Source organism: Aphelocoma coerulescens, chromosome 3 (assembly GCF_041296385.1).
Source record: "Aphelocoma coerulescens isolate FSJ_1873_10779 chromosome 3, UR_Acoe_1.0, whole genome shotgun sequence".
In the NCBI taxonomy this organism is placed as follows: domain Eukaryota; kingdom Metazoa; phylum Chordata; class Aves; order Passeriformes; family Corvidae; genus Aphelocoma; species Aphelocoma coerulescens.
In genome coordinates, this window is record NC_091016.1 from 86,290,194 (window position 1) to 86,578,551 (window position 288,358).

At 37.3% G+C, this 288,358-nt stretch overlaps 1 protein-coding gene and 1 long non-coding RNA gene across 8 annotated transcripts; both read left to right on the plus strand.

The window, feature by feature from the left end:
* Positions 1 to 77,282: 77,282 nt before the first annotated feature.
* EPHA7 (EPH receptor A7) lies at positions 77,283 to 239,888 on the plus strand. 7 transcript variants are annotated; one of them, XM_069011128.1, is made up of 17 exons: positions 77,283 to 77,589; positions 81,603 to 81,667; positions 85,963 to 86,632; positions 131,713 to 131,868; positions 132,740 to 133,075; positions 196,510 to 196,634; positions 200,179 to 200,347; positions 207,892 to 208,000; positions 208,695 to 208,750; positions 212,587 to 212,712; positions 216,855 to 217,040; positions 217,600 to 217,661; positions 218,661 to 218,870; positions 219,941 to 220,090; positions 224,542 to 224,735; positions 225,849 to 226,004; positions 239,451 to 239,888. In XM_069011128.1, the coding sequence occupies exons 1-17, from the start codon at positions 77,493 to 77,495 to the stop codon at positions 239,644 to 239,646; spliced, it is 3,063 nt and encodes a 1,020-aa protein (XP_068867229.1). In that variant the 5' UTR covers positions 77,283 to 77,492; the 3' UTR covers positions 239,647 to 239,888. The 7 variants fall into 7 exon arrangements, with proteins under 7 accessions (XP_068867229.1, XP_068867230.1, XP_068867231.1 ...); XM_069011129.1 differs by having other exon boundaries at positions 212,599 to 212,712; XM_069011130.1 differs by lacking the exon at positions 239,451 to 239,888 and adding an exon at positions 227,180 to 231,389.
* Positions 169,754 to 174,618, plus strand: LOC138108452 (uncharacterized). The gene is made up of 3 exons (XR_011149968.1): positions 169,754 to 169,928; positions 171,917 to 171,996; positions 173,538 to 174,618. It is a non-coding gene; the product is annotated as an uncharacterized lncRNA (long non-coding RNA).
* Positions 239,889 to 288,358: the final 48,470 nt, after the last annotated feature.

Here is a 288,358-nt window from a genome sequence, read left to right on the forward strand (position 1 = left end):
AGAGGGTGAGAAGCAAAAAAAAAAAAGAAAGAGAACAGACTCACACTTTATCTCCTTTCTCAATAGAAATCGGCAAGGTCCTCTGAGGAGAGAAAAATAGGGGCAGAGGGAGGTTGTGACGAATGAGTTGAAGAAAATAGAAGCTGTGATTTTAGATATGGAAATCAATTAATTTGGAGAACCTGATTTATTTTAGAAAGAAAATGTTAGTACTGACTGAAGAATGTAACAAATGTGTAAGGAAGCAAGCCTCCACCAAGAATTTCCTCCAGGAGTTTTCATTCCATCAGTGGAAAAACTGGATTCTAATGGTTTTGCTGGGTGAATAGTTCCATAAGGCATTTGGGCAGGACGATGGGCCATCCAAAATTTTTAGTCCATCTGGCTGCATTCTCTTCACAAATGAATATGCCAAAGACATTTAATGGTCTGTGACTATAAAAATGATGGTTGTATGGTTCTGGGTTTTGTTAATTTATTTGTTGGATTTTTTTTTTTTTTAATCTTTGGTTATCTTAGAAGTCAGCTGGTCCTTTTTTAGGCAGAATTTTCTCTATTTGTCAGGTTTTAGAAAGCGTTTTTTTTCTTCTAACTTTACACTCTAGAACCTCCCTGAGTTGAGCACAGGCATCTTCTCCAGGGGGGAACCTCCTCCCTCCTTGCTGGATCCAGTTTCACCTGATTCAGAGTGTAGTAACCAGGCTGTCAGTGTTTAAACCTAGATATCAACTGCTTAGTTGCAGTTCACTCACTTGACCCCCACCCTCCCCTCCCTGTTGGGGTGGGGAAGAGGATCAGAAGCACAAAACTGAGAAAACCCATGGATTAAGACAATTTAACAGGTAAAGTGAAAGCTGCATGGGCAAGCAAAGCAGAACAAGGAATTCATTCACCACTTCCCATGGGTGAATGGGAAGGCAGGTGTTCAGCTATTCCTGGGAAAACAGAGCTCCATCATGTCTAATGGTCACTTGGGAAGATAAACACTACACTATCACTCTTAGTGTCCCCCTACTTCCTTGTTCTTCCCCCATCCCTATTTGCTGAGCGTGATGTCATATGGTATGGAATATCTTTTTGGCCAGTTCAGGTCAGCTGTCTTGGCCATGCTCACTCCCAGCTTCTTGTGCACCTTTTTGTTGGCAGAGCATGGGAAACTGAAAAGTCCTTGACTTAGGGTAAGTACTATTGAGCAACAACAAAAACATCAATGTGTTATCAACATTATTCTCAAACTAAATGCCAAAACAGAGCACTGAAGCAGCTACTCGGAAAAGAATTAACTGTCTCAGGCAAATCCAGCACACAGGGTAGGGAAAACAGCAGACCTTTTTGCATAGTCACAAGCTTTTAATAAAACTCAATATGCTACAGAGATTTTGTGAGCAAAAAAATCAGACAGTTATGCCATGTATTACATTGAAGAAGGGGAAAGAAAGGCAAAGACTTGGTACAGATGGAAGTGACACATGGAACAACTTTGCTGAGACGAGAGCCTGGGAGGAGAAGAATTCATCAAGCCCCACAACAAACAAGAAGACATCACTCATCATCTGAAGGTGACTAAAGAGTCCAGCTACAGAGCACTGCAACAGTTCCTGGCAGTGAAGCCAGATGATGGCCGTACAAGAGGGTATCAGCAACATAAAAATAACTTTTGTCCCAAAGCTGATATCCTTTTTTGAATATGAAGTGAGAAACTTAACTTGCAAGCAGTGTAGGTATCAGAGGAGATATCGCATCATCAGGTATCATAAACAAGAAATCTGAATTGTTATTATTAACTGGAGTGAAGGGAACAGTATCAGGAATTACTTGTGAAGGAGGCAAAGTGAGACAGTTTCATGTTGTCCACTGTAAACATGAGCAATAAAAAACCAAACAGATGTGAAGGAGAAGACAGTAAACAAAGTGAGAGGGTAGAGGGGATGAAAAGAGTTTGGGGTCTCCCAGAACACATATAAGGGCTGCCAAGCAGAGACTGCTAAGCTGTTCACACATCACCTCTAAGGGTGGTAGTGGCAGGAGAAATAACAAGGCCACAAACTGTAGGTAGGGATCTTCCCATTACAGAGGAGGAAGACTTCTCCAGAAAGGTTGTTCATCACTGTCACATTACCCAGCAAGGCAAAAGGGGGAACCTTCTGTCCTTGGATTTTTGTAGGAATTAACCAAAACAAACCACATATATAAAAAATAACCAAAACACATCACCCAGTGGTGGTATAGGCCCACCTAAAGTAGAAATTCGGGGCTTGGCAACCTCCAGATACCCCTTCCAGTCAAGACTTCTACGAAACAATATTTCCTTAAATGGAAGAAATTAAGTCCCCTCTACTTTATTCTGTTGAGATGGATGGCAGATGTATCCTCAGGACTCTGTGAGAGCTAGCTGTAGAAAATGATTTGTGACAATGGCTGCACTCTCTCTTATAATTGTACCAGAAATGACAAAAGAAGGTGAAAAGAGGTGTAAAATGTGTCATACGGCTATGTAAGGGATAGAGGTAGTGGAATGTGAGGAAAGCGTGGGATGCATGGAGAGTTGTGATAGATGTCCCTGGGTATGGTTGCAGAAGGGAGGGAACTATCCAATCAATTTTATTTCTTAGTGCTTTAGTTCTTAAACCTGGCCATTATTGCTGCTTTCTTTCCAAAATGAGGTACAGAGTCTATCTCTTTCCTTTATTTTTGTGCTGCTCAAACTACATGGGGAATTTGATTTCTATTTCCTCACTGGAACTTCTTGGCATAAACAATAACCATAATTGTCATTTAGCATAATGATTACAACCAGTAATTTCTAAATAATTAATAAAACTTTGTTTCTTAGTTTTTAATATTAAAGACAAGTACATAATGTTCCTTTTTCTCCAAGGAAGAAACTCCTTGATGGGTAAATAGACAACAATATGAGATTTCGTTCAATTTCCTCACTGAGGATGGAAGGATGAGAAGAGGAAACCATACTGAGCATATAACTACTGCACAGTGAAAAACAATATACTTATTCTTACAAAGGTAGCATTTTTAGGGGACTAGTTTTTCACCACATTCTTGGTATAAGGCAGTACAAATAAAATGAAGTTCTTATCACTACTGATTTGGGGAAAAGACACAGAATCAACTGATGTATGGACAAACAACTCAAAGGTGAGACAGATTGCTGTGCTGGTTCAGACAAATTTGGAGGAAAATATCCTCTGATAGAAGGCAGGTTACAACCATCCCTCCCCCGACATGTTCGGGAAAAAAAATTTCCTTGGAGGAAAGTGAAGGAAACAAAACTATTTATTTAACAAACACACAGGAAAAGAATAATAGTGCTAAATAATAAAACCTCTCACTGTGGAGAGAAACCTGGGAAGATTTCAGAGTCCTTCTGTAGGTGTGGTCTCTCTCCTCCTCCTCAGAGCTGGGTCGGTGTGGGCCCACCTCCGGGCCTTTGGTGGAAAATTCTCCCGGTGTGTTCTTATGTTGTTGAAATAGTCCAGAAGAGAAGAAGGGAAAAGCTGAAGTCCCAGGAAAACAAAGTTCAACCCTCCATATCCCTCTGAAGAAAAAGGAGCCGAAAGCTGGCTGAAAAGCAAGAAGGGTGCTTCCTCCGCTGTTCTCGCTGCCACCGCAGAACACAGAGGAGTGTGTGTCTGTGTCCTTGAACAACTGCTTTGAAAAGTTCACTCGTGTTTTTTTCTCTCCCCCCTCTCAGGCTCAGTTTAAAGGCACAGAAAGGCACAGAAATAATTTCTGAGCATAGAGCATCAATAGGGGATACACATCGTAAGGTCACCCCAAAACAACTGCTGTGTTGTTTATGGTTTCCGTTTCTCTGGAAGCAGAATGCACTACTGCACAGGAGTCAGATTCTAAGTTTCTATTTTGCACCTGTCCCACCACATGCTGATTCTGCAAAACCTCACTCACAAATGTTTGTTCTGATTTTATAGGCAGCTTTTTAAGATCAGTGGAGCTGTTTGAGTTACAATAATTTGTATTAATATGTGTTTGCAAGATCAATTTCAAATCACAAGGGGCAGCCTCCCAAAACAGCCTCCACCTTCTCTGCAAAATAAAAAAAGATTCAGGTTAGATTTAGATGTTAGAACCAATAGGACTATATCTACACTAGCAAACTAAACAGAGCCTAGGGCTTTCTTTGACACTGAAGCCAACTGGCACATCCTACTATTAAGTTGCCATCAAAAACAAGCTAACAACATTCAAACTGCCTGTTGGGAATGATTCCCACTCTGTGCTAATTTCCAATGCATGCCTGAGAATTATTTTCAAGCACACTAGTTAGAACAGAGTGATATTGTGCCAGAGACTGTAGTATCATTTTAAGAATATGAATGACCATTTTTTCAGTGTCTGTGCCTGTGTTCTGACATGTATCTACCAGCGTAAATAAAAGGCTCACAGGCATTTAATAACTGGGCAAAAGTGGATTTAAGTTATCTATCTTCAATCTTGTCTGACAAATGTTCTCCTGTTCCCTCCATCCCCTTCTTCCCAAACATCCCTGTAACTGTTAGCATCTAAAGTTGCCATATGTTCATGTTTGACATTTAAGTTGTTAAATCTCTGGAATTCTACACTGTATGCATATAAAATACAGTCCATCTCTCCTGCCTCCATCCACTGGAAACCAGAAACTAGGGATTTCTTTATGAAAGCCATCTTCATGGATATTAGCAAGACAGAGGTTTCTAAAAATCTACATTTTTCTAATAGATCACTAAAGGATGTAGTTGTGTTACAAATCTTTTATCTTTAAGGGTTTGGGAAATGAACTGGATTCAGTTCTTACTTCAGATGGAGGGAGTTCAAATCTACTGCATCCACCTCCCAGAAGCTTTTCCCTGAGATGCAATATTCTGGAAGAGAAAGACACTTTCTACGTTTCCCATTGAACTTGTGCTACTTTGCAGCAAGAAATGCAAGGCTTAATAGACTGGAGTCATGCCACGAGAGAAAACCCACAGGTTAATTAGGACTGGAAGTGCCAAGATCTCTCTCTGATCCAGATACTGTTTAGGTGGTGTATCTGATGTAAAATGCATTTCATTGCAGGGCTCAGATACTCTGAATTTTGTTAAGAGGGAATGGATGAGAAGCCCATTTTAAAATAAGCATCACTGCAGTTACATTCTGAGAGAAACCAGAAGTGCTGGCTTGATCAGCTCTGTTCTGATCATCCCTCTATACAGAATAAGAATTTCACGAGTGTGGCAAAGGCCAGTCTTATTTTCTTTTTCTCTTGGGAGAGCTGTGAAAAGACAGCCGAAGCAAAAGTTGCTAGACAATGCTAATTTAAAAAATCCTGCATCAGTCAATCAGGCTTTGTTTCATTGGTTGATGGCATTTTGTTGGGGGCTCTTATTACTTCTAAAAGAAAAAAAGAGGGAGTGAATTTAGAGGAAGTATGTAACGGGGTAAGAAGCCTAACAAGGCCAGGAACAGTCTTTAGCACTGATGTTAGCTGACATGAAATGCCCTATGTCCATACTGTTAAATTTTCCTGTCTTCTAGAATACTGCAGCTGCTTCCAAACTCCCTAGTAGGAGCAGCTGGTGGGCTGTCCTAACTCCTGTACTGTGCCCAAAGACTGCCTGGAAGAGTGACACATGACATGGGCCAAAGGGTTGCTGGGGACAATTCTGGTTACCCACCTCTGTAAGTGATCAAAATTGAGTGGCAGAGACGGCTTCCTGGCACAAAGTAGTAAATGGCTGTTCCATTAACAAGTATGCAGACACAGCTATTGATTCAAATGGTCCTTTCTTCCCTTTTCCTAGGGAAATCTGAGCCAACACTGTTGAGAATTGACCCTGGCCCTTCAATGGGTTTCAAATGAGTGGAAATCCAATCCCACAGGCAAATGAATCGAACTCACTTAGAGACTCCTACAAAGTTGCAAAGGTCTCCCCATGAGTTCTTCCTCATCCAGGAATAGCAGACATCATTTCCAGTTATTCAGAGGGCATTGTGAGACATTATTTCTTAAATTCTGTGTGAGGAAAATCTTGTTGCCTTGCCTGACTAGTCATTCAGTTTATGAAGTCCTGATTGATGAAACTGGGAATCCTGGAACCTTTGATGCATAAGATATTCAGCCTATTGAGCCTGTTATGCCGTATCCAGAGAATCAGAGGAAAGCAGTCCCAAAAAGCCCCTGGCAGCCATTCTATGAGTTGAATAGGGGATTTTTCTAAACATTCAGTGCCATTGAAATCTCTGTGTCTGATACCATATCTTATCACTCCAGCCCCCCCAAGAGCCATCAAAATTTTACTTGTGTCTTTCCCCAATTTCTATTTCTTTCTATGCAATTTCTACACCTTTCTTTTTCCTAGAGAACTGTTAGTAAGACATACTTTTCAGAACACAGCCAGGAGACAATCTGTGTCCATCACAGTTGTATGTATGGCTGTCCCTTTACTGCATCTCCGGTGATCCTGTTTCCTTCGGCCTGTGCATGTTCTGCTCCTGTTCATTGCAGCACTCATTCTGTGGACAGCTTGTCTATGAGACTTCTGTAGAAAAGGAGATGTAATCTTACCATCTGAGACACCCCTGCCTAGAACAGCATTTTCTTCTTTACCCAGGCCTCCAAATAAGTTAAATAAACCTTTCCCAGAACTGCACCCTTATGAGTATTCCATCTGAATACCCAAGGGGATATGACAGCCAAAATTCCTTATACATGCACACAGAGGTCTAAATCAATGTCGTTTTAGCTAAACCAAAAAATAATACCTAGGTAAAATACTAATTTACACATATTTTTTTCACCAAGTCTTTCCTTAAATTCTAGGCTGCTTTGTTTTGTGTAGAGAGTCAGGTAGTCATAATTTATTATTTCCGTTTTTAGATATGTTGACTCCTCTTCAAAAACATGTCATGGACACTGATATACAGCTTTACAGGACAAATATGTTTTATTTGGCTTGTCTCATAGTCAAGTCAGACCACTCTTCTGAAAGCACAGTATGGTCCTATCACCTTCATTTCTGTCAAACAGCTTGCCATTATTTCACTTTGCTACATTCTTCTATGCCCATCTTACCCCAAGAAAATTTCTTTTCTGCCAACAAATTTTTACAAAATGGTCATTTTTCCTAGTGCAAATATTGCTCACACAGTTGGATGATGGCTACTATTAACCCCTCCTTTATCATCCTTCATCTGTGATGCAGGTGTCACAGTACTGACAGTTGCAGCAGCTTCAATATGCACTGATATTTTGTGATGTGAGTACTCCCCAAAAAACTTAGGAACGTCATGTACATTCACCAAACTGGCAAATACAGATGCCACTCATTTCAATTCCTTTCTCATGCTAGAAAATATTTCTTCATTTAGACAAATACCTTTCATCAGGACCATAAAACATGAATGAGGGTCCCCTCAATAAAAAGACCCACAGGAATTGCCTTTGTGGGTAACTCTTTCTTGTGTTTCTGTTCTAAAGACTGCTTTTTTGTTTTTATAGATTAAAACTCACTGTTGATAATGAAATAGAAAATTAAGCGGAAAACAAGTGGCTTTTTCATGGTCTCAGGTTTTCAAAGAGCACCTGAAATTTTGTAACAAGTCAGTCTTGTGTGATAATTTCAATATGGTCACTTTTCTCTGGTAGTTACACTAGTCTGGTGGCATTCTAGCAACAAGCCACAAAAGTGCCCCAATATCCTCTGTGCTATTTCCCAGAAATTCTTAAAGGGAAGGCAGAAATTCTTAAAGGGAAGGATGATGGGAATTGATCAAATCACATAAGGCAAACCATTAACTGAAAAAAGTGAGCTACATACAACTGAGTGTATGCTTCCTTATTAATACATTAAGGAGCACAGAAGAAAGCAAACTGTGAATATTGAGCCCTAATCCTAGTGCTGCAGGTACATTCACATGGTGTTACAAAGTCTGAAAAACTGCTGGATAATGACAATCCCAAATTTTCTTTACCTTTTTTGTCAGGTTTTCACACTGAACTGCCCAGAATGAATAGGGTTTCCTGAGTACCAAAGTAATTGGGTATCAAATGAACAGCCTTAATTGTTGCTAATAACTGAAAGGATGGCTTTTGGCCCTCCCAGCAATTTGTAATGAAGGAAAAAGAAACCTAAAACTCAGAATAACTTTTCAGCAATTTCTCAGTCAGACAGAATGGTTAAGAATGTATATCAGTCCCTTCCTCCATTATTCATTAATGCCTATTTAGTGCTCAGCATTTCTACACAAGCATTTTCCTTCGCCCTCACTGCCGATCAAAATTTGGAAGGTTTCAGAGGAAAGAGCCTTTAGGAAAAAGACTACAAAGGAAAGCTTAGCAAGGTCTCCCAATAGGAAATTACCTTTCATGCGTGTGTGACTGTGTTTAGGTGTGAATGAGAGAAAGAAGCTAAGAGGGGCTAGTGGTGGTCAATAAGAGGAACTTATGGTTGATGAGCAGATAGCAGAGCAAGAGGATGTGTAGTAATTGGCATCCAACAACCTAGAGGAAAAAGAGGCTCTTTGTCAGTAGTAGGTCTGACACTTGACTTGGCGTATGGCTAAACACAGTGCGATGACCACAGAACTGGGTGCAGTCAGCACTTAATACCCTGCAGCTGTGGAAACAGTAAATTGATACACTTGGCCCTTGTGGGGTTGAGTAAGATTGTTGTAACTGTTGTACTTCCAGTGGAGCTCAGCAATAACAAAGCAAGGGCCTCTCCTCTCCTCTCCTCTCCTCTCCTCTCCTCTCCTCTCCTCTCCTCTCCTCTCCTCTCCTCTCCTCTCCTCTCCTCTCCTCTCCTCTCCTCTCCTCTCCTCTCCTCTCCTCTCCTCTCCTCTCCTCTCCTCTCCTCTCCTCTCCTCTCCTCTCCTCTCCTCTCCTCTCCTCTCCTCTCCTCTCCTCTCCTCTCCTCTCCTCTCCTCTCCTCTCCTCTCCTCTCCTCTCCTCTCCTCTCCTCTCCTCTCCTCTCCTCTCCTCTCCTCTCCTCTCCTCTCCTCTCCTCTCCTCTCCTCTCCTCTCCTCTCCTCTCCTCTCCTCTCCTCTCCTCTCCTCTCCTCTCCTCTCCTCTCCTCTCCTCTCCTCTCCCCTCCCCTCCCCTCCCCTCCCCTCCCCTCCCCTCCCCTCCCCTCCCCTCCCCTCCCCTCCCCTCCCCTCCCCTCCCCTCCCCTCCCCTCCCCTCCCCTCCCCTCCCCTCCCCTCCCCTCCCCTCCCCTCCCCTCCCCTCCCCTCCCCATTTATCATCCTCACAGTAACTTTTTTGGGAGTGCAATTGCACACTTACCAGTCATGCTACATACACTGGCCTTTGAAAAATTAGGAAGTATGAATCAAAGAAATAGTAAATACAACTCCATGCATGCCTGCGTGTTTGTTAACATATAAAGTGTCTGATCAGTCTGAATTTTCTAGTGGGAGAAATAGTAGGAGTGGAAATGTAAGAAAATCGCTGTATCTTGTTCAGCTATTACATAACATGTTTTTATGATATCATTTGAGTTAGTTTCAGATTTTTTGAAAGTTTCATTTTCATAAAATCAGCCTTTAGTTGCAATGTAGGTCTTTTTTACATCAGGTAAGCTTAACATTTTATTTCTCAATAAAAAGATCAAAAATTTTCTGCTCCAGAAATAATGAAATGTATGTTGTCTAAATGTTTCTAAACCCCTGAAAATTAAGTCCTTCTCTAAAGTCTTTTTAACTATTTAAACAAATATAAAAAAAAAAACCAACCTAGAATTAGGGAAAGTAAATTATGTCCAACCAATTTTCAGGGCTGTTTTCCATATTGCTTTATAAGTTCAACTTACTATTGTCCTGTAATAAATCAGTTATTTTTCAACAGTGCAAAGAAAGTGTAAAGTGGCTGTAAAAGGCTGACATTTTCAGTAAATGTAAAGTGGCTGTAAAAAGCTGACATTTTCATGCCTTTTATGTTCACTTTCTACTGTCTTCAAGTAAGTCTAAGACCCTTGGTGTTCCACCTTTATCCGACTTTTTGCTTTCTGTTATTTATTAGCCAGTTTTTTGCCTTTTAACCTAAACTGTCCATCCAGAAAACATAATTTCCATTTCAAAGGCTTTATGAACAGTTTTCAGGCAGCAGAAATATTATTCAATTCAAGGCAATTGATGCAAGATTTTGAGATGTAGGATATGTTGGAAGGGAAAATTATGTCATACTCTGAGAAATTTCTGTTACTTTTATTTCAACCTATGTTCTGTAAAACAAGTTGTCCAAAAAGTTTTGGGTGAGGGTTTACCTGAATTATCCTGAGTAGACTTGATACAAAGGACTAGAGCAGTACTGGGAGCTGTTCATTAACAAACTTGTAATAATGTGTAGCTCTGCAGGTTTTCAGCAGATTTTTCTAAGATTTTTTTTTATAGATTCCTTGGCTAAACACTCATGGTACAGGATACTATACTTTCCAGGATATTAAGGTGATTTTTAGGCAGCTATTTCAGATTAATTATAGGGAGTAGGATTTCATATGCAGACATTCATTGCTTGCCTGTTGGTCATCATCAAAAACCTTAAACCACCCAGGCCTCCCTTTTTGCACTGTTTCATTGAGTCCCTGTGTATTAGCAAGAGGGATCAGTCCTTTTCCTGGGACAAAACTGGCAGCATGCTCACAATTTTGGATGCATGCTCAGCCTTCGAGAAAAGGCTATTTCTTAACACAGGTCAAAGATTATAATTCCTAGTAGTATAGGTGGGAATAGTTGACTATGCTTAAAATCTTGTTTGCCTCTGGTGATGTCATATGACCAATCAGGCAACAAAACCCAACACAGGATTATTCCCAGATTTCTGATCTCACACGGGCTGATAGAGTACAACAGTCCTACAGTTTAAGTTTCTTATGTACTAAACAGGGTCTTTTCACTACAAACTGTGAATGTTTGACAGGACAGAGTATGGGCAAAGCCAGAAAGGGGCACAAAGTTCTCAATTCTTATTAAGTTTCCAGAAATATATATTCTGGGAAAAGGTGTATTTCATACATGTTTCTGAGACACCTAATTTAACTTCACCACTGTGCAAAAAATAAAGCGGACAAAAAGCAATTTGAAAACCAAATAACTTTTCAAGCCTAAAGAAGGAGAGAGACAGTGTGTATGAGCCTGCACATTGCGCCTGTGTGAGATGTACTTAAAATATCAGCTTTTTGATTTTGGAAAATGAGTTTGGAAGGATGCTTGATTACTGATTTTTGGTATGATTTTAAGATCAATGAAAGTATATTTGTCACATGCTTCGGATGAATGTATCACAGAATAATTTTGCAGTCTTTGACATAACAGGCAATCAAATTTATATTCTAAGCCTGATAAACACTTCTGCCCTCCTTCTTCCAAACACCGCCCTTTCTTTTCAACTTTATTTTCAATTTAGCAACTTGAAATAGTTTGTGGAATGCATCAGTGACTGGAAAATATAGTGTCATTAAAAGTTGATGTTTATATTTTTGACCATTTTCATAGATGATTTTCCAAATTAATCAATTTAAAAGTCCTAAAAAACCAGGCAGATTTTATTCACATTGACAATAAATGTGCTATTTTGCGATAATATAAATTGCAAAATTAGGGAAAGAACACACAGTCGTGTGTAAGCTAAATTTAGGTGCTTAAATCAGTGTGATCCTTTTTTCCACTTTGAATCTGTATTTCCCTGAACTTCCTCAAAAAAGTAAAATGCTTAACTTGGATTTTGAAAATTACCACACATTTAAAAAGGGACACAACTCCGTCAAAAATTATCCCTTTAATAGGGGGTGATTGAGAAAATTCTTGTCTTGTTACATGGTTTTAAGTGTAGGCATTATTAGTGAGTGAAACCCTGGGGTATACTACATAGAATATGAAGAACTCTGAAATTGTGGTATGTGTCTGAGCCATGCTTCTTAGGCTAATCTTTGGATTACTCATTCAATTCCTGAACTATTCCCAGAATATTTATTTTCCTAAAAGCTGGAGAGTACCTGTTTAGATGCTTTATGAAATTACAGTAAGAGGCATATGCCATGGGTTAGCAAGCATAGCCCTGGAAGTGAGTCTTTTACAAAGAGGTGCTTATAGCTTCCTCTATGACCTGGCAGAACCTATCAGCTGGCTAGTTTGAATATTGACAATTTTTTAAGCCACTTAGAATTTTGACTGCGTCTGTGGTCCACATTTAAGAATGGACAAACCCCGGGAAGTTCTCTCTCTTGCTTCCGGATGGGGGACAGGTAACTGGGCTGGGCCGAAACCTTCTTGGGCCAGGCCCGGGCTGGGCCACAGCCATCCTGGAGCCAATGGGCCCTGTTCCACCCATGGCTCCCCCACAGCCCTGCTATGTGCAGACAGCGTGGCCGTCCCCCTTCCAGTGCGGCCAAAGATTCAGCTGAGGCTGCTCCACTGTCTGGCAAAGATCATGTGACCAACAGCGATAAGAAAAATTCCAGCTGCAAGGCCCGGGTGAGATTAACCCTTTTAGTGCTGTAAGTGCTGCAGACATTAAGTGAAAAAAGAAGATCTGAAATCCTGAGGAAGGAGAAAGAGGAGATGCTTAGAAGCTGAAATTCTGTTGTAAAGCTATGGTGATGGACTATGATATATCAGAGTACCTTTAATTTCATGAAAGCATGAGGGGTGGAGCGTTCAAACTGCACTTGTGAGCAAAAGTGTCTGTGCTGAAATAAGCAAATGCTGAAGCAGCTGTAATTTGATGAGAAGTTTGAACAGGGGGAGATGGAAGCAATGAGGGTTCTTGCTCCAATCAGAAGGAGAAGACCTCTGTTCCTAGAGATACTCCCAGAGATAGTCCTAGAGATGAAGATGATGAGGACTCTTGTCTCCCAGGAATAGGGGAGGGCCTCTATTCTTAGAAATGAAGTGCTCCCAGAGATAGGTGAAGAGAACCTTTGTTTTTGAACAGCTCAACCTTAAAATGGTACCCCAGTAGCTGAAGATTGGACCCTCGAAAGCAGTTGTGAGAAAAGCTGCAAGTCGGGGGAAGGGACTCTCACATGTGAGCAGAGAACCAACCCGGGCGGCTGTCTCATTGTGATACTGAAACCATGAGAGAATTTCTTGTGGAGATGTCTCCATAGCATGAATAAGAGAGACTCCTCTCCCTAAGTGAACTGAACAAGGTTATTATGGAAGTGGTAAACTGATTGAACATCTCAAAGGTTGTCTTTTTACAGTGGGAGAAGGGGGAAAGGTGGGGGGAGGAGAAGTGTTCTGAAGGTGTGGTAAGATTTTATATTTTTTTTCCTTCTTTTAGGTCTGTTAATAAACTTCTTTATATTCTTTCAAGTTTTGTGCCTGCTTTGCTTTCTCCTAATTCTTATCTCACAGAAGGTAAATAGTAATGAGTATTTTGGACTAAACCACTACACTAAATTTGTGTTTCCACCTGGTTTTTGAACTGAACCCGCTACAGCATGGAAAGTAAGCAGGTTTTAACATTGTCTATGTTGCACTCAGTGAAAAAACTATCCGGGAAAGTCACAGCTTCAGCATTCTCTGATGTCTTTGAATGGATCTCTTACTGAAAGCCAAACTCATTTCACTTGGAGCAAGTAGATAATATGAATGGCCTCTTAATATGCAGGTGAATATAAAATGTGCAACTTGTGAACCCCAAGGGACAGTGAATATATCTAAGCAGTCCATGAAAAAATAACTAAGAAAAAAAGTTTACTTCCCAGAGGCTTAAGTTCATTATGCAAAAGGATGAAAAATCTGGAAGCTGAAGCAGAAAGTTAAGGATATGTTTTATATCATAGCAGCAAATAAACTACAGATGTACTTATACATTGGATGTGGAAAGGAAAATGTGTTCTAAAGTCAATTCAAACCAACAGAAAAAAATAGCACCAACTTTGTTGGCCTTTATGTTGGATACATAATGCATGGGAACAATGAGGATAGAAAGAGATCTAAAACCAAAACCATTTCATGTTTCCCTTTGACAAGAATTATCTTTTCCAGACTTGTAAGTGTACCCTATCTAGTTTATAAAGGAGTTTTTTGGTCCCTCAAGCCATTATCTCTTTATTAATTTCTACTTTACATAGTTATAATTTTCTAATTTTTCGTAGTATATCCCAAAATTATCTGATGTGATTTGAAGTAATATCTTGGAAAGTGACACTCTTTTACTTATTGCCAATTTTCAATACCTATAAAAATGGAATTGAAAGAATTGTAAATTAAACCATTGTACATAGTGGAAATCATATCAGTGCCTGAGTTTGTAAGTGAATACTTTCTGGCTATTGCAGTCCATCTCAAGTTTAAAAGACTGAAAACTTTGAAACAGGTCACAGTGTGTATGATACTATAGCCTTCTTCTAAATATTCTCTATCAATTACTTTTATATATATATATATATTTTTTTTTTTTTTTTTTTTTTAATTTACTTGGGGTGAAAAAAAGAGCTGAAGCCTATCTGGTCAACCCTGGTAAATGCTCAACTATATTTGATAACTGAAATACTACCTATTAAACTGTTATGAACTAGTGGCCGGGACAGATGAAACTTAAGATAAATGTCTGGACTTTACGTTTTCTAAGGCTCTCTAGGATATAACTTTCAAAATTCCTTTAACTGAGGTAGTAAATATTTAAATCACCAAAACTGAGAGGGACACATCCAGAACATAGTGTGTCATTGTCATGGCTTCAGAGGAAGGTAGTTCTGCAGGTACCCATTGCCAACTTTTCAAGCTCTCCAAGGAAGTTAGAGGATGTGTGCAAAATATCTAAGAACAGAGTTCTGTACATCTGAGTTGTCTTGTTATTCTGAAGGCTACTGGACAATCTGTGCCCTGAGGCAAATATGTAGAAATTCAAAATGTTTTGGTCTTGGCACAAGTGATTTGCTATTTGTTTTCTTGATTCCTGTATTCTTAATCAGCACTCTGCCCTCAGAAACCTGTTACTGGATTTCACCAAGGGCTTAATTATAAGTGTAACTTTTCTCTCTTCAGACTCTTTTCTTTCAGATTTAGCACACTTCTGCACATAAAAACACGTAAATACACCTGCAGGTGTATTATTAGTTTGTTCCTAATAACTGTGTATTTATACCGGCCTCACAAGAAACCCAAATTAATAAAATGCCCTAGCTGATACCTCAACTTCTAGTCCTTATTCATTATTTAAGCTATCAGTAAATGAAAAGGAGTGTATTTTTTCCTTGCCTGGTATGAATGGAAAGCAGCCAGTTTGTTTATTTTCAGGTACTCACACTGAAAGCTATTCAAATGTAAGAAATTACAGTTTTATATCTAATTTAAATAAACATGTGGCTACCTTTAAAGGTATTTTTTTTCAAGAAAATTTAATATTTTATTTATTTGCCATTGTTTTACATTTAAAGAAAAATAATAATTATTATAAATAGAGCTTGGTGACAGAAAACATTTAAAGCATTTACCCATGTTCTGATCGGATCAAATTCTGTTGTCACCCTGACCAAAACTCTCAAATCTATTTGTAAGAAAGCAACTATTTAAATATTTCATTGCAAATTGACTTTACTGTAATTATGCCTGCTGAAGCTCCCCCTTCTGGAGTCAAGTGTCCATGCGGGAATTTCAGCTTAAATCAAAAAACACTCAGAGCACAGCCTGAGAGCATGACCCAGGTTGACCTTACAGGCTTAAAAGCAGCAGGTGAGAAGAATGGCCATTTGTTTTTAATCATCTTAATTTAAAAGTCAGTTTCCCTGGTTCTGTTACATGACTGGTTTACAAGTTTTACATGCTTATTGGCTTTGGCAGTATCAAAATATGATTATTTGTAGCAGGAGGTATAAATTCAGGGCTATATACTGTCTGCAGTGCAGGGGCCACAACACCCACTGACGTCAGTAGAGCACTGGCATAGTGATCCCAGACAGACTTTTATTTAATTGTCCAAATGTTTTCTTGTCACATTTGTTACTCTCTGGAAAAAAAAAAAAAATTGAACCTCCTCTTCCCACTGTTGTTTTAAATCTTTGCTTCTTTTTTTTCCCTAATCTTTTTTATAATTCCCTTTGCTCTTTTTCACACTTTGAATCCTTAGTTTCCAAGCGAAAGAGGTTTAAATCCCATTTTTGGCCCTCATTCCATGAACAGTGTCTAAATAGTAAATGCCAACAGCAACATGCCATCACTGAGCTTCAAAGCTGATATTCCAATCAGCTAAATAGAAACAGGGAAGTTCACTTCTCATTAATTGCTTCAGGATGCATGAATAGTCAGGCAAATATTTCTGCATCCACCACTATTTAAAAATGCCACTCTAACTACATTAACTTGTTTTCTAGTCTGTGAAGACACACCTTTTCAAGATCTTTCATCTTTTCCTAAACTGAAAGATGACGAATTAAGTATTTTCAGCCTTGCCACTTACAATTCCCTGTTGTTCCATGACTTTGGGTGATTCCTGCCACTGGCCCACACATATCCTAGCAATGGTCAACATACAACTCTCAATGGGCTGAGGTACTTAATGAGAAAAGGTCAACAATGAGCTGGCAGTTGGGACAGTTAATATGAGTAGCTGGGAGAAAGGATCATATCCTAGGATCCAAAAAAAGAGAGATTAGAGGCTGCTGAGAAAAGTGAGATATCTGCACATGTGTGAGAGACCACTGGACCAGGGCACTAGAAGAAATTGAAAAACTGCCAGGAGCTCCTTCATAACAAGAGAGAAGCAGTAGACATGTTGATTTTATGCTCTCCATGTTACATTTTCATTAGCAAAATAGAGGTACATGCACTGCATGGAATTAAATTAAAATTTGCACCAAAATTTCCAGGTTATCCTAGAAGATCATCTATAAATTCACTTTGAAATGGAAAAATATATTGAGTGAGGCTGTGCAGGTTTTGTCCTCAGTCTAATGCCTATCAACGATTTCCTTAATATTTGATCATGTTTTCAGGTGACATTAAAATGATAGTGCTTTGGAGGGAAAGATTAGAATTCAAAATGTTCATGACAAGAAGAGGAAAAAATAAGGAGCAATTAAGGAGGAACTGTATGAACATATGAACAGGTGCAAAAGACAGCAAATAAGGAATTGGTAATCAGCTGTGCAAATAAAGAATAAAACAAAATTGTTAGTAACAGAACAGTTAATAATAGCAATAGAATAGTTCATAGAAAAAAATTGAAGGCTACAGGGGATCCTAACCTGAACATGTGCCAAAAGTATTAGTCTGTGGCAAAAAATGCAGACATCATTTGAGAATGTGACAAGCAAGTTAAAAGTACAAAACAGTCCTGTTTGGAGTCGGCAAGGTTCCAGATTGAATACTGAGCAGAGTATTGGTCATTTAGGTCAAGCAAAATATTAGACAGAGGAGACAAACAAAAACAATCACAAATCTAAAAATCAGGACTACTTTGAAAGGAAATATTGAATGACCTGGCTTATCTTCAGCCAAGAGGAAGGCTTATGAAGTGAATGGAGAAGGGAGGGAGAAGCATATGTGTATATTTATATACACTTATATTTATTTATATATGAGAATACTTGTGTAGATATGTGCAGATACAGGACACGGCAAAGAGAAGAGAAAAATCCATCTTCTGCCTTAACAGCCAAAAGGACCAAAAGTCATGCAGCAGGAAAAAAATCAACTAATAAGTAAAGTAAAAAAATTCTCATGCTGTTAATAACAAAATAGACTGTCTGGTGGCATTATTAAGTCTCCATTACTGGCCTTTAAAAAAAAAAAGTAGGGCAAATATATGCCAGATTGACATAGGCTTAATCATTTAAGTCTTGGGGAGGAAATTAAATAGAGTTTCTTAAGGCTCCCACTTCTATTGAGCATAGAAACCTCCTTACAACTGGAGTTAGATGTACCCTCTATTTTTCTATTGCTACCAGATGTGTGGCTGTTCCTATGCAATTTTTTTTCTGTAGCAATATTAATCAGTTATTAGGATTAAATTTTCATTTCAGGGATGAAAAATGAATGGCTTGCTGTTTTCTGAAAATTAACAAAACAAACCCAACAAAATCCATATTGTCCTGTACATCTTTCCATTAAAAAAAAATTATTTGGAATAGAAAAATTAATAAGTTCACAACTAAAAGAACTTATATGTAAAAAAATAGAATTAGGTTTATCAAATCTAAACTTAAGTTTTGAGCCCTAAAATATGCCTCAATACAAACTATAATGTGAAGCAAGTTAACAAATTCTTAATAGCCTGTGTGCACTACAAAAGAGGGAGTGAGAACAAGGTGCAAGGATATATATTTCTACAAGTGCAATTATATAGGTTTAAAGCTTGGATACTCCAAGCTGGAAAGTTGTAGAATTCTTCAATGCTTCAGCAGTCGATAAAATCAGGAATTTTTTTCTTTTTTCCTCAAAACCTGAATTGCTTCACCTTTTGCTCCATCCCCAACATATTTTTTCTCCTTTCTGCTTCTTACTTTTAGCTGTAAATTTAACGTTTCTGAGACTCTAGTTCTCAAACTCAGTTGACATTTCAATTGATATTATGATTGTCAATTGACAGACTTTCCAGTAAAAAGTTGCTGGAAAGAGACACAAAGATATGCACAATGGAGCATGTTCCTTAAGTGTCCTTCCATTGCAAAGGCCAGCTAAAACCATACCTTGTCTCTCAAGATTTCAATTGAAGAAATTTTTATGTTCTACCTATATTATTCTTGTGACATAAAACAGTTAATAGCATGAAATTCAGACAGTCACAAAATTAGAATGCAATTACTTACATTTATTTAAAGGATGAGTATAGAATACATCAGCTTTTGTATCTATCAAGGTTAATGAACCTCTTCAGTAAAGGATATTTGTACATACCACACTGTTTTTCATGCAATTCTTTGCGCTGATTAAGAAGATATTGTTCTTCCCTCTGTAGTCTGGTGTCTCAGTCATCCAATGAGGCTTAGCACAGGTTTGGATTTTTTTCATGGATGGATTAATGTGAATTAGTAGAGATCAGGCATTTTCTTTTGTATGTCTTCTCCAGAAGAGAGCAAAGGGAAGGCTGTTGGGTGCGTACATGTAACTTTTGTTTCTGTAATTAGGGAACTTCTACATCACCTAAATGCTACATCTGTGACTTTTGAATTCCCAGTGGCTGTGTAGATCTTAAGCAGATGATCTCACTCCAGAAGCAAAGCATTTTGCTATTTATTTGGGAGAAAGGTTCTTCTCCCAAATACCACCAGCAGATGAAGCTGTAAAATTTACAACATGTAAATTACAGTGGAAACGTTGTCACTATTATGAAATGTTTTTGTTTAGTCATGAAAATGCTGACAACAAAAACTTCAAAAATACAAAAGTGAATAATGGAAACCAGAAGCTGATCTCCTGCTTTCACTGCTGTTTATCAAATATTCCTCCTTCCCATTTCAAACCAAAAGCCAGAGCTGTCATCTCTCACCTATTAAAATCAGTAAAATAACATTGGAGAGGAGGCAATTTTAAACGACATTTTGAAATACAATGTGAAATCAAGTAGCGCAGAAAAATTTTCCTTTGATGGTATAAAGCAAAAAGTTTCCTAATTTCATAAGTCATGTTAAAATGAATCCACCTCCTACCTTTTTTTTCTGTGATTGTAATCAGGAGATCTTGATATGCCAGTATTACTTACCAGCCTTAGGGAACCAAAAGGAAAGTTAAACAAGTGAATTGCTCCGTGCAAAGTCACCTAAGAGGCCAAACTAAAACATCAAAGTTAGAAATTTAGTTGCAAATATGTTAGTTAATAAAATATCCAAGGTCTATTTCCGGTCTCTAAGTAGAAATGCCATGGAACAGAGCACATCCCCACAGCTAAACTGTCTTATCAGCCAGTCTTTATGACCTGTTTGGAAAGATCCATGGACCATGCTATTTCCTGGACAGTGCTCAAGCATTACCAGTGTTTGTTGGTGTGTAGCAGAAAGGGATCCAAGGAGCATGGCATGTTTTTAAGCAGAACTGATGTTCACAGGATAGCACTGAAGTGCTTGGGTCTGTTAATTTATTGACACAGTCATAGCCCTTGCATCCTGTAGCAAAGCATTAGACATTAGGTTAGCTTACCTCAAAAGTAAACCTATGAAGTAATATAAATACCTAGGTCATACATCAGAGTTCTAGTCTGTAAATAGAATTTACAGTTATAGAAGTATTACCTGAATTTAGGTATTTCTCCAGCTTGAGAAAGTTTCTCTGAACCTTTTATGTTGGACATAATGAAATAGATGGAAATCTTCCTACTGGAAGTTTTTCAGTGGATGTTTCTTAGGTGATATACTCATCCTATTTCCACAAATCAAAAGGAGTAGCAATGGTGGGGGGGTTGTTTGGTTTTTTCTTGGTAGAGGAATGTTTTTTAATTACTTCTGATAAAAGAAACTGACAAATAAAAACACAAGTGCAGCTTTATGCAAGCTTTTTCTTGAATATGTGGGAAATCTGGTTCACAATGATTACTATCAAGTTTGATTCTTATCTCAGTGTTAGTTCAATTGTAGAAATTGTGAAAAAAAATCCCCAAAATCAGATTGTGAAGCACTTGTTTTAGCATTTTTTGAGACAAATTAATTCTTTGAGCAAGTTTCTCAGGAAGGAGAATGTGCCGCTTACTGAGCAGAGGGACTGTTCATCCTCACATTGCCCACTGCTATTTTCACTAGGGCAAACTTAATGTAGTGTTTGTTTGGAGACCAATACCCCTGTGATGATGGTTACAGAAGCAGCGACCTTTGAACTTGAGGTTGGTTGATGAGCCTGAAAAAACAGCTTGATCTCTTCCACAGCATTTGTCTCATTAATCTTTTCTTCTGTCTTGGCATGTCCTTTTCATGTGTGTATTGTTGAGTTTGTATTTTTCTCTTTGACTAATTTTATACAGGGTGGCTGGCAAGTGAAACAAGACAGGGACCACACAAAACATCACGGGTTGGAGCAACAGCAACCTTGTGTTTGGCTACAGCATTGAGTGGAATTTACTTTTTTATCAATCACAGCTTTCAGTACACTGGTCCACTAAATAAAAACTTTCTAAGACATTATTGAATTTGGTTCAACAGAAGCAAAATCTGAAGAATAACATTGAAAACAGAACCACCACGGAAAATTATAATTTTGCAGGAACCAGTAAGAGAGTTCTGCATGGGAGATGATAGCCAAAACAAGAATTTTTGGACTGGGGGAACATAAAACAAAATATCAGACTTAGAAATATTTACACAAAATGCATGTTGGTACCAAATTTGCTAGTAAATATACAACAGTAGAGCTATTCTGGGAAGCACTCCCAGCCAACACACACTAGAACTTTGCTTCACTTCATAGTCACTTTGGCTATTTTACTTATCTTATGAATGTATGAACTGAACAGTTTTGTGAAGTGTGCAATTTTTTCCCACATATTTTAATTGTGATAGTTCAGCTGGCAAAACTTAAAAGCATAGATCATGGTTAAGAGAGAGACAGGAGACCTGCTGTTGTAGGTACCAGCTGCAGACTGATAGTGTTGACGTCCATAAGAACAGGAAACTGCTAAAGCAGAGGAACATAGATCTAGAAATTAAATCCATATGATCAAATCCATGTAATCTTGAACAGGCAATGAGACAGAAGAAGCCAAAAACATGAACTGCAAATCTTTGGGATAAAAATGCAAAGTCTTTACCCATTATCATTACTTGAGATCATCCTGCCCCCCAGCCTCAAAAAACAAAAAAAACCACCTGGCAATGTGTAGGATGTTTGGAGAATGTAATGCATAATGAGGAAAGTAGTCCACAGAAAAAAATAATAAAGAAATGCTTATAGACATTCAGCCAAAAGACAAATGGGTTAAAAATATGGAAAGGACATCCAGTGTGAGGAAAGACTGAGCAAGAATGTTGAAAACCAGCAGGGAGGACAAGGAGAAAGAAGGAGTATGAGTTGCAAGATGCTATTAAAGGCATTTCAGACAGCAGCATCAGTGCATGAAAATGACAGGAACTGGTTTGGAAGTAGTCCAGATCAATTTGGCAAAAGAATTTTAAGACAACAGCTATAATCAGAATGTCAAGTGAGCTTAGATCCAAAAGGCAGGGCATTCCTAGGGTGCCCTAAAAGGGGAAAGCTCAGGGGAAAACTATTGGAACGTTAAAGGCCAAGAAACAGAAAGAAGGTCTAAATGAGCAGGATGTGCTGTAAGCCTGAACTCTGCAAGGACCGAACCGAAGAGGTCACAGGAAAAATTAAATATACCTTTCTTACTTAGTGTAAGCACAGAAGACTATGAACTGACTTACATGAATAATTGCTCTGTAATGTGAAAGATTCATGAAGTTAAAAAGTCCTTTTTTAGCATACTGGAAGAAAAGAGGTTCTGGCATTAGAAAGCAGTATGAGGGGTACTAAGCTGTTTCCAGGACAGAGGCTGAAGTAGCTGTTGTATGACTGTAAGCTGACCTCCTCTGAGACAGGACTAGTTTAAAACACCCAATGGTTTCTTATTAACATACGTATGTTCTTTTCTGTGCATCTAGGTAAGCCTATTCTTTTTCTATTTGAATATCATCACTATTTCTAGACAAAATATGCTAATTCTATTAGTAAAAATACCATACTGTCTTTAAGGGAGGAGAACCACTTTCACTGTGATTTGCCTACTTTTATTTGAATTTCTCTATTTCAATAACTTTAATGAAATTAGTCAAAATCTCTTTCTGCTGCATTGCTTGGAGGGAAATGTAGGAACAGAGAAGGAAGCAGTGAGGCCCTGAGAACAGCAGGAATAGGAACAGAGCTTACATAGCAGGTTACAAGGCCCCAGGAGTGTCTCCTCATGAATGCAGCTTGGCTGGTACTAAGCAGGTTGAGAGGCTGTCAGCTTGAAGAAGGAGCGAGCCTAGGGACAGTCACTTAAGTTAAATGCCGGAGAAGCCATTAGCACCAAAGCTCTTGAGTTTCTCCTGCCCCGAGTAAAGGAAGGATGGGAACTAATCCTTTCACAGATATCCTACAATCAGGACTTGATTTCCCATAGATCTTTTACATTTAGCAGGCACTGCTCCCTCAGCTTATCAAGAAATATCCTCTCCCTCCTTATTTCCCCTACTCACTTGCATTCTTCTCTTTACCTTCACCCCAGCACAAAATGTCTCTTTTGGAGCCATTTAAGATCACACTGCCTGAGATTTAGAGGAAAAAAAAAAATATTTTTTGCAATAAACTGTATTTCCCACCCCCAACACCCAAAATGAAAATACAAGTGCTACGTTGTGTTCCACAAATATCTTTATAAATGTCATTAAAAGAGGATTTGAAGGGAGAGGGAATTAACAAATATCTGGCTGAGAAAATTTTTCTGAAACACATTTTCTGATCAGTTAGCCAGTACAAAAAGATAAAGCTATTCATCTGCATGCACATTACAGAAAAAAACATAGAACCCTTTTACCGTACTACACAGTGTTATGGGTCAGCTTCCAACTTCAAATACACACCTCCACATTTCTTGAAAATTTCCAATGCAACCACAAAGCCATATGTTTAGAGATTCACAGAAATACTCAGCTGGAACTACAATATGATCCTTAATGCCTCAAGTACATCAAACAGATTCTGTTCATTGTGGCTAAATGCCATCTGAAAATAATTCTGTACTGAGGTAAGGTTGTATGAGGATTTCCATATCTTGGCATATGATGAATCTCACAATGGGGGTGTGCTTACAGCATACGTTTACCCTGTGCCCCTGTCTTCTGATTACAAAATAATGAGTTTTCACAAGCAATTCTCTGATGAAGTGAGAGTGAAAGCTCAGTGATCATTCATGTGAGTAATGGCTCACTTGCATGAGGGTAAGGTTTACAAATTGGCTTCTCTTCTCTCCGTTAATTTCTGATCTGTTAGCAAGAGTTATACATGCAAAGTATCACCAGTTTAAAATACCTTTATTGTCATCCTAAATACATTTGCAATAGTATAATTTCCTTCAACAAATAGTTTGAAGGTTACATTGCAATCTAGGTACGTGCAAAATCTCATATTAGCAGAAAATAAATAGGTATCAGTAATTGCTAAGATGGTCAAATGAAAAGGGTATATAACTCAGAAAGCTGTTTGAAGTAATGTCCAGTAATCAGTGTTCTGGGAAAGAGCATGAGAATTAGGCAGGCTGAGAGTGGCCATTTCCTGATATAGCATTTTAGATTCTACCTAGACATAATTATAGTTTATTTTGTTTGTTCAATTACAAAACCAGAAGTCCTAATTAAAAACAATAAGAGGGAAATATTTTCCTTTTTAGGGTTAGGTTTTGTTTTGTTTGATTTTTTTTTTTTGTAGAGCATGTTTTCAGAATATAGAATTAACTAATTATAAAAGTTTTACATTTGCTCTCTCCCAATGAAGGTGGAAATTTTCATCTTTTGAAATTCTGTTTCATTTTCAAATCATTCTGACACAAACAGACATATTGACAATGAAATGGAAGAGTGTTATTCACTGTGCTCTGCTTACTGTCATTCAACTGGGAAAATGTATGCAACCCAGCTAAGTTCTCCAACTTAGAGAAAAATCTCAAATTGGGCTGAAACAGGGAAAGAGGCAGAGGTAATATTTCTAATGTAAATATAAAATCTTACCAGGCAGATGAAAACATGAGAAAATTGTTAATTTTAATTTTGTTTCTGATAGTTTAAGTACTTTAACTACCACAGTAAATTTGTTAGTGAAAAAAGTGCATATATACATATATCTTAAATATTCTAATTCTCTTTCCAGCATATTATACAGAAGATGCCAATCACTCTCATAAAAACAAAAGCTTTTCCAAAGGGCATGGTCTTCTCAAATGTGCTCTAATAGCACATCTTCACCACTCCTTTTAGTCTCTGGTACCAGTGAGGCATAGGTAATAATAAGTACACATTTAAAAGAATGGAACATCCACCACGTTCAGAAAAACAAATTTTGGAAATTTCAGATCACATGGGGAGGCACCATGAGTTTAGAGAGATAATCGAATGTTTAGGAAAGGATACCGTCTCCCAGGAAAGAAGATGATCTCCAGTGTCCTCCAAATGTCCCTTACTGCCTCAACCATTCTGTGTTTCTGAGGAAGGGACTGTGGGCAACAATTACAGACTTTGGGATTTTTTAGAAATTTAAGTTGTTTTCACTGTGTCAAATGACTCATAGAGTCAAATTTTGTTGCAGATATCTGGCTACACATCCTTTGCTTTCCTAGCTTGGGGAACTTTTTCCTGTTCTGCCACATTTGAGTATGCTGTGATGTTACAAAAGGAGAACTAGACTTAACAACTAATACAGAAGATCTAAAGAGGAATGTGAAAGCACCAGGGTCTTTAGATAATGACAAAGTTTTGTGGTTTAGCACCAGCCAGCAGCTACATTCCATGCAACTACTCACTCACACTTCTCCCTTTCTACACATTCTGGGGAGGAGAACCAGAAAAAAAGTAAAACTTGTGGGTTTAGATAACAACAGTTGAAATATTGAAAAAAAGTGAAATATAAACCACTAATTGTAACATCATGATGATGACGATGATGATGATGATGATGATGATGATGATGATGTACTAACCCAAGTCAGAAAAATTATGATGACATAATTGTTCAGCACCCACTGACAAATGCCCAGCCCTTCCCTGACCAGCAGTTTGTCCCTCCCAGCCTACTCTACCCAGTTTATACACTGGGCATGACATTCTATAGTGTGGAATATCCCTTTGGCCAGCTCAGGTCAGCTCTCCTGGCCATGCTCCCTCACAGCTTCTTCCCCCACTGGCAGAGCACAAGACACTGGAAAGTCCTTGATTTAGAGTAAGCACTACTTAGCATCAACTAAAATATCAGAGTATTATGAACCTTATTCAGCTTTAAAAATCCAAACATGGCACTGCATCAGCTAGTAGGAAGAAAAACAACTCTATCTCAGCCAAAACCTGGACAGGGTGCTTTAAGAGAACTCCAGCACTCAAGTGTCAAATCAGAAGACATGCTGGATCAGAAGGAAGATCATACAGTTCATCAAGAGAAAATGCCCTCTCTACTACTCTTCTGCTGGATTTAATCTTCTATATTCCCACATAGTGTATTGCAAGGTACACTGATGCTACCAAGTAAAAAGCAAAACTCATTGGATAAATGTTGCTGTAAGACAACCACGATGCTCAGAAGCAGTTCTTATATGTGACAAGTGCTCTCAGCAGTCTTATGCAGATTTCATAATTTTTAGATATCAGGGAAGACATTTTCAAGTTTAAATGTAAAGCTATATTAATATTTTTAGCATCTCCTAGCAGATCTTTACTCAATTATAGTTCATCTTTTAGTGAAGGCACTATATTTTTACTTAATTATTTCAGGTTCTGGCAGACTTACAAGCAGAGTATACTTGTTCCAAGAAAACTGTATCAGCTCTTTCAGCAGTCAATATTTCAGATGGTTCAGGTTTCACACAATTTTTCATCAACAGTTAATTATCAAGATACAGTAAAGGACAATAAACATTACTTAAATTTAATGATCTTTCAGCCTAGAAAGATCATCTAAACAAAACATAATTCTGATTTCATGTAAGGTAGGCTTCATCTCTGTATCCCATTATATTTGTGAGTGAGGAATGAATGACCAGAATATATGTATTTTGAATAAAATTCTAACTTGCTAGAAGCAAAAAGTGATGATATTCACACTGTCATTAATGCAGAAATAACATTCACAATGAATATTGATAACATATTTTGTTTAAGCATATTTAAATACTAAGTACAGAGAATTACTTTTTATGTTACTTCAGACTGACATTTTAGAAGTGGATACAAAATTACTAATTAAATAACAGGATATCTTTGGAAAGAGAAATATAATTTGTAAAATAAGGGCATAAGCATATAAATAGGAAGGTATGGAGAAATCCCAGCTAATTTAAAGAAGCAGTTCCAGTTACATAATGAAGACTACAGAGCTGAGATAAATCTGCCTTAAAACAAGAAACTTTGCTTCATTTCTGTGCCAGGGAATTCAGTTCTGAGGCAAGGTAATCTCTTTACAGAATAGTCCTTCATTTGCACATTGTTGCCCTAAGGCTTTATCTCCAATCTTCTGTCTTGAGATTCCCTATTTTGGGTTACTTCGCTGGTGTATACCTACCCTCAGTCACAACTTACAGAAATAAAGATATGAGAAATATTACTTAAAGAAGAGACTAAATAGTGACTGATAGAATGCAAGATTGGATGCCAACAAGCTGTAAACTCAATTACTCCACAGACCTGACACTACGGAATCTTAGAAGGCCAGTAATTCTCATTTCCCATTTTACACGGAGCTAATGCCTCAGATAATTCCATGAAAAATAACTGGAGAGTGTGGTAGTGACTGTCAGATATTTGATTCCTCACTTTTTTACACTGAACTTTTGTTAAATGCTACAGTTCCAATTATTCCAAGGGTTTAAAGCAAAGGAAAGAAAACTCACCAAGCTCTTCCCTCTTTTTCCTTTTGAAGTACCATATATTTTCTTTTTTTTTTTTTTTTTTGCAGTGTACCAAGTAGGCAGCAAACTAAGTCCAAGGCTTATGCTGCTGTACACACAGCTGAAAGCCATTTTTGGATTGTGAGATGGAGTGACAAAGGCCTGTTAAATACTTACGGTTTTTATCATACCACACTCATTACCTCACAACATGACAGTTGGCTGTAGAAATGGACATTGTAGGTGCTGCCACGACAAAAGCCACACTGGTTTCAGTACACTAGCTCTCTATGAGAAGGACACTATTTTTCAATGACGGTGAATGATGTGCAAATATATAAAATTATAAAGTAAGTTTAACCAAATACAGTACTTGACAATTAACATTTTGTTTATCATCAAGTTCCCAGTTTTCTTTGAATTCTCAAGCAAATAGGTTACCCATTACCTAAGTGAAATGATTCAGCTGAATCCCTAGTAATTCCCCAGTTTCTATATCTGGCTTACTAGTGTGGACACCTGGAAGTTAATTCTCTCACCTCAGCCAAACTCAGTGACTTTTTCCTATATTGCTTGGCTTATTTGCAGACCAGGCCCTGAAGTGGTTGTGATTTCAAACATCCTTCTAATATATTTCTTTTCTGGGGGGAAGGGACAGTTGGGTTTATTTGTTGTTATCATTGTTGGTCGGTTGGTTTGGGTGTGGTTTTGGATTATTTAATTTTTTTTCCTTCCCATCTCACAATTTCTCTTACTGAATTTGGGAAGTTACATTGACTCTGTCCTCTTTCAATTGTTTTTTTTCCACTATTACCTGCTGATGTTCTGTAGAAAGCATTATATCCCAGTGCATCACACCACTGAAATTCATGAGTTGAGTCAGCTCATGAAATAGTATGCATCAGGAGCATTTTACAAACTCATATCTTGTTTGACAGATATCTCATTCACAGATCTTGGCAGAATGTTTATGCACTTCAAGCCAGATGTAGGCATCATTTTTTCCAGCCATGTGGTCCACTGTGATATGAATCCTACAGTGTCTGTTCCCTTCTCAACATCTCTTGCTTCTTGTAAAGCCTAGGAATTACATTAACAGTAGCATGACCAAAAGCCCTCAGTGTTGGTAATTTTCAAAAAATCACTGTTCAGAGAACAGTCTCCATCTTCCAGCACACCAGACCATCTCACCCTGCTGTTCTTTAGACTTGTCAGCATTATCTGCCCACCTCCCCAACAGCTCTCTACTCTCACCACAGCTAATTGGCTGTCTTGTGCTTAGCCCCAACCTAGAGCAGGATGAATGCACACGTAGGTGTGAAAACTGGTGACTTTTACCTGTGAGGATGATCCATCCAGGAGCTAGTTTTGGATCCCAGACCTCCTGGTTTTATACTACAACCAGAAGACTAATCTGCCAATTTTCACCTTCACAGAAAGTGTTTATGCATTTCATAGTTGTCTATGTGACAGATGCTGTGATTTCCCTGACTCCATCTGTTTCTGCTGCTGAGTTAGACGCCCACTAGTGATAAGAGGTGTCAGCTTTCTCATCAGAGAAGTTGTCTTTACCGTAGTAGTATGCAGAAGTCAAATGGGATGAAATCATCTGAAAACTTTATTACTCTGATGTACAGAGCAATTGTTCCAGACATGTAACCACCTTTCCTGAAGGCAAACTTCAAAATTCATTCCTTCCTGCAGATCAGGCAAGTGGGTAGTTATGCATTTTTTCTCCACTAGCCTTACTGTAGGAACTGGAGCTGCATGTAATGTCATGTCAAGGTAATTGAGTTATTCATTGCAGATCAGATTATCTGATGAATTTCACCATTTTTTGCAAAATAAATTATTCAAGGATGCATTAGATGAACAGATCTAATTTCAGGTACAAATGTTCTATAAATTTTATTCTTTTCCCCTTTTTGAGAAGCTCACAGTCTAATAACTCCGTACTTGAAAGGTAAATCTATGACTCACATCTTAAACATCACGACTAAAAGTACATGGCTATACACCCAAGTGAGGCAAAGGACTCCTGTAAAAAAAGCAGTACATTAAACACTTAAAACTGTCTAAATCTTTGGAAAGCTTAAGAATTCTGCAGGCCTTCTGTATGCAAGACAGTGTATTATTTCATAAATCATTAGCATTCACATGGGATTAGATCCAGCAAAGCTCTGAGGCACCAAATCCTGCCTAATTGCCCCCTCTTCATCAGATGAAAAAAAAATTAGTTCAAATAGGCAAGGTGTTACAACTAGTTGTGACAGAAAACATCATTTAGCCTAATAATTGTAAAAAAAAAAAAAAACCTGAAATGAATGGAAATTTTTCTGAAGGAGGTAGAAGTATGAGGCAAAGATAACGAGCGTGGAAATGATTTGCATTCTGAATTAACAGCCCATGTTAAGAGTATGCTTGCAGTTCGTTCAAGGAGGTTTAATCAGAAAAGTAAACTGTAAGCAACCTAACAAGGAATTTATTACCAAGTTTCCTCTAAGAATCAAATCCCTCTGTTTACTAAACAGGTTTTTAAAAAGAAAAAGAGGGTAATCCACTTTTCAATGAACAGAGGGATATCTGAAGTGTCGTATCTTGAAGAACAATTAATAAAAGATGTGTAAAAAGGACCTCTGAATTTTTTCAATTGCAAGGAAGATAATTCAGTCATGTGGTCTTGACCTAAAGTTGAAGTTACATTAATTTATCACTTAGCTTGGGAACATCTTACAAATTCAGATATTTAATACTTCTGTTTCAGTTTGATTCAAACCAGATATTCTTTGGCAGTAAAAATGAATATTGAATGAAAATGGTTTTTTATTCTACTGGTCCCATAAAACTGCATCATAAACTTTTCAGCATTTAAAAGAATTAAGATAATCAATATATTCTAAAATTTATAAAATGTAAAGGCAATTCACTCATTAAAAACGAGTTCAATATTTATTAGATTTTTAATCAAAGTATAGTACATATGAAGTTTTACACTAAAGAATGAGAATGATAACAGGAATTAGAATTTGTGTACATGCTCACCTTACTTCAGTCTAAAAAGCAGCTCTTCTTAATGGACTCTTTGGTTGAACATTGTTTAAGAAGAGAAAAATATAAACTTTATTATCAAGGAGTAAATGCACATTTCAAGAGTCTTTATTTGACAATAAGAGATTATTTCTTCATGTAAAAAATATTATTATTCTTTCAATTTGAGGTATTATAAAGTTTTCATACACACAAATAAAAGTAATAATAAAGTATAAATTTGGTAAATAGTGAAAGTTTATTGGGTTCTCAATGATTTTAAATGGAAAGATGGGACTAAAATATCACAAAATAATTTTAATTTTACTGTGTGGAATAGTATTTCTGATAGATATTTATTATAAAGTCATAGATTTCGGTCCTTGGTTGCTTACCTTCAATGTCCCAGAAGCTAGAGACACTGCATTTCCTTCAAAAATATTATAATTTATGGAGAAAAATATAGACTTAAACATCAAGTGAAAGGACATAAAGCATCTAGGGGAAGGTCAAAGTGCACAAACTGAAATACAGGAAATGCCACTTAAAAAAACCAAAAAAAACAACTCAAAACTCTTTTATTCTGAAGGTGATCAAACATGAGAACAAGATGCCCAGAGATGAGGTTTTGGACTTCCCAGCCTTGTGGATACATAAGCTAGATTCCTCTTTCTACTCAAATCAAAATTCTTCATCTTTCAATCCCTGTGGATACAGACAACAGGAGATTTCCCTAGACAATTTTATTGCCTATTTGTCTGTTGCAAGATTTATGATCCTCCCTGTATCATGTCCTTTCTAAGCTTCTGATAATTCTCACATTTCTCTGGATCATGCCTAATTAAGACCATTTGGGACATGGAAAGGATTATTTTCTTTTATGTATGTGAGTTACTTATTTCTGTATCACAGAAAAATACTGGGGTTTACAAATATGTGACACTGTTGACTGATGATCAGTTAAAGAACTGAATTATCTCCCAGAGTGTATTCTCCAGAACTATCTGGACAATCCTTCCACATGTTGCAGGTGCAGATTATTCTTACTAAATGTAGTACCTTGTTCTCTTTCTTAATATGCTTTTCCTGTTTTTCAAACATTTATGAAGCTTGGTCATTTTGAATTATATCACTGCCCTCCAAAGTACTTGTATCTTTTTCAGCTTGTTATCATTAAACAGACGTACTCCCAATTATTGTTAAAAAATAAGTATTATCAGACACAGAACAGATTTCTACCCAACCAATTTTCTTGAATTCTTTGATAGAGAATTGAACAAAACTATACTTTTCTAGTACTCTGTCCACCCACTTTAAATAGTTTTATCTATACCATATTTAAGCTATTTTGATTATGATGTCACCCAAAACTGTTTTAGAAACCTTAAAAAAACAAGAAAAACTACATATTTCACTTTTCTCTCTTCCCCAAGGAATAGTTGAATAGTGATTCAACATAGTTGTTCTTAACAAATCTGTGTTGGCTGTTACTTACTGCCTTATTATCCTCTAAATGCTTACAAATAGAAGTTTTGATTTTTATTCCAAAGCCTGAAATTCAGTATATACATTTCACCTTGCCACCTGAGAGTAGTCACTACATCTTTTTTCAGTTTTCTGATTTTTCAGTTGTCCTTCCTTTACTGAAAATAACTATTAACTAGTCTGAAATTATTTCAGCTAATTCCCTAATGGCAAAGTCAATTCAGTCTCTAGTTTATCTCAGAAGATTTTAAAGATTTAAAATTTTTCCTATTATAAATTGAATTTAGCCCTTATATGATTGGTGCCAATTGTTAGTCATATACAACAGTTAAACTGACAGTAAAAAGTACAAATAACAATGACATTTCTGGTATTCTCAGGGTTTTTTTCTTACTAGCTTTCCAACCTGATGGTTAATTGATCAATTCCTCTTATGCTAATGTAGTGATTCAAAGCATTTTTATCTTCCTTTAGATTTTTGTTAAACTGTAACTTGCAATTTCCAAGTGAATTTCCATTTTTCATTTAAACTTTTTCTCCTCCTAGATAAGATCTTCAGATTCTACAGTTCTGTGATGCTCCATTAAAATCACTGTAAAGATGCAGATTTAGACCATAGAATCATATTCTCTCATCTAACATTAGCTATTGAGAAATTCAGGCTACTCTAAGATATTTTCATATGTTATTCCTACAATAAATGATAAGAAGTAGGTTGAGATGAGGAGGCAATCTTATGACACATCCTGTCCTAAATTTGGTCTCTGAGATATGGAGGATAAATTGTCTTTTGGAAATGCTCATCACTGTTGCTAGTCACAAACTGTGCTCATCACACCCACAACATTGTTCTGAACTTCAGCAAATGTGATGGATACAGATCCACTATTTTATTTTTGTGCTGGCTATGTAACTCTCCTGGAGTTATCCTATACTGCCTTAGAAATATTAGTTAAGTTAAGTCATAATAACTCGGTGAAAGAAGGAAGTGAAGACTGAAGAACCCATCTGTTCTCTGTCATAAAACAATACTGCTCAGCAGTTTAAGACAAGAAATACTTTTCACCTAACTAAATTTGTAAACAAAATACAGAATTAGTAGAAATGGTCAGAAAATAACCAGAAATAAAATGAGAAAGGCCTGGAAAAAAACCCCGTACTTTTGATTTAAACCTGAACTACTTTGTTCTAAAGAATGCAATCTGTGATTTCTAACACAAAACTACTTCTGGGATTTTGTTTTCCTGTTGCTTCTTCAGTTAGGCAGTTCTAGCATTGTACAAGCACTTGGTATGATTTTTTAAAAACATTTTTGCTGTAATGTCTGAATTTTCTTAGTTATTCTCCCCATTTCACTAATAAGTAGTTAGAAATTAGCTTCTTTGGTGAACCTGTTTTCTCGGTACATATAAGCTATACCACCAGTATAAATATTTGTCATGCTGGAATAATCTTTAGAGAACCTTCCTTCTTCAGATATTGTTTCCCTTTTAAGAAAAAAACAAAAATCAAAACAACAACAGCAACAAAAACCAGAAAAACAAACCAAACCAAACAAATGAAAAAAACCACACCTGGAAAGCAAAATACTATTTGTCTGATCCCACCATTTCATAATGCTCACTAGTGAAGAAACACGACACAAAATTCCCTAAACAGGTAAATTAAAATATGTTTCAGAGTACAAAACCAATGGTATTTAAGTGTAGGACAATGCACTTGCAGCTGAATGTTATGATCAAACTTCTGATATGAAGACCTAACTGTTGTGGTCACAGTTGTCTTAGAATCTAAGTTAATGTGTTATTAAAATATGCTACTTTTGTCTGTTTCAGATCAAAGCAGCTGAAATTTGTATTGTCTTCAGGAAGATGGTGTGATTAATAATAAGAAAATGATCTTCATATAATCTTTACTTCACCCTCAGTTAGGAGAAAGAGATAGAATTATTTGTATTGACAGCCTGGGGCACAGTTTAGTGGGGTGGTTGTCTTACATGGTATAAAAAATAGCCCCAGTACTTCAATTATCTGTACAAGGTGATCTACTGGAGGTTCCTCTGGCTCCCCCCAGCCCTCACCCATATGCACGGTTTTGTGAAGACACCAGCCAGAAGCAGAGGCATCGATCCCATGGTCGCCAGCACTTACTGTTTGCATTCACTTGTGTATCAGGACAAATCACTGGTGAGTATCCTGAGCTTCTGCATTTAAGTGCACTACAGCTCATGAGTCACAACTGTCCATCTTCATATCTGTAAAATGAGATTGCAAATTTCTGATATGCTCTACAAGGCTTAAGTGGCATTTGTAAAGTGCTTTGAGATACTGTGATTTATAGAAAGATTCATATGCATGACCTATGTGTTATTATATCAGTAAATTTTCTTTTATTTATGTATGGGAATATTTTCTTACAGTTCTGGCACAAAATAAATAGAAAGCCACAAATAAAATAGAATAACCTTTTAAAAATATAAATTATAGTGGGTGTTCAGAACATCAAATGATTGCAGAATTTAGGCTCTTCAGCTTGAAGCTGATAAATATATGTACAGATTTTTAGAAGGAGGCTTCATATTTCAGAAAGAAATGCTTAGATCTCAAACCCAAACAAATGGAAAACATAGTTAACTGATCTGCATGATGTAATGGTGGATCTGGAATGGTGTGTGTCTGTCCACCCACTGTTGTACAGGCACTCAAGATACTAGTCATGAAACTATTTTTACCATCATGAGCTTGGTCTTGTAACCACCCACATTTGTCTTTTTGGTTCTCATCTGTCAACGATGTAATTCACACCCTCACTTACAGCCCTGACCTGAAGCCAAGAATAATATGAAACTAACAATATTTTTTAAAGTTTCATTACTTCTCCTAAAGATTTATTTGCCTCTCTGTTTTTTTGAGAATATTTAAATGAACTTATTCCTACAACAGCGTTCTTAAAAAAACCCCAAGATTTCTGAGGAAAAAAGTAATTATGTTTAAAATATTCCTTAGGAAGTAAACAGAGTTTGAGCTGCAGACTAAAAGAACAGAGACAATTTTAATTCCTGCTTACAGCATGGCTTCTACTTTGCACTGATTCTGCATGGGAGCCCTTCAAGAATGAAAGTAGCTGCTTCACCCTAAAGAGTGTCCATCTAATTCTCGGTACATCGTAACCATCAGGATACTTTGTTCACTTGTCCATATTCATTTGCTTTCCAACTAATCCATTTTCCAAGTCTCTAGAGAGCCTTCCATATTCTGGATGTTCAGACGTCCTTTTCATAGCTGTTCATCTATCTTTCAAGTGGATAGGATCCATCAGCTCAGGGATAAGAAATTTTGTTAACATTTACACTAAGGGATCATTAATTAGGACAGAGTTTTCTTGGAAAGAAGGCTATTTGACAACTTCTCTCTGATTATGCTCTTGAATTTTATTCTAGTCTCTCTGTCCTCAACATTGATATTCCCAGATTATGATATCATAAAGAACAATTGAGATTATGCAAACTCGCCTTAAGATAGGCATCCTCTATGAATTAGTTTTAGAACTAGGACAGCAGGTAGTAACTGTAGTCTAAAAAGTGCTAGTAGTCAGCAAGGCTAAATCAGGCTGTTTAAAGATGATTTTTAGACCATATATAGTATTTGCAGAAATATAAATCTATAGATAGTAACATACTGCAAAATACAAGAAACCTGTTATTTGCCTATAAAAGCTCAGTGGCTTCTGAATCACAGATAAAAACAAAAAAAAGACCTTGCCTTGAAAATTCAGTCATGCAGCATCTACTAGAAAATTGAGAAGTTAGTGCACCAGTCAGTTACTCCATTGATTTATTATTCTGCCACTGTCATTGTTAAGAACTTTGACTGCTTTCTAGTATAAGTGCACACAGTTTTAACTTCCAACCATCAGTTAAAAGCCCTAGTAATTCATAATTATGTTAAATGTAGCAATCAGCTATGAGCAAGTCCTTATATCTCAAAGGAGTTAATTCAGGTGTCCCAATCGAATATCTGCCATCTTCATTTCTGCTGAGTACCTGGGTAGTTTGTGTAGAACTCTAATACTTATTAATTTTTCTTACTATAAAGCATTTTCAAAAATCACAGATTCTTTTCAGCTTCCATGAAGATACAGAATTGTGACTGCTACAGACTCCTTAAGACAAATATCTTATGGAAGAAGTTGCCTCTTGGATTAATAGTGTGCACTGTGGGTTCACAGCCCTCAGAGTATGTTGAAGGCTCCATTGCTCAGTTAAATATGTGAATAGGAAGCATTGTACATCTTTGGACTCCTATGCAAGGTGTGTGAGTTCTGTGGCGAATCCAAGACATGATCACTTTCCACATTGTGCAAGATGTCCTCTTGCCACCCTTAGCTTGGGGTTGAGTGACATTTATGAGGAACAACTCTTAACTATATGACCTGGGGAGGAAACAGCTCAGTTGCCATCCTGCAACTGTCAGGCACGTCATAGCTTTAAGAGCAGACAGCAATGTGTCAGGGAATTAATGCATTTCTGATAGTACCTGTGCAGCCATTGAGGAGCTACATTTACTAATAGCAGCACAAGCACTTTGTCAATCACTGCACACAGACTCATCCACAAATCTTGATGGTTCCATGTCAAGAACGCTCCTTCAGGAAGGACATGTAAAGATTTGCTGTCACCACAAAAACACTTTTGCATGAATTACAAGCTGTATGCTTACTAACCAGTCATTCACTGTTGTCAGGTGATTTGAGAAGTCTGTCCTTTAAGTCTGACATATGAAATATGGATACAGAAGGGAATAGCCCTAGAGAGAGTGTACAAAGAACAGGAATCACATGCAGTGGGAATCCTCTGAATGTGGGCTTGTGGTGCTGGAGTCATGCATGAATATGTTAAAGATAACATAGTGCAGATGAAACATCATCTGCTGGGTTCAGCGCCTCAGTAGTCTGATATTTGGGGCATTTAAAAGTAAGAAGCAAGTTCAATATCTCATTGGAAAAATGAACATTTCCACCTTTTACAGTCACATGACAGTCCACCTCACTGCAAAATGACAGGAGACTGAAATGATATGTCACATTTTACTTTTTCAGAAGTTATACCTCACTTAGCACATAATCTCATTAATGTCTAAAAACAGAGCAAGCAAGTTGCTGGTAAAACCTCATAAAAATATGTCCAAATAATATTTTAAATAGCCTAAGTAGTCTGTAAGAGAATTCCCTAATAATATACAATTATCCACACATATATAGTTACTTATTTTGATTTCCTCCAAGCCTATTTATTACCTCTCAGATTTCAAATGCCTCACAGCTTCCCATGAAACCTTACAGTCTCTCTACAGCACATTGTAGCATGAATGTATTTGGCCCTTTTTTCTTATTCATTCTGCAGCTTCTAGGCTGCTGCTACTGAGATTTCAGCTGGAAAATGCTCTTCCTTCACAGTTGCCTCCATGAGGGATTCAGCCTAAGATTTAGCTCACTGAACTCTGACTAAGGTAACTTCTGCTCTAACTTAATCAATACGGATCTTTCTGAAGTCCTTGGGTCATGTAATCATTCTAATTAAGATATTAAGTCTGTTTGAACCACCTACTGGCAATGCCTATGTCTCTCTACTGAGACAAGAGAGGCACTGGGTGAGGAGGTGAAGGCTAAATGCATATTAGTATAAAAAAAAGACATGGTCTGTTTTGTGGCCTGAACCAAATCAGCAGGACACAGTTTTAAGTCCTCCATTCAATTACATACAACCTCTTGTCCGCCAAATCTGGGGAGCTGCACCTGAACTTCTATTAGAATGATACCTGTGTTAGGCTGTCCCCCAGCAGGGCATGGATATTTTCTGGGAGCTGGACACATGAGCCTGAGATTAGCTGGTTGGAACATGGTGCTAATAACACCAAGGGTGTGGGTTTAGTCCCTGTATGGGCTGTTCATTTAAGAACTGGGCTTGATGATCCTTGTGGGTTCCTTCCAACTCAAACTATTCTGTGACCCTGTGAGTGTATGCTGGTGGTAAGGCCCACCTCCTGTCTTCTGTGGGTTCCCATATAGGTGGTTAAGTACACATTTCTAACTTCTGTACAGTCAAAAATAAATCAAATTAATATACATTCTAGTCTTGAATGTATTCTGTATTAAAAGACCAAATTGTGATAAAAGAAACTTTTTTTTTGGTGTGTGAAAAAAGGAATTCTTGAAACCTCACTAACCAATTCACCCACTATGCTAAAGACACCACTTACAGAACATTTATCCAAAAGCTACATATCTGAGTACTGTCTATACCAGAAGAGCCTCTGCTACTGTAATTGTGCCAGTTACCAAGTCTGGCACTGTAATCATGCCAGATACAAAGATTGTCACTGGTACCACAGTAACTTTTTAACATAGAACTAGTTGTACTGACAGGCAAGCACTAAAAATAAATTTCTATATCCTGGACAAAATTAAGAGAGTTCCTCTTATAGATGATTAAACAGAATTAGACTGTTTGAAGATGAATAGGAATTCTTTTTTCAAAAATAAAAATAAATTCTAAGATAGATTTGCCTGTGAAGGACAATTGACATACACCAGAGTATATTTATAGTCCATAATAAAATAAATGTTTTTATTATATGATTGTAATTTTTCTCCTACATGCCTCCTGTTTCAATATTTTTTCATTTCCTCTTAACATGGCTATAGATCCCTTTTCTGAATAACTATTATGAAAATTATATTGTCTGATTAACAGCTGTTAATAACAGCTTCCCAATAACCTAAGAGCTCATTCTGTAATCACAGAAATAGTCTTGCTGAGTGCAATGGGGCTATTTGCATGAATAAAGAATTGCAGCCTCAGTCCCTAAATTTGTATTTATAGTATCTTTAAGTATAATAAAGTTAAATTACAAATGAATCTCTGATTAAGTGTCCTTTCAAGTGCTATAAAATCTTACATTGAGCCAGAGCTCCCTACTGTTACTGTGATAAATAAGTGTTCAGAAAGATAACACTGGAGGGTTTAGTAGGACGCAGACCATGGGATCATCTTTATCTGAGTTTTTGACAGAAAACAGCTTTCCAGGTTTACATATAGTATGAAAAGATATCCAGAAGCACCAAGCCTCACTCTAGTTCCTTTCCAGACATTGCAAGTACAGCTTTGGAAATGACGTCTGGAAAGATTTGCGATCAGTTCTCCTCTGGCGATAAATAGGGGACACCTGGCCAAGCTACAAGTCCTTCAGAAACAACTCTTGTCAGAACACCTTAGTTATAAATGGTTACAAAGAAATCTCGTGAGAAAAGAAAACTCCAAGGAGATTTGGACACTTGTGAAAACATCCCAACAGAAAAATAAGGTAGGTAGTGAGGGCTATGATTCTCTGCTGGAAGGACTGCTGTCAGTAGCCAACTTTGTTAAAGTGCAGGTACTCTTTAGTTGTCTCTTTCTCGCCTATCAACTTTATCCCTTCAAATATCTCTTTATTTCCTGCTCTGGAAAGAGTTATCCATACATCCCATGTCTGAGACTTTGCATGTGTATTTCTTTCATCGCACTCCAAAAAGATCTTTCTTTTCCCTCTCACCGAGTAGAAGTACAGCGAGATGGTTTTGCCAGATATACCCCCAATTACCACTCAGCTTTTTGCCGTGGCCCCCAGATGAAACAGACTTTGGGGAGGAAGCATGCTTCAAGACAAGAAAGAATGATGTGTATTTCGTTCTTCTCACCCCCTGCCTTCTCCTGCTGGCTGAATATCTGCCCCACATGCCCTGGACAGTTCCCAGCTGAGAAAACACTGGTCAGTGAAGTCCTGCTTTTTTTTTTTTTTCCCCTCTGTGTGTGCGTGTGTGTGTTTTTAACCCAAATCTGTAGCATTCCAATTTTTACAGCCTTAAACTGTGGATCTGATTGGATGTTGTGTTCATGATCTATCATGTTTTATGTGTAGGAGTCAAGTATAGATCAAGCTAGAATCTTCTTCCCCTTCTGTTTGGAATCATACAGCTTTAAGAGTGTAATACTAGCCTGAAATCTATAACTGAGATTTCTTTAGCACCTCCTCCTCCCCCTGCCACCATCTCTGAGGGCTCAGCCTTAGCTGACAGCTTGTCCATCTTGGAGCCAGATGTCATTGGCTCTGTCAAACATAAGGAAAGCTTCTGTCAGCTTCTCACAGAAGCCACGCCGGTAGACCCCCACTACCAAAACCTTGCCACACAAACCACTAATGCTGCTAGAAATATATATATAAACATCTTATCTCAGAAAGAATCGTGTAAATGAATGTTCATTGCTTGCTAAAGAAGTCCCACTGCCCCAGAAATTACCTCTGTGATAGCAGAGCCCTGAGATGTGCAGGGGCTAGTCCCCAAGGTTAGCAGGACTTAGCACTTTGTAACTTTTTAACTGGAAAAGTTAAGCAGGGAAGATTTTAAAAAGACTTTTTTGTGATTAAGTGGTTTGCACTTCCAAAATTCAAGCGAGGTAAAAGCTAGAATGAAAGCTGCTCAACATTTCACCTTAAATTTTGCCTTGACTCTTACCTCACTCCATCTTGGCATTGACATATGAGCACAAGGAGATCGAACTTGTTTGGCTGAAGCAGCTATTTCCTGCTATTATTCACCTTGCTTCTTGCTGATGTGGCCGTTTGCAGCTGGGAAGGCTGGACCAACATGAAGGCTATTTCTTGAACAGCTTACCACTGGCATAGTAAGGCAAAAGGCCAGCTCTAAAATGATGCCATTCAGGAGCTGCCTCACATAGAGCCAGCTGTCCTATCCATGGGGAATGCACCCACAAGAAAAAGGATAAGGCACAGGGCACTAAGACAGCGCAGTAACCTCAATTAATCATCCTGTGAGTCAGTATCCTTGGTCACCCTGAATATTCTTTGGACCTTTTGCTCTTATTACTTCATTTACCCACTAAGCCATTTTCTATGTCCTGCTCTGAAACCCCTTGCACATGCAATTTCTCTGGTGTTTCCACTTCCAGGCTTAGCAGAGACCACAAGATTTACTCTTTTTTAGCACCCCAAGCTAGACAGCAACTTGGCCGTAGAAATGAACATTCAATGTTTTATTCATCATTAAACACAGACATCTTTTAAACTGTTCACAGTGCATTTTTATTAAACAAAAGGCATATTATTGGCTTAGAGCCATTTCACATAAATAATTCTTGGTCAAGATCTAATAATGTAAAACATCCTGAAAAACATTAAAATAATCATATAACAAGATTTGTATGTCACATCACATAAAACTGAGAAATTTAAGGTTGATTAGTTGGAAATTATTGAACTGTATGAACTGAATGTTGCTGAAATCTACAAAAATATAACAAGAATATATAAGCAGAAGTTCTGATATCTATTCCAGATGTATCATTTTAGTCTGCTTTCTTGCTGCAGCAAGGCTTATGCTACTATGCTGTCTGTCTTACAAATAACTTCTGAGGTCCCTCACCAATTTCAACCAATTTAATAAAGAATTTAACTTTTCAAAGTTCATATGATAATTTGAATCTGGATACAGAAAAGACCTCAGAATTATTGTCTCCCCCGAGGAAAAGCAAATACAACTTATCTTTTTGCCTCCTTTGAGTGGAATCAAACATCTGGTCATTCAGCAATTGTATATTGGCAAGAAATCATCACAAACAAAACATCAAACCACCTAAAGCAAGTATCAAAAAAATTCTGAATTATGTTGAGGAGGGGGGAAATACTGTCTGTGGCAAGAAGAAAGGATAAAATTTGTGGAACAAAATTCAAATGAAATAAGGCTATGCTGCTTCCATGATTTGTTGAATATCCTTTTCCTTCAAAACTCTTTTTCTTTTTGTTAAATCCCATCTTCCTCTTTCATCTCTCCCTTTCTTTGTTTTTCTTTTTTTTTGTGAGGAGGAGTTTGTGTTTAAAAGCTACTAAAGAACAACCATCAAATGAGATGTTATGGAAAGTTCTTAAGACATTAAATTGCACAATATTAGAGATGCAAACAAGACTGAGGTTCAGGATGACATTCATGGAGATACTGAAACATGATTTTAACATGTTTGATTTTGTCATAGTTTGTTTGATGAAAACATCAGGTTGACCAAGTTAAAATATGGAATGTCATGAAAATTAAGAAGGAACCAACTTTTTCAGTATTTTGGGGATAAACACTGAAGGTATTCCAGGTTTGGATACTTCCATGAATCACTAACATCACTCTCTGCCTCTTCAGTTGAAGAGATATGTAATTGCTTTCTAGATATAACAAAAAATATTGGTTATTTACTATGTTTTTTTATTCTTCTAACAGTAGCTGATCACCTCCAGTCCTAGTAAAAGACCTCAACAGAAAAGGAAACAAAATGGGCTGAAAAGCAGGGAGTCGTTGGCCACTGAATGACCCGATTTTCCTCAAGGAATAAGTTCCAAGGTAAAACTAATGCTGAAAGCTGTGCTGGAGAACAGTTCCAAGTAGGTACTACATGTATCTGCACATAGACAGAGAATTTAAGACAAATTTAAGAGGTATAATTAACAGCACAATGGGATACGAATTTAAAATGGATCAGTGTGCCACACAAAAATTCAGTGTAGACCTTTAAACTGTACCTATCATATTAAATTCAGTCATGTCTGGAAATGTTTCCAGATGCTGGAATGCAACTGTCTATGTGAATAAACACTTAAACATTCCTTGGCACTAACCTGGCTCCTGCCAACAAGCACGGTCCAGACCATGCCTGGGAATAGAGCTTGTACAGAATAGACCCTTCCCGATAAACATCTCACATGCTATACCCTGACATGAAGCTAGGAGAGTTTGCTACCAGAGATGTGAGCAGCATCATGCCAGTTGGCATCAGCACCCAGAAGTATTCTCATGCACATATAGTCCACTATTACAGACACAGCATTAGTGAGAACTTTGAATAATGTGTGTAGTAGCTACACCATCTTGAACAATAGTCCCTGGCAGGGAAATCATTGTGTACCTCCATAATAGGAATTAACAAAGGGCAAATATTATTTCCATGCTTGATTCTTGCTCTGTGACTCTTCTCTGTATAGAGGTCCTAAATAGTGATATCACTGTACACAGTTTAAAGCATACATTGCCATGTAATTTCTTGTATTTCAAAAGAAAACTGGTAATCACTGACTTCTATAGTAGGCTTTCAATGAAAACTGAATTTTTCATTTAAATGAATGTTTACTGGTTGCTAGTGAGAAGAACATTAAAAAATAAGGCTCATCCAGTAAATTAGTCAGGATGAATTATTCTTCTACTCTAATATTAATGACTCAACATCAGCTTGGCAGAATATACTAAGTTGGGTCTCTCAGGGATCCATTCTGGCTTCAACATCATTCAATATTTTCATTAATGACTTGGAGACTAAAGTTGGGAATATGTTAATTGCATTTGTAGATGAATACAGGGCTGAAAGTGATCAAAATATTGTGGTGGTAAAAGACAGATGTAAATAGCTGAGCCTGTGTCTACCTCATCAGTAAACAGTATTGCAGAACTCTGATAACCATGACCAGAGATTATGGATATGTTTGTCCTGCCAATAATAAAAAATAACTGCAACAGTGATAAATAGGATATAATTCCTGAAAAGGAATACAGAATCCAATGAGATTGGATAAACTGTTCCTGATAAGAAGAAACAACCAAATGCATACATATAAAATATGAGAATCAGTAACTTTGCAGTTAGAGAAAAAGATCTAGGTACTTTAGGAGATGATGAATTAAATGAGTCAACAACATGACATATTTCAAATACCATAAATGCTATCTGGGTCGCATTATTAGGAGTGTCATGTTAAACAAGCTAGGCAATTATGCTGCACTGCTTAGCAGTACATCAGTGCACTTTAGAGTACTATTTTCAGTTCCAGTTACTCCTCAAAAAATGGAGAAAAAAAGGAGAATAATTGAAGCACTTTTCCTAAGCAACAATTTAATCAAATTTGCAAGAAATTCTCAAGTGGATGAGTTTTAAAAACAGTAAAATATGCAGATTTAATAAATGTTAAATAAATTGATTCTGTAAATACTATGTGACTCAACTATCTTTGCATATTAACCAGAAATAAACATAATGTTATAGGATTAAATTTAAAGATTAAAATAGAAATCTGATCACAGATATTTTGTAAAGCTTTGACTTCAAGTTGGCAATGAAAATAACTGCCAGTTGAATGAAGGAAACACCAATCAGTGTAACAAAATAGGCACATTATGTTGGGTTAATGGGAAGATTATTCCTTTGCTACATAGTTGGGGAAACCTGGGACTATAAGCCAGATATCTGCCTTTTGTGAAGAAGCCACAGCTGTTCCTGGCAGAAAGGCTAGAAACAGAACTAACCATGAATCTCACTGCTACTGGAAGTGTCCCTGGAGGAAGTGCATTAACTGGTATAGTGTAAGTGCTTTCTAGCCACAATGTTTGGAGAAAGGCTTTACATCACCAGGATAAAAGATGTAACAGAGGCAGAGCAATCCAGAACATTGCAAATAAATAAATTAAAAAAAAAAAAAAAAAAGTTTCCAGATATTTAACCCACAGTATTGAAGCAAATTGGTGCTTCATGCAGGATCAGTAGAAAGGGTAGATGATAAATAGGGATAAGAAGCAGTTTGAGAGAGGTGCCTGAGAACACCAAGTCCTATGAGAAGTCCTGCATAGGTGATTTTTGGGAATGGGGGCTATGGAGAAGGGAAAAGACAATGTAGCAAAGTGGGAGTACAAACAATCTCTAGTATCAGAAAAAAGATTTTTCCATAAAGAAGTTGAGTGCAATGTTGTCATCTGACAAAAATACTTTGAGTAAGGATGTGGGGAAGGATTCAGATAGTGTGCCTGTGTCTTATCTTTCTACAGGACTATGTGGCTCATTGCAAATACACATCTCTTTATCTCACTATACAGAACAAGGAGATCCAGAACAAATGGTCATGTGGTCTATTGCAATGCAAAATAATTGATGTAAGCTCACCCCTTTTATCTTGCATCCAGTTTGAACACTGTTCCACTAAAACTGAAATTTATCTCATATTTTTTTAGCTGTCTACCAATTTATTATCTATTATTAATCAATTGTTATTGATTAATCTATTATTAATCAATCTCTCTCTAGTCAGCAGAGGAAAAAGTAGTCTCAGAGTCCCTTCCCTTTCTCATTCTCTTTTTTTCCTTTCTCTTTTCCTCCTTCCTTTACTGCTTTTCTCTGTTATGTTATGTTTTGTTTTGTTTTTCTTTTTCTTTTTTCCTTTCTACCTTTCTTTCTTATTTGAGATAATTTTCTGCAGACTTTGTGCACTGATCTGGCTCTAGAAGAATCTGATGAATGCCATAGCTGGGTGCAGTTGCTGAGTGAGAAGTGAAAAGAAATGGATATGTATCTGTCAGTAGTGTGGAGCTGCCAAGGGTTCACTGATAGCTACCCAACAGGAACTAATGACACCACTAAGCAAAAGCTACTAATCCTTAGCGAATACTTCCCAAAAACATGACATACTCCACTATACCCTCTCCTCTTTAACCAGAAAAGTCCATTCACTTTTTTTCTAATAGCTTCATTACATTTTCTCAGTGGCTTTGGGGTTCTTTCATTTCTGTCCTGTCCAAGCAGCACTCTCCCTAGACTGGAAACTTCTTAACAGAAACAATTCACCAGGTGGCACATGGGAAAATCTTGCATGCATAATTATGTGTTTTAATTAGTACTAAAGGGAATTACATGTATAAATACCACATACTTTTGGAACTCTGTTTCAGGAAAGGCAGGAAGGTTACTGAACTTCTATTAAAACAAATGAACTATTTCAAGAACAAAAGGAAGAGATGTTTTCCTTTAATGTTAACAAATTTTACCTCTTGGTTATAGTCCCTAATCCAATGTACTAATGGAATGATTCCACGAGGAGGAAAGGGATTCAGTTTCTTTCAAGACAGGTTTTATTTTTGCATTTCTTAGCAAATAATGAATGATTTCTTTAGATCCATTTTAAAAGTCATGGAAAATCTCGATTTACTAGGTGAATAAACATATACATGAAAAATCCCTGTAGTCCATTAGAATTTTTATGACTCCTGTTTATTGCAATCAGAAACAATCTATAGCTTATAGTACTTAAAGGCCATGATATGGAATAAGGATACAAAAGCAAGGTGACAGAAATATTAGCATATTCTGAATACAATGGCAGTCTTCTGTACCACAGACTAACAGAAAGGATTAATTAGTTCTACCATACTATTTGAAATCTTGTTTGCCTCATGTAGAAAAGCAAAATAATAACAGAAAGAAAAATATAATTGTAAGCAACATAAGAGATGAATTATAAGGAGCAGTTTAGCTCTTCAGTGATATGTGATCATTTAGTTGGAGGGAAATGTTGAAATTCCCAAAGGAAAAAGAATTCTTATACTTTTTATGGTTGCTTTTTTAAAGTTAGAAATTGAATATTAATCAGAAACATAAATATGTTTAATAACTGGGAGGTTCAGATGTTTAACAGAACTTTCATGAGCAATCTGAATAGAGGAAAATACTTTATGAGATTAAGGAATAAAATTTACAAATCTCCTCTTAGAGATTTATGAAAGAAAAAAAGTCCTTTCATGACTGATTATACCTTGAGATTGCTTAATGAGCAGCAACTGAAAGCAATTGATTTTACAAACTATCCTTTGTTTTTTATTTTACGTATGCCATAATCGACAAAAGGAAATGCTTGGATATATCACAAAATGATCCGATTTATCAAGCTGTAGATGCTTTGTTAACCTTAGTCATAGTACATACATACACAAATATTTGCAAGATCAACACTCAGTTAAGTATTCAAAATGACAAGAACTGAAGCCATATGATTTTCAAACACTAATTACTTTTCTATTTACAACTGTGGAATCCACAAGCAATGTTTTCGCAATTAATGTGGATAGCTCATTTCACTGGAAAAAAATTATTTGAAATTACTTTTTCTTGTTAAAAGAAACGTGAAGGAATTCAGCCCTGGAATTTCACTGAATTTAATAGCTAAGTGACATGCATAAATCACAGCTGTCATTTTACAGATGAAAGGATTTGACAGCATGTGAATTGCAACTATAAATCTTCTATATGTGAATAGGATAGTAGACAGTCTCAGGTTCAGTTTTCTAAGTCATGATTTGTTGACAGTAATGGTCCTGATAATTAGAAGCAAGTTTTTGTAATATTTAAGGAGTAAACTTCAAGGGTCACTGATTTTAAATCAAACCTTGGAGTAATTTGAGTTACCTTGTGTTCAGGAATCAGAAGGCTGTCACCTCATAAATCCCCTTGTATTCTTAACTGGTATTGACAGGGCTCTGTTGCAGCATTATATGACTTCTGATTTATTTTGTATGGGAAATGAAGCACTTGCTGTGGAAGGGTTGCAATACTGGAAATTCTCAGAGGGTGGCTTTATTGTATTAATAGAGCAGTACAAATAAATTTTAAATAATTTATTGTTCCGTACCCTGAAAACAGTGAGCCTGAAAGGGTACTAAATGTTTCTTTATACCAAAAGCTGAAGAAACCTTATTTTTGTGACTACAATCTGACTGCTAGACTTGGCATTATGAAAACTACCCACCCTCATATCAGATCAGCACCTAGCTGGGCAATAAGAATTTTTTCCTTCAATATTCCATATATATGAACTGCTTCCTCCTATATGATATTCTTCCAGACACCTAAGTTAATCACCCTAGCATGAGGGAAAGCCATTTCCAGAATTAAATAAATCACTATTTGAAGGTGCCTCTCTAGGCTGGCTCTAAAGGCAACTTGGACTTATTGCATAAAAGGGTGAGAACTTCTAGCAAAAATAAGAACTGCCAGGCTTAGACCAAAGTTTTGTCTAACTGATGTTATTGTTCCCCACAGCACATGTCAATAGGATCTGTAGGTTCTGTGGATTAACTCTGTTCTCTACTGCCATCAAAAAACGGGAATCTTGCTGAATCCTTCACTACAGGTATGTAGGTGGTAGAGATCTCTTTGGTGTATGGAAGAGGGGTGTCAGCAAGGCTGGAGACCAAGTGGACTCCTGGCAGTGGGTATGTGTGGGCCCCTATTGCCTGATGTCTGACTCATAACTGCCCTGTGAAAGCAACTCCTCACACACATATAATTCTTTTACTCTGTTTCCTCGCATTTGCACTCCATCTAGACACTAATTGATAGGTTCTATAATTATCAAGTTGGTAAAATATGACTGTGGAGCAGCATGCTCCACATTTCACTGTGAATTAATGGAAAATTGTCCACACATGGGTATGTTCATGGACATGGAGCAGTTCTTAGTGTCCCCATGACTCCTGCAGCAAGAGGCACACCGTGGTGAAAGTGTATATTGTGAATAGCACCTGCAGTTGCTCTTTTGCCTCCTCAAGAACCCCTTTCTGATGTTACTTTTTTCTCCATTTCCTTTTCTTTATATCTGCGAGGCTTGAGAACCTGCCATGCCCTAGCATCTCATTACCTTCTTGTTGGCCCTGGTCATTCCTGGCACCAGGAATAGGAAGCTGCATGGGGACAAGGGACAGACACTATAACTGTTGCCTCATCCTGTCACATTTCCATACATCACAGCAGCAGGCAGTGCCCACCTGTTCTTGGATGATACTTTCAAGGAATAATGAGTGCTTTTGGGGCACTCTGCTTGGTGTCTCCTGCTGTTTCCCTGCTCTTATGTTTGTGACCTTTAAATTGTTACCCTCCTCCCTTTTCTGCTTATTATTTCTCCCACAATCCTTCTGCTTGCTCCAGAGTGGGTTTCTCTCCCTATTTGTCTTCCCCAGCTCAGGTTTCAGAGAAAGACATTTTAGCCAGGCATGAATCTGTCCATAAGAAAAAGAACCAAGAGAAGCACCAGCAGCTAATTTATGTTAAGGGAAGAATACAGTAATAGGATACATGTAATCTTTCTTCTGGTGCTCTTATTTTCCTCTTTTCTCCATTAGCTTACTCTTCTACCTGCTTCCTGGATTCAAGATGTCATTAAAGTTAGAGATTTTCAGATTTAACCTCTATCCTAACAGGATTAAAATTGCCAGTTGCCCTCTTCTTCATTTTGACCATCCTTATACTTCTACCTTATAGTTCTACAACTGTATATATCAAAAAGTAATGGTTTGTAACAATGTTTTGTGTGAAAAACCATCAGTCTTCCTTTTCTTTGCTTTATACTTGCTAATTGATAATTTCATTGGGTTGCCCCTAACTGGTGCATGGTGAGACTTGGTGAATAGCAGTTCTCAGTTTGCTTTTGCTATACAGTATCTGATTTTATAGGCCTCATTTACATAATTTTCTTTATATGACATCCTCAGATCCCATTATTAGTCTTCCAAATGAGGACTTCAAAAATATTTAGATTATTGCATGTGGCACTGATAGCTCAAATGGAACCTTTTTTCCCCCAAATGAGATAATGCTAAAAATGAATGTGGTATTCATTTTGGAGTCTCATTATTAATTTTTTCAATACCTGATATTTCCTGTTTATTTTCTTCCTATCTCTGAATAATTACCCCCTTCTTATTCTAGGATTTTCTTGAATCATCTTAATCACTGTTAACTCCTTGATTAATGTGAAGAGAGATGACCTTTGCATATAATCACTGCCCTATTGGTAGTGGTAGGCTATCTCTCCTATGCAATTATGATAAAATTATAAACAAAATAATTCTGTGTCACCATTATACAGTTATTTGTCTTTCAATGCATTAGAAAAAACATTTTTACCTTCTTGTTGCTATTTTTTATTCTTTAGTTCACTTCTGTGTACTTTTTTTTAAAATATTATTTGTCCCTATCTACTTACAGTGATATTTTGCTACATTTGTTCACAATGAGTACTTGAGTAAAATGTTACTTCTTAATCCTACTGATTTACCTCATTGGAGCACACACATGAGCATTCAAATGATGTCATTTGGTCCCTATATTGTAAGTTCTTGGACTCAAACAAACCTTGTTTGAGTCTTGTTTTATTTTTGTTAAGTATTATATCAGTTTTCAGAACTGCAAGAAATAACAAACTGTATAATTTTTTAAATTTCCAACATAATATAAATAGAAGAAAAGACCAATAGTATCATTATTCCTTATCTTGATGGTTTAAAGAAAACAGCCTAAACCAAAACCATTATTTCTTTCTCTCACAAGCGTAAAATTCATGAAGCAGTATTCTGCATCTCCTGAAAGAGTTTAGGAATGGTTGCTTTACTCTGGGGTATTGCAACTTCATACCACTTTCTTCCTCTGAGCTGTGCCTAAGTGGAATAATTGAACCCATAATTTGCAGTTACACTAGCGGGAATACAATTATAAAGAGTCTCACTCCTAAAACACGTCTTTTTTTCATTTGATTTAGGCACTTAGAAGTCTAATTCCTATTGACTTTCAAATGTGATTTAGCCTCTTGTGCCAGATTTGTAAAGGTATTTAGGTTCCTAATTCCTGTAATCAATGGAAGATAGTAGCCTTTAAAAATCTGGCCCTGAGGTGCATAATTTCTATTGACTTTCCTAAGTGTCTAAGCCACTTTCAAACTTCTGAGTCACGCAGGTGTTTTTGAAAAGTCACTAAATAGTGTCTACCAGAAAACCCTCTCCAGTCACTGGGTGAGTAATAGCTGCAGTTACAGTGTGAATACTCTCAGCCTTTTATGGAGGGAGCTGACACTGCCTGCAGTTGGAGAGATGGCACAGAAATAAGCGATTCATTGATTGGATGTAATTACTACATAAGGCACGACTCCCAGTCTTACCTTGCTCACATACCATGATCACTATTGTTACTATTGCAGCTAATGGCATTCCTCTAAAGCAGCAACTTTTACCCTTTTCTATACAGGCAACAGAAGTAGACTTTAAAGGCATCAGTCATATTTTCCTCTGATAAAATTTAGCTCTTTATTCAGCAGTTTATTCTATGCAAAACATTAGTTATTAGTCTCTCTAAATGCTCAATTAAAACATAGTCTTTCTGGATGGAGATACAGACCAAAATAAAGAATATAAAAATTTATTTGATAATTAAATTTATTCCATATTGCACTCAGTGAAAGTACAACACATGAACTTTATGTGTGTATCTTTTAAGAATGGTGTGACCAGAACACCTTTTTTCCACAAACTGTGGACCATATGCTAGTTTTAGATCATGTACTTCCACTGATGCCAAATGGATTTTCTGATTCACATCTGAAGATGTCTGTGGCTTTCTATATGCAAATAAGGATAGACACTGTCCATTTTTTAATATAAATTATGCCCAGATTAAGTCGATATGCTTTGAAGCCGTATGTGTGTTTAGGCATTGATGCACTGGTGCATCCTCCATAGCAACATGTTGGTGAGTGTCTATATACAGAGATGGTGTGGATGGAAGCTTAGGCACTAAGGCTTAATAGGCTTAAACTGATTATGTGTTAAACATTTTATAATAAATGTTGCCCTGAACACCAAAAAAGAATTTGTTTCAGACACATCTTTCTCTTTCCTCAAATGAATAAACCCAACCAAACAAACAAAATCCCATGCACACATGCACGAGAAAACAGCTGTGATTTTTATAATGAAATTTTGCAGGCAATTAGCCTGGAATGTAGAATAATCAGTTTAAGTAATTTAAATTGGGCAATATGTTGTGGTTTTAAAGCAACTACTGCGCACTCTCAGTAGTTGCTTGCCATTGGGATATTTGTTCTTCATTGAGTGCTGTGGGTTCATAATATGCAATCTGTACTATTATTATAACAGTGTTTCCATGTTTAAAGGAGTCATTACCTTAATGCTGCAAAGTAACAAAAGTAGTGATGGTGCTTTACATATATAAAACATAAAGGTATTGAAAAAGTGTTCAGTGAGCTTTCTTTGTAACTGCAGTAGGAGCTGCAGGTCCCCTGTAGCTATTTTAAATTATTGTGCATACACATTCATACTACACGTTATAATGACCCTTGGGAAGAACAGGAAAAATATAACTTCATGTTATAGAAAATATAGACATTGAATACTGGAAACCCAGTACATTGTAAGAGACCTATGTACTTTTTTTTTCTAACTTCCATAATAAAAAAGACAAAAAATAAAGAATCACCCTAAAATCACATTGACAGGTATGTTACATTTTCAGCACAAGACAGAGAATACAGAATACACAATTTATTTTATTTGGCTGCTTTCTTAGTTAACAATTCTGGTTGTACTATGGCTGCCATATGTCCAGGTTTTTCCTGACATGTCCTCTTTTTTCCTCCCGGAAATGGTGTCCAGGTGGAATTTGAGTATTTTGGAGATTTTTGTTGGTTTTTTTTTTGTTTTTTTTTTGTTTTTTTTTTTTGAGGATTCCAGATGCCTGGCAGCTCAGTTGGAGGAGTAGTAGAGACATATAGGCTACATATGGGCAGGTCAATCCATCTGATTTTATGTGCACATGCAGACCATCTGTACGGCTCAGGTGCAGCAAGCCCAGTATTTTGTGGATGTATTTCTCTTGGGAAATCCTGCAGGAAAAGAAGGCAAACCTACAAATTACTCAGACTGAAAGCATACCTCCATTTTTACTAAGTTAGAGAACTTAGATTGAAGGACTCAGTCCCAAGCAATGCTCTGGACTATTGCCATACTATGGAACTCTTCACCAAATGAAGTTGCAATTGTCATCTCCTGCTCTGTTGTCTCTGCAGTCCTGTTGAGCTGCTTACAAAAAGATGTAGAGAGTACAGCAGGGCCAAAAAAGCTGACCTTTGTAAAGGAATGGATGGCCTTTTAAAGCCATCACATCGTGAGGACACAGATCAGATAACACCATATATCAGACACAGCTGAGAGCATACCTTTAACTGGTAATTCAGTGTTTGGCTGCTTCATGGTATTACAGCAAAGACTGATTACAATATATTACTATCCAAGACTGTGTCAGTACTCAGTTACCACAGTGTGAAAAAATTCTTTACAAAATATATCATCTTCTGCCACAAAGAAATCCAAGTCAGATGATATATATTTTTAGGAATCTATTCATCAGTGACATCCTGCCCCAAATCTAGGCAACTTTAACATTTCTAACTGTAGCAGGTTAACACCAGTTAAATGCAACTTTTTAAACTCAGTGATTTTAGAATTCATGGGGTCTTCAGCTCCAAAATTAGTAACAGATGGTGAGGCAGGATTCATTCCCAGTCCTGAGGAGCACTTTGCTATACTCTCTTTGCTCCAAAAGCGATTGAGAATGCAGCCCAGAAATATAGGTGTGCAGATTGCTTCTCATGGGGAATGCCTGATTTGTAAAGAATCCCTCGAACCATTGCTGTGCCTGACTGTTTTCTAGTATGTAAATCTAAACTCAGTGATGGTTGAAAATTAAAGAGATAATTTCAAGAAATGTTATATACTCTAATATTTCTGACTACTTCTGTGTCACTACCACACATTCTTAGTGCCATCATAGCAGTCTGAGAAATGTTTAAGCCCTTTGCTAAAAATAGATCTTTTTCTTATGAGTTACCTTGTTATGTGTTATATATAACGAGTGGAAGTAAAACCTAGTTTGTTTGGCTTTTTAACTTTCGTAGAATTTCTCAAAAATAATTCATGGCACCATACAAAAAAATTGTTACAATTCAATAGACCATTTTAAGGCAATCTGTATTTGAAGAAAATATATACATAATTTTGAACTAGTACCCATACAAAGTATCATCTGATAAAAAACATGCTTTCCTACCCTACCCTTCATTCCACTATCCTTTCTCAGAACAAGCCCCTTTATTCTTTCCCCATTTGAATCTTAGGTACCCTCTAATCCCATAAACCTACTGTTCATTTTTATTCCTTCCTGTTATCTACAAGCTCTCAATGCCATGCTGTTTTCCTCCCAATGACACAAACATTAACCTTGCCACTAGAAAAAAAAAACAAACAAAAACCTCACTTTCATCTACTTTAGAGTTAATTGATCATTGTTTATAAAATCTTCCTTATTTTTTTTGTCTAACCTGAACTGTTTTCCAACATATCTTCTTATGTACAATGAAACTATTCTTACTAAAGTTTCTAATTACTCTTTTTTGCCAGATACTATTTCATCTTAATCTATCAGCTGTATTTGATATTACTGACCTCTCCTTAACTCTTGTCTCAGTTAGTTGCTGTGATACTTTCTTGGATCATCTCTTGCTCCTAACATCTGACCTTTCAGTGCATGCATCAAAGGAGAAACCTCAGTGTGGTGGAACTGCAAACTGTGTTCTAGATGACTGTCTTCTTTTTCCTTCTCTACAGGTAATTTTATCTTCAGATGCAAACTGTTTTTATTCTTCCTCTGCTGTGACAAATCACACTTCTACTTTGGCTAAACCTGTTTTCTCCTGTACAAATCAAAATACTGTTTCATCTCTCATACATTCCTGAAGATATCTAGTTGTCAGCTCAGATTCCATATGGCTAAAATAGAATCTTGTTCTTTCTCTTAAAGACTTCCTCCATTTTTTCCCTTCTGCTAAAAAAAAAAAGCAAGCAAAGACCTATCTGTCACTCAGATCTATCACCTAGCCATCACAGAAATCAGTATGAACAATTAAACAGTAATTTAGACTTGCTTAATGGTTAATGAAGATTAATAGGTAGTTTTAGGCCTATTTAGACTTTTCCCTAGATCTTTATTTCCAGAATGTGTCTAAATATTTTGAAATATCTCTTGGTTGAAGCCTTTTCTATCTTTTCTATCTATTTCAGATGGTTCCTGTCATTGGTCATTTTAGTTAGCATAGCATCCTTCTCACAGGACCTAAGACAGTTAATCGTTCTCTTTCAATACATTCAAAATGGTTCTGTAAAGATCTTTTTTATAGTTTGGCACTTTGACCAATTCAATCCATTCCTCTCAGTCTTTCTCCTGAATTTTTTTTTCCCTCTTTCTTGCACTGTACGCTGACTCCTGCTTTCACATTCAAGGAAGAGCCCTTTATGGCTTATCTTAGCCATTTTCATTCTGTAAATGCAGTTTTTTAATTCTTATGTCAGGTCCTCATGTTCTTTTTCTCTTTATCTCTTTTTTTAACTTGCATTTGGAAAGGTATCCTTGTAAACATCTGCAATCCTAACTCACTGTCTTCCTTTCAACCTCTCCTTTTCCCTGATGCCTTCAAAATACTTCCCACTTGTCTGGCTGCTAGTGCTGAGCCAACTGTGTGCAAGGCTGACCAATGTGCCTTATTGTTTCCTTATTTTCCTATTGTAAAAATCTGAGCTTAAACATTTTCCCTAATGCTAAATTCAGTTGTCCAAAGTAGTCAAAAATTCATAAAACAATACATGCACTGTTTGAGGAAAGTGGTATGAAAATGGGAAAAATATAACTTATTTACATGACAAGGAATCTTAAAAAAGCTCAGCACCTATGTGAAGATTAGGTTAGACTGAAAAAAAACAATGAACCAAAATGAATATTACAGAAAAGAAACTAAATTTTGAATGAAATAGTCTGGGATATTATATTCCACCTGTAACCTTACTTCTCAAAACTTTAAAAGAAAATCTTTTCTCTCAAATGGCCTACCTAGTGAGTCCAAGGAAAAAGAAAAAAACCAAGGTGTTATAACTGTTTCTGTTATTGTTATCATCACTGTCATCAAAACACTTCCATTAAGCACTCATGATCAGCAGGATGAACCCACAAAGAACACCTGATCAGTAGACCATGGAGTTACAAACACAGAAAAAAAGATCTTTATCCTCTTTCATGCCTTCAGCATATTTCTGTGTTGTCCTCAGATTCTTGTTGCTGTCCCTCCTTTTCTTGCTCTCTACCTTTCTGTTTTTCAATCCTGAGAGCAATCAGAACAGCAGCAAAAGCAGAACAGCCCAGAAGTTTCAGCCTAGCCTCAGCAAGGAGATGGAGAGAAGGGAGATGGACCTGGCCAGATCAGTCACACAACATCCCAGATTCTCTAGTGAGAGCACAGAACAGAAACTGTGGTATTAGAAATGACTGGTTCTCCTGAAAACCTCTAGAAGATCTATTTCACCCAGCTTTTACCCTCCCATTTCTATTTTCACTTGAGTACTTTTAAAACAGGAAAATAGGACTTAGCATACTGATCATCTCAAAATTCACCAGCAGAGGTAGTGCTGTGTTTTGCACCATGAGGAAATGAGGCTACAGCAAACTTGATGAGGAGATTCACCTCAGAGAGCAATTGGTGACCTGCAAGCCAAGTCGTGCAGGGTGCATCATGTCCACCCAGCTCAAAACTAGCTTCCTCTAGAGTGGACTGGTCTTTTTTACAGAATATAGCACTTAGCCTGAATTTCCTATAAGTCCTATTTTATATACCTGGGAACTAAACAGTAAAAAAAGCCATTATAGTCTTTATTTTTGTGTGGTGTTGGGTTACTTTTCATTATTTAAACATTTCAGTTTTGTTTTGGGTTATTTTCTGTCTTAGAGAGCCAGAAGATAAAATGTAAAGGCCTTGTTGAGCTGGTGATTTTTAAAATGTTAATCAAGACTGTGTTAGGCCTTTCCTAAACATGATCTTCTTACTAGTGATTTGATTCTGCTAACATTCTGATTTTCTGAGCCTATCCATTCCTTTAAAGTTATATCAGTGGCTATTATTTGCTATTCCTTGGTTCTAGTCTATAGACTACAGGTCTCTGCAGCACAGATTTTCACTTATGATCATAATTGCCTTACCATGGAGGTCCTGCACCACAGTACTAATGGTTCTAGCAAATAACAGTTCATGTTAGTATCTGGTCCTGTTTATTCTGCTGGCAGTGGGAACAAGTTTCAATTACAATCAGAGCCTGTGTGTTTTGTTCTTCACAAACAGCCTCAAACCTCACCAGAGAGAGTCAATGCCTTCTTCCCTGATGGAAAGGTCCCTCCATCTCTACCCAGCAGGCAAAGACATATATACAAAGCCAAGGCTACAAAGGAACGAGCTGAAGTAACTCTCTTGAGCTAAGAAGCCCCAGGTTAAGGAACAGGTGTTTCCAAAAATTAGGAATCTGGGAATGGTGGAAGAGGTGAACTCATTTCCATGAAGAGAGCTTGCCCCAGGCAGTTCTGTAACTGACTGTAGAAGGCTTTCTCAGGGACTAGCCATCTGTCTAAGGCTGACCTATACACTGAATAAGCCAGTCTGCCACAGAGTCATTTCTGTAGCTGTTGAGGGCTTGTTTGTAAAACCCCAAATATTTGCTGCATCTGACTGATCTGACTTCTTTTCTATAGGAGAAATTTTAGTTTACAGATCACTTTGCGGCCTAATAGTAGAAAAGACCATCATTATTTTATGTTACTTTATGTTAAAGATAGATACATCTATTAAGCATCTCTTGAACACATTATTATCTTGCTGTGTTTATTATATAACCTTATTTTATAGCATTGGGGATAATGATAACTTGTAAAAGTAATTCAATGAAAGTAAAATCAAATTTCAGAGACAAATTAACACTTAGTTTGTTCTAGAAGAACAAATATTTCAGGCAGGGTATTTGGTACTCTTTTCCTCTTAACATCTTCATTCTCCTAGAAGAATGTAAGTTCTTCATTTAGAGCTGTGTTTTTCTATGGCTTTTTTTTTTTAAATTATTGCCAATTGTATAACTAAATAACTATTCAATATGTCACAGAGTAAAAATGAAAGTACGTCTAGGATTTGCTAGAAGAGCAGATGCCCTGTCAGGAATTCGTATCACCCAACCTTGGCCTACTTTCATAAAGACACAAAGTTTTAGGTTATAATCCTAATTCCCTTTACCATGAGCAGAAAAAGATTCAGAGCTCAAACTAATCCTTAGATAGGTCTTAAGACTGTTTTGCTGACCTGACATTAACTACAGAAGGATTCTAGAGGATAGTTTAAACAAAATTACTATAGTTGACTGGTATAAATCTAAGACACCTAAAACTGCCTCTCAAAGTTTTGGTTGTGCCTTGATGATAATCTCAGTACTACACAAACAACTGAAAAGTTGTCATGTGGGAGACTGGAGAAAGACCAATCAACTGCCAATATTCACAAATTTGTGTTTCTGCTTCATTTCAAAAAGAAAATAAGTCAAAACCTTGGTCTCCATGGTCCCAGAGAAGGCTTCAAAAGTCGGGTTACCGGAAGCAAGTACCACCACTTCTACTATAAGGGGACTTTCCTGATTTTCTCAATGATGCTCACATCAAAAAAAAAGATTGTGTCAGGGATGCTGAACTAGAATATTACAGTCATTTTTACTTTTCTAAAATTTTTTTCTTCACCAAAAAATATTTATTAAACTTAATCCAAGATCAAATATTTTCCAGTTCCCTAAGGCTCTACATTTTGTTAGAAAAATTGATCCACTAAAATACTTTCACCCAGATCTGAAAATAAGTGTGCCAAATACAGGCAGGACCAAAGGAAAAGAGGAACTAAAATGAGGAAAGAGGACCAAAAGTATGTTCTGTCTCAAAGCCCTTGCACTGTCCTACTGAAAATATGGAGATACTATCTAAGATTGTATCCTCTTCCTCTACCTTTAGCAAATTTTTTTTCCCCTTAGTCTGATGCAAATGGGTAGAATTTTGGTAGTTTGTATTTTTTCTTACCTTTTGAACAAAAGGAGCTTTAAAACCGTTTGATTCCCTTCTCTCCTGTCCATGAAAGAGCTTGAATTACTCTATATGACTTCTTCTGAGGGCAGCCCTGATGAGAAGGACTTGGGGGTGCTGGTGGATGAGAGGCTGGACATGACCCAGCAGTGGGCACTCACAGCCCAGAAAGCCACTTGTGCCCTGGGCTGCATCCAAAGCAGCGTGGACAGCAGGGTAAGGGAGGGGATTCTGCCCTCTGCTCTGCTCTTGTGAGCCTCCACCTGGAACACTGCATCCAGCTCTGGGGTCCACAACGTAAGAAAACACGGACCTGCTGGAGTGAGTCCGGAGGAAGGCCACAAAGATGATCAGAGGGCTGAAGCACCTCTTTCTCCTATGAAGACCAACAGAAAGAGCTGGTTTGGGGTTATTTAGCATGGAGAAAAGACTCCAGAGAGACGTCATAGCAGCCTTCCAGTAAGTAAAGGGGACCTAGAAGCAAGCTAGAGAGGGACTTTTTAAATAAGGGCTTGTAGTTATGAGACAAGGAGGGAATGGCTTTAAACTGAAAAAGAGTAGATTTAGATTAGATATTCAGAAGAAATTCTTTATCATGAGGTGGTGAGACACTGGAACAGGTTGCCCAGGGAAGCCATGGATGCCCCATCATTGGAAGTGTTCCAGACCAGGTTAGATGTGGCTTTGAGCAAAATGGTCCAATGGAAGGTTCCCCTGTCCTTGGAAAGAGGGTTGTAACTAGATGATGTTTAAGGCCCCTTCCACCCCAAACCATGATTGAGTGATTCCCTGAGCTAAAGAATTACTGGTAGCATATCTGATGGATACCCCAAAATGCTGAACAGGATAGGAGATGTAATCTGAACACAAATCAGTTTAAACATCCTCAGGAGAAGCAGACCATGCTTTGAGCCCTGCTGAGAGACTATCAGCTCAGCAATCCCAAATCTGAAATAGCTTCTAAACTGCAGGCCCTCATCCTAATATTTTCCTGCTCTTACCATAATCCATCACAGCTAATTATATTAACTTTCTCCATTTCATGCCATATGCTTCATTATCTCTGCAAGAGAAGTCAAGATTTCCAAAGGACAGTCTCTTATTTAAATTTGAATATATTCTATTATTTTAAAATTTATTTTATCATTGTATCCTACTTATGCCTCTAATGATGTAGTCACATTACCATCATCAGATAACAAGAAATTTGGCTTTTTCTTTGTCTTCCTTTTGTAAAACTCATTTAAACAATCCCTTTCATAGCTGAGAAGCCTTCCCAATGACATAGTTGAAGTTAAAACTAGTTGAAAGGGAGTTAGAGCTTTTGTCGGGATCTGGCTGGAAATCACTGCTTCATGGAAGGCAAAAGTGCTCCTATGTTTTCCACAAACACTTTACAAGGCAAGGAACTTTAAAGAGGAATGACAGCAAAAACTATTGGAAGATTAATGAGGATCCCTGCAGCCTGGTCTTTTATGGATCACCAGCTTTTCTTTCATCAGCTATATTTACTCAGCAAGTAAATCTACTGCTAAAAAATATGAAAAGCTCTTCCACAAGCCTGTTTAAAGGTAAGAGACCCTAAACAAAAGAGTTAACAGCATTCTAACAACAAAGAAAGCCTTGAGGGCGAGGAGGAAGAAAAAACCCTTAGGAAAACCTTCATCTTGCCTGTCAATTAGTCATTTTGCTATTCACTGCATTGCACCTCCTGAACTATCTTCTCTCACAAATGGAAAGAATGCAACACGGAGTGGTTAATCATATTACTGCATTGATCTTTTATTAAGCAATATGCTGAACCTCTTGGATTGTTATTAAAACTAAAATGTGTTTATGGCATATAGCATGTATATCTAGCCTTCTGGATCAAAGTATCTCCTGGCACTGTCATGTACTACGGAGGCAAGTTGAGCTCAGAAACTTCACATTCATCAGGAGAAACAAAATTTTGTATATTATACATTTTTAATGACTTGTCTAGTCCTGATGTTAACTTGCAATAAATTACATTTGTAACTTATTACAGCAAATGCAATTTGTAAGCATACTAAGTAGTCCATGGAAATAGCATTCTATTGACAGAATTTTTGCGTTTTTGCTATGTTCTTGATGGCATGGTGGTGATTCACACTCCATTAAAAATGATCATCTAAAACAGGCCACTCCTATTTCAGGCCACAAGCTTTTTCCTGTGCTCTGCTATCTGTAGTGAGGTTCTTCCACATGAGAAAAGCTCTGTAGTCACTGAGGATCAAGTTCAGCAGGTGAACTAAGCTGCGACCAAATGTTCACAGAAAACTCTCTGTTACATTTTCATTAAGAAACTAAGCAGAATTAGGGCATGACTCTAAATAGGACCTGTGACCATCTATAGTCTATCCTACCCAAACTTGTAATTGCAAGCAGAGGCTCAGAGATGGAACTGCCTGGAGTGGCCAGCACTAGCTCAGGTGGGAGACAAGGCAGCAGGATTGGTTGCAGGAGCAGTACCTTTTTTAGGAGGGAGGAGATGCAAACAGGAGTAAAGAACAATCTATGGCCTCTTTCATTTATGTGTGTGGATATACTTTTGCTTGTTTTCTGTCAATCTAAAAGCTACATTTATATTTTGTGATGTTGTCTCACTTTTAAAATCACCTTTATAGCTATTTAGCCATATATTTTGCAGTATCTTCCTCATCATAATGCTCAATATATAATTACAGTTGGTTAGGGGGATTTTTTTGAAACAAACCTTCTTTATTAAAATTAATGAATAAGCAGATAAACAGTTTCTACCTAATGTATTTCTCTGAAAAAAAAATCCAATTTAGTTTTTCTCATTTCTCTTTGAAATAAAATAAAATTCCACCATCACCAAAAACCTTCAAACAGAAAAATATTTTAATTTTTCTTTTGAGCTTTCCTGCAGGAAAACAAAATGCAGAATTTTCAGCACAATCTACAGCTTCATTTTTATGCACAACTACCAGTCAGGTGCCTTAGGACACAGAAAATGCTGCAGACTACAAGGTTCCCTACAAATATAGCACCATAAGATGCAAAAAGCCATGTTTGTGCTTAGGTCCCATAATCTAGAGGATAGGCTATAATTTTAGTAGAAATAAACAGACAGTGTGAGACAACTAAACTGGCAGAATTGATACCATAACATTTACAGTTACATCACTTGGCTGGTGAAACTCACCTAAAAGCTGTGGCGATTTAAACATGCTTGTTCAAAATGTGCAACAGAAGGCCCAACTGGAGAATCTTCTGTATTTTCCTTAAAAGCACATCAGAGCTTCTCTCTTCACTAAACTGCCTTCAGCCTGCATGGTACAGCGCTGTATCCAGAGAAGGCACAAGCGTGCATATGGGAGAAGAGCGGCAAGGCACGCAGCGTCTGCTGCTTGTGCATCAAAATCAGCTGACATCACGCATTCTCGTAAGTTGATATCATGCTTCCGATCATCCCAAGGTATCCTATGGGGCTGTTTCCATTCCAGTTCTGCCCCTAACTTCAGTTGTATTCATAGAAAGACATCCCTTAGCATGCGTACATGGACGCTTTCAGTTTTAGGCAGTGAGCCTGAGAAGTAATACAGGTAAAGATTCAAGCAAACACGACTCAGCAGCTACTCATACAAGCAGGCTGAGGACAACACAGTTAGATGTGGTTGTCTGCTCAGACTCCAGGGTTTTGTAATTTTCTTCTGTATGTCTGTAAGAAAGAATGAATTTCTCCATGAATATTTTGATTGTGCTTATGTTTCTGACCCCAAGGTCTTGCTATTGCATACACCAAGCACTGGGCCAGCCCTGAGCACTCACATGTTACCACTATGTAATATACACCTTCAGTCAAGCTAGGCTAATCAAAAAAGAATAATTCAAATGCAGCATATCCAAATAAACTCTGCAGTGAAAGAGTGAGTTAAAGGACCTTTTTGATAATGTTTGCATGTGAGTCACTAAGCGAATGCAATGCTTAGAATGAACATTGCTCAGTAACTCCTCTTCATTTTTGTTGATTAAGCTATTGGTTGACAATAGTCCACAAACATTTAGATATGTTTTGAGTAATGAATCACTGACTGCTTTTGTTAAAGTTTGGATGGATCAATAATTTTTAGGCCAAAAGTGTTATGCGTGATCCTCATCCATGTTATGAAGTTATTTCTATTGTCAGAAAGTGGCCGGTTTTTTAAGTCCTACAATATAGATTCTAGTCCATGACAGACACAGATATAATGGAATAAAGGGAAATAATCCTCTTCTTAGAAATACTTATATGTGTTAAAAGATATGTAACTTTTTTAAACAGTAATTATCTGCAAAAATAACCTTTAAATTTTTCACATATCACATCTTTCAGTCTCAAAAATTATCAGCAATCACAAGTTAGAATACACTTACTATGAATATCTATAAAAATTTACTGTTTGGCCACATTATTTCTGGTTATACCACCCCAAAATGCAGAAGAGACCCTCTGCATATTGCTGACAGGCCTGTATTCCCATTTTAACCTTTACAGATGTTCAGTAAGTTTTATTTTTTAATAAAATACCACTGGTTAAATACCTGGAATAGAGAATATTTTTAAAGAAAATTCCATTAAATACTTATTTAAATGTCTGTTCACTCGACACACTTCCCTTTATTACCACTTGCTTTGGTTTCACCCCTTTTCAGATTTGTTTTTATATTCTTAGAAGATGACATCATATTTTAGAAAGTTTCTGCTGTCCTCAGCATGGCCAACGTTGTATAAAGACAAACAGCAAATGGGTAAGAAGTGACACAACATAATTATTCTCCACCTGAAGTATTAAGTAACTTATTCTTGAATAAAATAGAAAGGTTATTTCTCCACAATACCTTAAGCATCAACTGTCTAAATTAATCAAGCTATCAGCCTAGATTTTAACTATCATAAATGCTGTTTTCTAAATAAAGTAAAACATGACATCATGCCTTTTGTTCTTCATAAATTCTGTCTTCTAAACACAACAGGTTTGTCATTTTCAGCACAATAACCATGTCATCAATAATCTTGCCAATGTATATTGAATACCTTCCTTCCGTGAACTTTGTTTTCTTGTTCCTTTTCTTTTTTTTTTTTTTTTTTTAATCTACTTATTCAAATCTAGTTTCTTGTTAATTCCACTTGAGTTTTGGCTCTAGGGTACTGTCTCTCCTCACCAGCCAAGTCTTCCATCCAAGACAAAGCGAGGGATGTGGTTAATGGAGACACTTGCTGTCTGGTTGTACAGAGATCACACATGCCAGCCTCTTGTTCAGTCCCTGCAAGGTTCACTTGTGGTAATTGGTAGGTTCATTTGCAGGTTGATTTGCCATGTAGCAGGCTGTGGTCTGCAGCATGCGCCTATTCCAAGGCTACTGTTAGGAAACAAACACAACTTCTCATCAATAGTGGATAAAAGAGTATCTTATTTTTTCTCTTAACAAAAGATCACATCCAGGACAGCCAGCCAAACACCATATCTCTTCAGGAACACAGCCTATGCCTCCTTATAAACCAGGAATTTTTTAGATATATGATGTGGAGGTATCAGCGTACATCTATGCACTCGTGGGTGTATAGATTCAAGGCTACCCGCTCTAGAGGTAACATGATCTTTGTCAGATTGAAGGTCTGGCCCTCTCAAGCTGGATTCCCCCATTTCGAACTGGCAAACTTCACCTTGATTACATATTTCAGTTCTGTCCAAATCAACCTCTAGGTGTCTTGTCAGTTTGAATAACCTCAAAATCTCTATCTGCAAAGAACAGTGTGCAATGTCTCCAAACATCAACTATTTGTGCTGTTAGAGCAGAACGTGGCCAGATCAGATAGTACAAATGATGCCTTAGGTTTTAACTTTTATATTTTTCAAATCCTGTACTGCCTAATGTGCAACTCTGAAGTTTCTTGTGGTCTGTTAGCTGCTGTTCTCTCATGCTGGTTGGACATAACAAGCCTCTCTAGGTTTCCACCTCAAGGACACCAGGCGCCAAAATTTGTAAACTAAAAACCTCTAAAGAGGGGGAAAACTGGGGGTAATTACATCATGAACTGAGGTTATAATTGGAGAATTAACCCTGATATGCAAATGAACAAAACATATGAAAGTGTGAAGAACCTGTGACCCAGGGTTCATCTTGGGTGTAGCCTTCTGACTGCCCAGGGTGTACCTATGAAGGCCCTTCAAATAAATACCTCCTTTTATTCTCTTATTCTTGTCTAATCTCTGTTTTTAGGTGGCCAACTCAAGGCATCAGTTTCCTAAATGATTCCTGGGCATGGGCAGATGAAATTCCCATGGGGAGCCTGCAAGTGGCTACCTGATTTGGTAATTCAGACAGCTGTGGATTGGGATACAGAAACTCCCCTACCAGGCCATCAGTGTGAGACAATGTGCACAGATGTGGCTTACCAAGACTTGGCCAAAGCAGGTACAAAACCACTGCCAGATGCCATAAGATGGGATCTCCTTATCATCGTCTCTGTATCATACAATCATACAAGGGTTTGGGTTGAAAGAGACTTTTACAACTCACCTAGTCCAGCCCCTTGCTACAAGCAGAAACATCTCGAACTAGACCAGGTTGCTCAGAGCCTTATCCAACATGGACTTGAATGTTTCTAGGAATAAGGCACCTACCACCTTTCTGGACACATGTATGTGGGTAGTCCTGTCTCCCAAGTACAGAACAGTACCAAAGAACGACTGCATCACCTCTAACATCCTTGAGTACAGAGAATGTACTTATATACCTCAAAGCATGGTTCTGGTCCTCTTCAAAATGCCCTTAAGGAATTCTCCCCATCTCTCTCAGAGGGTTCAAAAGCCTGGCAGGACATCTACCTTCCTGAGCCATAAAACTGAAGAACTACAGCACCACTGATGTTTACACTGGTTGGGCTTTCTAGCAATACTTATTTTTGCACCCTATAGAATCAGTTCTGCAGAAATAGTAGGCTCTGTTTCAAAGTCCTATGAGATCCCAGTGGCCGAACATGTTCTGGGCTAGCACAAATTTGGATGAGGTGGAAAACCTTGATTAGTGAGCACCTTTGGAGGAGGTCTCAAATCCTTGACTAGTAATGAAACTGAAAGACATAACCTAAAAGGTTTAGGAGACTGAGTAAAGAATTTCAGCAGTTCTATTAAAGTCCTGTTGCAAGCTGAACTCACACTAAAATGGGTCATCCTTTCAGGGGCAGAAAGGAAAAAAAAGGCAAGTTAGATCTCTTATGCTATAGGATCATAGTTCTCCTGATCTATTAAATGGTGTCCTTTTTGAAAATTATACAAACAAACAAGTCATCAACAGAACTTCTCATTTCTGTTTCTTTTGAAGCTGACCAACTGAAAAAGGTAAACCAGATTTTCTTAAAGTTTTGTGAGGAAAGTATAATCCTATAATGAACAGTGTGAACAGCAAATTTCATCCCAGAGTTAATTTCTATAGCCCATTTATAAATCTTTGTAATACAGGTTTGTAATGGAAATACTGACAGACCCTTAACAATAGTGCTGCTATAATGAGATTTGTCATTTATGATTAATTGAGGATGGTCTTAAAACATCTTTTCTAAAAGCATCTTCTTTCCATCGGATTTATTCCCCATAAAGCTATATCATAAAAATCAGTTCCCCAATTTTGTCAAGTGCCAGAGACATTCTGCTTATTTACCCTTAATGATAATCCAAGCTTCTGACAAGTAATAATTTCATCTGTGTCACTTCAATCAAACTGATTTTTACTGAAAACCTACAAAAGCAAGGTCTAAGAATCTGCAGTGTTTTTAATAATGTATTTCTAATTGCTATATTGTTTTAAAATCTGTGAAATACAAATGGGTTTGAAACAAATGTATGCCTAATTATATGATTAAATTAAGAATGCAAAAAAAAATATGGTTAGCTGAAGACTATTTAAAAAAATGTTTCATTCTAAATGTTTCACTTAGTGCATTAATACTACTTTGTGAATGCAGTTCGTTTACTCTCGTGTAATTGAATTTGCTTGTTAATCTGTTTCCAAAAGGTGTTCAAAAATACAGCTGTGCAAGCAAATGGAATTTTACAAAAATGAATATTTATGAAGATCCAGATTTCCTTATTCCCAAAGGAATGTTCAAATTTTACTCTAAATCTTTAAAAAGATTTTTTATCTTGCTTCTTGAGTATATTAGTGATGTGGGCTGCTTATTAATCAATGTTTAACAATGTAATTACAGCTGGTTTTAGTCTTACCAGATAACACAGATTAATAAATGACCTGCAACTAGTGAAGTGTGTAGAAAGGGTAATGAATTCCTTCCATCAGCACATTAATTTATTAGTAATAAACAAAGAGTATGATGAATTAGAAGAATTTGTAGAGTTTCTGAATATTGCACCAAAATTTCCAGATGAAAGCATTTAATCATGCAGTTTTCATTCATTTATTTCCTTTGTAGCAATTCTGTGAGCTATACTATGCTGGGACTTTCTTTTCTGAGCTGTGTTAAGCAGTCCATTGAAAGTCAGGTTCCAGAGATTTATACCAGTTCACATTGATTCAGCTCAAACTGCTGCACACCAATTTTACCTGTTACTGAAGTTAGCTCCACTTTGATGTGAACAAACTAAATTCTTTCCATATAGCAAAACAAAACGTAGCTGAGCAAAGCTGTCTCCTCACTGGTCACAACTATGTGGAATTCCTGTGGACAACAACATGCAGTTGCAGGTAAAAAGAAGCAGTTAGAGAAGTAGCCTGATTAATGTGACCTAACTGTCAGTGAAGTGGGGTTATCACACATATCTGCATGGTAGAGAGATGTAACAGCAAAAAAACATAAGCAAATGTAGCTTTAAAATAATATTGTTATTTTAGCCTCCTTATGAACTCTTCCGCCTTTTCATCATTTGGATACAGACAGACACCTTCCGAAATCAAAGCTACACTTTTCTAAGAATTGGGTAATTCCCTATGAACAGCAAAACTGAAGGTGAGAAAAAAAGTTAAGGCACACATAATACAGCATACCCGATGGCATCATCAGTAATTGCACCAAACAGCAACAAAACTGTTGAGTGACCATGACAGTACCCACGGTGATAATCCAATACACCCCTCTGCACAGCACAGCAGCCTCCCCTTCTTGTGTCTTTACTCCTACTACTCTGCTTCCCTGAGCTGCCCCTCTCCTCAGTTTGGCAGGGAGGAGGAGGAGGCAAGCTGTACACTTATCTTCCCTCACTCCTCTCGTTCCTCCAGCACAGTCTTGAAACAGAGCCAAGACAGTGAGCGAGCAGAGTCACGTAGATCTGCCGTCCCCTCAGGTAAGAGAGGGTGCTTCCCGAGGACAGGCAGTACTACAGCTCAGCAAGGATGTGCAGAAGAAGGCAGTTCAAACATCTCCTATCTCACTGGAGATTACTGCAAGTCAAACTTCCTCTGGAACAACTCCCAGACTCCTAGAAAAATCAGGTGGAAAGCTAATGGGAGAAGAGGTGGAGAGAGAGCTCTCCATTCTCACAGAAGAATGTAGAATTTTTGTTTCTTTCAAAATCTAATATTATCCAGATACTTAATACCACAGATTTTAATTTTTTTTAATATCCAGATAAACAGCTTTTGAAAGCTTTAAATGCTGTAACTCATCACAAGTTAGATGTCTTAGAAATCTTAGCAGGTGCATAAAAACACTGACTCCAGGGGCTCACATCAGGTAAGGCTCAGGCTCACAGCACTTGGTAATTGGAAGCATGTGTGGAAGACTGTCAGGACCTACTGTGCTTTGACCAACATCCAGCCCTATTACCTACGTGCATCTAAACACTGCACTGACTTCTGAGAGAATTGTATAGGTGGAAGAATTGCAACAGTGACTCTCAAAGTGACACAGTGACAGAAGCATATCCAGGGGGAACCTGAGGGCACATCTAAAGGGAATTCACAAGCAGAAATCAGTGGGAATGTACAAGCTACGCCTAAAAATATGCATAGATTTCAGTAGGTTAGAATAGGCTGTAATGAATTATGTAACTGTCATGAATTCTTGCCAAAAAGCCCCAACTAGCATAATGTTGTTGCAATTATGTCAATTCACAGGAGATAAGAGACTGGCCCTCTGTAAACAGTGTTTCGTGCATGAAGCTGTATTATCTCTACGTTCCATTTATCTAAGACTACTGAATTTATGAGGAAATTATGTATGTAGACACATACATATGCATATTTGACAAATAAATGTACTGAAAAGTCTCAGTATGAACAGATACGGTACAGTACTTGTTTTGAAAGAAAAGTATCTTAAATAATCTCCTAGTGAATCCAAATTCAGATGAAGCTCTTGCCAGCTGCCAGCAGTTACTAACAGGTACAGTAGAGGCAGTGCAGACTTAAAGCTATGTTCTGATTTCAGCAGGAAGGAATGTGACAAACTAGCGTATTTTGCTGAGCCTGATTAAGCACCTAAAATCTAGCTTAATTATGCTACAGCTGGTTATATGCAAGGCACATTTTATGGCAGGACAAAGAGGCTGGAATAGCAGTAAAGCCTCCCTGTTTTTCTCTGAGGGAAGAAAGCTTTTGCATAGGCATGCCACAAGAAAACCTTCAGAGCACTCACTTGCAAATCATAGTGAGGGGCAAAGCTAAGGCCAGGCTGGGGGAAGGAAGAGTAGGTTGGGACAGGGCTCCTGATAGCAAAGGCTGAAACTGGTCCTGCAGTGCACCAGGCAGCTTTAGCAGTATGCTGTAATTTTACAGGACCCCAGAGCATTTTGGAATAAGATGAGGACATTTTCAGCTTACCAAATGAGAAGGACACAAAGGTGACTTAATGATCTCTCAGCCTGCCATGTCCTTGGGCTGTAAGAGGCACACAATGACAAATTTTTGGGTGGTTTTGTTTTGGTATTTTTGTTTGTTTGTTTGTTTGTTTGTTTGTTGTGTAGCAACATGCATTGACAAGCCTATGACCATTTGGGGGAAAAACAAACTCCCACTACCCATATGGGATGATTAGGAAGATGTATGTTAACAATGAAGAAGGAAAAAGAAGTGTAGATCTTTTCTCCTGGAATTCAGGAGGTATGTTTTCTTCTAAAATATCCTTGGCAGATGCCCTGGGTCTGGCAGATTACCTTTTCTTTTTTCCTTTTTATCTTAATACTGGAAGTTCACTTAGGTAAGTTGATTACTTACTGTGGGGCTTACTACAGTAATACAGCAGTTATAGAAATTTTTCTGGGAGTGTACAAATGAAATAAGTGAAAGAAATTCAAAATCATATTACCTCACAGACAGCATAAATCTGAATTCATTGGTTTTAAGGTTCAATCTGCCAGATATATTAATTCATTTCCTTTCCTTTAACATTATTTGAATATTTGGTTATATTTGGAAATGGGATAAAGAATAAAATTAAAAATGGAAGGAGAATAGAACAAGTTAATTCATGTATCACAATAGAAGGTGTTGTTAATTCATGTATCACAGATGACTTTAATGTTTTAGATTTTGGATTTTTACTATTAGAAGGGAAAAAATAAAGTTTCAAATAAATTGATACAAGATAGTCTTTTGAGTCTACCCAAAGAAGACTGTTAAGACCAAAATAATTACAGAGTGCAAGGTAGACACCTGTATAAAATTACAGCCTGGGTATGAGATTAGAAATTAGGTATTAGAAAATAAATGGTTATTTTAATCATAAACACAAGGGAAATAGAGGATGCTCCAAGATATATACTATGAGTGGCAAATATATTTGTTACCTATCAGATAAGTTGTAGATAACAGTGTGGCAAAAGATTATTCAGGGTAGCCAGAATTAAAAAAGGTTATGCATTGGATTAGAAACCATAACTCTAAGTAACTGAGCAACACAATGACAGATGAATTACTGTAGACAGCTGCCATGTTATTCATGAGAAAGAAGGAGAAAAGAAAAAGAAAAAAAAAAAACAACTATTCAATCACATTGATGGGCTCTAAATTCATTGCAAGCACTTAAGAAAAAGACCTAGACATCACTAGCAACACTACAGCTCAGTGACAACTGCTTATTGTGCCATCATTAGGGAAAAAAAAGAAAAGAAGGCAAAACAAACAAAACAACCCCTAACAGAAAAAACCCCAAACTGAAACCACCCCACAAAACAACCAAAACCTACAACATAAAAAAAATTGATGTATAAGGAACCACACCCCACTGCACCATTTAACTCTTTTTATCACTACAGTTCAAATCACCTTCTCAAGAAAAACGTGCAAAAGGACAAATAAAGGATTTCTTGAAATTAAGTGCTTTTCACCTGAAAGAGCATGAAAGATACTTAGTGTTTAGTTAAGAGTGTCACTCTCATTCAGCTGGAGTATCACCTAGCTCTCACCTAGATCAATGGAACCACTTACATGAGGAAAACATTATCTGAGCTGAGACCTTAGACAGGAAACAACTAAGAAATTGCTTGGCAAATGCATTATATAATTATAATTAAAAAAAAAAAAAACAAAACCCTATTGAATAGTGAGTGGGATGAAATTATCCATTTTGTGGTGCACATTTTCATGGGGATAGACATAGCTAATCTGGTTGCATGAAGGACAGAAGGGGACTAGAGGCAATGTTGCAATACTGTGATTTATACTTCTGTCTGTATTTACTGATCCAGGCAGGGGTTAGCTTGCCCTTTAGGGTCTACTACAGCAAAGCCTATTTTCTTCATTATAAAGCCATGTGGCTTAATTTTATAGAGGATTTGCATCATCCCTGCATTTGTATCAGAAAATTACTACTCTAGACAAACCAGAATTGACTGTATAAAGACAGTTTGTTAGGTACTTCTATTAACTTTGTCACACTATGGTAAATACTAAAGAAATCACATCCTGAAACTACAGTTGGCAAATTCAAGCCAAAGGAAATGCATTCTGAATAAAGCATTACTTACACATGAAACACACTATCACATGCACTTTCATATTTAAAGGAGGTAAAATATGCAAGGTCTTGTGATTTAGTGTATCTGGCAAGCATCAAGTATCTGAGAACAAAACAAGCTTCCACAAATTAGTACGTGCATTACTTGTCAGAAATCTAGTTTACTTGAAGTGGATAATGAGAGATCAGTTTTGGGGAGAGGTAAAGCCACAGACCAGGACCGAAGTGGCAGTATATCTGCACAGAAGCTTGACACAGTATGAGAATACATGAAAGACGGCAAAGAGGGAAATCTGCAGAGGGTTGTACTCCTGAGAGATGCAATCCTTAAGTTATTCTACTTCAAGGAACACCTTCTCACATACACTTTGGCAGCTTTCCTGTCAGTAGTGATGCTCCACATCACTACACTTCCTGGATCTAGAGGTGAAAGCACTGGAACTCCTGCCATTGCAATCTGTAGTTTCTCTTTCAGAACTAAATAAGGGTTATTGCATCTGTTCTTTTATCCTTTCCCCTCCTACCTCCTAACACAGAAGGGAGATTGAAAGAAAAGATGCTTTCATGCTCTTTCACAGAAGGAAATTGAGAGATTGAGACTGACTCTAAGAGAAAGTAATATATGGAAACAGGAAATCTACTGGGTCTGATTTTTCACCTCAGCTGGGCTGAAAGGAGAATCTAGCACTGTCACAGATGGAAGTGATCGGATGTCACTTGTACTGAATAAGAACAGGAAGATACTAACCTCACTGGAGCATATTGCTAGAGTTTATCTGTTACTTACAACTAATTAACTAAAATACAATTTAGCTGCCCTTATGGTCAGGCTCTTCTGTGCACAATTTTTAGTATGACAAACATCATAGGAAAATTGAAGCTTTAAATCTCACAAAGAATTGAACTCAACAAAGAACTTATATGTGTGGATATTTCTTGTTGCACCCAGACACAAAGACACTCCTTTAATTCCTAGGTGAGAATGGCAAATTATCTCCTTTCAGAATATCTCCAGATGCTATCACAGGATGATGGCACTGGCTTGTCCTGCTCAAGCTTCCCAGAGGAAGGTCCACAGCACAATGTGATATACTAACAGTCTCTGAAGAATGATCAACAAAGAGACATATGTTCTCCAAAGGCTCTTGTTCCTCAAAAAAGCAGTTTCCAAATTCAGGTTTATCAGGGGAAGAAGTCTCACAGGACCCAAATGCAGCATATTTTTGGACCCTGTACACCTCTGCTGTTGTTCCTTGGGAAAGGCAAAGGCATTTTATGTTCACCGTATGTTTAATGCGAATTTGATTTGTACTGTTTTATAGAATGTATTTCATTTCCATTAAATGACAAGATGACACACCATCATACCTCTATTTCTGGACAGTGTTTCTGAAAGTGTATTGAAAATTCATAGATTTGGAAAACATGATCTATGTATCTATTTAGCACAGTACAACTTTAAATCTCTCAAGAGAAAATTTGACAGTGAATTTTTATTACTGTTCTGATATAAGTAAAGACTTTAAAGTGTGAAGCTTTATGGAACTATTTTTGATTTGTGTTAACTAAAATAGTTTTAAAAAACCCAAAACCAAACCAGCATTTTAACTAGAAAAAAAACTTTTTATATGAGCATGCTTTTCAAACAATACAGTCTTGATTCTCTACAATTTCTATATGAACCAATAATATGTATTTAATACATTTCCTTCTTTACTGGAATAGAGCTACTCTGACTTATAAATGCACCAGAACATCTGAAATAGTGTATGGAAAATTCTTCCCTGGTCCAGATTTGGAATGCAAGTGCCATTACATCTGTAAAACTAAATGCAAAGTCTGATATAATGATTTATTATACATATACTACTTATAAGTCAAATGTCACAAAGCCACTGAATTTTATATTAAAAAGGATACAAAAACTGAAAAAAATGCAAAGAAATGTGTACTACACATTTCATAGAAAATCTTGTGCACAGATAAAGAACTGCTTAGGGATTGCTTAGAATAAGATCAAAAATTCAGAGCTTAAAAGATCTTCTTCTATTACTTAAACCTAATTTCTTCTTTGCTACTGTAAAACAGAGTTCAAGGGGGTTTTTGTCAAAACCAGTTTAAGGATCATTCTTCTGTGGACAGAACCAAGATTCAATATCATTTACTGAAACTGTGTCTGAGGCTAACCTTCAATACCTTTTTGAAACTATTGAAATTTCACTTCAACCCTGCACAGAGTAGGAAAGAAAGAATGGGTGAATCCTGCAAAAAGGAAATTTGTGAAAACCGAACTTTGTAACAACTTTCAAATTACACTCATTTCTTTATGTATGCTTGTCTACCCCTAGAATTCATCCTATATTTCTTGTACCACAATTTCATATCGAGTTGTGGGGAAGATAGTCAATTTTAAGGAGGAAGAAATTATTTAAATATTTCTCCAAAGTCCGCTTAGAGCTTTGCAGTTGAGTATTGAGAAGCTCAGCTAATTTGAAGTTAGTACCAGCATAGGGAAGCTTGGTAATGTCAAGAAAATCATTCTAACTACAAGTAAAAATAATAGACAGAATCTGGCCTACAGTCTTGGAGTTAGGATAAAAGGACAAAACAGAATAAAACAATAGAGAGACAATCTTGGATTACATTGTTCTTTTCCCATTAACCATTTCCTTTAATGGTGCCTGAATAGTAACACATTGAATTGAATGAAATTCCCAGATTCTTTTTTTTTTTTTTACCTTTTTTTCTCCTCTTCTCTCAGAGGTTTTCCTCTGAAAGGAAAATCCAAATCTGAGGATTGTAGTCCATTTAGCTTGAATATTTTTGTTCAGTTGTATTATATCACTTTTCTGTTTTCCTTTGCAGAAGGTCTAACACAGCTGGGTGAGATGCAATACAGGATGTGCATCCTATAGAATACAATGAAGTATTAGAAAACACTACAAATAAACAGAGGAAAACAAAAAAGATTTCAAATTCTTCATCAGTTTCACAAAGGTTTAATGTGTGAGAAGCACAAAAAACCACCCCCAACACTAACAGACACTCTAAATGTATATGGAACATTTTGGTGTAACAGTGAATACATTCACGACTGTTTTAACAAAGCAGTCCATATAATATGTCATCTTTAGCTTAATTTACAGTTATCAGGAAGACAGGGCATTTAAAATTAGTTGATCAGGAAGAAGAATATACATTTTTCTTTAATCTCTTATTTAATTTTTTTATCCACTCACTCATGTACACACATATCCTTTGTGTGGTTAATGTATTTTCATAACTTTGAGAATCCTTGCATATGTACAGATCCAATACATATATCATACACACACAATATTAGATTATATAAAACAGTACAGTATAACCTGTATAAATGCAGGTGACAATAAAAATAACTGTCTGGCCTAATCCTGTATGAAGGACAGGAATACATCTCATTACTATTTAAGCCTTTCTCCTGTAAATTTGTCCATTTAGCAAGTTTCTAAATTTTTATAAACATGGTCATTCAAAGCCTCAATGCATTTTTTAGTTGACTCTGTAAGTTAAAAATTGTCTTTTTGGCTTAGTAATGTAGTAAAATGCTAGCACTTCATGCTAGGAAATTGACGAGGACTAACTAGGTTGAAGACTTCCTACATCTTCTTTAATCACTGTTACAATATATGCAACATGAAAACTAATTTCACCCATGAAAATTTGCCAAGAAGTCACAAAATCCCTGCATGTATTTAAAATAGCCTTTCTAAAAGAAGATAAGCCTACTCACTGTTCTGTATAGCTCCCCTTTCTGAGTACACATGCATGAGGATGGGAATGACAGACGACAGAGGATGAGAAGAAAATCAAGAGTCTGTACTATGCCTACACTTATGGTATCCAAAGTATCAACAGAGCATTCTGAATGAAACACAAAAACTGTCATATTCTAAGCCATATTAATTATTCAGCAAGTGAAAGAAATACAGCGTATTTTGGAGCCTCACTCTACACCCCTCTTGGAAGTAACAAGGAGCCCACAGGGAAAGTGCTCAAAGCCCGGAGTATGGTGGCTGTTTATCCATCAATGCTGAGCATTGTATTATTGTTATTACTACCAGCAATAATTCTAATTTTGCCTTATCTACCTAAAGGTTCCATAAACAAACCTCTCATAATTTAAATTCCCATTTATGGCATAACATTTTCTATATCAGGATCTGCATCTGCGCAAGGCTTGTTTCAGATTCTCGCATAATCTTGCCACCGAATTGCAATTACACCCCCCTGTCTTCGTTGCCTTCGCTTGCTTCCGAGACGATAGTCACCTATTCTGTTTACATCGCAGTATCTATCCTCCGAAAGGACACGACGATGCACTTTTAGCGGAGCAGTACAAAACCCGGTCCGTGCCGCTCGGCATCAGCCCCGGGAAGGTTGCGCGGGACAGAGCTGGAAGCAGGGGTGGATCAGGGGGTGCGCAGGGGGCGCGGAGCGGGGCCCGCAGCCGGGGCCGTCGCCTCTCGCCGCGGGGGCTGCGCGGCCCCGGTGCCGGCGCGGCCCGGGAGAGGAGCTCTCCCACCGCGCCCCGCGCACCACGCTCCGCTCCGCGGCCTCACCGGGGAGCCGTAAGTTTTTGTGTCCATCCCGCAGTTGTTTCACCCGTTGAAGGAGCGAGGGGTGTGTTTGGAGAAAGGAAAGCGGAGGGGTGGGGGCATGATGGATCCCCGGGAAAAGCTCTCCCGGTCCGCAGGGTGAGCGCTGACAAGAAAGATTAGGCAAGTTCCTCTCTCCCTCGGGTTTCACTTTTTTTTTTTTTCCCCCCCCTCCCCCTCCTATTTAAATTGTCTCATTGTTAGAGGATTACACGCGCTTCAGGTTACACCCGGAGAGGGCAGGGGGGAAGCAGCCGCTCCTTCCCCATCCCAAGTAATATCTATATCGCCATAAACCTGTTCTTCCTATTTGGGGCAACCCGGAGACGCGGGGCGGAAAACACGAACGCAACAGAGGGAAGGGATCCCAAGTGATGTCAGCCCCAAGGAACTTGATTTTTGTGGCAGGGCTGCCTCGGGGCACCATCCCACAGCTTCTGCCGAAGTTTTTCTTTCGGTGGCAGTAACCCAGGTGCGCGCTCAGCCCGGCCACGGGCGGGCACCGCGCCGGGGCAGCGCCGGGACCCGCCGACGTCGGCTCGGCTTTGGGCTCTGGCCGGACCCTGACCGGGACCCCTCTCTCACGCTACCCCGGCGGCTGCGACCCGGGAAGAGCACACGTAACCCTGGGGAACGGACGGACGGACGTCCACTTGCTGGCAGGACGATCCGGGCGGCCGCCTCCAGGCGCGCGGGACAGCGCCGGGAGCGGCCCGGGCTCGGCTCCCCGCTCGCGGCTCGGCCCCTCCGTCCCGGCGCGGCGCCCCGCGCGCAGCCCGCGGCTCCCCGGCACTGGCGGACACCCGACACTGCCGCGCGCTCATTGGCCAGCGCCGCCGGCCCCGCCCCCCTTGCCGCGGCGACTCAGGGGGCAGCTCGGCCCGCCGGCCGCCGGCCGCCGCTGCTGATTGGTCGGCGCTGGCTGTCGGTCACGTTGAGGGACGGGCCGCCCCGCCGCTGCGGCCCCGCCCCCCCGCCCTCATTGATATTATCGGCGCGCGGCGCGGGCGGCCGGGCTGCAGTCGGGGCTGGCGGGCGGCCGGCCCGGTGCGGGAGCCGGGCAGCGGCGCGGAGGCGGCGGAGAAGGAGGCGAAAGAAAAAGGCAGCCTGGAGGGAGGGAGCGCCGACCCACAGACTAGCACAGCAAATTCTCCACCGTCCTCTAGCACCCACCAAGCGGCGGCAGTGGCAGTGTCTAGAAATAGAGAGCTAGAAATATAAAATCACCCCGCTCCTGCACCATGGCTTTCCAAAGTAGGCTCCCTTCTTGGATTATTTTGTGCTCCGTCTGGCTGTTCCGCTTTGCACACACGGGGGAGGCACAGGCTGCAAAAGAAGGTAAGGCGATGCAGAAAACAAAAGTTTGGGCTTATTTATTGCTTTTGCCCACGAAGTCTATGTGGTTGCTTAGCAGGGGACCTTCCTGCCCGTGCCAGCTGCTTCTCAGCCCCCCTCTCAGGAAAAAAAAAAAAAAAAAAAAAAAAAGACTTTTTAGTTGAGGTGGGAGGGAGGAAAAAACACGGCATTCACTGGGGGTTGTGCGTGTGTATGTGTGAGGGACCGGGACAACTGCCTTTGCTCCCAGGAATGAGGTTTGCGAGGCATTTGCACGTGATGAGTCGGAATGGGGCTGGGAGAGCCCCCGGCCCGGGGATCCGTGCAGGGGTGCGTCGCTCTCCCGTGCCAGCCCTGATCCTCCCTAGGAGGTGCAGGGAGGGCGGGTTACCTCGCTGCTCCCTTGGGCAGGGGCTGACTTTTAGGGCTCGGGACGTTTGGTGGGAGGCAAGGCACGGCGCGGCGCTGGCTCCCCGCCGCTCCCCACCGGGGGCCTGCAGCGCTCCGGCCCAGCGGGGCCGGGCACAGACCGCGGGAAGGAGCATCGGGGTACAGTTTTACACGTCCCGGCCATGTCCGCTGGACATGTATTTAGAGGGGACATATGGCCTGGCGTCGTGTGCCTGCAACGTGTGCTCTCCCCCGGCATCGCTGGAGAGAGGTTTAGGGATGGGTGTTTTACACCATCTGCGTATCACAACGGGGCTTCCCGGTTCCCATCAGTCCAACACTGGTATCTGTGTAAGGCGAACCCCGCACATTTGTTTCCGCCGCTCACGGAGACAAACCAGGCAGTTTTGTATCAGAGACTGATGGAGGTGTTTAAAATCAATTCACAAAGCCCATCTGGGAATCTCTTTTTTCACGCTGAGAAAATCTGAAATGATTTAAAGGAGCGCCCTGCTCGCGCTTGACAGCCGAAGGCGAAGGTCCGTCTCCATCTTCGCGGGGGGGGCGGAGGGGGGACGACACACACGACATGACAGGCAAGGGGGAGTCAGGGCATTTTCGGTACCTCTGCATATGTATATGTTTGGGGTTCCCCCCCGCCCCCCCCCCCCCCCCCCGCCTCAGCTGGATGCGTCAGTATTTTTTATCAAACCCCTGGCATGCAATAAAATATCATTTGGAGCTTAAAGAGATACCTCAATTAAAATGTCCTCTGCCATTAAAAGACGAAGTCGATGGCGAGGTTAGAGAGGGAAAGAGGAGGGAGCCTTTCCGTAGCAGCATTTCGAAAGTTTATTTGGAGGGGCTGTAAAGCAGACACCCTCACACGGGGAGCACTAGCGCGTAGCCGTGGGGTGCGGAGCGGGGAAGAGCCGGGCAGACGGACGGGGAGGGTGCGGACTGCCTGCCCCGCTCTGCCCTACGGATTGCTCCGTGATCGGGTCTATGCCGGTGCTTTCCAGCAGTAGCCTGTCCCGGTTTTTTCTGTATTATACGTGTGTGGGTGGTTATATATATGCATCTATACCTAGGAGTGTTCATGTATAATATCTGTATATTCGGGGAAAATCACCCAGCCAAAGGAGGGTCAGGAGGGGGCGAGCGGCAGACAGGGATTGATACCGGCTACCTGCTGCAAGCGCAGAAAACTCCGCGGAACAAAGAGAGAGTTAAAAAGAAAAAAAAAAAAAAAAAAAAAGGAAGTAACTTTGCAGGTTCACCGCGGGCCCCGCCGAAGGGCCGGTGGCGGCATCAGCCCCGCTTGGTTTCCTACCCCTCCCCGCTAGGTACGGAAGGCGGATGGGAGGTGTAAGAGGCTGAAAAGTTTTCCGAGTTTCCCTTCTGTAGCTCAGTAGAAACCGCGGTGAGATGCTGGAGAGGAACGGGGCAGGGTCCGCCTGTCTCTCTAAGCGAGGGAGTGACCGCGTTACCTGCGGAGCCCTCTGCCAGCGGCCGGGACCCTCGTGGCAAGCGCAGACACGGGGAGAGGGCTGTCCCTTCGCTCCGTGGCTGCGAGAGCTCGGGGCTCCGTTCTGGGGTCGCTGCCCCGGGCGCTTCCTCCCAAAACCGCGGCTGTCGGGGGTGTGGCGGGGGCAGCCAAGCCCCGCTCTTCGGCAGCCAAGCCCCGCTCTTCGGCAGTGCAAGCCCCGCTCTTCGGCAGCCTGCGCGCAGCTCCGCGCAGCGCCCGGAGCGCGACTGCGGCTCCCCGCGGAGGCGAGAGGCCGCTGCTCCCCGCCTGCGCGGAGCCCCGCGGAGCCCATTCTCCGCGGCCGCGCCCCCGCGTTTCTCCCGCCGCCTCTCTGCCTCCTTTCGCTTTCCGCCGCGCCGCGGAGCAGCTCCCCCGCGGAGGGACCGCGCTGGGGTCCCAGTGCTCTCCGAGTGCAGGAGGCTGCGGATCCCCCGCGGCTACCGGCGGAGTGCGCGGGGCGCGGCGCTGTTCCGCCGCATCTCTTCCCCGCGTTGCTGAACGAGCCGTGACGGCCACGGGGCTCCCCGGGCTGGGAGCAGGGCAGCAGCCGCTGGCTTGGAGAGCTCTTCCCCGGTAACTTTGGATGCCAGAAGGAACGCCAGGATTTCTTTGCCAGGGGTGTTTGCAGAGCAGGGGTTTGTGTGTTGGGGTTTTTTTTTTGTTGTTGTTTCTTTGTGGGTTTTCTTTTTGTTTGTTTTGTTTGCTTGTTGTCTTTTCTTTCTCTGATGTGCTCACCCGTTGCTACGTGATGGAGAATTACTGCCAAATAAAAAGTATAATGAATTGCAGCCATAGTGTGTTGTGCTGGTGCTGAAATGGTTAAATTTTTGGTGGTACCTTTTTTTCATACCATTATAAGTGTTCTTTTTTAACAAGCCACATACACCACCTGCTTTTCTAAAGAAAGTGTTACAAAGTAAAGCCCCTTGAATCCAACCTTAATGACATAAGCAGGTAATCTTTCTAGAGGGAGACTATCAAACTTCCTTAATGAGTAGTTCCACTTCATTACTGAAATACAGGCCTGGAAGCTACCGTTTTGTGTTCAGCTAACATTCCATGTATTACTGTATTAAATAACTTTTTTAGGCATCTTATCTTTTTAGTAATTCACTGAAATTTTGTGTTAAATTCTGCTTGGAGAAAGAACCAAAGCCAGAATTAAAATTGTTTCGATAGACCTGACAAAAGTTGCTTCAAGTTACACCCTTAAGTCAAACATCTAAATATCTTAGTGCATAAATGCTATGTGTAAAGCTATAAATAGCTTTATAGCTAAAGATATACGGAATAGGTTAAAATTAGGAATTCTGCTAAAGAGTTGGTTTATTAGGCTGTGATTAACCACTTTTGGAGGTAGGGTTACATTTAGCTGAAAATAATTGTGGTGCTGCTAGAACTGATAGATTTCTGTATATAAATGTCACCATGACATGAAGATTTTAGGAAGCTATTACCATAAAGTGAATTAGTCTGATTTTGTGTATGCGAGGTGTGAGGTAATTGCAGAGTGGTTTTTTTTTTCTGTATTCGTGGTTGTCATTTATTTGCAGAATTATTGCATTATCACCAAAGGGAAGTATTTTTCACTTTGACACCCAAAAAAGACCATTGCTTTTTCAGTGCGACTCTCGGCAAGGTATAGACCAGTCCCGTCTAAATCGGTTTGGAAATGTGTTGAAATGTTTGTGTGTCTGTGTGCTTTAAGCTGATTGTAATAACCAGCATATGGAAAATGTCCTTATGAAAAAGGAGAGGGAGGGAGCATGCATCTTAATGACTGATTAGTAGCACTTCAGAGCACTAAAAAATCCCTCACTTTTTTTTAAGCAATGAAATTATAAAGATTTATGTATATTTGCTTGTATGTGAATGGTACATAATTTAATTGTCTATTTACAAATAAATGCCTAGTTGTGATTGCAGATAATTTTTTTGATAATATGAAGAAATATTAATCTGTACAAAAATTATATTCATTCCATCACTTTTTAAAATTCTTAATTTGTTCCTTAGTTTTATATTGCCCCCCTTGTTATAATTTAACAAGCTGTGGAATTTCATTTCTTTCTTCTTCTTTTTTTTTTTTTTTTTTTAGTAATATTGCTGGACTCTAAAGCACAACAGACAGAGTTGGAATGGATTTCCTCTCCTCCCAATGGGGTAAGTACTACAGGCAAAACTTAAGTTCCTAAGGATGAGTAGTTATTTTACTGAAGCAGTTGAAAGACCTGCTTTAAACTAGCTCCCCCTCATATTTCTCTCAGTAATCATACCAAGTGTTTATGGCTTCTTCATTCTTAGAATTAAACCTCAGGTTACAGTGTACAAATGTACAAGCTAATTAAAAGCAAGTGGCTCTTTGGAAACTTTTGGTACCTTTATGTTTTGTAGTGTATTTCTTTGTGCTGTACAAAGGATTACACTGTATATTTGTAACACAGTATTTTAAATCACTTCTTTTTTCTTCCTTTAGAAACAACAGATCTGCTTCTGTGTGGAAACTTTCTAAAAATATGTTTTTAATTTTCTATAGAATGGGTGATCATAAATATGTTTACGATGTTTTCTTTGTAATTGAATAGCACAGATTGAAGTGCTCTAAAATAAAAACATTTATATTGCAGATGTGTTTGAAATGACATTCCAAACTTGAAACATCCCTAAGTCTCGAGGACCTCAGTATCTGGAACTAGGCACGAATTATGTGGTTAAGGCCACCTCCAGCTTGCATACAAATGAATCTCATGGCACTCTACAAAATGTACCATTGTAAAATACATCATTATAAAAAATGAGATGTTTAGAAACATCAGTGTTAGTGTCTTATTTATTGTATCTGTAAAGTTGATAAGTGCTGCTTTCAGTCTGAATTAAAAGTGTTGAAAAACCTCTTCTTCCTCAAGCCTTGAGGAAGAACATTTTCAGAAAGATATAATGGATATACTGTCTTACCTTAACTCAGTCCTACATGAAGTCAGTCTGACAAATAATAAATTATAGGGGACAGTTCTTGCTCATGGAGACAGTCTTGCTGAATCTTTTGTGACGCCTTGCACGAACAAGAACTTGGGGGATCAGTCCCTTAATCTTCAGTGCATTAAGAAATCTGGAGCCAGAAGAGCGTGAAGTGTGAGTAGGGATATAAAAGTGTAACAAATCCTTTAAATAAGAAGAATGAAAATGTGAAAGTGTCTTTCTTTAAAAGCAAGGTTGTAGTATCAATGCAAGCATAAACTGGAAACTAATCTGAGGACTTCAGAGAGAATGTAATGCAGGCTCAATGTGTATGATGGCTAATAACCTCAGCATTAGCATTTTGCGCTGATTGAAGCCTTTACCAGAGGTGTTTGAAAGATTAGCTTGGTGGCACTTATATTGAGCTAACCTGTAGATAATGAAAGACATGTCAACACATGTTACACATGTCAGTGTACTGAAAGATGAAAGTAGAGTCAAATTCAACGAACAGTAAAAGGCAAGTTCAGGGGTAGAAGCTGATTTCAATCAGGAAAAGTGAATCAAAACTAATGGCTAGATATGTATGTGTGAATATGTTCAGAAAAAGTTGCCTGTAAATTAACATAAAAGTACCATTTTAATAATGTAATTTTGAAAATAAATGTTTTTCTAGTTTTAATTACTGAATTATTTACTATGCAACAAAGTCTTCGTGGGAATAGACAGAAAATATTGAGGGAAACTAATGCATCATCACAGCACAGAATATATCAGTCAGACACTCGTTAAATGCCTCATTCAACTGCAAATGCTACATTTAACACTGTTAAGATAACTAAGAAGTTAAAATACCATAAATTGAAACCAATAGAAGAGGGCATATTCAAATAGAATTGCATATATATCGGCATATTTTGCAGTAGGACAAAGAAAAGTGGAGTTTTCTTTCTGTGAAATTGGTCACTCTAAGAAGACTTCAGTGAATGGTGACCTCAGCTGCCATAGGTGAAAACATCTTGAAGTACTGATATTTTTTTTCCCTTTCAGAGTGTTCTGATTACATAATTGCATCATGAATCATATTTCCTTATTTTTTTGGCTTTGGGATAATATGAAAAAATAGTTCCAGTGCTTAATGCTAGGGATCACAAAAAGTAGTGCTTCTTGTGTGAATTTAATTTTTTTGTATTATTTTCCTTGACTGTAACATAAGAATGTCTTTGATGCTAGCTAGTCTCATGTAGTGGGATTTTGACTCTGAGAAAACTCATTTGTATTGTATCATGAAGTCTAGGTTGATTTTGTAAAATTTATTTTGTGTGTTGCTTTATTTTTTTGTTTGTTGTTTTTTTTGGGGGGGGGAGGGTGATTTTTTTTGGTGGAGCAGTCCACATCAAAACTCAAGGAGACTGATTCTGTTGTGTGGTGCATGAGAGTTACTTCCATGTCAAAGATACAGTGCATTGTCTTACTGAATATCTTATTGCAGAATCTGGCTTGGTGTCTTAAGGGAAGAATGCTTACACAAAATAAAAAAATAAAACAAAAAAAACCCCCAACCATCTCAAAGACATGCAAAGACTGCAAAGGACATAGCACTTCCTGATATGAAATGGAGAAGATGAAAATCACCACAATTTTAGGTTTTGTGCCTTTTTTGTCATCTTGATGGGATTTTTTTTTTTAATGGGGAGATTTTTTTTTTATTATTGTGGTATAGCCAAACCCCTCTCGGTCCAGGGCCCCTTTTTTTCTTTTTTTTTCTTTTTCTTGTTTGTTCTAGCTCTTATAGAGGTGAACAAAAATGACTCATTCAGCTCTAATAAATCTGTTATGAAGATAGACTTTTTTTTGTTCAGAGGTTAATACAGTTCTATATGCAATCACTTCAGTTAACTCCATGAGCATTTAATAATCTATTTCAATCACTTTATACCATGTGCATGTATAATGCCATATATGTATCTCATCTATATTAACTGTAGGTCCTTGAAATGTGCTTTGATATTTACAACTTCTGTGCATTTCAGCATCTGCAGCTGTGCTATATTTTGTGGCGATAACTTCCAGCACCAATTCAGCCACATTTGTTTTTTCCTGAAACAGACAACAACATTAAAATGGTCTCATTTGCTGTCAAATAGGCTTACAGTGTAATGTACACTGTGTGGCTCCTGATCTGGGAAACTACTGCCTTCCATGTTTGGTTGCTGGTGTGAGGAATGTTGGTGGGTGCTCAATCCTGCAGAGGTGCTGACTATAAGAGTCCCACGTAGCATTTAAGCATGTGCTTACCATTAAGCTCATAAGTACAGTCACTGATCTTAAGCATGAGCTTAAGTGCATTATTGACACAGGGCCAGAGGGCTAAGTGCCATCCAGGGAAGTCATGGTTGCCTGTATCCTGGGATGACAATAGCTCGGACCCCTCCTCAAATTTATTACAGCTGCAGTTTCTTCAGGCACTGAAATACTACAAGAAATGTGAAAAAAGGTGAGAGACAAGGATTGCTTTGGTTACACCTGGGCAGATCTGCCTGGTTGATTCCAGTGGAAAGTTTGCCATTGCTGGAGATGCAAATTCCCACGCTACCAAAGGCTGTTAAAGACTGGGATTGTTAAAGGCTTACCAGCTCATTACACAGTTGGTAACCTAAAGAGGGAACATCCACAAAACTCAGGCTTTGAACCAGTGAACTTTCAGTCATATGGGTTGTTTTTAATTCTGCGTGTAGTCTCATGGTTCATTTGAGCTCCCAGCTAAATGAAGTTTGCCCCTTCTAACATGGGTGCAGCCATTGGATAAAAGGTGAGGTGAGGAGGAGCTGCCGCTTACCTTTCAGTTTGTAGATAAAACAGAAGGTGGACTGAACAAAATGGAGACAACCAAAATGTTTTCTTGCTTTCAGATTTTTAATTCTGTCCATTTTCTCTTGCTCTCTCTTTATGCCACTTTGATCACATAGAGGTGGGAATCATCTGACTCATGAGTTCCAGGACCTTGATTCCATGCTTTCTGTACAACTGCAAATTTCATCAGAAGTTTTACATGCACAAGTTTTATGTACTCTAATGCTAAGCAATTTCAGTTTCTAAGACTTCACTGATGTTAGGTTTCTTTGGAAGAGAAACTGCCTCCCTCCTTTTGGTCTTTGCTTACTCAAAACCATTGTGAACTTAAAGAAATGTGTGTGAGCTTAGGGTGAAATCAGAACCTGGTATGCTAAGCAGCCTTTTCTGAAGCTGCCCCTTTGCAAATGTGCCCATGATATGACCATGATTTTTGAAGTTGTATGTGGGAAAGACATGAAGGGAGAGAGAGCCTACTCCTGCATTAATATATATTTTCTTCATTTAGGTGCTTAAAAGTATTTTTAACAATAACTTACTGTTAAAAAGAAGGGAGACATGAGTTGTGTGAAGCTTTTTAAAATGCACAGTAGTTACATCTGGTGACATACTTCTTGTTTATTACTAACTGTTTGTTATTATTTTAGTGGGAAGAAATTAGTGGACTGGATGAAAACTACACTCCTATACGAACATACCAGGTATGCCAGGTGATGGAATCAAACCAAAACAACTGGCTTCGGACTAACTGGATTGCAAAAAGCAATGCACAAAGGATTTTTGTAGAACTGAAATTCACTCTGAGGGATTGTAACAGTCTTCCTGGAGTTCTGGGGACTTGTAAAGAAACTTTTAACTTGTATTATTATGAAACAGACTACGACACTGGCAGGAATATCCGAGAAAACCAATATGTAAAAATAGACACTATTGCAGCAGATGAAAGTTTTACCCAGGGTGATCTTGGGGAGAGAAAAATGAAACTTAACACAGAGGTGAGAGAAATTGGACCTTTGTCCAAAAAAGGATTCTATCTTGCATTTCAGGACGTAGGGGCCTGCATTGCTTTGGTCTCTGTCAAAGTCTACTACAAGAAGTGCTGGTCCATCATTGAGAACTTAGCTATTTTTCCTGACACAGTGACTGGCTCAGAGTTTTCCTCTTTAGTTGAAGTGCGAGGAACTTGTGTCAGCAGTGCGGAGGAGGAGGCGGAGAACTCGCCGAAGATGCACTGTAGTGCGGAGGGAGAATGGTTAGTGCCTATTGGAAAATGTATCTGCAAAGCAGGATACCAGCAGAAAGGAGACACGTGTGAACGTAAGTAAACACACAACTTGCTGTAAATTACAGGTCATGTTCTACCAGATTTTCTTTTTTTTTTTTTTTTTTTTATTTGCCTTTTTTTTTTTCAAGAGAAATGCATCATCAGTCTGCTTTTAAAGTTTTCAGATCCTCAATCTATAAAGTTTACACTGGTTAATCTAAATCCATTCTGTCTGATTATGAAAATCAGTGGTTGCATAATGCACTTTTAAATTTAAAGAAAAAAAGTTGAAGTTGTGAGAAGTAAAAAGATAGGTTCAGGACTAACATTATGAACTGGTTAAGGTGTTGTTTCTTGTACCTCTTGGTAAGGCTGAGTAAGTCCTACCTATCACAGAATATTGTATCAATAATGACAGGTATGCTTAGGTGAACAGTTTGTTCTTCCACATGATCTCTGACAGAATTATAAGAAAATTAAAATGGATGTAGTAAACAGAATGGGGTGTGGTTAGTAATGAGAAAAATACACACAAAATCAAAACCAATCCAGAGACTTGTGTCAAGTGTGTGAAAATTCTAACACAAGATAGGTATTTCAAACAGAATATCTGATTTTAAGAATAAAGTGTGGTTTCCTTCTATAATTTTTTTGCACAAAACTAACTAAACTTTTGGCTTGCAGTGGGGTCATTGTGATTGTTTTAAAATACTGGCAGATCAGAGACTATTGAGTTGTACTTCCTGATTCAGACTAATTCAGTTAACCATGTTCTTAGAATTATACTTACCCTTAGCATTGCTGTCACTGGGGCTACAGGCATAAGACATTTCTGCTTAGCATGAGAAAGAATATTTTATTGTCTTTGCTTCCAGTAAAAATAAGAGAACCTGTAGTTTGTTTTAAAACAGCTATTTTCATGCACATTTAATACAAGGTCTATTATTTTTATCACAAGATAACAAAAGGAGTTATCTATCACCATATGTTTATTGCAAGATAGGCAGACATTTGTTGGTGAGAAATATTGTAAGTGAAAAACAGGAAAAAAATACCCTACAAATCTATGAAGAGGAGAAACATGCAATCTCAAAAACAAAGCTGGCAGCACTCACTGAGTCTGAGGTGCCTGTGTGAGTACTTCAAAATCTGTAGAGGATTAGGGACACCCTAAAACAAAGTAAATTAGTCTCTTTATTAATTGCTTGTCCTCATGAAAAAAAATAGTTCTGCTTTTGATGAGTTTTTACGAGGAAATTCAGTAGAAGAAATGAGTGGAGTTGATCTGAGGCCTTTGCAGCTCCACACAAATCTTTCATTGTGTTTGTTGGGAAGGGATGAAGTCTTATACACTGCAGAGGGTGATCTCATTAGGAGTGATTGTAATGTGAAAAACTGCCCCGACAAAACCGTTCAGTAGATTGTATTAGAGGTCTGTTAAAAATATTAAGTGCTGCATCCCACAGAAGTCTGTGTTGAGGTTTTAGAATTTTTTTTTCTGAGTGACTGATTTTTTTTCCTTTTTTAAGTTAACTTGCTCTTGATTACAGACCTAGTTATCATTGATGTAATTAATATTCTAATTTTATTTGACTTTCAATAAAGGAGAGAAAATATCCAAAAAAATCCCCAGTGTATGTTAGGAAGGGGGTGGGGGACATGAGCTGAGTGAGCATGGCGGGGATGGATAGAAAAGAAAGTGATGTTTGGTAACTGGAATTCAAGTAACCTGTTTATTAAACAGGCTTCTTAATTTCTAACCACGCTGATGTTGACAAAAGAATTAAATGATAACTTGTACTTGAGCCTGGTGGCGTGCTCATTTGCAAGAACACTTCCCATTTCTGGCTTGCTTCCAAAGCAATCGCTAGGAGAACACGCTACTCTGGAAGCAGTCCAGAGGATCATTTATGGTATTTTTCCTCTTTTCTTTCAGTGATCCTGTTAAGAGTTTCAAAACAAACTCTGGCCCCATATTGAGGCAAGCTAATGTGTTTGAGAGGGAAAAGGTGGTAGGCAGGCACTCGTCGAGTGCGTGCTGAGTTGGCAGCTCCGAGTCAGAATGATCTGGGTGACTGTGGCACATGCTTGTAATTGCTGTCTGTGTGTCCTGTCTGGGCTCGAGGATGTTATTAAGTATGATCAATTATGTAGTGACCGATAATAAGCTGGCACACTGGTACTGCGTCTGTTTTTTGTGACAGATATTGAGAGAAACTTATCTGAACATTGACACTAATGCAACTGGCTATCTGTTACTGTCAAGCTGTGTAACAGATCAAGCAGAAGCAAGTTGGTGTGTGCTTCTTAACCCAGAGCTTTTATAGCCTTGTCTGAGGGCTCACTTCTGCAGATACTTTGTACCTGGCATGCTGCGTGACTTCTTTGGGACGACTCAGGGCAGAAAGCATTGTGCTCTGTCAGGATGGGCAGAAGTCTGTGATTCTTCTCTCGCACTTGCTAAAGCTCTGCTGAATTAACTTAACACAATAGCATGGTCTTTTAAAGATACAGAATAATACCTTATCTAGCTGTGTTGTAGCAAAGGTAGGAGTAGATGGCCACATTGTAGTTCCAAATAGCTCTTCAGCCTGTAAGTCAGCAGGGATTTTCATTTGTGTTAGGCTAGCTTGATTGGCTGTCTGTGATTGAATAATGTGTTCCTTTTGCATACAGCTCCTCTCCTGTTTGTGAAATTTACTGAGTTCAGATACTAAAACAATTGAATTTTGATTTATACACAAGTCTGTACTGGAGATGTTTATTTTTTTTTTTTTTTTTTTTAATGAATGTAAGTAACTTGTAGTGCTGGGAAAGATAAGGAAGAAAACAGTCGTGAGTGGTGAAACACATAACCTGGAAAATGAGGTCCCATGTGTTCCCTCTTCATTGCTTGATCTTTCAAACTGAGTTAATCTTCTTTTTTTTCCGTTTTGGATGTACACTGATTACTTCTCACTATACGAGTACCAAAGAATCCTTGTGACCTCTGTGGTCTAACATGTACATAAGAGAGCCAAATTTTAGAGAGTTCACAAATGCAATTTAAAGCAAGATCTTAAAAGCTGTGTGAAACAAACATGAGAAAACTAGGTGAGCCTCTGAACTTTCAGTTGCAGATTGTTTTGCTTATGTACAAGGAGACTATTTCTTCAATGTTGATCTTAGGTCTGCTGGTGTGTAGCCCTAGGTTTAGGTGTGGAAGTCCTATATTTTAAATGATTATCTTGAAGGGAACCTAGCAGCGGTACCAGAAAGGTACTTAGACATATTCAGTTCTTTTAACACCATGTATTGCATCTGTTCTGGAAAAAAAACCAGCAGCCAATGGTCTGAAAAAACTACATCCAACCAGCCAAAAAAAAAGCCAGCCACAAAAAGCCCATGGACTTCTCAGCAAATGTAGTGGACTCCCAATAGGTCTAACTTTGACTTTTTCTCACAGTGGAGTTCAGTTGATATGTTATGCATGTAAAGGAGTACAGTGCAATCAGTGATTGATATTTGAAGGTGAAAATAATTCTATGAGAGCTTTTAGTATAATGTATTTTCCATCTGTTTCATGTTAGTTGGGGGTGGAGAGGGAGAGAATTAAATTTATTCAATCAGAGCAGTAGAATGATATTTCAGAAGGTAGGAATCTTCTCTTAATATTACTGAACTGAGAAATTACATAGATGACTGGGCACCAAGTCCAAAAATTCAAATTCCTAGGGAAAGCCAAATGGGCGCATTTTACTGTTAAATGTATTATAATGCTGTATGCATTAACAGTTGTTTTATTGGCCTCGAAATGCGGAGGGGATTATAGCTATTTGCACATTTTGTCTTGGTGAGGTAAAAAGGGAGCTACAGGCTTTTCTTTCCAGACTTTGTCAAGTGCTATACACTGTGCCAAAGAGCAAGCTGCATCTGTTCCTTCTCTTTTTTTTTTTTTTTTTTTCTTCTTGGGACAAACTTTTTATGTCTTCACTTTGTAAGATATTACTTGATAACAGATCCAGAAACTGAATTTGCCTTATGTGCAGCATATTTGTGGTAAAGTAAGTGTGGTTGTCGATTTTTTGTTTGTTTGCTTGTTTGTTTTCTTTCTTGTGTGTTTTGTTTTTTTAATGTTACTCCATTTAGGAGCTGATGTGCCATGAATTTATTGGTAGAGGTCAATGAATTAAGACTGGAATGTGAATAAGTTGTCACTAAAACAAATATTACCATGCTTCTAAAAAGTTCAAGTTGCACATATTGTGAATTGAGTGTAGAGTTCAGCTCAGGGAGCTTGTCACAGAAGCTGTGGGTGACCTGCAACTTGAGTAACCTATGCTGACATTCCTGCATTATTAACTTGAAAATTTTTTGCTTTGTGGAGATGGGGAAAATTTCAAGTTTCAATGGCATTTATATCATCAAGACTCTGAATGTTTCGTTTTTTGAAGAAGAGTTACCTTTCTTCCATTTGCCTCCAAAATTACTCTAGGGAAGAGAATGTAATTAGTTTCAGCTAATTGAACCTGAGCAGAGAATGAGGGTATCTCTGTGTCACTGAGTCTTGTCATTTTCTCAGAAGCCGGTAGAAGTTCAACAGCAGAGCATCTATTTCCTTCCCTTTTTATTCCCTAACATATTAAATAACTTTTCTGTTCCTTTTTAAATAAAGGTCAGTGGGATCTGATATCAGACACCACATGCAGCTGAATATAAACTATTTGATTAAAAAGTAGCATTAAAAGGTAGGTATCTTTGCCAAGGATCCTAGCAGCATTCTGGAAAATAAAAAAAAAACCTTTAAGGTGAAAGTAAGACCTTCTAGCTAGATGGTCAAGAAGTACTGAAGGTATTTCTACCGTGAAATGCAGAGCTTTGATTTCTGCTTCAAGCCCCCTTTGGAATTTGTAGAAAGGTGAATGTTTTGGCCATTATTCACCTTGTGGTCTTCTGACTTTTCCCTCTTGTTAGAGAAGTGTGGTAGAAAGATATATTTTCTTGCTATATCTTTCTTTCAGACCAGTCTAGTGTTCATAGAGAGGATGATTTTCACAAATTTATTAGTCTCTCTAAGTAGTTTGGATTTCTTTGACCTATTTTGTTCATGTTCTTTGGCTTTTTGGATGTGAAAGCGCAGAGAATAGAAAGGGAAAGGAGCTGCATTAAACATGACCTCTTTGAAAAGTTGTTTCCAAATGAAGCAACATAAAATGGCTAGTGTTCTCAGTGGTCAGGATTTTCCTGGAAAAAATGGTGCCTTCATGCTTCATAAAACCTGTTTCAGGTCTCTTCTGCATTGTGTTTTGGCCCTAAGATACAATTGATTTTTGGTAGTGTTGCTTTGCCAGAAGTATCTGAATTAGTTTGCTAAGTACGATTATAGGCTGTCATAGTTTTGGTGATACAGCATCCTCTCCCAAATGTGAAATGAAGATATAAGAGAAGTAGGGTGATGAGAAGTTGAACTGATAAGTAATGAAGGCAGTCAAAACCATCTAGTTTTCATTGATAATGCTATCAGAGTGATCTCTAAGATGAATTAATTGTAGAGTTAAACTGACAGATTGAGTTTTCAATAAACTAGTTGTTTTGCTCCAGAAGGGCTGAAAGAGGTAAAATAGCATGCACAAATGGGCTATCAGGAGCCCAGATCCTAGAAGTGGAGTTGTTGGATAATGTGGTTGAATGTCGAGCTCTTTCCCTTTCCAGCCTTTCTTCTCCACTGCCCTCTGGCCTGTCCCTCTTCCCAGCTTCTGCTGTCTCCAGGAATTAATTTTAGTTTTGCATTTTGCTTGAGGTTTGGTGAATACCAATTTCTTAAACTAAATTTGCTGCATGGTTGTTGTTTGGGTTTTTTTGGTCAGATCCACTGCTGTGCACAGATTTTGAAATGAAAACAAATGAAAACAAAGGCAGCAATGAAATCTAAGAGAATTTTAGTAATATCTCCTTCAGTTACAGGGGAAGCACTAAAACTGTCTGTTTTACGGGTCTGGGATGCCTCTACTGAATTCGCTATGGTTGCTCAACAGCTGGGCCATTAACTCCTTAGCCATAAAGTCGATCTGCTGTTTGTTCTAAATGAAGCTTTAGTTGGTATTTAGAATGGAATCTCATCTTGTCAAGTCTGTTGCCCAAAACCATACGTTTTGCTTCTGAAACAAAACTTTCCTGCCCAGAAATCTTTTGTGAAGGGTGCAATAGGCATCTTATGGCTTTGCGATTGTTTTCTAAGTTTGCTGTGTTTCTAAGTATAAAAAAGTTTTCCTACATGAAAAAGAAGCTGCTTGCTTGGAAATTCTGAGAGGTTTTTTTGGTTTGTTTGTTTTGGTGTGGGTTTTTTGTTTTTGTCCAGGGTTTCTGTTAACCTCTCAGAATTATGCCACTAAAAATAAATTTAATTATTGTTTCATTTCTGAGTACAAATGGGAGAAGTGACATATAATCCTCCTGAGGAGGATCATAAGTGTACATGCCTTCCATTAAATATGGCTGTTAGCTTTTTAAGAAAAAGCAAAACGAAACCCATCCAGAAAACAAAGTTTCAGGAATTGGAAAAAAAGAGAGTTAGTAGGTTACAGAGAAACTGTAACTGTAACTGATCATTTAGTGGAAGACCCAATCATAGAAAAGAGAAGAACATGTTAAAGTACCTAATCTACTTTATGTATCTGTAAAATATCTATTATTTCTATAGTGAAATGCTGTTGAAAGTTGTTCAAGAAATCTGCAGTTCAAAGTATATATTATTCTCTGAAAATAAGGACCCTTAAGTAAAGGACTGAATTTGAGGTTTTTATTTAAGAAGTGAGACAACCATATGGAGAGAGCTATGTCTGGTACTGAAGCTGAAAAAAAAAAATGGAAATTATGTGGGCAAAATGTTTGGTTAACTAGATTAGCTTTTGAATTTTGATGCATCCCAAACTTCCTCTGTTATTGTGAAAATATTGGCTCCCCAACAACAGTTCCTATATACTAAGCAGTATTAAATCCTTAAGAATATCTCTCTGTTTTCACTTGGGAAACTGTGGAGATAGTTTTAGTGTAGGTTTTCAGTTAATATCCTGCTTATTATTACTTGAACTATAGAGTAAAAATTAATTCTTGCTTCTTGATTTCTTAGCATTAAATGCTGGAATGCTGGCTTGCCTTATACTGTGCAGGCTCTGTCTGCAATGCTAATTTAGTTCTTAAAAACAATAGCCATACACAATTTATTGTGGATTAACACTTTTTAGATTAAAAAGAAATAAAACACGTTGAAACTAATACCTGCAAAGTCAAAATGGATCTTTTGAAGGGTTATAAGAAGTTATATGTATATCTTAATTGTGTTGTTTTTTGCCTTAGAGATACTATAAATATTACTTTTATAAAAATTTTAGGCTGGAAGCAAATTGAGAGTAAAACAGTTTGTAGGAGTTTCCTTCAAAGAATTAGAAAACTGTATTCAGGGAGCTTATTAAAAGCCAAACAAGAAAAATATGTATATGATTTCTGCTTTAATCCTTCACAGAGTGTTGTGGTGTCAAAGAGAACCAAAAAAAAAGGGCAGGTTCACTATTTAAGTCATCATTACCTGTCTTTAATTTCATAAAAAGAAACCTCTCTTTAGCAGAATGGTGTGTCTAATTTCTTCTATAACATTGCATTATTATGAAAACAGCAGCAATAGCATAAGACATTTTTAGGAATGCATTTCTCCTTAATTAGATAAGCTTTTATCCCTGTGCACTTCCTAATCTTTGTGCTGCTGCTGTCTGTTACAGGGAGTTCTCTTGTCCCTAATATTAATAAAAAATATATGTTATATGTGAAAGTGAATAGTATCCAGCTAATAGTTCATGGCAGAAACTGTGGTAATCTCATGTTTCATTTCTTGCTCTCAGACGTATCAGCAATGTGTGCCTGGTGGCTTTAGAGAAAGTTTTTTTGTATATTTTTCCATTAATAACTGTTTCTGACTTCATAGAGTCTCCCTAATAAACACAACACACCAACAAAAAGGAGAGTGTCTGTTCAGTGTTTAACACTTTTTTCCTTCTATTTTTCTTCATTAAGAAGAGATTTTCCATTAGGAAAAAATATCTCTTTGAAGGTATATGCTCTTTGGAAAATTTTGCTTAATATCAAGCTAATTTATAATTCTAAGTCAGAGTAGCAAAGGCAACCAAGTATAAAACTTGTGTGCAATAAGAATTGGGCTCAAATATTGTATTTCTTGAGTTCAAATTCTGTCAGTACATGTACCTGTACAGCTTTATTTAGCTGGGTGGCCCCGCTGCTTATCTTAAGGAGGATAAAGTTGCTCACATCTATAACAAACATCAGTGTTTTTTACCCAGGGTAATTTGATACTTTAACCTATTAATTTTTATGATTTGGAATAGTTACATGTGTCTCTTGGCAAGACGTGGCTCTCCTGCAATAATAGTATCAAGCATTTTTCCAATAAAAGACTAATTAACTCTAATTGTTAGTATCATCTGATACCAGTACATACCTCAAATGTGTGTGATTGATGGGAAAAAAAAGGAAGTACATGATTGAGAAACATAATTACCGTTAATATTTTGCATTGCATTCATTATACATAAATGCAAAAGTTATTTCTTGGTGTAACTGAGGCTTTTGAGAGGCTGGAGTAAGTCTACAGCAGGCTGGCTGCTGATTGTTTTGTTTTTGGGTTTTTTCTTTTTTTTTTTTTTTTTTTAACAAAAAAAAATTCTGATACTATGTATTACCATAAATAGACATGCTGAGAAAGTGTAAAAATTGGATTTCTACTTTTCACTAAACAATTTATAAGTATTTTAAGGAAACAATGCCTAATGCAGGAAACTATCTGTAGAACTGCAGGCTGAGGCACCATCCCCAGAACTTAATAGCAAGAATCCCATTAACTTAATGAGAGTAACATCATGTGATGATGTTTTCCTACTGAGGAAAGTGCTAAAGTTTTAGGTAAGTGTAAGCATATACATAAACTTGAAAATTTTATGTTGATGAAACATATTTAAATGCATGCTTTATTAGAATTTTCAGAATTGTAATATTGTGCTGCTATGAATGTATGCAGAGAAGTGAATATAAACGGGACCCTAAAATTCCACTGATCCACTGGTGACATGTATAATCTTGAGCATGATTAGTGGCTATAACTTCTTATTATTCTTTCCCTGCATGTAGTGAATGTGATATATCGTGCAGTGTAGATGACTGGTATTCATTTTACAGTGGATGGAGCACAGTGAATTAAACTGGGGCCGGGGGGGTGGCCCTTGAAAGTGGTTTTTGGAGGTCTTCTGGCAGGTGACTAATATGGTGCCCTTATGTAGCCATATGCATGTGACCTGCTGTACATTCCCTTCATCTTATTGGATGTGTTCTCATAATGTGACTAAACTGCAAGCATCCCCTGACAGTTGATAGAGCTAATTTTTCCTCAAATGACCATGTATATGCTTTATTTCCAGTCTTATAATAGAGTGTAAATGTGCATATTTTCCCTATAGAAGCCTAAACCCATGTGTAGGAGAGGGCAGGATGTCCTTCATCCACTTGTGATGGACCATCAAAACAAAACTCAGGAGTTGTATGGAGCTTGTATTAATGACCTGATCCACTTGACCTGAAAAGTTAGAATGGCATGTGGCTTCCAGCCCTCCAAATCCCTCAGTTTGTGAGCTAGTGTTCATTTGTGAGTAGTAAGCACACAGTAGTAATTTTTAACTTCCTGGGTGTGCCATCTTTTTTTTTTTTTTTTTGGCACTGAACTATTTTATGGGTAGATTTTGAGAAGAAACGATACATTTAATGAAAGTGTGTGTGGTGCCTATTTGTATCAATCATTTTGTGTCCACAGAGGGATATAATTGGTGTTGAGAAATTCATTAAATCTCTAATTTAAAATATTGGAACCCTTCCTTAGCTACCCTGAAAATTCTTAAAGAATATTGGCAACTGAGACTTTATAAGTAAGTTTTTTTTATTCCTAAAAGTTGGACAGTTTTTGTGCTGAACAGCTCGGCTCTGTTAATGCTGGAACAAATTGCATATTCAAAAATTTTTCTGTGGAACATGGTCTGAGTGGGCAACATGTGGCTGTGATCACTGGCCATATTTACATGATCTCACTCAACTCATGTTTTCCAGGCTTAGGTCAATTATTTTTCTTGCTGAGGAGAATTTGAACCTTGGATCTCTTGCTTCAAATAGGGCATGTCTATTAACCAACACGCAGTCACTGTTAGAAGGTTTTATTAGCTACTGCTGAAACTTGTTCTTCCCATGGTGTAGCAGTTATAACCATTCATATGGAGCGATGGATTCCAGTCCCTTAGGTTTAGAGCCTTCTTTTTTATATAAATATATATGTTTATATGAATGTATATAATATATAAAACACACAGATGTGCATATAAAATATGAACCATTTAATCTTGACTATTTGAGTTCTAGTGTTTCTAAGTGTTGACATAATTTTGTTTTGATAATCATTTGCATTGTGTATATATGTATGTATGGATTAGGTGAATGGTAGAACTGGAGAAAATGTTCTACTGATTTTTTATTTGCGTATAAGAGTGATATGTTTGCATGTCAAAGCAAATGGAGACGTATTGATCTTTTCCCTTGTTTCTGTTAGAATGTATAGTTTTGTTTGAAGTCTTAAAACATCAAGTAAGAGAATGTTAACTAGAAAGAAAAAGATTGCATGGAACAGATAATATTTGGTATTTTGTTTTTAATTACTACATAGAAATAGTTTTGGGATGTGACTTTCAAAGAGAGGGTATTCTTACTTGATTTTATTGTCTTGGATCAGGCCCATGATACAGCCTCTTAGCTGAAATCAAGCATTGAATCTTGGATATTTGATTTCTTATGTTTCAAAGTGTCAACACTTTTTTTTCTGATTGATTTATTTGCACAGTAAATGAATTAAATAACTGTTAATTTTATTTTTTTGTTCAATTTATTGAAAAGGTTTGTTCCATACCAGTAGGTCTTCAGGAAAAAACCCATTCATTATATTATTTACTGAGTATATTATAATTGTGACATTGTTCTGTGCTGATTGTGCAAGGACATATTTGTCTGTTATACAGACAAATGGACAGCTTTCAAAGTGTGGTCAGGTTTATTGGCACTAACTAGAAAAAAAGAGTAGTGATAAAGTCCTTCCAAATGATAACTAAAGGAAATGGACATTGTTTTAACTGTTAGCAAATCCCAAGGCTCCACATTGTCACCTAATTATCTCACCTATGGACATCTCAGCCGGATTTCATCTGCAGTCTGATGCTGGGAAGTGTGAAAGTATCATGTGCTTAAAATCATAAACAGGGTTGAAAATCATGTCCCCCTGTACAGATGGAATAGGATTTTCAATCTGTGATCTCTGACTTTCTTCTCCTTACTTAACACTTATAATTAGTTGCATATCACTTAATTTCCCGATTAAAAGGCACATTTTTTTTTTTTCTTATGATATGTATGCTTGTCTGTCTGCTTTTGTTTGTCAGTTAAAATAAGTCTCTACTTGGCCTATTATTGAAAAAGTCTTGTCAGTGGAATTGCTAGTGAATAATGCTGGTAAACAAGGGAGAGAAATAACATCTTTTTAAAACAGTTTTTCTTTTCCCTGGGCAAACGTGACATAGGAGGAGACAATGACATACCTACTTTTGATCTTTTATCTTAAAGATTTTCTGTCATATTTAGAGCTGCAGTCATTGCATTGTGTATTATTGTTGTAAAAAATCATGTATCCAAGAAGATAAGATTCAAAATTCCATGACAAGTAGAGATGAATGGTTTTAGAAAATAAAGCACAGGTGCACAAATGATGTGCAATATCTAAGTAAGGGATTTTATTTCCTTAATATAAGGACTAAATGAAAATGCAATGCCTGTTGTCACAAAACAAGCCCCACTTTTATAATTCCACCATTTAAAGACATTTTGTATGTTTATGCAGTGACAAGGGTATTCATTATTAATTAACATTCAGGAGATAACTGACTGTCAGTTGCCATTCAGAGTGGAGCTTGGAAGAATGTTGACACTGATTGATGGACATGTTCTGGGACTATGCACAAACAACCTGCTCAGGTCATCTGAATACACAGAAACATTACAGATCAGCTCTACATACACAAAAAGCTTGGGCTGTCCTTCTTTCCGAAGGGAGGATGTCCTTCCATGTACCCTAGACTCACTTGATTTGTAGGGTAAACCTTCACTTTTCTGCACTGTGGTTACCAGTTAAGAAAAGTTCAGTTTAGTGTAGTAAATATGGGTAACATGTCACTGTTCTGTTTCTAGCTGTTTGTGATTGAGGTGCTTAAGCATTCATCTTGAAGCAATATTTTTAGGTTGCTTTCTGAAGTGCTATATGTACTTACCTAATGGATATATACTAACACAATTTTTTCTTTAGGCAGAAGAAAATCCCCAACTCCTAATTTATATTACTTTGAAATGCAGAGATGGAAGAGGCTTTTCAATCATGAAATCTCTATGGTCTCTTTGAAGTGAGTTTTAAATATCTGCAGTGATACCAGTTGTCTCCATCTCCTGGAATCAGTAGTGTATTTAGATTCAGTGGAATGAAGACATCCTCGTGGCACCCTCACACCTCCTTTCAAAGGAGGATATAAGCAAGCTCTTAGTGTGTCACATACCAATTCCACTTGCCCTAGGCAGAGTAGCCTGTGTGCTGTGGGGAGAGTGTCTGAAATCCTCCTGCTTCTTGTGGTGGGCACCTGCTCGTACAACAGGGGTAGTACTTAGCTAAAGAAATTGGATTTGTCTTGTCTTCTTTAAAATCCCCATAACTTTCAGCTTTGGGACACACTGTAGTTCCACCCACTCCAGATGGAAGTAGCGTGCTGTTGGGAATCCCTTGCCAATCTCTGTCCCTGGTAACAGGTTCTGAAGCATATTGGTGAAATCTGTTGAGAGCTGTTATAATTTCATACTTGTGTGCCAGTTTTCTCTTTCCGTATTTCTTCCAAGTACCTGTGACTGGGGTTCCTTAATGCTTCTTTGGGTCTGGCAGAGTATTCCAATGAGGCAGAGCTCCCTGCTTTTACCCAGTGGAAAAGGGCACCACAAACGTTTCTGTTGCAAAACTGCTTATTTTCCCTTGGGTAAAATCTTGCTTGCTTTATTCATAAAAAAAAAAAAAAAATAATGAGTCCCTTGGGACTGCTTGTGAAAGTAAGAAAAACAGGAATTGGCCCCATGTCATAACCATCTGTTATTAACACAAAGAGCAAGGGCCCAGTCTTGCAGTCCTTGCTAAAAGCAGTTTGTTTAATAGGAATTACTACAAATATGAAAAATGTGTGTTTTACTCATTACTGTGACAATATTCCTTTCCAGTAGTGAAAAAAAAAAGTCATCATGAATCTTGGTGTACAATCACACAATTGCATTATTTTATATTGCAGTAGGCTGTATGCAATAAACATCTCATTCCAAGAAATATATGTGTTGCAGTATTTTCAAAAATCACTTCAGCTACTTTCACACATATTTTTTCTTAGTACATCTTTTTATTTTATGGCTGAATTATGACTGGGTTTTCTTTTCTACTGTTTTTATGACTGAGGTAAACCTTTTTTTTTTTTTTTAATAGCAGCTAGTTTGAAAATAGTGCCATTTTTTCCCTCTCCTCCGGCAGAAAATGTTTGACTTTTTCCTTGATGACTCCCCTGCCCCAGAAACACACACTCTCCAATCCCCTCCCTCAATTATAACTACAAGCATTACTGGAGAAATTAAATAATTTGATCCATCTTGCCATGCCATGTCATGGCAGAGGTAGTTTTGGTTGCTGTTACTTCTGTTCATTATAGGATGAACTGCTAGGCTGGATTGCATTTTTTTCCCCCCAACTTTGTGACCTCCCCTGTATTTTGTATTTCTACCTTCATATTTGAGAGAATTATTCCATATTATTTAATACAAACCCCATATCTCTGTAAAGGACCAGCTTGATGTCTTCCTGCCCATTTGCTTTTCCATCAGTTCGTAGCTAGTTCTGAGAGTTCTGCCAGTCCCTGCAAGATAACTTGAGCCATGGGTGTTAATAGGAGCGTTTAATCCATGCTCCTTCGCTTCTGGCTATAAATCTGTTAGGCAGAACAAGGGTTGCTATAATCCTGTTGATTGCACCTCAGTGGCAGGCCAGTCTCCTGGCAGGCTGTAGTGCCTTTAAGGGTGGCTTTGAACAATCGGTCTGGCAAGGAGCACATGCAGCGCGGCCCAGAATCTGGGAAAATATATAAATTATGATAGGAGGCTGCATGTTTCCATGGTGCATGCAGAAAGACAGGAATTGCTATATTGGATCAAACAGGTGGGTTGTCAAATCCATTACTCTTTTGCCAGCAAATGTCCAGTAGCAGATGTTTGGGAAAAAAAAATATAAAGGAACATCAGTTTTGCTTTTCTTCAACCTGAAAGCGTTCTTTACAGCTCTGTTATGTCTCCTTTATATCCTTTCTCCAGTTGTTTTGTCATTCAAATGTTAGAATGATTGTTTTCATTTCATGTAATAGATATGTTCCAATCCATATATACTCCTAGTGTATTTTTGTGTTTTTTCTTAAGTTTGTGGCCTCAGATTTAAATAGACTGGAAATTCTACAGATATTTGCATTATTAGCTATTCAAACCTTAAATTTATACTTTGAACTTGACTGAAAAGCCCCTTGAGAATCTGATGTTGAAGCATACGCAGTAACAACAGTAAATTGATTTCTGTGCATTTGGAGATGTAGATTTTAAATAGTTTGATTGGGAAAACTAAATTAATAATTTGTAAACTATATGTAGGACAAATGCAGTTGAATTTTATTACAGGAACATTACAGAAACTTCTTTATTTATAGACACATTGAGCCATTGAAGGGTTAATCCCCACCCCCCCAGGCAAGCAGGGTATCACTTTCCTTAAAATGCCATTGGGAAACCGAGATAAATGGTGAAGCATTTTCTGTGTTGACATGATGTTCGCCTGTCCGATTGCATCCTTCCCAACAGACAGCAGAGAAGCAATTACAAAAAAAGACATCTGTGCCAAGGTTTGGCTAGCCAGGGAGGGCAAGCTCTTGTGTTTAAGAGGTAGAGAATCCAATCGATGAAAATGTCTGGGCCTGTTAGCACCAATAAAGCTGAAGGCCACTGGGAAGCTCAGAGAGGGTCTTTTGTTGTGGAGATAGAAAAGAGGCCAAAGCTGTGACACTTGGGGAGGAATAGGGTCAGCCAGTACGATCATCCATCTTCCTCAATGGCAGCTTTCTGTCAGTTTTTAACCCTGCTCAGCAGAGGATCTAAACCTCTATTGTTGGCACCAGCCAATTCTCAGCCAAGTGTAAATGAAGTTAATATTCACTGACCTTATGCATAGCCAATGAAGGCCCTTGATGTCATCCTGGAAATAATGTTATCTGACACTTCAAAAAGCAGATGTTGGCAGGTTGTTTGTGGTTTTTTGCTGAGCCAGTACGCAAAGACGCATTGTTTAGGCACCTCACATTTAAACTGATTTCCATAATAACCACAAATAGGCCTTTTTGACCTTAAATTGACATAGTTATGGTTTTAGTTTGCATATCCTTATATGCTGCTCACAAAGCCCGGCTAACCTGCACTGAATGATCAGGGAGAAGTAGCTTGGTTCACTTAGATAAGAAATATATGGGTCAGAGAGCAAAATTTATTTATGCTGATAAAACAGTAATTAAAATAGTTTAAATAGTTCAAAGCAGACATTTTTAGAGCAAAATGAAGAATAGCATTTTATTTTGAAACATACCTCCATGAAAGGAAATATATAACAGAAGTAAAAAAAGATACTGCTTGCAGAGGTACAGAAAGCTTTTATTTTGAAAGGCCTATTGCAAGCCACCGTTAATGTCTTCCTTTGTCTCCAGTAATATTTTCTCATGGTGAAACATGATTATTCTAATGTTTTAATTACAGAAGGTTAAGTAATTCTTATAGGTTCCACTTTGCCAGAAATTTGTCTAAGACAGCAGCGTACTGGTGATACCTGCATATTTGTACAGTGCATTTCATCCAGACAGATGCCCAAACCTTCTGCAGACACAGAAAGAGAACACATCCACACTCTTCTTGTGTAAAAGCCAGTGCCAAACATATATTGTAACTCTAGGGTGAAACACTCTTTAAAGCACAGTGCTATTTCTCAGCAGCCTGTGGTTCTGGTTTGAGGAAAGTTATAAACATGTACCACACATGGGACGTGAAAAGTATTTGATTTGGTTTATTTTCCTTCTAAATTAGCTATAATTCTGGCTCACGTGTGTGTTTACCTTATGAGATATGAGCATAACAACATACAGTAATTAAGTGCAGATGCAGGATGTGTAGCCATTATTAATAAAACATTTCAGCTATATCAACCAATGAACTTCTCACAACCATGTTTTTCCCTTCTGTGTACAAAATGCAGCAGCAGTTAACAGAAATCTAGAAAATTCTCTATTATGCCATGGTATTGTTGTTAAAAATATATTTAAATAATGATTGTAGTATAGTCAGCACCTTTCAGGCTCTGATGCATTCCTGTCCTTTTTAAAAAGAACTTAAAATAGCATGACTTTTTTTCTATTTTTTTTTCCTTTGGTCAAAGAATGAGTTAATAGTTGAACTGAGAAGGCTTGATAATCACAGTTGCTTGGGAGGCAATTATCTGACAGGCTGGCAAAGATGAGAAATACCAGAACAGATCTGCATCTAATTGAAATCACTCAAATCTGATCTTAAGATAAACAGTCCTAGTATTTTTGGAAACCCTGTTATTAATTGTGTTCTTCCCATCAGCTATGTTTGTTTGTACCTGTTAGAGAAGTGAACATGTTTCCTGTAGTAACAGATTTCCTTAGAAATTCATCAGCTAGAGATTTCTTGCTGTGTCTTTGCTCGATATTAACTCACATCAGATGGGTTTTAACAAAAAAAAAAAAAAAAAAAAGAGAGAGAAATAAATTCAGCAGGTTTCTGGATGAAATTTTAAGAAATGGTGATTGATTTTGTGTGAAGTACAGCATTGTATTTCATTAGCTTCTGGTTATTTGTGTGCTGTCTGTGACATATGATGGCTCAGTCATATAGCTCAGATGATTAAAAGGCTAATTTTAGTTTTGAACTGATTTTAATGGGGTATCCGATAGGACTAATTTGTCCAGATAGATTAACTCAGATCCCTCCCTCCCTGCCTGCCCCAGTCCTATATTCAGTTTATTCTACAATCATTCTGAAAATACCTGAAGTTAGATGAAAATTTCTGAAATCCAGAATTACAGCCAGCTACTGAACAGTGTGGAAAGTGCAATGAGCCAGAGAGCACTGAAAGCAATGAGGCACCTTAGTGGGCCTTTAACAAGCCCTAAGTCTGCTAAGCAAGCAAATTAATTTGTTTAAGACTTTACAAAGACCCATTTCTTCTGTAAGTTATATTGAGTAATAACCAGATTGAGTCACATTTTCATTTTACTACTCTGCTGTAAATCGGTTCATTTCTGGCTCAGTTTTGTTAGTCTGTCCCTTTGTCAGGCTTTATCCTATGAAAAGTGTAGAATGCCAAAATAAACATCAAACTGACCCAATTCTGCCCTCTCCTCCAGCAGAAATGGATACTGAACTACAGAAGTTTATTTCCTATTTCTGGAAGGAGACTGTGAAAGAGAAATTTGCTTTTGTGAATTAACCCATGGGCAGATTGATTCATTTCATCCTGTTGGTATTGAATATTGTTCTTATTTTAGTTGAAAGTTTGCAAAATGCTAGCTTTCCATGGGCAGGCCGCTGAGGAAGTGATCCAAAAATAATATAAATTGAAAGTCTTTGGTTTAATGTACTTTTCTGTTTGTGTGTTTTTTTTTTTTTTTTTTTTCTTTCTTTAAACAAAACAGAACAAAGCAAGAGATGTTTTGGACTAAATGTCAGCAGAAGATTCCTTAGGGGATAGGGACACAGCTAGCTGTAAGGTGCAGGGGCGTGGGAGGTGGTTGGGGTCTCTCCTGCTGATGGAAGGCACTACCAGCAGTGGGTTTGCTGGTGACATTGGGGCTGTGTCTGGTGGTTCTGATGGAGGAGATCTGTCAGGGACTGGGAATCTGATGTTCATGCTTTTAACTAGTTTGTTTTTGCTCCAATCTCATCTGTAAGAGATGAGGTCTTCAACAGCAGATTTTTTTGATTGGTTCTTGTTGTTTAGGATAATATATAATTTTCACCTCTGGACTCTGGGCCTCTGCAGAAACAGTCTGTATGGATCTGAGTTCATTTGTATTGTGTTGTTAGCATGGCTGTGATTTTCTTTGACAGTTACATCAACTGGGAAGAGAAGAATGGAATTAGATATGAAAAATTGCTTTGTTCTCCAGAGTTTCTAGAAAACGGCTTTGAAGCTGTAGTGTGAAATCTCTAGCGCGTCTGCAGATGATTTGTACTAATAAAAAATAGCCAGCAAAACTCTGTTGGAGAAAATAATATTGGAAGAAAAAAGCACAGAAAAATCAATTGTATGAGGAGATAGAATATTTAGTACTGACTCATCTTCCCTAATCAGTAGAAAAATGGATTATATGACTAATAAAGAATCACCTCAAAGAGAACAGTTAAACCATGTACCATTTTGTTGAACAGATCTAAAATACTGTAAATGATCTACCAATAATGAAATACATGATTTTGCAACAAACAAAATTTGCCATATGGGGGGAAAAAAATCAAATGTACTGGTTTTTTTTTTTTGCATATTAACAAGGATAGCCTTTGCATTTTCTATTTTATTTTTCTTTTTATTGAGTCAGAAATATAATTTACTTCACCCACACAAAGCACTGAATGGTGTAAAGCACCTGCTGTCAGATTGAAGGGAATCTATCACTGGGGAGAGGGAAGGAGAGGGTAAGTCAGTTATAAGGAACTGCGGACAGGTGAGGAGATGCAATCTAAAGATAAGATTTTGGGCAGGGGCTGAGCTTGAGGAGGATGGTGGTGTTTGTCAGCTTCTACCCTATACTTCAGTGTGCCAGGCAGTGGATGTGCCAAGAGGAGGATGAACACAAATGGAAAGCAGCAGTTCTCATCACTGTGGCAGGCATTCCATCTGATGGCTCGCATACCACCAGCAAGTGGTATCTGAATGCTGTGCAAATAACCAGCGCTTCGGCCAGCGTGGGGTGGGCCTGGGAGCTGCTGTTGCTGGTGACACAGCATCACACAGCCACCCTTGGTCTGCCCCACGAGTTCTTTACTTAGGGCTCTGCCTTTGTTTCATAAAGTCAATAATTCAAATGTACAAGAATAAAGGTGAGGCCTGACCTTGCCCCTTTGAAATGACTGGGAGATTGTCTTTACCTTTCATAAGCACTAAGGTCTATTTGCTGCCTCTGTTTTGTTTGGTTTGGTTTTTGTTTTTTTCTTTTTTTATAACAGTTTTCAAAGTGCCTTTTACGCACACAGAAAAGATCCCTGTTTTAATAAATGAAATATCAGTGGTAAATATTGTGGAAATACCTTTCATAAGCAATACAAAAAGAAGGGCTCATTTGTAAGCACAGCCCTCTCCTTACTTAGTGAAGGAGAATAAGGTACATTCTTCCTCTTTGCTGCTGCTTCTCTTTCTCCTCAAATGGCAGAGGGTGTGACAAAAGTTAGATTTTTGTACTACCCATGGAAAAGACCACATTGTGTTTTATCCACATGGCACGAGAGGCAGGAACAATATCACTTAAAAAAAAAAAAGATGCAATTTGAATTTATGGTCTCAGCCTAAGGTGATTGGGCTCTCTGCTTCTCATTAAGCAAGTTGGAATATCTCTTTTCTTTCTGCACCATCCTCAAGTGCCTGCAAAATTGGAAATTAAAGATGAGTTGAGTAAAAGAAGAATGGTTCTGAAGCTGAGAATTTACTGTTTATTTTCTTTTCTTTTAACTTCTTTAGCTTTCGACAGACACACATAGCTCATGTAGATGAAATTAATTGGGTCTCCACAATATCAGGAATGTCTGAAATCATCATTATTCTTTAATCTCTCTGTATGCATCTGTTCAGTCTCTGAATGTAGTTGGGTCATCTCTTCAAAATATTTTCTACAACTGGAAGGATGAGAAGCTATTTTTTCCTTAAGCTAGAGTTTAGATGGTCATTCAGAAACAACAACAACAAAACCATGTGATTCTTGGAACTGGAATATAAAATAGATTACCAATTGTTTTAAAATTATGGATTTAAAAAAAAAGTAAGAAAATAGCAACTTCATATGCTCAAGCATACTTAGATTTTGAAGCCCATGTTAAAACCCTCATTTAAAATAACTGCAAAGTTATTTTTTCATATTTGGTCAGTTTGGGATTCTTTTTCTGTGTCTTTTTTTTTGTTTGTTTGTTTTGGTTTGGTTTTGTTTTGTTTTGTTTTGTTTTTTGTTTTGTTTTTTTTTTTTTTAATATTCTTTTATTTATGATGAACCAATGTCTCTTGAAGGACTAAACCAAAGATCTTAATTCATGTCTTACACTAGTGACAGGACTTCTTAGGAAGTGACAGCCTAGTCATAATTTAGGCAGCTTTTACCTGTATAAAATCATCATGGAAAAAGTGTCTCCACGTGTGGGAGTATTTATTTGTTGCATAGGTGTAAAGGAGGACATAATTTAACATGTGGAAACACTGTTACCAGTATGAAAGATCCAAAGTGAAAACTGAGTGTGTGTTGCTGGTGAATAGAAAAGCCATCCTTTTTCTTGCAAACTAAGCATATTTCCTGCAGAATTCACCAAGCAGACCATAAGCATGAATGGTTGTCTCTGTCTCCCGCATGACTGTAGAGGCCCTTTTGGAGAGAAATCTCTGCTACAGCCTGCATGTGTAAAATACTCTACAGCCAGACTGCAGAGGACTTTGAGCACATGAGATCTGGCCCTTTCACAGCCTCTCTCATGCAGCACATCAGGGAGCACAGGACTTACATTCCAATGTCTGTGTAATTAGAGTCTCCCTATGGGTAAAATTTAGGTTAAGAGTGAGGAAATATCCTTCTACACTGAGCAGCAGAAGGTTTCTGGTCAGGGCACACCTGTTCTTCCATGCTGAAGAGTGCTGGATAAAACAGGAATTCTTGGTGCAGAACAAGCATGTCAAGGGGAATCCAGGTTTTAAATCGGTTTAAGCTAAACAAGAACAAGTCTTATTCTGTTTGCATGGTTATAATCAGGAGCAACTGGCTGTGAAGACTGCAGTGATCCTCAGCTTGCAAATCAGATGTGTAGCTATGAGTTCCAGTGTCTAGTTTCTTTATCACTTGCTGCTAAATGGGGATAAACTACTGGATATGCAATACCAGTCTGATTATTTCAGAACTGTGTTCCTCTGCATTTTCCACTTTGCATGTAATTTTTTACTTCCACTGAAGTAGGGCACAGTTCTCTCAGTATACACCCCTAGAAGTTTACAGCCTTGCTGCTGCCCATTTATGTTATGACAGCTACATTCCTGGAATGATCAACTCCTGATCTGCTGAATTAACCAAAACACCCCATCATTCACTGAGTTTCTTTGCACCACTGAGAGGGTAACTCTTAATCCTGTGCTAAAAATAAAGTGCAGGAATTTGGTAAAGTTATGCTGAACAATAAAATAAGTCTGAATTTGCCTCATTGTGTGAAGTGCGTCTTGCCAGCTTTTGTAGTGTTGTCGCGAGCTTTATGGCTATTTGCTGCTGTACAGTTTCAGCTCCTGTAGAAATATATTTCAGGTTTTCTTCTTGAGTTATTTAAGGGTAAGCTGTCAAGCACTTCTGAGGTTTGACAAATGCTGTGTAGTTAAAGATACCAAAAGTCAATAGTAAGTGATAAGGGGTAATCAAAAAAGAAAAGTGGAAACACTCATATTTTAAAGAGGTGACCCTCCTCTAGTTAACCCTTATGTATGCACATCATTCATTAGCCAGAGCATTTAAAGTTTTTTGTTAAGATGTGTTTTCCCGATATGGGCTATTTAGGGCTGCATGAGAGTCCAAAATAATCTGCTTCAGAGGAAGAAAGTAATGCCTTCTAGGCAGTATTATTTTAGGACTAAGAGAATGCCTTTCTATTTTTGTCACAAAGCTATCACCTCAGGTGCACCTGAGGCCTGAAGGGGATCATCTCAAAGGAGCTAAAAATGGTTGTTCTTTTATTAATAAAACACAGCGTATTATGTTTGTGCTTGTCTTTACTGCTTTCACAGAGGCATCTCATTTAAAGTCATTCAGAAATCATTGATACGTTTCTTCTCACCACAGTGCACTAATAACATTCAGCAGCATTAGTATCTGGCTACTGTGCATTTGCAAAAAGTTGCAGTGCTAGGTCAGCACACATGCTACTTTCCTATGATAAATGAGAAATATTAATGTATTAGGCCAGAAACAGATTAGAAATATTTCTAGTGTCAGCTTTCTGTCTTACATTTCACTTTTTTTTCATGTTGCTACAGTTCTGAGGTAGGTCCTAATTAGCACATCATATGGATAATTTTACATTATTATTTTCAATTTGAAACAATGCTTAAACATAGTTTGACAAACTTACAAAATGATGTAGTAAAATATAACCATCTAATATGATCAGAAGTCTCATACTCTTCCTTGCTGCCTCAGTAAGCACAAAGAATTAATAGATTCTCACAGTACACTACTAGAAATTCAGAACAAAACAAAATTATATGTAAGTCATGGAAAAGCAAAGTAATTTTCTGCCTATTTGTAGAATGATCTCTTTTAATTTGGCCACTGGTACAACTAATAAGTTCCTAAAAATCATAAGCTTTGTGTGAAAAATATCACTTTCTACAAAATATTCCAATTTATGCATGTTTTTCTGCCACCACGGCTTATTTGCATGAGGTAGGTTCATCCATGTGTCCATGAAAATAAATGGCAAACCTGCTGAATTTACTTATCAAGCATTGCATAAAAAGTGGATGCCATTTTCTGTTCAGCTATTTCCACTGGGTTTTCATTGGTGGAAGTTAAAAGGTGTAATTTTGGCCTTGGTGATGTGAATGATGTGTATCTTAGTTTAATTGGAGCAGGAGTCGACCCAAAGTATTCTGCTTATTATCTTATATTCATTTTCATGACAGCTAATTGTGATGTCACAAAGCAGAGACATCATGGGTGAAACAGACATCTAGAGGAGGTACATTTCTAAGCCTCATAGACAGTGATTTATTTTAAATGACTTGTGGTAAGAGAAAATAAATGGTGGAAACTCAGTGATGTTTAAAGATATTTCACATCTTGCTGTTAGGAAGAGTTGATATTTTTCTTATGTAGCGGTGAAAATGAAAAGGAAGGTTAAAAACTTCTTTCTGATTTTTAGCATAGTTGTAATGACTGTCTACATGCACCAGTTCCTATACTAAATTTTGATCTGAACAATGTACAGGACACTGGCCGATACAGGATCAAGGTTTCTCTTTCTATTTTGATTCCAAAAGTGTTGTCCACTGTCACAGGAGAAGTGAACTTCATCAGACGTGACTTGACTTTACATCTGCACAGGAGGTTCTCCCTTGTAAAAGAGTAGAGTTGTGAATGAAAGCTTTGTCTTCAGCTTCCTTGTTATCCTGCAGTACAGTTGAGCATGTTAGCTCAGCTGGAACAATGGGCTGATTTTCTAAAGATGGAAAAAAAAAAAAAAATTCAGCCCTTTCCTCATTTTAGGTATCCAATTCTGTACTTTCTTAGAAATGCACTACCTGCTTTGGTTTTAGCAACTCTGATTTGAGTCTGTCACCTTCCCTGGCTAAATATAAAAAAAATGATACGCTCCTCGAAGGAGAATATTCAAGAAATGCAGTCCCAGTGAGAGTGCTGTTTTGTAGCAGCAGGGATTCTTTTTTCCTGTCATTTTCTTAATTCGGTCTCTGTTTCAAATCTTTATCAGCACCTGTCCTTTTAAGGAAACAGATTAAAATGTCTGAGGGTAAACAGAGGCTTGATTTGGTGTGAACATACAGCTTCTGTGCTTTTATAATACATACAGTTATGAACAGGGATACCACATGCTTTAATGTCCTTACTGACTCTTAAATGCTTTGCTTCCTTGTCTTTGTGCATGCTGATTTTAGTTCTATTTCCACGACATTAGGCATGAATTAGTTGTATATTTTAATTTTTTTTTTTTTTTTTTTTTAGAATAAGGAGCATGTTGTATGAAATCATGCAGTCAGGGCTGGAGAGGGGTTATCCATTACAAAACTGTGGAGATACAGAAGAAAATACTAAAGATACTTGGGTTAATAAAATGATAACAATATTCTGAAATATTACAGAATATATTGCAGTAGCTAAAATGTATTGATGACTGTCTGACTGGGTTAGAGATAAAAGCAGTAGACATGCATTTGCTCTGCTTGCTCTCATTTAATTTCATCATAGTGAGTCACATAAGCATCAAGATTTATATGTGTCTGATAAGTAGTCAGGATTGAGAGTGCTAATGATGGTTGTAATGCTTTCTAGAATTCTATTTCTTCTGACTTTGGTTGACATTGTGACTCTAAATACTGCAGACACTGTAAATTAGTAAGTGGAAGACAGAGGGGGGGACAATCGTCCTCAGAATTCACGCTATATTCATCAATATTTAGTCATCCATAGGTTGATTTTTTAAATTCGGCCATTCCCCCCATGTCTGGACAGCAGAATGCATGGTGCTTCTCAGGGAATATTTATCAGATTGGAGTGTGCATATATTGGAAGAAATTCAGGGAAAATAAGTCATAAAACATGCTGAGGGTTTTCGTTTTGGTTTTATTTTTTATTTTGCAAGGAACTTTTTTATCCTTCAATTCATAGAAAATGTTTTCCATCAGTGATCAGTGCAGAAGGGAGAGACTTGGCTGAGTCTTAGTGATTCACATGGGACAGCTGTCTCTAGCACAATCTGTTTCTGCTGATGGCCCTAGCACTGACACGACAGATGCTTGGAAAGCTGCTTGTCCCTACTGCCGCTGCTGTTGACACCATTGCAAATTCTTAAAGGAAAGTTGTGATGAGTCTTACTCTAGTTGAAAAGGAAGACCCACAGTTAAAAACAAGGTAGTCTTTTACAGCCTGATCCTGTGGGATCTCCCTTGCTATCAAGTGTTTTTGGATGGTCTTAACTGTAGGTATTGTGGGTTGAAGGTCTTCACCTCTTTAAATGACTGTGGTGTTAATAGGAGAATTTGGAATATTGTGAAGTGTTTGCACATCTCTTACTGTCTTCATTTATGTGACTTAGGTGTTTGCTGCCGTTGTAGCAGTGGTCCTTAGAGGAACTACTTTTCCAGGACATGAACAAAGACAGGGGTGACAGTATTGCAGCTAGAAAAAACATGGGAAAAGATAGCTATGGGCAATTTCCACAGCTCTTAATAAGTAGCAAGACCAAGTATAGCAGAGAAAATCAATAAAAGCCCCTTGTTTACCTTCTTACCTCCACATCCTTTTCTGAAACCCACAAGAAAAAAGATGCAGGAATAAAGCATTTATCTTCAGTGTGCCTGTCTGTTAGGTACATCCTATGGCTGACAGCAAGGCTCTTTTCCACTTATCATTTCATGCTTGTTTTGGTGGAGAAGAGAGTCAGTTATTCTATTTAATTCTATCAACTGTTAGAAAGTGTTCTCTATTCTAGTGATATTTTCCTTTGAGCAGTTTAAATTCTTCTGAAATTGCACAAATTTTACTGAAGGCTGTTGTTGCTGTTTAGTGTATTAATGCCTACATGCTTCAGCCAGACTCAAGAAGAGGAATCAGTTGATTCTAGGGTGCTTCTTTTCACGTACTTCATGGGAATATATCCCACCTTTGCTCCTATTTTTCATTATTTAACCAGAGAAGATAGAGAAGAGAAATTGAGTTGGGTCTGGTAACAAAGTTGTTAAGTGCCAGTGTGGGGAATGGATCCCAAATGCAAATTTTGACTTAGGACTCTTGTTACTGAGCATCCTTCTACATAATTTTCTCCTATGAAGAAGACTGCTTAGCCTGATAAACTGGACAAAATACCTATTGCAGTTAAAAGAGAAGTAGGATGAAATCTCAAAATGAAATAAAATCAAGTGTGGGTTTGTTCCACTTCTGCTTTATAATTCAGCTTAAGACAGAATAGAGGCCATAAACCCTAAATTTTCAGGCTGTACTGTACCTCATAATGACTAGTGGAATTTGAAACAGAGTAGGTAACCACCTTTCTGCAGCTCTTCATATGAAATCTAGTTTGATGGCTATTACCACAAAGAGAAGGGTGCAAAAATATACATTAGGCTTATAGGTATTTGAATAAAGTAATTTTGAAGAAAAAACAGTGTTTTGTGTTTTGCTCTATTACAACCAACTGGAAAAATGTATGAAAAAGAATGACTAAACTTCTCTTTTTAAACACTTTTCATGATGTGACATAGGGGCATTGTGCATATATTATTGTTGGCTTGGTCATTTCAGAGCGAGGACTTATGAAGACAGACCCAGTGAAAAAGTATGTTATGTTCCCTAATGGGGGAATAGGAATTTAAAATTGACAGACAGGTTTGAGGTACTCAGTGTCAGGAATTCAAGCTGAAGAAGACAAGGCAATAAGATGTCAGTCTGCCTGGAAGAATAGTATGCATGTTCTCTGATATAAAAATGAGAAGCTAGAAGAGCTAAAATGAGTTACCATGATGATGAGTTACTGTGCTCATCTTCTTCTAGGCAATGTATCTGTTGCCCAGAGAAGCTGTGGATTCCCCATCTCTGGAAGTGTTCAAGACCAAGCTGGATGGGGCCCTGCACAACCTGGTATAGTGGAAGGTGTCCCTGCCCATGGTGGATTGTGCAGGGGGAGAATGGGAGTTTGGAACGAGATGATCTTTATGTTCCTTTTCAACCCAAACCATTCTATGATTCTGTGATTCTTTCAAGAAACAGGTATTTCAAAGGAATATTTGCCCAAGTTCATTGAAATGTAAAATAGTTTTATTTAAAGAAATGGAGAATAAAGAAAATGACTGCAGCTTTAATCTGCTTTTGATGCAAAAAGAAAATTAAGGAGATAATGCAGATGTATGGATTGCCAAATGTTATGTTATTCTTTTATACAGAAAAATTGGCTTTTCCTACTCCAGTGACATGTTTAAGCAAGGCTACAGCCTTAATAAAGTAAACCTAAGCCCTACACAATTAAGGTAACTCTACAGAAAATTAGAAACTAAAAGCAGCAGAAGTTTGCATCGCCTGTGTGACCTTCATGAGAACAGCAGTGCAATCAATCTTCTAAGTTTAACAGAACTGGTATAAAATTTGAGCAGGAGACATAAATTTTGCTGCATATGCAAAGAGCTGCATGTAAATGGGCTATATACCTGTCGAATCTTTAGCTGAACAATATAGACTGAGATAATACCACAAGTCAATCCCTTCCTCAAGTTCTGTGTTATTGGATTTGATTTACTAGTAAAACCACATAAACCCTATCTAATCATCTTGCATTCTGGGTTTGTCTGAGGTTTTGCTTTGTTCCCTGTTCTCTTCTGATTTTCTCATCTGAAAGAGCTGCTTTATTTTTTGTTATTGGTGGAAACTACTCATCTACCTGTATGATTTGGCATTTGTTATCTTCATTTTTAAGATCATGACATTTTTTTGGATATTTTTTGGGCTGTGTTGATTTGGGTTTTTTTAAGTAGGTCAGTGCACACAGACTTTTATTTCTACATAAAATCTTAAGTCTGCCAACCTGTTACAAATACTGCAAAGAAGAAAGGAGTATTTTTTTTTCTATATGCCTTTGGATGTAAATAAAAGTGCTGTGTGCTTATGCAGTGTCAGGAATAATTTATATTAAGTTTTAGGAGACGTATTATACAATCAATTAGACTATGGGCCTTTGCTGCCAAAGGATGTTGTAGAAACATAATCATGGAAAAGGTCAAGTATCTGTATTTCTAGATTGTGCAGCAGAAACCCTTAGTTCTGCCGACCAGTTACGGCTGGTGGAAAATTTTATAGCAGCTTCACTGCAAATACAAAGCAGATGCTGTAAGTGAATTCAGTTAAAAAAAAAAAAAAAAGAAAGAAAAGAAAGCAATCAGTACAGCAACCCTAGCAATACCTATTTTCACATTAAATTCCATTTCTTTTTCACAAGCTCCCATTATCAGACTTTGATGAAGCAGGTTTTTTTGACTGCTAATCCACAATACATGCTATGTTCAGGACTGAAGGAGGATGAGTGAAAATCCAGCTCAAAATATGGGCTGTTGGAAATCTCTGGTACTACTGGAAAAACGTAAATGCAGAGCACAGATTGGAGGATATATTGGCTTAAGTCCGTCTAAAGGTTCTTGTCGGGAACATTACTGGTTGAAAACTGGTATGCCTGCAGTGCTGATGTACATTTAGGCTCATTGTTGCAAATATTTCCAGTAAAGTCACTCTTACATCAAATGTGTTTGCACACATCGTCAAAATCCCTCACTGCATTTGAGGCAGATTCCAGTGAGTTTTACATTTCTTTTACATCTTAGAACTCCTTATTCTGAATGACATTTTGTTTTCACAAAGTTCCCAGTAGTTGTCACATGTATTAAAAGCTGCAATGTAAATGGAGATTAAAATTTCAACCACTTGTGGGCCTTATAGGACACAGAAACCAAAAGGGCACAGAGATGCACAAAGGTGCTTTATTAATTCAACATGAGAATTAGTGGCTGGGCAAAGCGGTTGGCACACTTTGTAGTGCAGGAAGTAGCGTGTTTATCAGGGATTCCCAGATTCCTCAGAAAAGTCCATAATTAATGATTGTTGTAGATATAGTGACAAAAAGCCTAATAAATGGCTTTAGCATCTGCTATTTCAGTGATGTCGTATGTTAGTTTGTTCCAAAGAAAGAAGAAAGATGAGACATGGAAAGAAAAATAAAGGTTTTTTTTATATCTCTTCATAACAAATGTGTACTTGATAAAGTCTTCAACAGTGCAACTTTCTGCAGTCACTAACAGAGTATGTTTACTTGTTCTTTGGTTCACCCAAACTATTTGTTACTCATACCATTCATCTTTGGCTGCATGATAGGCCAGTAGAGAGGATTGTTTCACTGAAATATGAATGATCCTGAAGCATGCACATGTGGGCACACATGCCCACAAATTAAGATTCTTCAAATGTCTGTCCTATCTGTACTGCTGCTGTAATGCAGGAAATTGCCAGCTAGCGTTTGCATTCATATCAAATTAATTTTTATCACCATCCACATAAATGTCATAATAGCCTTATACAGTCATAAACAACTTGACTGCACCAGTATTTTATTTTGAATTTAGAGAACTAGTTACTAGTACACCAGTTCTTTACTCAAAAGCTCAAATATGCCAGCCTCAGCTTGATATCTCATTCCCTGTAGGCATACATTACTCATTTCGATTCAGTCACCAAGATTTTTTGTGACAAGCCATAAAAAGCTCTACAACGCTATGTGTATGGATCTAGTTGGATACAGCTATTATTAAAGATTTTTGGACAATCCACTATTCTAATTTCTCATCACTATCCAGCCTCGTAGGAGGCTAGATGAACTTCGTGCATATGAAAACAGGAGATATTTTGTGAGGTTATGCATCTGGGTGCCATTTGAGGATTACTGGTAATTCTTATGACTGGATACTTTATGTTGGCATGCCGGGACAAGTAAGTGAGAGAAGGATTTATTTGAAGCTGTCACCTGGAGAACTGTTCCACTGACTGTTTGCAAGAGGCTTGGGTTGGGTTTGTAAACATCGTTTGTCTGGTCTTGTTTGGGGTGGTGTATAGTGTGCAGTAGGTAGGTTGACAGATGTGATACAGGAGTCACAGAAGACCCATATTCTTTTGGACTATAGCTGAGGACCTGGCAGGATGGCCTTTGGCAGCTGGGGACCGAGTCCTGGGTTTCCATAGACTATAGTGAGAACTGAGCTACTCATTACACATGTAAGCACTAACTGAAATTTAGGTGATGTAAAATCTTGGGAGACATCACATCCTGCATGTTTAATCTGTGGCCTGTTGTAAGCTGGGCAGTGGAGATCAAGGGAATAATTTGGACTACTTCTCTAAATATATTCATGCTCTGTGTCACATTACTGCAGTTTCTGTTGATGTTTCCCTCCCAACCGCCCTTTTTTTCCTGCAGAAGACCTCCAGGCAGACTCAGGATGCCCAGGTCCCAGTCCGACTTTGTATTTAAATCCAGTGTCAGAGTTGGCCAACCCTTTTCCTTTGTGTCCTTTCCTGTCACTGTCTCAGAGGAGACCCATTTAAGATCAGTGGGTCTGCGGGACTGGTGTGCTTGCTGATGATAAGGAGGTGGGTTGTGTAATGGAAATGTGTCTGGCTGAGTGATTAGAAAAAGTTGGGAAGGGGAGGAACTGAGCACCCTGCATGAGGACTGCATTCCTGTTTTGTTTTCCATTGCTAAGCCCTATTCCTTGGCTCCTAGTGGACCTCTACAGCCACTCTACTCTCTGAATTTGTTTCATCTTTGGGTTTTTTTTATAAAATTAACTTCAATTGAAGTTTACTTATATCTTTTATCATTCAGAAAAAAAGTCCTACCTTATTATTTAATGCAGAAAATTGCAAGAATGGGGAAGATGGAGATCCATGCTAGGGAGCCAGTATGCTTAAGGGTAGTGTAGCAGAACTGAAGATGGAAATGCATTAGAGGCTAGGGAGATACCAGGGAATGCGTTTCATCGGTGATGGTATCTGCTGTCCTCTGGGCAATTGCCTTGACTTTCTCACCTTCGTGGGATATGTTTTATTTCTTACTTGGCAGTCAACAGCAGTCCATCCTTTTGAGAATGAATTAATGATTTTTGAATAGAGCTGCTTAATTAAAAACCTTAAATTCCACCTTAAGTGGAAAACTGAGTTTTGCTATGGGCTGCGACGGCACTTCCCTAACACGGTCAGTTTCTTCTGGGAGCTGCAAATGTGTTAGGTGAGGACAAACTGGGCCTCCTTGCCTGTTATTGAACTTCTTAAAATTTGCTTTTTCTCCCACCTCACTTACATAAATCAGCTTTTGTTTTCTTTCTTTCTCTGCTTTTTTTTTGTTTGTGACTATAACAACTTTCTTCCTTCGTTGTTTTTCTTTCAGTATCTCGCTCTTCTTTCAAAGAATTTTGCGGGTTCTCGAGCACTGAGGAACCAACATCTATAAATTTATCTTTCTAACAAACTACACAGAAATGTTTGAAGAATTACTTGCACAAAAAATCATTTGAGATACAAATTGTTCACGATTAGGATGCTGAGTCACTTCTACATCTGTTAGATATTTTACATAGTGATTTTTCAATCAAAGCCAACAATTAAAGCTTCTCTAAATAAAGAATTCATGTTTTCCCCTCGTGATAGTGTCACTAGCAAGGAGCATAGGGCAATAGGAATGAACTGTAGAGCAAAACAGTTTGTCCTGAGGACTTGATGTTCACACTAAATTAATTTCAGAAGGGTGTTATTTGTGGTAGGTCTAGTCTGATCCAATTGCAGTTGGAACACATAAGTTTCACTCTTGGAGCACATCTTCTGGTTATTTTCCTCTGAAAACAAACCTGTTCACTTGCTCTGAGATTATGTGATGGGAACCAAAACAGAGTAAGCATGGATGACTGGGAAATCCCTTCGAAAGTACACTCTGCATCCAAACAAAAATGTGAATATGGATGCCTTAGAAACCCAAGACACAAATAAAAAATTATAATAACAAAACCCCAAAAATAGAAATTCTAAGTTTCCAAACCCTTAAAAATGTTATAAAAGTTTTGGAATATTGGTATCCTTGAAAATATACCTGACAGCTGAGCAGATGCAGTGGAGATTGTTCCTGTGTCTATACTGCAGTCTTTGCTATGAAATACCAGTGGTCTCAGTGGGCCTTTGATCTTCGTTTTTTGCCTTGTCTTTATTGCATGATTCAGGTCATCCATTGTCCAAGACACCTATTACTTCAGTGGGTTTGGTTCAAGCCCTCGGGGCTGTAATTACTCAGCTGACTAATGCAAGTAAATTTTTGGAAATTTGCAGTGAACTATGATTGCACATAGTTCCAGAGAACCTGGGCATTGTATGTGCACAGAGCTGTTTTCTTAGGGGTTTTAAAGGATTAAATGTAATAATAGTGTACCCTGAAACAGAAAGTGTGATAATCTTAGTTAGCTTGATTACATGGCAGGAGCAGGTTGGAAGTGCACAGCATTTTCAGTGGAAGAATCTTTTGTGTGGTTAGATGAATATCCTCTTGTCTTCTTAAAGAAAAATAAAGTTCATGTTTTGAGATTACATCGTGCTGGTTCCATAAAGGTTCCTTGGCTATCTAGCTCCTTTGTTTTGCAGTGGTGTTTAATCACTTGCAGTATCATACACTCTTCAGCCATGCACATTATCCCTTAATTATATACGACTAAGCCCCTCTTGACTATAAGACATGTTGTTTGTTCAAATGCACTTACAAATCCATTTTCTTATCAGTTCTTTGCTGAACATTTACACAACGGGGTACTGTTTAAATATGAAAATAAACCTTTTATAAAAAAATTGTTTGACCCACCCACCTGGCCTCCATCTGTGATTGTTCTGTCTCTGCAATCTGTTGTCTGCTTTTCCTCAGCGTGTTCTTTATCTTTCTGGATGGCTGCTATCTTTGAGTGACTTTATTGCCCCTCCCTATTTTCTCTGTGCTTAGCAGAAAGTGACATTTTCAAATCATAAGGATCAGCCAGGCAGATTTGATACGCTCTCTGCTATAAGACACACTTCTGTTTGGAGTATGCAATTAGTAAAGACAACTTCATTTCACAGTATCACAACTCATGCTGTACTATTTGGAATTAAAGCATTGTGTGAATCTAAGGAGTTTTATCATAAAAACTGGTAGAGATAAATCTGTCAGAATTAGCAGTGTTTTTTCTTGCCACATGCTTACTGAAACCCAGAAGTTTCTTCATGTTTTGTTCCAGTTCAGTTTCATGTCAGTGAATTACTGTAGTAATGCTTTTCCTTTTTTTTTTTTTTCATTAAAGGGGAGTTGTGTGTTTGTAATCTCTTAACAAACTGACACTTTAATCTTTAGATAAAGAGGTTAAATCCATTTTTTTGAAGGGTTATAGTTAAATTCTTACAAAGACAGTTAAATTTCCAGTCTATGCACTGATAAAATTTTTACTGTCTTCTGTGAACCTGGAAGGGAATACTTTCTTAAAGAAATTAGAGTGTATTTTTTGTTTCCTTTCTGGCAGCATTTCTGTTTCTTCCCATTCCAAGCCAAATGTAACTGTGGAGAACAGTTGCTTTTATGCATTAAAATTCCTTCAAAAGCACCACAATGGATTCAAAGGCATGAGCATAATTTTTCTGAGTAAGTAGGACAATCAGCATTAAATGTAGAAATATCGGAGACCAGGATATGCAAGTAAAGTTATTTTTAGATTCTATAGCACTGTTGTGCAGAAATGGAGTAATTTCTCTCTTGTGGGTTCTTAGAAGCTGGTCTTTTGTTTGGATGGATTTGCCTGCTGTATAATGATGGCCTTGAGGAATGTGTTACAGAAACCTGTGAAAAATTTCTTCTGGATTGAGGCCTGGAATGGTAATAGTAGGTCATTGTCCAAAGGAAACAAAAGTGTGTTATTAAGTTATTTTAATTTCATTTCAATTGGAAAGCTTATAGAGATGCCTGCTTCTATTCTATTTCACAAGAAAGCCCTCCAGATTTATTTCTTGCCAGCCAATTATTAAGCACCATTACAGTTAAATTAAATTAAACATCCACAACAAGTTGATTGTCTCAAAGCTTCAGGAAGAAAATGAACAGATCCATTTGTACCACTTGCTTTACAGAGACTTTATCCTTGAACCACGAGATCTGAGAGAGATCTGAGACTCCCCAAAAAGAGCTTCATTATTTCACAGGGCCCAAAATGATTTCATTAAAGGATTTCAGATTATCTGGGGCTTTCATAGGAAACTCTTCCATTATATTTATATCTGGAGAGTTGTAGGATAGGATTTTTGGGGTTTTAGGAGGGAATCATCTGTGTGAAGAGGGAGACTGGCATAAAAATAGACAGAATGATTAAGCTTAGTGCTGTTCTCTCCACAGAAGTACAAGAAGCTACTCAGGTTATATTTTTACTAACTTTACATTTTATTAGTGCATTGATTACACAGTGTTACTGAAAGGAGTGTTCCTACTCCTTTTCCACTTTCCACTCCATTTTGCAGCCCTCTGGCCCCTGTGTTAGTGTCTTCACAGACATTTAATGGCTGTAGAGTAAACTGGATTGAGGAACCAATAAAACAGCACAAAATTTAGTTTTACAGTAGTATGTCACAAGGTTTTGTACATAAGTTTGTAGTGACATATGAATTGTCTTGCCCATATAATAAATTTTTGTTTTGCAGAAGTAGATTGCTGTTGGGGAACTCCTTTGTCAGCATAGGTGTGTCTATATTGTATTTTGGACATCAGCATTGAGCATTTGAGCAAAACCAACTGACTGAGTGTCCAGGCTTTTAGAGGCAAGTGTTAGGTGGACTTCATGGTATCCTGGGAGGGAAAACTTGGCCTGGTATCCTCCAGCTGGCTTGAGCCAACACACTCCCACCCATACTTGTCCGTGGGGGTCAGGCAGGCAGGTCAATGTATGGCTTCTCCTGGAAAGTTGCAGAGGGGCATATCCAGTAGGCAGCCTGAGAAATACCTAGCTGCAGGCATCTGCTGTTCCTGGGGCAGCTTAAGCCATCTGTCCCCTGCAGCCACCGGACTTGTCCATTGAGGAACAAATCTGAAGGATGAGAGGCAAGTTGGAAACCTTGATACTGCACACTTAGATCTCCTTGAGTGGTAGATATAGATGACATATTTCAATGATAGAGCAAAACTTACCCCTATTTCTGTTATTCTTCAGATGGTAATTTAGAAGCAACTCTGTCAGAAAAGCTGTCATCATGTCTTCCCTTCACCATTTCGTGTTTCTTCTCCTGGAAGTGCTGCTCCCAGGAAGGAAGAGTAGGGGTAGCCAGGGAGTGAGAGGGTTGTTCATATATTTGTAAACTGTTTTAGTAAGGTTTGGTGAAAAAACACAGTGACTCTCTGATTAGAAGGCTCTGACAGCTGTATTGGCAAGACTATGGATGTTCATTTGGCAAGGGAAATGAGAGCCTTTGGGGGGCTTACTAGGCATTAGAGATGCTCATGTCAGGGGACATGTTCACTGCTCTGTATAAAAGGTTGTCATATCGTAGTTGTGTTGGAGTGGTGCTGTGTAATAAGGTTGCTATTTAGAGTGTGACCGTCTCTGTTTGATTTGAGGTAATGAGGCTAAAAGATTCTAAAATAATGGAGTTTCTTAAAAAAATCAATAAGAGTAAAAAAAACCAGTCCTACCTAGTACTCAGTACTTTTGGAATCCACTGTACATTTCTACCTTTAATATTACAGAATCATATAATCATTTAGGATGGAAAAGACCCTTGAGATCATCAACCCTAACCGGTACCCCCACACAGCCAAATATACCACTTAACCATGTCCCTAAGTGCCACATCTACACGTATTTAAATACCTCCAGGGACGATGACTCAACCACTTGCCCGGCAGCCTATTCCAAAGCTTGACAACCCTTTCAGTGAAGAATTTTTTTCGTATTAAACCTCTGCTGACACACCTTGAGGCCATTTCCTCTTGTCCTGTTGACTGTTATTTAGGAGAAGAGGCCAAATCCCACCTCCTTGCATCCTCCTTTTAGGCATCTGTAGAGAGTGATAAAGTCTCCCCTGAACTTCTGTTCTCTGGGTTAAACAACCGTGGTTCCCTCAGCTGCTTCTTTTAAGACTTGTGCTCCAGACCCTTTCAACAGCTCTGTTGCTTTTCTCTGGACCTGCTTCAGTACCTCAATGTTCTTCTTGTAGTGAGGGACCCAGAATTGAACACAGTACTAGAGGTTAAAGATTTTTTTGTTAAATCCAAAGGCCTTTGCTGCACTGGAAATTCAGGTAAGAAGACCCAGAAGACCATAGAAATCTTGTTTGTATTAAATTCAAAGATGTGGTTTCAAATTATTTAGAAATTATTTTCCAAACGATTTGTCAATGATCAGATTTAACTGTATTTTTAGTTAGAAAACAAGCAAACCCAAAATATGTGCCACTTCCCTTCCCAAATTACATTATTTTCATTACTGTTTTGATGTTTTTCATTCTCTTTTCAAAACAACAGGAAACCTTACCTAAGGCACACTGGCAATACCAAAGCCCAAGTGTGCATTAGACACCTCGAAATGTTCATTTGTGTATGGCCAGACAAGGCATGGCTGTACAGAACCTGTGTGAAATCAGAAGAGTTTAGTCACAGCATTGTCGCTGTCAAAAGTCCCTGATGAACTCAGTGAGCTGTTTATTATTTAAGTAACAACACTGTGTAAGCTTCATTGTTTGAGCTATGCCCCTAGAATGGGGAAGCAAAAAAGTTAAAGAAAAATCTCATGAAAACCATCTATTGTATTAATTTCATCACCATTGAGTTGGGTTTTTTTTGTTGTGTTTTGTTTGTTTGTTTGTTTGTTTGTTTTTTAATTTTCTTACAGCTGTTAGAGTTGGATTTTATATGGGTAAAAAGTAAAAAAAACAAAACAAAAACTCAGCAAAAAGATCATTACAGAAATATGACAAATTTAGCATGCATTTTTCATATATCTGTATAGAAAAAAAACACCACTTACATCCAAGTTTGCACAGCCAATTCCTTTTTGTTGCAGCAGTTGTCTGTTGTCTGCTGATGTATCCAGGGATGTGTTACTCCACTCAGTTAGATAATCATACAAATTTCCTATTAGACTATCATAGCTTTCAAAGCATAACTTGGTTTTTAGTTTTAGATTTGCTGAATTCTTAGTCACTGTATTTTTAACAGATTTTTTAGTAAAAATTTAAAAATGCTTGTAACTGAATATAACCAATTTAATAAAAGGGAAAGGAACAATAACCAAAACCTAAAGATGCAGAAGCTATGAGCAAATCAAGTGCATTTCTTCATTAATTTTCTGAGTGGTTGAGAACCTTTCAAGGAAGAAAGATAAAATTTTTATTGCTGACAATACTTCAGGCATGGATTCATTTTTTTGGTGATGAATCTATACCACGTCCCTCAAAGTGTGGAGTTGCTCCCAACCTGGCTAATGAGTTGAGCTGTCACTCAACTCTGAGCAGAAGCTACTCAAGCACCTTGAAAACCTAATCTTGAGGGAAGGGCATGGTTGAACAAAAGGGGAAAAATAGGAAAAGAATGAACAGGAAAGCCAGAATATCTCTTCTTTAGTTTTTCTAACTTACCTTTCAGTTTTGAACTCTGTAACAGAGTAACAGAGTTGCATATGTCTGCATTTTTAGTGTCTTTGTATCTCTCACATGCTAATTTCCCCCAATTTTTCATGGTGGCTTTATATTTGTGATTTCCAAGAAAGTTAATGAGAGGCACATCCCTTATCCTTGTAAACTGAAAATTTAGAGAAACATTATGTCATAGCCTCAATGCACAACTTTTAACTCACCCAGTTAATTAATTCTCCTCAGAATATGCTACCGTGTCTTTAATTGCCATTTAGATGTAGTCTTTTATGTACCGATTCGGAATGATTAGATTCAAAGTAATTTTGCTGTTACGGTATAGTGACATTGGGTATTCTTTGATTTGTAGGATATGTTCTTCAATCTGATTACTTTGTCCTTGTCTATAAATTAGCCAGGAAAACAGCAGAGTACTACTTTGTGCCTATGTTTCTTGCAGCTAGATAAGTTAAAAAGACACATATGGTGACATGCTCACTTTTGGGGCTTTGTTTTGTTTGGTTTTGGAGTTTTTTTGAGCAGATTTGCAGAGAGGTGAAGCTTTCACTTCATTCAGTGGAAAAATCAGAACAAGTTACTATTACCTAGAAAGCATTCTCATTCTGGATCTCTGTTTGTGTGACCAGCAGTAGGTGAACATCTCTCAAAAGACATTATCAGGATTTTGGAAAACAAGGGCATAGTAGGCTTGGGAAATGAATATGAGGTCTGAGAGATTCCTGACAGGCAACAACAAACATTCAGTGAACAATGGTATGCAGCCATGGGACAACCCTGTTTAGATATGTCATTCACGCTATAGCTTAGGCACCATTAAGAGTTCTGAGTTTATTCTGACTAAAACATACAACATAATTCCTTGGTTGAAACATGAATAATCTTTAGATGCTATTGCAGTTTAAAAATCAAGCTAAAATAAACTTCTTTTTCAGTTAGACATTTAGCGTTGCATAGTAGTTAGACAAAATACTACAGTCTAAGCTCCTTATAAAACAATATATATTAGGTGCCAGAGAAGGCATAACAGATGCCATCTCTCACTATAAAAGTAATTTACAGTTTCAAACATAGCTGTGACTGGAACATACACAAATTATTGGAAAAGAGGATCAGAGGTTATAAAGTCTCTTTTTGTTACTAGATTTCTTATGTCTAATATTTCACATTGAAATCTGCAGTTGGGAATTGTTTTATAATGGTCTGCTTTCAGTTTACCTAAACTTTTCAGAGACTTCAGCTAAAAAGTGTCTGTGGCTGATGTTGTGATCTACCTGCCAAGTATCTCATAAGAGAACAATGCCCCACAAATGATTTTCAAATTTTTTTTTTTGACACTGTGAAAGGTTAAACCTTTTGTATTTCTAATGTCTCCCATGCCAAATTTTCATGTGTTTGTAGCAGGTTAATACAGAAGGGGGTTGACAAATCTTGCTATAATCACTACCCCATGTTGCTTTTATTCTCCTTGTCTGCTGCTCATTTTGGTTGTGAAAAACCCTAATATATCAGTGACAGGAGGTCTGGATTTGTGGCTGACTGTTATAATTACTCCCACTGAGGCACTGTCAATAGGATTAAAATAAAGATTCTAGACCCGTCCATTGTAGATGAGGTCAGCAACACTAGCAGTGGGAGTACTGTTTCTGCAAGCTGTGCTCTTAGTCCTGAGTTATGGAACCATAGACATTAATATGAGGCAAATATTTGAAAGCTCCAGTGGAGAAAGACCAGCTCTTTTTTTTTCTGCATTAGCTAAAATATCCATCTGTAATAAATAATCTAACAGAATCCATCTATGTCCTGGCCATACATATATGTATGTTAATTTTTTCAAATGTATCAGAGCTCCAGAGATTTTCAATTACAGAACAATCCATTTTGCATTTTATAATTACTAAAGTCTTTGCAGCTGCATAACTTCATCCAGGAAACATCTGCACACACTCTTTGTGTATACATCATTTCTGTGAAAAGAGGGTTAGCTGAATTCTCTTTTATTTTCTCAGGCTTGGAGAAGGTAGAAAGGTAGGGAGTTGATTAAGATAATGGAAAACAAATCACAAGAATGGAGAGTTATGCCCACACAGATATAAAACAAATTCTAGTCACTGCTCATAGGAAAAAATACAATGTATAGAATCACTCATAATATAGTCAACTTATTCAAGTGAAGAGAGAAAGGAACCCAGGGGAAGACCTGAGCCCTCCCAAGATGGGCAGTCAATTTGCCACGGTTCTCAGTGGGACCAGCCTGGTACCCCAAGTTCATAGGTAATACTGATGTTGTTGAAACTCTGTGATTACTCCTTTGTCATCCTTTGACACTGACTTTGGAAAAGTATTGTTTTTTAAACATTAGTTTCATCTTAGTGTGCATAAAACTGTCACACCACTAAGGCTTACTAGTGATGGCAAACTCAGGGAATGGCGAGCAAACCAGAGTAAACAGACAAGGTCTCTTGCTCTTCTAGCACAGTATGTCATATTTATTTTCATCCTCTTATACCAGTCTACTTTTTATAATGGGATCAAACAGTAATTAGTGCATTCACCTCTTTAATTACTTTCATTTAAACTCAAAAGTTATTATCAAAAGCCATGTTCAATCAAGTGTCTAACACACTGAAACAATTCTGTGGCCTTTACGTCTTAAGCTGATATGCCACCTGGAAGCCTTGCACTTCAATAAATGGAATTTTTTCTTTTTTAATTGTTTATTGTAGTAGCAAATCATTTTCTTGATTAATGTGTCAGTGCCCTCTAACTGTTTATTCTTTCTCCTTTGCTTATATAAACATCAATTGTTACATATGTCACTCGTAGCCCTCACCATATTTCCATCATTGCTCCCAATTTAAGTTCCCTAGCTATCCTAGACACAAAATGAATCTCATGGTGTTTATAGTGAAAAGGCTACATAAAAATGCATAGTACTTAACACATCCTTTTTTTTTCTTTTTCCTGTCCCACAAGTGCAACCCTAGACTGCTGTTTGCTGCTGTCTACATCTGCCTTCATTCGCTTCTGCAGAGGTCCTTGGATTTTTTTTTTTTATTAATATGAAAAGGGGAGTATACATTATTTTATCTCTACCAGGCCACTAAAGCATGTGATGAGCTCACAGCAGAGAAGCTGCTCTTTTTCTCCATTAGGTGCAGTCAGCAGCTTATGCCACAGATGTGGCATCATAGTTCTTGTTAGTGTGTGTTAATTCCTCAGTATTTACTTTTGGCTTTGCAAAATTCCATTATTTACAGTATTTGTGTAGCCCCTTAAGGGATAACAAACATACTGGCTAAAAGTGTTTGCGAATGCACCGACTGCAGTGGCATTTGCTAAACACGTTTCCAAGTGGGCACCGCTCACTGATGCTGCAGCCGTGCCCAGCCTTGTGCCAGCCCTACTGTCACGATACATCCCTGTTATGGCTGAGTGCTACTGGATGGACCAGAAGAAGGCAACTTAGTCCAAGCCAAGAAAGACTGCTGGTTTTTCATTGTATACAGCCAGAATAGTGTACTTCTTTATCTAGGACTTGCTCAGTCTCAAACCCCAAGTCCAGGAAAGCTCTCTCATCCGAGAGATTTTGTCCACATTGTCTTTGTATTTCACACTGGAACTCTGCCACCTTCCCAACATGAAAAGTCTCTGTTTCATGGAGGAGGTGAGAAGATTTGCTCTGAGGAGCAGCCATGGCTATTGCAGACAAGTAAACAAGTCCAAGGTGCTGGTCAGCCCTGGGAAGGTCACTGATGGACAGTCCCTAGTGGTTTTGAGGCTAAGTGAAGAATTGTGCCTTGGCTGAAGCAAGACTTTCTTCTGTACTTATTGTTGATTTTGCAGTATATGGGGAAAGAATTAAAACCTAATTGTGTTGTTTTAAGCTGGTTGAGGTCAGACAGGTAGGTGCTCTTCTGTGTCTTTGTGCTGTCAGTAACATGTTAGACTTTGGAGCAGCTCTTTGAACAAAATGGGAGCTTCATCTGGGAAGAGCTGTTCTATTAAATTAGCAGCCGTAAATGACACAACACAGTAAATGGAAGGGAATTGTATTCTGTGCTGGCTTTCTTGCCTTTCTCCCCACCCCTGTGCTGCCTTTTCAAGTACCCCAGAAGCCCTTCAGTTGCAAAACCAGTGCTGGATCTTAGCTTGCTTGAGGAACATCAAGTGAGTTCACATTTTACTCAGATCAACAATAATGAGGATTAGAGCTACAACATCAGAGTGCCATCTCACCAGTTATATGCCCCTGCATATCTTCTGTCATTGCTTGAGTTCTGTGCCCTGACTTACAAAATAGGCTCCCTTTATAGGGAAGTTCTGCTGCTGAGTGCTCTCTGTACTAATAAAATGGGTGTGATCAAACGTCATTTGAGTTGCCTGAAGCTTTGCCATGAGATACTTTTGTGAAAGAGTAGCTGTCTTTATCGCCTTTAGATTTGTATGTACAGAGCTCTGAGTGTTGTTTGGCTAATATGTTTGTTTTAGGTGTTTTACAATTAGCATTTTTTAAATGTCCCTTATGGAGGTAGTAGCAGTGGGGATTTTATACCGCCTGTCCCTGTAATCTTAAAAATATTACATGAAGAACTAAACTGAATCAAAATATGTAGAATTAAAATAGTGTAGAACAAAACAATCTAAGTTGCTCATAAAATAAAAATATCCACCAAAGCAATTTGGCAAAGCAGGACAAAAGGGAGGGGAAAAAAGATTCAAACCAGTATTTTTGAATGATTCTTTCCCATCTGTTATCTGTATAGCTGACTGGCAAGTTCTCACACCTTCATAACTGGTCTGTGCAACAACATCTTGGTAGAGTTTTCAGTTGTAATTTTCTTTGCAAGGACAATGGTATATGTTAAAAACAGATAAGAACCCATAGGTCCCCAATTTTTAAGCAATGGAAGTACTCCACTGTTAGCCTGAAAAACACAATTTAATTTTATGAAGAAAGATGGGAAAATAATTTAGTTGTATTTTTCCAATGAGTACTTTTAATTACAGTGTACAGCCCTGCATACCCTCCTTTCTAAAGAATTACAAAGTTTTTAAAAATCTTTTTAAAAGTGCTATTTTCATACTGTTAAAAATTTCGATGCTGGAATATTATGCCCCTTATATCTCTGGGATTTATTATAATTTAAAGGGATGGTTATTAAATGTCATCACAAGCCTCTCAGTGGACAAAAAGCTAATGGAATGGTAGCATGATATGAATGCCTGAACCTGCTGCCTGTGTTACGCTGTGCGGGAGAATAATTGGCTTTCAGTCATGTAAACTAGTCACAGACACTCAGATCCTTTGAACTCTAATAAGAAATGCACACTTACTTTAAATAGTGAGTGACTAAGCATATAAATGTCTTGATCAAGTCATCAGGAAAAAAAAAAAAAAAAACAAAAAGGAGTTTTTTGTTTACATTTTGTTATTTCTGTCCGAAATCTTTATTTTACTCTCTGCATCTTTGCCTTGTAATGTTCCCTGCTGAGAAGGACAGACTGGAAACACAGTAGGGATCTTTGCCTTTTAAGTTGCTCTTTGCTTTGCAGAGGACTACATGTTGGAAGTTCCGGTGTATTTGTCCAGTGTTTTGTTTGGTATGAAAGGAACATGACTATTTAAGAAAGGTGGGAAACTAATATTTGGTAATTTTAGCTACATTTCTATTGCAAGTACTAAAAAAAGCAGCCTGAAGTTTAAATGTACATTTTTAGGTACATGTATAAAAATCAGTTCAGCTTTTGTGTTCTTTGGTCAGCAAATTCTGAAACAACCTTGGATGAAGGTATAAAAGCATAATTCTGAGTTGAATTTGCCACAGCTATGAATTCACAGGTCATGTTTATCTAAAGTGCTTCTCCAAAATTCTTTTTGTTGTTTTTTCTAAGTAGCATATATAACAGCTACTGTGGCAGAATCAAGCTATAGAACGTTTTACAAGCAGGACTAGATTTTCTTCTAATGCTAACTTGTGCCCCTTTGTCAAAATCAAAGGCTACAATTTTTGCATGCTAATTGGCTCTGCCAGATAATTTATCTTCAATCCACTGGGGTTTTTTCAGCACAAAAACCTCTAAATATTATGGCAATTTAAGCATATTTTTCTTAAAAAACTTAGTATATTGATAGAATGATAGCCCAAATTTCCTACTGGTGTGATCCACTGTTGATTTACATAATTCATCAACTTTAATCTACTGTTATCTTAAGTATTGCTGCCTTTTATTTTTTTCTCTGTTGTGTAAAATTAATCAGACTAACAGACTCATGTTGCTTTAGCGACACTATGGGTGCAGTCCAAAGGCTGTTAAAGTCAAAGGTACTCCTCATTGACTCAGTGAGCTTTGGATAAAGCTCATTGTTTTCATGCTCTTTCCATCACTGCAGTACCAGACAACTGAAATAACTGTTCCAAATATCAGTGTCTTTTGATACTTTGCATTTCTGTTCTGAGAAAATATCCAAGCAAATAAGAATATAACCAAAGTAAATTCTCTCCCTCTGAATTCAGAATGACTATTTAACTAGCTTTAATATTTTGATACCCAGTACAAAGTTTCACCCACTGTCCCTTTCCTTTGCACACAGGTGGTGGCTTAAGAAGGTTAGACTGTCTGATAGGGTTGGGAAAAAAAAAAAAAAAAAGAATAAAATAGTCTGGTTGAAAATGCCTCTGCTTTATTAGAAAGTTCTGGAGAACTTTTGTGTTTTGTTTTGCATGTTGACAGTGTTTGTAAGTTTGCCCATAACCTCAGTGCTGAAATGGAGACTTAGTGTGTCTTCAGTTTTAGTGTTGTCTGATCCCAATTTCCCTCTTCCCCATTCCCTACAGTTCTCATAGTTTATACATTCTTAAGCTGGCTATCTAGGTTGCAGTGCTCTGCTTGTAAGTCTAATAGTAGGTGTGTTTTATGTGTGTTTCTGCCTTGGGAACTGTGGCAGTAGCTGCAAGAAGCATTTCTAAACGTCAGTGTTGGAACACAACAATTTTTAATTTCATGGGTTCACAGTGGACAAACCAAAGTACGAAATGACCTTATGCACATATTTTTCTTGAAAGTGTAAGTAAGTTAATTTCAACCTACTTGTCTCTTTCTGTGAAACTGGACAAACCAATTGAGCAGTCTATGCTGTCTGCTCTCCTCCTCTTTCTTCACGTTCCTACCAGAGTCATCTTTTTAACAAGCATTCACGCCTCATTCTTTCCTCAGGATCAGGGTTTGCTGGTGAGTTACAGCTTCTTTGGGTTTCTGAGATCAGGGAAGAATAAATTTTGCTCCAAAACAACTAGTTCAGATACCATAAACACTTCAGTGGCCTTAGAGCAGATCTCAGGAGTGTTTTCCTTTTGTTTAGGCCTATTGCAGGCATCCAGACATTTCACACCATTATTGTACTCTTCTTTGGTGAAAAACAGATGCTTCTTGTATTTATGTGGCCCTCTGTTTTAAAATAATGTACTACCAGCTGTTGAGGTACATATAGCATATACTTGAAGGCATAAAAATGCCATAAAATCATTAACAGCATCATCTGAAGAAAAAGAAATTGTGAGCATATCTTGCTTGAGCTAACATAACAGAATGGGCAGTTTAGATGTTTACAGGAATGTGTACCTCATGTGACTGAAAAAAAAAAAAAATCAGGATCGAAGTCCATGCAAATCTAAACCTTAAATTGTTTTGTTCTGCCTTAGCTTGTGGCCGTGGGTTCTACAAATCCTCCTCACAAGATCTGCAGTGCTCCCGCTGCCCTAGTCACAGCTTCTCTGACAAGGAAGGATCTTCCAGATGCGACTGTGAAGATAGCTATTATAGAGCACCTTCTGATCCACCATATGTCGCATGCACAAGTGAGTGAGTCATGAATTTAATAGCAAAGGACGTTGCTTAACCAACCAGGTGCAGCCACTTGCAGCGAGTAGTTTTGTCTGGCTTTTCCTGTGTTTGAAAAGTACATTTGCAATGGTAAAAGAAATTGAAAGGCAGAGGGAAAAAGGGTTGACAGTGAATATGGAATAGGCATAAATATAATTTTCATGTTCGCTTGATACAGCATTGGAAAACACTGTGTGTTGCATAAGTGCATAACTCACTGCAAGAGATAGAATACAGGCCTGGTTTTCTCTAAATTGTTGTAGACAATGTGCATTATGTGATATAATACCAAAATTGGTAATGTGAAAAATGAAAAGTAACCTCTGTGGGTCTGCAGTTGGATTGAACTGTAACTGGATCTGACTTAACCTTCTAACTGCAAATAGATTGGCCTAGACAGATTGTTGGTTCAAACAGTGGAAGTCTCCTAAATCCAAAACATCACTAAATATTTCTGTAAATCATATCAGAGCTGATAACAAAAGACTAGGTGCAGCTTGTGCAGTATGTTTAGAAGAGATGAACAAATCCCATATTTGGAAAACCTATAAAAAAGAACCTTTAAGGTATATTAACCATTCCTTTTAATTGCACTGAAGAAAAACAGCTAAAATCCGTTGCAGTAAGTATACAGACAATTGTTACTCTGATGTCTTAATGGAAAATAAATAAAGCTCTTACCAAATGAGTTCAAGAAAGCTTTTATGCAGCCTGTACTAAAAATAATGAAATGTTTATATGAAGAAAAAGGCTTCAACAGTTTTCTATCTCAGTAATTAAAATGCTACCTGTGTGTCCCACTGTGGTTTTGTGTAATTACCCTGGACTTCTTTGTGTGTTATGTAGGACCTCCATCTGCACCACAGAACCTAATTTTCAATATCAACCAGACTACTGTGAGTTTGGAGTGGAGTCCCCCTGCAGACAACGGGGGAAGAAGTGATGTGACCTACCGCATTTTGTGCAAGAGGTGCAGCTGGGAGCAGGGCGAGTGTGTTCCCTGTGGGAGTAACATTGGATATATGCCCCAGCAAACTGGATTAGTAGATAACTATGTCACTGTCATGGACCTGCTAGCTCATGCTAACTACACGTTTGAAGTTGAAGCTGTGAATGGGGTTTCTGACTTGAGTCGTTCCCAGAGGCTTTTTGCAGCTGTCAGTATTACCACTGGCCAAGCAGGTAAGTTTTCATCACTTATGAATCTCAACACTGTGAGACTGAGAGAAATTTGGAACATGCAAACTATAGATGCAGTAAATCAGGAGCATGTTCAATGTGTTCTGGCTCATTAATCTTTTCACCTTGCCAGCTATTTAATTTGAGTTTATGCTATTTCAGGATAACCTGGCCTGTTTCTTGGCCTCAGGATTGCTTTCAGGAAACATTCACAAAAGACTTAAAGAAGACATACAGCTTTGTTATTATATAGAATTTCTTAACTCTGGAACTTTTTTGTTGTTGTTGTTCTTACTTCATTATAGGTAATTCCCAAGTATTTGAAGATAAAAAAATAGATGTGACAGTTCTATGCAGACTTCCTTTTTGAATTTTTTAAACGTGCATGGGAGTCCTAGGTCATTGGAAGATGACTTGGATTTCGGATGGTGTTTTCAGTGTTAATGTTTTCCCTCAGGACAATATTTCTGATTTATCTTATATTTCCAGATATTTGATTATGAGATGCAATGAGAATGTGATGATTATTCTTTGTTTCTTCTATTTATCATAATCTGACAGGTGAAATGTCAGGGGAAATAAAATCAAGCTAGCATATCACCCCAGGGAAAAAAAGGGCTTTAGTTGTCTGCAGCTGAATGAAAAAAAAAAAAAAGAGAATTCTCAGATTTAGGTTTCTGAAATGGCGAGTTGTTTGTGGATAAAATTACAGGGCAATAACATGCTGTGGTCTTAAAGAGAGGATAGTAAAGCTAACCTTTTGTAATTTGAACAAAAGATCCTAAACTGAATATTATATGCAAGATCTGGCTTTCGAAGAAATGCTGTAAAAGAGAATATAAAGTGAATAACTGAGACAATGCTTCCTGTAAGGACAGCTGACTAATATTTTAAAGGATACTTCATACTTATATCTTGTAAGAAATTTCAGTGACTGTGATCATGCTATTTTTTTTTTTGTTTGGTGCAGTAGAAATGATCCCCTAAAGTAATGTTTTGAACTAAGAACAAACTCACCAAACAGGGTAAACGAACAAACAGGAAAAACTGTAGTTATGTTTTACTTTAAAGATAGTCATCTCAAAAAAGAAATAAGGGACAAGAAATTTAGTTTAAAAACCTTCCTTCCCTCCCCCCAAATTTCGGACAGTTTATATGGTTGTTAAAGTTAGGCTGGAGTATTTATGGGATATTTAATCTCCCTATATTGCTTTCATGGATTCCAAATGCACATTTCATATTATTTTGGAACCATCTCTGTGGCTGAAAGGATTGGTCTCTGTGTTCGTTCAGTTCTTGAAGTTTATGATGAGATTTTCAGCACAGAAAACTTACCCTGAAACTATTTTTGCACCACAGATGATATTATTTTGGCACCTTGATTTTTCATCTTCAGAATAATTCTCTATAATTCTTCAAACATGCACAGGTGGACAGTGTTCTGCTCTCTGTAGATGACTGTACAGAGCTATCACATGAAGAAGAGGATTTGGGCTTTTTTTTATTCAGCTGAATCAAACTGGCTTTACTTTATGTGCTTTGATGGTTCAGTGGCACACAGGGTAAAGGAAGAAACAGTGCAATTTAGTGGCTAGTATCACATCTCAGGAAGATGAAAAAGCCTTAATCAGAAGTTTGCTGTGTTTTCCCCAAGATAACTCATTATAGTTCATTATCTTGTATTGTCATAGTCATAGATTTACAGGGGTTTTATTAGGCCAGAAGATATAATATGGGTATCCCGTGCTATCCTAGAAGTAACACAAGCTATGTGATTTTATGAAATGATCCTCACATCTAGCCCAGAGATTTTAGTGAAACTATAGCATGCATGTATATAATAGAGACAACATCTAGACTTTACGAAAAATTTAAAGCAATAAAAAAAATCTTCAATCTCCTAGACAAGCTTTGTAAGACCATGCATCAGGAAGCAGGAGATCTGACTGTTTTTTCCCTACTCTCCAGTTTACTGTGGGATTATGCGCAGGCCACCATTTCCCAGGATTTGACTCTGTCTAGAGAAAAGGTACAACTGAAGCTTTGCCTGTTTAGTACTTTGGAATATAAAGATTTAAAGGCTTCCAATTTGGCATCTAAAAGGAATAGACATAGGGGACAGATTTTGGGAAAAAAAATGGCTTTAAGCTCTTTTTGTTGCAGTTTTCCCTGTAAAATGAAGGTAACCTTCACTTTACCTTACCAAGCTCTTCAAGATTGTCTGATTAGAAGCACCACATAAATGCAGCTTCTTTTTTTTTTTTCACTGAATTACAAAATTTGTGTTAAAGAAAATACAGACGTTCAGAATAAATGCATTTAGCAAAAGGAAAGACCTCTTTTACATTATTTTTGCAACAGCATGTTTTGGATCCTAATACTGATTTCTGTGGTTTCTCAAGGAGGAAAATATTTTAGGTGGAACAGATTGATGACTATAATTGAGCAGAAAGAGACTGGTTGCTCAAAGGAGGCTGTTATGCTTCTGTGCTTCTCTTTTATTTTACCATGGAGAGAAAGAAAATGTTGGATTTATTTATGGCCAAGTAAACTAGGATTCATGCAGGTCTCATTTGTTCCTGTGTGACTGTTCTATACTTCTGGCAAAACTGACTTTTTCTATGCCCATATTGCCTTTTATGTGTGTAAATGTGTCTAACTAAACCTTCTTCACATGTTATTATGCTAGCACAATAGGTGGCTATATATAATTACTGGGTTCACCAGTTGCACAGAGGATTGCAATGAGATTTTCCCTTTTTAGTTTTGGTTTAATTGAATTGCTCCTTTGTGGCTATAGTCACAAAATTCAAATCATTGTGTAATGATAACAGGAAATTATTGATAAAAGAATGGGGTTATAGAATATATTCAGTGTTTCTTCACCCACATGTAACAAGCTTCTGATGAGACAAAGAAAGCATGCCACATAAAAGAACCAGGTGGTGGATAAAAACCTATTTATATTTGTGGAAATAACACAATAAAATGACTGCAAGTGGGTAGGTATCCTTTCAAATCACTTATATATATACACATATGACACATTGCTTTTCATTCCTTGTTTTAAAAAGGCTTTGTGACTAGGCTATCAGTTGTCATATGACACATTTTTTTGCTTCAGCCAAGAACCACGAGGCTTTTGGTTTTGCTTTGTTTTCTTTCTTTGATCAAGATTAAGTGCACTAAGTCCCCCCGGAGTAAACCATCTTGTTTAATATCTTGCCTATCCAGCATCATATAAAGAATACAGGATGTCATCCCAGTACTGCAAGGTGATCTATGAAAACCCCTGCATCCTTGTAGAGTTCAGATTTAAATGTGAATAAGCTCTAGTTATGATAAACGAATGTACTAAAGAGCTGCACCTGGCCAACAGCTGACAAGTACTACCTTTGCAAGCTTATTGAATGGGTTTTTACCAAAGATAAAATTGACCACTTCCCTAATAAGATATTCACCTTTCGGTTGTACTGGTACTTCCTCTTGATCCATCAAATTCCTTCCCAAATTTTACATTTTTTTCATACAACACCCAGAAGGTGAATGGAACTTGAGTAGGTTTGACTACAGATGAATATTTATTGTATTTTGGCATTCATGCATTTTCATTTTACAAAATATGCTTCAATAACAATTTTATATTTTTTCTGTTGACATTTTTGCAAATATAGTGTGTTTTTAAAACTATCTTTCTGCATCCTTTCCTCTGGAATTTATCTGAATGAAAAATGGACTCATCTCTGGTAAACGGTGATAATACACCCAACCTACCCTGACCTTGATAAAGCTTAGGATATTTTGAATGAATACTGACATTTTATCAGGGTTTGAGCAAATTTAAGTGTGTATCCTGAGCCAGTTTAAATTGTCTTTATAGTCATTGAAAAGACAAAACCAAATCCAAGGAGACACTCATCATGCTCTATTACCGTAACCAACTAACATAAACAGAAGTTAAAATGTAATGCCAATAACTGTCCCTGTACTCTTTGCTCTTGTGCAGGGAGCACTTGCTAATGCTTGCTGCTTCTTCACAGCAAGAGAAAGGTGCCCCACAGCCCTCTTAGGTCATGCTGTGCCTTCAGATGCACTTAATGCTGACAACTTCAAGTGGTTAAAAAACCCGATTCAGTTCCATAATCAAGGCTTACCCTTGAAAAACATTCTTTTTTAGTAACAATTTCCTTTGTATATGTTGATTTGCTGCTATTCCGTTTTTACATCTTAGAGTTCAATTTTAAGACCTTTTGCTACAAAAAAAACAGATCCCAAATTTCACAGTTAAGAAAACAAAGCTGAATTTTTCAAATTGGCATTATCCCAGCAACTTGAACTGAAAAAAACATTGCATGCTATATAATCATGACTATTAGCAGCAGCACCGTTGATTTACATGACAAGAAGAAATGGCTGAATGCATAAATGCAAATCTGTGGGGTGAGTTCTGCCTTTCTTAGGTAATTCTGAAGTCTTTATAAATGAGGGAGACACTTTGCATTCTCTCACGTTACATTCTCCTTTCATTCTTGCTGCTTATAATTTTTCTTTTCTTTGTTTCTTTATGCTTTTTCCCCATCTCTCAATTATCCCTACTCATTTTTTGAAGTCTCTTCTTTCAGAGTCTCTGCACTATTGACCATCTATTTGTTTCCTGTTCCCTGTCAGTCTCATTTAAGCCTGACTTTTCTTCAGCAATGAACTGTCCCCCAGCAGAGGCAGCAATCAAGAAGATTGATGCCTGCGGCTTTCCCAGTCACTATGACCTCAGTGTTCTAGTCCTACTCTCACTTCCCTCCTTTCCCCAGGCCATTTTGATTTCTTCCCATACTGCCACCAAGTTGTTTTAATCTACCTTCATCTACATCTTCCATCTAATGTTCACTTCTGGTGATACATGACAGCTTATTACAAACAGCTTCAGTGTTCAACTCCACATTTCTTCAGTGTTTTCCGATTTCAGTGTAGCCAGAGATTTCCTTGGCTATTTCCTGCTAATGACTTTACTTTTCGAGCTATGCTTCATCTTCTAACATCCAACTGTAGATCAGTTTTCACACATTGATATGGCTACATCATCTATATATATTTTTTTTTTAAGAAATGCTTCATGTAAAAAGAATTCAGATTATAAAAGTAATGTTTTCTTTTTACCAAATGTGTTCCACCTGTTGAGCTGGGGAAATTATTTTATAAAAGGTCACTTTTCAAAACTATTATTCAATAAATGCTTTAATTAAACTGAGGTTTACTCACATATGTGTGATGATGACTGCATTTTGGGTTACCTTTTTGCTTAGTTTATTTAATGGAAGCTATATGGATGTCTGTGCTTAATCTCAATAATATTTAAGATATATTTTAATGTTTTAAAAATTCTTCCTAGACCAGTAAGTAGGTAGACAGCATAGCTATGTAAGTATTCTGCACTCCATGGTCATCAACTAAAAAGGGAAAAATAAGTGTAGAAATAGTTGCATATGATATTTATTATTCTTCTACTTTTTTAGATGTCTTTCCAGTACCTTAAAAGAATGGACTGGGTTATTTCTGTGGGGCTAAGACTGCCTATTGATCTGCAATCACATTACCTTGAACTAATATCACAGATTTTTTTACAGGAGGTGATAACTGAGTTTATGCTTGAATTAAACTGATGGATAAAAACTTGATAAGAATTCCAGTCTCTGTATAGCAAATACCATCAGATCAAGGAAAGCAGCTTGTTCATTCACTGATTGTATCAGGTCATATTTAATATGGTGACATCCACAAGGTTATAGAGATACTACAGAATTGCAAGGTTGGGGCTTTATTATTAGATTATTAAATGTTAGATTTTCCTTCAAGATTTTCACAAAGAAGGAAACGTCTGTATAGGATATAATATGGTATGGCACATATATTTGAGAGTTTTGATGACATTTTATATACATATACAGAACATGTATATTTGAAAAAAGTTTGGAATGACAAGCGGTATGTTTTATAAGAAAATGTACCACAGAATAGCTAGTTGATATTAATTAATTTTTTTCCTACTATTTAGTTCTCGTATGTTCCAATATTTTTCACTGAAAGATAAGAGAGATAAAAAGCAAGCAGATGCAAACTGTGTTGCTTAGGGTCTGATCCTGCACCGCTGAAGTCAATGGAAGCTTTGTCATTGACTTCAATAGGAGCAGGATTTGAACCTTATGCTCTATCAGAACACCCAGGATCAAAAGCAATGGGCGCTCTGTCATCCTGAAAGGAAATTTTAACTTCATATCACATTTTGAGTCTGACTATGTCAGGTTTTTGCACATCAGTTTGTGACTGAATGTAATTTGAATTTTTTGTAAAGTATACTAAAAATATGTTGGAGTTTTTTTCTCAAATGGATATCAGAACTCTTGCCTTTCCAGCTCTGTCATAAAATCTTTTTTGAAAGAGATGTAATAATTTTTGCTAAGAAACTCATTTTTTTCTAGTTAAGACTATGTGAATTTTACAATAATTAGAAGTGAAGGTAATGGGAAGCCACACCCTAGTGTCACTACACAAAGGTAAAGTAAAGCTTCAGCTTCACAGAACCAGAGCTCCAAATTAGAAATGGTCTGATTAGGCTATGTATATTAAATGTTTGGTGGCAACCTGCTTGGAGAAGCATGACAGCTGCAGGGCTATTGACTTTCCTGTGCACTGAGCTATTGAAAAAGCAGGTTATGTCACCATGGTCTAATGTACACTACTCAAGAATAATTTCACCAGCTGCACAATAAAAAACTATGTACTTGAGGAAGAAAATGAGCAACATAAAGTACAATTTAGCCATGGAAAGGAGGTTACTTTACTAATGTCACACAAAGGATTAGGAGCCCCTTTTTCTTTTAAAAACATGGACCAGCTATATCCTCAATATTTGTGAGTTAAACCAATTGTGTTCATAAACACAGTGACGAAAATTAATCCTGAAAGCAAGTATATGTGTTAATATCACACTGTCTGTGACCAATCTCAGAAAGGTCTGTAAAATTAAAGAGCTCCCCTTATGACACCTGCTGCATGAATTTTTAGACCTTCATAAATATGCCTGGCTTCTTCTTTCACTTCATCCATAATTAGATTTCTTTTCTCATGGCCACAAGTTCTTTTACACAGAGTAGAAACTCTTTGCACTTTGTTATACTCTTTGGGAACTTTAATACGTAGTTCTGTGGTGACCCAGCCAATGTCAAAGACTTTCAAGATAGCTTCACTACAAAGACAAGAAATGACTTGATATATTTATACTTGATGATTCACATTCTAGAGCAGCTGATTAACTTATGTGCAAAGAAAATACAATTCCACAGACCTTTGATTTTCACAGCAGAACTACATCTCCAGGTCTTCCTTTTACTGCTTCATGTGAACTGTAGTATGGTAACTGGATGCAGGATATAAATAAGCACTGGATATCATCAGTAGGAACTCTGAACTCAGTGTCGTTTGTTTGTTTCAGACCTTTTGAAGAATTCAAGTGCCACTGTCATTAGAACAAACAAAACCTTTTAAGTGCTCAGATGCTTTTTCAATGAGAGATGAACATCACTGTTGAAAGGCACTACTGCCAAATGTGAAATCCTAATTAAGGTTGAATGTAGTGAATTAAAAAATTCTTAGACTGCAGCATCTCTATTTAGTGAAGAATTTGATGACAGCATGGCATTGAGCCAAGCTACTGTAATGACTCCTGTGGAAATCTTTAGAAGAGAGAAGGTAGCTTGTGGAGGGAGAGCTAAAGAAGTTTCTTCATTAAGCTTAAATGATGCCATGTAGAATTGTCCAGCAATTTAAGACAGCATATTTCCAGTTTGCTTTTTTATATATATTCTCTTTAGAAATAGAATCAGAGATTGTGCTGCTTCTCTTTTGGAGCACATAATATTTTATTAAGTTACTTACTTTGTATTTGTTGCGTGTGCCAATAAGCCTCCTTCTTTAGAAGGAAAAAGAGAGATTTGGCTAAACAGGCCCTCAGTGGAAAAATACAAGTCTTCTTCTTCTGGCTTATGGCCTTCTGGCAGTTTACAGAGTATTAATGGCCCAAGAATAAATGGTTCACCTCTGGCAGGAAAGGGTGAAGATAGACAAATTCTGTGAAGATCTTTCTGATGCTATGGGTATGCATTCTGATGATGGCATAACAAGAAAAGGAGACATCTTCCCTAATATAGCATTGCTGACTTACCCACTGTGACAACCCATGGGTGTCAGCAGATTTTTCAGGTGCAGGAATAGTCTCAGTAATTAATAGTCTGGACAATTTTTGCCAACTTTGACACGTCACTGCCATATATAGTTTCTTCTGCTTTGTATGTGATAGAACCAGCCCTGACTCCGTAGGGCATATTCATAATGGAACAGTTTTATCTACTACTCTTTATGTGTTATTTTGTACAGTTAAGCATTTCTGTAGTCTTTCCCTGTAACAGTCAAAATATCTAATTGGTTCTATTTCTAGAGGAAAATCTCAGGGCAATTTACTGAGGAAGCAATGGTTGAAGGCTGGAAATTGACAACGATAAAAGTGTTATCCCAAGTTCAATAGTTAATGTTAAGATAGGAGATGCTGATTATCTTTTTCTTTGCTTCGTTAGTGATGAATGGAAGCAAATTTGTTGCAGACAGCAATCTGGTGGAATGATGCAGAGCTATCTATGAAAACATCTGTACTAATCCACCAATGCAGTAAATTATAGCTACAAGCAAACGACATTGATCCAAGAGGATCATTAACAGCTTTAACCAACTGATCCAAGTAATAGGGTAAATGAGAGAACATTATCAAGATCTGATTTTTACAGCTGTCAACTACAATTGCTAAAACCTGGTTACCACTTTCTCTCAACTTCAACCATTTTATGACTTAAATTTAGTGTATTCTATTGTGGTCAGCCAACAAGGATCAATTAAGTGGTAAAATACGCAGGAAAAAATTGCCCAGCGATCATGCACTCCATTTACCAGGAGGTCAGTCACAAAGGGAGAGATAATTGCTGCAAGCCAGCAAAATTAATCGGGGATGAGCCAGAAAGGATGATGTATGTTCTGTGACAAAGTACGTGACAGAGATGTACGTATAAACCTGTAGCTACTTGCCTTGTTGAGGACACAAGGACGAGAGAAGGAGACATGTGAAAAACAATTAGCATGGCTTCAGAGTGAGCAATTCTTAATTATCCATAACATGTCGACATCAGATAATTAGTGTCCCAATTTTTAACAATATTTGGTCATTAACTACAGTAGAATAAGAAAGATCAAGAACAGAGCCATTTGTCTGAGCTAAGTGTTACATAATGGTGTCTACATGTGAACATTATACAACTAAATCATGCTCATGGTAATGACACAGAAATCTTCTTACTGTGGGACCAATATAAATGTCCTAAATTTGAGCTTATAACAAGCTGCTTTTTGTGTTTCCATAAGGTAGTTTGTTTATATTGGCAGCCTACAAAATGAATCAGACTTTAGAGATAGCTGTAGTTTCAAACTCCCTGACTTGCTGCTCTTGATTTGTACATTTAAATTTTCACAGCAAGTGTTGTAAGTCGTATGACTCAGGCCATTTTAATATTAATGGTAATTAAGAAAAGGTCATTTCTAGCTCAGTTTTCTAAACATCCAAGACTCTGTGAGCATGCTAAATGCATGTCTCTGGAAAATTTTCCTTCAGCTCCTTTATCCTCTGTCAATGGTTTTTGACCATTTTAAACTATGTTTGACAGAGAGGTAGAAATATTAAGATCTTACCTGAAGTCAACAAAGATCTCATTCTTTACTAAACGAGCTAAATCATGTGCCAGACACAAAAGAACCCACATGTTCAGAAACACTGAAAATCTTAAGAAAAAATATTCACAGAACTGCTTGAATTTTTCCAATGTTAATGCAAGAAATCTTAGAAGTGCAAAGTGGGATGTTTCGTATCTTCCATCTTGTTTCTGCTATATAAGAAAAGGAGGGGGAGAGACACATGCACACACGTGTACATTCACACACAGAGGTACATGTAGCTCAATCTCCTTTTAATCACTCTTTCTTCTACCCCGTTAGTATATTTTTCTGAATTTTTCAGACAGATCTCACTTCCTCTGAAGTAAGTTTAAGATTAGGGAGGAGGTCCTGTCACTGTGATTCTTAGCTTTGTTTTGTATGACTCCTCCTAAACTCTTAGCTGTGTTTCAATAGCTTGTACAAAATTATCAATTGAATCTGGTGTTATCTCTCACATGTATGCATTTGCAGCAGCAGACCCTTCAGTTTCTGTATCTACCATCTCATATCTGCAGATGGATCTATTTGCCATCTCTCCTTTTGACCTTTTCTGTCTGTCACCTAAGCATTTCTTCTTTTTTTGAGAATCTCATTTCCTAATGCATCATGAAGAGCTCATATTTTTTCATAGCACCCAAGCTCCTATCAGGCAGTAGTGGCTGAGTCAGCAGACCAGATTCAGAGCTAGTAAACCCTGATGCTTATGTGGAGAAATGCCATTTATTTCGCTAAAGAGTCTATTTAAGTTCATACAGCCTCTAATCATGGCTGTGAAATGAGGAATTGGATGCTAATATTTCAAAGCCAATACTGTAATGATGTGTCTCTCTGGACCTCCTGTGGAATTATTCCAAATATTCCCTTGTGTAGCTGAGATCAAAATTTCACCCTTAGTTCTAATTTTTTGTATTGCAGCTTAACTGATAATGAGGAGGGAAAAGTGTCATTGCACTTTATATTGTCTAGAGTTAATCACATGAAATATTTTAGGGCTAAACGTTATGCTCTTTGATGTTGGCATTACACATTAGCATTTAAATCTTTGGTGGATATTTACACTGCTGTAGTCAGTGGAGATTGATAGGTTTCTTTAGGGAGTGATTTGGAACAGGAGCCAAGTTTAGGAATTGTGCATTGACTCGTCCTTAATTACAGAGGAAGCGTTAGATTACCTTCCCTATTTAGCCACCTAAATTAACTGCCAAAAGTTGATGACTTGAATACCCTCTTCCTTCCACCCCCCACATACGCGAGTGTTAATTTCTGCCACAATGTTAGCATTAAATATTTACAGGATTTTATTTATTTTCAAGAAAATACTAAGCAAGCAAGGAAATTTGAAAATAGTTTATTGTCTGTGGAATTTTAAAACTCTAAAAAGTAATTTGCTTCTCTTATTAATAATTCGTGTTCTTAAGAGTCTTTGAAGCTGTTTACCAAGGACTGAATTAACCAAGGTGCTTAGTGAGGATATTCATATACAGGTGTGTCCTAAAAATTGGGATATTTCACTTGATTGCGGTTTATAGCATTAACGTTAAAAATGTTTTAAAGTATAAAACACTTATTCTGTGTGCTTTTTTTTAATTGTAATGCTAATTAAGAGTTGCCATTAGGAGGGCAGCAGGTGCCTTATTTTGCCTACGATAATGCCGTGATGGCCACTTATCAGTGTTACACCCTTCTGTGTAAAAAACGAATTTGATCAGCCAGGTAGTGGCACAGAACAATTACAGTCAGATAATCTTCAATGAGCAATAAGCAGAGAAAGTGAACTCCTTCACCAAACTCTTGGGGGCTGTTTCTCAGTGTTTTCCCTAGCAAGTACCCCAGGCTCTCAGAATATTGTCACATTCACAATGCTTTGGAGGGTAAATTCTGTACACCAAAGAGATTACCTTTCATACCTATACGGATATGTCGGTGGTGATCTCTCAGGCAGATATGTCCTATTCCATTTAGCAATCTATTGATCTAAATCAATAGCTCAAACTCCACTGGGATACCAGCAGACAGGAAGTGGGACTCTTAAAGAAACTAAGAGGTTCCCTGTTTGCCAATGTCATGCCTGCTTGAAAAGGGATCAGGGTTCATCCTCTGTTCCTGGCATGTCAAGGCTCATGCTTACAAAATTAACTTCTTTATCTCTCAAAACAGTGTTCCCATGTTGTGATTCCCAGAATTATGCCCAGCTAGCTAAGCATGCTAACAAACTAACAGTATGGACAAGCATGTGTTCATACTCCATTCTCAACTTTAGCACCATTTACTTTACTAGATTAAGTTTACCAAGTCTCCTGAGGTATATTTATAGATCAGGAGGTCTATAAAATTTGACTTCTTGCAAAATATTGTAATGAGCTAATCTCAAAGTGATAAACCTATTCATAAAATCAGCACAGCTCCTTTTCTGGAGGAAATACCACAGCTGCCAGCTGCAGTGAACTTAGTAAACTGGTACCATGTCTCTATTTGGTCACATGGTCGTATAAATTTCTGTGAATGTAGAACACTCCTGGGAACAGTCATACCTTGTGTCATAAATACTATGTTGAAAAAGAGTTATGCTTTCCATTGGACCCACAGAAAAGACTTCATTTTGTAGTTCCTATTTTTTAAGTTTGAGTTAACGTTTCAATACTCACGTAAATTTTCCTTTCCTCTATTTATTGTGAAGCCTAGGAAAGGTAAAAATATTCAGAGGATGCATAAAATAGTTTTGAAGATATTGATAAAGCACACAGAACTGTTGCTTCAAAATGTGGGAAGACCTCAAGTATATTTTTGATAGAAGGAATTAAGTAAAGAATTTTTAAAATTACTCTCTTGCCTCCTTTTGCTCTGATTCAAAGTCAGTGGTAAGTTTCTCTTTAACTCTCATAGGTACCTAAGCCATTTAAAATGAATAAGGACAAAAAGGGTGGCACAAAATTGATTTCCATTGAACTACCTCTGAACTGTCAGTACCTAGAGAGCTAGCACACATTAAAAAAAAACAAACATAAAGAGAAGGTTGTAATTATTGAAATTTTTCATACAGTGGTCCTTTTTCATACATTTTATTAATCAGATGTTACATCTAATGTAAGATTGTTTTGAAATTTTCTGTAAAAATCTGGGATCTGGGAAATGCTTACCCATGTAAATGCTCCATTTTCTTCAAGTAGGGAATAAATGCTTAGGAATTTGCATAAGCTAGCTGTAAAAAATTGCTTGATCCAGTGGTTTTGGGGTTTTTTTTCTGCGTTCAGAAATGCATGTAGTGTAATGTCTTGAACTTAATCGGTGTATCTCAGGGGGAGCTTTGGTGTAAAAGGAGTGGATTTTGACCCATGTAGCTGTAGAAAGTAAAAGTCAGTGATCTCCATTAGACTGTATATCCCGCTGGGTAGTATCAGTTGCCCTTTTGTTATTGTAAGCTCTTTCTCTTACTTTTACCATTTAAATAAATATATTGAAGCCAAAGAGTTAATGACAAATTCAGGAAATCTTGACTTAACGGTGATGAAGTGAGATGCGTTCTGTGCCATTCAATGTACACAATTTATAGCCCCGTTTGATTACCGCGGCATGTCCTCCGCCTGTAAGGATTGCACCCGGGGGACCAGTCAACTTATTAATTCATCACTTGCTGCCTTTCACGGTGCGATAGTCCTTTGTGGCGTACAAGCAGAGAGATCCTGGAATCTGAAGGCTGCTGGCCGACTGGTTCCACTCTAGCTGCCCCTTTGTGTGCAGGCACAATGCTGGCAACTTTTGCCCGGGCTCCTCTTTCTCGGAGGCCGCGTTACCCTCCTTTTGTCTTATGACAGGAGCAAGCAGCCATGGTTACAGGGACTTCCAGGGAGGAACGGCCTTCCACAAGTTAACCTGTAGCTTTTTTAAGTGCCTTTTGATTTATCTGTCACCTGATCCATCAGCAATGAATAATTTTCATGGAAGGTGCACTTTAATTACCTTCCCATTTGACTAGCATTATCATGCCCTATCTAGGTAATTAATCTCACAAAGTATCCAATTTCAGTCTTTATTGCTGGCAGGCAGGCCTTCTGAATTATATGTGCTTGAATGGGCATTGGGTCTGTTGTTAAACCAAATAGGCCATGAAACAAATTTTGGGTCCTTTCTTTTTTCTGTCTTTTTTTTTTCCCCTTAGCTTAATGGGTTCATACAGATGTTGTGGTCTAGTTGCTTTTGTTGACATAGTTGAGATTTGCATAATGTAAAGCAGGAAAGGGCAATGGTAGAAAATGGTGGCTGATAAAAAAATAAATAAAAGCACAGATCATAAAAGTCAATCAGTCTCTGAAGAAATAGTTACAAGGTTGTGAAACTAGGTACCAAAAATAATCATTTTTTTGCTCTTGAATAATGTATAACTCTCACAGTATGAGCTGTGCATGCCAGAGTTACTTTGTAAAGCTGGTGTATTCACAGGATGAATTAGAAGTCTCCCTCCCAAAATCAGATTAGGGATTTCAATTTGTGTTCAGATTTGTGCATTGCTCTGTGGGTAAAAGATAGACCTTTAAAAAATGTACTGTTGAAACAGAAGATTAAATAGCATGGCAATAAATTTGTAGGTGAGGTTATTCTTTTTCCTTATGCCCGTCTCATTATGAAATGGTGAAGAGCTAATGTGTTTGGAAAACAGAAAAAAAAATTGCCTTGGTGATTAAAAATAAATAATTGCATGGTGCAAATCTTTCATTTGGTTGCCTACAGCTTAGACACACTGAGTATTTTGGAAATTCCTTTCTAATTTTTCTGAGTGTTTTTTTCCTTCTGTTTCCTCTCAGTTTCTTTCCCATTCCCTAAAAAAAAAGATTTTTTTTTCAAAGGTTTTGACAGGAAAAAACTTCAGATACAGCTGAGAATTCCTTGAGAATTTTCACAAGTCCATTTCCTGGAAATAAATATACTGACTTTATCACTGGAGCTGATAAAGTAGTGTGTTAGTTAAGTTTCATGTTTTAAGTACAGGACAGAATTGTTGGATTAGAAAAAAAAAAGTAAAGGAATTAATAAAATATGAGGATTTGTGAAGGAATTTATGAAATCTTAAAATCATAAGATTTTTCTTTGTTGTTCTAATTTTTAAGTTAGACAAAGCAAGCTGTATGATGCTTATAACTAAAAGCCCTTGAAAGAAGCAGACAGTTTTGCAAAGGCCCACTTGAACTTGTAACAGCTTTTTTCTTTACAGAATTTCTTAAATATCATAATTTTATTATGTGACAAAAGATTATTTTCTTATTTAATGGAGGTACATTTTTTTTTTTAAATCAAAAGTTCTCCATACACAAGAAAATGTTGTATAATTGTGGTTTATGCTTAGAATTATTTTAAGGGAAAAAAATCTGAAAATAATAAAGTGGATATAAAGTGGAGACAACTGTGTTTAACCATGTAACTCTCACTACTATCACTTTGAACTTCAGAAAATTGGAACAATAAACAGCATGGAGATTGATACTGGAATGCAGAATCTTTCACCTCTAGGTCACCAATTCAAATTCAGTAAACCAGTGACCAAAAATTGTTACCATATGAAAGTTGTTTGTGAACTGTGTGGAATTTAAATTATGATCTCAGTTCATTTTCTTCTTCATAAACTTCATCATAAGCAAGGCTTTTGGCAGTCACTCAAAAGAGACGGTAAGATTAAAGGAGCGTGACCCAATAAACTTTTCACTCCTGGTCATGATCCCTTCAGGTGAGCATAGTGGCCGGAGAGTTTTAGGTTGCTGATGTGAATTGTACTTATTCTTTGGATAAAGACAAAACTTTAGTTAGTTTTTTTTCTTTAAATAGCATATTTTAATTAATTTGTGTCTTCGGAGGCAGATACTGACCCAGTGTTTTAGACTGCCAGTCTCATGGGTGCTCCTGTAGCTTGAATTACATTCAAACCGAAACCATTCGTTGAATATAAAGAGCAAACAATGATTGCCTTTTCTTTTTAAGCAGCTTTACCAAATGATAAACAGAGCTCTTCAGTGTGCCAGGAAAGAACATATTTTGGTAGTTACCAAATGGCTTCTGCCATATATTCATGCATATATTGCGAGTATAGTAGCTCTTTTCAGTCACAGGAATATAAAAAGCCTTGCAAAAACCTTTAAAAGGACTTGAATAAAGTGTGGTCATTTGCAGAGCATGAAGGATCTTTTCCAGCTGCCAAGCTGCTGAGCTGTAGCTTTGCGGCTGACTTCCAAGAGATATGTAATATTTGGTCTGAAAGTATATGTGTTCCCAAGTTTCACAGCTGGTGTTGAGACAAAATACAGGGCGCTCAATTAAGCTCTCTCAAAGTATGTTGCTTTAACAGCTTTCTTCAGAATGGTGATAGAGCAAAAACCATGCAAAAATAGCCATTTTGAAAGGTCATTTAAGGTACTGTACAACAGCTCTTGTCTGTTAAGAAGAGAATGGTCTACTGGTTCAGGCACTGGACTGCGGCTCTTGAGATCCATGATAAATTACATAGTCATTCCCATAGGCATCTTGTGTTACTTTGGATAAATGACTTAATCTCTCCATGACACTGTTCTTCACAAGAAGAATAAGGATAATAGAACTTCTTTGCATCAAAGAAGCATTGTGAGGAAAAATCCATTAATGACTGTGAGGCGTTCAGATACTGTTTTGCTAGTGGTTTAATAAATACAAAGATAGGTTAGAGTTACCTATCTTCCATGATTTGGTTTTTGGGGGTTTTATCCTTTTCTTGTTAAAATGTAAAATAGAATTAAGCCCTTGTTTTCGTGTTAATCTTGAAGTATTGGTGTTCTTTGTTCAATAATGGCCAAATTCTCTTTGGCTGGAATACTTCTAAGCCTCCCTGAACGTACTTTTTCACCCTCTATATCCTTCAACATTTTAAAGATTTTAAACAGAACTAGTCCAGTGTATCACCAGCTTTTTGAGAAAGCTTACGTCTCCTGCATCTCTGCTGGATGCACTGGGTAGCTGCCAATGTTGCATATGAAAGAAACAAATCTCACCAGGAATCTTGAAGCTTTCAGACAGTGAGCAGGTAGCACAGTAAACCCTTAAGGATATTTTAATAATACATTTTTTTATTAAAAAAAATTCCTGAGATTGTGACCTTTCTGATATAGTTAGTTCTTTCTGGAACTTTGCTTTTAATCACTAAAAATTGTGACTTTTCTTGGCAACCTGACCCTTGTGAATCTTTCTGCAGTGTTCTAGGTAAGTCTTCCATGGAATAAAAGCAGATCTTTAATACAGCAGTTTTTAAACTGTAACACTGCTGCATTCCTTCATTCCCTAATTGCACCTGGGAAGATCTGGACCTTGTTGCAGTTAAAAAGCTGTTCACCCAGTACTCTGAAATAACAAGATTGGTCACATTAAACTGCATTTTCATGGCTCATGTTTTTTCTCACCCCACTACTCCAAATGAGTGGAATAATTTTATGGAGACAGCACCATTGCTCTTGTATCTTTCATGTGGAAAGATCTTAGGTTTGTTTTATATTGGAACTGTTACAAAGCTTAGGTGTCACCTTTCTGCCACATTTCAACATCATTAAAGCTCAAGAGGTTGTTCAGACATATGGGCATAAGGTTTTTTTAGTGTCTGTTCCAATGGCTGCAGGGCAGGCAATTTTAAACCTGATTGTCTCCAAGATTACACAAAAGTGGGTGTAAAGAACAGCAGAGGATACTAATCTTTGGGGATCAATTTTGTTATTTTTGCTTTTATTTGAAATACAGTTGAAGTTATGTATGGTCAGCAAATGCAAAGCACTAATATTAGGAGGTAATCACAGGGTAAATTTTAGATACAAACACAGAGGACAATTTCCCACATCTCCAGCTGATGGTGAGCAAAGGCAGAACCATCAAGCCTTGGCCTCCTGGTTCCTCCTTCAACACCTTCTCAAAGCCATCATTCTTCCTCATATATTTGCAGTGTGAAGCTGTTTTGCCTTCTTGCTCCACATTGCATTTTGTTGACTCAGCCATAAGGGGAAACTCAAATGCTCAGCTTAAGCTTTGGGACTTCTACCTTTTTGGATCCTGTGATGAAAGAACTCCTGTCCAGCGGTACATTCCCCTCTTCTGGCCATGCACAACAATTTTGCTTTTCTTAATGATCAACTAAATTATACGATTCTCACTAGGGGAAACAGGGATCTTCTGAAAGCTGTTGCTTTATTAATCTTGATTTTGAAAACTTTGGGTAAAAGACTGAAGGGAAGGTAAAATGCATATTGCTGAAGGAAAAAATCAACTTATAACCCTTTTCTAAAACATTCTCTACATTCTTGTTGAGGTACTGTTTTGCATTTTAACAATGGGCTAATAACATTTATGGTATAGCTGGGTTTGTAGTGGTACAACCCCAAACATATATTAAGGATAGATAAAGTTCTTTAATGCCTTGTCTACATTTCAGGGTATTGTAGACAACTTAGCACTGTCCTGTCACCATGGGAATAAGGAGTCCTTGTACATTGTTGTAACCTGAAGTTTCACGTGTTTTTCTAGTTCTCTTTTCTTTCCCTTCCTTCTTATGTCAGTGACAGCATTATTTTGTGAAATAACAGTGCATCACCAGTGTTTCTGGAATTTTACAATTACTAAAGTCATGAATATCACTCAGAAGATGAAACATCACAGTCCACTTGCAGGGTGAATTCCAAAGGTTTTCAGAATTACTGTTATAATAATTGTAAATGAGAGTTTTAGCTGACATCTCTATCAATTAATATGGTTCATGTTCTTGTAAAAAAAATAGTATTTATATTAAATAAAGAGTTATCCTCATGGATTTTGAAGCACAGAGAGTAGAACTTAGCAGTCCACTAAATACCACATTTTCTGAAATTTTCACTACACTAGTGAGAAAAGTCATTATTCTTTAAAAAGAAGACAGGAATTGTGGCCTCTTTATCTTTTTCTGTGCAGCACAAAAATGTATTCAGTTTAATGGAATGCCATAATGCACTCCTAAACTGTCAGATTTCTAAATATGAGCCATACATCATGACAGTGCAGAACAATGTATTTTGTACCAAAGCAGTTCTATTAGAGAAGGTGAAAATATGTTAATCCTACCTTGATCATCAGGGACCCATATGAATTTGCATTATTCTGTTAACCTTGAAATGAGTAGGTGATATAATTTTAATTTTTTTTAAGAAAAAACTGTTCAACTACAAACAATATTTTTCTTTGACAATATTATTAATGACTCCATAGACATCAGTAATTATTATTTGCACATATGCGAAATACTAAAAATCTCAGAGAAGCTTGTGTTACACATTATTATTTCTTTTTTTGCCCAAGGGAGTTCTCTAAGGATTTTCTTTTTTTTTTTGCTTGTAACTTGCATCCATTTTGAGTTAGAATATTAATTTTTTATTGTGTTCTATAGCTCTCAGTTTCTGTTGCCTACAGATTGCACTAAAATGCAGGCCAGTGTTGGAAAATCTGGCAACAGATCTGTTACACAGATTTATAGATTATTGCACTGAATTGTCTCAAGTGTAATTTCATACTAGGAACAGCTGAAAATGCAGTTCTAAAATACATTTTAACCTTTCAGGAAATTAACCTTTTAGGCAATCAACACTAATTTTATTATTAAATTCATTTTGGGGGAGGGATATGAAAGGAAGAAAAATAGTAGTAATGTAAGATGATTACAAGTGTTACAGATGGTAAAATGATTAATTTTTTTGTTGTATTTTATAAATTAAAATACAGCCAGTCAGATCTAATACTGTAAAACAGAGGAGTAGTTAGATTTTGGTAACTAGTTATGTATTAAAAGAAATCCATTCACATATCCTCATCACATGAGACATCTTGGGGAATTTGATTTGGGGTTTTTTTCTTTGTTTTTGTCATGAACATACATATAACAGAAAAACTGAAGATATATGTGGCTGTGGTACAGATTTAATATAGTGTAATATCTGCAGAGATTAACTGTGATGAAAAATGAAACAGATGAAGCTTAGACTCCTGTAAGAGTTGAAAGCAAATTCTTCACTTTTGTGACATTAGGTGCTGTATTGTTGTTATTGCTTTCTTGTCTTCAACTGATCTTAAAAAAAAACCAAAACAGTTTCAAAGCAGAAGCGTGGTAATGGCTGTATGATTAATGACAATGAACTGCAGATCAGTTTTTAAAAATAGTCATGAAGCCACCTATACATTAGATTTAGTTAAAAAAAATTAGATTTTGTTTCTTTTTAACAAGTGTGAAGTAATTTATATTTTAGAGTTTGACAAATTTATTTTCTTCTGAAAAGTCCAAGACTGACCACTTGTAAAACATAACTTATCTTCAGTTTGAGTTCAACATGGACTTCATCAGAGCTGACCCTTTTTTTATTTCATCTGCACTGTGGTCATCTCTGTGAGCATGGAGAAACAGGGAGTTTAACACTACATTAAGGAATGATAATTAGCTCAGTTTCACAGATGAAAAAGAAACAAAGTGCTTGAAGGAGCCTGTGTGCTGAATGCTGGGTCCTGCATTAGTATTCATGACTCCAATGGGAAGGAGGCAAGAGAACAGTTTCCTCTTACTCTCAGGTCTGGTTCCAAAGATCTCATGTAAAGGAAATGATGGAGTAGTGTGGTTTTGAGCACAGAGGAGAGCCAGAATATTTTATCAGTAGCCCCTTATTAGGAGAGATCAAGAAGAGTATGAAATTTAGCCCTCTGCTTCTAGAAAGTCAGGTGACTCAGAAGAAGGTTTCAGGAGAAACATGCCAGAAGAAAAGCTGTTGGACCTGCTTAGCTGAAAACATAGCTCCTTTCGTCTGCCTTTAATTTGGCTCTGGAGTGTATGTGGGTTTGAGAGCCAGAAAACCTGTCCTGAGGTGAGTGTGCCACTGTTCATGATTTTTTTTGAGAAAAGAACAGGCTAAGCCTTGTGTTAAAATAGGGTGCTGTGACTCAGAAATGCTGTTCCAGCACTACACCATAACCTGTGAAATGGGAGAATCAAGTCCCTTCTTTAACAGTTGCTTTTATTGTGCTTCTACCATGTCTTTAGGAATGTCCTTATTTTTAGTCCACAGAGCCATGTTTATGTGCAGTGCCAAATTTTCTTCTTCTCCCTTTCCCTTTATTTCACATGATATTCAACAGGAATCACAGAGAGGGAGTCCTTACTGCCTCAGATATCACTAGTATTCAGAAATATACTGGGATTGAATGTTGGGAAAAAATCAGGAATGAAATGCCAACTTAATGGAATGACTAGTATAGATGTGAAAACAAATGATTGACTTTGTAACATGAGATATTTATGCTGGAAATCTTAACTTTGGCCATCAGACCAGTGAGATTCTGAAACAGCCTTTTGATGGAAGTAGTGGGAGACATAATCTGATTTTAAGATGGGGTGTGGACATTCTTTTGGAAGGAATGACATCATATGGTTGCTTGAGATGGCAGGTGATTGGATACAGTGATCCCAAAGTACCCTTCCACTCCTACTTTCTTAATTAGGAAAATATATTTTGTTATGTTCTCTGGTTTCTCAGAAACATTTCACCTGTAATTTGATGGTGGTATTTTTTTATTGCTTAAGAGAGGTTGGACATAGAAAAGAAAAATTTTTGTTTAGATTACACAAGTGTGGTAATTGATATGTGAACTGGAGATGATGAAATAGCTGTTTGTAGGGTGGAGAAACAAGGAGGACACTGTTCACATTGAAATGGCTGGAAGGGATGTATAAACAATTATGGCACTTTGTAGATCTGTTTTAATATTGATGTCAAGACTGATAAAGCATAAAGTGTTGTTTCATTGGATAGTGTAAATTTAGAAGGCGAGCAAAGACTTGTCCCCATTTTGTTTACTTTTAAATGAATGTTGCATTTGTTAACATTTTATAATCTGTAAGATCTGCATCATTGGTGCTAAAAATAGGTCTGACTGTATTCTGACTTCACCATTTTTTCATCGAAACACTTCTTTACACTTTGTGGAAGGACAAACCATGTTGTAGTCAGTATAAGGAGTACCTGGATATACTGCTTTACATTGGTACTACAGTTAAATGAGTTCAAACTGGATATATTTTTTTTTTTTTTTGATAGTATGCCATCAGTGGTTCAAACCCAGAAGGCAAATTTATGATCCTTAGTAGTAACTGGTCTTAAAATGCATTTTAAACAAGTTTGGCCTTTGTGTTGCACAAAAACTAGATCCTAAAAGATTTTTCTGCTACAGATAATGATAGCGTAGTCTTATGTAGTGTCTAAGTTAACTCTTTGGAAGATTGTGTTTATCCTGGCTTTGTTAATGTTAAAACTTCTGTTCTCATATCCTGTGCTGCTATGACTCAGCACCTTCCTGGAGGTGAAACAAGAAGATGCCAGTCATAATCAAGGTGTGAAAATGAAGTTTGGAATCATATTATAAGGAGCTGCTTTGCTATGGGTCATTAACTTGCTCCATGGCATGAAACCCCTGCAGGAGGGTCTCTAAGATTACAGATTATGACATAATTCCCTGATTATGTAGAAATATGATCCAGGTTTTGAAATGTGGTTTCTCTGGATGCTTCAGGTGCCGAATGACCACTGATTAATGCCCACAGTCTGATTTTCAGCAGTGATTATTGTGAGGAGGTGTTTCTTTCAAAGGGTCAGGAAAGGAGTTGTGGTGATAGGACATAAGTTCATGTTGCACCAAGTGTCTCAGGGATGCAACAAAGCAGACACTTACCAGACTTCTTGTCAAAATTATTTTACTGTATAACTGAAGTGCCGCTGGACTTGTAGGCAATTCACATCTCTGAAAATCATGATGTGAGTTACAAAAACCAAGTAATTGAAAATTACAGGCTACTTCAAGAGATTTGGGCACTGGCATTAATTGGTTATATACATTCTTTTTTATTATTATTATATATCGTTACTTGAAGCTTAGATAGAAAGGAAAATGGATTTCTTCATTGCTGATCATAGTTAATTTATCAAAAAAGTAGAGCTCTGAAAGGAATTGCTTTTTAAAACATTGTGGGTTTTCAATCCATTTTTCTTCCTTTAACAAATTGATCTGTCATTTTTGAAAGATCATCAAAATCCCACAAAGACGTAGTAGTTTTTGCACAGCTTTGAACATAATGAAATTGATTCTGTTATATATGTGAGTGTGTACATTCATATGGGGTTTAATAACCTTCCTTCATTTATGTACCACTCTTGTTTAAATATAAAGTAACAACCTAGAAATTTTCCAGTATACATTCTCCAGTGTTTATTTTGCTAGGTTTTGTTACTTTGTTAGTTGGTTGGCAATGTTAAATTACACAAGTATTTGACTCATGGTCACTGTAGCTATGCTTCTTTAAACTGTTTCTTTTCACCTATCATACTGAGTTACAATAGGGAGTACTATTACTTGAAATGGATACCTGCAGTGTGAATCCAAATATTGAAAGAAGTGCTAAGAATGATTCAGAAGATAGTTCTTTCTCACTGTATTTTGCCGAACCCATAGTCCTTATGGGAAGAAAGAATTTTGCAACTGGATTTCTTGCTTTTCAAATGAACTAAAACCCCTGAAGTCCTGTCAGCTGTAGACTTGACACAATTTTCAAGAGGAGAGGCGTTTACCTCAGTCCTAAGCAAATTCCAGTTTGAATAATTATGTCTCACATCCATGTCACTCCCCCTGTAGCTTCAGTTGGATTAGCTATTCATTTCCTGTTCCAAATCTTTGTGTAGCATTTCCATGTACTCTGTAATGGTTTCCACATTCCACCCTAGAGCAAACTGTAATCGTCTTTCTTTGTCTGTCCCCACATACAGACACAGAATAATTTTGAAACTCTTTGCAGGCTCATAGAGAAGCTAGCCAAAGGCCAACTGCATTAACTAAATTAAGATAAAATTCTAGATCCAGCACAATCTGAATTTAAAGCAGGACTTGAAATGGTTGTAGTGGCATGTGTAATCTGCTTCTGTCAGTGGAGACAGTACAGACATCTATTCTCATCACTTTAGACATATCTGAATCATTTAACACAGTTGATCATGAGACAGTCCTTTCTTGCTTGAGAAAGGTAGCAGGATCCAAAGTAATACACTAAAATGGTTGGCATTACTCCCAGCTGAACACATCCAACCAGCAGTCAGGGCAGACCGCCTTTCTGTTCTTCATTCCGGTGTCTTTCAAGAATCAATTTTATTGCTAACTCTTTTTGGCATCTATGTTCAGCTACTGTGTGAACAGGTCAGATGGTATGCTTGAGAAATATGCAGATCACGTACATTTCCTTTTGTCCTTTGAGGTCTGTAACCATTCCAGTTTCACTGTAATGGCAACTGATTGCATAAACCAGCACAGAAATAAAGAATAGTTGTCTGAAACTGAACCTAAATAAGGCAGACAGAAGAAAGTGACAAGTCAGTGAGATTCCAGGCCCAGTGTAGGAGCTTCTGGTGAAAGTTATATATTGTTTTTTCATCAATGCTTTCCATAATTTAGGAGTACTTGTGTATTCTGCATGGACACAAAAGTTGCTAAGTAGTGGCATCTGGTAATAAAACTCCGTCTTCCCTCTTTGGGTAAGAGAGTTTACCTCATCCTGCTGGATGCTGCACTGTCTGCAGTTATTCTTGTGTTTCTTCTTCTCCTTTGGATGATAGGAGCACAGTATACCTGAGCATAAAGCTCTTACTGGCTAGGGAAAATTATCTAGTACAAAAGATTGCAGCAGCTCAGACCACCAGGAACACATGGGACTGCCTTACACTGGCTTTTCAGAGAATTAGGCTTAACTGTGCTCTCCACTCTTATCTTCAAGACTCTCTGGCCTGGGCCCAGATATCTAAAAGGCTATCTCAAGTCTCAGTGCTTGATAGTTTCACTGCTGGAAGTTCTTCAGTGGATTTCTTCACAGAAAATATAAGGCTTATCTATAGGAGAGAGCATACAGCAGTACAGTTTGCATCAAAGTCTCTGAGTTAATTCCCAAGGAATCTGATGACTGTCGAAATATTGCTTTCTTTCTCTGTGTGATGCAAATTTCTTGGACTTTCTTCTGTCTTGATAGTTGCACAGAAACAGCCATAAGCAGAACAGAAAGGCACTTTGAAGCTGAGGTGTCCAGTTAATCATTCCTCTCCTCCTTGAGGAAGGATGAGGAATGTATATTATATTTATATGCTTCCATGTTTGTAAATATCCCTGGCTTTATAAACTAGTAGAGCTCAAAGAACTCCAGTGAATACAGGCCAAATTATAAAAAATTACTGTATAGATGGGAAAGCATTATTACAAGAACTTGCTCTATCATAAGCTTTATTTCTAAAGAAGCTGCTTGATTAGTTTTTGTTCTAAGTCACATAGATAATAGTGCAATATCTACAACAAAGTTAAATACTAAAATATTGAAATAAATTTTATGGGTTTTTTTCTTAATATTATTCCTTTCTGTTCGCCAATAGGCAGAGATGCTGGCTACTAAACGATAGGAAACTCAATTTATTTGTGTACAATTCTGGATATTGATCTTGGATTTAAAATTCTTCTTTTTTTTTGTTTTGTTTTGTGTCGCAAAAACATGTTACTTCATTATTCTTTGACTGATGCTAGTAGGACTTCTTTTGGAGAAATTGAAACTACAGAAGGTAGTAAAGTGGTTTATGTATATGTGCCTCTGCCTGTAACTTCATAATACTTGGTTTATTTCTGGCACTCATGTCTCTCACAATTAGTTTTATTACTGAGATTTTTTGTAATGTTTCTTGAATCAAAAATGTGAAAGGAAAGAAAGATAGTTATTTTTCACAGTTTAATTGTTAGATACAGCAGCAGTAAGTACTAGATTGTCATGTGTAATCTCTAGTAAGAACTGTTAGGTGATTAATTTAGTTGATAGATACATTTTCCACTGACACGTTTGTATTCCTGAAGATAGACAAGTCATTGCTAAATGAAACAAAAAAACAAAAATGTACAAACCTACATTCTTGTGCAGAATATGGATACTTTTCTCATGACTGGTTTAATTTGTGCTTTTTAATTTCACTAGTTGAATAAACTTTCTGGCTTTCCTACGTACTAGTCTTTGGTAGTAAGAATCAACTCAGACCAAAATCATGAGAAAGGTGTATCAAAAAAGCTCAGAAGTCTCTAATGTGGTGTCTAAGCTGTTAATTGCTTGCCACATTTACTTAAAGCACATTCCTGGGTGACATTTTTTTTAACTAGTAGAAATTATTAGATGTAGCAGGACTTTTTTTTTTGTTTGTTTGTTTCTGTAAGGAATATATGTAACAGAGAAGAAGGTGTAATATAAAAAATAGAACTTAACTTTCTAGAACAGAATTGTATTCAGTTGTCAAAGAGTACTTTGCAACTAAATGGGCCTGATGTCTCTTTAGTATAAAAATTTTTGCATTGCTTCATTCACTTCAGTAAAATTACTCTTGGGCTTTCAACGGAAATTAAGAGAAACATCATACCTTTTCATACTTCTTGAGTTTCCAGTGGGATTTCTTTGAATTTGAAACCACAGTATGTTAGTTGATTATTTTGCCGTTTTCTGACTACTTATGTTACTATGACTGTTTAAAAGCCGTAACTGAGGGGGGGAGTTGTTCTGGTTTGCCTTTAAGATGACACTGTACAAACTAGCTGATGGACTAGCTGGTCTTTCTAGTTAAATAGACTTGTATCCATTATTTTCAAACTGTTCCTGAAGGTGTAAGGTTACCTCAGGACTCTGGCCTGTGCAGCTGAGGAGTCTCAGAAGGAGCAGCGTACAGGCCCTAGCAGGCATAGCAGGAAACACATACTTGAGCTTCTTGTGGCTAGGGTTATTCTTCTCCAGCTCAACCATTGTGCTGTCCATGTTTCACAAGAGCCACTCAGGCTTTTATGGTGACAGAAATGGACTTCCCCATGCCTTCTGTTGGGTTTCCAGTGGAGGAGTGGAAAGTGATAAGCACTGGTTTAATGCAATTCAAACCTTCTTCCTATTTCAGACTTGGTGCATTATATTGCTTATTGCATTAGCACAGTGGCAGGTGCTGTTCCTGGTGCCTTCTCATTACCACATGAACTTTCTAACATGATTTTGACAGTTCAAGTAAGAGCCACGTTCACAGTGTTTCTTTGCTGTTTCTTGAGGACTTTCATTTCTTTTCTAAAGAAGATCTGACTGTTCGAATGCAAGAAGAATTTAACAGATACAGAGCCTGATCTCTGCCTGATACAAAGGGATATACACAGCTGTGACTTGAGAGCGTGCTGTACAGGTAGAAGTCAGTGCAGACTGCTAGCACATCCAGGATTCTCATAGGATGTTGTCTGCACTGATCCTACAGGTATTCCTCCTCACAGAAAAAAGGGACATCTTTTGTTTTCATGAAAGGCTCTGTGAAACCTTAGCTATCATCCCAATGTACTGAAGTGACAATTTCCACTCTGGATTTGCAAAGCTGTGCTTTGGGAGTAGGCTGACAAAGACACCAGTCTTGTCTTCCTCCAGGCTGGGGCACAGGGACCAGGAGCTATTTATAGCTGCTGCTGCACATTGGTCAGGTCACGCAGTCACTGAGGCATTTGCAAGGGCTCTCCAAAAGGCAATGTGAAGGTTTATCGGCCCTGAATTTACATTTTATTTACCTGTGCTTTTTGCACCAAATTCATTCCTTTGGATTTTGTGGGTTTGAGGCAGACTATAAATAGCTGGTTGTTTTTCTTCTAATTATGTTCATCGGAGGAAATAGAAAAGTGAAGGGCCACCTGGAATTAAGATTTTAATATTTCAGTTGTTACAAACCAACTCCAAAAACAATATTTCTTTTCCCCGGCAGATTTGGTGTGAAAATGTTTAGTTGAGCAGATGGAGCCACAGCTGGTAGTGTACATGTTTATCGGGATAGTTGGCATTTAGCTGCATCCAAAACTGATGTCAGGCTTGAAGATGCTAAAAAGCAGGAATGACTGGAAGTGGAGAGGGTGCTTCATCAGATCATCCAGCAGCAAATTTCTTTATTACTTTGGCCTTGTAAGAATAATTTTAATCCAGCAGGAAGTTAAAGGTTTAAAAATAAATCTAAAAAAAATATGTCAAAACAGGTAAACATTTGCTATTATTATGCTTTAATAAATAGCCTCAGGAGTGCAGAACATAACCCAGAACTTATTGATGTTTAAGGCTTAGTTAGCAAATAACACGCATCTGCTGATGTTTAATTACCATGTATGCTTTGCTGGCAGATTTCTGAATCTGTATAGTTCATGTTTACCAATGTAGTCTCTTGTTTCACACATGAGAACATTGAGAGAAGAGAGGGCATATGAATGATAGTGAGGAACCAAGATGGAACAGATATGTGTAGACAGTAAAGATTTTACAGTTGTGTCTAATGCACACAATGAGATTTGATGTCCCGTTGTGCCAGGCACTGTGCAAACAGTAGGGGAGAGTCCCAGTTCCAGGGAGTCTTAAAGGAAGAAGGTGGATTCAGAGACCAAAATCTTCATGTCAAACAAGCATTTCAGAATAAATCTCCTTAGAACAAGCTTAATATGAACGAGAGACAGAAGTATACTCTTCCTGTGGTCCTGGCCATGCAGCAGTCTTACGACAGTGTGGGATATTATCCTCTTTAGGTTAATAATATGGCATAGATTTATACCAGGATTAATTTGACTTCAATTTTATTTCTAGAATAAAATTTTTTAAAGCATAAAATTTCATAATTTTTTTTTCTTCACCATATTATTACTTTTCCCAGTACAATTGTTCTCCCTGTGCAAGTTGTTCACAAATGTTGTAGATGAATCTTGGACTGTGGAGAAAAGTGGAACATGTTTCTTTCTTTTCCATAATACACAGCATTTGATAACACTGGCATGGCAGAGATCTGTTCCAGTGGCATTCCCATACAAATGGGGTAACATACAGAGAAGTGAGATTTATTCATGCACATTACTATCCTGTAGGCAGCAAAGAATTTTTGCCTCGTTTTTGGCATGTTATATTCTGAAGCAGACTCCTTTGCTTGTTGTCATTGCACAGGTAGCAGAGAAAAGTATCTCTCCCGGCATGTAAAATGGCTGCATTATAAATGACAGTCTAAGGGGAGCCAAACTGCTTTGCTAGATGACCAGTGATACCTGTCACCTCTTTGCCGGTGGGTTGTGAATGTACAGTGTACTGAAATGTAATGGTGCCTTCAATAACAAAATAACAGCATGTGGCATTGTGCAAACTCTGAGCAATTCCACTTACCTTAGGGCATCCTTGGAGTTTGCTATAATACAGAAAGACCCCCCCTCAGCTGTCATCTCCTGGGGACCATTCCAATTTCCATCATAATCCAGCCTGGGAAACATGAAAAAGTGCCAGAAAGGCGTCCTAATCCTGCATTTCACTGAGCTAGGCTTCCTGAAAATATAAGCTTGTACAGAATTCAAGTGCCATGTTTCTTCCTTGTAGGAGAGTTGCATAAGAAAATTATTATGTAGCAGCATTTAAAGATGTTTCAATCATAGACTGTACCTGTAAATAAAAATTACTCAAACATTCAAATTGTTGATGTCCCTTTTTAAAGCAGGGCCATGTCCATTTTTTAAAGCACATATGTGTTTATGCACTCCAATGCACTCCCCGACAGCGGGGCAATGGCATAATTATGCAAACTTAATGATGGTGAAACAACAGCATGAGAGATAAAGAGCCGTGATGTTGTATAAGGGAGTGGGTTTGTCATACACATATTTACCTCATGCTAATTCCACAGAACAGAAAATACAGTTTCTGTAATAGGTGTGAGGGACATGTGGAACCCCTTACAAATAGGATTATCTCCTAACCGTGTCCAGATTCTTTTGGAGACCTATGAGGCAGTAAGTTTATTCACCTTTTAGTTTTTTAATGGTGTCTCAGGGCTTTACTAATTGTGTTGGACCATACTGCCTTCAGAGCATTAAGTTTTATTACCACTAGTATAGAAGTTTTGGTCAAAAAAATATTTTTATGCTGATATTAATACAATTTAGTATGTTATAGATAAACCTGATAACCTGAAAGGATAGTCCACATTTTTTTCTTTTTATTATTCTTCAATTAGAGCTCTGTGTTAATTTTTCAAGAACATGTAGCCATTTTATCACTTAATTATGAAAATTATATTCCATGACATCTAATTATAATGAAAATTTAGGGGATATATTCTTACTTTGTGTAATGAACCTTCATGAAAATGCTTTGTACAATGGCTGCACTCCTTTTAAAAACCCTAATATAACTGTTCTTCCTGAGGATATAGCAAAGAAATATAAAGCTCATCTTTTGGAACTCCTTTTTCAGTGGAGAAATTGATAACATATGTACATTTTCTCTAAAATTAATATATAGTTTTGCTAAAAGTTCACTATATTAAAACTACATTTGATCTTAAATTCTAGTGAAAGCCAGCATTTAATAAACAAATAGTTTTTCAGGGCAGGTGTGAAAAGAAGAGCATTAGGTCTGACTTCAGCTGCATTTCTTTATTTTCATGGCATACATAAAACTAAAATTTAGCAGGTGGACTTTGCACTAAATCCAGGTACAGTTTTCACCAACAACTGGTGGAGAATATTAAAGTATAAGCAGATAAGAAAATATATATATGTGGCTTCACACCATACCTTTCTTCATGCAAGTTTTTCTGTAAAGTATAAGGATTTAGGCTTTTCAGAAAGGTATTGAAATCAGAAGTGTATTCCAAAATAGTTGATAACAAAGACAATAGGAATTATCTAAATTAGGAAAATGGTCGTATTTAAGCTGTGTTCTATAAAGAGGCAGAAATATTGGAAGATGGTTCAGCTGCTATAAACAGAGAAAGAATAAAAGTTCTTGCATAATCTGTTTGTTACAATTAGGAGCTGAAAATAAGGATTTAATATAGAAACCCATAAAGAAATTAGTATGGATATGTTCTGAGCAAGAAAATAAAGGATTCTGTTGGAAGGGGTGTTGTAGCCCTAGCGAAGACACCAATTTATTTTAGTTTTCCAAACATATACTGATACATTAGACTTACCATTGGTAAGGGGACATTAGTGATACAATGGGCTATACCTGGAAGAAAACAATGGAAGTCAGTGGATAAAGTCAACCAGTTTGCTACATAAGAGTCTTAATGTACATCTTAATGTTGCAACTGAAACAGAAATTGCGTATTTTTCTCCTGTTGCTTGACCCATGAGATGTGATTGTCTCCTTATTGTTTGCTTTCTTCAAGGCAGTGAGAGTTTGAATGTACTTCTTTTGAAAGCAGGAGATAGAGTGCTGATGTAGAGTTGCTGTGTGCTGCTGCTTCCTTCACATTTTGACTCACTGTGTCAAGGCTGAAGGCTGTCTGTTTCCTTGTGTTTCAGGAAGCCAAATGCATGGATAGTTTTAGTAAATTTGATCTTTCATATCACCACTTTCTGTATTGGAGGGGTTTTTTCATTCCTCATCATCCTCTCTGTTTGCCAAATCAAACCAACTTGTTTATCTTGTTCTCTATATTTTGAAGAAGAAATAGCCATCAATAACATACAAATGAAAAGTCTTTGCTGTCTTTATTTTTCCTGTATGTGTCAGCACACTCAGTTGTAAAGTATAACTATTTACGTGAAGTAAAAGCTTAATAGTTTGAGTAAGTTGGGACAAAATTGAAGAAAGCTTCATCTTCACCCTGTTTAGCATAATTTGCTTTGTTTTGATAACCAAAGCTTTTTTTATAATAGTAAACAACCTTTTCACAATCTACCAGTCATGGCTTAATGGATTTATTCATTTACAGATTCTAGAACCAGCTGCTCCTGCGTGCTGCTGCTGCAATTAGAAAATCAGTCTGTTAAGATATAATGAACTTAATAAATCTCATGCTTTCAAATTTACGTTTTTATTCTCTACTAGTCATAGTAGAACCTATAGCTAACACATTTTTTCCAAAAGCATAGCAATAATAATAATAATAATAATAATAATAATACTTATCATAAGAAAGATGCCTTGCATGACGAAGCAAGTATTTTTCATGGTTGTCATCTTTGGGAGAAGAAAAATTGCTGGTGGGTATAGAGAGGCAAGGATAATCTCACTGCCTCACACACTTGCTAAATACAAACAGTAGTAATGGTCTTACCTTTCAGAAATGTTCTTACCAGATACACGCAGCAGGGTCAGTCAATGACCTTTTTGTTAAATGCAGTAATTAAATTATGTTTTCACAGAGATATGCCTTGTATGGTTCATGTCCTAAGTATAGGAGAATCCCTAGGAAAATGTGATGTATTGATTATTTTCTAATCTTCATATCCATCACAAATAAGGGTAAGAATTATTATCCAATGTTGCACAAGAAATTTCTGATGGAGAGATATCAAGTGTTGCTGAAGATATGACAGGAAATCATTGACAGAGTGTAGTAAAGAATCCAAACATCTCAACTCCAAGTTTTGTTCCTTAATCATTTAATCAGACTGATTACTTGATGTGAGCTTTGTGGGTAATTTATAATGGAATTATTTTTTCTTACAGAATGGTCTGGTTAAGCTACACACGTAGACTGCATTCATGTAAAGTGTTAGAAATTGAAAACAATCTGGTTGCTATATGGTTCATATTTTGGATAGACACCTGGAAATACCATACATTATCTTTCAGCGAAATTCCTTCCATCTCTATTCCTATTTTCCCTTCTAATTTTTTCCCTCTTTTTACTGGCTGTTTTACATAATCTGTTTTATCTTTCAAATAGTGCATCAAGAGTCACATGGCAGCCAAGACCAGGTCAGAACCAGAGGGAAAAAATTACATGCAAAGCCAAAGCAGTATTATCTCCTCTATCACTACATTGATGTTGGCAGATGTTAGTTCTTTTCATAGGGCAGATTCTCCAAGGGGAACTCTTAGAGCTTGAACAGACTTCAGGAGCAGCCTGGCCACTTCTGCTCTGCAGCTGGCAGGCTGTGCAGAAAAAGGGAATCATAATTTGCCTGGATATATTCCACCTCTCTGCACCGCTTGAAAAGCCTGTGCTGCAATAATCCAAGGCAATAAGAAGACAAAAGGAGTGAGGCCTAATTCACTTCTTTGGGATGTGTTACTGTAAACTTGTTTTCAGCAGAACTGTGGTTATCAGTGTGTTGTCCAGAAAGCAACCTTATAAGAACACTTCTCTCTGGGCTTTATCACACCACAGGGGTTTATGTCCTGTAAGGGAGAGAGAGATCGGATTTTGCAATATACTGCTTCCTTCACTTCCTTCCCCTCCTATTGTCACTTCTACCTCCTACCCCTTCACCACAGCACTTTTGGCATCAGGCTTCCTAGGCAACAGTTCTCTCCCACTCAAATTTCTCTCCTACCTGAAAAATTGTTTAGTGACTCCTCCCAAACACTTTAGTGGAGTCAGATGATGCATTTTGCCTCCCCTAAGTGAGAAGAAATTAAAGTACCTAGCTTTTTTAGCAAGAGAAAGGCAGATAGGAAATGCTCCTTAAGTTAAAAATGCATGCATCTCATTCTAGAACAATCTTTCAGCCAAAAAAGTAGCAACCCCACAGTGTTTTTAATCTTCATATCCTGACCATATAATGTTGTCTGCAATGTAGTTAACAAAGAATTAAATTTTGTGACACAGATATCTCTTTCCAGTCTTACAAGTGTGATGATTTGTCAGGGTTTATATACTGATTCCAAGAAATTTCAGAAATTAAACAATGTATTACCAAATAGAGGAAAGTACCTAGAAAGTGTGGCAGCCAAGCAGACATATCTCCAGATTATTTTAGCCTGTTCCATTAGAGATGGGGGACTTCCCAAATCAGAATATGTAAATCAAGCTGTCACTCAGTGGAAGTGGCATTTCTTAAAATGTTTATCCATTGTGTTCAGAAATGTCAATATTCCCTGGATTCTAGAGGACTAAAACCAAACAAACTAAAAAAGAAAAGTAAAATTAATCTACTTTAAATCAGATTTTCAACATTTCAAAGGAAATAGTTTATGATTAAGAACTAAGCAAAGATTGATAATCATGTTATTTGTCAGGCTATGTGAACTTGATAGTAAGGAAGGCAAATTCATGCCTTCTGTCAAAAAGAATATTCACTCCATAGAAACTATATGGTTGCAAAAGAAGGTTCTGAAGCTTCTTTTTGAACACTGATCTAAAAGATGGTTTCTTGAGAAATAAAAGAGAGGGTGGAGAAACTCAAAGTCCCCACGTGTTAGAGTCTTGTAGCAGCAGCAATCAGGAGACAATGCCATTTTGGTTGTTTTGAAGCAGTACCTGGTTCAACATCTTTTGAGAAGGCATCAAAGAATCATTTAGGTTGTAAAAGACTTCCAAGTTCAACAAGTCCAGCCTTTTTGACTGATGCCCACCTTGTCAGCCAAACCGTAGCACTAACTGACATGTCCAGTTGTTTCTTGAACGCCTCCAAGGGTGGTTACTCTACCACCTCCCTGGGCAGCCCATTACAATGCTGAACAACCTTTTCCATGAAGAAATTCTTCCTGATGTCCAGCTTGAACCTCCCTTGGCACATCTTGGGGCTGTGTCCTCTCATCCTGTCACTAGCTCTTCCTGAGCCTCCTTTCCTCGAGGCTAAATGACCCCCAGCTCCCTCAGCCATTCCTCACACAACTTACTCTCTAGGCCCTTCAACTGGCTTCGTTGTCCTTTGTTGCCCTGTGTCTCAAGGGTCACTTTCACGTAGATTTAAGCTCTGGATAACATCATCAGTTTACATTTGGTATGACACAATAGAAAGTACAAGTTTAAAGAATACCTCTGTGAAAGAATTCTATTTCATCTAATCCCAGACTAAAATAAACTCAATACATCTGTGTTCTTAAAAGGAGGAGCTTAAATGTTCCTTGGTTTTGTGGTTTTATTTTCCCTCTTCCTGGAATCAGGGTAGTATATTTAATAGTATTTTTTTTTGTGCTTTCTAATATTTTTTTCATTTAAATTCTATTTAATCCACAGATACTTTTTATTGGCCATCCCAGCATAATAACTTCATTCCAAATAACATCCTGAGAATATTATGCTCAAATATCAGAGTGTTGCAGTCATAGTAACCACGTAGTTTTTCTGATACAGAATCACAGAATCACCAGGTTGGAAGAGACCTCCAAGATCACAGAGTCCAACCCATGCCCTAACACCACCTCAACTAAACCATGGCACTGAGTGCCACATCCAATCTTTTTTTAAACACATCCAGGGACTCCACCACCTCCCCAGGCAGACGATTCCAGTACTTTATCACTCTTTCAGTAAAAAACTTTTTCCTAATATCCAACCTAAATTTCCCTTGGCACAGCTTAGGACTGCATCCTTTTGTTCTGTCAGTTGTTGCCTGGAAAAAGAGACCAACTCCCACCTGACTACAACCACCTTTCAGGTAGTTCAGATATGCAACCATCCATCCTTCTTATACAAATACAGCAATTTAAGAGATGGACCAGCATGATTGTCTCTTAAAATGTTTGCAGCTTTTTTAACTAAAAGTGTAGAAATTATTAACAGTTTAGGCTTTGGTATAGTGTCTGAGCCTGCATAATGAGAAAGGAGGCTGAGTGTACAAAAGCTTGGTGGAGGAGGACAAGGAACATGCAGTTTCAGCTGCAAGTGAGTTGTACATTTCATGGAATGCCACAAGGAGCTGGCATATGAGTGTAATTTTCCCTATTCAGTAATACGAAGTTTTTAAATGTGTCTGTCTCTCTTCTTTGTCCCATTTACACTTCTTCTAATGCAGAATTTTTGTCTAGGATGGTGCAGCTATGACCAATCTCTGTTTCCTGAAACTAAAGAGGGAATGATAGTCAAGAGAAGTTTAGCAAATTTTTATTTCATTCTTCATAATATTCTGGGGACATTGAGGAGGAGGGATGAAGAACAGTTAATTAGAAGTGAGTAACCAAATATGTGTAAGTGTTTAGCTAGTTCATCTTATGACTCATATCTTCTGTGTGCAAACAACTGAAGACTCATCTTGTGAGAGACGACCTGGTATTTTAATAGTTGAGCTTTTTCCTTTGAAAAGCACAGAAGAAAGGGTTTTAACAATTGAATTCCTTCTTGAGTATCTTTTATTCCCCTCAAGAAAAAGGATGAGAGAATTTAAAGATTGGTGTGAATCTTAGATGAATGCAGTCCAGCCGTTCTCAGGGGTGGTAGCCCTGTTATCTCCAGACAGGGTCTTCTTATATGCCACATATAATGAATTAATGAAATGATAGCCTGCTGCTTCAGGAATGTTCCCATGTCTGTACTTACTCCCTTCTGAGTCTGAATGTCTGTTACAACTTTTGGTCAGGTTATTCAGAATAAAAACCTGTAAGATGATGATTGCAGAAGGGCAATTTCACATTATAAAAATTGGTAGTTTTGACTTAATAAAACCAGCTGGATACAATATTTTAAGTGTTGAATTAATCTTGAAATACTACTGACGGTAACAATCATGGGGACCTTGTTAGGATTTCAGGACTTTGTTGCATATCTCGTTGGGGACTTCATGTCATGCTACTGGAATCTATGACTGCATCACAGCAGAGAGGTCAGCCCCTGCAGGTTTGATTAGAGCTTAAAAAAAAGCTAAAACCCTCAAACATATCAGCCATAGTGTTCCAAAATGTGGAATATGTAAAATTTTCTTAAGAAAATACGTTCTTTAGTGTTTAATCTTTGTATACTTTCAAGCTTAGTCAACAAGAAGGGAGATTTAATCCATTAAATAGTGGCTAACTAGCTGTAAATGATGTCCAGGTGTTAGAAAAACTAATTACTTGTTGGTAGAATTGCCTTGTTAAGGTTTAGGGCTTGATGTGTTCAATGATCTCAGACCTAGGGGGAGGTTAAAAAAAGCTTGGGAAGAAGGATGCCCACTGATAGTGGGTACAAAGAATGCAGAATTTACACGCCATAAGGATGTTTGGCAGAACTCCCAAGATAAGGAAGAAACTAACAAGGCCAACTCAGCAACTGTGCTGGAATCAGCTCTGGCTGGGTAAAAGGTAATTCTGGCAGGGGGAGATTGTGACCACTGACTCATGGACCACTGGCCCAAAAAAAAAAACCCACTGACTGAAAAAGAGAGAAAGACTGAGCATGTGGACAAATTAGCATGAGAAACAAGAAAATCATTAACCAGTAGAAGATAGAATACTAATTAGTAAGAAAACGATGTAACTTGTAGCCAGTGAACACTAATTCCTTTGTTTGCTGAAGTATATAAGTAGTGAGAAGCTTTGATAGTGGGTGTGCTTGATTTGTGGAATACCACCGAGCAGCCAGGCTTGCACAACTCTGAAATAAATAGTCAATGTCTCTATTGAGTGTGTAATTTTTGGCTTGTTGCACGCTGGGTAATGAATCCGATTTTTGTGGACAACAATATCCTCTGTCATGATAAGTGTCATGAGAACTTAGACAACACATTCCACATTTTCTTAAAGTATTATGCTTGATGCAGCTTCACATCAAAAAAATCTGTATAGTAAAGGAAAAGGAGATAAAGAAGAGCATTTGAACACACATTTCTGGAATGTGTACCTGGGAATCCCAAAAGTGTGCTTAAGTTACAACACTAACCCATAAGATTTTAATGGTGGGGTTCTGTTCTTATAACTAGTATTTTGTTGGTGAGCATTTGTGTATCTTTATGTAGCCCTTTGTGGCTATTACAACAGAAGCTTTCTTAGTGTAAATTCAACTGAATGGAATACAAACAGGTTTGATTTAAATTCAAACAACTCTTTATAAGCCTCATTGATAAAGCACTAGTTTTAGGTTGGTTTTTTTTTCTGATGGTGGTGATTTTGTATCTTTAAATATATTGAGACACCATGAGAACATGTAGAGATTAAGTTTTCCAGATAATTTAAAAGCCAACTGAAAAACAAGGATGGTCCACTAACTTGATATGCATAATTTGAAGCATCTTGGACCTCAGACAGATAATGGGATCTGAAATGGATTAATGTTTCTTATCTGTGAGTCCTTGATAATATGTAGGATTCTTGTAAAATTGACTGTCTTTGTCTACAGAGTAGATCTTGCCAAAAGAAGAGTAGTATGCTCAGGTTAGAAGCATAGTAGTCTCTCATTTCTTAGGTGGGATTTATAAATGTGAAACTATTTAATGAAATATTTAATGAAAAGTTAATAACCATGTTTGTAGAATTTCTGCTTCGGCCTAATCCTTTCTTCCTAAGAATTTGTATGTAAATATACAAAGGCTCATGCCTTGAAGACTTCACTCCTTTTCTGTCCAAAGCCAGAGGTTTGAAAGGGAGAGCTAAGGAAGAACAAACCATAAGAAAATTCACCTTGAAATTAATGTGCAACAGGTGTATTCATTTCTAGATGGATTCCCTCCATACTGTTCCCTCTGCAGCATGTATGAGATTGATGAGACATGAAGCAAGCTGCTTCAGAAGAAGTGGACTCTGAAAGGAAGAATGCAGCAGAATCTAGAAATGCTTGGCAGAGATCTTTCCACCAAGTGCCCTGGCATCCATGTGTAAATCCAAACTCAGATTAGCATTTCCCTGAGCAAAGTTTGCTTAATATTTATTACACATAGTTACACAGAGTTTTTAATCCTTTGCCTGCACTGTTTCAAATATAAAGGGCAAATATATCTGCTTTGTGTCCTTCTTGAATATAGTTTAGAGTATGGAAATGTAGTAGATTAGATTTAAAGCAGGCAGTTGGCTATAGATGGGTTATTTAATTTGGACTTGATCCCACAAAACAACCATTTTTAACAAAATAAGTAACTAAAAGTCAGAATATTCTTAAATATCATTGACTTTACTTGACTGAAATTTTAAGCACAGGCTTTCATAATTTACAGAGATGAACCTATTTACTAGTAAATTAAAAATGCTTACCACTCCTACTGATTTCTTGCATCAGAATAAACAATGTCAGAATCTGAAAATGAAAATACTTGTTTAGAATGGCATAACTTCTAAATATATTATTTATTTTCTATCAGTGCTATCTTTCAGGAAGAAAATGACAAGGAAAAAAATCAAAAGCAGAAAACCCTTTCTGTGGCATTGTGACTCATTTCAGGTAAATGATTGATTCAGGGTAGCTCAGAATCGAATCTAGTATGACCCAGTTGTATCGGGGTGAATTTGGCTTTAAAGTATTGCCCATTCCTGGAAGCATGAGTAAAAAAGCATTGATTCAACAAAAAATCTCTCTGATAATTTGTTTTAGAATCAGCCTTTCAGCAAAGTAACAGGGCTTATGTAGAAAAAGAGTGGTTTGGAGTTTATTTATTTATTTGTTTGGGGTTTTTTCCCCACACTAATCTGCAAGAGACGGTGAGTGTAAATCATCTTTCTCTTTCAGAGTATTCAGACTCAATTCATTTGTTGAAATGAAGCAGCTAAAGCTGCTTTTTGGAGCAGCCCATACTTTAACATATTGAAAACTTTCAGAAATTAAAGATTTTTAAAATGTAATCTCTTCCAGGAGGCAGCAAGGGAAAGCATCTTGCCAGAAGTTCATCTTATTAAAAAATGACTGAATGATTTATAAAGTAGCATTCAGACTGATTTAATTGTTGAGGCTGGAGCAAATCACATCCTGAATTTATTGCAGATTGGGCTATGTTAATCTGCAGGCCAGGATTTCATAGCTACAAGTTTGTTGATTCCACCTCTCTCTTCTTTTCATCTTTCTTTCACATCTTCCATTGCCCTTTTTCTCTTTTTTCTCTTCCTCTTTCTCCCATATGTGTTTTTATTTTTTTTTCCTCTTCAGCTTCAAGACAGATTAATTCTGATTTAGTTTGCAGGGGTAATGGAAGTCACATTTTTCTTTCTAAAGCTTCCTGCTAATGAAGGGCAGTGCTTGGATAGGTCTGTCTTTGGGTTTATTCAAAGCTCTCACACTTGCCAGACCAGATTGTATGTGAGTTCAGTTCAGTGAGCTATTGAGGAGTAGGTTCTGGTTTCTAGGAGTAATAAAGGTTTGATGTGGGTAGATCCTGAGATGGAGCTTTGAGTTATCATATGGCACATCACTCGTTAGTGATTAAGCCTCAAAGGCTTCAAAACAGTGACCATTTCATGGAAGATAAAGAATATATTGTATGCTTGCATCCCTTCAACTTTCTTTGTGCTTCAGTCCTGTTTTTTGTCTCTTTTAAAAAACTATCTTTAGAAAAGTTCTCTCACACTTTGTCTATTTATGCTGTCTGAAATGAGATCCTACTTCTCTCCCCAAATCCTCTTCAATTTTCATAAGGAAATATGCTGAAATGTAAGAGCTGCAAACAGGTTTTCAACATTTTCATATGAATACAAAGAAGTTTTATCCTCTTAAAAAAAAAAAAAAATTATCCTTCCCATCTGTCAAAGTGCATAAACCTGCTTTCCAGAAAGCATATCCCTGATGGTAGACACCAGAAAACTAGTAAGAAAATAAGTGTATCTCTTAATAGCAGTAATTTTATAGTGTTTGGTAGAGCTGACTAGCATGACATTTCATTTGCACTTACAATCCAGACGTGCCTAGAAAGATTTAATAAAGTTTAAACGTTTAATGTTACTGCAGATGTTTTAATTTTGATACCTTGACACGTACAAATTTCCTTCTCTTAGGGTCTTGCTTGCAATATTGAAGGCTCAGAGAAATTGTGATAATTCATCATACTTGAAGCGTTTGAGCAAAGTGAGGATGCAATAATGCATTTGTATTGTGAAAAGCTCTTCGGGTTTTTTTCCCCCACTTTTGTGCTGTACCCTAGATGTCATCCTGAGATAAGGAGTAGAGCTTTCATTTAATCCCCTCTGTGTTCCCATGCAAACAACTGTATTTTTCTCTAAGGGTACATATCTTCAATAAGAGCATTAGCAGAAGAACGTGTGGCCGACTCGGCTGCCCAGGATCTGGGGCTCCTGTTCCTGCCCCTCTGTTTCCATGTGGATGCAATCAGATCACTGAACTGCAGCATGCTCCAAAAGGCCAATTAAGCATTCTGCTTCAACACTGTGCTCCTCTTTTTCACTCATCTATGCTACAGAATTAAAACAAAACTCTTACACAGAAGTTTTGGAGATGTAAAAATCAAAATCTTTCACCCCAGCCTTAAAGCCTGGAAGGAGAGAGTGAGCTGTTGATGCCCACAGAGATATCTGAGCCACAGCACTCCTGATGAGGGCTTCTGGGGAGCCTCCAGATTTCTCTTTGTTTAAAACTATGTCACCATTTGAAATCTAGCTAATGTGGAGAGAATTCATAAGCTGATTGCATGCAGCGCTTCCCTTGTTAAGGGTTAATTATTATGCGTCTTTCCTTGCACCATATGGTGGACTTTTCTTTGCTCTGAAATGCCTCTCCTTTCAACAGCTCTGCAGATTAAAAAGTAAAGCTCATTAGCTAACAAACGCTATCCCTTTTACTTGAGATTTACATGGTTTTATGTAATTTTACGTACACTTGACTCATTGTTAGGTATAACTAGATACGGTTTATGAAAATTGTCATCTATTTTTATTTTTTAAAGTAAGTTATGGTAATATTTTTATTACTTTTCTCTATTCTCTGTACTAAGAAAAGTTTTCTTTCTGTACCTTGATGCTGTGTTTCCAATTAGGCATGACCATGACTATGTATACTCTTCAAATGACAAAAGTTTAAACTATTTGTTGCTGCAGGATCAATGCCAAGGATCTCCTAATAAAACTGGTTATATGAAGTCAAAGCTTCCTTATGCATATTTACTTTCATGATAATCCTAGCCTAGATATGGGTACAGATAGAACCAAACTCTTAATTTTTGGCTAAAATTTTTCAGACAAATGGGTTTTCTGATCTTTCTGCTTAATAGTTTGCGGAAGAAGAATACCGGACTTTTGAAATAAAACATTAACGTTTCGTATTAAGTGAAAAGAGAAAGGGTGTAATGTGGGGGATTTGACTTATTTATATAGGCAGATTTATATGAACCACACTTTCAGCAAGATAACTTAGTTGAAATTCTGGCAAGGAAATAGCAATTGTTGATTATTATTTTGCCTTTTTAATATTTTTTCATTAAATTCCTTTTTGATCTGGCATAATTGCACATCTTTGAACAGCACTCATTTTGCATGCACCTTTTGTGGACTTATGCCTTATTGAGTGTTATGGAGATGCTCATAAACATTGATCTTGATAAATTCTGGCAAATACAGGATAATGGAAAATTTTAAATGTTGCACATATGTTATCATTTTCTTTATATTTTTATATAATATTAAACACACTTTAGGAGCTACTGGAAACAATTATTCCTGTAATATTAAAAGATTTATTCCTTCACTATTGCCATTACCATGCCCTACTGGTATTATTGCTGTCTGGATATACCACTAGTGCTACGGATTATTAATGTTGGAATAAGAAAGGGAATTCTGCCAGTGCATTATAAATATTCAGAGAAATGGAATATGCATTCTAGTTGCATACTTGTGGTACACAGTTTGGGAAAACAGGCCTTTACTGAAACTAGCTTTAAATAATTCTTTATCCTGTTTGATGCTCCATTTTTTTTATTTTTAAGATATTTTTAAGCTTTTTCTGCTGATGACCTGTCTTTTTCTGATTTATTGTTCAAAGAATCTTTACTCCAAAATCTGATAAGAACTGCTACATGGAACATTATTTGTGATGTCACAAATCAACTTTATGGTTTTTCTGCAGGGCTGAGCCCTGCTAACCAAGATAGAAATAGAGGTACCCTGTCTTGTTTCATGCAGGTATTTCTGATAAAGAAAGAGGATGGCAGTGAGTTATGTATAAGGCAGGGGAAAATAGACATAATTCTGTTGCTTTTCTGCTATGAATATGTCTTATTAATTGCATGGAATCACAGTACTTTTTGCCTTATTTTTGAACTATACTTAAAATTATCTCTCATCTGCAGAGCTGTATAAAGTCTGCTACCAAACTAGCTGAAAGACAGTGTCATTATCAGGGTTGGTTTGTTGTTTTTTGGGGGTTTTTTTTGCCTACTGTTTTTCTTTTCTTTTGGAATAGCATTGAAAGGCTCCCATCAGACTTCAGGCTGACTACATTAGTCATTAGATCCACATATAAAAATGCATTCTCTAACCAAAAAAGCTTTTTACTCTGAGTAACAATGACATGCTTTGCCAAGGACAAGGTGAAATGCTAATGTCCTGTTTACCTCCTTCCAACGGACTGCATGGTGGAATAGACAAAAGTCCTTACTCTGAAGGACAGCTTTATGATTCTAATTTCAGGAACTTCCTGAGTAATTAAGACATGCTCATTTATTATGCCAATTTGCAATGGTTCTGTCTAGATAACAATACAGATTCTTCAAATTACTTTCCACCATTTTAGATGAAAAACTTTATCTGCTGGTTCAACAGACATTTCCCATGTCTTCTTTCCTAAATCTCTGACATAGACTTTTTTTTTATTAGACATGACAGAAAAAACATTGCGTAGCTTTTGAACTTTAGATTAGGAAATTAAGTCAAAAGTTAGTGAGAGTTTGCATTAAGTCAAAAGTTAGTGAGAGTCTGCAAATTTTGGGACTTGGAAAAGTTTGTGATCCAGAGTATTTAAAATACCACTTCTGTTAAAGACTGCTACACAGTTGACCAGACTTCAGGTTAAAAAACTCACAGTAAAACCCAGAAAAATTTACTTGTGCTTTTTAAAATGAATAATTATGCTAGTCATTTTTGATTGTTGTAGGTTTTTTTAAAGAAAGTTCTAATGTTAGAAATATTTTTAATAGTAAAAAAATATAAATAATTACCAGGGAAAATTCTTTTGACAATGAGAATTTTGCTGAATTCAGATATTATAAAATATTGAATCTTATAGGTGCTTTTTGTTGTTTTTTTGTTTGGTGTTATTTTGGTGGGGTGCTAAATCCAAATAAATAAGTAAACTAAATACTATTTATCTAATTAGATCTACTATCTAATTAATAATAGATATTTTTTTCTACGTATTTGTAAATAGGTTATTCATTGCTGTATTCCAAAGATTTATTATTCGTTACATATATTATATATGCATTATATATTACGAGTTGCATTACATGGAGACAATAATATATATTAGAATAGATAATCATTGCTATATAATTATATTCTATAGTGTACACTTTTTAATCTTAGTATGATGAACCATCTGACTTTCTTTAGTGCAGAATTTTCTTTTCAATGAATACCCTAATATTTCAATGTATACATGTGTAACAGCTGTGTGCCTTATGAACCAAACACTAAGTTACTTCTAGAGAGGGATAAGCTATATGACTCTATTAACAACAGAAACACACACACACAAAAAAAAAAACAACAACAAAAACCAACAAAAAACCAAACCAAACAAAAAACAAACAAACCCCAAAACCAAAACAAAACAAAAACAAAAAAAAACCCCGAAACCAACCAAACAAAAAAATGCTGTTGTAATGAAGAAAAATTTTATGTGTAACATCAGAACATGTGAACTTAAATTTTGGTCAGAATTATTAAGCTGTATAACAGTGGCTTTAATTTTGTTCCCTATGCACAAAACCAAAACAATTTACGTATGTAATACATAAATAGAAATTAAATTATAACATTCTCTGGCACTCTACTGATTTGTTTCAGCTAAAAAACTAACCTTATATCCCCATGGAAATATCTATATTGAAAAAAAAAAAAAAGTAAAAAGGAGCACAAGAAGTATCCCTTAAGCCATCATTTTAAAAATAAAATCATGGCACCCTTTTTTTTCTTCCTTTGAAAGCCTGTTCTCAGGTGGCCAGAGCTTAAGAGCAAAATTCGCTTTTGGTGAATAAAAAAGGGTTGTAATGACTGTAGTTAAGGGAAGATGTGATATAGAAGTATCAGGGCATCTCACCCACGCACTCGCTGGTTCCTGAGATACTCCAGCTCGTTACAGTCAGTTCTTTTCCAGAGTAGTTCTCAAAGGCAGTACTAGTAGTTGCAAAAATATGTCCTAAATTTTCTTTGCAATGCAGGATTTTTAGTGACTTTTCTATAAATTGACTGCAACCTGTAAAACAAAAGAGCAAGAATACATGGGTGTAATTAATAAGTAAAAGCTGAGTTTTTAATATTCAGCATTGTGTACTCCAAAGTCATACAAGCAGCAAATGTCTGAATGGCATTTCTGAGACAATTTCCTTTGAGTGGCAGGAGCATTGTCTCCTTGAGCTGTGGCCAAGTCCTAGATATACAGAGGGAAACCCTATTTGAAAGAGAGATACAGTGAGCTCATGATTTTGTTTTCCTGCATTTAGTTAGCATATATCACTAGATTGATGTTTATGCTTGAGCAGACCCAGCTTTTAAAGCAGGAATTTCACTGTGAACTAAGTGCCCTGAATTCTCCTCTTACCTTGCTTTAGAAAGGGATGCCACCATTTCCACAATTAAGAAGGAAGGGGGAAGAAAATTTTAAAAAATAGTGAGGAAGTAAGCACTGTTAATTTCCGTTGAAGCATCCTTTTGTTAGGCTGTTATTTAGTGTTTTGTCATGCTGTGTTTTATCCCTTGTGCTAGCTTTGCTGACCTTTTGGGAGAGCTTTGGCCAACTGAGATTGGATTTGCACAGTAGATCACATTTTGACCAAAAACCTGTTTTTCCAGACTCCCGTGGGACAGTATATCTGTGTAAGTTCAGACACATACACTTTCTAGATAAGGAAACAGGCCTAATTTTAATCCTTATCAAGTTTAGCACCTACCCAGAAGACTGTATTTTAGTGATAAAGTTAGGGTTTTTTTTAAGACTCTCATGAATCCAACAGGAAGACATAGGGATGTTAAATCAGAAGGTGACTTTACTCTGAGTCTTGGAGATTATTTTTTTTAACTTTGGTGTGCCATTTAGTGCCTAAAGTTGCATGATGGTGAACCTGGGTTTTCTGGTCTGAAGTTACCACTAGAGAATGACGCATACAGGCACCTTCCAGTCACTGCGCCAGATGCTGATGCTTAAGGTACCTTAGTTCCCCAACTCCATTTTAGATGAAAATTTCTAACACCTGAGGCAGCTTTATCTCTGTTAGTAATGAAATTCCTTATTTCCTGTACTTTTTAATCAACACGCTTCAAAAGTGGTATTTCCCCAGTGTTTTAGTAAATGCTTATAAACAATACATATTTTAAGTTAAATGAGAGAACCTATTAAAAATAAATAAATATTTGCTACAGTAGCACCTGGTTGCTATAAAACCTGTTTTGCAAAACTCAAGATTGCCTTTGCATAGGCATACTACCTTTTTTTTTTTTTGTCAGGGAAACATGAGGGAGTGATTTATTTTATTATCAGCATCACTTTGGTGGGTTTGGTTTGTTTAGTTTATGATATTTATTATTAGTTGGTTTGGGCATGATAATTATCCCAGCAAATTCAGTTTGCTGTTTCCCACAAATAAAAGAACATTAAAATGAAAAATTACAGTGTTTTCCCAATAACATCTCTGTGTAATCAGAATAGTATTCTTTCAGGATACAGAGATTCGTTAATTGGCAAAAATCAATGCCCTGGCTATATAAAAGTCCAACAGCATTTATAAATATGCAGACAATGCCTCAATAAAGATGTGATAATTAGAGGGTCATCAGTTTAACACTTTTTTTGTTTCTTTTATGTCATTAATGCACAAGTCATTTGTAGTATTGATTGTTTCTGGTGAGCAGACTTATTTAACTTGTGAGCAGTGAAAACAAAGCAGGTGTATTAGCTTCTATTCACAGCTGATGCTCCAATGAATCAGGTAGACCAGAAAATACATAAGCCAACCAAACAAAAGAAGTGCCAGGTGATACATCTTGACTGAAAGACGGTAGCACAGCCTTCATTGTGCAGAGAGCTTGAATTAAAGAGCCATATCCTGATGTACATAGGTGAGGTTGTTGTTTACCTCAGAGCTGTAAAAAATGCAAGTAGTAAAATAAACTTAGAAAGTTAAAAAGAAGGATGGAAGCACCAAATTAGTACATAAAAGTATATGTCTAAGAGAGAAGTAGTTTTATAAAGTGCATTAAATAAACCATTTTTAAGACTGCAATTTCAAAATAGCTACCTTTAAAAAACAAATCTTTTGAGAATTTGAAAAAAGACACATTAATTTCATTTAGAAGAAAACTGTGTTTGAATACCATGACGAAAGAGTCAGGAAGAAAGAGGACAAAAATGAATTTCATTAAGATCGCTTCTTTATTCTGGTCACGTAATTTTCTTTTTTTTTAAATTATATCTGTGATCTAACACAAGGCTGGATGATTCCAATGATGCAAAGACATAATTTGTTTTTCCAGCCCTTAGCAGCATTTTACTCTTGGGGCCTCTTTCTCAAGTGCTACACACTGCATCACACGCCTTCCAGTCCTTTGGGGGATGCAGGCTAGGGGTATGGATGCTTTCTACTGACCAAATTTAGGTAATTGTTCCAAAGCAAAGAGGGATGGAAAGAGGTACCATAACCCGTTTATTATTTTTAAGAGAATTTACCATTTGCAATTAAAAGGATGGAAGATAGTTGTAGGATGTACAAAAAAGCCCAATTTGGACAATTCCTCTTCAAGAATATTTATCTCTTAAACAAACCATATGTAACTTTTAATCCTCCTCTTCATTTGCCATGGGCAAACACCACAGCAAACAGCACAGTCTTCTATAGTAAGATTTTCGGTTGTAAGTAAAAGTTTAAGTTAAACTACAGTTAAGTTAAGGTTTTCTGTAGTAATATTAGAGGAGACCTAGAAGTATAACTTTCTGAGGTTGCTCTTAACTATATGTAAATTTGGGTCACCTCTCATACCCATCTTTTTGGTGACTGGATATAGCCTTCCTTAAAATATCTCTATTTTTCTATATGTAAGAAACTTGTCTTTCCTTGCTCTTTGGTTCTCCAACAGAAGAGACACTAAAGTCTTCATTAGGCTCTACCATTTTGTTATTTAAACATCACAACTTTACTTGAAAACTTTGCATTTAAATGCATGAAACAACATAAATCATAATTGAGTCAAGAACTAGAAGGACTTTGGTTTTACATTTCAATACAAACAAAATGAGAAGGTGGAAGGAAGATAGGAATTCTATAGAGAAAAAAAGTTAAAATCAGTCTCATCCTACATTTATAAGAAAGAAATAATAGGATAACAGATATATAGAAGGAAAGCTGACCTTTCTTCTCATCTACTTTATTCTGGGAGGAGAAAGAGTTTTGGCCATATCAACTTCTATGCAGACAAGCCTGTGGCTCTATCCAGGAAAAGCTGATACATTCTAGGGGACATTTCTGGATGTCTTCATACATCCTGATTACTGGCAAAGGGACTTTGCTGTGGAAACAAAGGAAATAAGGGAGATTAACTTTTAGTCCCAGAATGACTGGGGCAAAGGGCGCTGTTTAAGCAAAACCAGCATTCCAGCAAAACTGCCACTATCTGGATAACCGGTGACAATCTGGAAATCTGTATCTTGAGCAAATGGCAACACTGTCTATCCACCTTTCACTCTGCTGATTAATAGCCTAATTAAGAGTGTAGTGTGTTCCATTTGTTATAACCTGTTACAGTGCCATGTTATAAAGTGCTAGTGGTTAGATTCTTCTTCATTTCGCCATAAAAAATAATACCACTGGATTTTTAAAAAACATAAAGTGCTCCTGTCATCCTTTCATTTTTATTTGTATTTTCTGCCTTTGAGCTTTATTCTTTTAGGTGTATCATTAAAAATTAGTCACCTGTTAATGTGCTGAAGGCTTTAGGTACCTAGATGATTCTTTGGAAAGAACTAAAGAACACCTGCAATGTCTTAAGGTAATAACTGTCAAACTGTCAGAGGCAAAAGTAACAAGCAAAAATATTTGCAACAAAAGAAAGGAGAAGACAGCCGTTGGAAAGGGAAGCAAGCTATATTTATAAAGCTGGTTGTAAAGGCAGTTAATGCTAAACATGTGATGTTTATGCCAATAGAATGAGTCAGATATGCTTCAAGTGAAATACTGTATTTTGAGCTGCCTGATGTCACCAGCGCCTGCAGGGACAGTTTTCTAACTCTTCATGAACATGCAGCCAGCTCTTCAAAGTAATTTTCATTATGCAACAGTGGAGCTTTAAAGGCATCCTCCCTTATTGATCTTGTTTTTTGCATGATTCAACTTGTTAAGAACAAGATAAAGCTCCTCTGATAAACATTGATATTCTATAGGTAAGGCGAATTTCTTTTGTCTAACGTTTTTATAGTCATTGTATCTATTCAGACAGCTTAACCTTCTGTAAGCCTCTGGTAAGTCATTAAAATTACTTTCTCCCACAACAGTTAAGCTTCCTTTAAACTCTAGCCAGCTTCTTGCATTCCTGACCTTCTGGAACTTCTGAGCCAGTACTTGAGACCAGTCATGGCACCTCACCTACTGATACCCAGTCAGGACTGGGCCAAATTTTTTTCCAGATTTTGCTTTTTTCATGTTAAATTTAATGAGACAGATTTTTCAGAAAGAATGCACTGAGCCAATCTTTCCCTTTCCCTTTCCCTTTCCCTTTCCCTTTCCCTTTCCCTTTCCCTTTCCCTTTCCCTTTCCCTTTCCCTTTCCCTTTCCCTTTCCCTTTCCCTTTCCCTTTCCCTTCCCATCTTCCTTCTTGGACCAAATTCCCTGAGCTACGGGCTAGTATGAAAAGAAGGGATCACATGGGATAATTTCACACTAAACTAATCCATCTCCTTCAAAAGTGTTGCAGATTTGGAATTTCTTTCCTGCTGTGGTTTTTTTTTTTGGGGGGGGTGGGGGGGAAAGTGGGGTGATTTGAGACCTACCTTGATATTAAGTATATATATTAACTAAATACAAATATAAAAAAATATTCTAAGTATTTTAAAAACCAATTTGATGATCTCTTTTATTCCTTTACATTCTTTGGCAAGCACTTTACCACAGAGTGGAAGAGGGGAGAAGTACATACTTAACACTAGAGTATGTAACCTGGATGGGCCGGCTGTACAGCAGAGTTCAAACAGAATTTGGGGTGATCCTGCAACTTCAGGCCATGCTGACTCACTTAAGACACATTCACATGGCTGTTGTGCTGTAGGTCAGCTGGCCAGCTGTTCACATGTTAAGCCTCACAAATCTGCATTAGTCACAATCCTAATTTATCATGTATTTCTATGTATTTTTTTAGCGTGTGCTTCATAGAGTACAATCTCGTGGAACTTACTTGCAAAAACTCAAAAGTCTGTTTGTATCTAGGGGGTGAGAGTGGTTTCTAGGCACTCTGGAGAAAAGTTAATGACTGCAGCAGAAAGGTGGGTAGGTGGTAGACTCCGTCTGCCAAACTTGGCTGTGTGTTGTGTATTGACACAAATTTTAAACTCTGAGTAAGCCAGACTCTTTAAAGGATATGCCTCATTTACCTCTTGAAGAGTGGCAGATGTTTCCACCATCCCTCAGAGGGGAGTCCAGCCTCCCTAGCTGGGTGCTGAGCTGTACCAGTGAGGATGCCTCTCTGTAGGCCTTTTAGGGCAGTCCCTTTCCCTGATTAGATTTCTTTTTGGGAGAATTTTTAGGCATTTACTACATAGACTCAGAAGTTTAAATTAGGAAGGCTAGTTCCCAGCTGTGGGTAATAAATTGAGACAAATACCAGAAATCGGCATCTCTGTATTTCTATCAGAGAAAACAAATATTAGACTAATGATTTAATATTGAGTAATCATAATGAAATTATAAAAAAGCCCAAACCCTATGAAAGATGTAGACTGAAAAACAGTCCTACCACTCAAGTGACGTAGGTTCCATCTTAGGATGCACCTGTAGAAACAATCTAGCTTAAAGGCACACCTAAGACTTGCTTACCTAAGATCTGAAAGACCAGCAGAATCTCCTTCTCCACTAACTCAAAGGACCTTAATGATGCTGGACTTTTATTTTAATATGCCTGGTGAAAAATTAGATGGGATCAGTCCACACAGGTATTGCACACTGGGGTGTGAAATTTGAGTCCAGATAAGGAGAATTATATTTAATGGTGAATTGTACATTACCTTAAAGACTGTAGTGTATGCAGTAGTAGTTCTTTTAATAAAGATAAGCCAGTTGTGTGTTCCACTTCTAAAATAGGTTTGCAATCATGTCCATTTGAAGATAGTTATTCTATTTAATCTGCACACATACTGCATGTATAAAGATCTGATTGGTTCCTGTGATAATAACAGATGTTATTAAAAAAAGTGAAAAAGTGCCATGAGTCTCCCTATTATCTGACTTTATATGTGTATTTCACAAACCTTTAGTTTGGATTAGAGAAACGACAAGGTTAAAAGAAAGAAAAAGCCTTCAAGTAGAGATTTAAAATAAAATCTGCACATATCATTGCCAGCTTTTTTTTATGACTAATTCAGCCACTATTGGCTAGGAAGAACAAAGGAGGAATTTTTTTTTTTTCTGTTTTTGTTATGCCTGAGCATTTGTACAGTACATCTTTGTTTAGTTAAGTAATCTGTAAATTAAGTAGCCTCTACTATTTCCCCTTTTTTAGCAGTGCTCACATAAAGATCTAGAAAAACTCACACCTAGGTAATAAGTAGATTGACTACTTTTATCATTGAATGATCATAAGAGGAGTTCCTAAGTGGTTTAGCGCAGCTATTTTTTAAGTCAGGGTTTTTACATGCACATTTAGGGGAGAGTAATGAGCATTCAGTATATTTATTATAATGGGAAATTCCAGTACCAATAATTTATTTTTTTCATGTCATATAGTAAGTGGTGCTGAGACCATATTCATTAAGGAAACCAGGTGTAGATGTTCATGATTCTGATGTATATCTATCTTAATATGTGTATTATAATGCATTCATGAGTATAAATAATTACACTGGAGCTTTTTCAAATGAATAAGATATTAGAATGTTATTCAGAGGATGTAGTCCTATTTCTGTTTCTGTTTGCATATTGTGCAACCCTTCACATTCTGTTATTTAATACACTGTTGGTCTAAGTTATGCTGTATTGTTTGACTGATCTAAATATGACCCATATTGTACATTATGCTCACTCATGTCAATTGAGTTGCTCTGCTAGTGATGGGCCTTGGAATCACTAAATTTGAGTCTCTTGCTGTTGGTGGCAAGTGAAACTTTTGTGCTATACATACCTGTAGGTACCAATAATTTCTACTGAAGACCTGGAGGCTCTCGCAGGAAAATAGTAATTGAAAAATTATCTATACAGTCTGTGTAGGAAAACAGTAATTTTCATTAAAACACGGGATTGTGCTGTTGTTACAACTCAAGTTTAATTGCTTTTGTGACATTCTCGTTTTATGGTCTTTTTGCTGTCTCCTTTACAATCTGGAAAGACTTGAAAGGCGTGTAGACACCATTTTTCCATACTTTCATTTAGCAGAACAGCTTACGTTGGATGCAGCCTGAAAGACAGACCAACCCTACTCTCACCCAATACCCTAACTGTGAATGAGGGAATGGAGAATCAGATCTAAAGTTTATTATTTAGGATAAATAGAACCATAATAAACTATTCAAGATGCTAATTCAGTTTTGCTTATTTTTCCAATATATTGAGTAAATGTGCAATAAAACAGAACCAGCTTTGTTTGTTTGGGTTGTTTTTAAGTTTAGCCTTTCTGACTTATTTTTGCATGGTTTTGTGTTACTGCAAAGAGCTCCATTTTCATCTCCTTCATCCTGGATATTGATTAAAGTTCAACATTTGGGATGAAAGGAGTCAATGCAGTCACTACTTATTCGCACCATCAAAAATTGAAAGAGAATCCTACCCAGAACTGTTCTGGCTTTGGGTTTTTGTGGATTTTTTTTCCTTATAAAATATTAGTTCAGACTTCAATACCATGTAGGAATATTTTCATCATCAAGTTGATTTTCTGCAGTTGTGAAGCTGGAGTTATAAAAGGAGTCACAGTATTTAGATGGCAGTTTGCTAAAATACCTCTAGGCCCATCAGGAGTTAGACTTATTCTATTGTATGTAGAAAGCTGGATCCTACAAGATCTGCGTGAGAGGTAAGTCAGAGCAAACTCCTGGCTAATTACCTTCAAGTGCTTTAAGGATAATGGAATACCTCCTTAAATGCGAAGGAAAATTTAGGAGGAAGGAAGAAATTGTAGATAGTGTGTGAGAAAGATGGGGTCTACCTCACCTATAAAGTACGTAAATGTCATGTGTCAGTTTTATTTGCTTTACTGGGTCATCTGTTTCTTCTAAAATCAGTGCCTAAATTCACTGTGTAGTTAGTGGAGAAAGTTTTTCAAAGGTCTTAAAGTGATGTTTTAAAATTTATGGGTCTCAGTTTAAACAGGCAGGCTCTCTTTTTGGATCTTTCCAGTGCAGTTACCTCTCTGTCACAGGGAGCAAACCTATTTGGGGGAACTTAAGCACTTAATTGATGTATGCTGTAGTCACCTAAAGGGGAGGTGCACCCAAGTGCCTAAGTTAGATTGGCTGTATCCCATCTAGAATTACTCCTGAAACAAACAGTAAGGACCATTCTCTATGAAATTGGCAAATCAATTGTAATCTTTTTGTTAAAAAATATAAAAAATTGTAGCAAATTAATGATGTAGCTATGTTGCATAATCAGTTGTGGTAATTACATTTTTAATTACTTTACCCTTAGGACCTGGTTCTGATCTTGTTTCCATTGGTATAAGGCAAGGATAACTTAGATAAAATCAATGAAGCTAAAGTAAAATGTAATTGATGAGAAGTCAGAATTGAGCCCTAAATGGTATGCTAAAAGTGGAACTAATCAGAAAGCTAAATGGGTTTATAATTTGTGCAATTGACATTTTCGTAATCTAAATCTCCAAGAAGTTAACCTTTGGATACAGAACTTCACTTTCCTTTAGAGTCTCATCGCATTCAGGGAAGTAAAGCCACTAGAAAGCCTGTAAAAAAAAATGATGATTCTCTACAGCTTTTAAAACCACATAGTAAATTCTTTCATTAAATGATTGATGTGTTTCCAGCTTAATAAATTTCTGCATCAGACAAGCCTTTGTGCAAAGTTTTCCGGTGAGCAGAACCTGGAGAAGCGTTGAACCATAGCATGTTCTCAAATAACCAAAAAAAAAAAAAAAAAAAAAAAAAAAAAAAAAAAAATCCCCCCAAATCCAAAGTTGCTTTAAGCAGTAAGGAGTTTTAGGAACTAATGTCTACTCAAAGGGAAGAGCATTTAAGATATTTTTGAAATTATGTACAGAGTTTACTTTTTGTGTAATAGATGGTAGGGATACATATTTTAAAAATCATGACAGTTTATCATATGTAGTTGCGTAAGTCCTACAAATGTATTAAAAGTTATAATATTTTTGGTGGAAAAAAAGAAAACATAAAAGTATTAAAGATATTTTCATACAAAATTTGTGAGCTGTTTTTAAGTAAATTTAATTTGCACGTTATGTCAAAAATAGTTGTTTCTGTTGAATAGTCAGATGTTAGTTTATGTTGTATATTCAAATCAATCAAATAGTTTTACTTTGCAAAATACATTCCCCCAAAGATAAGGGGTTTTCCTTCTGCTTTTGCACAAGAGTAGTTTTTTAACAGCTTGTGCAAACATCCAAAGTTATTTCATTTGGGACAATCAATGTTGTATCAAATGGATTTTTTCTCAGTTGTCAGAATGTACGTGAATTTTTGTACATCAAAGGAAATTTTGAATATTCTGTTTATGTCTGTGGCAGTTCTCCACAGTGGTGACCTCACTCTGGCCAGTGAAACTGCTTCTTCTACGAGTCCTGACCTAGGGAATCATGGACTGACTGCTGTGCCTGACCTTCTTCTCATGGACATGACTTTCCCTCCTGTGCATAGTCACAAACTTCAGGCTTACTGCTTCTGATATTTATCACTGTAGCAGAGATTCCCTGACAGATATTTATCTATCTTCTTAAATTCTAGAGATTTATTGTTCTTTGGGAGAAAAACAGCTCATAATATGAAAGAGAATGCAAACTGTTCTTGCATGGAGTTCTTCCTGTATTCCTTGTGAATACTACCCATGCTGCTTTCAGAAATATGCCCATTGTTAGCAGTGCCATTATGATGCATTTCACAGGAATTTGGAAGGCTGGAACAGAAGTTGTTACACATTTGAGGAATGTTAGTAGAGTAATATTTTTTTCCCCACAGAACAATTATGTCTTTGGAAGCATCAGTTTGATCAAACCTCTGGCACAGTGATAATTATTGTTTTGTGCTGACATCTTTATTGAATATTTATATCCTTTTCTGTTAATACTTGATCAACTGTTTTTAATTTTTTTGGCATGGCACTTTGTTTCCAGATTTTGGTTGCTATGTCTGGAACAAAATGCTTTTTTTTATGGGGCTGGAATTCACTCAATTGTGTCTTGGACATCTTACACTAAATAAACATAATCTTACTACCCTATAGGCCTCCAAAGCCACAATTCTAAATCACCTCATGCACTTCTCTAAAAGTAAAAATTGCTTTTGCTGAAGTCAAACTAGAATAGCAAACTTAGCTATACAGTAGCAATAAGAATATATTAAGGGGGTTTTGTTGTTATTTTTTTTCCCCCATGTGTAGCATCCTTGAAGCTGACATCTATTTGTGACTGAATAGATGACAGCATGAAATTCAATTACAGCAAAGCGTCTCAGTCATTACACCTGTCTGCTTCCAGAGAAAAGTATTTGTAAATTGTTTTGTATTCTTCTGTTCCCTAAAACCTATGTCTGTAATTGACACTTGCCAGCAGAGATGACTGTAGACAGAAGGAGAACATAATGTGTCTGAGTATCCCACCAGGGAAAAGAGTATCCTCATCTTTGGGGAGTTTTGTGGTGTTTTGTTTTCTTTAATGAAGAATAATATCTGTGTGCCAAGGATTTACTGCAAGGCTGGTGGCAGATGTTTCTCTTAAAAAAAAAAAAAAGTTATGAAAGATGAATCGCAAAAGAACACAGGACAAAAGGAAAAGCTAATTAACATAGAAATACTTCTTCTGCAAAGAAAAACAAATGCTTCAGGAGAACAAAAGCCCCTCTCTGTTATTTGTAAGGGTGGTTTGTTACTCTAACACATTTGTAAGAATCAGGTTTGTGCCTGACATGTCAAAACTTATTCGCAAAACAAGAGTTGTGGATATCTTGGGAGACGATGTTGTCACTTGTTACGCAACTCAGCATCCGTTCAGCACTGATTGATGCCCAAGTTGCCAGTTTTCAAAGAAATAAGATGCAGACATAACAGTAATATTTGTACCAAATGTCAGGCAGAAGAAACAGGGGAGTTCATAGAATGGGCCTAGAAGTAGACTGTGACCAGAAAAAAATCAAAACGTGATAGACAAGCTGTCAGCCTGATCTTTCTGAACAGTTTCATTTCTTTCTGGTAGGTTCCTTTTCTCTCTTTTTATTAGTTGCCCTCCCCAGAATTTTGCCAGAGTAGACAGCATACAGAACCAATCCAGCTGCTGAGCTTTGAGTTCAATGAAGGAATTACCAAACCATTATTTTAAATGCATCAGGTGTTTAAAAGGTATGGACAATTAGTAAATCACTACATATTTGGTAATAATGCTATTTGAGCATAAGCTTTCTTAAAAATTTGCTAGTGATATTAGGGGAGATCAGAATGTATTTATTGGGTTTTTTCCTCCTGGGTCCCTTCCAACTCAGCATATTTTATGATTCTGTTTTTTGATCTTCAGTAGTATGGTGTTCGGGCAACTACTGCATCTGTTCCTCTTTGTAGATCAGCAAGTATTTTGAGAGTTTCTCAGCCACAAAAGTAATGGCAAAACATGTGATGGAGTAATGCAGTCAAGTATTACTTGACTACCTTTCCTGTTCCCATGTACTCATGACATCCCCAAGTGGCTCAGAGCAACTGTGTGTGCCTTTGCTGATGGCTTACCCAGCACTGTAAGCACACTGTGTTATATTTATGAGCTGGAAAGTAAAGTGTGTCAGCGAGGAATTTAAAATGGTTTCTCTGTAGGATATTGTTAGTGTAAAATATCTGATTTATTTGGGTCTTTTTTTGAATGCTGCAGCTTGTAAACACAGTGGGGAATTTCTCTGCCATTGATCCAAAGCAATAGGTACTAATGGCATAATACAGTGGTACTCAATAACCTTTTATCATGGGCTGCTTTGTCGTGTGGAGGCTTAACTGAGGGGAGAGAAATATCACGGTAACAAAACAGAAGATCTTGTGAATTTCTATCAATACACTTAACAATTTTCAGTTTAAGAGCTATCGTAATCTTTTCTGTTATCTTTTGGCATGAATTATCATATAGAATAACTTGAAAATTATTGTGCTTATTAGTGTACACATGAAGTGAAATGTAAGCATTTTTTTTCCAAGCTTTTCAAGGACAAGCTGTGGCAGTTTTCTATCATGACTTTAGTAGCACTCAAGTTAGTGCTATATAACAGTGCTGGGAAATTTTTAATAATTTGAATAATTAACATAATAAACAGTTTATTTTTTTTTCCTTTCTTGCAAAACGCTTTTGTATCTTTCTAAGAAACAGAATATATAAGTAAGGGAAATATCTATACAGTAAAGTGTTAAAATTTGCCCAGTACCCTCAAGCCTGGTCAAGGTTTGGTTTTGACTGACCTCTTTTTACATCAGACAGCTCCTTAGAAGTAAGCAAGGGCATGTGTCCTGAAGCAAGGGAGGGCATGTGTGCTGAGGTATCCTGTTTCACACCAGCACAAAAACCAGTGTGGTGCCACATGCTGACCCCCAGACCCCTGACAGCAGCAGCTGCAATTCCTCAAGGTGTATAATCTGTTTGCCTTCCACTCTTATTTAGTACTTTTGGCAATTCTGATGCCTAAGTTTCCCTTGAGAGCAAACCAGAACATGGTTGGAGGCCAGGTTATGGCTTCACTTATACTCTTGCTCTTGGGAGCAAATCAGTGCAAAAGCCGGTGCAGAAAGGTGCCCTTGGGGTAATCTGGGTGCAGGACTGTAATGGAGTATGAAGAGTTTTGTATTCTCTTCCTGAAAAACCATTTAAGATCTAACAACAGTATGATTTTCTGCTACTATTTTCATATATATCTATATACACATACATGGGTTCATTTTACATTTGTTATTGGTAAAATGCCAGATTACAGTCTCACTTAAAATAGATGTAGAGCCAAAACAACTCTGTTATCCAAAGATTTCTGCTGAAAAAGGAGGCAGCAAAAACATCTTAAAAAGAAATAACAGAGTAGGTTATAACCATTGGGATAACAATATCCCCATTTTTCTATGTTTTGCATCAGTTAGCATTGTCCCCTTCAGGCTCACTACTCAAAACACCCCTTAACTGCTGTAGAACGCTGTTGCAGAAAAATGGTTTATGTCACGTAAAACTTATATTGGGCCTTAAGATACAGTTTTGCAGGCATGTAAAATTGATCTCATTGCTACTGTAGGAAAAGTTGGTGGTTTTGAATGATTCTTGCATATCTTCACGATATGAAAATTAAAGAGGCCAAAAGCCAAGAGTTTTTGTCCTTTAGGAAGTTCTGTAAGGGTGCTATCAAAGTGCCAGTGTCATTGTTAGACTTCAGCAAGTACAAGAGAAAGCTCAGATTGACTTCAGTACACTATTGCTGTTGTAAGATAAGGAAATCCAAAAAAAAGGTTAAGGAAGTCTGATAGCCGATTCATCCTTTAGCATTTGTATGATAAGTCATGAAACTGGAGTTGCAAGCATAAATTTGGTAGCATTTGTTAATATAGGGTTTAGTCCTGCACAAGGAACATATACTCCTGTTCATTTATGAGATTTTCTGTATGAAGTGTGACTGCAGGATTGAAACCCTTATTTCTAAGGATTTTAAATGTTTTGTTTCATATATATGAACTATTAAACACCCAGGATACTGCTTCTAGAGACACTTTTTTTAAAAGCATCAAATTACAAGTGTCCATGACTGATGCTGTTGATGGAATTGAGACACACTCAAGATTCAGGACTTTAAGAAATCACTGAGCAATGGATAGGTATGTTTCTTTTGCTGAATTATCTTTTTTCAGTAAAAAGATGTTTACAGCTGATTTTGTGCTAGCAATTTGTGCATTATGCCTAATTCCTCTTATATATGAAAGTCCAGATTCACATATATTAAATTTTCAGGTTTTATTGGTTTTTTTTTTAGCTCAGCATTTTTGTTTGGTTGGTTTTGGTTTTTGTTTGTTTGGGGGTTTTTTGTTGTTTTGCTTTGGTTTTTTTGGTGGCGGTGTGTTCTGATACACCTCTCTGTCTTCTGGAAAGCACACTATGGATCAAGAAAAATGTTAGTCTTGAGAACCAGAGAATAGCTAAGGATAGAGATTAAAGGCATGAGCAATATTATGTTGCATTTTCAGATAACTCTGGACTAAAAGTAGCACTTTCCAAAACAATTGCTACAGTTTTCTGTACCTCAATAATTGCACATATTAATAATGTACCATATGCTTGGCTTAGCAGCATGGATGTAACACGTCAATCTACCAGATGCAATATTCTCTCTGGAGCCGTATATATCCTTGGAATATCCTGCTCTTTTTGTCACCTCAGTTTTAACTTTTTCTATAACTTGATCTGAAAATGATGACCAGCTTGAAATCTATATAACTTGAAGGCTTTATCAGTAAAACCCAGCAGAGTTATATTTCTCAGTGGCTGTGATGTTGAAACCTGGGGAAAATCAATTTTTTCTTTTGCTGAATGGTATATTTGAAGCATTTAAAAAAGGTGAATGAGTGTGCTGAGGGCCTGTCATTCTCAAAGTACTTTCTTATGCAGCGTGTGTAGGTACATCTGCCTGTTAGCCCTGAGAGGCTGTGTGTGTTTGATGCATTGGATGTTGTGTCAGCAGGAAGGAGAAAAAGAAGAGATGAGGTATATCAGAAAGAAAGTTGATAGCAAATGGTGTTTTGAACAGCCTGTATCCCCCTGTGTAATATATTATGGAAATAATGATTCTGTCAAGTGATGCTTCTTTGTAACCTGAAGTGATACAGTAGGGATTATGCATGCTCAAGTCATTCAGGACTGGGTACTTAGTTGTCTAGAAATGCTGTAGGAAGTGTCTTTGTCATGAAAGACTTCGTTAGAGGTACAGTGGCAAGAAGTAGATTACTAGAAGAAAAAAAAACCTGAAGTAGTTTATTATTATTGCTATTATTATTATTATCATTATTGGTTTAGCTAGAAAGGAGAACAAAAATGTTACTTTTAATCCTGTTTTTATCGAGGTTTGTTTTGGTTTTTTTTTTCTGGTAATTTAATTCCCTAATTTATCTTGTATGTAAGGATGAATTGTATTCTTTAACTCATTTTCAAGCTTGCTCAAATATAGTTGTTTCAAAACCATAAAAAGTTGTTAATTAATTAGCATAGATAGGCAATGAGAAGTTGGCTAAACCTTTAAAAGGAGGTTTCAGGAAGCCAGAAAAAAAAAACCATGAATGTAAAACCATCTGTAAAAAAGCCACAGAGAGAATACAGAGGAAATTATTATACTAGAATAAAGAACAAAATTCTTCTGACCTGTACACTCTCATTAAGCAGAGCTCAAGAGGTGCAGCCCAAAAGGCAGGATAAAGATAGCCTACCCTCTCACATCAATGGATTGGCTTATGTGGCTGCTCTCGTTTGAAGAGATTTCCATGCAGTGAAAACAAACTGGTGTTCCTTGACAGAGGAGGATACTCTGGCTTCAGTCAATTTAATGATTCCCTTCTTCCCCTGAAAAACATGGGGACCCAAAATAAGGTTAGGTAGCATACTGCATTTTAGGAATCTCACGTGGTATGGGAATTATATGCAACATAATTGTCTTCAGAGCTGCCAACATACGCAAGGTTGGACTGTAGGTTTGGACTTCCTCTTCTTCCTCGTGTGGTTCTTCTAACAATCAAAGGTAGCACAGCTCTTTTAGTTTTGGGTGCAGAAAATCCAAAACAAAAACAAACTACCAGAAACCCCCCACACAAACCCCAAACCAAACCATTTTGAATGCTGACTTGCAATGTTGATAAATCACTGGGATTTTAGTTTGAGTGGAAATGCTTTAAGAATGGAATATGCCTGTTTGTGATGTGCTTTGTACGGGTCTTAAGTAGGAATATCACACAGTGTATTTTATTTCCCCGAATAAAATCTTCCCCCTCTCTCAGTCCCTCCTCCTTTGCATTCCTATTCCTTCCCCACATACACAGAATTAACTAATATCAACTTCATTTGGCTTCACTGCTTTAAGAACAATGAATGCTATGGCCAATGGAATGAAAAAATTTGATAAGCAAAAACAAAAAGCAGGAAACAAAAAGTGGAGAACAAATTCCGGTGACCTAGGTAATATAAAATTGTTCCATGATAAATACCAACATTAACAATTTTGGACATCTGAAAATGTAAGATTAGCAATCTGAAAAATATTTATCTGGATGAGATAGAAAATAATACATGAAAAATAATGACCTCTCTGAAATTCATTCAGGATGCAGAAGTACTCATTTAGGCAAAGAAGACAACTAGTTAATCATGTCAAAGAAAACTAGACAGTAAATTAGTTTGCTGCATTCTGGAGTCCTAGCTATGAAAAAGAATATATTTCACTAATTAAAGAGTGAAAATACTCTTAGGTTTTAGAAAGAGAATGCAAGGAGACTGATCCTGGCTTTGTGCAGCAACCTATGGTGTTTGTCTGATACAATTTTATGGTTTTATCAGTTAGGCAGCCTAGATTAAGAGATCTTCAACTTTGATTGTATTGATTATATACAGCATAGTAGTTCATAATGAAAATTATCACGTATGGCTTCAATCCCTAGTTTTAATGAATTCTTGGAGCCTCTAATGAAAAGTAAACAAATTTAATTTAAAAACCTACATGAACGTACATTTTATAATTTTAAAAAACCCCTAGAAACTTCAAAATTGCAGTAAGAAGTTAACAATCCAAATTAATTTTTAGAGGGTTATTTTCTTGATTCTAGGTATTTTAATTTTATCATTATGTTTTTATACTTAATGATACAGGAGTGTGCGTTCTATATGTTTTATGTTATTTTAAAAAACTAAAGAAAGTGAAGATCACCTTGTTACTTTGGGTAAGAATTGTGTTTTATCTGAAGAGTTTACATGATTTTACATATTAAAAGCTTTATACACAGTTCTGAAATAAGGTGGTGGTTTTTTACCTAAAATATTTAAAATTTTCAGGTTTTTTAAACAAAAATTTCAGAAAAGAATCACTATTAGATTCTGTGTTAGAAAAAGATATACATAAATTTATCTCTAATTTAATATCTTTAAAATTATCTCTAGTATACTATTTCTAATAAATTTATCTCGGACACCTTTCCTGTGTCTAAGTCTGCTCCAAGACCAAGTCCTTATACATGTAAATGTCATTTAGCTTTTTACTGTAGGGGGCTGAGGGTCAGGTCCTCTCTTTCTTTGTCTTTTGCATGACCAAAATTGATTTCCATTAAAATGATTGAGAACAAGATCAAGTTCTGCATGGTTCCAATACTATAGTTGTTTTTCAAAGTGCTATAGTTTTACAGGACTTTTGTTCAATATTCAGTGTGCATGTGAGGAAGACTGTGATGTTTGGCCTTCTTTGATGGTGCACATCAGCAAAATACCTGCTGTCTTATTCATTAGAGATAAATTGAGAAAGAGAGTTATTTTTTCAGTCTCTCACATTTTATTACATTCTCTCTTAAACATTTTTATATGAGAGTCAATGTCTCTATAATGCTTTTATATTGGGTTCGGGGGTTTTTATTTTCAAAAGGTCCTTGTTTGTGGGTGATGTTTATTAGGAAATTCAGTGTGTGTACCTGTGCATGCATGAAGCATGCATGTATTTTTATCTCTGCAGAGTGAGGTGGAGGGAGACAGTGTCCCCTTTGTTTCATAAGATCTACTTCTTAAATTGTCTTGCACTTTCAAAAATGCCAAGACCAAATATGGAAACTTCAGCTCTAAAGAGAGAATGTCCTGGAAAGGTTTGAACTAATGTAAAAGAGTGGGCTTAGTCTCTTAACAAAGTTGTTTTCATCACTGTCATATTGTAATCAGATAATGTGAGAGATTATTTCTAAGCAGAACTGGAATTAGTCATATCAAGTCATCCTAAAATGTGATTTTATTTCTAAAAGATTATTTTTATTTTTATGTGCATTTCAGAAACATATGCAATAAATATTTAGACTCTGAATTTACTACACATCAATCTAAAAATTTGATTTGCTATCATCATCAGAATTAATTTGCTTAATTGTTTTTCCTATCCCATCAATCTCAGTTTTGCACTAACTCAAACAATGACACCTTTTGCTGTTTGCACTTTAGTTTGATTTCTGTTCTAAGGTTACGAACAGTAATAGGGTCCTGCTTGAATATTCATTAGCTTTGAATTGTGAGCTATGAAAAGGTGCTTTCTTTTACCTTAATGAAAGTGGCTCAGCATGGGGTGGATCAGTAATGACATTTTATTTTTGGCATCCAACAAATTTGCTTTTTTATTTATTGACACATCTTGTCCAAACAGCTCCCTCACAAGTTAGTGGTGTAATGAAAGAAAGAGTGCTGCAGAGGAGCGTGGAGCTTTCCTGGCAGGAACCAGAACATCCCAATGGAGTCATTACTGAATATGAAATCAAGTATTATGAGAAAGTAAGTGCTAAGATTATCTGTAATGTGCAACAATGTGTTGTTTGCTTTATGTTGGCTTGCTGCATTGTGGAACAGTGTTAAAGTCATCAGCTATCAACTACCCCGTCTCTCCAAAGTCAGTGATTTTGCTTGTTTTTAATAACTAGCTAAATTCTGCAATTATTATTGCTATCATATGTCTTGTATATTGTATTTTGGCATACTAAAAGTGAAATATACACTTGAAATCTGCCTTTGTTTCCTTTTTTTTTTTTTAATTGTTAAGTTGTACCATTATGTTGCTGTTTTCTCGTCTTTTCTACATTTTATTTGAAGCTTGTTTCATTTCCTTCTGCATCAATGTAATTCTAGCCTTGAGATGACGTATCAAGTACAACTCTTGACTGCATTTTTTATTTCCTTATGAGCTGGGCAGCTTCTACTTGATGTCTGAAAATTTTCAAAACACTTCCTACAGTTTTAGGAGAAAAATTTTCTTTATTTGTCCTTTTAAAAACGACCAGCACTGTGAAATTTATTTTTCACTTGTTCTCTCAACACAATAATGAATTGAAGGCTGCTTTTCAATAGTAGATGAAGTGATCTCTGTTTCTGGTAGAGTGAAATTGCAATCTTACTGATGTCAGTTGGAGTTTTGCCATTCATTTCAGCATGTCTAGGGCTTCATTCATGATACCTTTGAAGTACTGCAGAATAAAAAAATTCTGACAACCGTAAGCTGGATGAAAGCAGAGTGAAGGCAGGTTGTGCAGCTCTGTGTTTGTCATGGGACCCACACTAATTTTGACTCCTCCAGATTCCCTGGGAAATTTACTGCATAACATAACATACTCCTAATTTTTATAAAACCTTTTGTGAAAAAAAAGAAAGAATTAAAATGAAAAAAAATAAATAAAGAATCTCCTTTGTGATTACTCATGAAGACATTTCTGCAAGCAAAGTAACAGTATCCCTGTATCAAAAAGAGCATGTCAGCTTAATAGGTAACACAGAATTAGGTAAATTCAGCCCAGATTGTATCTAATATCAAGTGTCATATTTAATTTTCAGTGCTGAATAACACAAATATACTTATCAAAAGTTCTTTGTATGATTTGGGAAGGGAATAAAATTTTTGTTTGTTGATGCTAACTTCCAGTTTAAGATGTTCACTCTAGTGATTCTTATAACAAAATCTAGCAGATAGGCACAGATAGCTAAACAGTTCCTCGGAGGAAATTTGACTAATTTTAGAGGGTAATTTTTGTTCCTCCAGCATGTATGTGTACATACACACACAAATAAAGTCCAAGTATTTTTAAAAATTTACATATTTACCAAGGGAAAAAGTGTGCTCTACACCAAAAAAAAAAAAAAAAAAAAAAAAAAAAAGAAAGAAATTGAGAACCAAAAACCTTGGATGTTTTAGTTTGCAGAGCAGTTTCTAATCTGTTCAAATAAAACAAATAATTTAAATGGGTAGCGTAAAATGACAGAAAAATGACCAAGATACCCAGCTTTTCATATGATAGCTTTTAGAATGTGGCTTTTATTATTTTCCCTATAAACTCATGCAACTTTAAATAACCAGCAGAATTTCATTGCCAGTTTTCTACGTTTGTGAAGAGAAAAACTGATGTAAAAATTCTTTTGCAATGGAAGGAGATCTTCCAGTATTATACTTACTACTGTGAAATTAATAAAAGAGAATAAAAAGCTCATTCTAACAGTCACAGATAAACTAGACTCTATATCTTTAACTGAGGAAATTTTTGCATAAATACTTAAATGCTTGTTTTCCTTCCAAAAAAATGCATTTCAGCTTTAGAATTACTTCATAATTTTCTTGCTCAGAATGAGACAGGCTGTTTAAGTTTTGTTCCACTAGTTTAAAAGACAAAAAAAAATAAAAGGATTTGAACTTTCAGCTCCTTTTAGAGCCAAATTAAATCAAACATTTTTGTCGTTCTGAAATACTCCGATAAGTGTTTTTTTCACCTCTCACTTCTGGCTAGGGCTGGAATGGAAACTGCCTGAAATCTCCAAAGTAAGTCTGTCCTCTGAGATTTCTAGCACAGGTTATTTTTATTTCTTTGTTATTTATTTTTGAATACAAGGACTGATGGTAATTCAAATAAGCCTCATTTATGCATCAAAACCCAAACTGAAATTCCGCTGTGGCTTACAGTCCTGAACCTGACTGTTTATGGTTTCCTTACACTTGTTTCTCGTCTCTCAAGCATTCCTGTTCTTTCTCACATACCAACATACATTCCACCATGGTCCTCACTTACAGATGATTTAAATTCTCTTGGAGAAGATATGGAAAATTGTTGCTAGCCAAGACACTGAGCTTGCTCAAATAACAGACTGGGCAGGAACCAGGAGAAGCCCTTACTGAATCTGAGAAAAGAAACCATGTATGTTCTGTATAGCCCTGTATTTCAGCAAAAGCCTTTGTTGCTTTACTGTCTGCTAAGGGGAAGGCTCTCCATCACTTTTAGCTGGTGAAGTATTATTGAAATGAGTTACAGATTTATTCCTTCCCTCTGTATCCGTCTCATTAGCACTGCCGCGTACAGCTCATGCTTCTCTGGTCATGTGGTGCATTCAGATGGTTGGTTAATTCATCTCTTCTGCCCTTCAAATCAGGGTTGCATCTGCCACCAAAAATCAACAGGGCTTCACATATCTATGCTGAAAGATAATCTGTGTCAGTAAATGTGATGAATAAGTAGAGCTTTTTGAATACTCTAATGATCTGTGATACAGCTTTTGTACTATTTGAAAGTGAGTTATTACTCATAGGGTTTGTAATCTTACAGCTTCAAATTTGTGGAGTGTCATACTGAGCTTCTTTCCCTGGGTTCTCCTTTATGCCATAGAGTCTAAAACTGAGAGAAGACTAAAAGCCAGAGATAAAAATCTGAAGTGAAAACTGAGTTAAGGACCTCAGAAATTATGCAAAATCCAGCCAATTATACATTGGCGATATTATATTTTTTAGAGGTGTTGGAAGGGTAGAATGTCAAAATAATGATGTCAGTCAGAGTTTTGCCATCCATTTCATAATGTCTGACTTCATTCATGATAACTTTTAAGTACTCTAGAAATAAAGAAATTCTGACAGCTATAAACTGAATTAATGCAGAATGAAGGCAGGTTGTGCAGCTCTGTGTTTGTCATGTTCTGACCATGAAAGAACAAATTTCCCTGTCCTTGAACTGTTTAGACTCCACAGATTCCCCTGGAAAGCTGTGGTTATTTCTCAACAAAATTTTACAAAATTTAATCAGAGCTAGAAAAGCAATCATTTTTTGTTTGGATGTTTTATGAGTAACAACATGAGCATCCCATTTGAATTTTATGTTACACTTAGAGCTCTTCACTGCATTGACAATGTTTTGTAATACTCCACAGAGTATGCTTTATTTTTGTTGTTGGGGGAAAAGAGCATTCAGCAAATTGAAATAAACTACCCAGGCTGGCTGTCAGTTGCTGTTGTGCAATCATGATAAAATCTCATCTGTAAATGTCATTTAATCCTTTGTCTTACTGTTTCCAGGATCAAAGGGAGAGGACCTATTCAACAGTGAAAACCAAGTCCACTTCAGCTTCTATTAATAATCTAAAGCCAGGAACAGTGTATGTTTTCCAGATTCGTGCTTTTACTGCTGCTGGTTATGGAAATTACAGCCCCAGACTGGATGTTGCCACACTGGAAGAAGCCACAGGTAAGGAATTAGGTTTACAGGAAACTAACCCTTTCTGTAGAGGTAGTAAGTAAGCAAGAAAGGAAAGAGTCACAAGCAATATAATTACAATTAGAAAGAATTTGGTTCTACAAGGAGGTGGATTTTGTCTTTGTCATTTGAAGGATGGGCTTCCATAATTTGTTTTACCATAGAAATGACAATTAGTCCTATAATTGTCTGGAGGACATTTGTTACATATTAGGTTCTTCTCCTTTGCTGTCCTTCTAATACACAAAGACTTTTTTTTTCCCCCATAAAAGAAGTGAGTAGTGGTGAGCTGAATAACTCAACTAGATTCTTCTGTAACTGGAGAGAAAAGGAAGGAGGAAATTTCAACCCACAGAGACTTCTCCAGGCCATTTTTTTCCATTTGTTTTTCTGAAAAAAAAAAAAAAAAACAAAAAACAAAAAAACCACCTTGATAGTTTTATGTGTGTGTCTTCAACTGTAAGTCCATGTTTAGTGTCTTTTGAATTCATTGGCAATTTTGTTTAATAAAGAAATGGGAGACTCTAAGATACTAAGTTTCTTTCAGGCTCATATAATAAATTGTAAGCTCTGTAACAAAAAAACTTCTTCCATCAGTGAGACCTGATAGCCCTGAGCTGGCTCACAGGAACTGTGTCCCTGGCAGCTCCACTACTTTGTTGCAGACCCAAATTTGGTTACCCTGTTTTGGGGCATTTGCTTCACGTTGACCTTGAAATCAGGTCAGCCGGATTTGGAGCTGGGAATATAGGAATACATGGTCTATGAGTTCAAAGGGTATGGATGCCATACCCTCTCTGCACCCAATGCAGCAGTCTATCTAAGACTGTGTGCAGACACACATTATTGCATCTTATTAGTTGCAGCCAGGTGTCGCCTTGTGGTTATTCCTAAAACGCAGTAGTTAGGTCTTGATTCCACCTTAGTTCCACACAGAATATAAAAACTATAAGTAGTGAATAATACCACATATCTAATAGACATAATTGAAACAGTAATTATCATAATAGGAGCAGTAAGCTGTTATTACTAATATTATTAACTCTGTGTCTAATAGCATACTTCCCATCTGTAGAAAGAATCAGTAGCAGAATCACCATTTTGCAGAATGGGAACCTGAGGTACAGCCAGAAGCAATTTCTTATTTTGAATGGTTTTCTGGAAAACAAATTAGAAGTCTGTCATAATCTGTCATAAGTTTCTGCTAATTAGATAATTTATTGTCCATAGTGGGGTTTAAAATTAGTACATCAAAATATTTCCCCAACATTTCCTTAATTATCTGAGTATTTTTTACATACTGAATGTAACTGGTAGCTGCTAAGATTAGCAGAGATGATTTCAAAGATAAACGATTTTGACTGGAGTTTGGTCAACATATGGGAGATTAGGAAATCCTTTAATAAATGCATCACTGACCATTCTCCTGTACTCCTTTTCTGACTCAGATGATGAAAAAATACATATAAACCACAAAGATGTTTGGCCAAGATGCACAGCAGCTTTCTTTTGTCACAGGACAGCTATGTGCTTTGAGATGCCATGAAAAATGTCCTGTGTTTTCATTAAAGACGTTTTTAAAGTAGCATGTTTTCCATTATCTTGAGACACCATTATAAAATATAATTCCCGGAAAGGATAAGCATCCACAGTTTCCCATATATGGTTTCCAGAAATAATGAAAATGCTGGTAAAAAGATAGCAATTCCATTAAACTCTTCTAAAATTGTTTTACATGAAAGTTTTGGTTTCATATATTTTATTTGTAGTTTTATCAGAACTTACAGAGTAATCAAATTAGTCATTTGTTAACATTTTAAAGGAAGACCTTTATTGGATTGTTTTTTGGAAATATGCCTCAAGGGAAGTACCATGCAGGTGAACACTAAACCATTTTATGCTACAGCTTAGAGGCTTTGGCTTCTCGTTATTCAGTTATTCTATATATCTCAGTAGATTTCTGAAGGCAGCCTTTAAAAATGTCAAAGTATTTTAAGAAAAAAATACACATACATATATTTATGTAAGAATATATATAACGACCATCACATTCAGTTAGTCATGTTGCCTACCTGGATTTCTGCTGGCACTTCCACTGGTTGACACTGTTTGGTTGGCACTGTTAGTTAAGTAGATTTTTGTATCGTGCCCCATTTTCTGAATTGTGATAGAAACTGTATAGCCACTTTTCAATATTTGAGGAACCATATCCATTATATTAATATTATCTGATACGTAAAATATATATATATTATACCTGTATTGGATCATACCATACATGCTGGGTATTGCATAGATATTTATGGAAAAATATTAAAAACTATGAAGTAAACATGCTTTATAAAAGCAGACTTTCTGTTCTACACTGTGTTTGCTACAGATCAATCAATGGCTCAGGTCATTGTATTTTTTTGTTGGCTGGCTATTAGAAACAGAAGTTCCTCTGGAAAAACACACAAATCTATAAAATATCACTTAAGTGTCAATTCTATCTCTTGGTTCACTGAAGTATTTAAAAGCCATGTTAAGTGATTTGTAGCCTGTGGACCTTAAGATGATCCTCTGGTTTTTGTAACTGAAGTAGATTTTTTCATTTATAGAATCGCAGAATCAATTAGGTTGGAAAAGACCTCTGAGATCATTGAGTCCAGTCTTTGACTTTGTTATAGCTCTCACTCTTAAAGTAGAAGCACTTGACAAAACCTGGCGTGAAGTCTTTGCTTTTTCCTTTTTCTACGAATCAGTTTAAATCAAACAAGATTGAAGCAATATGCATGTGTAAAATTGTTCTTTAAAATCTGAAATAACAATATTACAAATTTTTATACAAGGCATAAAGCACAATACTTAAGAAAGTAGTGTTTGGCATACATGGATCTAGTTATCATTGAAGATTTCATGGTGAACTTCGCCAAGAATTCTTTTCCAAAAATCATGCACTTCAGGTTGCTTGAGTGAGAAAAGGTTGTTGGAGCAGCAGCACAGCATTTTCAGCTGATATCCTTTTTTAAATCTATTCCTTATCCCTACAACCATGTATTTAAAAGCTGGTTTAAATTTAACTCCTTTAAATTAGGCATTGTGCATTGGATGTGCACATATTATAGCTCAGATCAGGTGTCAGCTGTAGCTGAATGCCCAAGTACCAGCTCCCTGTGTCACCCTGTGAGGCTGAGCACTGTTTAAGCAGAGGTGAGGACTTCCCTGTCCTGGTGCTGATTCCCTGTCATCACTATTGGGGCATCACCAATGACAGGTAGCCATGCATGCACTCCCTGAAAAGACTTGCTGCACCCCAAAATCATTCTTCTAAGAACACTCTAACATATTTATTTCTGCCAAGCCACAGGGACCATTCCAGAAGCTGTTTTCTGATTCACCCTTACACCAGCAGACTGAGTTAATCACACAGAAGAGAGAAGCAGCAGAGTACCTGAATGGAGGCAGATGTCTTAGACTGCTGTCACCAAATTTATATCAGACTGTGCCCACAGTCAGGCCCCCCCCTCCCCTTTTTTTTTAAAGATATAAAAATAAATCATACATTGCATCCCACCCATCTTACCAGTTGGCCAGTGTACCGTGTCCCCAACATTTTCCAGAGCCCAAAAAACATCATCTGCTTGATTCTAGAATGTGCCAGTAGCCAAAATATGTGAGGCAGTTATATAGAGCAACCCACTCACATATGTCAGCCTCCATGCACTCATCTTGGCTATTGGACTAGGTGACAGGCTGGGCTGGGGATTTTTCCAAACTTTCTTGGATGGATGAAGCTTCACACCCTGGCCATTATGACAGGATGCTGCTTCTTCATCACTTCCAAGTGAGGCTTGCACTGAAGTTCAAAGAGAGAAGGGAACAGTTTAAGGAAATGCTGTATTTTCCAGAAGTTTGACATTCCTTAGGATTGTCTGTTTTGATGGCCTAGATATGTTGCAGGAACTGAGTTGAATGACTTATGCCCCTATGCTTCTGCACAAGACAGTCACCACTTATTTCTTAAAAGTTGCACGAGTGGGATATAGGGAAGTCTACAGTAGCATCCTACTGACCTGTGTATCTCAGAAAGTTATAGTTACGCAAAGATAAGCATTCATTCTTTTTAGTTAAATAGTAATAGTAATAGTGTGATCTTCCTTGCTTGCATTAGAGAGAATATAGAAAAATTAGAAAGTTTCTTCAGGAAATAAAATTAGAGGGGTGTGTGTATGCATGTGTGTGTGATTTCCCTCCAGTGCAGACTATTCTAAATCTGTGTAGTATAACAAGGGGTTTGTTATTTTGGGGGGAAACAGTTGGTACAGGTCAGTATCAGTGAAAAAATAAATCATGTTGATTGGCTCACTTCTCCCAAGAAAAGACTAGTTTATTTGTTTCTGTGGGAACCTCTGAAGTCTGTAACAGGAACCCAATTTTGTGGAATTCATAAATCTGGTGTAGACATTCCTGTTCAGTTACCACTACCAGCAATTAACCATATTGTCATACCATTAATTTAGTTAATCAGCTATCAGTTTGGTTTCCTTCGTTTCCTTCTTGTTCATCTGTTGGCTGCATTTCAATCGTGGGACAGTTTATGTGGCCCCAGGCCTGCTGGAGACAGATGGGGTTCACCTGTCTAAAAAGGGGAAAAGGATTCTAACCTATAAGTTTGCAGGGCTGATTGACAGCGTTTTAAACTAGGTTTGAAGGGAGAAGGGGATAAGACCAGGCTCACTAGATGTGAGGCTAGGGGTGGCATGCCAGTGCTGGGGATGAAATCAGTCCAGCTGAAGTGCATCTACACCAGTGCACACAGTATGGGTAACAAACAGGAGGACATGGAAGGAAGTCTTACAGGTGCAGAAACAGGCTGTCCCTGTGTGCTGAAAGGTGAGCCAGTGGGGAAGAAAACTGGCATGGCTGAATAGGGAGCTTTCACTGGAAGTCAGGGAAAAAAGAGTTTATGACCTTTGGAAGAAAGGGGCTGGCAACTCAGGAAGCATATAAGGATGTTATTAGGTCATGTAGAGAGAAGTCAGGAAGGTGAAAGCTCAGCTAGAACTCAATCTGGCCACTGTTGTGAAAGATAATAAGTGTTTGTATAAATAAATTAAAAACAAAAAGAGGGTCAAGGAAAGTCTCCATCCTTTTTTTGGATGTGGAGGACAACATTGTAACCATGGATAATGAAAGGCTGAGGTCCCAGATGCCTGGAGATTGGCCAATATGACACCCATCTACAAGAAGGGTTGGAAGGAGGATCTGGAGAACTACAGGCCAAGGTCAGCCTGACCTCGGTGCCAGGGAAGGTCATGGATCAGATAATTTTGAGTGTTATCCCACAGCACATATGGGACAACAAATGGATCAGGCACAGCCAGCATGGGCTTAGGAAAGGCAGGTCCTCCTTGATCAACCTGATCCCCTTTTATTACCAAGTTACCTGCTATGGGGATGTAGTCCACCTGAACTTCAGTAAAACCTTCAATACTGACTCCCACAGCATTCTCCTGGAGAGACTTGCAGTCCGTGGCTCATACAGGTACACTGTTTGGTGGGTTAAAAAATGGCTGGATGTCCAGGCCCAGAGGATGGTAGTGAACAGTGCTACATCCAGCTGGTGGATGGTCACCAGTGGGGTTCCCCAAAACTCGATAATGGGGCTAGTCCTTTTTAATATCCTAATTGATGGTTTGGACACCCTCAGTAAGCTCGCAGATGACACTAAGTTGGACAGGAATGTTGATCTGCTGGAGGGTTGGAAAGCTCTCTAGAAGGATCTGCACAGTCTGAATTGATGGGGCAAAGACAACTGTATGAGGTTTATTATGGCAAATTGTTGAGTCCTGCGCTTGGGTCACAACAATCTCATGCAGCACTACAGGCCAGGGGAAGAGTGGCTGGAAGGTGGGCCAGTGAAAAAGGACCTGGGGGTGCTGATCAACAGCTAACTGAACATGGGCCAGTGTGTGTCCAGGTGGCCAAAAAGGCCACTGGCATCCTGGCTTGTTTCAGGAATACTGTGACCAGCGGGATTAGTACAGTGCTCATTCCTCTGTATTTGGCACTGGTGAGGCCGCACCTTGAGTCCTGTATCCACTTCTGGGTGCCTCACTTTAAAAAGGACATTGAGTTGGTGGAGCATGTCCAGAGAAGGGCAACAGAGCTGGGGAAGGGTCTGCAGCACAAACCTGAGGAGGAGTAGCTAAGGGGACTGGGGTTGTTTAGCCTGGAGAAAAGGAGGCTCAGATTTGTGTGAGCTCAGATTTGTGATAAGCTCAGGCTTATCGCTCTCTAAAAGTACCTGAATGGAGCTTGTTGTAATATGGGGGTTGGTCTCTTCTTCCAGGCAACTAGTGACAGGACAAGAAGACAGAACCTCAAGATGCATCAGGGAATATCAGGAAGAATTTTGTCACTGAACTGATGGTTAGGCATTGGAATGGGCCACCCAGGGAGGTGTTCCAAGTGCCACTGTAAGTGGCATTTAATGCTATGGTTTAGTTGATATGGTAGTGTTTGGTCAAAGGTTGGACTTGATCTTGGAGGTCTTTTCCAACCTACATGATTCTATAATCTTGTGATTCTGTGATTCCAGGCGACTCTCACTTCCACAGTCCCTGATGTCTCATCCTCTATTCATCTCCTGGTTTAGATCCTCAGTGTTATAAACCAGTACAGCTCCACACAGTTCAGTAGAGCTGTGCTTATTTAATGTGTCTGAGTACATGGCCACCCTTATTAGATGTCAGGCAAGCAATGTATTTAACAAGCCTCAAGGTTTCTCAGGCTAAGTATTTACATCCTCAGTTTACATTAATGTGACATGTATATATTTGCATATATTAATAGAATTGGCATATCTGAATAAAAAAGAGCAATAATGTGTGGATATTTTGGCATGTAAATTCTCTGAAGCATGGAGAATTCCATTTTGTATTAATGTGGAAGCACCTTTTTGTTGCTAACAGAAACAAATGGTAAGTAATAATAGCCATTTACAATGATTAATAGCAGTAAGAGATTGAAATATGCTACCTAGGAAATCTGTGTTAATAGTGTTTCAGCTCAAACATTTTTCTTAAAGACACTATTTCCTTGGAAACCATCAAAGTCATATCAATGAGTTTTAGAGGGGAGGCTAGGAGCAGAATTAGGGATTACTCTCCTACCATTCCTCCTTACAGGGATATCCAGGACTTCCCTTTTAGGAGAGAGTCAAAACAGAAGGCAGCAAAGCAGTAGTAGGGAATGGAAGCGACTGATGCTAGTGGTGCTGGCTTTCAGCTAATGGCTGTACCACTTTGGCCAAGGAAATTCCAGCTTGGCTTCTTTTTATTCCATGTAGACAGTCATTAACTCACACAGCATTTAGCTGAATTTCCAATAGAGGCCCTTCTTTAGACTAACTTTATCAGTGTAATTGTTTCAGACAAAGGCAGTCTACAACAGGAGACAGTCTACAATTCAAGATGATTGACTTAAATTTTTGAAGTCCCTTTGTAAGGACTAATTTTTAACTAATCTCAGCTCTGTGCTCTGTTTTGTAGCCACAGCTGTTTCCAGTGAACAGAATCCTGTTATTATCATAGCTGTGGTTGCTGTGGCAGGAACTATCATCCTGGTCTTCATGGTGTTTGGATTCATCATTGGACGAAGGTATTGCATCTTTGATGGACATAAGCACACCTGACACCACTCTTGTGAACTCTTGAGACACAGTCGAACCTGGGATAGTAATTTGCAAAACTGAAACAGAAATAATTCTTAGTAAGAACAATTTTCATTTAAATCCCATTATCAATTATATGGTTTGTCCTCTTACTTTGGCAAGATCCTTATATCAAGATGTTCTTTTTGTCCTATGTAAATGTGCTGTAAAAGGGACCCCTAGCAGGTTCTTTACCTGTACTCCTCAAAGTCTCCCTTTCTGTTCAGTTTTCTCACATGGAGAAGTCTGACACTTTATCTGATCAGCCTTTAAATGACTTTACATTCAAGAAAAAGAGACACAGCAGTAAGTTTAAGAATAACCTCATGTAAAACAGTGTTCTACTTTCAAGTTCTTTAATCCTCTGTTTTATCTATAGAAGCCTTTCACCAGAACTAGAATTTTTTTCTAGGACCTGTCCCAACTGGTATTTGATACAAAAGCCTTTTGATTGCAACTGTTCATGATTTATTTAAAACTCTGCTGTCAATAGAATTATAGGTGAAAATTTCAAAGGGCCTACAGCAGTTAGGTGCTCAGTGCCTGAAAATTCCAGCCTGCAGAACTGATTTTGTCAGGACTTTAGATGTGAGAAGTAAATCATGATTTACCAGTAAAACTGATGTTTTACTTTCTTTTCAGGCATTGTGGCTATAGCAAAGCGGATCAAGAAGGGGATGAAGAACTTTACTTTCATTGTAAGTGTTTTGCTTTCCCCCCCCCCCTTTAAAAAATTCCCAATTGCAGTAGTGTAGACAATACTAAACCAAGACTCCATGAACGATAATGCCATAGGAAATTCAAAAATGCTATGTAAATAGCAAGTGGGAAGTTAAAACACTGTAAAAATGTAACCTACACAAAAAGAATGCAGATTAAAGTCAATATTGTTCACACAGATGGTTTTATTTCTATACATGTCTATGATATACTGTTGTTTTCATTCTGCATTTTTTGTTTTCTTTTGGTTGCTTTGAATACATGTTTCACATTGTCCTAATGATCCCTCTGAGGTGCAGTATTCAAGAGACCTTTGCCTAAGTGACTATTTGATCCTTACCTCAGGCAAACTTCAGATTAAGAAAGTGTGAGTCACTGCATCACCCTAAAAAGAAGCTGTTCTGCTCAAAAGCTGTTTTCTGCTACTGTGAATACAGTACCATCAATATTTATAAAACATAATGGCCTTAAAAATAGAATATTTAATATGAAGAGAAAGGTCAACCACTTCATTACTGTTCTGTGATCTAGAATTACTTGCCTAGCTAAGAATAGTACCTAAAGCCTCTCTTGTTAAAATCACATCTACCATCTCAACTTATACTAGAACCCTGAGAAAACTCAATAAAACACATCTTTCTTGGGTTGATGACAATTGAAAATGTAAGGAGAGAGGAATGTTTTAATTTCTTTTCAAATTAGTCATTAACTCAGGAAGTGTGGTAAACTATGTTGCAAAATTATTTTGAGCAACCATAATTGAAAAAAATCACAGAATTAAACTGAACATAAGTTCTCCCACACAACAATGCCTGGGTTTCTAGTCTTCTCCCATACCTGGTCACTCTCATATTAGTACAACTTCCATTTAGTCATGCTGTGCTGTAATTAGTCTTTGTTGTCTACCAATAATGGAAGTAGTAGCTTTAATCCATCAGATTTTCTATTTTTTATGAAAGCAATAGGATTTATTTTATATATGTTAAAATCATGAGCTATTATCTGAAAGTAATGTCACATGGAAAATTAAGTAGCCACTAGTCATAAATTGTTAGCACGTTCTCAATGCATTTCTCTTTAAAGGAATCGTTCTAGCCAAAGCTCCACTAAAAATCAGATTAAGGTTCGGTTTTACCTTTCTTCCCTGAAAAAATCAGCTGGAAATTGACCACATTTCTTAAGTTTGGGTGTGTGGCTACCTAAATTCTTTAAATGCAGTGAGTGTCAAACTAAGTAGTGACATCATTGCAGCTTTAGTCAATCAACTCATAAACTGTGCAAGAAAGGTAGAAAAGAATAATAAGATAAGAATTATTTATCATGCACTTTGCAGTGCAGCGTACTTTAAAGAATTTGTCAAAAATCTCATTTTACTTAAATGCTACTCTTCTGGGAGTGATGGATTTGATATTTGCCTCTCATAATGCATTATAAGCTTTTCACATCTCCAGAAGAGCTACTGCTTTTACTTTTAAAATTCCCGTTATGTCCTTGAAGGAAAAGATCAACTATGTATTCTTGTATGTCAGTGTATAAAGAAAAGGGATACGCTAACTAAATATTTTTTTGTTTCCATTATTGGTAACTGTTTTTTTAATTTCAGTAAAAGTGTAAATTAATTAATATGAAAGCTGCTACTTAATAATTAATAGTTGATCCAGAACTGGTGATATTTTATAAGTGTTCTTTTCCCTCATTTTACTTTTAAGAAATCTGGGTATTTAGCAAATTAGTCTGAATATTGAGCATACACAGTCTTTCTTAAATCATGGCACCAAATATAAGTCACTTCTTGCTAAACTAGTTTTTCATCGTCTGTTGATTGTAGATGTAGTATTTAATTTCATTTGATAGCCATTTACAGAATGAGATGGAACCCAGTGCTGGGGTCACCAGCTTGGTCACAGAGCTGTGAACACCAGTTCAGTGGCCTTTTGCTCCACAACATCTAGACAACATTCTTCTGCGCTGAGGTACCAGACTGGATTTTCAAAAATGTGACTTACAACAAGCACTTACTTAGAACAAAAACTTACAAGCAAACATTTTTTAAAGCAGATTTTAAAGCAGGGCATTTAATGGACTATCATATATTTCATTTCAGTTCCTTTCATCTCTCTGTGACCTCAAGTGCTACACTTGAAGATACAAGTACAATGGAGGAGTTTAGTCAAGCAGTTCAGATTTATATTTGGTTTCCTCCTCCCTTTTCCATCTAACAATGTCTGCAAATGCAGGCCAGCATTATTTCATGTTGCTATGCCAGGATAGCCTTGGCCTGTCAAAATGTTTTATGACAGCTTGAACAAAGAACCATCAGAGGCCCACTTGAGATTCACAAGGTTACTTCCAAACCAGGCCCTTTATCACAAACACAAGAGGATGTCTCCTTCTCCATCTCCTTGCCTTAAACCACTACTACTGGAGGTCAACCTACTGCTTAATTCTCATTTTGTCCAGTCTCTTTTGGTTTTAAGAAATAAATATTTATAATTTTAAAAAATTACAGCATACAAATTTCCAATACAACTAAAAGAACATCCATTTAAATACATGATGTGACAGATAACAACATTTGGGTAACATTTCAAATAATTTCTCTGGCTATAAATTCATTATATTCCTGAAACAATTTCTCTAGGTTTTGTTTTTTTTTTTCTTATGGTTTGTGGATTTAGGTCATTAATACCATCTAAAACATAGATACACATGATTGCTAAGCTCTTTTTCAATATATTTTCAAATTTAATATAGTTTTTGTTAAATTAAAATAAGACAAAGCAACTGTAAATTATTTATGTTTTATATTGACTTTTGATCCTGTTCTTGTATATCAATATATCAATTAACAGAGCAACATTTTTGCATTTTCATATTGAGTTTTAATTCACTGATTTAATTAAAGCTCAAGAGTATAATCCTTGTGAGCAAATTTATTTCATAAAAATTGCTTGATTAATTGATTTCCAGGGTTGCTCTACTATCACTGGGAGTTTGTACTTTGACCAGAAGAGCAAAAATTAATTTACCTGAATCATCAGCAAACTAAGGGAAAAAACTGCATGCTGGCCAGAGCACTATGCTGCCTGAGTTGCACTAAGCATGGAGAAAGAATGAGCAAAAAACAAGTTGCTGCATATTATTCGCTTAGGGGCTTGAGAGAGGACATAATTGTGCCACAGAGGCCACTTTCCCTTCCTGTGCCTTTACAAGCTGGCTACAAGTGTTTTTCATGTTCATATTACGGTGCAAGAAATACACCTAAGGATGTAATTTCTAAGTGCTGTGAATAGTTTGACTGTTGCCACTGTCTACAAACAATATTATAGTCACTAGTTTAAGGAACTTCAAGAGGGTGGAGGAGCCTTTCAAATCCCACTAGAGGAGGGAAGTAACATGAAGAAATGCTGTTTACACATCCTGGGTGAAGAGGATAAGCTGTCCTTACACAGAAAAGAAACTTTCACCTCCTCTGCTGTTGTTACACCCTTTCCCCCGCTTTGTTTTTACTCCCACTCAACCCCTGCATTTTATTCCATTAAGCACTATTTAATATTTATTACTTCTTTCAGTTCAAGAGGAGATGCAAATGCTAATGTTAGTCATTTTTTAGAGACGGAATTGTGTGTACTTGTGTCAGCATGCTTGCAGATGATGCCTAAAACTAAGGTTGCCTCTCAGAGCGGCTCTGACTCAGGCAGCATGGAAACAGGTTCACTCTTCCAAGGAGCACTCTGCATAATGAAATTCCTGGGCTGACTGCACAATAAGTGCTTTTGCTTCATCACAGTCATGCTTTCTTACATCATTACAGTTAAATTTCCAGGCACCAAAACCTACATTGACCCTGAAACCTACGAGGACCCAAATAGAGCTGTCCATCAATTCGCCAAGGAGCTAGATGCCTCTTGTATTAAAATTGAGCGTGTGATTGGCGCAGGTAAGGCTGCCGTGGCTTCCTGATTCAACTGTTCCATTTAGCCGGGATCGAAACTCATACATCATAATGACAGGCAAATAATTATACCTCAGGTATAGAAGAACTTTCTGCATTTGCCAGAGTGGTTAAGAGCGATGAAGCTGCACTCGCTTCTAAAATGTAAAAACAAATAGGGGAAAAGCCCAACAAAAACTAAAAAAAACCAAATAAATGAGTAAATTAAAAGTCTTGCTTGACATTGAAAGCTTACGGGTTTTTAATCATGTATCTGCTGTTAAAATTGGAATTGGGGGAGTGGGCCAGTCTTGCTGCCTGTTATTTACTGTCACAGTAAAGGCAGTAGGCATTTGTGCAAATTCTGCTCACTTGCCTTTTGCAAGGGGGCTTTTTGACCTCTTCAGCTTTGGTCGTGTGAGTAAGGAAAACTGGCTGCAGTACCAAATCTTAAATAGAGAGTAGGAAGGTCTTGTTTCTGTGTAACAAAATCTTCCCTAAGGCTGTTTTTTCTTCTACCATTTTTCTTTTTGATATTTTATGAATACAAAAAGTTATTGTTTAACTTCTTATGACTGATTGTAATTGCACCAGCACTACATTGCTTTTTTTTCTCTTGAACCTGTCTACCACCTACTTAAGCCATGGTGTTCATGCTCTAAAAAGGCAGTTTCATTTGTTTGCATTAATAAGATATGTGACATTTTTATTGCACTATTCCATGTAGTGAAATTAAGTTTCCATGAGTAAGAAAAATATCAAATACTTCAGATTCCTGGAGGAAATGTTCTTTTGCTTTCCTGTTGTTTTATATAAGTATTAGTAGAATACTTCTAAAATCACCCTGTAGTTTGGTGCAGTAAATTACATGTTGCGGTATTATTTAAAAACAGAAGAAGAAATATCTCTTGAATAAGTTATTTTACCTGTAAAACAATCTTTACACTTAGAATTCACAATGCCTTTTTAAAGTAACCTCAGTCATGTTGAGTCATGTCTTAATCAAGGAATAGTAGCATTGAAATTAACCACACTGCTGAGCAAATTATTCCTTCGATGAGTAAGAGCATAAGAATCCAGCCCTTCCTAACTAGTAATTTTTGTGATGCTGGAATGGCAGCATCTCTTCTAATAAATACGCAATATGCAAGATTAGCATAGAAAAATTGCTGAGCTTTATCTTTTGCTTTGAGTTAAAAAGCTACCAGCATAGCAACAGTTTCAGAGCACAAAGATATATTCAGTTGGATTTTGGTAATGCCTTCTGAGAAAAATGCTGAAAACACTTGAGCTGCAGAGTATACAGTTTAAAATGCATTTTCACTGTTATGACAAAATCCAGAATGTTAATTTTCTTGACTGCAGATGAATTTATTCTTGATTTTAATGAGTAGAACTGTTAGCAAAAATAACTAACGTTTGTCAGTGGTCATTTTGAAGAAAGTTAATTAGGAGTGCAGTGGTGAAAGCATATTGTGTATGCTATTTAGCTATGGCTTTTACCTGTTGATGTAAATAACAAACAGGAGTGAGATGAAATGCAGTCCAGGAACAACAGAAGCAAACAGACCCAAAACAGCACCTGAAACTCATACATCAAAAAAGAATATGGAATTTCTGCTAGTGACAGCACCAGAAAAGCCACTTAGCAATCTCAATATGCATCAGCAATGCTGGCCACATCAACTATTGAGTAGTGCCACGTCTCTCAGACACAAACAGGGTGCAAGTATGCTTGTGCTCAATTTGCATGAGGGATATGTGCTTTCCTTGCCAACATTTTCATTACCATCCCGCTGCGGCCACCTGTCAGATACAGAATATTGTGTCCACTATGTTTAGTTGTTCATACCACATATCCTTTGTTTTAGCCTCTGCTTTGTTGACATGCTGAGCTAGTGGCTGTGCGGCTGTGCAGTATTCCCTCTCTTGTTGCCATATTTGCCAGTTTATTTTTGGGCATCATTTCAGCAGAATATACTATTTTCTTGGGAATAAAAGTAGTTTATTGGCTAGCATCCTGTCCTGAAGTGCATAACATACAAGTTCAAGTTTCTGGTTTGCCCGAGTGTGTGTGATCTGCCTTTGGAAATCAATCAAAATCAGATCACACAGACCTGGAAAGGAGTTAAGCCTTAGTGTCTCCTGTGCCAAGTATCCTAATTACCTGGCTCTGAAATATCACAGACACACAGACGCACTCCTACACTCATGTCTTGTTTTCGGCATGAAATGAAACAATTTTGGAAAGTACTGCTAGAGAAAATTGTTATCCTTTAGTAAGTGCTTGTGGCTAGGAGCTGTGAGTGAGGTGAGTGATGAATTCATTAATAGTCATGCGTGTTGCTAATGAAGTGCAGGAGGGAGGTTAAGGCATCAAGCTAGGGGCATGTGGCTGTGTATGTAACAGCTATACCTCGTGGCTTACTTAGCCCAGTGCCCAAGGATGGTTGAGGATACTGTGCAGGCAGGAACACTTGTGTGTGTGGTCAGTTAGCTTAGGTGCAGCATGATATTAACAGAGGTATATGGAGTTGGTTTGAGCTAACCTTGGTTCAGCTAGCATAGAATGTGAGGGACAGGAGTTTGATTCTGTATGCAGTCACCTCCTATAAGATTTGTAAAAAGAGCCGAACTGAGTGGAGGTTTACTCAGACAAGTCAGTTGGAAATGGTCAAAGGCATGGTCAAAGTTCTACCCTTCTGGATGAACTGTGAAGCCAAGACCCAGATACTGGTTTTTTCTTTCCCAAAGCTCTGCTTGGGGCTGATAGGAGAACAGTAGTGTTCAAATACTGACAGTGTCATAACCGAGACTTCTTGCAGCCCATCCATTAGAACATTCCAAAATCTATCTCTTCAGGCATTCAGCCCAATTTCCAAGCATTACTATCTTTGCTGACAGCCAGACACCTTGCCAGTGTGCATGTCCACTTAGGTCCTGATCCCACAAGGTTTCTCCCAAAAGGATTCCCTAATCAAACCCTCTGTGCAGGTCTTGCCTAGTTCATTTTTTTCAGCGCTCATCCTGAAACATGTCTTAGATGTAGGTGTGTCTGCATACCTGTGTATACGTAACAGCTTAATGTTAAGGCACTCCACAGGCATGCAGGAGATAAATTTCTGACTTGGTTTGATTTGGAGGAGGGACATGGAACCATATCGCTCAAACTCCAGATGAATTTGCAAAGTACCAGATTATTAAATATTTTTGCGGTTAATCTTTCTTTTTAAAGAGATGTTCCCTGTTATTCAGTGTAAGATATGTTACTACTCTTTTCTTCTATGTATACAAAGGAGATTTTTCTTCCTGTCTGCAGAACGGGAGATCTCACTTTTGCTCTTTGCTGACACAGCTGTGAGGCAAGGGACAATTCTTAAATCTTTCATAATCTCGTTAATAGTGAGGTAGATATATTGCCATTCAGCTCCACATCTCACATGCTTCCATCCTCTTTCCTGTCTGATAGATTTGAATTACTTGTCTTCCAAATTTGGTTGTTGGGGCTTTCTCTTTGTATTCTTTCTGGCTGTTTGGTCTTTTTTATCACAGGCTTCTTCAAGTTCTAATTGTCTGTTAGTTTAGAACCTTTTACAAACTTGCAACATTTGCTTGTGTTTGTTTAATGTAACAAAATTGTTATAAGTCACACCTTTCATTTCATAATCTGTAAAGTAAATTATCCTGCTTGAAGGTAATAATGCAGTGCTTCATTTAACACCATAAGGATGCTAAATTAAAAGCAGCTCTGCAAGAGCTGCCTTTTGAAAGAAAAAAGCCCATTGGAACTAAAGATAGCAAGGAAACCATGTAGAGCAGAATGACATTTTTACTTAGGAATAGTATAACTATTTCAATAATAGTGTCTTCTTATGAAAGCCACTTCATTTTTTATTTTCTATCTTTAAAAAAATGCAAGGAATTACTAACAAGTCTTTTAAAATAGTCAAATAACAGTCCTGTCAGTTGGCTTAACTGAAGTGTTAATTCCATAAGGGTCAGCAATTCATTTAAGGCACATGCCGAAGTAATACATTTCAAATATGAACATGTTAAATTTAAAAACACGCTTAGGTGGCTATTTGAATCAAGGCCTAAAAAAAGTACTGGTGTTCAGAGTAATTCAGCATTGATCTACTTCATTTTAGGAGAGTTTGGTGAAGTGTGTAGTGGGCGTCTAAAGCTTCCTGGCAAGAGAGACGTTGCAGTAGCCATAAAAACTCTGAAAGTTGGCTACACTGAAAAGCAGAGGAGAGATTTCCTGTGTGAAGCAAGCATCATGGGGCAGTTTGATCATCCCAACGTGGTTCACTTAGAAGGAGTCGTTACCAGAGGTAAGCAACAGCTCAGTCTGTCAGCCAAATAATAAAACGATGGCAGAAATTACTCTGCCTTATCCATGGTCAAAGATTCAAATTATAAACAGACTGCACACTCCTAATGGATTTTCTCCTGATGCGTAACTAACTAAAACAATGCTTACTTTATGCTACAACCTGAGGAAAAAAATTTAGATGCACGCATGATTAAAAGATGAAGTACTTTGAAACATATTATTTTTCTAGTTTCATTTAGCCTCAAAGACCATGCAGAGAGATAAGGTTTCTCATGTCCTTTCATATTATCTGAAGTGTCATTATTCCAGAGTCCTGTTCACACAGCAGGAGTTAGGAGAACACACTGACGTTTTGATTTGTATGGTTCGATTTTGTGAATCATGACCACTTTCCATGCAGATATTTAAGAAATTAGAGCTCTCTAACAGTGCTGGAGGGCTCAGAAATATTCAATGTCTGAATAATTCAGTCCTTCAAAGGAATAACGTGTGCTTTATCAAAAAAAAGCCCTCCATTTGTTTTACAGTTCTCAAATATCTGTCTTCTTTTCTTTCAGGGAAACCAGTCATGATTGTAATAGAATACATGGAGAATGGGGCCTTAGATGCATTTCTTAGGGTGAGTACCAAAACGAAAACTTATATAAAAGTGACATATATTACATATTGGCACTTTTTAAAAATATGTCTTATACTTGGGCATATATTAGAGAGAGAGAGAGAGAGAGAGAGAGAGAGAGAGAGACATATACATGCATGATATTCATATGATTTAAGTGGTTTTCAGGTTGAAATGGAGTTTTGAAAAATACTAGCAGCTCTCTATGTTATTTCAGCAAAACCAGATCAAAAATGAGAGGATCGGACAGGATCATGTGGGGACATTCTAGGAATTGCTGTGATTTAGCGTGGCATATACATGGTGGGTTTTATTATAGCCACCAGTTGAAATTAAAACCACTGATACCTGAAGCTCAATCTTCTGCCTTTTGGGAGCAGAATTTTACTGTGTCAGCATGGTGGAAATCAGCATAAAATAATCCCTAAATGAACTATGATTCTGTTTAAGAGATGAACAAAGAAAAAATAAATGCAAATTCTGAACGATTTAGTGTTTTTTAAGTGTGTTCTGAACTCTCCAGTTCTGACTCCTTACCAGGTAAGCAAGACAGTGTGAGATGATGTGTAAACACTGTATAGAGAACAGAAAATATATTTTTTTAAAAAAAACTCCAAGCTGTGAATGAAAATTATCAATAGCTGGGGTTACAAAAAGAAGATCATTCTTATTTTATTGATACAAATAATTATTCTGAGAGCATAGCAGCAAGCTCTAGGAACATTAGGAAATCTTCATTAGATAATCTCTCTTAGAAGAGACTTGCCACGTGTTAGTGAAAAATGTATAGTGGTTAGCAAGTTTTGTTACTATCAGAACATTAATTACTCACAGATTTCTTAACTGGATGTATTGCTTTATCTCTGAAGAAAGTGTGTTTGAAGTGAGTTTCTTTGCCACAGAAGGAGTAAATAAATAGAAAGCTAAAGTCATAAAACTAATTCTTATTTCTCTCCTCAGCCATACTAACAAGAATTGCTGCTCCTTTCTTCCCTCCAGAAACATGATGGGCAATTTACAGTCATTCAGCTAGTGGGAATGTTGAGAGGAATTGCTGCTGGAATGAGATATTTGGCCGATATGGGATATGTACACAGGGATCTTGCAGCACGCAATATTCTTGTCAACAGCAACCTTGTTTGTAAAGTATCAGACTTTGGCCTTTCCAGAGTTATAGAAGATGATCCAGAAGCTGTCTACACTACAACTGTAAGATAAATCAATGGGTTTTCATAGTTTTGAGATGTGGTTATTAAGAAGAAATGTGTCTTCTGGAGGGTATAGATAAGAGGATAAGAGAAATACATTAATTCCTTGGAAGATGTTAACCAGTCAAAAGGAACAGTCTCTGCAGAAATCTGCCTCTAATTAGGAAATAATATTTTTGTAAGAACATGCATTTTTATTTGATAAAGTTCTAAAACTTTTGCACAGTATGTTCATTATTCCATTCCTCATGATTTTTTTGATTGAACAAATAGGGAAGCTTTACCCACAAAAATTTTAAACATCTAATTTACTATGAGTCAATTAAAATATTTGTAGGCTATTACTATTTTTCAGACTAGATTTTATCTCACCAAAGGGTTGACTAGCTTGAGGCTAGTCTGTGACAAAGCTCAACTCCTGTATTTTCCCTTGCTTTTGGGTGGGACGCTTTTCTTAAATACGCATTCATCAGGCACAGTATGCTCTTTATTCTTTTGTTGAGCCAGCTCCACTTTCCCACCCATGGGGCCTCCCTGTACCTATTTTCTCATGCTGAGGGAAGGAGGGGCCGCTGGAATCTGCTCCAACAGGCACAGGGATCCAGGAAACCACACCGGTGTTCACAGCTGTCACTCCTTCCATTGGGCTCTAAGTGTAATCCTGCTTTAAAAATGTCAGACCAAGATTTCAGAGGAGCCATACGACAAGTCAATTGGATTTATATGCACAGGTTGGGATTCCCCTCACTTAGCTTCAGCCAGCCAGGAGTTAAATGGCTAGTGTAAATCAGAAATCTAAGCAGCCCTTTAAAATCAGTGGAGGGATAAGCACTTCCAGAGAAATGCATCCAACTTAGCTTATACAAGTATCTAAGTGTCTATGTTCCAAGTGTTTTAAGATGCTAAACTTACGTAGACACCTTGGAAAATTCTGCAATCAGTCAAACATAGCAGATCATGTAAGTGCTGCTTTTGATGTTGATGGAAATAATTATAAATGCATTCTATGGAAGATGATATGAAAATTCTGTGGGGGGAAAAGAGAACTTTCTTCCTTTTTTTTTTTCATAGGGCGGAAAAATTCCAGTGAGATGGACAGCTCCAGAGGCCATTCAGTACCGCAAATTTACATCAGCCAGTGATGTGTGGAGTTACGGAATAGTTATGTGGGAAGTAATGTCCTATGGAGAACGGCCTTACTGGGACATGTCAAATCAAGATGTAGGTTTGTCTGGTTGCGAGTGTGCGTGTGTGTTAGTGAAACAAGAATTACACATTGTAAACACATACATATCTATTTCACTATAAATACATAAAATGCTGGTTTAGAAATAAGATTTATCAAAGTACTGTATGGTTGTCACCAAATGAAAAAGTTACAGAGCTTTCACTTTTTATCAAAATCAAAGTCTTTCTTCTGCCACATGGATATTGTAGGTTTTTGTCCTAAGTATCAATTAAAACTGAAACATCAAAAATAGTAATATGTGCTCTTAACTTTACTGTGCTTGAGCATGGAAAGAATTAATTTTTTTTCAATAAAAATAATTCTGAGGTTTCTGACCTTAGAGCAATGATTAATCATTTGAAAAAAGTTGTTAAAAGTCTGACTGGCAGTTAATGACCTACCTTGGCTTTTTCAACTTAATTATGATGATTTAACAGTACCCTTGTTTGCATAAAATATGATCCAGAGCAACAGGTCAGCAGTAATAGAACAGATGGGTGTTAATCTTTATTTCTGACAGGAGTATCTATTAATATAGAAATTACACAGGAAAAAGCCATACAGATGTGAGAGATGTCAGAAAGAGTCTCATTTAAAGTTTTTCAGGTGGGGGCTTGAGTGGGCTTTTTAATTGTTATATTAATTTTTGATTGAATGATCAACATCAAAGTTAAAAAAAAAAGATAAAAGTGTAGATGATGAGTCAGTTTGGCACAGTGCAAAGTTGTTAATATTTGACAGGTCTCAGTGTCAAAGATTTCATGGACTGTCAAAATATGGGCAAACAAGTCCTTGGGGCAGAGAAGGAGAAATATTTACATTCCCCAGACACCCAGTAGAGTTTCATTTCTTTTGACACCTTCCTTCTGTACTAGATTCAAACATAAAAGAAGTCTGACAGGAATATAAGATGCCTCAAAGGCAAACTTTACCTATCTTTCAGGGAACAATAAGGAAAAACTTTTAAATAGAGGAGAAATTTTGATACATTTTTGCTTCTTGTTAGATTTTGAACGGTATTCCTTCTGTTGAAAACTGCATGTAAAGCACATGACTGAGCCTTTTTCAAAAAATAGCTAATTGCCACTTCTTACAGTTTTATCCCTTTTTAGCATCTTTCATGATAACCTTCAATAGCACATGGTTAAAAGATGCATCAATTGCTTGGTAAAATAATTCCAAATATTCTTGTATGCTGTGATCTTCAAGCATGTCCTCCCACATCATATACACATCCTACCATAGATAATCTGTGATGCAAAAATTTAGAATCCCCTAATGCTTTGTTATTTATTCTCCTTCAAAGTCACCACCACTTGGAGTATTTAACAGGAATGAAAAATTCTAAATGTGTCCTTCTAATTTTGCACTCATTTTATATATTTTAAGTGTATCATTTTGCCTAAAAGTGGATGTGGGTGTAGTCATTGACCAGACCAGATCTCCTAAATAACAGGCCTCCCTGACTTTGGATCTTTAGATGGCATTTCTTTAATTCTGCCCTTCTTCCTTTAAGCCATTGCTTTAGACTGATGGAAGATACATATTTGCATTGTGAACTCTTTTCAAGCAAAACCCTACTTTTAGCAATGACCTGGAGCTAGGGTGCACCAAAAGAACACTTGTCCCACAAACGCCCTGCAGAGGCACAGCAGGCTGAGCACAGATGATAGACAGAGTTGTCCCAACTTCCCTGAGCAGTGGGCTCGCCTCAGCTTAGTCCTTGCTAGTAAGAGTAGCCCTCAAACCCCCATGCCCCTATTAGACTGCTGATGTTCTTGCTCTCATTTTGTTGCTGACCCGAGTGCAGATTAGTTCTTCAGTAAAGGGCAAGGCTACACTTCTGGATTGCTTACCATTGTTATAATCATTAATTCGTATTACTATGATATGACCATAATCAGAGTTACAACATTACATTGTCCAGTTGCCCATATTCAATACTTCCTTTTTGGCATCCAGTATTTAAAGTGAACAGACACGGTCCTCTTATATTCTGCTTTACATCCTCAGATAGCCTGACTATGACAAAAGCATAGTCTTAACAGTATTCCCTTTTACTCTTTTTGCAGCAAAAGCAGAATTTCGAAAACAAATTGTGGGAAGTGTAAATAATATAAATCAATTCTATTAGTAAGAACTCCAGCTGTTTTCTCTTTGTAGATTTGTTTACTAAAAAAAAAGTAAAAAATCCTGGATCTGTTTCATTGTCTTTGAGTACTGGTTTTTTTGAACCCCACCTTCTCCTTTCTTAGCAGAGCGGACACTTGTCGTCCTTTATTTATCAATATTTTAGAATATTTTTTAATGCTTTGGATGTTCACAGCAATTCCATCCATCTCTGGCTGACTCATTGTTTCATATTTCCGTTTCACCCATCTTGCTGCAAATATACATCAGAGAAGCTGATTCTGATGTATCGCCAAAGCCTTCCAAAAACAATATGTCATCTTGATTCCCACTTCACTTTGGGTTTCTCTGCAGATTGTAGTGAATGGGGAAAACTCGTTTTCTGATCCTTTCATTCATGTTTTCACTCTCCCTTACATTCTTGGATTCTTATGTAGAAAGTTTGCCAGTTCTAAGGGTATTAGATATTTTGGTGGTTGCATTGTTGTTGCTGGCACCTACTTTTTCATTCCTCATTGGTGATCTTTGTCTTCTGACTTCTTAAGCAACTACTTCATTTGTGGTAAATCATATGTGGCACATTCAAAGTGCTTAATACCTTTTGTCATTTCGAAGGTCAAAAATTTCTGCGCGATTTTTCACAGCACAGCAATTGTCCTGTATGCACTGTAGCTTATTTTTCACTTTTATTTCACTACTACTTTTAAGCATAAGGAGCTGTTCTTTTCTCTTTCCTCTTAATATAGCTCTAAAGGATCTTACATTTTACTTCTAATGTTTTCTTTCCTATGTAGTTCTGTTCTTCCAATTTCCTTGTTCTTCTGCAGAAAACCTCTCTCCACACCCTATCTGACAGACAACTTCAACGTTTCTAAAAGGTCACTGCACTCATTCTTCAAGGTGTGAGTGTTTCTGCAGGAATTGAATATTTCTCAGTCATTTTTGAGCTGTAGGACAGTACTGTCATTCTAAATGTTCAGAGAGAAAGCTGAGGCCTAGGGAGATGAGGCAACTTCCCTGAGGTCAGAAGGACATTCTGTGACACAAACCTGCAGTCAGTGCCCTACCACTGGGCTATGCCTTCTCTTTTCATAAAATTTCTTTTATGCAAAAGGTTTTGATACAAAACCTGGCTGGATTTCAGCCAGCTTTTTGAAGGTCATTCTGTATTGTCTGCAGTTCTACTTTGCAGTCCACCGCTTTTGCGTTTTCTCACACAACCTACAGAATATTTTCTATTTGAGGTTATTATTTTTACTACAAACCTGGATATTCACCAACTTTGTTTATTATACCAAATCTGCTTCGCAGAATTACATCCAGAACAGCTTATGATCTTGCTTTTTCTACTAAATGAGGGACAAGACAGTCCTATGCACTCCCCTTCAGGAACAAGCACCCTTCCTTAGCAATTCTAATGCTGCTCTGTCAGTCAATGTCAGTATACTTGAAATCCCCCATGAACAGTGTTTTAGCCCTTTTTCACTAGCTTTTCTTATCTGCCTTGCTTCCTGATGTGCTTTTTTATTCTGCCCTCAAGGTTTACAGCAGTTTGCTGTGATTTTACTTTATCCATTTTTATTTTTTACTTAAATCCAAATGGACTTGGCTAAGGAAGTCAACGGGTGGGTGTAATTCTTGGTTCAGACATTTATGCTCTCCTTTGATCATATCATCATCTAGCAGCATCTTTTATTAAATCTAACTTTCTGTGATATATTAAAATAGCATTTACCCAGGTTCTTCTCTCTCACATGGCACAGTTCTGCTGCTTTATCATTACTATAACATGGCTAGACATAGAATACAACTTTTTTCCCTAACAATTTCTATCTGCTACACATTTTTCTTGGATCCTTTCATAATACCTGCAGGCTTCTTGTATTTTATATGTGCATGCACAGATATCTATCCATTTAAAAGTCTGTTGCTTCTACCACACACTCTTTCATAAAAACCTTGGGGCAAGTAATAATGCTTTCTGAAATAACTCGATTTATCAATCTATCTGTTGCTCCCTTGGTGAATTTAATTGTTGTTCCCTGCAACTCACTTGTCTAGGTAATATAGCTATGTTCTGCACATATAGAACAATATGCTTAATAAGCCCAAAGATGAAGCTGGGGAAATTATTTGAAAACCTGAAGGCTAGTGTCCAAACAACAGACTCATAATTTTGCAACACTGATGGCAAATTTCAGTTTATTGATTTTTAGGTTTTTATTTTATTTTTTCATATCTATTTGAACTGGGTAGCAATACACATTCTTTAAATTACTGTTGATGAAAAATGATTAACTATGTTGGCTACTAGGTTATAAAAGCAATCGAAGAAGGCTATCGTTTGCCAGCACCCATGGATTGCCCAGCGGGACTGCACCAGCTGATGCTGGATTGTTGGCAGAAGGAGCGCGGTGAAAGGCCAAAGTTTGAGCAGATAGTTGGCATTCTGGACAAAATGATTAGAAATCCAAACAGCTTGAAAACCCCACTGGGAACCTGTAGCAGGTAAGAAAAGCTTTAGTGTGTGTTCTTATGATGGTGCACATGCCTGGGCTCTGGATGTTCTGCTTGGTGGCTGGTTCCAGTTCACACTTATTTCATCTGTCTTTCAGTTCCTCCTTCTTTCTGTTCCCTGTTCTTCTCTTCCCTCATTTTCCCTTCTTTTTTACCATGCTAAATAAAGCCAAAAAGGACTTTCTTAGGAAAAAAAAAAAAATAAAACAACCAAAATAAAGTAAATATCGCAGAACTAACACATTTCTCAGTAAACTACGGCTTGCTCATCACTCTTTCCACACTCTCACCACTAGTCCATGTTTTCCTTGTTTCTTAAAATCATAAAGTCTGGAGGGCAAGGATCATTGTCTATTATAGTTTTATGTGATGCATCCCTTGCCCTAGGAAACTGCTACAGTAGAAATAGTAATTAACAATACTCATGCTTGGCCAATGTACCTTGACATGCTACACTCTAGATTTTTATCTTCCATTTTCTGGCTTTTAACTCCTTTCAGTGATTGCATCTCATTGTATTTCATGATGTAGTTTTTAATGGCTTCTTCATAACTTTCAGGTGAATTATTTAATCATGGTAATCTTTTGATCTGCTAGCTAGATCACTGCACTAGGGAATCAACTGGCCTGTGTTCTGCTCCTGATTCTTCTACTGACTGATTTGCTGTGTGACCTTAAGCAACTTTGTGTCTCTGCTCTTCCCTTGTCTTTGTTTTGTCCCATCCAATTGAAAAATGGGAATAGCTACTACTATATTTTCTAAGATGCATGAAAGAATAGCATCTTTATTTTACTCAGCAACATAGCTGCTGTCATGCTAGGTATTAAGGTTGATTTTCTGTTGGTAACAGTAGTCCATTAGGCTGATTTTGCTCACTCTGACCTTTCATCTTTTATGTGAATAATCTTAGGAAGTATATATTGTGAGCTACAGAGTAGTCAAGAGCTATTCACAGAATAATCTAAACTGTGTATAAAGGCCTATTACTTTCTACTCTTGACATTTTTAATACCCAAAACTCATTTGACTCTCACCTTGCTAAATACTCCCTGATGTTTTACTCTCTTTGGAAGCAACTTACTTTCCTTTTTCCTTCTCCATAGACCAATTAGCCCTCTTCTGGACCAGAACACTCCCGATTTTACCACTTTCTGCTCCGTAGGCGAATGGTTACAAGCTATTAAGATGGAAAGATATAAGGATAATTTCACAGCAGCAGGCTACAACTCTCTTGAATCAGTTGCCAGGATGACTATTGAGTAAGTTAGTACTGGGCATGTTTAACTTGCATTTAGGGAATTTCTAGGTAAAATAATACACAATGTTCAATTTCAAAACTTTACCCTGAGTACAAACATTGTACTTGGGGTCAAACCAGCCGTTTTAGCAGCTGATGTTGTTGTATTAGAGCATCTCATGAAAGGGCAAATACCCTGCTACCTCTGCGTGGCATCATTTTTTTCCCTGCTTTTCAGACCAATTGAAATAACACAAAGGGACTAGAATTTGAAGGAGAATGTGGCCCCTTTCAAAGTATGTATGTATAGGAAAATAACCACTTTGCTTCCACCACCTAATTGGTACCTTTTTCCCGATGTGTTCTGGGAAGATATGGAATTTTCTTCTAATTGGCTGGGGGCTGTCTGTGTCCTGCAAGACAGGACTTTGCATCAGGATAAGTCTGTAGAAGCAAAACAATTTTCTGAAGGCAAACATGGCCTGTATCAGTACTGTCATCTTAAAACAGGTCTTCTTGGCACCCTGCAAACAACTTTCTTGTCCTGGTGGTTGCCAAACACATGTAATTCCTCTTAGAGAGCAGTGGGTTTCTAAACCAGTTTCTAACCCAATATTCTCAAGATTTCAACCCTATTCTTATCTGTCTGGTGTCACTAGGGCTCTCAGCCTATAGCTTGGGAACTGTCATCAGAGTCCACAAGCTTCTAGCACTAGTAGGGGTGGAGTTGAAACTGCTGCTCCCCATTCATTTGCATGATGGGTATGTGTCAATATGCAAAGGCTTTCACTAGGCATCTCTTTAGGAAACAGGCTATGATCCCCAAAATCTTGTATTTATACCTAACTTTTGTCCTGAAAGCCACCTGAAGTATTTTACAAGAGAAGTGTCTTTGTCTTTGGGTGTCCTTAAAAGCCACAATAAAAGATTATCATAATGTAAAACATACTGACCTCCTTCTCAGATGTGGAGACCCACACAGTGTAATTACAGGACACTTGTCATGTAATTGCACTCCTCGCTGAGAGGTTGAACAGTGCCTATTTGAACTTCCCAGTACTGAGCTGAGGTTACAGCGTAGCTTCAATATCAGAAACCTGTAGTCCAAACCACTGCGTAGCTTTGACTCACAGTTGAATACCATACAATAGCAGTCTAAGTTGAAAAATTAACAATGTACGCATTTATCTTCCCCAGGGATGTGATGAGTTTAGGGATCACGTTGGTTGGCCATCAAAAGAAAATCATGAGCAGCATTCAGACTATGAGAGCACAAATGCTACATTTACACGGCACTGGCATCCAAGTGTGATAGACATTTCTCCCTTATGAGGGAGGTGACAGACTGAGAGAACAGCACTGGCCTTCAGTATATATGAAGTGCTGCTAGAAGACACTTGATTTCCTGGGTCCTTCCTGCAGTGAATAGAAGAGCTACAAGAAGCACCTACAGACTTGAACTCCTAAGTGCCACCAGAATTTATGAAAAGGGAATTAGGATCCACCAGTGGTGGCAAGGAAAACAGCAGTGACAATAAACAAAGTACTACCTGAATAAACATACAAACACCTTGAGCTCTCTAACCTCCTTTTTATCTAATAGACTTTTTAAATGTACATAAAAATTTAAAAAAGAATATATTTGTCAGATAAAATCATGATATTATTGTTGAATTCAACAAAATATTTTCCTTAAATCTGTGATTTCTGAATCTTTTTTTAATCATTTGTGTTTATTCTTCATAAAGACTTTCTTTTAGTATGATGTTTATATCTTTGGACCTTTTTAGTGCTAATTCAATGACACATTACTACACTGGGTACCTCTGAAGGATTATTTGAGTTCCTAGAGATTTAAGAAGCATGACCAAGCAATGTACATCTATCCGAACTTTGGTATCCTTTTGTGCCATTTCCTTTTGTTAAATCAGCACCGTATTGACATGGCTAGCTAATTGGCAGGGAGTCAGGAAAATGCAAGTTGCCAAGAGCTCTGATATTTTTTAAAGAATTTTTTAAGGTTATACATATGCTATCTTTTAAAAGAAAATAAAAGAGAAAAAAAAAAAGTAAAGAAAAAGAAAAGCAATAATGACCCCTAAGTAGTTCTAGGCACTTTTAGCAAATTGTTTGCAAGATGATTTTAATGGACTAGAGTTAAACTGAGATATATTCTAAGACATAGATCTACAGCTGTAAACCTGCTGAGACACAGCATTGAATGGACAAGTGATTGTAGGGGTGTCTCAGAACACGGGTGCAGTTCTCCAGTGTTACCTAAACCATTTAATCTGAGCACATCACATTTTTTTTCAGTACTCTGCATTAGCAAATCTAAGAGAAATAGCTGGTGTATATTTTCTATGAGTTTAAGCCGTATGCAGTCCAGCTGTCAGAATAAGGACATAGCTTTTATATGAGAACTGTAGAGCATGAGACAAGGGGCAGTTCAAAATTTTCAATTTTTTTACAAGCTTTTGCTGCTCTGAACAAACATGCGTGTGTGTGGTCACACAGACACAGCAGTCATTCATCAGGAACAGAGATGCAAAGGTAGTTGCTCAATGGAATATCTTTTTACACCATTTACTTACATATAAATTTTGTTCGATTAAAATATTTAATTACCATAAGCAATAATGAACAGTGTCTTTACAGATATTGCAAGAATGTATATGAACCAGAGAGAAATGCTTTAAAAAAAATCTGAAAATTGTGAACTACCCCAGCAACGAAATGCTGTACTTCCAAAGAGAATTGGGCTGCTTCTATTGATTTTGATAGAGAAAGATCCCAGGGATCAGTCATAAATTGGTCTGGTTTGATAATGTGGGCATCCACACAAAAAAAATAAAAACAAAAGAAAAACCTTGTAAATGTTCCTTTGTAAAACTTGTAAATTTTATTTATACTGTCTTGTTTTGTACACACATTTATGTGTAGTGAGCTCTGAATACATTGAAAATGCACTATATTTTTCTATTTTACTTGCAGAGCATCACAAACAAACATGTATATTCAGTGCTACATAACGTGTTTTCCCACATTTAGGACCAAAGATAGTTATCAAAAACTTAAATGCATCATTTTCCCCCCTCCTTTTTTTCTCCCTTTTTTTAGATCACTGTACAGTGTTATATTTGTCATTTTATTTATTTGTTTCATTAGAAAAATCAGTTTGGTTATACTAATTTTTTGTTCCCCCCCACCTTTGTTGAAGAAAATCTGTAAAAAGCTTTTAACTAGCATAATCCCGATACATAGACACTTCCATTTGTAATCTTTGTAATAGACTGTAAATATATTTTTGGAACTATAATGCAATGTGCATAAGGGTTATTTTTCAGTGTCCATATATGATTGTTTATACAATTCACAGCACTTTACAGTCATGCTGAGAAGCCTAATTTATTGCCTGGATTTGGGCAGAGTAAGAAAAAAAGGTGACTATTCTTATTTCGTATTAGATTGTCATTCAGTAGAAATGGAGTTATTTTCACGTATGCAGCTCAAGATGTTTTTTTAACTATTAAAATTAATTTTCTAAAAATACTGTAGGAGTAAGACGCAGAGTAGACTGCATGCCCAATATTGAAATTAGTGCACGCAAGCACTCAGACAAGGCATTTCAAGTAACCATTAGAACACAATTAATAAATACACAATTAATAAACATCCATTTTGTGTTATAACAAATGCTAAGTGCCTCACTACTGGGGTGAGCGTCTGTGGGCAGTTGGGCAGGGTGCTTGTCAGTCTTGTTGCTGCTTTAGGCACCCAGCTAAGAATTTAGCAGTCTTAAGTTCAGACACCTGCTTCCTTATAAATCTCGGCTATGGTTTCCAAGGGCTTGGTCATCAAAGGTGCAATGCAGCAATGCTGGTATTGCTGAGAACCTACAAACCCTAAATGCAAAAGAATTGAGGCCAGGCTTCACCTTTAGGACTTGTTCAATATTCTGAAGCACAGAGGCCTCAAAGCATGTGTGGTGACTTGGGCTCACGCATGTACAAGTGAGGGCCCTAATGATATTTCTTCCTTAATTTTCCTGGTTTGATTTAAGCCATCTTCTTTGAATAGTAAATATATTTTAGCATTCATCTATATACCTTGACTGCCTTAATGTTGCCACAGATTTTTACACATTTGAAAGTGGTAGAGTAGACCCAGAAAGCACAATCGCAATCAACCACAATCAATCAGATAACTTATCTATATGTTAAGATCATTACTGCATTTAGAGCACATGCATGTAAATTGATTTGTAACTGGTAGAGCAGCAACATATTGACATTGGTTGCAGTTCCCCAGGTTTCAAAAAACACAGTCCAGGGTAAGAAAAATAAAGTGCCAGAGAAAGTTGATGTTCATGGGAGGAACTGAAGAAAAAGTTGGGTCACAGGGAGAATGAAAGGCTAAATGATGAAAAAAAAAATTCAGTTCTGGCTTCATTTCAAAGAATTTGGAAATTGTGCATTGCTAATGACAGATTGCCAGGCTGTCAGTGAGGCTGATCTTTCTTGACTTTATCCATCTACAAGCATCTAGAAGAGAGATGCCTAAAGAAAAGCAGGATGAATCTCCCTCTGGGAATGCTTATCTCCATTAGCTGTAGAGGGAAGCCAGATGATTAGCTTAAATTAGGCATCTAATATCTATATAGCTAAAGTTAGGTAAAGTGATTCCTATCCTATCTGTCCTTGGCTGCTACAGTTTTCCTTGTAAGCTGAGTGTCGTAGAAAGGCAGCTCCTCCACCACTGGTATATCCCAGAATGTATTTAAACTGGGCTTTATCACTGAGAGAAGTGATTTTTTTAATTATTATTATTCAGAGGCTTGTAACAGGTCATCTAAATGCTTTTTGTATGTGGATATAAATTCTTGAAAATTTTTGTGATTGTTCTGAGGAAGACCCGCCTAGTAAATTACAGTTATTTAATATTTTAAATAATCAGAAATATTTGCTGAAATACTGCTTTAGTCCAGAGGTTATGTGATCAGATATGATAGTTGCTGTTTGCAAAACCATGTTTATCTAAAGCCTTGTCATGTAAAAATCTCCAGGAGGCAAAGATGCTTAAATGTATCTCAAATTGAATGTTGCCCTTAATATCTCAATAATTGAGCTCTGTCTGTATTATTTTCAATTTAAAATGAGGTCTTTTATATTTGTTTAAGCTTGAATTATCTGGCATCCACTGAGGGAGTTTGAAAAATTGATTTTAAATTAAATTTGCTTTTCTCCACTAATAGTAATATACAATGAATAGTTTCCACTGTTTTGAATGTTACAAAAACTATTGCTTTAATGTGGGGGATGAAGGGGTTTATTTTTGTTTTGTTGTTGGTATTTTTTTACATTTATTGGTTAGTAGTTGAAATAAAAAAATAATAATTTGTCCTTAACTTTCTAAGTAATTCATATGCAGCAATTTTGAGAATTATTTAAATTCCGTGACTTTTGGGTTACTGCTGAGATGGTATTCGTGTCACTACAGCCATTGTGCCAGGAGATACAGAGACACCCTGCCACAGGAGCAGGTTCAGCTAACATTATGTTGCCCAGTAACGGCATGAAGCAGTTCACTGCCTGTGTGAAAGGAGTGAAGGGCAACTTGGCCAAAAAATGGTCATTTCACCTTTTAAAAGTATATTTGTTACATGTTAGAGCTAAAACATCCTTAATTCATTGCCTCCCTTGCATGTGGTTAAGAAACTGATGTGCTCATGATATGCATTTGGCTTTGGTGAGTTTTGTTTGTTGGTTGGGTTGTTTCTCCTATTTGTTTTATTTTAAACAAGTGACATTTGAAGTTCTCATGGAAGAGAACAGATTCCATACAGAATGACAAGCGCTGTTTTAGGAAAGTACAATACAAATTCTTGTCCAAGAGCCATTCTGGCAGCAGGTGCTGCAGGGGTATTCAGACAGTTGGTGCTATGATTTTCTGAGCAGCTATCACAACAGGGTTTCTCCATCTTCAGGACATGTTAGGATTGTGCTTCTGATCAATTAACTGTTATATGGAAACAGGCAAAATTTTTCCCCCCACTAATTTGTAATGGACCCGCATATGGTAGATTTGAGATTTGCAAGATTACTCAAAAGTCTTAGTCTAAAACAAATTTCTAGTAAAACATGAAATCCTGGGTTGTAGCCTATATTTTTTTCTCATATTCTCTTAAGGGATTCAAATATAGCCAAACAATTACTTTTAAACAGGTATCTTTACTGCTTGCATAATGCAGCCCTCTATTTACTTGGAAACAGGCGGTTCTGCAATTAAAGTTCTTGCAAAAATGGATTGGGGAGGAATGGGAAAGCAGAGATGAAATAACAACAGTTTAGGGGGAAAATAAAAAAGAAAGAAAAACCTCATCCAACAAATGGCCTGTGAAACCCAAAGTATAACAAGGTTTCCCATTTTTGTAACATATTCCAAATAGGGATTTGAAAAATATAAATGATTAAATCATAGGCACAAAATCTGCAGTATCCTGACAAAAGAGTAGTGGCAGAATGCAAGCTAATTTTGTGAGAGTTTTTCCTCTGGATTTGGTTTTGTGGGACTTTTAAATTACAATAATTGACACATGCATTTAGAGCCAAATCTGTTGCGACAGGCTAAGGGGTAAAATTAGCATGTCCATAAGATCCATGAAATTCTCAGAGTACTTTCAGGGTGGGGAAGGGTTAGGCAGTTTGAAAGTGAAAGGACGGATGTGTAGACCCTGTAGGTTACATCCAACAAGATTATGAAAGGTTAGAAATTATGGAGGAAAACCCTCACTTTTGTATGTGGTGAGAAGTCAGAAGATGGGAGGGAATGGAAAGAGAGCCGTGAAGTTATTCAGAATGTCTGAGTCTAAGTTGTAGGGCTCCACAAGACATTGCTGACAGGGGAGTTAAGGAGTGTGAAGATTTTTTAAATAAAGAGACACTGTTAATATAATATACTTAATAATGGAATGTGGAGTGGTTTCAGTACTCTGATTTTTCCTCAGGCCAGATTGGAATTTGTCAAAGAGACTAAATTGAGACAGATGGGAAAGCAACTGGTAATACACAACTCATTCAAGCAGACTTGAAATCGAGACATGAAAGAATAAAGCCTGAAAATATGACATGAACTATGATGATATTTACTCTCAGATGATTTTAGAGTAGTTCTCTTTAAGTCTTGTATAATGATAGCAGATTTTTGCACTTATACCATACAAATTGGGTGAAATTAATGTCTAATTAGAGTGACCAAAAAAGAACCACAAGTTAAAAAATAATTGATGCCTTGATAGACTATGAAAAAAGATGTGATACAGCCAGGCGAAACTTGTGTAGCCAGCCAAATGAATCTTGGACAAAACAAGACATAATGCCTGGTGCCAGAAGAGCTAAATCAGGAATAGAAAATCCATTCATGGACCAAGGCTTCTGCATTTAATTGAACCAAATAACCAATAGTAGAACTGTGCTGCTAATAATAATTAATAAGAAAAAATTACAACTTAGAGGTCATCTGATGAATCATAACATGTCTAACACTGAAAAACATGCACAGTGCTTTAAGCCATAGGTATGCCCAAAGACTTACATGTGCTACTGATATTAGAGTTCCATGAGTCTATCAAGTCATTTATAAACTGGAGACATTACAGCCCCAAGTCCATAATTAAAGCCTTCCTCTTTTGTGCCAAAACAAAACAGAAAGAATGCTGAGAGTCTGTAGGATCTATCAAGTGCAATAGAAATTATCTTGTGATTATATTGCCCAGAGATGTAGTCTTCCTCACTGGAGATATTCAAGAACCATCTGGACACAGTCCTGTTCCATGTGTTTTAGGACAAACCTGCTTGAGCAATGAGGCTGGACCAGAAGACCCACTGTGGTCCCTTCCAAACTGACCCATTCTGTGATTCTGTGATTGTTGCCTTAGAATTATGAAGAAAAACATGAATTTACATAAAGGAACAAACTTCCTGATCCAAAGATACTGTCTCACTGAGGAGAAAAATCATTCATTATTTTTACTCGTACATTCAAATCTGGCTTGCAGGAGGCTAGACAGACAGATAGATAGATAGATAGATAGATAGATAGAATGTATCCACATTGATCCCTCTCATTTCATGTCTGTAGGAACATTACTCAAGCAATTTCTTGAATGTTATTCAACCTGTGTTACTATGCCAACTTCCACTGGCTTCCTGAAGGGCTGAATGTCCATTTTTAACATGTCTGCAGTAACACGTTTCAATTTCCTTTTCTCAGGGACAAACAGCCTATGCCAAGACTGCACATGTAGCTTAAGAGCAAGAAGGTGCAGGAATCTCAGATTTTTTCTCTCCATCATGTTCTTTTCAGACATAATCATGAATTAAATGTGTTATTGCCCTAATGTTTCACATAGTAAATTGCATGAGAAATCTGATTTGCCTGGAAGAAACTTAGTAAAATCATTCTGATACCTCCTGAAGGCCACTCAAAAATGGCATTTTTTAACTGTTTAGGTGATTAGGGTTTTGTTCTGAAAGTGAAAGAGTTGCAGGCATTTTCATTCCAGGTATCTCTCCTGGTTTGTTTACTGAAGTAGCCCATAAGTCATCCCTTGTATTAGTCTATACAAAATAGCAGTGTCTCCTTCGCCAGTAGACAATATTTGTACCCTCATGGGCTGCTGGAAAAAAAACCAAACCAGGGTTAGATTCAAATCCAGGCCAATATGCCTACCTGAAGAAACTGGGCCAGCAAGGCACTGAGAGGTATTCCTAATGAGGATTCTCTAATATTACTGGGCCTCAGTGCTGTGAAGAAATGATTGATTGCTGTTGTGAAGGGAAAGGTTGCACTTTACTACATAGCTTCCCTACTTCAGTCCATCCACTGCCAATAGCAGGAGTGGGGCAGGGAAGGGAAAAAGATAGCTTTTAGGCATTTCTTTGTAGTGCTCTTTTCAAGAGAAATAGTTGTCTCAATGCCTACATTACCTAAATTTGTGCAAGAGGCGAATCCTGTTTTATGTTTTCTACTTGCCAGCAAAAGCATCCCAATTAGGCTGTGTGCTCTTTGTTGCAAATCTCAGCCACAAGCTGCCTCCTATCCCACGAAACTGCTTTCCTAACAGCAAGGTGACTTCCACATAGTACCTTTCTTGCAGTAGTTACTTGAGTATCCCAACACCAAGTTGCCGCTGCAGTTGTCCACGTTTGTTTACCTGTGCAGAGCTGCCTTTGAGGGATATTTTCTCAGCCATGAGGTAGGAAATTATTTGCAGCACCATGCTCTTCTTCAATTTCTCCCTAGCTGGCATCAGTTATTAATACTTACCTAGCAGCATCCATGCTTCCCTGCAGGGTAAGTAGAAGATGATTGTGAGGAAGGAACATTTACTACCCCAGCAACAACAAAAGCAATGTCTATCTATAACCAACAAACTATGAGTCAGGGAGACCATTCTTGAGTACAGAAGTCATTCGTGTTGGTTAAAACAAATCAAAATAAACAAGAAAAAGAAGTGTGTTTACAGTGGGGGGAGTTGTTGAATACAGAGGAGTGGAATGTCAGGCTTCTGTGGACTGCCCAATTAACACCAGTGATACAAGCTAATGGAGTGTATTTAAAATAATGTCAAAATCTTTCTGTTGGCAGTGCAATCTAAGGGGGAGACGAACAGCAGAAAAAAAAACCCAAAACACCTGGTGAAGGGATTTTTTCAGGGAAGCAGGAGAAAAGAGTTACCTTTTGTGATTTTATACTCCTTATAATGAATGAGGGACAAAGTCTCTTTCCATCCATTTGTACCGTTATAAACATATTTCTTATGGATTTTATGATATTAATATAGCTGGATTATTGAAAATCATATGAGAACTAATGCTTGACCTGTGTCATCTGCTTTTTGAATTATTTGCTGAAAAAGCAAGAAGATATACCATAGAAATATACCTGCTGTCAGTATAGCAAAGTATCTTAATAATTATTGAAAAAGGTAAAAAAATCTGTATAAAGTAAACCTTTAAAGTAGCTAATACCATTTTTACACTTATATATTTGTAATAGGATTGTGCAAAGCTGAATTTATCTTTTTTTTAACATCAGATGCTGTCCAGTTATTTAAATTTAAGATAAAAAAATCTGTATTTCATAATGCTTTTGGAAGTGGTTTCATGATATTTAAGGCTGAATTTTCACATCTAAGTTAAGAGACCTTCACTTTGGCTACCACAGAAACAGAAGCCAGATATCTTAACAAAGACTTATATATGTGCAAATGTGTCATTGAACCATTGCAGCATACTTTTGCAAAACAGTATATTATATTTGGCAGGGCTTAGACCATAACTTCTATTGTGTTGTTGCTATTGTTTTTAATTTAAAGCCTTTTGGTGATGGAAGTCCTTGTTAGCTAAGGTCAGTGAGCATTAGTAAGCAGATGAATATGATGTGAATTGGTAGAAGCTGTTTGCTGCAAGTAGGGAAATATCTCACAGAGGTGACATCCAGCTGTTACTGAGCTCACTGTCTCTCCTTGTTTAGCATAAATGCCAGAACAAGACAACAGACTGTCTCCCCTCATGCTTATTGATAGCTGAATCACAGCTTTCCATAGTTCAGGATGCTGATGGACATATAATACTTGTCTGGCATCCTTATGGATAAGGCTCACCTTATTTTTCTGTGATTTGATGAATGGTCTACTTTTCTGGAACTTGTGGAAATGTTACATATCTCTTGGGTGAGAAAGGCATAGAAAGACTAAGATTGACTCTACAGCATTGGGCTGTGGGAAGCTATTACAAAAAGGCCAACATGATATTTTCAACCTCTGTGTGGTAGAGACTCATATATTGGTACTCATATGTTGCCAAACTCTTTGAGCTGCAGCTGCTTGCCTGGGAAAAGGTTGGGTAGGGTAAGCCTAGTCCAAAATTACCTCTGAAATTACTTCCTGCAGTGTACAATCCCTTTCCTTCCTGATGCACCTTTCTGCTTCAGAAATCCCTCCTTATTCTGAAAGTCTTGTTTATGATACTTCTGTGCGAATGAGGAGACTTGTTCTGAGCAAAATGGAAATTTTTCTTGGAAGACATTGAGTGGCCTGTCTTTTCCCAGAAAACTTAGTATCTTGGTCTGCCAGCACCACACTTTGCGATATCATTCTAACACTGCTCAACTCTTAGATAAAGTGCATGTGATCTCTTTGATCCTTCTTTACATGTATCTCCTGTTGAAAGGATGAATTTAGGCATCTAACTTCAGAGAAGGTTAGGGGCTGTGAATCCCTGACACATCCTGATTTACTGTTGGAATACATGATAGCTTACCCAGGACTCTTGCAGAGCTAGCTCTCATGGGATTTCCTTTATGTGGAAGTTACAGTGTGGGTAGTAACTTTTGCATGTTTTCTCCCATTATTGACTTCGGATATGTACTTGGCACGTATCGGAGACTGGATAAATAAGTACAAAATCCAACCATACAGATATAGCAACCAAGAACTGAAACCCTATCCTCACTTCAGAGGGTTTATCCACTGTCTTTGACTGGCAGTCAGTTTTTCCAAACCATTTTAGGTTTCTATCTCTTTCCAGGGAGATAGACTGTCTAAATCTGGAATGATATTGGACAGGACGGCAGCTAGAAATGAACCATTATGGTAATGAGTAACTGGGTCATAGAGATGAAAGGAAATTATCTCATTGATTTGCCATGTGTTGCACAGGGATCCTCATCTCCCATTTGTTGATGTTTCATGCTTGTTAGCTTGCACCTGGGCTCTACTCTGGTGAAACTAGTACTTGGGCTGTGAGAACTAGTGGCAGCCCAGAGTAACGCTGTGCCACAGTCCAGGGCAGCCCTGTACACCATCTCATGAATCTCTTGATCTGGAGACCTCCATTCTGGTGCTAACCGAAAAAATATGAGGAGAGAGAGAGAGTCAATACAAATATATCTTGAGGTTTTAAATACCTATGCATCAAAATGCCATTTGTGTCTACCATTTACCTTTAGCTTTGAATAAATTCACATGTCAATCATTTTTACTAATTCAAAGGCTTACTTGTCTTCAAAATACTAAAAGGACTGATCAGAGTAAAAAAGGTCTTCCTTTTCGAAAGGATTTCTCCTCAGAGTTCCTTTTTGCTGAATTCTTTTCTCACGCATTCCATGCATTACTAGGGCTTCAAAGGGCAGGTGCAAAAAAGCCTAATAGAAATGAGATTTAGCTTAGTTAATACCTTTCCTCCATGTAAAATTAGTCCCTAGGACACTTTACTGGAGACAGAAGAAAACTTTCTGTCCCTCCATCAGATTGCTTCATCTTTTTGTTTGTTAAGCCTCAGATATTATGGCTATTAATAATATCGGCACCTCTTCTCAGTTTATCATAAAACATCTGCTCCCATTTTGTCCACTTTGGTGACAGAGATGTATGGCATGCAACGATGTATTAATAACGCTCTTCTCTTGAATGAGTATCTTCCCTTTGATTCACACTGGTAAATAATCTAATCCATGTGCTGGAATGACAGATACTACTTTGGAATCAGCTATAAGAATATTGGTTGGTATAGCAGGGGGACATTCCTCTGCTCATTTATTTTTCTTTAGTATTAGTGTTACATTGGCTTGTCTCAATGTCTATAATAAATTTCTTTTCTCTCAGGAATTTTCAAATAATTTAGTTAAGGGATTTCTAGGCATATGTAAAATAATTTCCATTCAGTCCTGGCCTACGTCCATTAGTGCTAAAGCTATATTGTTTAGAGATTTCATATGACTAGTTGGTCACTAAATGTACAGTAAAATCCACATCTTATTACCTTTTATTTTTTAAGCTCTGGGTTTGTTTTGTTGGGGCTTTTTTTAGCAGCACAAGTAATATAAACATTGTCTTCAGGTGCCTAATATCATATAATGACTGAGATGAATCAGTTAAAATGTTTTATGAGATTTTTCAACCATACTAAGAGCTTCTGATAATATCAGGCTAAGGGAGAGTCTACTTTCATTAGCTTACATGCTAGAATCTACCTACCTTGTGTATGCTTTTTTAATTAAGCAGAGTTAAATTGAACACACCCATTCCACCGTTGTCCTGCTTCTCTGTTTTAAACAGTTATCTACATCTTCTCCCAGTACTTAATTTTATACTCCAATCCCCATCTGAAAAACTGCACCTCATTCATTTATTTCCTTTGTTTCCAATACTGAAATTGTCAAGTATAACCCTGTGGCTCATTGAGATCCGACGTGAAACACAACTACATTTCCTTCATGTTAGAGGTGTTTGCTTGGGAATTTTTGAGTTTATTGATGTTTACCTAGCCAGTCAATGGGAATTTTTTCAAATAGTGGTGTATACATGGCAATGAAAATGATAGTGTAATTTACCTCTATTACTTCCTGATATCAGGATTTTGCTGCACTGCAAATTTCATATCTGTTGTTATTATTTGTTTGACAGAATCAAAAACATGCCAGGTGCTTTGCAAAACAGAGAACAAGAAAAATCCCTTTCCAGAAGAGATGACAGCCTGAATAGAAATGGCATAATGGCAGGAGACAAAGGAAGCAGAAAGGGGAAGCAGAACAAGAGTTATAACCATAAGATCATGAGATTGGTTTGGAGGCACAGTGAACGCTATGAGGCATTTTTTTAAAGCGCATAAGGACTGTAGTTGGGATTAGAGAATGGAAATGTAGAAAAGAAGCATGGAAAGGAATGGAGAAGAAGGGAGGAACAGACTGGCAACAGGAGGAAGAGTAAACAGAGGTGTGTGGGAGAGGCCAGAACACACATCTGACAAACTGAGGATTATGACTAATGACAAGAATGAAAGACCACATCTGAAGAGCATGATGATTTCAGGAGGATGGCGAAGCAGGACATGGCGATGCTGCTAGGGAGAGAAGAGCCAGCAAAGCTGCCCTGGAAGCCTGCCCTGGAAGCTCCTCACGCTAACATAACCCTGCTTCCCCATCTTCTTTCTAGCTCCCCTCTTATACATAAAATATGTATATAGAAGAGCAAAGGAGAAGGAGAAGCAGCTAAATAAACTTTTCCAAAGATCCTGCTGGGGAAGAAGTTTAAGCTGGGATGATACAGATTTACTCCTATTGATACCACTCGTGGTAGCAAGAGGCAGAGAGCATTTTGTTAGTCATACTCCTGCAGATGAATCTATGTGAGTCTTTGCCTCTGCTTACAAATAGGTCTTGTTGAGAAATACTCAGCAAAATTATAATACTCCAGTCAATCTGGGACATCTTAAAATGTCCTTTCGTTCTAGAACAGAAAGAAGCAGAAATTATACCACTCACAGTGAAATGGAAACAGGGAACACAAATATTTTAACAGGGTTTTTTTTAATGCTGAAAATAACCATTTCAGTATTACAGAAAAATGCAAGGAGCATTTTGCTCATCGTAAAAAAAGGTACATTTTATAACTTTTCATGAAAATTTCTGATAAAATTGGGAATTATTTTAATTATGTAGGACTGGTTTTTCTGTTTGGTTTTTTTTTTTTTAGAAAATTGGTGTCTTTAGAAGGAAACAGGAGAATTGCCATGTTCAGTCTGTCAGACATTTTAAAATAACCCTGATTTCCAAGGTAAGAATTCTTCAGGAGTAAGAAAGCTGCAAAGTGGCCACTCTAATCTCTTCCTCACTTCCTTCTCCTCTGCTTCTGTGATCAGACGTGTCCAATGATTAGTCTGCAAAGAGCAAAGCCAGTTTCTATGTCTCCCTGAGAAAAGGCATTTTGCCAACTACTTTAAGAATTTTTAACTGGATCTGCTTACAGGAAGTTGTTTTTTTGCTGCAGACTATATCTCCACTTAAATCCTCCTCAAAGCTCTTCCATTTTGCCTGGAAAGGTTTATCAGAAAGCATGCTGGAAAGGCTCAGAACTTTCTGTCTCCAGTGAAACTGTTTCTGAACATAGTTATAGCTTAGCAGATGCACTGGTATGACAGCTGAGAGACTACTGCTGTTAATGAAGTATTCTATTACCTTGGCATATATAGACACTTTTCACTTGGTACTTCTGACTGCAAAGTATTGATGTTTAGGCTATTATAGGTACTTGCGCATTACATTTTTTTTTATAAGTTTTAGAGGACAGAACTGGATAAATTTTTCTTCTCCTTCAGGGTAACACAGCTTTGCATGAGTCATTCATCTTGAGTGTACACCAGAGTGATATGAAGTTGGTTGTTGTGACACCTTATCAATATGATGCCCATTTTTAGTTTCTTGTAGCAGTGGAATGATTTAAGTATTGTCTCATGGAGACAGTGGCTTCATTTAAGAATATCTTGGTGACTCTGGATAGGATTCAAATAATTTGTCTGAGTGAGGAGGAGACAACTGAAAGTCATGACTGAAATATTACTGAAAATCCTTAACTGGCTGGATTTGTCCATCATTTGCTTGAAGACTTTGGTAAATGGTGGCTTACTGGATTCTCAAATGCCAGAAATGGCCAAGCACTTTCTTTTAATTTTCTTCAATTTGAACTTTGCTTAAGTTAATTAAGCTCTTGTCATCTCAGGGTACCATTTTAGCAATGAGGTTTGCAATACCTTTTCTGTCAATGTGAAAACTTCAGCTACTAAAGAACATACAAGATATAGAGATATAAACTCAACACTCATCAGTCCTTGAAGAATGATTCCCACCTTAGTAATTTCTCTCCACTGTTATTGAAATAATACTGGATTTAAATCCTATAGCCACAGTGCCAATTTACCAAAATCTTCCCTGCCTAAATTATTCTTCAATTAAATGTAGCTCAAAGTTTTATAACAATCCACCTGTCATTAAAAAATGGGATTGCAAAGTAGTGTCATAGTATACCCACATAATACAGATTTTTTACATATCATTTTTACATATTTGAAAGAACCCCATTAACTCGGTTGCGTACAACTTTTTGCAATAAGAGACACAACATAAAGCAATATCAAAACACAGGTAATACTTCTACTAATTTTATTTAGCCAAGCTCCAGATTTTGCATAATTTTGCCACTGCTTCTGGCGTGAAAGCAGATATGGAGATTATCCATACCTATCTTTTGATGCTGAGAGAGGATTCAGCTGTGTGGCACCTTACCACCCTCTGCTACCAAAAAAAGAATAGAAAGAAATTTCCACTGGGAAATGTGGCATAACCTCTGGGAAATGCAGTTTGACCTACCTTCTGGGTTCAGACACTGAACTGGATGCATGATTTGGGAAGGGATTTAATACCAGCTACCTCAGTAGCCACAAGGTGTTACAGAAAAAAGATTGAAAAAAACCCAAACTATTATAATGTATCCTGAGACTAAAGGACAGCACAGCACGGTTATTTTACCTATATATTATTTTCAAACCTCACCTATACTTTTCCTCACAATCCTTCCCTGATATTGCCTGTCAGCTTTTTCAAGAAGACACTTGGTTGTGCATAAAGTAAGAACAGCTGCACCAACTCAAGCCACAAGCCCACATAGCCCTGTGTACCTGGCTGTGTGCCTTGGTAGGGGTACAGTCCTGTTATAAGGCCTCCACTGATCCCTACAGATTAAGGACACCTTCAGCTGTTGACTTCCAGACATCTTCAGGGCTCTATATCCAATATGTACAGTTCAAATGCTTCCCAAATCAGGGTGGTGCACTATGATGAGTAGTCTGAATTTGTCCTATATTCTGTGAATTGACTTCCTTCTTATGTCAGTCTTCTCTCTCTGTCTTGCCCTTCTTTCTCCCGAAGTAGAATGACCAGGGCTGCATGAATTATTCAACATAAGAGTGTATGATGTATTTATACAGTGATATAGCGATACAGTGTATTTATACAGTGATATATATATATATATGTTTTCTATTTTGTTTACAGTTTCTTTCTTAATCATCCAAATATCCTGTTTCACATTTTTACTTGATACTGGGTGCTTGACTTGATGTTTTCAGAGAGATGTCTGATGTTAACTCATTTTTTTCTTCTCAAGCAATAGTTAATTTTTAGTCCCTGCCTGTGTGTGTATAGTTAGACTTATTTACCCCTTGTTCAGTTCTTTCTGTTTTATCAGATTTCATCACCCCTTCATGGCCAAGGGCATTGAAAATTGTGAAATCATTTTGCAGTTCTTTCCAGGCAGTTCCTTACTGATTTAACTTATAAAAACCATTTTGTATCAAACTTTCTCATCTGACAGTTCTTAGATATCACATTTCCCTTTACTACTAATAAAAGTACTTTTGCTTAAATCCTTTGTTTTATTTCATGCCTCAGTCCAGGAATCTTTGCATGCACTTAAGTGCCCAACTGCTGTAATTCACTTCTATGTTTTTAAGGTGGGGGAGGGAGGACTTCAAACTATTGTCATTTATGTTTTATTAACTGGAAACCTTGAAAGTAGATTTTAGACCTTTCTTATTGCCTTCTGGTTCTGACAGAGTGGTTATACAACCTCCAGAGTGAAAAATTGCTGAGGGCTAGATCCATTAACTGCATCTAGGAATGCCTTTAGCCTCTTAGATGTCCTGTCTCCTTGCAAAAGCTGTAAACCCAGATTAGTCACATCCCTCCACACTAAAACAGAAAACCTGGGTATTAAGCAACAACCTCCACCAACTCTTATACTGAGCAGGGAACAGTCTGAGTGAACAGAAGAAACACCCAGATGGGGTAAATTAAACCCAGGGAGTGGTGTACTGATATTGGCATATTTTTCAACACTGCCTTACTCATGGGACTGTAAGGTGCTGTGAGGTAAGACTTTCAGCATCTCTCCCACAGTAGCTGTTTCTCTTGCTGATCCCACTGTTTCCTGCAGTGAGCTCTAGAATCAAAGTACAATGCTGAGGTCACAATCCCTCTCCTTCTCCCTAGCCTAGTGAATGTTGAACTTTCAGGGTTAGGCAAAAACTGAGGGGACTTTGAGGAGCTGCCCTGCAGCATGAGCACTCAAAGCTGAGTTTAGCCACTTCTGGTTTAGGGCAAGTCTAAGCTGGGGTCTAAGTTACAGCACCAGTGAAAGCAGTGACCAGAATTTGAATTCCAGCTTTGCAGACCTGTTAAACATGCTTGTCTAAAAAGGACTCACTCTACATAACCCATAACTTATCTTCACTCAAATGGCATTCTTGCCATTCTCCAAAACCTACTCTTGGTCTATACGAGTGTTGTGCCATGACCCATGCTACCATGTGAACACTGAGAGTATGTAAATGTAGACAGGTGAGTAGACCCTATGAATTATAGGTATTCATAACATACCAGAAATCTTACATAGTGGGAAAAAGGAATGAGAAACATAAGTGAACCATGACTGACATTTAGTGTTTCTCAAGCTGAGTTGTATGCTGAACATTTGAGAGAAAGAACTGAGAGCATATTTATTTATTTATTTATTTATTTATTTATTTATGATTTAGAAACATCCCCACTTGCCAATATTAAAAAAAAAAAAAAAAAAACAAAACCAAAAACCAACAAAAACCACACCACAGTTATGTACTGTGCTTATTTTTCTGTAGTTGTAAAAGTAATTCTATCAAAACATACAGCTATACTAATCTGCCCAGTGACAAAAAGTGAACCACATGCCAGAGGAGGTTTGGGGTGACAAATTTCCATCTGTTCTGTTACCTCTCAGATGCCTGTAAATCTTTCTCTGAATCAGTAGAACTTTGAGAACTAATAAGCCAAAAATCAAGAGATTCCGCAAACTGTCAAATCAATCTGCTATGTGATTTTTTAAAAAATAACAAGCTCTGAATGACTGCTATTTTTATTGCTGTTGTCTATATCTATATCTATGTATCTATATTAATACAGGGTTCTGTCATCTATATCTATATATCTATATTAATACAGGCTAGTTCACACATTTATAATTAATTTCTCACTTTCTCAGTTTGCTAGATTACTATGTTGGTACAGCCTCTCCAGTGCTTCAGCATTTTTTGTTTTGCTGACATTAACATTAATGGGCTCTAATTTTTAATTGATATTTACCAATTGAGTAAGAATTTCAGGTAGCAATAAAATAAAAGACAATGAACAGAAACTTGGGATTAGGGAAAAATTCATAACAAATCCCAGGTCAGCCTGGCCTTCCTGGTCTGTACCACACAGGCACAACTCTTTTTGTATATAATGCCAAAATGGCAAATGAAGTGGATTTTTATGCACTGATGCCAAATAGCATTTAAGCTCTTTTTAGGCCTCATATACTTAGAGACACGAAGGAACTGGTAGAAAGCTCTGGCTTTAAACAAAAACATCTAATTGTGCCAGTTCTGAATTTGTGTGTTCACATCATGTCCTAGAAAAATGCCCCTTCCTTGTTGACAGCCCATGTCACCAGCCCTTTCTAGCTCTTTTCTTTCTATGTAGCACAGGATTGGAGACTTCATTGGTTGTTGGTCACAGGTTTACTTATGAAAAATGTCTTTTTATTTGCATTTTGAATGTAACTTACATTATTGAAAGACTTGTTTGGTTCGATCTTTTGTTCTAATCCAAAGCCCAGATTTAGGAATTAAGAAATGATTGATTGATTCTTTAGAGGAAAAAAAACCAAAACCAACAAAACTCCTCTAGTTCTCTTAAAGAAAAACATTTCCTGTAACATACCTTTGCCCTAAGATTTCCAAAAGTTTGGGATCTCAACTTGAAACCATTTATAGGAATCTAAGTTTTTTGAAACTAATGATTTCTAAACCTCTCAAATACAGGAATTCTCAACTTATTACAAACTAAAGAAATATAAAAAAGGCGTCTTTAAAAATAAAAGGAAAAGCCTTAGCTAGTGAATTTTCTGTGGCATTTTAGGGCCTTGATTTATTTTATGCTTGAGTTCTCTCTTTCTTATAAATACATTCACATATGTTTGCACTTTCACAGAAGAGACTCATAGAATGAGAATCATTTAGTTTGGAAAAGGGTTAAATTGATTCTAACCCTTAACCTAGTACTGCCACGTCTACCACTAAATTATGTCCTTGAGCACCACATCTACACAACTTTTAATACCTCCAGGGATGATGATTCCACCACTTACCTGAGGAAGCCTTTTCAAATGCTTTTTCCATTAAGAAATTTTTCCCAGTACCCAACCCAAACCTCCTCTGGCACAACCTGAAGCCATTTCATCTTGTCCTACCACTTGTTACCTGGGAGAAGAGATCAGCCTCCTCTCACTACAGCCTTCTTTCAGGTAGTTGTAGAGAGCAGAAAGGTCCCCCTGAGCCTCCTTTTCCCCAGGCTAAACAACCCCAGCTCCCTCAGCTGCTCCTCCACAGAATTGTCCTCTAGACTCTGAACCAGCTTTGTTGCCTTTCCCTGGATGCACTTCATCTCCTCAGTGTACACATGGTGAGGCGCCAAGAACTGGACACAGTACTCAATGTGTGATGGACCTCACAAGTGACAGGTGCAGGGGGGCAATCACTGCCCTAGTCCTGCTGGCTACACTACGTTTGATAAAAGCCAGGATGCCACTGGCCTTCTTGGTCACAGGGGCACATGTCTGGCTCATGATCAGCTGCCTGTCGACCAACACCCTCCTATCCTTTTCTGCTGGGCACCTTGCCTGACACTCTGCCCCCAGCCTGCAGTGCTGCACAGGGTTGTTGTGACTGAAGTGCACGACCCAGCACCTTGCCTTGTTGAACCTCAAAAAAGTTGGCCTTGGGCAATTAATCCACTCTGTCCAGATCCCTCTGTAGAGCCTTCCTAACCTCCAGATCGACACTCCTGCCCAACTTTGTGTGATCTGCAAAGTGACTGACAGTGTACTCAATTTCCTCATTGAGATCATTGATAAAAGATTAAACAGAACTGGCCCCAACACTGAGCTCTGGGGAATGCCATTAGTAGCTGTCCACCAACAGAATTTAACTCCATTTACCATCACCTTCTGGGCAAGCCATCCAGGTAATTTTAACTCTGCAAACACCGTCCACACCATGAGCAGACAGTTTCTCCAAGAGAATCCTGTGGGAAATTGTGTCAAAGGCTTTGCTAAAGTCCCAGTAGATAACCATCCACAACCTTTCCCTCCCCCACTGAACTGGTCACCCTGTCATAGAAGGCAATCAGCTTGGTCAAGCGACACCTGCCTTTCCTAAAACCCCTGCTGGCTGGGCCTGATCCATTGATTGTCTTGCACCTGCCATGTGATCTCACTCAAGCTGATCTGCTCCAATACCTTCCCCAGCACTGAGGTCATTTTCTTATAGATGGGTGTCCCATTTGTTAATCTCCAGTCATTTGGGACTCCTCTGGTGAGCCAGAACTGTTGAAAAATGATGGAAAGCAGTTTAGTGAACTCTTCCAGCAGCTCCCTCCATACCCTCAGGTGGATCCAATGCAGGCCCCATAACACTTATGTGCACCAAGTGGTGTAGCAGGTCACTGAAAATTTCCCCATGTATTATGGGGGCTTCATTCTGCTCCCTATCCCTGTCTTTCAGCTCAGAGAGCTGGGTACCCAGAGAACAACTGGTCTTACTATTAAATATTGAGACAAAGAAGGCATTACTGTTACTTTCTAGCATCTTAATAATTACAGTTGACTTGACATTACCTCCAACTTTTCCTCATCCTTTGTTGCTATATTCCCCCTTGTGCTCAATAAAGAATGGGAATTCTCCACAGCCTCCTTTTTGTTGCTGATGTGTTTGTAGAAACATTTTATATTATCTTTTATGGCAGTAGTTAGAGTAAGCTCTAGCTGGGCTTCAGCCCTCCAAGTATTCCTCCTGCATAACCTCATGAGTCTTACTGAGTGGCCTGTTCCTTCTTCTAAAGGATATAAACTCTCTTTTTTCCCTAGCTTCCAGTCAAAGCTCTCTGTTAAACCAGGCTGTTCTTCTTCATCACCCCCAAAACTTACGGTGGGTGGCAGCAGCCTGTTCCTGTAGTTTTATGATTTCCATTTAAAGCACATCCAGCCTTCCTGTATTCCTTTCCCTTTCAGGACTGCCTCCCAAGGGACTTTGCCAGACAGGGACCTAAGTAGGCCAAAGTCTGCCCTCCAGAAGGCCAAGATCTGCTGATCCCACTCCTTACTTCTCCAAGAATCATAAACTCTGTTATTTCATGATGGCTGTGCCCAAGAAGCCCTCCTACCATCACATCACCCTAAAATCCTTCTCTGTTCACAAACAACAGGTCCAATAGGGCATCCCCTTTTTGCCAGGAAAGTATCTTCCACACACTCCAGGAACATCCTAGACCATCTTCACTCTTGTGTTGTATTTCCAGCAGACATCTGGTAAGTTGAAGTCCCTCATGAGAACAAAAGCCAGTGAAAGTGAGACTTCTCCTAGCTGCTTGCAGAATATTTCATCCACCTCTTCATCCTGGCTGGGTGGTCTCTAAGAGATCCCCACAACATATTCCTTGTTGGCCTTTCTTCCGATTCTTACTCGTAAACACTCAAACCTAACATCACCATCATTAAAATATAGACAATCAAAATACTCCCTAAAATATGGGACTACTCATCCTTGTCTATCCCTTCTGAAGAGTTTTTTGCCATCCATTGCAGCACTCCAGTTGTGTTAGTCTTCCCAACATGTTTCTGTTATGTCAGTTATGTCATAGTTTTCCTGCTGCACCATGGCTTCCGGCTCCTGTTTGTTGCTCATGCTGCCTGCATTGGTGTAGATGAATAGCCAGAGAAGTCTCTCCATGTTAATATTACAAATGAACTTTTAACCAGCGGACAGCAATTCTAATCAAAGCTGAAGTATCAAGGAAAACAAATTGAGATGGTCAGTTTGGAGGCAGGTTCTCTAATAAATACAAGGAGTCGGTTATATGCTTCATTAAATATTTCAGCTAAGTGAAACTTAAGAGAAAATGCATTGTTGTCAACCATAATTAATACCAATTTGGACAAGAATATTTCAAACCCTACTGTAGTAGGTCTTGGTTACTAGAGCCAGCAGAAATTTCTTTAGGCAGCTCAAGATATACAGGTTATTTTATTATAAATTTCTAATTATTTATATTGTCAAGAAGTTGCCAATTAATAGATAAAAATATATGGAATACATTCTTTCTGAAAACTTTATGTTTTAGTGCTTTCTAATGTATGCTGAAAACACAACTTGTAGCTTTGGCTTCTAACATATAGAAAAAGTAGGCAAGGCCCACTGAAAAAGATAAATGCAGAGTTTAGATGATTCAAATTAAGTTTAAAGCTAGTTAAATGTATTAATATTATTAATCTCAGCCAAATAAAAATGTAGAAATTGTCATACTAGTCCATTTAGAATTATGTTTTATCTGTATAGTTATGAAAACTGTACATTCATTTTGATGGTGAATAGAAAATGAAGGATTTAGATATTTGTGTAATCACATTTTAATTATCACCAGAGCTGTGCATAATTCCTTATTTATAACTAGGCAAAATTCTTGGGCAAAAGCTTAAAAGGTCTTGCTCTAAGTTTACCAGAAATTTTATCTATCTACCCATGGGTGCACACAGATATTCAAGCACACATGCACAAATAGATGTAGAGAAGCCTGTCAAAAGGTGTTTGTTTCTTTTCTCAGGAGCTCGAGACATGTTAAGAATAAAATAATTTAAGCAAACCTTTGCCTTCGTGCAATGTCTAAATCAAAATTTCACAGAAACTTTAATGTGTATAAAGATGTAATTTTATGAAATCCAACAAAAACAAACACAGATGTAACCTGCATTCTTGATTGCCTTTTTGTGTCCATCCTTTGCTTTTATTTTTGCCTTTATTTTCCACCTCCTCACTTCCATGCTTTAGGAGAAGGTTAACAGAAGTGCTGACCTAAGAAATAACCTCAAAATTACACAATGTGCGCTTTAAAGTAATGAAACAGTCCCTCTGTCACCCTTGAAAATAGCAGGCACTAGTTTAGCCACTTCCTTCCCTCCAGGCTGCCCTCATATGCATTTTATAGTGAAGTAGTCCCCTGCAAAAAAACAACGCACAAGTTTTGAAACTTTTTAAAAAATTATTTATTTTTTATTATTACTAGATGAAATGGAGTTGGTGAGGTGACTGTAACCAGGATTTAAAAATATCGAGTGCCATTAGGTGACATTAAATGTAATGAAATCTCAAGGTCAACTTAATTTCTTACATCTCCTTATCTCTCTGACACATAGTACTGTATCTCAGTAGCTGCCACCAACAGCTACCATCAGTGTGCTTGGCTAATTGGTAATCAGTCATGTCACTTGGTGTGATCTCATCCAGTCTGACTATTGAACCTGAGTGCAACAACAAAAAAGGAAATTGAAAACTCTTAGCAACTATGTGTTTAGTCCACATATTTTCAGCAGCATTATATGCCTGCAGCTCAAGCTTTCATTTTACCACTCTAATAGGCATGTTTGAATTTGATGGTTTGGGGAGCTATTCATACAAGAATAGTCTGTAGCACTAAAAAAGCATGGCATTTGGCTACCAACCAAATAACCCCATCAAATGCTAAAAGATAAGATTTCTTAGCAGTTCAACAGCATTAAGATAGGGAAAAAGCATTTAAATAAAATTCCTACTCATATATCCTTTCTCATCCGTAACCATTTCAGCATGGAGAGTACCCATAATAGCTGAATGAAACCAGAGAGCATCTCATTGCTGGGATGTGATCCAGCAAAGTGCTTAAGTACATCTAGAATATAAAGACATGAATATCCCATCAAAGTTACTATATGACGACCTGCATGATTAAAATTGCACAGAATTGTAGATAGGTGCTTTTCTGGATTAGGGTCTAAGGAATGAAGCACTTAAGATCAGCCTTGTATGTGCTAAAAATATTTACAAACCTTTTTAAGAGATGACATATAAAGGAAAATTACTATCTTGCCTTTGACTGCTAGACTCAGGACAACTTCATATGTGCAAGTCCTGCACATTAAGTGATCACTCTATTCCCAAACTAAGCAGTTGTCTGAAATGGCAAGCCTAAAGTGCTAATCTCTGTTACTAATAAACAAAAGTAAATCATGGCAGAAAACTCGTTTATGTGCAGTAATCTCCAAAGGATTAGCATTTCAAGGGATCAGATTTCCTAAACTCCTCTTTCCTGATAACAGCCTCTGCTGTGAGGTGACACACCAATAGGCATAAATTATCTACAGCTGCAGATAAGCAGAGGCCATTTGGGGGTTCGAAGTGCAATATAAATAGATGCAAAACAGTAGGGGAACTGGTGCTCATCACAAACCTCAGAAGGATTAGCAGTTCAAGCTCTGATTTCCTTGCTGTTTTTAGCTGTGATTTATCATCAGACAGTGCCTGAGCGTCTGTTTTATCTGTGATAATTTAATGGCTTAATGGCAGTCCCTTTATCTGGGGGTCATAATTAAGCTTGTTTGATCAGTTTCCTAACAAGCACCTCCCCTGTATTTTTAGCTATGCCTATTTTTTCTCTGTGTGTAGCAGCATTTTTGCTAATTAGTATTAACAATATTATTGTTAACAATTACTGGTAATGATAACAATCTCTTAAAAGGTTAGCATTTATCTGGAGGAGAAATGCAAGCCAAAAAGGATGCAAGACTTTGAATCTAAATACATTTATAGGAGATTTCAATTGTTGCATCCCATCACCTCTTTGGTTTGTCAGATTCAAATCAAACTTAAAATACATAACTGAATAAAATAATTTTCAATTGAATTATATTTCTCCGGTGCACAATTAACATCAATTTGAAAGTAAAGATGACTTCTATCTTACAGTGCAGTTACTGTCCCTCTCTATTTTCCTATTAATAATCTGTTTCTTCCACTCTAATGAGAATTTTTTCAACAAAAGATGAATTTTAAGACCTTATTATGGCTGTCTTAAAACACAGCTGTCATCAAAATGACATTTTAGCTATTAAAATCACTATTAAAAGAAGCAACTAATTATTTTTTAAAAGTATTGAATAGTGGATATTTGAAAGCAAATTTTTCTAAGATTTTTTTTTAATATAATGTGGTGACAAGCAAACAAATGCATTCAATGTGGTGGTTTGGGTTTTGGGGGTTTTTTTTAAAGGAAGATCAAATAAAAAAGAAACAGATTCAGATTGGCCACATTATTTCTTAATTATTGATGTAATTTTCTTAATGAAATACCTTGGAGGCCACAGGGAGATGTGACTTGATTATGTAGTGATATTTAAGGAAACAGAATGACTGGCTATAGAAAGACATCTAAGGAACTTGATCACATATATATAGAGACAAGAGTTATGGTAGTAGTGTGTGTAAAAATCTATGCATTATGTGAATTAGCACATCTATATATGTGGGTTTGTATTATATATTTTATGTTATGTACATTTTAGATGCATAAATGTATGCACTCACAGATTGATTAAAGTTTGTAATTAAAATAGGTCTTATTTAATTTTGAAGAAAAAATTAATAGTTGGACAGAGAATATATATGTCTAACCTAAATGAATTATTTAGATACTATAATTCATGCAGGAAGACAGGTTCATTAGAAAGTGAGTCATATAAGGTTCATTAGAAAGTAAGTCAGTCCACTTACCTGACTTGCTTGTTTTAGAATTAGATTAATTGTTTTTCTTTCTCCTGGCTATGGATAAACTTCAGGTGATGTGGTTAAGACAGCAGATGGTTTAGGGTTAGATGAGACTATACCCACATGTATGAAAGAAATAGGAGATTAAATTTCAGGATGAAAATTCCCAATACTTTCTTATAAAGTTACCTCCCTGTTCTTTGCAAATGGAAGAACTGTTACAGAAGTATTATATATGTGTGTATATATTTCCTGCCTCGTGTAGCAAAAGGCTCACCTGAGAATCCTGAATAAACCAAACTTTTCCTCTGAATATTATCAAATAACCTAAAAGTAATATTGATTAAATAGGCAAAGACTTGCAGCCAACTGCAAAGAAAAACAAAACGAAAAACAACACATCTGTTACTTCTCATCTACTATTAATGCAATTTTACTGACTTTTGCTGAGTTTTGCAGGTGGACCAGAAATGGCCTATGTTCAGCTGTTTGGGTTTGGCAAGCAGGAATTTGATTTTAAGCTTGCTATCTGGCCAAGAATATGGCAGAGGAATTTACTTGGAGTATTACAGACTATAGTCTCGAATTAGCTTTTTTCCACACAAAACTCTTGGTCCAGTTCTTGATGAAATCAGTGAGAAACTTTTCCCTGACTGCAGTGGGATCAGAGAGAAGGTGCCAGCGACATTGCAGCTGCAGCTGGCAGTTGCCTGGGAAAGCTGGAATTTTACTGAGCTATGAAACAAGCAAAATGTGTGAAAGATAGAAACGACAAGGTGTAAGAGAGATTGCAACATAACACACTGAAATCCTTACCCGGTATCTGCAGCTAAGGCCAGTGACACTTGGGTGCTGAGCTGGCTCTGGGAGGCCTCGATGAGATAAACCCACACAGTCACTGAGATGTGTGCTTTACACATCCAGCTTCACAGATAACTTTCCAAAACTAATAAGACAGAAACATTCCTGGATGAATATTACTTTTGTTGTTGCCAGTATGTGATGAGTTCAGAAGATTTTTTTCTGCCACTAGAACAAATTGTTGAGGATATATAAAATAGGAATCTTTGCCCAGCTCACAGTGAGAAGAGAGACAGCATCATGCAGTCACCACTGTGTTATGCTGTTAGTTGCTCACCAGCTAGTGCCAGATATAATATAGTCAAATAAATCTCCAAGAACAAAAACATCATAAACCTTTTGAAGTGCTGAAACCTTTGTTTTAAGTTCAGCAAAGGTTTCAGTGGATCTTACTGTTGTCAGTGTAGGAAACAATAAATATCCTAAATATATCTCATTGTCTTAACTTTGGCTGTTACTTGTCATTACTTGTAGAAATAATGCTCGTTCTAAAAAAGAAATCATAGATATTACGAAACAACTGCTCATGTGTCTGAAAACTGAAATAAGCTTTCAGTTAATAATATAATTTACTGGTTTCTGTCTCTGGATTCATGGTTAGGATTAGAACTGGATTAAATTTGTTGGGTTGATTTTGTGTAATTCTGCATGAAAATTATCCTGGTCTGGTATCATACTCAGCCCCACTGTTCTTCCTGCATTGTAGCTTTAAAAACATGATTTTATTTACTACATGTATATATAAAAATAAACATATTGGTATACACATACATAGATACTGGTATATAAAACCATAAATTCTCACTTTTTCTTTGATGTACAAACAATTTTCAAGAATCTATTTTCACCCACAAACAGGCATGTTATTACTGGAAAACAGTCCCAAATGTGATTTGAATACATCCATCACAAAGATAAATTTTGTTTCCACTAGAATATAAATGTAGTTTTCACTAGATTAGATCCAATTATATCTGCATAACAAACAAACTCCATGATATTTAAGACACTTTTTATTGTATTATGAAAATTTTGCATAATATGGTCTTCTCATCCAAACCTCAAATTCTGTTTTCAGCTCTTCCACTGATTTACTATTTTATTATAGGAAAGCTCTTTAATCTCTCTGAACTTCAGTTTACGCATTTGAAGTAGATGAGGAGACAAGTGTGATTTAATTGATGTTTATAAAGCTCTTTGAGACCTTGTAATGAAAAACAAGACAGAAGTGATAAATATTCTTAAAGGTACACTTGCCTTCTTTGCTTCAGTTTTTGCCAAAAATCTATATGTTATTGCTAAATTTTGTATTATCTGTTTTATTCATACTCTTTTCACAGTCAGAATTCTTCAAAATGTTACACCATTATGTATTTTCATACTCAAATCACCATTAATCCCCAAAATACATAAAATACTGTGGGCTCTTGAAAGGCGAGTTTTTCATTAAATATTTCCTGTTATCTCATGATGCTCTTACTAATTCCAAAATCTGCAATTCCATGTGCAATGGCAGACTGCTGTATAGACATAGAAAACCGGTAATATATGGCTTAAATGTGTTCAGCAGAGAAATCTATTCAAAATTTGGATGTTAGGGGACAATGAAGTAAGAATGAGCCTAATAATAACATAAACGAGCATCCTGTGATCTGTATAAACAATAATAAATATTTATATATAAAAAAACTAATATATGTAACAACCTCTCTATGTAAAACAAAGGTTTTTTTTTTCCTTAAAACAAAAGTAATAATCAGGTTGCTGTTGGGGTCTCCTCCCCCTGCCATGTAGCCCTGGGAGAGGGGCCCTGGGGGGGGGGCACGGGGTTTCCCTGCCCCTGCTCAGCCTCGTTCCCCATTGGTTGGTTTGTGTTCCCCTGCGCGGGCAAAGCAGCTCGGGCCCCGACTGTAAGAGTCCCTCAGCAGAGCCCGGCCATGCGGCTGGGGAAATAAACATCTCTGAAACATCTAGCAAGAATCCGTCCGTATATATTTGTTTCTTTTTCACGGGACTCCTGGTTTGATATATGCGTGTTGCAGTATCCCCGCTGCAACAGGTTGCAATGTTCAAATATGCTTATATCTATTTATGAAGAATAATTATTCAAAGTCACAAAGTGATTGGTAGTGAACTAGAAGCATCCATTCAAGCTTTCCTTTGGGTTTGCTGTTCTTCAGAAAAGCAGGACAGGCACTGACATATTTTCAGTTTTGGTCTTTCCATTCTGGAGGGACAGGAAGTATTGGGTCTATTCCAGGCCTATTTTGTATTCTGGAATACATTTTCTCCCATGATAACCTAATTGCATAGCTGCAGAATACCACAGCCGTTGGAGCTAATACCAATACAGTAACTTAAGAACTGACAGATCAGTGAGATCAAGACCTGGTCTCTTCTTCTTATATGTGGTCCATAAAAGCTGCTTCCTTGGAGGAAAAATATGTAAAGTTCTGTAATAATTCTTCAGACCCAGTGGGGGGTCCTAACAAGGTGAGGGGGAGGACACATTAACTCATTTTATGATCAGAGCTTTCTTGGACTTCAAGCAGTAACATGTTATTAAGGAACATGACACAAAAGATAGCACCATCCGCATCTGTATTGCTATTTCCTTGCATTTTCTATTGTGCTGATGGGGGAAGCAGTATCTCTCTCAGGGATTGGGAGAGATGACAATTTGGAGAGGGTTATTAATTACCAGTTACTATTCATGGGTTTTCTTTTTAAATGTGCAGGAATATGAGACTTGGATGTGAAATCAAGCTCATATCTCCCAGGCAGCTGCGCTGCACTAGAAATACATAATTTAGAGCACTTCTAACTTCAAGCTCTTTCATGCCATTTTAATGGCTCATTGACAAAATGATGTGGGGGAAGAGCAGAAAAATTAACTCCTCCCAGATAAGAATCAGAACAGGAGATCATTCCTCTATTCATAACATTGTTCAGGGATACTGTTTTGGAAAAAAAAAAATAGAAGAAGGAAATTACAAGTTGTAGGTATTAAGTAAAAAAATAAGACACTACAGTTACCTTGGTAGGTGTCAGCTGTATTGTGTAGCACATAAACACATGCTGACCTTTAGTTACAGAGCAGACTGGAGAAAGTCAGCAGCAGTTGCTCACCTGCTTACAAATCTGAATCTATGACTGGCAAAGAGAATATCTCTATGTGATTTCTGTGACAACTGAAATAATTTCCATGTCTTCCCCACTGCAATTTCAATAGGTAGGTAACAGTTTTCATACTGCAAATCTTCACATTTTGCTTAGAAAAGGTCCTGCCAGGATCAGCATGTGAAGCATTATAGTTTACATTTTGGAAAAGAAGCCAGATCCTCAGGGAGAAGTGATGAAACTTCACTCTCATCAAGATTCTTCCCCAAACACAGGAGAACTGATATGCTGCTTTGAAGAACCGTGGTTATAAGTTAAAAGCAGGCCACCACAAAGGGTCAAAAAACCAATGTGCAGAGGCCAAACGCTTGCTGTTACTGAAAGTGGTTATGGCTTTATCAAGGCACAAGGTATCAGTAGAGTTGGCATAAAAACAGAAGATTTCTCATGCTGAGAAAAGAATATAAAGATTAGACTTTACTGTGAAGCCTCCCTGTGTAGTCCTGTATAAAAACCCAAACAACTCCCTTACAATTCAACTTCAGTTATCTCATTGACCCTTTTTGTATTGGTTGTCTGCTTGCTTTTTTCTAATTTGACAAATATCTCTAGGTAAATACAATTATTTAATTCGTCATAACAGCTTCAGAATCCCCAGGTAGACCTGTTCTTCACCTCCTTTGAATAACTATTGTTTATTGCAAGCAGATAAGTCACTGTTAGTGACATAGCCCATTCATTTGAGCCTAAATTTACACTTTTCCATGGCCAAAATAACTCACAAGGAACATCAGAATTCATGTCCATATGCAGTTTATCTGGCATTCATTGACTGAAAAACATAATTACCTCTGTCCAAAAGGAGGTGATGATAATATTTTTTCACAAAACCTGAAGGTCTCAGAAACTAAATATCTATTGCTTGCCCATATTGGTTCATTGCTTTCTATACATGTATGTAAGACTGGAGAGTTGTTTTCAGATTCCCAACAGAGTGGAAAAGAATCTAAAATTTTTGAAGTCTGGTGATAATAAATGGTGATGGTTTGTATCTTGATGTGAAGAAAAAATACTGAAATCTACTAGCTTCTTTAGTTTCTTTTCCAAATGAAACACGTAGCTAATTCCTACAGAATTAGGAGAAAACATTTTATTGACAGCACTTTCCCCTCCTCTCTAGGAAGGGAATGATTCATATTAAATGATGTGAGTTGCCTGTGAAGTTCTCTGAAATTGTTTCTCAGGCTGTTGTGGCGATTAGTTTCCTGTGTTGGTTTAGCAAGCCGCAAACCTTCCCGGAGAGCGCAGCGGGGCTGCTTCGGGGAGAGCGGCTGCTCCGCTTCCCGCAGCCCCTCCACACGGCCCCGCGCTCCTGCTCCGGCCAGCTGGGCTCCGCAACACGGTCATGACAAAGGAGGGGACAAGGGTCCCTGCGTGGGGACCTCAGAGGAACTTCTATTCACATGACGACAAGCCCACTCCCAGAGGCAGAGAGGCCACGTGGTCAGGGAGCTTGGGAGTTTTATGTGGGACGAGGGGGATGGACAGAGCACGTGGACGAATGATCTCAGGGTGCAGGGGCGGTACATGGACGGAGTTGGGGTACTGGGACCAATAGAGAGAACCCGAGGGTGTGGCCAGGAGTAGGGCAGGGAAGGGGGACAATGTGGGAAGTAAGAGAAGGAGTGGGGAAATGCAGGACTACAATGCACTTCAGAGGTAATTTTATCGTCATAGAGACCATAGTTTAAATATAGGAGAACAAACCTTCTGGTCAGTTTTTAAAGTTAGTGTTGGTGCATATACTGCTGTTAAAATGTAGAAACACTTTTACATTCTTTTTTCCTTTTCTGTGTTTGTATTACCACTATTTCATAGCACAACCAAAAAAAGAATAAACTTGGTCTGTACTAAAAAAGTTCTATAATTTGAAGAGTATCCAAAGAAATTAAAGGAGAATGTGGTTTTGGTTGGTCAAAATTCTCCTCCATGATCTATTGCAATTAATTAGGGATTTTTCATTTAATTTGACTAGGGTAATTCTTCCTCTTGTTTTCAGATGTTGTCACAATAAAAAAACCCAAAACATGTCAGAAACGTTTGTGAATATTGGATTCACTTTTAGAAATCTGTGTAGCAACCCCAGTACAGCTACTAGTGGACAATTAGAGGAAGGGAAGTAAGTCAGAAATTATCAGATGGAGTGATTCTCAAGGTAATCTTTCTACCAAACAGAAGAGATTATTTCAGAATTTCATTAATGCTCTGCTATTTGTGGACAATTGTTCAGCTCAAGGAAGTTATGATTCATGACTGCTCTTTCAGTGTTTGTCTTTCCTTCTTAAGAAATTGTGTTGGAGAAAGTCCCTGGGAAAGGAAGGGAAGGGAAGGGAAGGGAAGGGAAGGGAAGGGAAGGGAAGGGAAGGGAAGGGAAGGGAAGGGAAGGGAAGGGAAGGGAAGGGAAGGGAAGGGAAGGGAAGGGTGATAATTTAAAATATCATAGCAGAATGAAATAGCATCAAAATAAAGACACAGATGACTTGTCGAATGGCCTAATTTTTGTAATTACATGATAAGATTCATTCAGAGCCACTGTTCTCTTCAGATATGTGTGTAGATCTATTGATCACAAATCTGCCTCACTGTTATAGTAACAGATGCACATTATTAATTTTGGAAAGAATCCACATCCCCTTTTCAGAAAGATCAGAAAAGCTAATTAAGAATGACATGGCATCTTGTGTGGAGGAACTGCACTACCCTTCCTAAAAGTGGGCAAAAATTATGCCAGAATTCCAGAATCTATGAAAGAAATACCAGGAAAAATAACTGTACACATCTTTTTTTTTTTTTTTTTTTCTCTGCCATTTCAAGCCAATTTCTTTGCCAGATTACATGTTCAGTGTAACAAGTGCAGCTCTGCAAGCAAATGCATGGCACCTGCTAACTGTTCTTCCCTTCTCAAACTTCTCATTTACCAACCTTTGTTAAGTGCTCCAGTGGGTTGACACAGCAAAATTCATGCCAAAAGCTGCTCTCTACAAGAGCACTAATAGCTTAACAGTATGAGCCAGGCTTATTAAACCACATCCTGAACAGTGTCTGGGCTATTTGGAAATATAAATAAATGATGAGTAAAATACAGGAAATCTATGCTCAGAAGAGATTAGTATTCAGATTGTTGGAGTTCAATTACTGCCAGGAGTGTACAATGTACAAAATATAGTATTTGTATATTCATTTTGCAAGATGAAATCTTAGATCTGTTAGGAGACTTGCCTTGGTGAACAATAATGAAGCAAATCAAAGATCATATAACTTCTGTGTTTTTGAGATTTTGGCCTAGCCTGTTCAAGCAGGTTTTTGGTTTTTTTTTGTTTTTTTTTTTTTTACCATACTTAAACCTGTTGAAATATTTTCATATATGATTCATATGCTTCTTTGGAGATGGCTCCTTCAGACAATTAAATAGCAAGACAAGACTTTATCATAAAAATAAATATATTTTTGCTGCATAAGCAACAAAATTCCCTAGAGAAGGAACATAGGGGCAACTTTTTCCATAATTTTGGTTATTCAAATGTTAATAATATTGACATTTATTTTTTTCCCTTTTTCTCTAATAACTAATACTAACCTTAAAATGAAGGTAAGTGATTTCTTGGACTTTCAAAAACCAGGGATACTCCTTCCATGAACATCCTCTTTCTCTGTAGGATATCTGAAGGATCTTGCTCCTCCTTCTTGACAGGATAAGGATTTCAAATAATCCAGCATGTACTAAAAGGTCAAAAGTCACTTTGTGACTCAACTGCTATAGTAAAATAACAACAGTATCCTAAGTTGCTTTTTCAATGACTAAGCTTATGAAATTTATGGGACATCCATGATATTTGTATGGTAGATGCTTTAAGATACCTGGATGTGTGGTTAAGTACATAAGTAGATGAAGTTTAACACCTACAGTGTTGGTGCCCTCAACTGGGGAGGTAAAAAGTACAGTAGGACAGAAAGGATATAATCACAATATTGCAGATCAGGTTTGTAGAACGAGTTCTCAGAAAGAAGAACAGAGAAATTGCAGTCATTAAAGGATAAATTAGGGCTTGGCTTCTCAATTTAACTGAAGATCTTAATTTGCTTAAGGCTGATTATGTTAAACTTAAGTCACAGTAATCTAAAATAATGGGAGAGGAATGAGAGACTATGGCTACATTGGAATATCAGCGTGTGTGCACTCAGCCCTGAAGAGTATGGTAAGTGATTTTTCCTATAGAATCCATGTTCCTAATTCATCTGTTTTACTTAGCTCAAAAGATTATAAATTCTCACAGCAGTTTGTTTTGTTTTGCTGGGAAGTAGAAGGAAAATAGGAAGAAGTAAAGGCGGGGAAGCATGTAAGGCAAGATTGATTTTGGAGTCTGTAATGGCAGGTTTATTGATTCTGACTCATGAAGTATGAAGTTATAGATTTGTGTGATGTTACAAAGCCAGCTGAAACAGCTACATAATGTCACACACTACCCAAGTATTGGTCAATTAAATTCTTGCTTTATATCTTTTGGCTGTTTAATGTACACTGTAGACATGATTTAACAGCTGGATCAACGATTCAACCTCTTATTTTTTAGTAGCAAATAGTATTGTATACTCTACAAAATTAGGGGCATAAGAGCTGTATGATTCTCCTAAAAATAAGATTTTGCATCAAAAATAAGACAAGAGATGTTGGTGGCATTTACATATTTTTAAACACATCTAGTTAAATGCAAATTATTCTGTATTGAATAAAATTTTTGTTTTACTAAAAAAACCCAGATAAATGTACTGCTATTTCTTGTGCATATTGGTGCTTTGTCTGTGAGGATAAGTTCAAACAAAACTCAAAAAAAATCTTATGCAGGAAGAAAAAGTGTCATAGGTGGTATTTAGTCTTCCAGAGGTATTCCAGTTAAGCATCATGATGACAGATTTCCAGGAACAAAAATCTTTCAGCTTGGCTTATCTACTTTGGAGTCAATGGAAAGAACAGGGTGGTATTTAAGTTAGTCCCAAAATAAGATGTTTGCTGTTTGTGTAATTTAGGTTTTGAATGTTTTTCTTTTTACTGACAGTAGAGCCGGCCAGGTATGCAAATAATTAGCCAAGATGATCAAAAATTCTCATTCTCAATTTGACCTGGGGTGCAAAAGTATCTGTAATGCTTATATCTGACACCTCTAGAAGGTGGTATGGATACAGTAATTTACTATTTTTAAGTGTGATGACTGTATGGAAAAATGCTTTAGAAAACAAACAAGACAATAAAGAATCTTCAAAAGATGTATTTTTTCTACTGTTTTTGTCTAAAGCAAAGATGAGCACCAGTAGAAGAGTATATGGTTCCACAAACATGTAAAGATGAATCTTTACAAGGCCTTTTAGAAACCTATATGCATGATTGAACACCACTGCACTAGTCTCTGCCCTGTTCAGCTTGTTAACATGGATCTAGCTAATGTAGCCAGAGTAGCAACAGCCTGTATATAGGCAATTTTTACAACTGGATAAAAATGGTTTCTTTTACTAGTAAATATTTCTTTCTATTTCAGTTTCTAAAAATGTGTACTGCAGCATTTTTCTCTCTATCCCTGTGCACGCACATGTACACCCACAAACACATGCACACTTCTCTGAATACAAAAATGTTATGGTAACAGTTTGAATACAGAGAAAACATAAAACTGAGAGACAGCTATTAGTTATTCCTATTTCTGAATTGAACTTGGAGACATGAAGATGTTACTGTTACTTAAGTGATGTTCCACAGCAAATCTGAACAATTCCAACTAACAATTCTATGCCCATCTGGTGGATTTGAGATTTTTGTTGATTTCCACATTACAGGAACAATCATGAAGACTTTCCCGATGTATCAGACTGTCTGTCTCTTTGAGGACCTGCTTAGAACATACCAAGGCCTTGTATATCCAGATTTCTGTCTTGCCACAACCACGATATAGAAAGTGAGTGTGGACATGACAAGAGCTGCACCATGAGCTCAGATAAACCTCTGGACCTCCCAGTCCAGACACGGTCCAGAAATGTTCTGCATCTGTCCTGTTCATGCTCTAGTGCAATAAAAATTACATTTGAGGGAAATGAGGTTACAATCAGTATAATTACATTAAAGCTACTACTTGACATACAGGTCATAAAAAATTGGTTTGTTTACAAATACATTCCAGAGATGTTTCATTTAGCTCTGTAAACTCCATGGTACTCAGTGTGCTCTCTACATGCAAATTGTTCTCTACTCCAACAGATTTATGTGAAGATTCGTACCCATATGTATTGATTTCCTTGTCTGGTGAAGTCCCCTTTCCAGCAAAGTTTTACCAAGAAGTTAAGATTTTACCAAGAAATGTTAAGATTTTGTAGAGCAGTCATGTGGATATGTTGATTAATTTGGAACAACAGATTTTCTATTTGTCTTAATTTAAATATGACAGAGCAAGTGGAACACACAAGAAGCCCCAGAATCTTCAATGATATATTTTTCAAATGAGGTTTGGACAGATACCTATTTAATCTTCTTCAATTTGTCCCAAGAAAACATGGATTAGAATTTATGAATTCCTATCTCTGCATCTTATATATATTTCATCAGCCTTCACTGCTCCAGAGCAAGAAGGATCTGCTTCTGTAAGTGTTCCTTTTAAATGGATCCAAAACAGTGAGTAGCTTCAGAGTAAATTTTATACATTCAGTTCTTCAGTTAATGAATTTGAAGCCACCCCTGCATTTCACTGCCATTTGATGAACAAATGTACACGCTTCTCACTGCAATTTAAAAAAGATGTTATTGTCATGTTAACTTTATGCAGAAGCAAAGCAAAAACAATACTTACATGATGTTTCACAGAATAAAATTTGCCCACACCTACTGTTGAACTTGTGCCAAGCTATTAGCTACCACAACAGAGACTAATGTAGGAAAACACATCCTTTTTCATTACAGGAAAAAAAAAAAAAAGAAAAAGTAATGGATGATTGGATGATGAACATTTTAATAAAAGTGATTTTTGACATTTAAGATATCCCACTGGAGGTGGTTAGTTGAGGTAAAAATACATATATCCAATGATTAACATATTCATTTTCTTGAAAACAAAGTGTGATTTTCTGCTATCTCTGTAACCCACCTAATATGGATCTCTCTGGTTTTGTCATTAAATTATGATCATTAAAGTCACAGTAACTATGAAAGCAAAATTAGAAATAGAATCAAAATTCTAGGAACGTGAAGGGATTTTAACTGTGTTTTGTTGTTTCCCTCCAAAATGTCTATGAAAATGATCCTTCAATTTCAGTAGAATCTGAAAACAAGAAAACCCAGAGAAGCTGAGGAAAAGTCGGGATCAAGTTCTCTTTTTTTCCAGCTGATTTTTATATATAAATTCTGGGCCTAGTTCTCAATTAATGATATATGATGAGAGCATGGTGAAGTTGAGGATGTTACTATGTCTTATTCCTTTACTGCTGCATCCTCCTGAGCAGATAGATCCCATCATTATCTCTGCTGCACTTTTCCTGCTGAATCTGATTGGTCTTGTGTGGGGCCAGGTTGCTTTATGTGGGATGGAAGAACAATCACAGCAGTGATTCACTTCTCCTTTTCCCAAGCCAAAATAACTGAGCCAACTCACAGTGGGAGCTTAGGTATGCAGTGTTGAGCCTCACCAGTAATAAGTATTAACTCCTTGCATGTAAAAGGAAACAGAGAAGGAATTGAGTCTGTGAACTACGTATTGCCTCCGATGGTTGTGGTGGGAGCAGGCACATTCTTCACTCACAGTCATGCCTAAATTCAGACTCCATTCCTTTGTAATCTTGCATGGATCTCATCAGTTTAATGTTGCTTACCATGAACCACAATTATATCTTACACTGAAGGGGAAAAAGAAAAAAAAATATATAGAAAGAAAGCTTTCTTTCTGGTTTTTGTTGTTCTGGATGGTTTTTTTAACATCTGAATAAGTTAAATAAATATCATGGATCAGACCCACAGCTCGTGTAAATCAGCTCCACTCCACTGATTTCAGTTCAGCTGAGAATCTGGTCCAGTAATTTTTAAGTTAAACAACATAATCTGATTTGCATGAAATGTTACATGCAAGAATGAACTGGGAAACATGATGTGGGATCCTTTTATTCAGCTTTTTAATTACTTTTACATAATTCTACAAGGCAGAGATTATTACATTCAGAGGACAATGTTTGATCCCTTTGGTTAATTTAAATCTCATTTAAAAGTTCCCGTGGGAGGGTTTCGGATCAGAATGTCTGACACCACAACCATGTTTACACCAATGGCAGTAAAAGGCTTCAAAATACATTAAACAAAATTACCAAATCCTGTTTAAAAATAGAAATATTATTCAAAAGCAAGCTACACACATACATTTACTAATTTTCCTTATACGACTCTTATGAGGTGAATAAATGCTTTTCTCCAAATTACATATGGGAAAACTCAGAGTGGCAAAGTGAATTGCTCACTGCTACAGCAAATTTATTTTCAGATGCAGGTTTGAAATTTAGGGTGTTTTGGCTATTAGATGCTGTGTCTCTCTTCCAGTTAATTAGAGGTGGTTTGGTTTTTTTACTTAGCAAAAGAGAAGAAAAAAAATTCCTCTGTTCTTTCACTTTCCCAACATTTCTAAATTTCTTCCTCTACACAAAACTCTTTAGTTGTATTTCTGTTTCTGGTAGATTTTTCTTCCTCACCTGTATGTCTTCTGCATCTTCTACTGCACACAAAAAATGATTTCTTATGATCTATTTTCAAAAATAAAGGAGATTTTTTCCTTCTTATTTACAGATATGCAGCATAAAATATAAGAAGATAAAATATCTGTGCAAAGAAAAGTAGGATGGTTAGGATTATATTTTAAAATGTTTAAGTGTTCTTCAGATGGTGTCTTTTATTATTTGCTCTAAGGTATGTGAAAAGGTATTCCTAACTACTCAACTTTTATCAAACCTCCAGACTCTCCCTTCTCACCCTTTACATCCACTCTAGCCTAATTTTTTTTTTTTTTATGTAGTTCCTTTGCTTCCAAATTTCTATGTCCACATTAAATTTTATTTTTACGTTGAGGTTGGCCAGGAAAGTCCCTTATAATATATGACATGAGTGAATAATATAGGACTTTAACATTCTGTCAGCTGCATTCTCCCAAGCAGTTTTAGATATATAGTTTTAGAATCAGCCAAAGATTGCCATCATGCTCCGGCATGTCTTGAGAATAATTAGAATCCAGACTTCTATAAAATATTATCTGAATAGTGGAAGCATAAAGGTACCTTGAAAGCAGTCCCAATGGACAAGGTAAAGCTCAGAAGAGATCATGAAATAACAGCAAACAACAGGAGGAAAATGGAACGTCTGGAAATACTTTTAATACTTCTAAGAATACTATAAGAATATGAACAGTATTTTTGAGAATAATTTGACTCTTACTAAAGTTGCCACAGCTGACAACTTTTCACACAATATTAAAAAAAAATAATAATAGTACGTTGAGCCATTAAGCTAGCATGGCTGGTGCCCAGGAACTCATTATGAGATCCTTTGACTTCATGTGTGTCCTGGTGTTCAACCAGGTAAAGATTCACACAGGGCAGCCAAGAACTCTATTACCCAGCAAATTTGGAGATTGCACAGAAACCTTAGGTGGTCAGCTAAACAGAAAATGCTGTGCAGGACAACTCTGCCAGCAGCCAGCAGGGAAAGCTGCATAGGGGAGCTCTATAAATAACACCTTTTCTTTTATTGCGATTCAGCAATGAGGATGAGACAATCTCTATCCGTGTGAGTATTGTGTGCTGGGCAGGCACTGCCACCATTTAGTCAAGAAAAACCCTCCTTGGGAGGGATTCAGTTTGAGACCAAGGCACCTAAGCCTGGCTGTCTATCTCAAAGTCTCTCTATCCCGGGTAGAACACTCAATGGACATCTTGTAAGTACACTAGGCAGAGATGAATGGTTCTGCTAAGTTTACATTAAATTTCTAGGTACTGTTTAAACACAAGTGTCCAGAGGCACTTTAGGAGCACTGGAATACCTAGTATCCATCCAGGCAATGATAATCCATAGGTCTTATGTCCCAATTGCCAGCACATGCAAATGCATTAGACATGTAGTACACTGTTACTCTCTAAAAACTGAGACTTGTACATAAGCTGACAGATCTAACACAGGATCTATGGAAGATGTGCATTCCTGCAGCAATGAATGGAAGCCAGATAGAAGCAGAAATATGGATTGTCTAACGGTTCTAGATGCTTGTCTTCAGGAAAGTATCCTGGACTCTTGTTGCATTTTCCATTTTTGTAGCAGTCACCATGCACAGTGATGTTCCCACAAACAGGAGCAGCAGTGCAGACTGTGGAGATAATGCAATGAGGAACAGCTCTGTGATTTTGTCTTTTCTTTTTCCACCACAATGCCTTCCTTGGTTACACATTTCCATTTAGAGGTTTGTCCTTCTCCAGTCTTTCTGCTAGAATAGATAGCTGTCTCGTTAATAAATCTTCTGCACTTTTTAAAAACTAGTAATTCATCTATATGACTAGGAATAATTAGATAACTTACAGCTGCATTGAGCTTTACAACTATCAGCTAACTAGTCTTCCTGATACCCCTGTGGAGATATAATTAAAAAGTCTACAACCTAGGTACAAGGGTATTTCTTATTCTAAATACAAACAACACCATCTAGTTACTGCAAGTAAATGTTACAATTTTTTGGTTATTTTTATGTTTTATGTCATTATGCCTATTTTTTAAAGGTGAAAGATAATGAAGTCTTATAAACTTGTTTTTATGTTAGTCACAAGCTCAGCATGTTGAAAAATATCTTAGATTTCATGAGAGGCATTGAAAAATTGAAGAAGCAAAATTGGAAGACTGTTGTTAATGTATTTCTTTTAGTCTTTTTCCCCATAGTACAAATCCAACTAACTGAAAATATATTAAAAAAAAAAAAAAAAAACAAGACCAAGCTCCAGTCAAGAAGCAGATGGACACATGGTAAAAAAAAATGGGAGACCTAAATAAAGTATTTTCCTTTAAGATCATATAAGAGAACTCAAGTCTTAATACTGGATTTTTTCTCACTTCTTCTCTTATTCAAATATGAAAAAAAGATAATTAAGGTGAAAATTAGGCACTAAATACTTAGGAAAGTATGAAAAAATATTTAGACTTAAATGGAGCACAATTTTACCTTTTCATTCAGCAAAGGATATGAAAAACACATAAGTGAAAGAAAAGCATATTAAGAATGAGAACAATTTTTCTACTTAAAATTAGCAGCTGGAGAGTTAGAACTTGGCTCGGTATTAGCAAATTGTTTATTGGTCTTAACACTAGTGATAGTCCCAGAGCAACAACTGTAATCAGAGATCTGTTTGCAGAGCTAATTCATTCAATTTATTCATTTCTTCTCCTCTCATAAAAAATAAAAGCTTTCTCTATCACTGCTCCTAAGTCTTAACTCCTATAAAAATGTGACTGTGGGGAAAAAAACCCCAACAAATAACACAGACTTTTAGACTGGTTAAATTTCATTAAAAAAACCCACAGCTGACAAATATTTGCAAGTCTGAAGGGACTTAAGAATTTTATTCCATTATAAGTTCACCAGAGAATTACAGGGGAACAAAAACATGTAAAAAGCAATTTCATAACACAAAAACAATCAGGTAGCATTGTAGGTGTAAATATTTCCATGTTCTGTATCCACTCTATGCTCTTATCACAGTTTCTACTGCTTGTATGGTCAGGGATTCATAAGCTCAGCCTTTACAATGAACTGCAAGAGCTGGTATGTTATGTTATCAGACGACATTATCTGAAAATATCTGTCCAACAGTCAGGAAGGGAAAAGAAGGTTAGCAGCAGGGAACTGGATTAAGGCCAATGGCACAAATAATGAACAAAGGGTATCCCATATACAGGCATCAAGCAGCTTTTAACTTGTCAAGTGAGTTGTGAAGGCATCCTTACAAATGTGTGTGACACACTTATCATCTAAGGTCCAAAGTGCGTAGCTGTACCATGTCTTCCAGTGAAATAAGAAACCATAGCACTTCTCCCCACAGACTTACCCACATTTGACTGCTTCCAGGCTGGAAAGCAGAAGCTGTACATTTCCAGCTTCCCTAACCCCCAGCCTGTAGTAAACAAAGCCAAGGGCAGAATGATGGCATGTGGGCTGATGAGGGAGGCACTGTCTGCTGACTGATTTGCTTGAAATATTGGCTTCAAATCTTCTCACTTGGTTGGCAGCAGAGAGCGAGTTTTGTCTGCACTGAGTACCAGTGTGCTTTCAGATCCTGTGTTTGATAAATCCTTTTCTCTCTGTATTTGCACAAACAAGATCTTCAAGCGAGCCCATAGCACTATTGGAGTTCACCAAAATCTATTCTAGCTCAGTAGCTAAGGTGAGGCAGGCAGAGAGGCAGCTCTGTGTGATATCTGACCCAAGTTCCATATATATAATTATATACACTATACACACACATATATACACACATAATATATCTGTATATACGTAACATTCAATGTTAGGATGCAGCTTTTTGGTTTTTTTCAGATCAATTTCTGCATTCTATGGCCGAGTCAAGTCTGTCAGATGAAAGGAGGAATAATTCACAGCCTTTTAGCTGGTCTTACAGGGGATTTTTTACTTCCATTTGAATGTCTAGCTATTGGTGAACAAGTCTCTGCAGCTCAGCAGAGAATCCTCGAGTGGCTTCTGGTGTTATTTTGATGGTATTAAGACAATGGTGAATAGCATATGTTGGGCTTTTCCTCTGAACTCTTCCTTTCTTTCTGAAGGAATGCTTATGCTGTCTAAATTGGAATAAGTCTTTTAACTTAGAATAGAATGTGTCAAAAGGAATCTCTTTCATTTTTTCAGTTTTGAAAGTAAGTGCATTAAATGCAATTGTAGTATTTTTCAGTGATTGAAGATTTGGGATTATGCATTTTTCTTTCAGAAAGCAAAATGCTTTTCATCAAAGACATTTTCACAGTAGTATATTAAACACAAAATTGGACTATTTGTTTGAAGTAATTCAACTATTTGCAGATTTGAATACACAATAATGTTCAATAACAAAACCAGAGATGGTCAACAATATCCTCTTGTAAATAAATATGTAAGACAGCATGCTATTTATCTAGGATAAAAGAATTATGTGACTTGAAATAAAAAAAGGTAAATGTGTTTAATTAATTCTAAAAAAGAGTTTAAAATACAAACTAAAAAATCACTTTAATCAACATTCCTAATATAATATAAATCCAGTGATATAAATGTCAGGGAAAGACATGCATTTTTTCCTTACGGCTGTGAGGAACATTTTCACAAGGTAAGACATACAAAGGGCTATAAAGTGGGAATGGTGTGTCTAGTACAGATTTATGATCCTGAAAATACACATTCAACTGATACCTGATTGCTGGAGTGCCAAAGCATATAGACTTGTTAGCACTTGAAATTAACATTCCTCAGGTGCCTCTGCATTCCCAGTATAGGATCTATTTTTATGTGCCAGAAAAGCTTTACATCTCCCAATCAAAATCTAGAAAGCAATTTTTACTCCAATTTAGTCCACTGTACACCTACATTAAGCAACCAGCACTACCGAGAGTGCAGAAGTGGCTGTCATTTCCTTTTAAAATCCAGTCACAAGAGGAGAAAACCAAGGAGAAATCCTTTTACAATAACTTTATCTGCACTGTAGCCAAGGTATAAATCTGGACATGACTGTGAAAGCATTCAAGAGACCACTTTAGTGGGATAAGGAGGGAAAGTAAAGACTTAAAATTTAACATCTATTTAAGGAATTTTCTTGCATAATGGCTCATTCTTTAAAATAAATGAATGTTCTTTAGAAATGGATTGAAGTCCAGGTGTCCCTAAACTGGAAAAAATGTCTTGAGTTTTAGGGAGAGTTCAGCCACACTCTTTCTTGCTCTCTGAATCACCAATTCAACCCAGAGGAGCTCAAGGTAATCCTGTGTAGGTTTTTATTTGGTGCTTAAATTCCCCTCCTGATTGCAGGATGCATAGCTCTGACATCCCTCACAGTGCTGAAGCTCTAGTAGCTGCATCCATATCCCTCAGTGTAAGCATTTGAGTTATCAGAATTAACTGCAGTAAGATTCTTCATCTAGCTGTAGATTTTAATTAAAATTCTAGACTGTCTGAATGTATTGTCTTGCTAAGATCATATTTTACATATTGGGAATTCCAAATGAATTGTTGCTTCCCAGCCCATCTGTGAATCATAAAGTGGTTTAGGTGGGAAGCAGGTGCTACTTTCAAACATATGTTAGAGCTTAGATTTAAGCATATTATGAACTTTATATTCCAGACCAAAGGTGTCCAGATTTTCATGCCACCATCTCAGGTGAAAAGGATCAGTCTGAGACATAAATGATTAAAATTCTATCTGAGTATGAGGTTAGAGAGAATTAGGCAGTCTGAGTGTCAACCTGCATGATAAAGGACATTTTTTAAAGCTTAAAATTTCATCACACAGGAGAAATACTTTTCCTTTTGAATTACTTTTAGGATTGTCTTTTCAAAATTTTGTATCTGGCAATGGCAAAAATAAAAAATAAATAAATTACTGACACGTTCCTAAATCAGTTGCAAATTTCCCTAATTAGCTGCACATTTAATGAAAGAGATGAGAATGATAATAAGAGTTTAGATGGTAGTAAAAATCTGCAATCCTCCTCACCAGAACATATTGTGTCCAACTCTTTGTCCCCATGTGAGTAAAAAAGGAAAAAGTAGTGAAGAAGAATCTATGTTAATTTGTGAATGACCACAAATATCCCACTTGTGAGTGGGTGTTGGTTAAGTCTAGAAAGAGCACCAACTTAGTCCTGATCCACCCCCATGCTTGGGAGGTTTCTTTCAGGTATGTTACTTTGCTTATTGTGTTTAAAACTGATTTCATGGAGGGCTGAGTGCATTCCTTCTACTAAAAGATTAACCTTCTTCATTAGAGGTAACACAATTCATAATTATTGGCAATACTTTAACTGTAGCATTATGATATTTATGTGACAACATTTCATACAAAAGAGGTATAATGCAATCTATATGAATGGCCAGACAATGTTTCTTTTCTGTAGTAAACTGCAGCTCACTCTCATGACAGAGCAAATGAATATACAAATGAAGGGTTTGTTTCCCAGCGACTGTACAATAAATACTTCCCTGGGAATATTATGTGTCAACAGACACACATTTTCTATAAAGTTATTGTTTCATTTTTATGGAAGACAAATCCTCCTCTAAGTTTTTCTAAAATTGTCATGATGTGTCTGCTTGCCTGCTTTTTTGATGCTGTTTTATCTTACATGCGACTACATTTATGAAAGATGCAAGTGATATTAATAAAAGATTATGAGATTTCACTGTAACTGTGTAAGCTTACAGCATGTTCTTTCTCTCTCTCTTCCTCTCTATATACATACCACACACATAAATATATACATATATATAAATATATACAAGGATGAAGATGTTATAAATAGAAGATAAAAACAAGATACAAACGTGTATAAACAGGGTACTGGTGACAGTTCCTAGAAGCACTGCTTGTATCTGTATAGATATGCCATAAAACTGTGAGCCTGCTTTCAGGTTCCCAGTGCATTAAATTTATGTCCACACTATGTATCTTACTGTCAAAAGGGTAGATGTTTTTCTATTGATCACAACAATTTTGTGTCAGGTTGAATGCACCAAGATACACCTCCCTGATTAAGTCAACTTTGTCTCCACCATGAAGTGACAAAAGAAAAATATTTCTAAGTCTATGAAATTGCATGATCTTTTGCAACCCCTTCAAAAAGAAAGCAAAATAATTTTTAACTATGGTCACATAAGGTACAATATTTTCTTTTTTTTGTTGTTATGCTAAATATTTTTTTATTATGTTCTTGGATATGATTGGTAATATCTCAATAAGAGAGAGTATGCCGTCTTTCTAAGAGACTCTTGGAAAGTTTATGAGTACAGGAAGCTCCAGTTTTGCCTGGCTGTTGTCAGCAGGTGTACTTGCCAATGAAACACGAATGAGTAATGAGTTGCCATTAAATATCATAGGTTTGGACGTGGTTTTAGGAAAGGGATAGTTTTTGCATTGTTAAGACTGAGCAAAGATGATGGGGACTAATAGCAAAATAATTTGTATATTAAAATTTGGCTTCTAAAAATTATGTGCAAGCAAATAATTGACTGGGAGATGTTTCTGGTCTGGTCTGACTCTTGGCACCTTTTTACCTACATATGGTGTGATTAGCGAAAAAGGACTGTCTGCCAGTATTCCTGGAGAGCCTGAAGTGAGTTTGAGGCTTTTGTGTTTGGACATAGATCATATACAGGTCTTTAGGATGAGTTCGGTTTTCTCCAGGCAAAATGCTGAAATGGATAAAGATAACCAGGAACTCATTACATGAATAACATTAGTAATAGTAATAGGGAATATCTTGCAAATCAGATTCTCTTCTCCTCTGCCCATTCCCCATAATCTCCATTAGAATCACAGAATCACAGAATCACAGAATCACAGAATCACAGAATAGTTTGGGCAGGAGGGGACCTTAAAGATCTTGTAGTTCCAATTCCCCTTCAAAGGATTATGTTGCTCAAAGCCCCTTTCCAGCCAGGTCTTGAATACTTCAAGGATGAGGCATCCACAGCTTCTCTGGCCAGTCTGTTCCAGTGTCTCACTGCCCTCCCAGTAAAAAGTTTCTTTTTAATATCTAATCTACACTTAACCCTCTTCCAGTTTAAAGCCATTCCACCATGTCCTGTCACTACATGCCCCCTTATGGCTTGTTTTTAGGCCCTCTTTAGGCACTAAAAGACTGCTATAAGGTCTCCGTGGATTCTTCTTTTCTCCTGGTTGAACAATCCTAAATCTTTTAGCCCATCTCTACAGGAGAGTTTCTCCAACCCTGCTACCATGTTTGTGAATTCATTCATTCACTCATTCATTTATTCTTTTTCTATTCTCCAAATCTACCTGGAAGATGATGAAAAACCTCCCCCCATGTTTTTTTATTCAGATTTTAATTATCCTGTTCTTAAAAAGCCAATTATGTTAACTAAAAACCAAACAATAAAAACACATTCTCCAATAGCCTGAAAGCTTTGATGTCATATTTGATAGGTCATGTAGAACAGGAGAGGTGCCCATGACTGGATGAAGACTGTCACTCCAGCCTTCAAAAAGGGCAAGAATGGAGGGCCCAAGAAACTACAGGCTGGTCAGTTCCACCTTCATGCCTGGTAAGATCATTTTGGAGGTCATCACCAAGCATGTAAAAGAAAAGTAGGTCATCAGAAGTAGTCAGCATTGGTTTAAGCAATGGGAAATCATGCTTGACCAGTATGACAGCCTTCTGCAATGAAATAACTGGCTGAGTAGATGAGAGAAGAGCAGTGGATGTCATCTACCTTGAAATCTGGGAGGCTTTTGACACTGTCTCCCATAACATCCTCATAGGTAAGGTCAGGAATTGTTTGTTAGATGAGGAAAAAATGAGGTAGATTGTGATCACTGGTAGAGTCTAGTTGGTGACTGAGGTGGTTGTGCTCCCAATGGGTCAAATCTGGGCCAAGTTTTGTTCAATTTGTTCATCAATGACCTGGGTAAAGAGGCAGAATGTATCCTCAGGAAGTTTGCTGAGGATAAAAAATGGGGAGGAGTGGCTGATACACATGAAGGCTGTGCTGCCATTTATCAAGACCTGAACAGACTGGAGAGTTGAACAGAGAAGAACTTTAGGTAGTTCAGCAAAGGAAAATGTAGGGTCCTACATCTGGGGAAAAATAATCCCAAGCACCAGTACAGGATGGGGGCTGACCTGCTGGAAAACAGCTCTGAAGAGCAGGACCTGGAGGTCCTGGCAGACAACAAGTTGTCCATGAGCCAGCAGTGTGTCCTTGCAGCCAAGAAGGCCAATGACACCCTAAGATGCATCAGGAAGAGCACTGCCAGCAGGTCAAGGGAGGTGATTCTACCCCTCTGCTCAGCCCTGGTGAGGCCAGGTCTGGAGTGCTGTGTCCAGTTCTGGGCTCACCAGTACAGGAGAGACAGGGAGCTCCAGGAGTGAGTCCAGCAAAGGGTTGCAAAGATGAATAAGGACTGGAGCATCTCTCTTATGAGGAAAAGCTGAGGGAGCTGGGCTTGCTCAGCCTCAAGAAGAAATGATTGAGTGGGGACATTATCACTGTCTACAAGTATCTGAAGAGGATGGAGACAGGCTCTTCTTGTTAGTGCCAAACAACAAGAGAGGCAGCAGGCAGAAACTGGAACAGAGCAAGTTCCAGCTAATTACAATGAAGAACTCCTTTAGTGTAAGGGTGATTGTACACTGGAACAGGCCACCCTTCTCAGGAGATATTCAAAATACTCCTGGACACAATCTGGTGCAACCTGCTCTGCGTGAACCTGCTTGAGCATGGACATAGGACTAGATGATCTCCAGACGTCCCTTCCAACCCCACAGGGGAAACAAAGAAGACTTGAAAAATAGATTACAAGTATTACTACTATTCTACAGGAAAAGATAAACAAGGTAATATTTTATAACTGTCTTCATGCCCTATCTTTGAACAACCACAATACACATATCCCCAGCATATGGCTATGTTGTTACATCATTTTGTGATGTTTTACTTGTAGGAATAGCAAGCTGGGATGTCAGGAACTAGAATTTTCAATGCAGTCACATCAGTAGTAGAGTTGCTCTTTCTGATCAGCAATATGTCTACAGAGGACTAGGTAATTTAACAAATCAAAGAAGACCTGTGGAGGAAATATTTGCACATATAGCACTATTTGAACCAAAAATAAAAAGAATTGTGTGACGATTTTCTGAGATTAAGACCTAGGAAGTCCTAATTTGATGAGTAATTTGAAGGAAAAGGAAGTTTTAAAAGGCCTACCTCATAGCTGTTTAAAAATAAAATCTCTTTTATAAAAGGGGTACAGTAAACTAGTGCCATAACTTTTTTCCTGTGGGAACACTTATTGGGTGAATTGTTTGTAATTTTCATTACCTAAATAAAGATCTATAAACTTTTTTTTTAAAAAGTTGTGAATTTTTAACATATGTGTATATTTGGGTTTCTATCAGCACATTGTGTTTCTTCCTAACCTGTTATGTCAGTGGCTTATGTAGTGTATTGGGTTTCCATGGCCAGGTTTTGGTAGCAGGAGGCAGTTACTGGGGTGGCTTCTCTGAGAAACTGCCAGAAGTTTCCCCAAATCTGGCAGAGGCAAGGCCAGCCAGCTCCAGGATGGACCCACTGCTGGTCAAGGCTGACCCAATTAGAAATGGTGGTAATGCTTCTGTGACATCATATTTCAGAAGAAGTTAAAAAAATATATTTTGCAGATCTAACTTCAGCCAAAGAAGAGCAGACTGAGAACAAGTCAGAGGAGCAACACTGCAGACACCAAGGTCAGTGGAGGAGGGGGAGGTGGTGCTCCAGGTTCTGGAGCTGAGATTCCCCTGCAGGCTGTGGTGAAGGTTATGGTGAAGACCATGGTGAAGCAGTGGTGCCCCTGCAGCCCGTGGAGAACCATAGAGATGCAAATGTTCACCTGCAGCCTGTGGAAAAGACTCATGACTTGTCATGACTCATGATGTCTGAGAGGAGGTTGTGAACCCAAGGTGGCAAGTATGGGTTATAGAACCAAACAGGTTATCACAAATATTTATCATTCCAGAAAACCTAATGCTGTTAAGAAGTCTTTGTTGCTTTCCTTGCTAAAAATATGAGTTATTATTTTACATCAGTAAATTATTGTATTTTTAAATATAATTACCATGAAGCCAATGTATTACAAGCTATAAATCTGAAGATTAAATTCTTCTACCCAAGAATTTGAATGATTAATATTAAATTATTTCAATGATCCATGATAGGATACTATTTCAATCGTATTTCTGTAAGTCTAACACAATAAAAAATCAGAACCAGTTTCTTCTGTCCTCATGTATGTTTGATAAAACCTGAATTTGTCAAATATACCACTAATTTTAGTGAAATCTCTGGTGAAGAGTATTATTAGAAATGGTGCTTTTGTTCCTGCACATGCCTTTAAAAAAACAGACAACGGTGAATGATATTTAGCTATTCAGATTCCCTTATCATTCCTTTGGTATATTAGTGTTCTGCAGGTTTTCTGTATGAGGCTAATTTGTTATGAACACTGGAGACCCGTGTGCAGATTCAATTGGAGTTGTCTACTTGCACAGAAGTGCCCATGTTTGCATAGGGGCTGGACCATTAACATTTTGAATCGGGATATGTGAGAGCATTGTTTATTCATTTTCAACACAGATATTAAGAAAAAGTTTTCTTATTCAGCAACATTAAAATTGAATGCCATGTTATACTCATGATATTATTGGACATCAAGCATTCTGGTAAACAGCTGGCATAATCCTGGATTGCACATCTGGTAGGTGTGGATGGAACTCATTAGAATAAGTCTTCCATAAATAATGTGCCAAAGCTTTGATATAACAAGTGCTTGTGCCTGATGGCAGCCATTTACTGTTTGCCAGTTCAAATGTGCTTCCAGTGTTGGAATTCATCCACAGTGGCACTTGAAATATTGAGAATGAGCTCACTACATTTTAGAGGTGAAAGTTGAAGAAAGGGAGACATCTACTCAGCTCCTGTGGGATGTAGCAGCTCTGGGGGAGTGAGCAGAAGCGCTTTACTTAGCAGCTGAAATTTTTGCCTGCATACTTTTACTTTTAGCCAGCTTAGCAGTATTTTAGAGCAATTAATTATGGGGCATATCATTCTAGAGAAGTGACCTTGAATAGAGACATCCTCTTAGAGAAAAGCCTAAAACAACAAGAGAGGATGGACTTACGTGTTATCACAGAACAATAGAAGATAAATCTGGAAAGAACCTTGAGGAGTCACCTCACTATCTTTCTGCTCCAAATGTATTTACCCCATTCCCGATGGGTGCTCAGCTAATCTCTTCATTAATCATTTATCATTATTCCCAGCCCAACACCATCAACAGAAAGTAGCATACATAGCTCCCTTGTGTCCCTTACCCCAGATGTAGGGAAATGTTTGATATTTTTTCTCTTGATAGGGCATGTAAGCAAATGATTGTTATCCCTTCTGTTTGCAGATGCAAGAGAAGTGCTGAGCTGAAGTGCTGACAAGAGATTGAAATATTTACATCTTCCCATGATTCCAGTGAAAAAAGAACACAGAATAACAATTCTGATATTTTTATTTGTGATTCAGAGCTTAGCCTCATCTAAACACTGCTCAAAAGGAAACCTCCTTCCTTCCAGACATTTCATCATAATTTTATTATTTTCATTTTACTTAAAACATGCTGCCTTTTCTGTAAAAAAATGTTCTCCCATACTGCCACATATATATAAAAATTGATTTCTAAGTACTATTAAATGTCTCTTATATTTTCCCTGACAATCACAAAAGGCTTATAGAATTCAGTACTTGGCTGTCAGTATAGAAATAGTAAAGAAAAAAAAGCTGAACTGAAATAGATAACAAATACAGAAAAGGCTCTTACTATCCCTGGATAATATTTTCAGAGTCCTGTAGGTTGTTTAGTAACATAAACAAAGAGATTTAGGCTCATAGGTGATTTGGACACTTTCAAAAAGTTAATTTCACAGAAAAATCTTGAGAGAAAAATTTTGGCCTTCAGATGAAATATTTAAACTAGATTTTAGTTGAATCATAATCAATGATCAAGACCTTACCTAACTAATTTCTCTTGCTAAATAGATTCCACATTATCTATTTCTCTGCCAAGTAATTTCTTTTTATGCTTTTATGCCCTATTGAACCACAGTTGATCAGGATATCTTCACCTGTGTAAGTGAACTGTAAATCGTTAAAATGTCACCCTTCATTACACTTTAAAAATAGATACGAGTAGCTCAGGGGTTTTTTTTTGCTTCTTATTGTTGCATTTTTGTTGTTGTTGATACAGATTTTGGATATATTTTCTTCTTAAATTTCTCACTTTTATAACAGAGTCACGATCAGTATTACCTGGCATCAGAACTGACATAAAAGGCAAACACTTGTTTAGCAAGATGAGGGCAACAAAAAGCATGTTCACCAACATAGAATAAATTTTACTCATTGGTAATAATTGCTTCTTATTAAATTTACCAAGACAGATGAATCAACTGAATTTTACTGGGACATAATAAAATTCATAGAGGAGCAGAGGAAAAGATATCTGATCTAGAAAACAGGTGAAAGCCAGAACTGTGTGATATAGTAAACTTTCAATAAGAGTTATCTGTAACCCAGTTGAGAGGAATGTTCATCTCTTGACTTGTATCATCAGTTATCTACTGTCTTTAGAAGCATTTGGATTTCTTCTCATGGTGACAAGTCTCCATGTTATTATCTCCCCTGTTCACCGTATACTAGAACAATAGAGAGGAAAGAAAAAAAGTAAGGTGTTTTTGAATTAATGGTGTTAATTTCTCAGTCTCTCTCTACTTAAAACTCAGCTGAAAAGGAAACACTCTTCTACACTCTTCTAAAGTAAGGTTTCAGGCTCAGAGAGGCGGAGTGGAGTTATAGGTTTACATATGTGCTTATCAACATATCAGTAGTCTCTTGTTCCTTCCAATAAATGCTCTCATTACAATTAGTCATAGTTTCCCCTCTAATACATTGTTGTCATTTAATACTCTACGGCTCAGAAATAAGAGCAATACTGCAGAGCTGCATCTTAAGATTATTACAAGCATTCAACATCAGCCTGAAGATACTGCCTGTGAAATGAAAAGCACAAATTCAATTGATTCCAACAAACCACGGTTAGGCCAATGTCAAAATGTACTTTGGAAAAACTGGGCCATCTATGCCTTGTCTTCATCTTCTTGAATCCTCTTCATGATCCTGGAAACCTAATGATGTGGCAAGTGTTGTGGTTACAGGAGAAAGAGTACTAGTATGGAGTTAGACAAACTGTATATTTCACACCCATCTACATTATTCCTGATGAACTGTAATGGTGGGTCACCTGTAACAGCTGTGAGCTGGGTGTAGTGTTCTCTTCACATGATAACTACGCCCAGCCTAAGGGGGAGTTATCTTTGCCAATGGGCCATCAAGGACTCCCCAAAATATCCTATGACTCACAGGATGACATCATTCCATTGTGAAAGTCCCTGCCCTGAGGGATGTACTGAGCATTCCTGCCTGGGCTTTGGGGACTTGGACAGCCACCACCGTTGGACACCCAGAGGGGAACCCAAACTTCCACAGGACCACTGCTTTCGACAAGACCACAGCCACCACTTCAACAAGCACAGCACCCACTGCTTAACGGGACTGCGAACACCACCCCTGGCCGACAGGGGCCAGGCTGTACTCTGACTTGGCAGGCTTAAGCCAGTGTTTCTGTACTATCGCCTTTTTTGTAATTTTCCTATTAAATTATAAGTCCGACTCGAAGTCTTTCTCAAGATATTTGTGTGGTGTCAATTTCCCCCTGCTGGTTTACCTTCAAACCACTACAGGCAAGTCAGCTATAGCTCAAACCATAATCTGATGTTGAATGCACATCTGCACTGGAAGACTAGTGGAATAATAAGAGCAAGCACCTAGCATTTCACAAAATATAAAAATCCCCCCCAACCTTGCTTGTATTTTTTTGCCTTTATTGTTACAGACAATTATTATCCGGAAATTTCTGATAAAAGACACTGTCTCTCAGCAAAGAGTTTCAGGATTTTCTGATTTTGGTTTTGTTTTGACGAAATTAAAACTCAGTTTTATTCTATTACATCTATTGAAATAAAGTGCACATACATATTTTCGAAAAGACCCAAGAAAAATATGTTCATCTAGTTCAAGATGATACTCGCAATAAAAGAAAAAAAAGAATTATTTCTGTAGGCAAATCTCAATCTTTTTGATTTTCTTTTCCTTGAACATATACTTAAGTGAATAAGAGGTTAATAAAAACTAGGCCACAGGGAATGCTGGATTATCTAGCCTTACTCATTGAAAGGACATAAAATTTCACCAAGTACTGATGCCAACAGTCCTTGTTTGACTAAAACTGGCCTTGCATTTAGGAAAAACAGAATTTTCAGAAAAGCATCCTGTCTTGATTTGAAGATGTTGAGAGACAGAGAATTCACTTCTTTGCTGGGCTGTTCCATTCCTTAATCAGGGCCACTTGTTTTAAAAAAGTGCTCTATTTCTCACCTGAAATCTGGCTTCTTCTTGCAGCCATGAATTTTGTTATGGTTTTCTGTAATAGATTTTAAAATCCTCACTACCCTTTATCTTCCATCTATAATGGCAACAGTAAGTTTAAAAGCCATTAAAAAACAAACAAACAAACAAACAAAAAAAACATTAAAACCTTTACATCTTTAAGATATTTTTTCTAGCCTGCAAATAATTTCTATGGATTTAGCTACCTCATCTCCAACTCTTAGCCTCCTTTCAAGGTTGTGAACACTGAAACCTCACACAGTTTTCTAACATCAGCCTTACCAAAGTTGTATGTGGGTATTGACCCTTAGAGAACTGCATTTTCTATTTAAATTTTTTTACATCAGTAAAAGAAATCCTCTAAAAAATATTAGTCCATTCACCAGTTTAGTTTTTTGTCATTATACAACACAAAACTCAAACCCCTAAGAAATTTTCCTAAGCAAATAAGTAGAAAATATCAAAATAGTCACAAAAGTCCACCTTATTATTTACTAGAAATCTGTTTAGAAGCATGATTTAGTTCCTGCAGATTTTGTGAGGCAGAACAAGTCCTTAAAGGAGAGGCTAGGCTCATAACTCCATGGCTGCCACAGCTGCCTAGTTCAGGTATGCCTGCCCTGAGTTTGCATTGGCTACCAGAAGAACAAACAGAGAGAAATCATTTGGGTTAAGTTCCCTACTTTTCTCAGAAATGTAGCTTCCTAGTCAGAGAGGTGAGGGCAAAGATAAATAAGAGGAAACTTGGCTTTGACTGGAATTGAGTATAACACAATCATATTTTAGATGATTTTCAGTGTATGTAAAATGTGAGAATAGGGTGGATAACCCAACAAATTTCATCACTGAGAGTCTTAGATCAAAACATTGACATTTATTCCTAGGTCAGAGGAAATATTTTCCTTTGAAGCTCTGGCAGAGATGCTGAAACCTGTCTGAAGGGACAATTTCAGGAAATCAACATTACGATCTATTTTTAAAAATTATTAAACGCCAGTATTTCTACTATTAAGGTACGGAGATACACCTCAGTAACCAATAGTTTGGGCTTCAACCAGCCTTGATGAGATTTTATCAGGTGTCAAAGACAGAAGGTCTTTGTCATATTTTAAAATTCTATAACGAATGAGTACATTTAATTAAATAGAAGGAAAAAAGCAACTCTTCAATCTCTTCTCTTCCTCTAAAGTCGTGTTACAAGTCTATGGTTAGGCAATAATGACATAATTCACTGGCATGAGCCTGCTGCAATAAACCAGACACATCATTTCAGTGTGGCAAAGTATAGCACTCTCTTCTATTAACATCAGCTCTGTTTCTTGTTTCATCACAGGAAAAAAATCTCCCTTGCTAAAGAACTGCTGTAAGACTTGAAAATAACTGACTTCAAACTGAGAGAAGCTTAGCACAGCTATTAGTGGCAGGCTCCCTTTTGACTCACTTGGTAAACCTGCTTTCTATATACCCCCAGGGTTCTGGTTCAAGGACTGGCTGAGTGCACACACAGCAAGTTCACTTACCAGATTTAATCTGTCAGATGCAAACAGCTGTCATATCCATCTGTGGGACATGCTGAAAGGGTGGAGAGATCAAAACCTGAGATTCCCTGTGAGTTTCCAGGATTAATAGACCCTGAAGCACCAGAGATCTGAATGAACAAATCTAAGTGAGCACAGGGTGAATCCAGGTAATTTGGCAGGTCTGAGATAGGCGTATGGTAGGAAATGTTGCAGGGCAAGTGTACCATTTATGCTTTTCTCTCAAAAGCGAGTGTCAAAAATGTTCATTTTCCCATTGTGCTCTCTGTTCACCTTTAGCAACTGGCCAGGCAGTTGTCTTGGTGTCACTGCTGTTGTGCTGCACCGTCTGTAGGAACGCTCCTTGGCAGCATTCCTTTGACCATCTCTGACATTTTTGTCATGAAGCATACCCAGTCCCTCCCTACTGTTGCTAAGAAGATTAATGCAGGATGGTTAAGACTAAGACTTATCCTTTGCCTCCTTTCCTTATTTCTGACTCCTGAGCTTTCAGCCCATCTTGTCAATATCTCAGCTTGACTGAGTTGCTACCTTACAATTTTTGCTGTGGGGAAGAAGGTATACATTGACATTCATTAAGAATTTGCATTCAGATGGACAAATGTTTGTTTAATTTTCCTGTCTTCAGATATGGTTGATTTTTTGCAGAAAGCTTAAAAAAGTGAGTTATAGAACTTTTTTTTTTTAAGTTGTTGAAGACCTCAAGTCTGAAAAGAAGTAATAATACTAAAGAGAGAGTTCCCAATAACTAAAGATACAATGCTGGTTAGATTTCTGTTTGGAGAGAAAGATCAACACAGTTTATTTGTATAGCTGAGTTGAAGTTTCTTTGCAACTACTGAAGACATTTCAATTACAGTCGTTGCAGAAAAGGGAGAAATACATGTACCCTGTCTTATTTGAGATAGGTGTCACATGCTCACGCAAAGGAAAAATAAATTGGAAGAATTTACTTCATATTTGAAAACAAAATATTTTAAAAAGGTAACCCTTCTTTAACACATCTAAGACACTAGACATCACATTATGAATGCAGCCCAAATAATATCATCCTTTGTAAAGGCAAGAAGCATACTTGAACTTAACTGCAGGCCAATCAGTTTAAAAAAGAGAAAAAAATCCTCTAAGCAAGGTCAAATGCTGCAACTGAGTAACTTCTAATAAATCAAAGCCATAATGTTTTAATCTTCAAGTATGCCTGTTAGTTATTTGCAATCTTAATCAGTCTTTCTTTTAAAGAACTTTGAAAGTTTTGAACAATGACACAAAATTAGGGCTGTGATGAGCAGTTCCCCAGAGTTTTGAGTTTTGCTCAGAAAGACCTTCAAAACTTGCAAACTAATTAGAGTTCCCAAGGAAGCAGCATTCTTTTGTGGATAGTAGTTGGAATGTCAGTCACAAAAAGCAAGGGTATTATGTTATAAGCATAATCAAGTTAGTTTTAAACAGGGTAGGGCAGGCATCTCTAACAGTTTAACCATGGCATTAAAGAAGCTATCCTGAGCTTACAGTCCTGATTTATGGGCAGTATTGAAGCCCACATTCATCTTTGTGATGATGGGGCTTCTAATGCTTCAATCAGTTTTAAACTATAAGTGAATTTGGACTTGATCCTACTGTAGCTAACACTTCAGACCTAGTCTTGAATTATTCTCTTTGGTCTGCTACTGGGACTTGAGAAATAACTGCTTTTCTCCATGAATCTCCATGCCTTTCTAGTCTAGAACCAAGCCCCTGTAAATTGCTTTAAATGTTGTGGATATAAACTCTGATAGAATATTCTTAGAACAACTGAGGGAAAAATAAGATTTTGTAGCACAAGGAACAGACACAGCTGGGTCTGGCCTATGTTCTATGCATAAATTTCAACCAGTCACTGGTTAGCACCCTATCTGCTCTGCCTCCTTGCTTTAATTAGGCCTTGTTGAGAATAACATAAAGTGCTCTGTAAATATTCGAGACATTTTAGACAGTTTAATTTCTCCAGTGTATAGAACGCGTCTGATGCATAAAGCAAATCCCATCTCAGCCTAAAGATATTAACAAAGATTATGAAAACCCTCTATGACTACAATGAGCTCTGAATCAGTCCCGTAAAACCATGTTAACAAAACATTAGGTCATACATAATCTGTGCTTTCTCTACATGTATGTTGCAGCTTTGAAAATGAGTCACAAAAAGCAGATACAGCAAATACAGCACTTGTCAACCAAGAATCTTACTCATTTTCATTGGCTTGATATCCAAGATTTCCTTCTCTTCACTCATCTACCCTCAACCAATATAAACAAAAGGACAGACTAATATTTACGTTCCTCAGACCATCAAACAGACCAAACAAAACCTCCCAACCACCCTTGTGCAGTCATTTTATAGAGCACAACAGATGTCCAAAACAGCTGACAAGACAGGAAAATGTTAACACTAAGACTGCACCAAGTCCAGTAGAATTTTGCTGGTCACAGACTGCTCAGCAAGCAAGTTCAGGGAGTTAACAGCAAAACTGCTGCATATATTTAAACCTTGCGCTGTAGGTCATGTAAACATTCCTTTCATGGAAACTGTGCTGGGAATGTGGAAACTCTCTGACCCTGCTGTGTCTTCCCTATAAGGTTTATCATAATGCTGTGACATAACTACATACTGTATCTGTCAAAAAGATGGCATCTTGCTGTTTAAGAAAACCAAGCTTGTGTTTATCAGTGGAATCTGGAGAAAAGCAATAACACAGTCCTGTGCCATTGGAAACATTTCCATTGATCTTGACATTTTTTAAAACAAATTGTCGTTTGAAAGTGAATGTAAACTGAAAGATGGTAACAGTTCTTTTCTAACAGTAATAAAAGCGGTATGGAATTGAATAGGCATACATGGTCTTGAGGAGCTTAAATCTCAAACTTCTCAGATGGAATACTAGTGCTTCCACAGATATTCAGGAGAAGAAATGGTAACGTTTAATTGTACATATAATTTCTTTGCCTTTTTCATATTATTCAGAGGCAGAGAAGTCGGAGATTATACTACAGCATTCTAGCAATTTCATGGCAGTCCTAAAGCAATATGTCATTGTCAGACACTTTATCTGTCACTTGCACTCTTTCCTGTAGACAGCAGTAGCCTTCTGGGAGATTTCATGGTGACTTTTTTTTCCAGGCTGCAGCAGCAGGTGTGAAGTCACCACAACTCTATTAGCTCCACTGTGGCAATGAAAGAACATTATTATAATAGAATTGGATGTCTACTCATTACTAGGGGAGCGACTTGCTCCAGGACTTGCCCTTTTTCTATGTAAGGCCACACTTTCCTGCCAGCTCTTTTTCAGAAGAGGCCTCAAAAATGAAGACATCAAACACTCAGCTGGAATCCAGCCGCATTCCACCCTGCCATCCTCACAGACTGGACCTGAAAAGCCTGTCTTCTCTTATTTCAGTCTTGACAAAAGCAGGACAATGGGTGGCTATTGGTAAAGTCTTTTTCTTGCAGTTAAGAGCCAAAAGCATTATCCCAGGAATCTCCTTTCACATGAAGATAATGCACAGTCACTCTCTCCTTGTTTAGATTACAGCTCAGCCTATCTCAGACCACCTCTTATTTTCTTTCTTGCTTTTTAATCCTTGGCTTTACATACTGAGCTATCCAACAACTGAACAAACTAAATAGGAAAATAATTGTGGTAAGTCTAAGAGTATCGAAGCCTTAGAAAAGGATGCCTTGCCTTTTCCCCCCTCAGCCCCAAAGCTATATTGGTGGGAAGGAACTTCCAAACAGACATAAGACCACTGAATGAGCTTCTGGAGCCTGGAAGGGGTCAATGTATTCTGTGGAGGATCATCTATGCTTCAAGGGTAAATGGAGCTGATCACAAATCTTCCAAGCACTCATCCTCTAAATGGGCTTTCTTGCACACAAGTCTGCATTTACACGAGGCTATTACTATAACAAAATCCTTCTGTATTGTTTAAAAATTTCAGCTCCTAATGGTTTTTTTCGGTATGTGGTTGGGGTTTTGTGTTTTGTTTTTTTCTTATTTGTTTTAATAAGAATCAAGAAAATGTTAGGATCTTCAGAAACAAACTTTTATTTGCTGACGTTCTCTCTAAAAGGGTGAAAAAGAAGGCATGGTTATGACTAAGGAAAAATTACTTGAAGAAAATATTTCTTCTTTAGCAAAAATATAAACTACGTGGAGTGTACATGAAAGAGAATTCTTATATAGATATGCCTTTGTATCTTTAAATCAAATATTTCAGCTAGCAGTGTTTTCCTTTACTGATTCCTCTTCTCCTTCCAGTCCCTTTCCTGTGTACCAATAACAGCAATGAACAAGTACTAAAAGGCTTGAAGTTTCATTTTGTATAACAGTTTGGATCTTACTCCAAGAAACAAATCCTGTAGAGATTTATTTCCTTCCTCTGCTCCATCCTCTGTGTTTCCGTGCCTTATACATAACTTTGACAGGCTTCTCTTTGACTGCCACATGGATTGGGCTGAGTCCTGTCCTCTTATTCAAAGCTGAAATGATCTAGGACCTACAAATTTTCCAAAAGTGCCCTCAGGATTCAATAGCTGCTGAAACAATTAACTTTCTGAAAGGTTACACAGTGCCCTCTGTGATCCTAACTCCACCAATCTGCCAGACCCATCCAGAGAGTTATTCTTATACATCCTTGTACTTGGCTATGTACAAATATATTTGCCAGATACGCTTGATTCAGATCACTGCTCAGTGCAGACAAGTCATTACAGTTGCAACCTACCTAGGCAGCTAAGCAGATTTAGTTCAAAATCTGAGAAACTTTTCTAACAGCACTGCTAGAAATTAACTTTGTTTCACCGTTTGCCGCTCAAAACTGAAACTGTGTAGGAACACACTTCCTGTTTAGTAAGTATATTATCACTCTGCTTATTTATGTTAAGACAGAGAAGATTGAAGAAGGGGCTTTTCTTTCCCATGGGAAGTTGTTCTAGTAAACTCTTTTTGAAGAATAATTACAGTAATTAACATGACCAGCTTTGTTAAAGTCATGTCTCTTTAGGAGAGGAGAGTTTTCTCTTTGGAGATTTTGTCAGGACATGAGGATTACAGCTGTCAGGAGTGATGTTTCTCTTGAAGAATAGCTATCCTGGATACAGATCATTCAATGTTTTAAAGGTATGAATGGAAGGCAGGATCCAAAACAAGATTTAGATCTCTAAGTCTTAACCAATGCTTATCCTGTTCAGGGAGTGTATTTTTGCCTCACAAATTGCTCAGGCACTTAAGATTCTGCTACAAATCAGACCCTGAAGCATTTGCCTCTTATCTGATGTGAGTACATAGGTGTTAACCAGCTGCTTAAGCTGCCTAAGATCTTCAGCCTTGTGCCCAGCACAGGCTCTGGGCTAGCAGGACTAATACACTCCAGCAATATGAAATGCAGCAGCCATGGTCAAATTCACCAAAAGGGTAAGTCCAGAGGAGGAAGCCCGATGCCAGTGTAGGAATTCTGTGTACCTATCTAGCAGCTGACATGATCCTCTGGGATGCAGGAATTACTCAGTTCTGTCCTTGCCACATGGGGTTACAAATTCTCAATTTTCACTCTCAAAACAGTGCAAAAATGACATTAGACAGAGCTACCAATAGCCAATTTTATAGACATTCCAAGCCCAGCTTGTGTTTCACAGCTGTTTCACTTAAAGTAGTCCAGATGTGCTCCCCATCAGGGCCCACAGGGGATCCCCAGGGGACACCAACCAGGACCTGCCCCACCACCTCAGCCAGGAGCAGGGAGCTGATGGCACCAGAACAGCCCCAGCCATGGTCACCAGGCATCTACCTGGGGTCAGGGTGGGCCGAGAATGGCTGGGGCTGAGGGCCTGAAGATGGGATTGGCTCAGCAGAGCCCATGGCTGGGCAGGGAAGGGCTATGGAGAGCTGGAGACCAGCCCTGCTGCAGCATTTCAGGGCCAGGGGCTGC

Excerpts from the sequence above, each read along its gene's own strand:
- EPHA7 (XM_069011128.1), top strand. The coding sequence starts at position 77,493 with ATGGCTTTCCAAAGTAGGCTCCCTTCTTGGATTATTTTGTGCTCCGTC. Across the intron at positions 133,076-196,509 it reads TATTACCACTGGCCAAGCAG|CTCCCTCACAAGTTAGTGGT; the intron begins GTAAGTTTTCAT and ends TTGTCCAAACAG. Across the intron at positions 226,005-239,450 it reads GTTGCCAGGATGACTATTGA|AATCAAAAACATGCCAGGTG; the intron begins GTAAGTTAGTAC and ends TTTGTTTGACAG.